This window comes from Natrix helvetica (assembly GCF_964273705.1).
Source record: "Natrix helvetica genome assembly, chromosome: 1".
Lineage (NCBI taxonomy): Eukaryota > Metazoa > Chordata > Lepidosauria > Squamata > Natricidae > Natrix > Natrix helvetica.
This window is the reverse complement of record NC_138548.1, coordinates 310,064,714-310,319,611: the sequence shown is the minus strand read 5'-3', so window position 1 is coordinate 310,319,611 and position 254,898 is coordinate 310,064,714. Positions and strand designations below refer to the sequence as shown.

The following is a 254,898-nucleotide window of genomic DNA, read 5'->3' as shown; positions in this document are numbered from 1 at the left end:
ATTTGATTAGAAAATATTCATAGAACTTAAATATAATGGTCCTACAAGCACAGTAACTACAATTTTTAGAAATCCATTGTACATAGAAACCAGAACATCATGCAAAAGGCTTATCAAAACCTTTCTTCACACAGTCCCATCTGCAATATGAAGAGGACCTCTATTTATGTATTGCTTGTATGAAATGGGAGTGTGAATCTAAATTTTCCAGTCTACGTCAGACATAATAACTAGCACCCACATTTCTTCTATAAAAATTGAGTGGATTATAAGGAGTCACAGAAAAAGAAGCTACCAGTACTTATGATGATGTACCTTTCTTTCCCATTTAATTTCAGCATCTTTCTCACAAATGCAACAGTACATTATGGGCAATGTAAAAATTACCTTTTGTGGTTTAACTTTCACCCTTCTTGTGGCAAAGTATAGACTTGCATAGGTCTACACAAAGTCTTAACTCAAATCATGGCTTGATATTATGGAATAAGGCAGAATATATTCTTGGTAATTGGAAAGTTTACAGTTTTGAAATGCAGAGTCTTTCCCCACTTCCTTTTTGTCCTACCTTATGATAGACTTATACGTAATACTGGTATAACACAAACACAAAGAGTTGTCCAGCAGTTAGGACTGGATAGGATAGTAGCGAGTTGCACTGGACCAGGCAGTACCATGAGCAGCAGGAGAAACTTGTTGGCAGCTGTTTCTCCAAGGCCCAATATCTTACATTCCTCCCTCTAAGCCAGTGATGTCAAACTCTCATTATCACAGTGTCATCAGGTAACATATCGTGACCTTTCCCCCCTCACTAAACCAGGCGTGGTCAGTGCGTGATGCATCCAGCCACAGGCTGCGAGTTTGACACCCCTGCTCTAAGCTATTAGGAGGTACTTTCTGCTACAGAAGTACCTGAATCTTCTGTGAAACCAATGAATCAGTGAAAACCTTCAAACTGCCAATATATTTATCTGGTCCCAGGAGTCAAGACTCCATCTTCTTTTCTTGCATTACTCAGCAGAGGCTTTGTCAAACCAGACATATGCAAGTGATTGACCCAAAGCTATTCAACTGTCTGTAAAGAAAGGATGCCACTGTGCTTCTCATGATGTGATCATGCACCATTTTAGAAGCTTTTTCACAAAGTTGTTTTATTTTAGGAGCCTTTTGTTGCAGTTTATATACTTCAAATAACTGTATTTTAGCAGGTTGACAAGGGAGATAGATTTTGAAGTACAATGTGGAAAGCATCTTAATTCTCCATCAATGGAGCAAGATCACATTGTGTATTTCAAAGAGCATGTTGAAATGAATCTTGTGTGAAGATAAATGTATATAACTATAATTATTTGTAAAATGTGAAATAAATTGACTTAATTGTTAATGAGTTAATTGTATAAGACATTTATAACAGAATGACAGAGTTGGAAGGGACTTTGCAGGTCTTCTAGTTCAACTCTCTGCTCAAGCAAGAGACCATTTCAGACAAATGACTGTCCAGTCTCTTTTTAAAAGCCTCCACTGATGGACAACCCACAACTTCTAAAGGCAAGCTATTCCACTGGTTTATTGTTTCTCACTGTCAGGAAATTTCTCCTTATTTCTAGATTGCTTCTCTCCTTGGATAGTTTCCATCTATTGCTTCTTCTCTTGCCTTCTGGTGCTTTGGAAAATAGGTTGACACCCTCTTTTTTATGGCAACCCCTCAAATATTGGAACATTGCTATATCCCCCCCCCCCCCAATCCTTCTTTTCACTAGACTAGACATATCCAATTCCTGCAACCATTCTTCATATATTTTAGCCTCCAGCACACTAATCACCTTTGTTGTTCTTCTCTGCATTCTTTCCAGAGTTTCAGCATTTTTTAAAATATTGTGGTGACTAAGTGTAGTTTTACCAAGGCTTTATAAAGCGGTATATCATGTGATCTTGATTCTATCCCCCTGTTAATGCAGCCTAGGATTTGACTGGCTTTTTTGGCATCTGCAGCACATTGTTGGCTCATATTTAAATGATGGTCCACTAGGACTCTTATGAAAGGTTGCTTTTTATTACAAAGCAGGCTTTTTGTTTTAATCTTTCTCTTTTTGCATATAACACTAATTTTTTGAAAAAAGTTTAGAATGAGAAAGTAAAATTATTAGTATGGTTTAATGAAAAACTGCCAAATTATGGCTTATGTGGTTATTGAATAGCACAGAAGAGATAACATAATCACAATATGTTAATCTGGTCCTAATGTAATTTTATACAACTATAAATTGATACAATTAGTGAGCACATCCTGTGCCCATCAATACTGAATGGGCAAGCCCAATTGATTCTAAAAAGGCCCACATATAGCAAGACAAAGGGGTCTTCCATCCTTCCCACTTCCAGACACCCAATACACAAATTCTCCTCAGATAGGAAGTCAACCTAAATAACATGTTGGCTGCGGAAATGACAATCAGCCCCTTTTTTCTGGCCAGTGAGAACAAACCTTTAATCCTATATCATTATTCCTGCACAAAAGGGGATTTTTTTTAATTTAAATTACGCATCCCAAAGTTATAAGGGTTGAGAGATTACAGCTTTCCTTCATTTTTATTACACTTGTAACTTGCTAGCTTCTATTGCATCACAAAAACCAATCCTGGATTGAGAACTGAAATTCCTCAGAGATTTCCTAAACAAAGTCTCTTCCGGTCCTCACAGAATTTATTCTCATCAATCTTGCTGTCAAACGTTCTACTCAAAGCGGAACTCTAAGTGAGTTCCCCTTCCCAGATCCAATACAACCCAGGGCATTTTCATTTACAAGTCGAGCCCATACCTTCACATTCTTGCTTCATAGATAAAAATTGAGAACAGTCCAATCTTTGTGTTAAATACTAACCATTCAGCTCTACAATCAGTTTTACATAGCTACAAAAATAACTTTCTACTATGGTAACTATTTTACTCACTGGGAGGGACTCCTATCATCCTGCAGTATGAGAGACCTGCTTGGGAATGCAATCTCTTTGTCCTTTCTAAAGGCAAGATAGGGTGTTCTTTGAAATCCAGAACCAGTTAAACTCCAATTTATTTGTACAATTTAGCAGCTGTAGTTGTCTCCTGGAGTAGTTTCCTATTGTTCTTCTCAGTTCTTCTTGATTCTTCTTGTATTTCTTCCATCCTACTGTTCTTAATCCCAATCTGGGTGGGCCGCTCATCAGTTCTTCCAGTCATAGTCCACTCTCTTACTGCAGCTGTCCTACACTGTGTACTTGCTTCATGGGCTCAGCCTAAATCCTCTCTACTGTTGGCATGTTGGGTTCAATCTCTTCACAAATAGAACATGACCCAGTGACCCACCCTCCCTATCCTCCTGTCTGAACTCCAAGTTGTAGACAGGCATACCAGCAGAGAACACAGCAGGAAGAAAGTATTGTATCATCTGTCCTTTCTCCTTTATTCTCAAGGAAACTTTTGATCTCACCATAAATGTCTGATTCTTTTTCAATTCCACAGGTTGCTTCACTTAGTTAACCACTTCCTTTTCTTTTTCATGTTCATTTTTGCTGGCCTGATTTCTCAATCTCTCTGTCTCTCTCCCCCCCTCCTCCCTCTCTCTAAATCTTTGGTTATAGTAAAGTCCATAACACTATGGAAGTGTGTTTCCATCTGCATCCCACATCTGCACTCTCTTATAATTCCCCTCCCCCAGATTCTGTTTTCTCACTTCTTCAGGATGATCTCCTCTTTCACTCAGAAGATCCCAATTTGAGTTCCTTATAGGCTCCACTTGGTTTATTAACAATCCTGCATCTCATCCTCTGACCCAATCATCTTATTTCTGCCTTGTTTATATTTACATTTTATTTCCGCTGATTAAAAACTTTGGCCCACCAGATCTCCAGCACCTAAGTACGTGATGTTGAACCTATGGCACATGTGACACAGGTGGCACGCAGAGCCCTCTCTGCAGGCACTCAAGCCGTTGCCTCAGCTCAGCTCCACCGTGCATGCACGCTTGCTTTCCACCAACCAGCTGATTTTCAAGTCTCTCCCGTGCATGCGCATGGGGCAGGGCACATGCAGGAGATGCACACGCATGTGTGGGGGTGGGGGGAGCACAGGGGGTGCAGCGGCTCCACCTGCAGCCCATTTTTGGTCTCAGGAGGTTGCAAGGAGCCCTACTAGGCCCAAACAGGGTGTGGGGGTTGTGCGCATATGCGCGGGTGGTTGCACACATTGCATTATGGGTTTGGGCACGTGAGCATGCATGCTGTTGCATGTGCCCACGCTTTCAGCATGCGATGACAAAAAGGTTAGCCATCACTGACCTAAGTTATTCTTGTTTTTTTATGGAAAATTGTTTCTTATAGCAAACCCCAAGTAGTTTGCCCCAATGTTTTCATTTCACTAACTTCATTGTGACACTCCTTCTTTCCTCCTCCTCCTCCTTCATGTAAGTAAGTGCTCAGAATGTGAATCACCCAACCTCTCTCACAAGTTTGGAGTTAAAGGTAAAAAATGTTTTCCTTTCCCTACAGTAGATAGTGACAATAGTGAATACAAACAAACTGCATAAAAGCAGAAAAGTTAACTAGAATGGGAAAAAAGAATAGAAGAAAACAAAGAGAGGATTGAAACCCTCCCATATCTTTAAAAACTCAGACTTTGCTGTTACCCCATATAAGGAGATCTTTATGCCATCCTTCCCTAGTAAAATCTGAATAGTTTTATCTCTTATCAATAAACAGTGTTGAACTAGAGTAGGCACAAGGGCAATCTGGATTTTCTGATGAATCTCTCATTTAATGTGTCGTGAAGATCTCTGAGTGATTTGTGGTGGATTAGAAAAGTTAGATTATCTCTTTCCTGGTTGTTTACCATCAATAGCATTAAAACTATGCCTCTGCCATGTGACTGTTGTGAAAAAGAAAGCTTGAAGTAATCTAAACTGGACTTACTGTATATGTGAAGACTGAAAGCTCCATTCACTTTGGTAGGAAAAACAAATGCTTGGCTTTAAAACTATTCGAGTGTATGTATTTTACACAAAGTTACGGTTGGGGTTTGAAGAAAATAGTACATCCTTAAATTCTAAAAACTGTCATCTTTGAAAGCCCATTCCATCAGATTGTATCATTACTGGATATCTCACATTTAAGGAGGTGAAGAACACTCACTTTCTCCCAAATCCAGAAAACCATAACTGTTTTGCCTCCTTTCTGAGGGTATTTTTTTTTTGACAAATTGAAGGAAGCTCTGCTAAGAACAGAGACCATGATCATGGTAGAAAGAAGAGCCAGCAAATAGACTGGCTTTTCATAATTCCTCTTTGGACAAGGGAAGGATTTGAGATTGCCCACAAATGTTCCAGGCAGTTGTTCCTCACGAGAGACTGCAAGACATTAATCTCTGGAAGGTTTAGCGGTCATGGGAGATGAGGGAGTAGCTATCTTGCTCAAACCATGGTCATGGCCTTTAAAAGAACACTGGGTTTGCATGGTTCCTTTTCTAATCACTTTCAGAAACTGCTTGTTAATTATTCTTCAGCTATTAGAAACCTTTGGATCCACAGGTCTGAAAACACTAGTAACTTATAAACATAGAGAGAGAGATGGGGCGGTGGGTTGGGGCGGGAGAAAGAGAGGGCATTTTGGAAAGTTACAAAATAACTAATGGTCCAAATGGAATAACCCTTAGTCCTTTTGTAACTTTCCAAAGTGCCCTCTCTTTTTCTCTCTCTCCCTCTTCCCCCATACAGTGGAACCTCCAGTCACAACCATAATCCATTCCAGGACTTTAGTCGCAACCCAATTTGGTTGTGATTGGAAGCGAGACTGTATGTACAAAAAAAATTGGTGCGGCAGGGGAAATCGCCACAGCAGGGAAAATCACCGCAGCTGTGTTTGGTCACCACCCAAGGAAGTGTTCGCGATCAGAGTCGGACATTTTGTGGATTGTTTGGTCGGCACACAATTTGGTTGTGGTCAGAAGTGTTCAGGACCCGAGATTCCACTGTATCACTCTCTGTCTCCCTCTCTCCCTCTTCCTCCCTCCCTCCCTCTCTCTTCCTCCCCCCTCTCATGCAGGAAAAAGCATTTGTTTTGAATTCTTTTTTAAAAAAATATCATTGGATGGGGTTTTGGAGATTGTACACCAGCGAGAACTAGAAGGAACTATGTATTACAATTAAAGGAGAACAACAATTAAATTTGACTTACTAATATGAATGGAGCAAAATATTTTAATACTGCAGGTATTGAAGGATATTTTGGAACAATGGATTCAGAAGTTATTTTAAAGAGTGTTTGCCTTTACAAAGAGATTGTAAAAGATATTATGGAAGATGATCAATGCTATTTTCAGGATGTGCATTTATTTATTTATTTAAGAACATTTATATGGCTGCCCAACTCCCTCTGTGACTTTGGGCATTTACAAAGATAGCATTTGATGCTAATATAATAAAAGGGAAAATTCTGTCTGGTTAAATTTTATACATATACTGGGAGCATGGATGCATGTAGGAATAAATAGTACACACATTCAGTGAAATGTGTTTATTCTCTGATTCAACTCTCAGTCCACCACTTATTAGCAAGCTCAACCGATTTCAACAATGAAATAAGTAGCTTATGATAATAGTCAGTCTAAATTCTAAAAAACATTTTCATAAAAAAAATTCCCTTGGGAATCATGAAAGTTTATCTTCTGTAAGTGAGATTAAGGCTGTAGCTAACTTCAAAATCACTTTTACAGTCCAGACCCTCCCAGGCACTAGTCCCAGCATGGTGGAATTCATGGCATTCTTTGCCAGTACCAGACACAGAAGGTTTGGATATATCGACATATGTATATAGACGTATATAAACCATATAGATAAACCAACACACACACACACACACACGCACACACACACACACAGGAGGAGGGGATAAGTAGGTAATGTATTGCTCCAGTTTTTTTAAAAAAATGGCTTTTGCTTTGCTAAATTTTATTTATTTATTTATTTATTACTTGAACTTATTAGTCGTCCCCTCTCCCCACAGGGACTCGGGGCGACGTACAAAAGTATTATATAGCGTACAGAGGAGGTAAGAATAAATAAATAAGTTACAATACCTAGAAAAGTTAAAACCCCAGTGAAATTAACCCTTAAAAACTAAAATTACCAAATGATAGAAAAACTGATGGAAAACAGCAGCTCACACTGCAAAACTATCTGTTCTACTGCTGTTATTTTCAAAACGGCACTTTTCCTTAGGGGAGTCATTGTGCCCTGCATGTCTTCTTCCATCTGGAAGCAGCTGCTGCAGGAGCAAAGGAAGTTTTTAGCTGGAAGCAAGGAGGTAATGGCAACTAAAACCATCTGCAGAGCTCATTAGACTGATAGCCATGACTTCTGAAAGGGCTCCAAGTCAAGGGTACTTATTTTTTTTTCCAGCAACAAAAGACTATTGTGAAGAAAGATAGAACGGGTCCGAAATTCCAGTTGCCACAAAACTGCAGCATTTTGCACCATGATTTATTTTGCTTTTTGATTCTCCATTGAGAAATAAAGCACAGACATATGAATGCATCAGTATTGGTGGATGTGTTTATAAGGCACAGCTATGAATACATTGCCAAAGGATGAGATATGGAACTTCAGTAAAATATTATACAATTTTCTGTACTTTAAAAAAATTTTTTTTTTTTATCATGCTTGGATAAAAAAAGCTTCTCTAGAACCAAGATTTGAATCCACCATACTTTTAAGTACTATTGTAGGAGAGCTATGTTGGTCTATGATTGGGAGGTGGGGGGGGGATAAATCAGAGGGAACTTGGTAGACTTTTTATGATTAATCAATGTTAAATAGGTTTTTAAATTAAATTTTTTAATTGAAACCAGTTTTTTTTTAAAAAGCAGCAGAAGCTTCTGTGAGCTGCAGTAAATTTCACCAGATGTTACTAAGGAAAAGGTGCTACCAGACTTTCACTAGGTTCTATTGGGATGTATACCAAAAGTTCTCACCTACTAATTGTTTTTCAATTTGTGCCTTCCTGTCCATCTGGCCAGAGCCAGCACGGCTGAAGCATTTTTAGCAAACTCTAACAGCTAAGAACATGGGGCGGGCGCGGTGGCTCAGTGGCTAAGATGCTGAGCTTGTTGATCAGAAAGGTTGGCAGTTCAGCGATTCGAATCCCTAGCGCTGCGTAACTGAGTGAGCTCCCATTACTTGTCCCAGCTTCTGCCAACCTAATAGTTCAAAAGCACATAAAAATGCAAGTAGAAAAATAGGGACCACCTTTGGTGGGAAGGTAACAGCATTCCGTGCGCCTTTGGAGTTTAGTCATGCCGGGCACATGACCATGGAGACATATTCAGACAGCACTGGCTCTTTGGCTTTGAAACGGAGATGAACACCGCCCCCTAGAGTCAGGAACGACTAGCACATATGTGTGAGGGGAACCTTTACCTTTAAGAGCTAAGAGGGTGTGTCCGAGGCAGCAATCCTATGCACAACTCCTCTGCTCAACATTGGAATGGGATGTGTGGTTGTGCAATGAAAATTAATAAGTACCATGTAACTGCAAAAAAAAAATGAAACCTGCAACATTTTAACTGAATTTACAGAAAATGTTTGATTGGCCATGCTGGTGTTTTTTTTGTTTTGTTTTAATCTAACCTAATTAACCTCGCAGAGAAATTGGGAAAACAAACCAAGCAAACTTCTTTTAATTCATGGGTAGAGGAATGAGTTATAAACAAAACAGCTAAATAAATACACCTTTCTCTCGTGCCTCTTGAATTCTAAGAATTCAGTAAGAAATATCCAAGCATACTCTTCAAATTCTTCCAAATAACTGATTTTAATAAAATCTTAACAGTCTTTGACAAGTAATATCACAACTGCTCACAGTATCCTTTACCTTTGACATCTGGACTACTGCAACTGTCTTTACATGGGCCACCCTTGAAAATCATTCAGAGGCTTTGGTTCTGCAACCCAACAAGACAGACACAGACTTCAGAGGATAATCAGAACTGCAGAAAAAAACAATTGCTGCCAACCTGCCTTCCAATGAGGACCTGTACATTGTACGAGTCAAAAAGAAACGATGCTACTGATGCTCAAAACGATGCTATAGAGCACTGCACACCAAGACAAATAGACACAAGAACATTTCCCCCCAATCCCATTATTCTGCTAAACAAATAATTCCCTCACTATTGTCAAACCATTCATTAAGGCTGCATTACTATTACTATTAGTCTTCTTATCATTCCTATCACCCATCTCCTGCCACTTATGATTGCAGGACTGTTAACTTTGTTGCTTGTATCCTTACAATTTATATTGATATTGTTTTCTGTTTGCTTATTTGTACCCTATAACTATCATTAAGTGTTGTACCTTATGATTTTTGATAAATGTATCTTTTCATGTCCTTTTATGTACACTGAGAGCATATGCACTAAAGACAAATTCCTTGTGTGCCACTTTATTGGCCAATCACACTTGGCCAATCACATTTGGCCAATAAAGAATTCGATTCGATTCGATTCTATTCGATTCTATTCTATTCTGTTAATTCAGCAGGTAGCAACCAAGGTTTGCTTACACTTCTGGCTACGTTTCCTCCACTTCTGGCAATGCTACCTTAGCTGCCAACTAACTTCTAGGTGCAATTTTAGGTTCTGGTTGGCACACTTAATGTCCTACATGGCTCAGAGTCTGGTTACCTCTGAGACCGCTGCTCCAGATTGAATCTACCAATCTGCTGAAATCAGGGTAAGGAGTCAAAGGAATCTTAACTTTGAAATATTTCCATTTCTCATTCTGAATTATGTTAAACACTAACATTAACTCAGGACCAATGGAGAAAGCTACAATGAACAAACTAGGTTTACCTCTGAATAAAAATCATATACAATTATGTACTTAAAATAATATAAAACATGTTCAAGCTTTTGTTTTTTCCTGTGACATGGCCAGACCTGAAGGTTAAAAGCAGGTAGGTTCCATTTGCAAATAAATCTTTTTTTATTTAATTGACACAAATTAATGTGCCTCTCAAGATGTCCTAATGATCTGTTTATCAAGAAAAAGTTCTATTCAGTATGTCTTTCATGGTGAGCATGCATGACACCCCTTTGCCTGCCTTTGACCATCATTTCAAATGGATTAAATGATAACATGATAACATTCAAATGATAACATTGAATTGATCCCTTCCTCCAGTGATTTGTTGGAAAATATCCCTATGATAGAGATTTATGCCTAAGTATCTTTGAGCAAATATCTACCGGTACTCAAAACAAATATGGGATAAGGATGGTCCTTGGTTATGTTTCTGGTTACAATTTTTGTATTTAAAAAGGAGGAAAAGGAGAAAAAAACTAAGAATTACTAAGAATTGTAATTCTTTTGATACATAGTCCAACTTAAAGGTAAAAGGTAACGGTAAAGGTTTCCCTCGCACTTATTTGCTAGTCGTTCCCGACTCTAGGGGGCGGTGCTCATCTCCATTTCAAAGCCGAAGACCCAGCGCTATCCGAAGGTGTCTCTGTGGTCATGTTGCTGGCATGACTTAGCTGAAGGCGCACAGAACGCTGTTACCTTCCCACCAAAGTGGTCCTTATTTTTCTACTTGCATTTTTTATGTGCTTTCGAACTGCTAGGTTGGCAGAGCTGGGACAAGTAATGGGAGATCACTCCATTATGCGGCACTAGGGATTTGAACCATGGAACTTTTCTGATCGACAAGCTCAGTGTCTTAGCCACTGAGCCACCGCATCCCTTAGTCCATCCTGTATCCTAATATCTCTGCAAGAGATGGTACACAAGAAGACTGTTGACTTTTAAAAAGTGCTTATATGAACATTACTCATTTGTCTGTGAAAAGACCAGAAAAAAGCTGGAACTGTGTAAGTTTAAATCTTCCCCCAAAACCTAACAATTTCATTAAGCTCAGGACAACTCAGCACCACAGAGAGCTACACTGCAGGCAAAGAACATGTCGTGGGATTTGATTATTTCCTTGCAAGCCATTCACATCCACAAATGCCTGGCACAAAGCATAAATTGATAGGGAAGATAGCATTATTTTTTTATTTAAAAATACCTTATTTGTGAGGATGATTTATGGTGAAATAACACCATTTTCCATTGCATGCCAGATATTTTGGGAGGAATAGGCTGGAAAGAAGTAAATGAAGTTTCTGTATGAGCATTTTGTTCAAGACTAATGTAAATGGATAATAACAACCCTGGATAATGTATCCCCTCCCCACCTTCCATCACACCCCAGATAAGGTTGATACTACCCTGGCTGTGCAATGAGTTTGGATATAAGGAATTCTAAAGCAAACTGAAGAATGGACTATTTGCAACTCTTGCATCTGGCCTCCTTTTGACTTGAATGTACAACTAGAGTTGATCATCCTACACCTCATGTTTCTCTATGGTTCCCTTTGCTGGGAAGCCAGCAATGGAAGATATCAGGAAACATGATATCTGCGAAACATGCTTTACAAAGACTTGTGCTGCGGTCGGGTTTATATGTTTATATATTAGTAACACCAGAAAACACAAAAGCTTATAGAAGCAAATCCTGTGCTGGCATGAAATCAGTTTTAGGAGGAAGCCTCCGGAATTTTTCAAATGCAGTCTCTTCCCCCAAGTCCCTCAAGGGAGGTTAACTTTTGATACTTTGTTACTTCTTGCCCCAGACCGGTATAAACGTTTGCACATTTGGACAGAGCACGCCTCCCCCCCACCTCCCTTCCTTTAACTTTTTGAGACAGATGGTGGTTGAGCATCCCTCCCCCTCCCCGCCCGAGGTCTTCCTTTGAAGACGTCCTGCGCCGATTGTACAGCATTTCAGCTGTTCTGAATTAAATCATAACGTCCTCGAAGGGGAGTACCAACCGACCTCTCCCGCACCTAGACAAATGGCAATGGTGGTCCGCCCCCCCCCCGCCCTCAAGGTACGGGTGGGTGGGCGAAAGGAAAGCAGGAGTTCCCTGAACGAAGGTCTCAGTGGAGTCTCCGTCGCGCATGCGTGCCGCTGCTTTCTCCCTCCCCCTCCTCGTTTTCCCCCAACCTGAAGTTAACTTCTGGCGCTCCGACTTGCACTTCGGAGGCTACCAGCCAGAGGCGATGGCACTTTGGCTCAAGTTCTGCTCTTTCTTCTTCTCTCTCACGGCCTGCCTCGATGGCCCGCGCCTGGCCGTCTCCGCTGGAGGGACCAGCAGCGGCGGCGGCAGGAAAGGATCCGCGGGCGAGGCTTGCGCCTGGATGGTAAGGCAGACGGACGGTTTGGGTTTGCCCCTGGGTTGGATTTGGTCACGGTGTATGTTTAGGTCCGAGTTCGGTTTATTCCGATCTAAGACAGGAAAAGGCAGGAAGTTTGCCGGGTGCCAGATACCTTTCGGTTTAAAGCGCTTCGAGACGACAGCCGGGCGATGGCAGGAGTGTGTCCGCTTTGCGTGGTGGGCACTTTGCTGCAAGCACAGCTATGCAAGCAAGGCTCACCCTCCCTCCTTCCTTCCTTTTTTCCTCCCTTCCTCCCTCCTTCCTTTTTTCCACCTTCCTTCCTTTTTTCCACCTTCCTTCCTTCCTTCTTTCATCTTCCTTCCTTCCTCCCTCCCTCCCTCCCTCCCTCCCTTCCTTCCTTCCTTCCTTCCTTCCTTCCTTCCTCTCAGCTTGTTCCTTGCTGGCTCTCCCCGTCTAGCAAACAAGAGGGCCAGCTGGCATTTGTAAGCTTTTGGGATGGTTGGTTGCGGAGTTTGACTGCAGTTTTCGCATCAAAGGAAGCTGGGGAGGAAGGAAGGACGGGGCAGTGGAGAGGGACGGAGCAACAAGTGTGAAGGAGCAACAAGTGTGAAGTCGCTCCACAGTTCTTTTATGCGCCTGTCTCCCTAATTCTTCTCCCGCCTTAACTAGACCTGTGCCGGGAGAAGAGAATAAAAGGCAAAAGGCGATCGCTTGGCCTTTGTCATTTTAATCACTGCAGGCTGGTTTTGGTTACAGGCCTGATCTTTACCGGAAAAACTGGGAGTGTTGTGAAGGTGATACAAAAAAAAAAGAGTTTTAGGGCTTCACCTTTTGTCTCTCCCAGAAGCTGCGATTTCCTTCTTGAGTTCCCCAAGTGTGATTTTTCTTGGGGGTGTATGTGTGTGTGAAACAAAAAACAAAGACTGCTTTCCTCTGAACCTGCTCCTTTCAGTTTTCAGCCTTATTAAAGATTCCAGATGATTGGCACTAGTGACTTTCATTACTTCTTCTTCTTCTTTCTTTCTTTCTTTTTTTTTTTTTTGATGTTAAACTACCACAAAGATTTCCTGGGGATCAGGTCATGAAGAGGGCTGGGGGCTGGGGAGGTGGGGTCTAGGAGACTGGTGAACGAGTGAAGTGGCTCCAGTATTATTAACATTCTTTCTGCTGTTTCTTTGTTCTTGCTTTATTTTTTATAGCCTTTTGTGGTTTCGATGTTTTTAATAATTATGATAATGGCTTTTTAGGTAATTATTGACTGTTAAGCCTTGTTATAGGCCGCCTAGAGATGGGCAGCTCTATAAATTGGAGAGATAAATTGTAAGATAAGTTGTAAAAAAAAACAAAGGAAGTGACCTACTGGCATGGAGTAGTTATGTTCATACCTGAAAATAAATATATAGCTATAAGAAAAAAACTGAAATTTTAGAGGGACAACTTGCTAGAGTTAATAATTGATTTGCAGATTTTAAAGTCTTGGTATTTGTACATGAGAATCTTAGAAGGTCTAATGCTTCCCAAAGATTTGGTGTATTTTCTAATAAAAATGATATTAATTGCTCTATTGACAAAAAGCCACAGAAATTTAAATTTTGCTGAAAAAGATAGTCAGAATTCATTCCATCATAACAACTTTAATTTGCACTTCCTAAAGTTTGCTTTTACTTACCATCACATTTTCTCAGCTCTTTGCTTTAGAAATTGGTTCATTTCATTTGTTTAAGAAAAAGCTATAATGTTTTATGTTTTTTTGGAGAGGGGGAAGAAAACCCTGATGTCAGTCTGGGCCACATTCATAAGCACTGATTGCGGAATAAAGCCAATTGCTTTGTTTGCATAGCAATTGTCTTGGTCTGTTTGTACATTTTGAATAGACTTGCCATACTGTTGAATGACTGATGGCCCCTGTAACACATTGTCTGCTCTGGGGCAAGGCTGCCTTTGAAGTGTTGTCCTGTAGGAAGTAAAACGACTATTTGCTGTATTAAAATTCCTCGGTATTTCCTCTGTTTAACCACAGGCCACTTCCCCTTTACCACTCTAAACACTGCAGGGACACTGGCTGATTGAAAAAGCACAAGGACTGAAGTAATTGTATCCCATTAAGACAGCAACTCTTAGTATATCTTATTTATAATCCTCAAATTCCTTATGTGATAAAAGAGGGGGTTACCTTTTTTTCTGTTAAAAACAAGGTGGAAACATGAAAGCATCCTATTGACTTTGGATCAAAGTATTTGGGTAACTTACTGATACATCTTAACTGGAAAGGTAGAGAGAGAGAGCAAGAAATGTGTGTTGAATTAAAGTAGGTCTGGATGACTTCATGCTCTACTAAGTGTGCATATACTATCCATAGAGGGAGGCTGTAGCCTAGACCTCTGCATACTACTTATGAATAAACTTGCTCAAGGTAATGCTATAGATTGTGTAATGCAAATTGATCAAGTAAACTTTGAGAGCCTTGTTTTAAAAGTTTCTTTAATAAAAGACATGTGTGTTCTCCATCAGTCTAAAATAATTGTCCAGATTTTTGAAGTGAGCTTGCCCATTTAATTATTTTTAAAAGATGAGATTTGCCAGTGGCCCCATCCTTTCAGTATTATATTAAGGATATAAATAAATGACAAAAGAACAAAGCTCCTCTAATGAACAGTAAGACTAAAACAGTTATTCCTCACTTGAAATGGAAAATTATTTTACTTTTTCCTTTGACATACAAGCTAACCCTAACCCCTAAACTGGCATTTTACCAAGATAATACTTTAGGTAGGGTAGTAAAATATATTATTCTGAACAAAACCTGATAAATCTGATATATCCCATTTAGAAATGTTAGGTGAGAATCAAACTTGTTCCAAAACATATCTAGTTGTTTGATTTATAAAATGGTTTTGTGTGAAATATTGAGAATTTCTTTCACATTGCTAATAGTATTATTCATTAATATTGCAATGAATACAACACTGCATGCATGGAAGCAGATTTTTTGCTGTCACATGGAAAAATTATGTTGTACTTTGAAATACATCACCTATGATATTTCTCTGTAAATTAGAAAATACCTATGATCAAGGAATACTTGTAAATTAGAAAACACCTTGTGATTAGCTGGAATAGCACCAGCTTTCTACTGGGAAGGGAGACTGACTGGATTCCCAGTTCATACTAAATCATTATTAAATAAATCATAATTTCCAAATTTGCTGAACAATAAAATATAGTTTATAATGACAAATACTATATTTTAAATCAAGACTAAACAAGAAACATATGAATTGATAAATTAAATGAAGTCCCACAACTGCCTGTCAAAATAGCAGCAAAATGATCTTTTTAATTGTTAAATTATACAGTTTTCTGCTTTGCCTCTAATTTTGTGAAATAGGAAAGCATCAATATTCCCAAGGAAATGATTTTTCCTATGCTCATAAAACCTACTTGAACGTTTTCGATCCCCCTTCCCATGAGTTATGCTTCTTTTACATTTTGAATGGTTCTATACCCTCAGTCTTGTAGTAGTGTATTGCGATTGTGGGGTTCATTGCTGTAGAGGTACAGCTGCAGCAGGAAGTTGTTTGTACTTGTGGATAATTTTTAGAGGACCCTGGAAGATTAAGGTTCAAAACTGGACCAAAAATTGTGAGTGAAAAGAGAGTGGTGGAGACAAGGATGTGGCAGAGTGGGTGGTGCAGGAAGACTCACCAGTGTAATCCTTCTGATCTATGAAGGGGCATAAATAAATGCCTGAAGAAGACTCCTGTGGTTCCTTTTTCTTGTTAACATTGCTAGAGCCATCTTTGCTCAATTGGTTAATCTTCTGGGACAAAGCTAGACATTTGTAGTCAGGCAAATAAGTTTATCGAAGACTTGTTATATCAGAGGTACAGTGTGCCAGTTTGCCATGCGATAGGAGGGAAAGAATGAAAGTGTTAGCCTAGCAATAAGTCCCATGGTTCTTAATTCTTTTGGAGGGGAGGATGGTCTCAATAATATCCTTCCCTAACCTAGCACCATTTCTTTGTATTGGTTCCTTAAGGCCAACAGCAAGCTGGCTGAGTAATGTGGAAGTTGTAATAGACCACTGGTGGAATTCAATTTTTTTTACTGCCAGTTCTGAGGGTGTGGTTTGGTGGGTGTGGCATGACTTGGTGGGTGTAGCAGGGGAAGGATACTGTAAAATCTCCATTGCCACCTCACTCCAGGGGAAGGTTACTGCAAAATTCCTATTTCTTCCCGATCAGCTAGGACTTGGGAGGCAGATGGGAGCAGGGCCAGTCAGAGGTGGGATTTATCAGTTCTCAGATCTACTCAAAATTTCTGCTACTGGTTCTCCAGAACTGGTCAGAACCTGCTGAATATTACCTCTGCAATAGATCTAGGGATGAAAAAAATTGGACTAGTCCTGTGATGTCATGTTCACATTTTAAAAGAATTTAGTAGAATCTCTGTAACTTCAGGGTTTCAAAGTTAGGATTAGAAAGACCCAAGTTAGGGGGAACCCCCCCCCCCAGCTTTTGAGTAAAATTTACTTTAATAAGGTTAATGTGGGTGCCGGGGAGATCCAGGGATGATATCTTTGTAATGGTGTTCTGATATAAATGCTGAAGATGCAACATTTGTATTATGACTATGTGCATGAATAATTGTTTGATGTTATTTCAGCCTGTTATGGACACTGTTGCTATATGTTTATGAACTCATTTTAGCTGATATTGTGAGATAAAGATTTATCCTATGAGTTGACATTGTAGTATTTATTTTTGGTCAAAGAGTGGTCCCTTTTGCTGTCCTCCAAATCTGAAAGGAAGTTGCTTCTTAGATGATTCTTTTTTCAAATCATTAAGCATTTTTACAGTGGTCTGATCAAGAACAGCATAGACGTAAGTGTTGTATGTATATAATAGTCTAAGCCTAGATCTGTTTTCCAATGCTGCTCTAGGACTTCAATATCCTGATAATTAGATGAAATGATTAACCTTCATTCAACTTTCTTGTCCCTAATTGGAAGATGTTTTGGTCTCTTTGCATCTATCTAAAACAAAAATCTTCCAAGAAACTTTTTTTAAAAAAGAAAATAAGAGGTTGCAATAATTTCAGCAATTGATCTACAGTATTTCTCCCATACAACTAACATCTTCAGCATACATACTACAACAGTAGTTTTCTTCAACTCATTGCCATCCAAATGTATCATCTTGTATCTAGAAGCCCCCAAATAGAGCAGCACATGAGTTGGGAGTCACCCATCATGATATGTTAGGGGGGAAAAGTAGTTAGGAGGAGAGTATACTGTATGTTTTTATATGTCTATGTATCTGCTTATGTGTTTATTTTACACACACACACACACACACACACACACACACACACACACACAGTAAGGACAGGCTTTTTTTCACCCTCTCGAGCAGTGTTTGAGCCCATTACAACTAAATAGGGAGAATAGCAACCACCAAAAGGAAGTACTTTATACCACAGGATGAAACTGGTATATGCATCTTTTAAAGCAGTTTTTAAAATGTTGGCAAATTAATGGACAGACTATTTAGGGTAATTATCCCTGGTGGCTATTTATTTCCTCTAGAATCACAAACAGGCTATTCAAAAAATGGTAACAGCATCTGTGGGTGACTGACTTCCTGGGCACAGCTCTGAACTTTTTTTTTTTTTAATGCTCTCGCTTAGCCAAATGTATTATTCAGTTTTTCTTCCCAGACGACTACTTTAAGATGCCTGGACTTCAACTCCCAGAACACCCTAGCCAGCATGACTTGAAGTCCACACATCTTAAAGTATTCAAGTTTGAAAAACTACTGGTGTAGACTTAACAAAAAGGATCTTTTTCTCCTAAATATTTCACCTTTTCCATTAAATTTTCCCCTTTTCCTTTAATTTTCTTTTGCTCTGATTATAAGTAGTCCCTGACTTACAAAAGTTCATTTAGTCACCTTTCAAAGTTATAATGGCACTGAAAAAAAGTGACTTGTGCCCATTTTTCACACTTATGACCATTGGAGCATCCCCATGGTCACGTGATTTTACATTTGGTTGTTCGACAGCGGGCTCACATTTATGATGGCTGCAGATTCCCAGGGCCATGTGATTCCCTTTTGTGACCTTCTGACAAAGAAAGTCAATCAGATTTGTCAGAATATTCATGACTGGCAGAGACATGGTAACAAGGTCAGCCAATGAATAGGCATAACAACAGATCAGCCAATGGGAGCTGAAACAGATTGGAGCCTGGGCGTGGTTTACCCCAGAAGCTCTGAGTGCTGTGCTGAGAATTGAAACTGAAACTAGTCTGTGCTGAGAACTAAATTGGTCTGCTGCTCTGATCTGGAACTGAAGAACTATTTGTTGGTATTGTACATTTATTCATGTGTTATTATGTATATAAAAAAAGTTAATGAAGCCTCCTGAATCAGTTATCTGTGTGTGCTTTCTGGATTTGATTTTTTGCAACAAACTCTGACAAGATTCACATAACAACCATGTTGCTAATTGAAGAACTACAGTGATTCAGTTAACAAAGGTGGCAAGAAAAGTTGTAAAATGGGGCAAAACTCACTTAACAAACCTCTCTCTTATCAACATACATTTTGGGCTCAATTGTGGTGTTGGAAGAAATGTCCTTCTGGGTTTGGCTCCAAGTGGGGAAAAAGACACTGGAGACATGGAGGCTGCTTGGAAAGATGGTTTTAATGGTGGACAGGACCGCATGGCTTGAGTCCTGAACAGAAAAGGTGATCACATGCTTCAATGTTGGTGGAGAAGAGAAGAGAAGGAAAGGGAAGAGAAGAGCTTGCAGGGCTTTTTATAAGCTGTTCGGCCCCACCTATCTGTTTCCTGTTCCTGTGTAAGAAATGTATTCTGATTGGTTGTCAGACTCACATGGGCCCATGCAGGGGCAACCCTCCAGGCTGAGTCCAGGTTTGGTTGAATTCTCAGATTTCTCAGATGCCATGTGGTCAGTTGGGCTTATATTATCATGCCTTCATTCCCAACCCCCTGGAGCTGAAGGGGAGAACTCTTTATTATGTAAAGTGGACTAGCTTGGCCTTCTTAATGGCCCATTGACAAAGTGGGGATGGGCAGGAAGTTGCAGGAATTTACTTTGTGTTTAAAAAAATTTACATCCAGGAAAATATAATATTCTGCCTTTTCAATATTTCCTAGGATATTTCATTTTTATGGGAGAGGGCTGGGTGATAACTTCCTACAGTGGTCATAAGTTGTGGACTGCCTGTATTTCTATATCAAGAAGCAATTGGTTGCTTAACCATTGAGTACTGTGTATCAGCAATGACCAGGTTCACATAGAGGACCAAACCAGAAACCATACTTGATATACATCATTGATAACAATAAATGAATAATGACAGTAGCTGGCAAAATCTCTTTTGGCTTCCTCTCTCTTGAGATAAACTGTGGAACAAATCTTTGAGAAATTTTTACCCAGGATACATTTCAAACATGGAGCAGTTTACACAGCAAGCCTCCATTCAGCACTCCATTATCATAGATCAGTGAAACATATTGTATGAAACAATGTTGGATAGCCATCTGTCTGAAACGGTATAGGGTTTCCTGCCTAGGCAGGGGGTTGGACTAGAAGACCTCCAAGGTCCCTTCTAACTCTACTATTGTATTGTATTATTATTGTATCATTTGCCTGCCTGAATTCAAGTAACCTTGTTTTATTTTATTTTTATCCCACCTTTATTATTTTATAAATAAGTCAAGGGGGCAAACATATCTAATACTCTTTCTTTCTCCTATTTTCCTCACAATAACAATCTTGTGACAGACAGTGACTGGCTCATAGTCATCCAGTTTTTATGCCTGAGATAGGATTAGAACTCACAGTCCACTGGTTTCTAGCTTGGTGCCTTAACCACTAGACTCCTAGTGACTACTAGACCAGACCAACTCTTGTTATTAGTCTTCATAGATTGAATTTTTTTTTTACTACTTAAGAGTAGAAACAATGGAAGGGAGATACAGTGGCCTGCTCAAAATCCTAAATGATTTATCTGGTTTCCCCCCCTCCCCCCCAGTGATATGTAAAATAGACATTTCCTGTAAAGTTTCCTTTTTCAACATTGTAATCTTGAGACATTCTTTGTAGTTTCATTGCTTGTTATGAGAAGACTTTTATAATAGTATACATTTATGTAACTGGTGAAAGCTATGTTTTTGAATGTTTCACATTTCCCCCCAAAATTAATTGTACTCTGCATTTCAATTCTGTCTTGTGTTTTCACACTTCGATTAATTTTTGTAAAAAATTACAACATAATTGTGAATTGCAGGTTTGGCTTATATAAAATAGATATTATGATTAAACGGTGGAACAAGCTCTGTAATGCAGCAAGGAAGTCTCAAAAATGGTATTTAGGAATCAATGCATTGTTTTTGTTATTAAAAGTGTAGTCCAGCATTGCTGGAACATTCGCTTTTGAAAGACGCATTTTAATGTCTTTTCCAGCTATTGTGAAAGTATTTTCAATCATTTGCTATGAATGGCTTCTGTGATGAATCAAAACTTGGTAGAGCATATTATCTTAGCAGGCTGCTTTGGGTTTTCATTTCTAACTAGATATTTTTGATCTTACTTCTGAACGTATTCAGATCCAGCCAAGCACTTAGTGACTTTTCTGCCCCCCCCCCCCTTTTTTTTTTTTTGGTATATAGCTGTGGGAAAATTCCTGGTTGGCTGGCTATGAATTAATGGAAATCCTTACAATGCTTCACTAATGATAGCTCCTGTGGCTTTAAAAAATTCTATTGCCTTTTCTAATTTAGAGGAGGTCATGGAGGTTTACAGAAACTTAAGAAAAGGTAACATCTGGTTGTGCTCTGCTGTTGGCTGCTTTTGTGTGAAGAAAAAAAAAGTTACGGTGTTTCCTCAGCATCAAAAGTGGTTAAGGTAACCCTGATAAAAAAGCTCTCCCCTCAAGCTGTGAGTTCTAATTAATTGTACTCTCCTTCTGGGACTGTTGGATCTTACTGTTATATCCCTGATTTTTAATACTTTAATCCTAAAGGATTTACCTAGCTACAGATAGTTGAGGAGCTGTAAAAAAACTTTTATTTCTTAGAGGGTTGAGATAACCTTAATACCGTAGCACCAACATGGATTCTGCTTATGTAAGGTCAAGATGCAATCAAGCTTTTTAAAGCAGTTCTAAAATAAGAAGAAAAGATATCTTGTGGAGGTAAACTATTGGAAATTAACTACCTTTACTTTGTTTAATTTAAATGAAATACTACCTTAAATTAGTTTTCTTGGTTTGCCTCCACCTGTTTCTTTTAGAAGTATAGCCACTGGCATGGCACTCAAGGACCAAATTTGGCTATCAAGAAAATGGTTATTTGGGGAAGAAACAAGCGATGTGTTATGAATGCCATCCAATAATGAAGGGTGTGGGCTTGGTTGCTTTCTTGAAGATATTTTAGTACCAAATTATGTACATTATCAATGCTTGTAGGGGAGGATGTTTGCTCACATACACAATGAAGGATGTGTATGAAATTGTTGATGTAAAACCACCCTTTTTAGGTGGAGCCAAACCAAGTAAATAGAGAGAGCTAAAAGTAGATGAGACTCCTACTGACCCACTCACCAGGCCCTAGCCGCAGGGAAAAACCAGAAGCCTTATTTGCTATCTTGTAGAGAAGTGCTGAGACTTACCTTTAAAGCCACTTGAAATTAAATCTAGGTCTATAAATTTCTTTCACTGAACTATACTGATGTTAGCTCCAGTTGGGATTGTGCCCTTATAGAAAGAATTCTTGTACAACCTGGGGGTGCACCTGAATTCCTAGTTGTTGTTGGAAACTGGTCAAGAAGACTTTTGCCCAGCTTCAACAGGTACACCAGTTGAACCCATGTCTAGAACACAACACATTGGCCCTACTCATCTACTATAATGCACTTTACGTAATACTGGTCCTGGGAACCACCCAGAAATGAGTACAAAGTAGACAATCTGAGTTTGAGATATACTGTAACATGAATATTGTAGGAGCTGCATTGGTAGCTGACTTATTGCCAGGAAAAATTCAAGGTGCTGGTATGGCTTGATTCCTGGCTTGCTCCAAATAGAATCTGCCTATTCAAGTGCACCTTGTTTTCTGAGAGTCCCTCTTTGTCATAAGATGTGATAGGAGGGCATTTGTGAGAAACTCCTCTTCTGTGCAATGTCTCTCATCAGACATAAGTTCTGTTAAAAGTTGTAGAAGTTCTGGTTCTTTCAAATAACATTGGGGTATGGAAGTCACTTGCTATGTGAAGAGTTATTGGTTCTTATAATACATGATGCAATATGATTATAGTATTAAAGGTAAAGGTTTCCCCTGCCAGTTGTGTCCAACTCTAGGAGGAGGTGCTTATTTTGCTTTCTTAGCCAAGTGAGCCAGCTATTGTGGCCCGCCAGTGGCCAGTGGAACTGGCAGCAGATTCGGACAGTGAGGAGGTTGGGGAGGAACATGGGCTAGTCATGGAATCTGGGGAAGGCTCTGATGAGGACTCTGTGTCGGAGGCAGAGAGAGGGCCAGAGCCGTATGCAAGTTACCAGCTGTTGTCAGAGTTGGACAGCAGTGAGGCAGACAAACAGCTGAAGCCTGTTCCCAGTGTGCGGATGCACAGAGTTGCCAGATGAAGGGAACAACTGAAGAGCAGGGGTCGACTTGGGAGTAAGGCCAGATGATGAATGGCCCCTCCCAGAGGAGATAAAGGAAGAGTGAAAGGGGAGTGGAGTTTGCAGGAGACAATTAGTTTGCTAATTAGTTAGTGACTCTCCAAGATTCCTTGCCAAGTTCTGCAGATATCGAATCTCCAAGCCAGATAAGGTGTGTGACCATAAATCCTCCTTTGAAAGACTTTGCCAGCTGTGAATGAGCAGAATTCATTGTAATTTAATAAAAGGGTTTTTTGCCGGGACAAGTAGTTTGTTTCATGCTCTTGGGAAACCTTGGTCAGAAAACCAGCATTGTCCGAAGACATTGCTGTGGTCATGTGGCCAGCATGACTATATCCCGAGGCACACAGAACATTGTTACCTTTCCTCCAAAGTGGTAGCTATTTATCTGCTTGCATTTACATACTAATTTTGTCTTGTAGAGCACCAGTGAAAGTTTAGCATCTATCTCAGGAAGAAAAAAGAAATATAAATTGGTTACACGGCTTATTTCTTTGCTATCAGGTGTTGGAAGAAGAATAGGTCAGGAAATCCTAGATATCAGAGTCATGCTGTAATCCTGGGCATTGAGTTTCAAATGAAGTCACTGAACTTGAAAACAGTCATTTTCTTGCAGACATTTCATTACCCAAACAAGATAACATCATCCATGCACTGTTTGAAACATTAAATTGACTTTTTGGAATGTCACTGAAGAGCCTTGGGAGACTTTAGATATGCATAGAAAATACTTAGATTTGCTGCTGCTATCCTTCCCGTTTCCCTGATTATTGCTGGTAGAAATAAATGTTGTCCTTGCTGCTCACTTGGGGCTCACATTGGTGTTATGGGGAGCATTCTCCTGCTTACTCCTGCCCCATCTCAAGCTTTAACATGTTTTATCTTTGGAACATGAAGAAAGAAGTACAAGGAGAAGGCTGTGGCTGCTTTGAAGCAGAAGTATCACTTGATCCCTTTCAGATCCATATGAATACAAGTGCACAATCACAAACAGCCCAATGAAAGACATCACATTATAATCTAGCATTCTGATGGTTTAGATAATGAAATTCATGACAATATTATCTCACATGAGTATTGTGTTTCACTTAGTCTTGGATTGATGTTTATATCTGTATTGCAACAGTCATATTAAATCTGAATTATTTCCGGAGTGAGGGACAGGAGGCTCCAGTAGTGATATTAACACGCCCAATTGGCCACGAGACTGGGATGAAGCTGAAGCCACGCCTCTGTGCTCCACCCTTGACTTCCAGTTTCATCTCAGTCTGGCCAGATACGAGACGCAAAAAACTTTTCTACAGCCTCCTGGAAAAGCAGCTCTTTATCTTGCCAGTAAGTGATCTGTGGTGGTTCCTTTTACTGGCCACCAGGTAGATTACTCTCTTTGCTGGAGGCTAGGGATGCCTCGGTCACCCTTGCAGCAGCCATTTTGGGCTGCGCCGACCACATGGCGACTCTGCCTGACTCCTGGGTGATTGGGAGGCTTGCAGCTTGGGATTTCCAGCCCTACGGCCTCCCGTTGGCACGATTAGCTGGCTGAAGACTTTGGTGGCTGCAATCGAGCCGCGGAGGCACCGGCAGCGCTTGCAAGAGTACAAAGAGTCTTTTTTTTTTTTTTTTTTTTTTTTCAAGAAGTTTTATTGGTTTTTTTAAAAACATTTATGCGGAAAAGGGTAAGTGGAATAGTTACAAATTTTGGCAGTTGCAAGTATGGCAGACGCCCCCTCCCTCCAGACTCCTAGGTTACATCAAAATATCAAACCTTATTACATAGTCATAAAAAAAATCAGCATATTAATTCTAGAAAAAATACTTTTCAATCAGTTTATATAATTATAATATATAGTCTAGTTGTAAATTCATTAATACTTTCGGTCTGTTTATAACATTGTGGTTTTCTTATTTATTTTTGTGATCTGAGCTTTCTTGGTGTTGCCCCTTCACCCCCCGCTGGCAGAGCTCCGGCCCCTCCCGTGTCCTGTATAACCGTTGTAGTGTCATCTGTTTTTTCTAGGTTCGCTTTGTTTTTTTCCATAAAGGCCTGTGCCTCTATGGGTGTGTTGATTCTGATTCTTGTCTCCTCCCAGAATATCAGCATACCTTCAGGCATCAACCATCTAAACCACACCCCCTTCTGGTATAATTTATTCGCCAATTGCGAATAACTTTTCCTTTTTTCCCTAATTTTTTTGGGAATCTGCTTTAGAATGGTTATCTCCCTATCGTGGTATGTCAGTGTTTGCCCCCTTTGTACACCCAGAATTTCATCTCTTGTGGTTTTCCTAAGAAATTTAATATGAACCTCCCTGGGTACATTATGTGTTCTGGCATATGCTGAATTCACTCTATAAGCTAGATCTATCTCCCATTCCATCTGCTGTTTATCTTTGTGTATGTATTCAGCTAGAATGTTAGTCATAATGTCCCTTATATTTTCCCCATCTGCTTCTATTACATTTTGAAATCTAAGATAAAAGGACATTCTTTCAAACTCTGCTTTCATTTGTTGGATATCAAGTTCTTTGTTCCCCTTCTGTAAGGCCTCTACCCCCCCCCTCGCCTCCGCCACCCCACCCTCCACAAGGTCCAGTCTCTGTGAGTTCTTAAAGATTTGGGCTTGATTCTGTTTAATTTCATCTTTCATTTCCCTTAACTGTTTCTTAATTTCCTCCTGGCCTTGTAAAATTTGTTGAAGCATTTGTTGGAAGTCTATCTCTGTAGTCTTGGGTTGCATCAATTCTGATATCTTTGACTGTGTAGCTGGACTAGACGTTGCAGACGTTGGAGCAGAAGTAGCAAAGCCAGGCTTTCCAGGAGGTGGTCTTTTTGGAGACATGGTTTATGAAGCAAGGAGATCAGTCAAAGTAGAGACTGGGCAGCTGGAGAGGTAGAGCAGGCAGGCGAATTCAGAAGGCAGAGGATCCAAACAGATGGGGATTTCTTTAGTCACTCTAGCAGTAGATGAAAGTTTTTTTTCTCCAAAGAGTTCAGAAAGTAGCAATCCACAAGAAATTCCTCTGGGTGACTCGGAGACAAAGACCGGAAGCCTGAATTTTAAAGGTGGAGTCAGGTTTCACAGTTCATGAAGACAACGGAAGTGTGCCATCTTGCCCTGCCAGCTTTGGGCTCAGAGGCATAGTAAAATTTTTAAAAGTTCAAAAAGTTCTCAGTTCATCCATTAGTTCTGGAGCTAGGTCGAATGAAAATCACTTTTATAGGGGTGAGGCATCATTAGTTGGCTCTCCCCCCTCCTCCTCTCTGGGGATGGAAGGAAAGTCTTTTCAAGCCGCTTGTCCGAGGGAGGGGGGGAAATCCCCCTCCCTCTAGCCGCACCTCCAGCAGGGATCCGAAAGTTTAACTTTTTAAAAGTGCTGAAAAGTTCATCAATTCAAAAGCGAAGGAATGCAGAAAGGAAGCCTCTCACCATACTGCCGCTGCTTCGTTCGGAAGTGTGTTCTCCGATCGGCATGGGGCGAGACGCGTGCGCACGCACGTCCTCCAAAACTGCTCCCCGATGCCTAGAACGAAGCGGAGGAGCCCCCGCCAGCCGCCGCCGACGCCAGGACCCTCCGCGAGCCGTTCCTTCGGCAAGACGCCCCTCCAAGGCGTCTTGTGCCCCCCCAGAAGCGGGGGAAGCCCACCGGGAGAGCTGGAGCAGGCAGCGATCTGCCTGTCGCCGTAGCCGCCGGAACCGGAAGTCACACAAAGAGTCTTTTTAAAGCTGTGAGTGAGCCGCGGAGCGGCGAAGGAGCACATAGGCGCTTAGCCTCGGCAAGCCTCAGCGGCAGCCTCCAAAACACACCATTCTCGGCATTGGAGTGGAGGCTGCCTAGAAGCTTAGGAAACAGAGGTTTTTTCCTCTTTTTCTCTTTTTCTCTGCTGCAGCCGAAGAGAGGAGCATGGAGGAGGCTTGCAAGGAGGGCTGTGAGGGCTGTGAGTACTACACGTGGCAAGGATGGCGGAGGAGGCAGGAAGGTCCCCTTCACCCCCATGTTTCCCTGGGGAGGGCCCATCTTCCAGATTGCGCCCTACTGCCTCTGCCAGGGCTTAAAAGGCTGCTGCTGCCTTTCATCCCTCATGTGCCACCCAGAGGGATGAGCTTAGGAGGCACAAAGCCATCTCTAAGACCTTTTCTACAGCCGAGAAGTTGAGGGCCCAGCAGGGTAGGCTCAGCACTTCTCCCCCTCGCTCTAGATCTCCATTCGGGGGTGAGTCTCTGCCTGTCCCCGCCCCCAGGCTCTCCGGATTCCCTAGTAAGGTTTTTTGGGGAGGTTTCCCCATCACCACCCCTTTTCCTAGAGGACCAGGAAATGGATCTGGAGGATTCCTGTATTCATGAGGATCCCATAAGGGATCAGGCCTTGCCTAGGCCTATTCTGGTCCCCCAGGCTGGGGCAGCTCAGGATCCTGGGAATTCCTGCTGGGATTTCCTGGATGTGGATAATCTTCCCAGGGGGTTGCAGAGTCTTATTGAAAGGGCTATCTTCTATGGCATTGCAGCTGGCCTGCAGCAGCAGGCCACCAGGTCCCGGGTATCGGACTTCAGGGCCCGGTTTTCTCTGAGCCCAAGGCTGTTAAGGAGGAGATCCCTGCTCCTCACCTCTGCCTGGAGGTGGTGAAGAAGCAATGGGAGAAGCCTGCTGCTTTCCCGAACCCTGGCAGTAATGATAGACGTTTTTATAATATTGAGCCAGATTTTTCCCAGGCCTTACAGCTACCCACTGTGGACCCACCTGTGGTCGCTTTGGCATCTCCTGCTTCTCGGTGGCCAAGGATGTGGATGACAACCTTAAAGTGGATGACAGGAAGGCAGAGATGACGCTGAGGAAGACGTTCCAGTCTGCGGCCTGGGCCATGAAGGCAGCAGCATTGGCTTTGTTCTTCAATTGCATGGCTATCTTGTGGATGGAGAAGATCCAGGAATGATTCCCCCAGACCAGTACCTAAACAAGCTAGTGGCGGTGGCGCAGTTCTTGGGTGATGCTACGTTGAATGCCATGAAGTTCGCTTCCAGGGCCATGGGTCTGTTACCTCTCATCGCCTCCTTTAGCTCTGGGGGTGGCAAGTGGACAACAAGTCAAAGTGGCAGTTGACATTGGCTGACGTCGCGGGGGGGCTCCCTCTTCAGGGCCGCTCTTGACCCGCTCCTCATGGAGGACAAGGATAAAAAAATGTCCTGCCCACCTCGGCGAAGAAGGCAGAGCAAAAGTCTACTCCGTTCTACCGCAAGCCCTCGTACTGACCTCAGGAACAGGAAGCTCAGCAGAGCAGGTACTCTTCCCCCAGGCCAGAGAGGCAGCCCAAGTGCAGTTACAATAGGGACAGGTCTCACTTCCAACAACAGAGTAAGCATCCCTTTTGAGGGAGAGGTAATCGCCCCTACCACCGTGGCAAATAGGTCAGGCCTGACCCCACCCATTGGCGGTTGCCTGGCTCCCTTCTCCAAGGCCTAGGCAGAAATTTCCTCAGATGCCTGGGTGCTCAGCATGGTCACTCATGGGCTTCATTTAGAATTCCTTTCCATTCCCCCAAATTTCTTCCGTTCATTTCCCCCAGGCTAACGCATAGAGAAACGCAGGTTGATGCATCAGACTATTAAACATCTGCTTGACATTGCTGCAGTGGAACTGGTCCCGACGGACCAGGTGGTCAGGGGTTCTATTCGAACCTGTTTCTGGTGCCCAAGTCTTTGGGGGACTGGAGAGCTATTCTCGACTTGAAACTGTTGAACCAATATTTGGTTTACCGCAAATTCAGGAGGGTCTCCCTTAAGTCCATTTTGGCAGGTGTTCGGGGGGAGATTACATGGCGTCTATAGATCTTACGGAGGCTTATCTCCATATTCCCATACTCCCTGATCATAGGTGCTTCCTCCAGTTCTCCTACTTGGGGCACCATTACCAATATAGGGCCCTACCATTTTGGTTGTCTTCTGCACCCAGGTCTTTCACCAAGGTGTGGTGGGTGTACCTAAGGGTGTTTTCCATTAGGTTACATTGCTACCTGGATGACATCCTCATCCAGGGGGCATCCCTGAGTCAGACGAGGGTGGACTTTCTGCAGGTATAGACACTCTACAAAGGTTAGGTTTTTCTGTTAACTTTGAAAAGGGTTCTCTCTCCCCGTCCACTAGGATCCTCCATTTGGGGGTGGTTATAGATTCCTGTTCAAGAAAGGTTTTCCTCTCTCCGGACCGCAGGTCCAGGTTGGTTAAAATGGTTAAGCAGGTCCGCAGCCCTTCTCTCCAGCTCATACCCTGCATCGAGGTAGTGCCGTGGGCATGGTTGCATGCCAGGACTTTGTAGTGGTGACTCCTGCCATTCCAGAGGGCCAACACCAGCAGCTCGCCAGCCAAGGTCGAGGTCATCCCTCAGGTACTGATCTCTGTCATGGTGGCTGTCCTCAGCCTTGCTCCAGGGGTGCAACTTCAGGGACCAGGAGTGCCTCGTCCTAACCACGGACGCCAGTCTGTTCGGCTGGGGGGCGACCCTGGGGTCTCAGTTGGTGCAGAGTCAGTGGTCATGGTAGGAGCTCCGACACAATATCAACTGGTTAGAGCTCTGGGCAATCCATCTGGTGCTTCGACACTTTCGGTTCGCCGTCGAGGGTCGTCACATCCTGGTTCTCACCGACAATGTGATGGCCAAGGCCCACATCAATCGGCAGGGCAGCACACATTCCAAGGCACTGCATGCTGAGGCAATGTTGCTGGGCAACTGGGCGGAGAGACACCTGCGGTCTATCCGGGCAGAACATATAACGGGGGTCGACAACCATCAGGACGACTGGTTGAGTTGAGAGATGGTGGACAACGGAGAGTGGAGCCTCTCCCTGGAGCTGTTTCAAAGCATCTGCCAGAGGTTCAGACAACCGGTAGTGGACCTCTTCGCCACTCTGGCCAACGCACAGCTTCCCTGGTTCTTTTCTCAGTTCCCGACTCGGGGAATGGAGGGGGTCAACGCACTTCACACGAGGTGGCCAGATGGGCTGTTGTACACTTTTCCTCCCCTCCCCCTCATTCCCGGGGTCATTCAGAAGCTAGTCAAGGAGCAGGCAGAGCTGATCCTGGTGGCACCACAATGGCCGCAGAGGGCCTGGTTTGCGGATCTCATGACTCTGCCGGTCCAGCCTCCATGGCAGATTCCAGAGGGGGAGATAGAGTTGCACCAGGGGAGGCTAGTACACCCAGAGCCACACTGGCTGCAACTAGCCATGTGGAGATTGAGCAGGAGTACCTGAGGGAGGCTCACTTGTCGCTACGAGTGATTAGGACCATAGAGGCCTCTCATAGATAATCCACCATGAAGATCTAGAACTCCATCTGGGCTTCCTTTGTGACCTGGTGTCAGACTGCCCAGGTGGTGCCCACTAGGGCCTCAGTTCCACAGGTCCTGGACTTTGTCCAAGACGGGTTGGATAAGGGGCTTTCCCTGGGCACCGTGCGTAGGCAGCTTGCTGCCCTGGCTACAGTTCTTCCAGATGAGGGCTCTGTTTCCCTCACCCAATTGCCCATTGTTAAGAGGTTTCTTCGGGGGGGTCTCCAACTTGCATCCTCCAGTGGTCCATAGGTTCCCCACGTGGAATCTCCCTACGGTGTTGTGGGTTCTCATCGCTGAACCCTTTGAACCATTGAGGACTGTTAGCCTGAAACTCCTAATTCTTAAGGTGGTATTTTTAGTGGCTATTACAGTGGGGCAAAAAAGTATTTAGTCAGCCACCAATTGTGCAAGTTCTCCCACTTAAAAAGATGAGAGAGGCCTGTAATTGGCATCATAGGTAGACCTCAACTATGAGAGACAAAATGTAAAAAAAACCCAAATAATCACATTGGCTGATTTGAAAATAATTTATTTGCAAATTATGGTGGAAAATAAGTATTTGGTCAATATCAAAAGTTCATCTCAATACTTTGTTATATATCCTTTGTTGGCAATGACAGAGGTCAAACATTTCCTGTAAGTCTTCACAAGGTTGGCACACACTGTTGCTGGTATGTTGGCCCATTCCTCCATGCAGATCTCCTCTAGAGCAGTGATGTTTTGGGGCTGTCGCTGGGCAACACGGACTTTCAACTCCCTCCAAAGGTTTTCTACGGGGTCGAGATCTGGAGACTGGCTACGCCACTCCAGGACCTTGAAATGCTTCTTACAAAGCCACTCCTTCATTGCCCGGGTGGTATATTTGGGATCATTGTCATGTTGAAAGACCCAGCCACGTTTCATCTTCAATGCCCTTGCTGATGGAAGGAGGTTTGCACTCAAAATCTCATGATACATGGCCCCATTCATTCTGTCCTGTACACGGATCAGTCGTCCTGGTCCCTTTGCAGAGAAACAGCCCCAAAGCATGATGTTGCCAAACCCATTCTTCACAGTAGGTATGGTGTTCTTTGGATGCAACTCAGCATTCTCTCTCCTCCAAACACAACGAGTTGTGTTTCTACTAAGCAGTTCTGTTTTGGTTTCATCTGACCATATGACAGTCTCCCAATCCTCTTCTGGATCATCCAAAATGCTCTCTAGCAAACTTCATACGGGCCTGGACATGTAGTGGCTTAAGCAGGGGGACACGTCTGGCACTGCAGGATCTGAGTCCATGGCAGCGTAGTGTGTTACTGATGGTAGCCTTTGTTACGTTGGTCCTAGCTCTCTGCAGGTCATTCATTAGGTCCCCCCGTGTGGTCCTGGGATTTTTGCTTACCGTTCTTGTGATCATTTTGACCCCACGGGGTGAGATCTTGCGTGGAGCCCCAGATTGAGGGAGATTATCAGTGGTCTTGTATGTCTTCCATTTTCTAATTATTGCTCCCACAGTTGATTTGTTCACACCAAGCTACTTGCCTATTGCAGATTCAGCCTTCCCAGCCTGGTGCAGGTCTACAATTTTGTTTCTGGTGTCCTTCGACAGCTCTTTGGTCTTCACCATAGTGGAGTTTAGAGTGTGACTGTTTGAGGTTGTGGACAGGTGTCTTTTATACTGATAACAAGTTCAAACAGGTGCCATTGATACAGGTAATGAGTGCAGGACAGAGAAGCCTCTTAAAGAAGAAGGTACAGGTCCATGAGAGCGAGAAATCTTGCTTGTTTGTAGGTGACCAAATACTTATTTTCCACCATAATTTGCAAATAAATTCTTTCCAAATAAGCCAATGTGATTGTTTCGGGTTTTTTTTTACGTTTTGTCTCTCATAGTTGAGGTCTACCTATGATGCCAATTACAGGCCTCTCTCATCTTTTTAAGAGGGAGAACTTGCACAATTGGTGGCTGACTAAATACTTTTTTGCCCCACTGTATGTCAGCTAGATGAATGTCAGAGTTAGGGGCAGTTTCCTCTAGGGAGGATTTGTGCATGTTCCACAGCAACAGGGTTGTGTTGAGGTTAGATCCGTTTTTTATGCCAAAGGTAAAGTCTATTTTCCATCACTCCCAGGAGGTTATACTTCCGGATTTTTGTCAGGTTCCGGTTAGGGAATTGGAACAGCAGTGGCACTGGTTGGATGTCCGACGGGCCCTGTGTATATATTTGAAGTGGACGGCTCCTTCCAGAGGTCGGAGGCACTATTACTATCCTTCCAACCTTCATTGCTGGGTAAGCGGGTTATGTCTTCCACCATTAGCCAGTGGATCCACCTGGCTATTGCCCTGGCATACGAGTCCCAGAAGTTGTCTGTGCCGGCTGGTATTATGGCACATTCAACGAGGAGCGCTGCCACCTCGGCAGCTTGGGCTTCCCAGGCTCCGATAGACGACATTTGCAAAGTGGCAACGTGGGCTTCACCATCGCTGTTTACTCGGCATTACAGGTTGGATGCGTTCGCATCGGCTGATGTGGCATTCGGACATAGGGTGCTACAGCAGGTCATTGCGGATCGTTAGTTTCCCGCCCATAGGACTTAGCTTTGGTAGGTCCCACTATTGGAGCCTCCTGTCCCTCACTCCGAAAAATGGCAGTTGGTCCTACCTGAACTGCTATTTTAGGAATTGGGTGACCTCCCTTGACAATGGGATTCAAATTGTGAACCAATGTTGTTGTTTTTTTACATTCAAAAGTATTGTCACTTATTACCTACAGCAGTTGCAAATATGATGCTAAAATGCATTTATTGATCTGACTTAAACACACACATACACCGCATCAAAGGAAAATTTGATTAGACAATAAATGAATTGGCAATTGACATTTCAACAGATCTACTGAAGATGCAAAAAGCACAAGTTGAACAATTGTCTAAAGTAATAAACTTTGTTTTGCATTCCAGGATCTGGAAAGCTTAGGAGTTTTTAAGATTACAGGCATTTTTTAATTTGTTTATATATCAATAGCTTCCTCCCTTGTTTCCAAAATCTAAATCTGAAAAGTCTTTAAATTCTGCTATTACCTGCTTAAACTTAATTGCTTGATTAAAATGACTGTTTTAAATAACAGAGTAGAGATGAGAATATTGGTAAGATTTGACTCTACACAGGTGAGAAGAGCTTTTTATTATGCATTGTTCCGGAATGCGATTAGAAACAAAAAGAATCCCATCTTTTATTCATAAATTTAGGACAATGACAGAGAACACGGCTTAGATATCCTCAAATAGTTGCATTTCTAAGATTAATACTCTAATCATGCAGCTTTTTCAAAAGGACTGCTAGCTATGAAATCACATGGAGAGATTTTAAATGGAACATTCAGTTTGTAAAAGAATGAGCTGCCTAGACAGAACTAATTTTCTGGTTAATCAGCAAATGAATAAATCAAACCCATAGTATGAATGAAGGTCTAAAATCCTCACATTATCCAAAAGTTTTAATAGGTGTGAATACTTCTGTTCCTTCTAGTTTAGATGAGGGAGGCTATTGTGCTTTGTCATTTGCTTCCACGAATTGCTGCATGCAACAGATCTTGTGAGTAGTTCATAACATGTCTTGTGAGAATTTCATTTAATATAAAGAAATGATTTGCTCGTTCTATGTTCTTTTTCTTACTTAATAGTATATATTTTCTGGATTTGTGCTATGAAAATCAATGTGTATCCGTATTTTGGTTTGCTCTGTAAATACTACCATCCATTTGTCCTGTTTTAGTCTACATGCACAGATGCAAAGAAGTTTTAAAGACTTCATTTACAGTCCAAGTCCTTAATGTTGATTGCCCAGATCATGATTCTCACCCAAGACAAGGCCCTATTGAGTCCAGCAATTCTGAGCAAAGGACATCGAATTCAAAAACATGGCAAGAATCCACAAAGTCCACAAGTCCAGTCTGAAGTCCAAGGTCTGAGTTCAAAATCCACAAACAAGTTCCAAGTCCAAACACATGGTCAAATGCAGAAGAGTCCAGAGTCAAGGAAGCCAAGATCACAGAGGTAAAGAATAGAATGGTTGATTGTTCCCAACAACCCCCAACTCCACTCATCCAATTAAATAGGTCCTCACTGGTGCAGCTCATCAGGAGGGGTGAAGCTGCCTCCTTGGGAGTAGCCTCACCGACCTCTGTTGTGCCTGCCTCTACATAGCCCTGCACATCTGGTAGATGTGGTGGAGGATGCATTTCCCCTTCATCCCCACTGACCAGCTGCATGCCTTCCCCACCTCGCGTGTCTAGAGGGAGCCTCTGAGTTCTCTAGCTGCAGTTGCATATTTACGCAACTTATAAAAAATACGACAGGGTCTTATATTTTTTTGACCCACGAAATATGGCCTTGGGCTTATTAAAGGGGAGGGCTTATTATTTTTGGGTTGCCGGGGGGCTGCTCCCTTGCGGCTGGGTTCCCGAAGAGCCAGGCACAGCCTCAGGGCCGAATGGCTGTGTTGCACTGTCGCAGCAGCAACGCAGCAGCCATGAGGTGACCAAGCTCGCGAGCAGCCGCCCGGCAACTCCCCTTTCCAGCCGGGTATAGCGCCGCTGACCGACCTAGCAGTACCCGGAAGGCACCAAACAACATGAGCACCTGTTCGCCGCCTCCCGCGGCTTGGTGCCTTCGGAATGCCCCTAGGTGAGTGAATGGGGCTCTGCGTGGCTGGAGAGGGAAGTTGCGCAGCGGCTTTTCTGCTCCCCGCTCGCGCGAAGGGCATCTATGCTGCTGGTGCCATCCACCGCTTGGGGTTTTTTTTCAAAGAACGGAGAAGGGATGCCGCTCTGGAAGTACGCTGTATGGTTGTACGATGTACTGCATCTTGCAGTTAAGTATATCCACAAGTATTTGACCTTATTTGTGACTTGAATCTCCAAGGTGTCTGCCAATTCTTCCTTTTGTCTTAATGGTATATTCTTTGTCAGAATCTTCGTTTTATCTTTATTGATTTTCAACCCTGCTACTTTTCCAAATTCCTCTATTCTTTCTATCAATTTATGTGCTGATTCTAATGGATCCTCAAGGATAAAAACCAGCTCTCTGCAAATGCTTGTAGTTAAGCTCCAGGAGGAAGGTACTCTGCCAGAGGAATTAATATATGTAAAGAGTCTTGCCAGAAGAGGAATCCACCATTCAGGGTTGGATTTTAGCAGGTCAGGGGGAATAGCATCAGGGCCAGGAGCTTTGTCTGACTTGAGTTCAGAGATAAACTCGGTGATCTCAGCATGGGTCACCGGTTGCCAGTCAGGGGCTACAGGAAACAGCTGTGGGTCAGGCACAGTTGAACTTGCTGACGCCTGGTAAATTGCCGAGAAATGGTTTTCCCAGTCTCTGTTAGAGATGCAGCACAGAGGGAGTTCCCGATGGCCCGGCAAAGAGCTGGCAGCAATTTGCCAAAATAATCGGGTGTCCTTCTGCTGGATAGAGAGGAGAAGTAAATCCCACTTCTCTCTCTCTTTAGCTTTCTTTTTCTTAGCAATTAATCCTTTGTACTCCCGCTTCAGGCGGTAGTAGTCCTCTGGTGGGCGTTTGTCCCCTCGGTTGTGGTAGAGCAGGTAAACCTGTTTAATCTGGTTCCTAAGCATCAAGCAATCTTTGTCAAACCAAGAATTGCTTCGTGATTGATATGGACCACTCGGCCCATGGACGGCTCCAAGCTCCCTTTGGACACTGTTAGTGATTCAAGGCCAAGACTATCTCTGAGCCACTGCTTGCTAGTACCTGATTATACAAGTTGAGACACTCCGGAGATGATAAAAAGGAGTGAAACTTTTTTTCAATATTGGGAGACCATTTGATCCTCCTTGTGTATGAGGCCACATAGGGATCTAACATCTGAGGGCCCCTAGGGAGATGTATATTTGAAAAAAGCCCAATGATTGTAACCGGGGGGTAGTGGTCGCTCTGCGTAAGGCAATCCACATAAAAAGCACGGACTGCCTCTCTTAAGGGTCGAGATACCAGTACAAAATCAATAACACTACTCCCACGTAAGGAACTAAAAGTAAATTCGCCAGCCAGATCACCTAGGGTACTCCCATTAAGGATGATCTTGTTGTGTTGGGCTGCTAGAAGGGCTAATTGGATGCCAGCAAAATTTGTTAATTCGTCCTTAGAATGTCTGGCTGAAGTCAGATGACCTATGGCCTGAAGGGTTTCTTGGGGGTAGAGTGCCTCTATCACTGGGGGGACTTGAGCTCCCAGATGGGCATTAAAATCACCCCCTATTAGGATGTACATCACTGGGAATTTAGTTTCCATACAAGTAATATAGTTCTCCAGCGTGCCCCATTGAGCCTTGATATCGGCTTGCTTCCTCGCCGGGGGAAGATAAACATTGAACACTAACAGTTTACTACATCCTTTCTTAATTAAAAGCGCCATAGCTAAAGAGCCACAGGAGGGTAGTTCCACTGTCTCCACTTTCAGAGAAGTAGAGACCAAACAAGCTAGACCACTTTTAGGCCTCCCTGCCGTAGATTGTCTAATAGCAGCCAATGAAATGGCCGTAAACCCTGAAAAGGATATCTTATCACAAGCCCAGGTCTCCTGAAGTAGGATCACATTGAATGAGTGGATACAGTTAGCAAATTCTGCAGTGCCGCATCTTCGCCCCCAGCCTGCAATGTTCCACGAAAGGCACTTGAGTGTGCAGGGCGGAGGGGTAACCAGGTTTACTAGTCATTTTGTGTTAATTTTTTCCAGAGCACCCTTTGGATCCGAAAAAATACATCCATTATTAGATGGCAAGGTCATCCTCTTGGGAGGCAAAAGCAGGGGAAAAGAGAGGGAAGGTGAGCCTTGTTCGTGGGGCTGTAAGACTCTAAGCGCACTCCAGTTCGTACTTGTGGCATTGACTGGTTGCTTAGTTGGAAGGTATTCGGCAGTTTCATCAAGCGGGGTTTGAGTTAGCCCTGCGTCTCCAGGTTTATGAATTAAACATTTTGGAGGAAATGCCAATGGAGTGTCTGCTGGTAAATCAGTATAAAATCCCTGAGGTCCAAAGGAATCCTTGGCAGAGAGTGATAGACTCCAAAGTTGGACTTAACTGCATCCAGACGCTTTATGATTTGGGCTCTTTCCGATTGAGGAAGCGCTCTAAAGGAGCCAAAGAGCTGCGTCTCCTCCTGGTTCCAAAAGCCGTCTTGACACAGATCAGTCCCATAGATAGGTGGAATCCCAGAGACATTGACCAGGGGCCCATCAACCAAGAGACCTTGGGTGCCCTGAGCTGGTGTCACTTCTTTTGGGGCCACCTCTTCCCAGCTGATCAAATTGAGGGAAGCTTCCTGGTAAGATGTTACATGCTGCGGGGGGCTGATTTGGCCAGTTGTAGGAGGAGCAGTTAGCCTACCGTCTGAGAGAACGCCAGCTGAGGGTTGTGCAGAAGTAGGTATATAACTAATATATGGTGCCTTGCCTGGGATAGCATTCGAAGTTGGCTCATTAATATATGCCACTGAGGATCTTTTGGGGGCATGCTTGTAGTTTATATTCTTCTTTTTTGATTTTCATTCCTTTTATTTCTTTTTCTTCTCTAATCTTTCTATTTAAAACTTCTAGTGTTAAAACAAAGAGTAGAGGTGATAGAGGGCAGCCTTGTCTCGTACCTTTCTTTATTCAATAGAATCTGTGTTTTGCATCGATGTGTCTTCTTTTCTGTTTTCTTTAAAAAAGAAGGTCAGTTCTTTTTCCATTTTCTATGCAAAGTCCTTTTCTTTTAATATAGTGTTATTTAATGTCCATCTAAATCTTTTTCCTTTGTCCTTTCCATTTAATTGTAATTAGATTGTGATCTGCCCAAATACTTGCAACAATCTCAATTTCCTGTACATTACAAGTCAATTCTGTTGTGGCCCATATCATGTCGATTCTGGAATATGATAAATGCTGTATATTGTGTTTTTTTTTTGTGTGTGTGGAATTTCTTTCTCTCCAGACATATTTTAGGTTTATTATATCTATCATTTAAAAAAAGATTTTGGAAGTGGTTTTCTATTTATCTTTGTTGTTTTTTGTGTTTTATAGTCCATGTTCTGGTGTACAATTCCATTAAAATCTCCCGTCATACAAATATCAGTATAATCCCAGTCAATTATTTTCCTGTGTAGTTTTCTATAGAATTCATCTTGTTTATTGTTAGGAGCATAAATTGCAATTAAGAGTATTTTCTTAGTATTATCCATATAATCCACCATCAGCATTCTTCCATCTTCATCTGCGTAAATTAATTTCGCTGGAATTGTATCTTTAATGTAAAAAATCACTCCTCTTTTTTTACAGCTTGCCACTGCAGTAAACCTTTTCCCAAGTTTTGGCTGTGCCAATACATATTCATGTTGTTTTTGAATGGGCACTTCTTGTAAACAGATTATGTCCAATTTTAATTTTTCTAGTATGGAATATTTTTCTTTTTTTAATTGCTGAGTTAAGTCTATTTATATTGATTGTAAACATTTTTTCTCTTCCATGTTCATATTTTATATCTAGGGTTTATACCTCTAGATCAGTGTTTCTCAAACTTGGCGACTTTAAGTCCTGTGGACTTCAACTCCCAGAATTCCCCAGCCAGCTATGCTGGCTGGGGGATTCTGGGAGTTGAAGTCCACAGGACTTAAAGTCGCCAAGTTTGAGAAACACTGCTCTAGATGATCTTGGTTCTTGTGGTTCTCAGATGTCAATACCACCTACAGCACTTTCTTTTGTTTCAATCCCACCTACAGCTCCTTCTATTTCCTTAGTCTCGGCTGTGGATGACTCTTGGAGTTCTATCCATATTCTTCTTTTCCCGCCTTCTCAGCCTTCCCTCTCAAATGCAATACAATACAATAGTAGTAGAGTTGGAAGGGACCTTGGAGGTCTTCTAGTCCAACCCCCTGCCTAGGCAGGAAACCCTATACCGTTTCAGACGGATGGCTATCCAACACCTTCTTAAAGACTTCCAGTGTTGTGACATTCACAACTTCTGGAGGCAAGCTGTTCCACTGATTAATTGTTCTGTCAGGAAATTTCTCCTCAGTTCTAAATTGTTTCTCTCCTTGATTAGTTTCCACCCATTGCTTCTTGTTCTACCCTCAGGTGCCTTGGAGAATAGTTTGACTCCCTCTTCTTTGTGGCAACCCCTGAGATATTGGAACACTGCTATCATGTCTCCCCTAGTCCTTCTTTCTCTTAAGCGAGACATACCCAGTTCCTGCAACCGTTCTTCATATGTTTTAGCCTCCAGTCCCCTAATCATCTTTGTTGCTCTTCTCTGCACTCTTTCTAGAGTCTCCACATCTTTTTTACATCGTGGCGACCAGAACTGAATGCAGTATTCCAAGTGTGGCCTTACCAAGGCATTATAAAGTGGTATTAACACTTCACGTGATCTTGATTCTATCCCTCTGTTGATGCAGCTTAGAACTGAAAAAAATCACGAAATACCATGACCTGGTCATAGAAACTATGCGATTATAGATGAAACATGTAGCAGTGATACCCATTGTCATAGGGGAACCTGGTACCGTGTCCAAGAATTTTATAAGGTACATCAACAAATTGCAGGTTCCTGCAATAACACCAGCGGAACTGCAAAATATTACGCTACTAGGAACATCGTATGTTTTAAAAGGTACTTGGTTGATACCTAGGACACTGGCAGCAACCCGTATCATTAGCACTAGTCAATGGTATTTGTGATGCATTTTTTGAACATTCAGTTGACTGAGTTTCATGTTTAATGAATAAAAGAAATAACAGTATCTACTTTGTTTTAAGTATTTAGGCTGTTGCTTTCTCTTAAAAATAGAATGTGTGTGGTTTTTCAGATAAGGTTGCAAAAACAGTTTTGTTCAGCTATTGTGGGAGGATAACAAGTACCATTTACTCCTGCAGTAGGAGTTCATGCCAGAGCTTTATTGCCAGAAACATACATGCTTTTAGATTAAAAGTGGGGTGTATCTTTTTACATAAAAAGGATCAATGACTCAAGGAATATTCAGTTATTTGCTCTAGCTGAGGGTGATAAAGAGTACTACTATGTTTTCTGTCCCAGATTTTTAATTTTTTTAAAGAAATGGAACACAAACTTGCTAAGGTCAGCCCCCAGTAACTTCTTTACAATATCTGTAAAGCGATGTAGGATCCACAGTATTTTTAGAAAATAAAGTTTGCTGAAGAACAGTGGTGGGTTCCAGATCGCGTCGCAACCGTGCTATGCTGTGACAGGGCTGGGTGTCTACCATGTGCATGCGGGCTGTGTGTGTGTGTGTGCATACCACCGCCCTGCGATACTCCAGCTGCTTGGTGGAGCATCGTGCAAGTGCTGTATGCTGTGTGCAGGTGCGCAAATGGCCCCTCTGGGTCAAATACAAGTAAGGAATGCGGGTGGGCGGGCGGGTGGGCCCTCCAAAGCACCATACCGGAATGGTACCTGCTGTTCCCAGTAGGCACCGGTACACCCGTACCAGGCGTACCAGCTGTAACCCTCCACTGATAAAGAAGCTTGATGTTTTGTTTGCCAATGTGCCCTTCTGCCCTAAAGAAAAGAGTGGTAGAGGGCATTTTGGAGGGCTGAAAATGATGAGAGTAAGCAGCTACATCCGTGTGCTTCTAATAAAGACACATTTCCTAGCTGACTGTGCCAAATGTAGCAGCCATTTGGTGAAAATGTAGTTGAACCTTCAAACCTTTTGTTTTTGAGGGATGATACAGCCCTCGACTTACAACCATTCTTTTAGTGACCATTTGAAGTTACAACAGCATTGAAAAAAGTGGCTTACAACTGGTCCTTCCACTTACAGTTATTACAGCATCTTCATGGTCACTTGATCACCATTTAGGACTTTTCTGGCCAGCTTCCAATAAAAAAAAGTTAATATGGGGAGCCAGATTCGTTTAACAGCTACAGCTTAACACCTGCAGTGACTTGTCTAACAATTGTGGCAAAAATGGCTGTAAAATGAGGTAAAACGTACTTTACAACTGCCTTATTTAGCAATGGAAATTGTGGTCCCAATTGTGGTTATATACATATCTATCTATCTATCTATCTATCTATCTATCTATCTATCTATCTATCTATCTATCTATCTATCTATCTAGTTATCTAGCTATCATCTATCTCTCAACTGCAGAATTGTTTAGTGATTAGAGGCTTATAGTTTCCTATAACAATTCAATTATTTATCTGCTAGAGGTGATTAGAATCCACTCCTCCTTTTAAAGCAGTGGTTCTCAACCTTCCCAATGCCGCGACCCTTTAATACAGATCCTCATGATGTGGTGACCCCCAACCATAAAATTGGTGTCTCAGTTCTTAAGACCATCGAAAATATGTGTTTTCTGATGGTCTTAGGTGACCCCTGGGAAAAGGTCATTCGACCCCCAAAGGGGTCCCGACCCACAGGTTGAGAACCACTGTTTTAAAGCATGTCAAATATTGATAAGCCAAACAGCTTTAATTTATTTAAAAAGGGAAATCATTAATAATCGTACATTTTCAGTAATTGTTGTTGAACTGAAATTCAATTTCCATCCAATGTTTTCAAAACATTGTCTAAAATGTTTGTTTCAATAACAAATAGTTCAGTTACGGAACTTTTACAATTAAGTTTTCAGTTAAACTTGTCAGCTAGTTTTTGCATTCAAAGAGCATCTTTTGCATTCCTGTCCTTCTCCTATTAATAAAAGTAGTGTAACCTGTGGCTCTGTTTTGGTTAAACACGTTGACAGTCTAAGGATAATATTACATATTTTTCAGCATGAAACTGAACACTCTAAATCCCTAAAGCAGTCTCAAATGTATGCTTAATAAAAGAATTTATTGTACTGAATGTCATATGTTATATCACTCTGGGAACAAAATTGGCAATGAGTGGACAGAAAATATTTCCATCAGATCACTGCAATATTTTATAGTCTAAAGCAAAAAATTGTCTCTTTCCAACAAAGTAACTAATTACTGTGTAATGAAGGTATTTTAGTTGATTTAATTATATCATGTTTTTTTTTAAAGTTTTATTCAATGCAGTGAAAATCAATTGGATGCCCTCTAGCTGTATTGGATTTCTATTTGCTTTGGTCCCAACCAGTAAAGCAAATGAAAAAGATGATCAGGGTTATAATTCAAAATTTCTGAAGGGATTTAGTGGCCTTCTTTTGTGTTTATGTGTGTTCTTTCCACTGGAAATTCATGGAAAACCATGGTTTTTCACTGGCTGAAGGAATTCCACTAAACCTTTGTGGCTTGGTGACTCGGATGGGGGGGGGGGGAGAAGGGAACTGGGCTGCAGGAGTGCCGGTGGGCAGTGTGCACTTGCATGCACACACAGTTTGACTGTAAATGGAAAACACACACATATGTGTGCTGGCCTGCCGCTTGTGCAAGTTGAGCTGTGCACAGGCATGCAAGTTGAGCTGCGCAAGCACATGTACACTGGCGCACCTCTCATGCTTCCCAGTTCCAAATAGGCCATGGACCAGTTGTGGGCCATAGCCTGGGGATTGGAGATACCTGAACTAAAGTCAGAGAATTCCTAAGGGATTAAAAGTATGATATTTTGTAAAACATAACCAAAGCATTTCACAGTTTTTAGTGGCATTTTAAAAAATTATTTGTATTTTGAGGGGAGGAAAGAACGTTGGTCTTACCTGAACGTTTTTTTCGGTTGAGTGGAGGGAGGGGTCACAGAAGGGACATACCCAAGCTACGTCCCCGGGCGGGTAGACTGGGTCCCAGGTGAAGGATCGGCCACCACCCTCTGGAGGACCCGCCGCCCAAAAGATGCCTCAGCCGAGGCATACGCATCCAAACGGTAGTGCCTAATGAAAGGCGTAGGAGAGGCCCAAGTGGCCGCCCTGCAAATATCCTCGAAGGGTGCTCTGGTAGCCCAGGCCGCAGTGGTAGCGGCACTGCGGGTGGAGTGGGCAGTGATTCCTGACGGGGGAGTTTTCCCGGAAGCACTGTAGGCCTCAACTATGGCCAACCTAATCCATCTCCCGATAGTGGAAGAGGACACCTTACGTCCCAACGAGCCCGGCTGAAAAGAGACGAACAACGCCTCGGTCCTCCTAACGCCCTCCGTCCGTTTCAGGTATATGCGGATGGCGCGGCGGACGTCCAGCCTGTGCCACACGAACTCCTGCTCCCTTGCAGGATTGGGACAAAAATTTGGAAGCACAACCTCTTGGGCCCTGTGAAATTGAGAATTCACCTTCGGAATAAACGAAGGATCCAAACGCAGGACAACCCTGTCCTGGTGGATTATACACAGATCACTGCGAGAAGAAAGAGCCCCCAATTCTGAAATGCGCCTGGCCGATGTAATGGCCACTAAAAACACCACCTTAAGGGTGAGAAGGCGCATGTGCACCGTCCTAAGTGGTTCGAACGGGGAGCCTGTCAGAGCCTTGAGGACCAGAGTAAGGTCCCAGGTCAGGAATCTATGAACCGGAGGTGGGCGGATGTTAGCCGCCCCTTTAAGAAAACGCTTAATCAAGGGAGAACGAGAAAGAGTGGGGGAACCCTCCCCCCCCAGAATGGTGGCCAAAGCCGCCACCTGTCGCCGGAGCGTATTATGCGACAGACCATCCTCTAACCCCTTCTGAAGGAACTCCAATACGTCCGGGACGGTAGCCCTAGAGAGATCCAACCCCAACGGAATACACCACTTTGCAAACGCCCTCCAAGTGGCATTGTAAATCCTAACCGTGGACGGTCTCCTAGACGCCTCTAAGGTGGCTATAACTCCCGACGATAGTCTCCTCCCCCTCAGGATCCCCCGTTCAATAGCCAGGCGGTCAGATGAAGCCACTGAGGCCCTGGGTGATGCAAAGCCCCCTGACTCAGAACGACCTCCCCTGGGGGAATCCTCCAGGGGTCTGCTACCGACAGCTGGACCAGGTCCGCGAACCAGGGTCTCCTCGGCCAGTACGGGGCTAACAGGAAAACGAGAGCCCTCTCTGTGACTACCTTCCTTATCGTACGGGGAATGAGGGGAAGGGGAGGAAAGGCATAAAGAAGGCCCGGGGGCCACCGGCTCCTGAGAGCATCCGCTCCTTCCGCTGACGGAGACTGGAAACGGGTGAAGAACCGCGGCAGCTGGGCGTTGTCGGGGGAGGCGAACAGGTCCACCAGGGGTGTGCCGAATCTGCTGCATATCTTCAGAAACAACTCCGGCCCCAGTTGCCACTCGCCGTCGTCTAGGGTCGTGCGACTCAGCCAATCCGCCTGAAGATTGGACACCCCCGAGATGTGCTCCGCTACTATCGAAGCTAAGTGTCTCTCTGCCCACAAGCCCAACGCCTGCGCCTCTCGCCAAAGGGAACGGGAGTGAGTGCCCCCCTGGCGATTGACATGGGCCTTCGTAGCCACATTGTCCGTGAGCAGGAGGACATGGCGCCCCCGCAGGTGATGACGAAAAGTCCTGAGGGCAAGTCTCGCGGCCTTCAGCTCCAGCCAATTGATGTTGTGGCGGAGATCCGAGGCAGACCAACGTCCCTGGGTCATGTCGGAGTCCATCACGGCCCCCCAGCCGAAGAGGCTGGCATCCGTCGTCACGGTGACTCTCTCGGGCTCCCAAAAGCAAGCCCCCTGTTGCAGCGCCGGGGACATCCACCACTGCAGAGAGAGCCTCACCTCCGCTGGTAGAGGAACTGGCCGCAAGGAGTTGCTCATCATCCTTCTCTGGACTGGAATCAAAGCCCACTGGAGAGGTCGCAGATGGAGCCGGGCCCAGGGCACTATCCCTATACAAGAGACCATCTTCCCCAGAAGTTGAGACAAGGTCAGGATGGAAACAGACCTTCTTTTTCTTACGGAGGAGACCAGTTGACGTAGGCTGGTCAAGCGGTCTGGGGATAGGCGAACCCTCCCTGACTCGGAGTTTATCACTGTCCCTAAGTGGAGGATCTGTTTGGACGGGGACAGGTGGCTCTTGGGAAAGTTCACTGAAAACCCTAACTCCTGAAGCCAACGGATCGTCAGCCAAAGATCCGACGTGGCTCTGGGGAGGGACTCCGCCTGGACCAGGACGTCGTCCAAGTAGCACTGAAGTCTCACCGGGATGGAACGTAGGTAAGCCGCCAGTGCTGCCAGGACCTTGGTGAACGTCAGCGGCGCTGAGGCCAGACCAAACGGGAGGGCCCGGTACTGGTAATGCCTGCCCTGGTGGGAAAACCTGAGATAGCACCGGTGAGACTGGAGAATGGGGATGTGGAGATAGGCCTCTGTCAAGTCTACCGAGGCCATGTAATCCCCCTTCCGAATGCCCTGCAGGATTGATTTCAGGGACGCCATCTTGAACCGCCTGTAGACTAGGTAGCGGTTGAGACGTTTCAGGTTGAGGATTGCCCTCCAACCCCCCGAGGATTTTGGGACTACGAACAGATGTGAGTAGTAGCCCTGACCCCTCTCCGGCCCTGGAACCACCTCCACCGCCCTGATGTCTAGGAGATGGGCGACAGCGAGGTCCATAATAATAATAATAATAATAAGTTTGAATTTATTAGCCGCTCCCTTTCCAAGTAGGACTCGGGGCGGCGTACAATGGGGCATATAAAACACAGAAAATATATAAAACACATAGGCGTACATACAAAACATACATACAGATACACAAACACGGACTCGGAGGAGGTAAACAATTTACATCATATAGACAGTTAAAAGACCCGCATTAAAATACCCCAGTTGTAAAAACCCGATATAAAAATAAGATTTAACGTTTAAAATACAATAAAATACAATGAGACGACGGCGTCCCGGGTCTCGAGCCGGGGGGAAGGCCTTGAAAAAACTCGGGGGTTTGGAGAGGAACTCTAACCTTAGGCCGTGGCGAACGGTCGCCCTGACCCAACCATCTGATGTGATCTGATCCCACTTGTCCGCATACAGTGCCAGGCGGCCTCCGATGGGATGACTCGGGTTCGAGTCATTTCCCCCTGCGGAAGGGACGGCCGCCCCCCCCCTCGAAAGGGCCGCTTGGACTGCGGCTGATACCTAGAACGATCTTGAAAGTTCTGCCTATTGAACTGCCTGTCCTGCCTGTATGGTTGGTAACGCTGATCCTGATCCCTGTCATAGGATTTGAACTGGGTCCTGCGATAGGGGTGACTACGGGACTCCGCCTTCTTGGTGGATGTAGGCATAACCTTCTTTTTATCTTTGTTTTCCACCAAAATCGGGTCTAAGGAGGCCCCGAACAAATTTGGACCTGCAAAGGGGGCAGCCACCAGGTCCCACTTGGCTTTATAGTCCATCTGCCAGTTCCTGAGCCACAGGAGCCGACGGGAGGCCACAGAGGTGGCCAAGGCACTAGAACCAAATCTAACAGCGTCTAGTGTCGCATCAGCCGAATACTGACATGCTGCCATAATTTTAGCTAAATCCTGGTGTACCCGCTCATCTTGGATCGGAATGCGATCCTGAAGCTGGCGGAGCCACATGACCGTTGTGCGGTTGAAGTACGAGGCGGCAGCCGCCGCCCGCACTGCCCATGCTGAGGCCTTATAATTCTTACGTAAAGTGAACTCCGCCCTCTTGTCCTCTGGCTTAAGTTTGTCTGCCGCGTCCCCCGAGACCACTGGGGAAGAGGAGACTAGAGCTGCTATGGGCTGATCTATAACTGGAAGCTGAATAGTCTGCACAAAGGACTTTTCTATGTTGTAGGCGCGACGGTCGTTGCTGCCTGGGGGGGAAAAGTTAGAAGGACGGGCCCATTGGCTAGTAGCCACCTCTAAGAAAGGAGGAGGAGCAGGAATCTCCTCCTTATTGGTGGCCGTCGCTGAGAACATGACCATGTCTGGATCCGTGGGCGGTGGGACCGTGGGGTCCCCCGTGCCCACCTTGGTGGTCCTCCTAGCCTTCTTAAGTAATGGTTTGAACATGGCCTGGAGGAAAAGGTTGGAAGAACGAGGCGGCTCAGGAGCCGCATCCTCCTCCTCAGAGAACCCCCAATCATCCCTCCGTGCCTCCCCCCTAGAGGAGACCTCACTCATGAGGGAAGGAGAAGAAGCCCTAGATCAGGACCTACTAAAGGGAGTAACTCGACTGTGGTGGTAGGGCCTGTCCCTTTGAGAAATGCCCCTAGAAATGGCTGCAGAAATAAGCCTTTTGAGATTCTCAGGGAGGTGTTCTAGATCCTCCTCATCACCTTCTGAATCATAGTCTGGTGCCACATAGGCCCTGCTGGATCTCCTACCCCTAACGGGACCTGCAGAGGTACCTTCCAACGGGTCCCCCCTATCTGCCTCTCTAGTCCCCAGGGAAACAGAAGGAGAGCAAGGCCCCCCCCCGCTGCTGACTCCTATCAGATCTGCATGAGGAAGCAGAGGAAGAAGAAGAAGGGCTGAACCCCCTGGCCACAGGTGGGGAAGGGCAGGAAACCACAGGGCGTGGAGATCTGGATCTAGGCCCAGGATCCCGGGCCTGTCTTTTCTCAGCTCTTTCGATGACCTTCTCTATAGCCCTGGATCGCCTGAGCTCATCCCTTTACAGAGCTCTGGAAGGTCTGTCCTCTGCCGAAGGCCTAGAAGCCCGAGGCCTAACAGGGGGAGTGGGTTCAGCCTTATCATCGCCTGCCTGAGACGGCGCGGCCTGCTGGGCCTCTGTTCTATCAGCCATCGCCCCACTCACATGCACCAAATGAATTTCGAAGTAGAAACAGCCCTTCAGCTGGTGGGAATCGCCTGCTCTGGGCCTCCGGTAAAACTACAAACTGCACGGCCACGTTGTATCCAGCCTCTCTGTGCTGCAATGCCCAGACACGTGATCCAAAATGGCTGCCAGCTTCTTTGGGCGGTCCCTGGCAAAAGCGCACCTAAAAATGGCCGCCGACCTCGCCCTTAGCTTCCTCTGCCTGCGGGCGGCCGCTTGCACGCTCGCCGCCCCCAACGGCACCCAAGAACGTCGCTGGAGCTCCTAAATCACCAGGAGATTTCCAAATTCAAGAAAAAACGGCCCCGCGCCACCGCCGCGGGCTGTAACCGGCCCCGGACTGCAAGCAATTCAAATCTGAAGCCGATCTGTCGCTTTCGCGCTGAAAAGCCCCGGCGCGCTGCGACTTTCGCTTAAAACATGTGCAGAGAACGCAGGGTCGCCCGGCACGCCCGAGACACCAGGCATCAGTCCGGAGCAACCCTCGAGACGGGGGAAGGAAGCCAGCGCCCCCCTACTGAGTCTCCCAGCCTTCTGAGGGCAGCGAACAACAGCCCTGCAAGGCAGACCCACTACAATTTTTTTTTAAAGTAATCAAATTAAAAAATTCTAAATTTACAAAGATCAATTATCATACTACTGACTAACTAGAAAACCATAAAACACTCCTACTAGGAACCAAACCTGAGTCTTGGACCGACTGAGAGGAAACTGGGAACCAACGGGAGAAGCCGAAGGTTAAGAAGTTTTCTCTCAGTCAAATGGACCAATCAGGCTGTAATAACCCTTCTGTGACCCCTCCCTCCACTCTACTGGAAAACTAGAAAGATATTGAAATGTAGGGTATAAATCCTCAGGATAATTTAATTTGCTATTTTAAGCAAGTGTTCCTTGCAATAAATTGATTAATGGTGTTTAATGCATTTCTTGCCCAATCAGATACTACTAAGCGCCATAGTATTACTTAAACCATATCGATCTTCCCCAGCCTAGAAGATGTTTAGTTTGTGATTGCAATGTCTAATCTGCCACAGTTAACATGCTTGTCTGGGATAATAAAGCTGGTAGGTCAGCATATCTGAAAGTACATCAGGAAGACTAAATAATTGTTGCAGCTTAAAAAAACGTCCTTTCTATTTTGAGGGGGAGTCTAAATCAGGGGTCCCCAATCCCTGGGCCGCAGCCCTCTATACCAGGCTGTGGCCTATTGGGAACTGGACCACATGAGAAACGGGCCAATGTGCACGCACGCAGCTCAACTGGCATGTGAGCAGACCCCCCTTGCTCATGTGAGTTGAGCTGCACGCACGCCAGCCCACCACTCACATGGCCCGGTTCCCTTCCCGCCCCCCAGCCATGCCACCAGTGGTTGGGGACCACTGATCTAAATTGTCCACCATACCAGAGAAATTTGAAATCTAATTTCTGCTGTAATTTTAACTGATGGGAGCTAGCTACAGTGAGAGGCTACCTTTGCACCTGTAGACCTCTCAACACTTTATGGGTTTTTATTTTAAAAGTTCAAAAAGAAGACTTAACATATAGCAATAAAACTATTTTTCTGTCAGTGGTCTAGAATTAAAGATGATTCATTACATTCTTGAAGATGGATTTTAAATTACAAGCCCAGTGGCATATGCCATTCTTTGTGGCCCTTCATTACCTTGAAATCTGTCTGCACTTTGTGTGGTGTAAGTATTGTTTCCTTAAGTATTAAGGAAACAAACCAAGCCATGACATTTATATTTCTTTTCCTCTATCCTTTTAAACAGTTTTATTTAAATTTTAAATAAAATTTAAAATAGACTTTTCTCCCTTTCGTTGCAGAATATTTCTAAGTGCTTGCTGACATTCTAAGTGATAGAGGCTGTACTTTACTATATATGGTATAGCACTGATTTAAAACAACAACTTTTTATTAGCTTTCTCCATTTCCCTACCCTAATGCATATATATATGCTTGTTAGAATGTAAATGCTGAGTGTTCCCTACCCAGCTGTGTTCTTTTATATATCTGTTTACTTTAAAATGACATGCCAGCTTGGATGTCTCCACTAAACTAATTTATATGGCACTTAAATGTGGCAAGTTGGGGCCTGCATTTGCAAAAGCCTTGGGAAAAATGAGGTTGGGAAACTTTTCTTTGGAATGTATAACTGTCCTAAATTCCAGACCTTGACAGAAGGCTGTGGAGCATGTGTTATTTATGACAAGTAAGCCTTCTATTATGGGCAATACTATCCAAGGTTAATGTATATGAACCAATCCACTATGACTTATTCAAGAAGCCACAGCTAATGCAATTCTGGTCTGATGGGTGACTTTTCCCATTTTAATTGGGAGTATTACTGTTAAACACAAGGGAATTTCTTAAAACTTACACAAACAAATGCATGTTTTCCATTTTCCCTAGGAACATGTGGAGTTAATGGATGTAGATATTGGTGTATAAAATTGGTGAGACTTTCACATCAATGTGTCATTTCAACACCAGTTAGATTGAGTTCCATATATATTTTTCAATCTTCCATGAGGTCCTTTCCAAATATTTCTGACAATATTAAATGTAGGTGCACATTTCAACTTTCAAAAAATATGGAAACTCATGTAGAGTATAAGCATTAGCTCAATGGTTTAATGAAAGATGAAAGAGTACCTACTGGGAAACTGTACTATGTGCTAGATTTTATACATAATTTCATAAAATTATCACACTTCAGCCATATTATAGCTAAATATATGATACCTGCTCATAGCTTCTAGAAGATACAATTATATTCTTGCGAAGGCACAGTTGCAATAATTTTTGTGTTCCTTTCCCTAAGATTGCTGTTGTTATTTTCACAAATCATTCTTGAATATTGATTCTTATTGCAGAAAGGAATCTGAATTATCTATTTTGTGTTTTGCTCTTGAATTTGATCTGCCATAAGCTGCATAAGTTTGGAATGCTGGGTTAGCTAGAGCATGTGCTTTAAGGTTAAAATATCAGTATTAATAGGAAGACTCTCCATCACATGCAAGAAATCATCACACACTTCCATCAATGGTTTTCAACTATTGTGCCATGAAATGTCTGCAGGTGTCCTGCATCAGCCAAAATCCCACTTCCATAACATTGCTAGGACTGGATTGCCTCCACTTCTCCTCCTAAGGCAGGGGTGTCAAACTTGGGTCGTTGTCATGTGACATATTGTGACTTCCCCCTTTTGCTAAACCAGGCATGGGTGTGGCCAGCACATGATGCATCTGGCCTGCAGGCTGCGAGTTTGACAGTCCTTGTGGGCTGTCCATAACCTGTGAAGTCATAGATTTTGGGGCTTGTGATACAGAAATCCGGCCTATGACATGTACACTGTAGGATGAAAAAGCTTGAAACCGCTGCTAGAATGTTGCTAGATGTTCCAATCGAGTATTGTTATGGATACTAAGATTAATAACTTGCCTTTTCCAGAGGATCTGAAAGTGACATATATAGTACTTTTTTTCGCCCACATAATCATGTCTGATTCTTGAAGATTGCCTGGACAAGTCCCTGCAGTTTTCTGGCAAGGTTTTTCAGAAGTGGTTTGCCATTGCCTCCTTTCTAGGCTAAGAGAAAGTGACTGTCCAAGGTCAAGCAGCTGACTTGTTGCCTAAGGTGGGACTAAAACTCATACCTGGTGGTTTCTTGCCTGATACCACGAGACCAAACTGTCTTGTCTTTATGGTAGCATACGTAGCACCTTTTCCCAATTATTCTCCAGAACATCCACCTTTCAGATGGGCCACAATCAGGGAGTAAATTTCTCTGCCTGAAATGGGAATAATTCTCAGTTCTAGTCCAATAACTTAAGCGCTATGCTTAACTGACCCAGAAAATTAAATGAAAATCCTGTGAGCCAGATTAATAGATAAAGTCTGTAGTATATGTAGGGAAAGGATTAATTAGCTTTTAGTTATAAACTAATTTTGTCATTCCCAATTTTACAAAAGAGACAATGTTTTATGTTAAAATGTTTGAAAGTATTCATATTGCCTAACTTATAGTAGTTTGTGAATACCTGTAATGCTATACATTGGGTTTTATTGATATGTACCAGCATTTCTTTTTATCTCCAACTCCAATGCATTTCCCAGACTATTGAAAATAACCACTTGTTTTTCACTACTGCTGGTAGTTGTGGGATTTAATATTTAAAAACAGAAAATTGGTTAATACCGTGTTTCCCCGAAAATACGACATGTCCTGAAACTAAGGCCATGCCAGATTTTCATGGTGGGCAAAAATATAAACCCTCCCCCTAAAATAAGCCCTAGTGAAGGGGTGGGTTTAGCCAGAACAGGGGGTAGCCTTCCCTTCCCCGGTCACCTCAGGGCTTCTTGGCCCCTTAATCGGATCAGTTGGGCCACTCCGTTCACAAAACAGCTGATTTGCGGGTGCCGCTCAGACCTCTACCTACAGCAAATGCCGGTCGCTTTTGCAGTCAATCACTGCTGCAAAAGAAGCCGGAGCCCAAGCAACACAACCCAAATGCCTCATGCCCTCCTTGCCTAACGGTGACAGTCACAGCTCGCAATTCCGTCCACGGAACAGGAAAAGAAGGCATTAAAATCCATACTCTTGGGACATCGGAAGAAGCCCTGCGAGATGCCGCTGCTGCCGAAGTGCAGGAAATCCCCTCCCCCAACCTGTAAATTGTCCTTTCAAAGAAGAGTTTCACCAGGATGGGTTGAATCTGAAGCCACGCCTCTGGGCTCCTCTCCTCTGAATCGAGTTTCAATCCAGGCTGGCCAGCATAGAGACTGAAAAAAGCTTGACTCCTGAAAGAAAATCCATTACTGGACCCTCCTCAAACCAGTGCGGCTTCCTGCCTACCAGGGACCCTACCTCCACCTTTTCGTAAGTTCCTCATTGGTGGCTGTGGTTTTCCAGCTGCCTGGGGCTTGATTTTTTCAAATTTGGGAGGCTCCGGTGGCTGGGTCGCTGCTCTGGTGGCCATTTTAGCCGGCAACCAAGTGGAGCCTGGAGGCCTCTTGATCAGCACCGGAAGAGATTAATGGGCTCTGGTTTCCAGTCCGACAGCCTCTAAAGCCTGAGCAAAGCACTAGCGAGCAGAGGGAGCGTGGAGAAGAACGCAAAGCCCTTGGCACCAGGGAAAGCCGCGGAAGCGGCTGGGAAGCCACGCAGCAGCCGCACAACCCCCCCAGAAGCCGCAGCAGCCTCGGAGGGTGCAAATGCGGCAAATTCAAAAGGGGAGAGAGACCGGCTGCTGCAACTGAAAAGGAGGTGTGTGACGGCTAGGGCAGAAGCGCAAGGAGTGGCCGTAAGTAGAGTGCGATGGCAGACAGGGCCCCTTCACCCCCTATGTCCCTGGGGGAGGGTACTTCTTCCAGGCAGCGGCCCACTGCCTCCTTCAGGATGCTTAAGGCCTCAGCCAACTCTCGCCCCTCCCGTGCCTGCCAGAAGGATGAGGATAGGAGGCACAAGGCTCTATTAAAGACTTTTTCCAGGGCAGAGAGGTTGTGGGCCCTGCAGGGTAGGATCAGCCCTTCCCCTTCCAGATCCAGGTCACCCCTGGGTGGCCCTTCTAGGCAGGATTCTCCCCCCAGGTCCCCTGATTCCCTGAGGGGGTGCAGTGGGGGGCTGCCCATTCCCTCCCCTCTCCATCGAGGATCTTGACCAAGTAGATAACCAGCCTGGGTTTCTATCCCTAGAGACACAGCTGGGAGGTAGAGATCCAGGCCAACCCTGGCACCTATCCCCAGCCATAGTCAGGTGCCAGTGGGATCCAGCTGGGATTCCTTAGATATGGAGGACCTGCCTGTGGGTCTTCAGAACCTCATTGAAAGAGCCATTGCCTCTGGTGTGGCTGCAGGCATGCAGCATCATGTGCCTTGCTCTGTTCCTCAGGGCGAGATCACGATCCTCAGCTCCCTCATCCCAGCCACGGGGTCCTTCCCAGCCACTCTGTCCCCTTGGGTCCCCTTCCTTGACAAGTGAGGGGTCCATCCTGGGGGACAAGGCGCAGCGTGACCCAGATCTCTCTGAGGATAAGGAGGACCTGGAGCCTTCACGGGATTGCTCCCTCCCACTTTGTTCCGGTCCCTCCTACACAAAGCGTGTGCCACTGCTCAGCTGGGGGGGAGCGAGGCGGCAAAGGAAGGGGAGCCAACAAGGAAGCTCCAGGGCATGGTCTATTTCGGGCCAAAATGATTAAGGAGAAGATCCCTGATCCCGATCTTTTCCTGGAAGTAGTTAAGAGGCAGTGGGAGACTCCTGGGGCCTTCCCCACCCCAGGCAGCAATGACAGACGGTTCTATAACATCAAACCAGATTTCTCCCAAGCATTGCAGATGCCCTCTGTGGATCCGCTGGTGGTGGCCTTGGCCGCCCCAGCCTCGCTGGTACCCAAGGATGTGGCAGACAACCTGAAGGCAGAGGACAGGAAGGCGGAGATGATCCTCAGGAAGACCTTCCAGTCGTTGGCTTGAGCCATTAAGGCAGTGGCCTCCGCCTTGTTTTTCAACTATACGGCCATCCTTTGGATGGAGCAGATTCAGGCGCGCATTCCACCGGAGGATGTCCGTCTACACCAAGATATCAACAAGTTAGTGGCGGTCGCTCAGTTCTCAGCTGATGCAACCTTAAACGCCATGAAGTTTGGTCCCAAAGCTATGGCATCGTCCGTTGCATTGCGCCGCCTCCTGTGGCTCCGTGGCTGGCAGGCGGACAACAAGGCGAAGTGGCAACTAGCGACAGAGGCCTAGATGGGGGGTTCCCGGTTTGGGACTTCCCTTGACCCCTTCCTGGTAGAGGATAAGAACAAGAAGAAGGCGCTTCCGATATTGACCAAGAAGGCGGAGCAGAGGACGACGCCCTATTATCGCAGGTCAGCACAGCGACCACAGGAACAGGAAACCTACCAGAGCAGGTACCTGGCGGGCAGGGAGGATAGGCCATCCGACAGGGGATTCAATTGGGACAGATCCCACTTCCAGCCTCAGGGCAAACGGCCCTTCCGCTGGGCAAGTAGGTCACCCACGACCCCACCCATTGGCGGCTGCCTAGCTCTGTGCGCAGACGCCTGGGTGGAGATATCCACGGATGCCTGGGTCCTCAGTACAGTGACCCATGGTCTCCAATTCCTTTCCCTTTCCCCCAATTGTTTCCAAGTGTTCCCCCCGGCCAAGAACGTTGACAAGTGCCAGCAGATGCGGCAGGCCATTCAGCACCTGCTCGACATTGCGGCCATAGAGAGAGTCCCTGCGGACCAGGCGGGCAAGGGGTTGTATTCAAACCTGTTCCTAGTGCCAAAATTATCAGGGGGATGGAGAGCAATTTTAGACCTAAAGCTCCTAAACCAATTCTTAGTATATAGATGTTTTAAAATGGCATCTCTCAAGTCCTGGCAGGGATTCGGGAGGGGGACTACATGGCATCCATTGATCTCATGGAGGCTTACCTGCACATCCCCATCCTCCCTGAGCATAGGCGTTTTCTACGCTTCTCCTACTTAGGGCTTCACTACCAGTACAGGGCTCTACCGTTTGGGTTGGCTTCGGCCCCCATGACCTTTACCAAGGTGTTAGCGGTAGCGGCTGCCCATCTGAGGGAGATTCCCATCAGGCTCTTTTGCTACCTGGATGACATCCTCATCCAGGGGGTGTCTCCTGCTCAGACTAGGTCAGATCTTCAGCAGGTCATTGACACCCTCCAAGGCTTAGGGTTCTCGATTAACTTCAAGAAGAGTACTCTCTCCCCATCCACCCGAATCCTACACCTGGGGGCGGTGATTGATTCCCGGGTGGGTCGAGTGTTTCTTTTCCTGGATCGCAGGTCCAGCTTGTTGAAGTTAATTAACCAGATCCGGATGGATCGTTGTGTTCCCATAGCCCTTCTTTCCAGCTTGCTGGGAAAGTTCATCTCATGCATCGAAGTGGTCCCGTGGATGCGACTACATGCCGGGACACTCCAATGGAGGCTGCTGCCATATCAGAGGGCCGATTCCAGCAACTCGGCGCTGAAGGTACCAGCGACGCCGCAGGTGTTGATGTCTCTCAAGTGGTGGATGTCCCGGGCATTGCTCAAGGGCTGCGAATTCAGGGAACAAGAGCGTTTCATATTGACAACGGATGCCAGCCCGTTCAGTTGTGAGGCAACCCTAGGCTCCCAGCTGGCACAGGGCCGGTGGTCAAAGAACAGCCTTCAACACAACATAAATTGGCAGGAGCTCTGGGCAGTCCACCTCACCCTACGATGGTTCCAAACCTCAGTAGAAGGTCATCACGTCCTCGTCTTAGCAAAGTTTCAGCAAAAGCACACATCAATCGACAGGGGGGCACATGATCCAGGGGGGCACACGATCCAGAGCGTTGCACACTGAGGCGATGTCGCTGGGATATTGGGCGGAGAAACACCTGCACTCCATCCGAATGGAACACATCACCGGCGTCGACAACCATCAGGCGGACTGGCTGAGCCGGGAGATGGTAGACAATGGAGTGTGGAGTTTGTCCAAGGAGCTCAGCTGCCATGGTTCTTCTCCCGGTTCCCAGCTGCTGTACGCTTCCCCCCCTACCTCTCCTTCCCGGGGTCATCCAGAAGGTAGTCAGAGAGCAGGCCGAAGTAATCCTACTGGCCCAGGAGGGCCTAGTTCACAGACCTGCTGAGTCTGTCGGCAGGAGACCATGGAGGATTCCCTGGGGGGAGGTGAGATTGCTACAGGGGAAGTTGGTCCATCCAGATCCACAGTGGCTCCAACTGGCCGTGTGGAGATTGAGCGGCAGTGCCTGAGAGGCACCCTCCTGTCCCAAAAAGTGATCAGAACCATCGAGGCCTCCCGCAGATAGTCAACCAACAGGATTTACGATTCCACCTGGGTGACATTTGTTTCCTGGTGCCAGGCCGCCCACATGACCCCCTCCAGGGCCACGGTCCCTCATGTCTTGGAATTCCTCCAGGAGGGTTTGGACAAGGGCCTGTCCCTAGCCACGGTTAGGAGATAGTTGGCGGCATTGGCCACGGTGCTCCTTGGGGAGGGCCCCACTCCCCTACCCCATTTGCCCCACCTCAAGGGGGTGGCCCACCTTTGTCCACCGCCAGTCCACAGGTTTCCTACGTGGCACCTTCCCACGGTGCTACAGGTCCTTATGGCCGAGACTTTTGAACCGCTCCGGACGGTCAGCCGGAAGCTACTCATTTGTAAGGTTGTGTTCCTGGTGGCTATCACCTTGGCTAGGTGAGTCTCGGAGCTGGGTGCTCTCTCCTCCAGGAAGGATCTATGCACATTTCACAACAACAGGGTAGTGCTATGCCTGGACCCGGCATTCCTGCCCAAGGTAAATACGGTGTTCCACCGGGCCCAGGAGGTAGTTCTCCCGGACTTCTGCCCAGACCCGGCCAGGGAGCATGAGCACAGGTGGCACTGCCTAGATGTAAGAAGGGCCTTACGGATCTACCTAAGGTGGACAGCGGAGTTCCGTAGGTCTGAGGCTCTGTTTGTATCGTTCCAACCCTCGTCGCTAAGAAAGAGGGTTTTCCTGTCCACCATTAGCCGGTGGATCCGTCTGGCCATCGCCCTCGTCTACGAGGTGCAAAACTTGCTGGTTCCGGCTGGCATCATGGCCCATTTCACTAGGAGCGCGGCAACCTTGGCAGCCTGGGCCTCTTAGGCCCCTATAGAAGACATCTGCAGAGCAGCGACATGGACCTCCCAGTTCGGCCACAGGGTCCTGCAGCAGGTCTTGTCGGATCAGTGAGGGCCCACCTTATGGGACGGAACTTGGGTATGTCCCATCACTGGACTACTGCAAACCCTCTTTGGAAACTGACAGTTGGTCTTACCTGAACTGTTATTTTAAGAGGTGTTTGCAAGATGGGCCAGTTCCCACCCTAGGTTAGATAGACAGTATTGTGGGTGGAGGTGTCTCCTTTGTGACTTGTTTTCAGGATCTCAGGAGCGCATAGTGTATTGAAACTGGAGTCAGAGGAGAGTAGCCCAGAGGCGTGGCTTCAGATTCAACCCAGTCTCTAGGCCAATTGGCTGTGACAATACCATCACTGGCCCATCCTGCAAACACCTCTTAAAATAACAGTTCAGGTTAAGACCAACTGTCAATTTGAATTTGTTTCATTTGAGTAAATGATGTGTAACATTAACTGCTGTTCATCCATATTTGGGCAAAAATATATATATCCAGTTTAATCCCAGAAAAGGATACTACAAAAATACATATTTTTTTTACATTGGGTTTAGAACAATAACAGCATAATCCTATATATTTGCTTGAGATTAAATGTTGTTGAGTTTAATTCGCTTAAATGTTAGTAAATGTGCTTGATAAAGGGAATCAGAGGGCAGTTTGGATTTTCTGCTATAACTGTCAGCATTCTTCCCCATTGACTACTATTATACTCTTATTCTGTATTGGTCGGACCAAACCTAGATTATTGTAGCTAGTTCTGGGTACCACATATTAGGAAAGGCAAACCAAAGCTTGTGCAGAGGTGAGCAACTATAGGGAAGGAAAAAGGGTTGCTTTTCTTCTTGTTTTGACTGGGGAAGAGAAGATTGTAGGAAGAAACAGTATTTATTATCAAGTATCTCAAGGACTCTCCTGTAGGATGCAGGGAAAACTATTCAGTATTATTCCATTATCACCAAGGTTGCTTTCAACTTTACATTCTGTGCTGGTTGGAGCTATTCGGAACTGGTGCTCAGCAACATCCAAAAAGTTACAATTTCCTTCCCTGACATAACTATTTGATAGGGAAGTCAATACTTCTTTTCAAGACGAAAAAAAATGGCTACCTTTTTACTGGTTTCTGTGTTATTCTCTAAAATCACAGTCTTATGTTTAGAAGGTTATAGCAGGAGGTGGTGGTTATAGCAGGAGAAATAAGTTAGAGGTTTAAAAAAAAGCTCTCCCTTATTCAAATAAGTGTTACATTAAAATCTCATTTCCTCATGTAACTAGGTTAAATAAAGTATCTTGAATTCTAATGACTCAGATTTTGAAATCGCAGAAAGAATTTGACATGACACAAATGGATAGCAAATGCAAAAAGGAAGTATTCTTTTGGAAGTATACAGGTGTCTGGTACAAAGTGAAATATGACCAATTATTAAATGTGTCAAAATGCAAATCCTAGGCATTCATATTTGTGTCAAAGCATCAAACACAAATACAACTTCACAGGGCATGTTTCATCATTTGAGACTCTTCTTGCCAAAATCTGTGTCCAATGATCAACAGGAACATTATTTAATGAAAGGTTTTATTACACTGTCAGAAAGACAAAACATTAACTAAAGCAGCGGTTCTCAAATAGTGGGGCGCGCCCCCCCTGGGGGGCGCGAGGCTCCGTAAAGGGGGGCGCGAAGGCTCCCTTTCCAACGGCGGCGGCGAAGACGGCAGCGGCGAAGGCGGCGGACTGGAGTTTCCCGCCAAGATTGCCTGTCCGACCAGCCCCCGCTGGCTCCTGGCTGAGGGAGGAGCTGCCGCTCCGCCTTCTCCGAGCGGGAGCAATTCTCAGCTGTCATTTAGCAAAGCCCGGCTGCTTTCAGGAAATGTCCCAGGAGCAACAGAATTCACAGGCAAAAGTAAAACACAGGGCACTACAGTTCAGACAACACAACGAGAGCATCGACCAGGTTAATTTTTTAAAAAAAGAGCGCATGTTTCCACAATGGCAAAAGTAAACTGCAGACAGCTTGGATTATTATTAAAGTTCATAACACTTTCTGAAAGCCATGATAATCCTTGCTAAGTTTATTTATTGAAGCCTTCTAGTGGGATACCGTGTCTGTGAGAATGTCTCCCTGTTGAGTTTCCTTTCAAATTTAAGTGCAATATTTTTATTACCCTATTGCTATTATTTGTCTCCTGACTCTTGGAGTGTGTGGCAGAATGAATGTAAGTCAGTCACTCTTGTTCCTTATTCTTTGGCCACAGTGGTGTGTACCTTATAGAGACTGAAAAACATCTGTATGTTTCTGTGCTGTGTCATAAAAGGAGGTGTGGAGACACAGCAGCATGTCTGGATTTGCATTCATATTCATTGTAGCCATTAATCCAGACATCACCTCTGATTAAAAAATCAGCTCAAATTACTTTATATATTTTTGTTTTGCAGGTTAAAGTTTTTTTTTAATATTGTGTTAAAGTTTAAATCCTGTGCTCCTTTAAATCTTTTCTGCTACAGTTAATAAAGCTATTCTTTGTTGTAAATTGATCCACATTTCTTTCTTTTTTTATTCTCTTATACGTTAATAAGGATACAGTGTTATGCAGAGGTGTACTTATAACAATTTTATAGACAAATGATACTATTTACAGTCACGCGGGGGGGCGCGAAATGTTTTCTTCTTTCTAGGGGGGGCATGACAGAAAATAATTGAGAAGCACTGAACTAAAGGAAGATGTTGTAAAATTCTACTACATCCCAGCCATTCATGCCTTAGTCACATCCAGACTGGATGTACATCGCCCTTGAAAAGTATCTGGAAGCTCCAACTGGTTCATAATGCAGGTGTGTGCTCCAAAAAAATGCTGTACTTTTATTTTGGCTATTTTTTTCTTTCTTTCTTCTTTCCTTCTTTTTCTTTTGATTTTAAATATTGCTTTTGTTTGCTTTTATTCTATTTTCAGAATTCTAGCAAAGATTATTTTAAAAAGAAGAATACACATTACATCATCTGCTCCATGAACTAGCTACATTGGCTGTCAGGTGTGACAGCTAGAATTTGAAGTTAAATCTATCATAAAAGATTTGAAGCATAATAAAACCCCTGGTGAGAACCACTTGATTGATCAACCCCTCTCTTATATGTAGGAATAACACCAGCTACATCCCAGTTGAATGGAAGATGGCAATTGTAAAATTGTAAAAAAAAATGTTTCTAGCAGTTGTAGAGCTTTTATACTACAGCATGCCCAAAATGTGTGTGTGTGTGTGTGTGTGTGTGTGTGTGTGTATGTATATATGTATGTATGTATGTATGTATGTATGTATGTATGTATGTATGTATCCATCCATCCATCCATCCATCCATCCATCCATCCATCCATCTATGTGCAGAATTGAGAGCAGGGCAACTGAAAAGCACATTGCAGTACAAAAGCAATCCTGCTTCAGGCTGGATCATTCTGACACTGACAATTGTTTTGTTTTAAATGTCAGCCTCACTAAATAGACATAGCCTGGAAAGAAACTCTACTGAAAGGCTAAACCTGCTTTTATTGAGATTGGCTCTAATCTTGCAAGTCTGATTGTGCTGTACCCCTTCCACCGTTTTATACCCCGGTGAATCAGGCATGCTCCTCCCTGAATTGCTTCCTGAAATTATCTCATTGTTCTGACTTCAAAAAATATCTCCGCTCCTTTTGCATTAGATAATGGTTGCTGCATATTTCTGTAAAGGCCCTCTTCCTTACTCTCCACATGAGCTATCTAATGAAATAAAATTTATTTCGCACAGTTAGCACAGTGTTTGATACAATCGGTAGAGAAATTTTATGAAGGAAACTGATGAGCCACAATATGGATCCCAAATTAATTGCACTTATCAAAACCCGACAGAGAATCACCGGCCTGAAAGTACGGTTTGGGGTCAATGGTGCCATGAAAAGAAGAATTAAGACAAAGGTCCCAAAAAGTGCTTGATGGAACAAATTAAGATTTATATTTATTCTTTCTTGTACAGCTTACAAATTACATTTGGAGATGCGCAAATCCAGCCTTCCAGGTTAGTTTGGGGTTGAATAAGATGGAGGTAGGAGTCAGCCTTATTGTGTTGTGTGAACATAGCCAGAAAGTGAAAGGAGTAGCCTGTAAAGAACATGATTAAAGATATGCAGTATTTGGTTCCAAAGCGAGCACAGATGTTTTGGATTCAATGCATGCATGCAGCTGGGTGACTTCTTGAGCTCCATGGCTGCTCTGGGAATCCAGGAATAGACATGCCTCCTTTAATTTGCATCTGACAGATAGAGGATGCTCCTATTGGAGCTGAAGGACACTTATCCACTTCAGATCTGTATACATGCACCCCTAAATACTACAATGAATTTCACATGCTCCAGTCTGCAAAACAGCTGTGAATCTCGGAGGAGGATTCAGTGTGAGACTTTTTTCAGATGGATGTCTTTTACAATTGTAACATTAAAATGGCAAAGAGAAACACATTCATAAGCTAACATTTCTACACACGGTTGAATTCTCACAGCAATGTTTGCTGAGGCTGTGAGGAGACGAAGAAAATTTTAGATCCAACCCAGCCTTAGGAATTCTCAGAAGGTAGCGATGAAACCCGATGTTATAAAACAGGTTGCCTTATGATTCCAGGCTTCAATTTCTAACACTACCTAAATTGGGGAAACACTTTGGTCTTTGTTTTTTAAAAATGGGTAAAAAAAACAAGCAACTTTAATCTTGAGTTGTCTTTTAGAGTGATGGGTTTATTTGACTGTCGCAACTCTTTAGCCATTATATGGTAGAAACTAAGGTACAGGCTAATTTTTGTTAGGCTTAGCTGATGTGGATTGAGTTCAGGAGATTTAGCAGCTTTGACGGCAGCAAAGCATTGGAGTTTTCCGAATTTTCTGCAGTTCTTAAGCAACTATGTAGAGTGTAGCCCAGATCTGATGGCGCTATTTTCAGTAAACTATATGCATGGGTTTGACATTTCATAGGAACTGGTAGCATCTATCAATCATGCATTATCCAGGTTTACAGTTGCATCATGAACTGCTTAGGGTTTCATGTGATGAGATATGATTAGGATTAGGAAAGTACAGCTTTTACACCTTAGTACTATGGATGATTATACTATTGTACAATTTAGTTAGCACTATTGGGGACGCGGTGGCTCAGTGGCTAAGACACTGAGCTTGTCGATCAGAAAGGTCTGCAGTTCTAATCCCTAGCGCCACATAACAGAGTGAGCTCCCGTTACTTGTCCCAGCTTCTGCCAACCTAGCAGTTCAAAAGCATGTAAAATGCAAGTTGAAAAATAGGAACCACTTTGGTGGGAAGGTAACAATGTTCCATGCGCCTTCAGCATTTAATCATGCCGGCCACATGACCACAGAGACGTCTTCTAACGGCGCTGGTTCTTCAGCTTTGAAACGGAGATGAGCACCGCCCCCTAGAGTCGGGAACGACTAGCACATATGTGCGAGGGAAACCTGAGCCAGGCCAACAAACAATGCTTATAAGAAGCTATGGTTTCTGAATGTGTGACTATCAGAATAGTAAGAATATTCCATCCTTCTTGCATTGAAAATGAACCAAATCTTGCCATGCCTCTGTAAATGCAGCTTTCTGGAAAAGCCCACAATACGCCAACCCATTTTTCCCTAGAAGCTTCCCTGAAGTCTGGGTAGGCTGACTTCAGACCAGATGGTTTTTGTCTTTCTCCCTTCCCAGCAGTATGCCTGCCTAATAAGTTTGGATTTATCATCAAAGCAACTGATGCTGATTGCATCAATTATATGGTACTTATACTTTGAACAAACTGCCTATTTTTTAATTTACGTAGGCCATAGAATGAGCATCTGCAACATGACATGTATGGATTTGTAAACCTCAAAAAAGTTTTTTTTTAAAAAAAGACCACAATTATAGGACAACCAAGTTTCCATTTTTTGGGGTGGGGGGCTTTTTTGTTTTCTAGTAAATGACTGAAAGGCTTTTCATCTGCTTCTAACAAGGCATGAATGAGTAACAACAGATGAGACTAATGGGAGGTAATTTTGTCTCCTTCCTGTTTCAGGAAACCTTTTTAAACTTGATATGCTTAAAGCTAAAGATAAGATAAGCAAATGAAAAGGAAGCTAGTCAGGCTCCCGATTACAAGGTGCATTCCGAAATCACTAAATAGTATCTGTTTTGATCCCTTAAGCAGCAGTTTACATCTTTTGAAAAGAGGTTTAACTCAGATACTAATTACCTTCAGATGCCTTGTTTTTCCTTCCTTACACCTGCCTTTGACTTCTAAGGTTAGCAGTTTATATAGTTGCAAGTTTTTACATGTTCTTGGTTATACAAAATCCTTTTGTTTTTTTGTTACTAATTTTGACATCCTGTAAATATGCCCAAACTTGAATTTGGTCAGGTAAGATTTTATTCAGGTCCTGAAATTCAAAGATGAGAAAGGCCAGAACTGGAACTGGGTGATGGATTACCTACTTTTCATCTTGCATTCAATTCGCAAGTTTCCTATTTTAAAAGTTTTTAGATTAGCAGGAGATTCAGTTGGCACTTTGAAATTCTGGCAAATCAGAAGCCATCAAACATTTTAACTTAAGGATCTCGCTGCTGGTTAGCTCAGCAGCTATATGAGAAAGATATTTCTTAGTGTCCAGATAGGCATTCATCTGAAACATCCAAAAGATACCGAGAAAACATAGAAAATAGCAAAGCTATTACTAGAAGCCAACATGGGTTTGTCAAAAATAGATCACTCCAGACAAATCATATTGCATTCTTTGACAAAGCGACTAAATTAGTGAACTAGAAAAATGCTGTGGACATAGTATACTTGAACTTCAGTAAAGCATTTGACAGCGTAGACCACAGCCTACATCTTGGTAAGATAGAAAAATGTGGAATAGACAACATCACCACCAGGTGATGGTCTCCAGTATTCAAGCCTATCAAGATTCTTCTGGAACTTGAGCCTATCTTCAAAAGTGCTGGCTATTCGTCCCAGCTTGGTATCATCTGCAAATTTAATGAATCCCCCCTCTATCCCATTAGCTAAGCAGTTAATGAAGTTGAAGCTGCTGAAAAGTACTGGGCCTAAGACAGAACCTTGGGGTACCCCACCAGCTTTAATAGACCCTATGTTATCAGTTGGCTCTATGATCCCCAATCTCTTGCTTATTCTGGATACGTGATTGGCTCTCTCCAAACAAGACACTACTGTTTTCTTTGACTCTGAACATGCATACTTGACACAATGGCCCACTAGACAGAGGATAGGAATGGAAGATATAGAGGAGACTGCCACTAAAAGAGGATGGAAGAAAAGAAGATCTAAGAGTAAATAAAAAACACCTGTGAGTTTGCTTGCTTGCTCACTTCTTATACCAACAAGACAATAGTTTGTTATAAGTGTACAGTTGCTTTAAATGTCCTGTGTATATCCACAAACAATACCTTTTTTCTAACTTCTGATTTTAAGCTGGCCTTATAAATGTTCAGATTCTTAAAAAACGTTGACTTCCATGTTTTTGCATGTGTTTTGAAGACTGACAGACATACAGTATGCCTGTTTACTATTTATAGAATGATTCCACTAGCCGTCCCTTCTTTTAAATCTGTTTGTTGTACTGTGATGAATTATGGGGAAATACACAATATAAATAGAAAGCCTCCCCATTCATATTTACCCTATAATATAAGCTCACATGAGGAGGTTTGTGATTGTCTGGTTTCCAAGTAACAGCAACGTATTTGAGTGAAACCATTGATTCTTCTGCATGTTTTGTAAATCAATTAGAATTTAGTAGTAGTTTTTAACTGCCAGCATCTTGAATCAAATTCCTGACTGAAATGCTTTTACTTTAGAATCTCAATAAAAGAGGAATACAGTTGCATTTGGTATATTAAAACAGTTTCATAAATAGCGAGGATCTCTCTTTCCATTAAATTCTGTTGACTAATTCAGAATATACATGCTACTTCATCATTAGTAAAAGTGTGATTAGGAATTAGAAAAATTCCTGGTTGAACTGTCCGAAGCTGAAATATAATATCATTCCTTTTTCTAGCAAAACAGTTCACCAGTATATTCCCACAGGATTTTTTTTTAAATTGAATGTAAGTGAAAAACAATTTTTTGCCCTAACCTAAATTTGTCTGTGTTGCAACTCTGTAGGAGGCAAGGAAATGATTTAATCCATTGATTGTTCTGAGGGAAAAAGAAAACAATGGTTGTTGGTTTTTTCTGTCAATATAATGGAAGCCAACAAAATGCTAAGGGGTGATTTAAAGAAGCTGCCCAGACAGGTCTAACTAAATCTTTGTGGGAGAAAATAAAATCAATTATTGTTGGATAATATAATTACTCTTTCTTCATTCTTGAATATCAATTTTTGAGATCTTAAAAGAGGGGAAAGATAACATTTGAATATTTTGTGTAGACTATATCGTGTTTCCCCAAAAATAAGACAGAGTCTTATTTTCTTTTGACCCATGAAATAAGTGCTCGGCCTTATTTTTGGGAGGTCTTATTATTTTTGAGGTAAAGGAGGCGGTGAACGTGGTTACCTCATGGCTGCTGCTGTGTTGCAATATTTTTGGGGAGGGCTTATTTTAGCACATGCACTCAAAGCCCGATTGGGCTTATTATCTGGGGAGGTCTTTTTTCAGTGAAACAAAGTATACATCAACAGTTTGAAGCATTTTTTTTTCTTGTTTCAACTGGATTTTCAAGCACTTGTTAATATATTGAACTTTTCATTGTCTCTCTAATTAAATCTATGCACTTTGTGAATGCTCCAGCGCTGCAGGTTTTCAAGATGAAATTGGACAGCCATTGTCTGAAATGGTATAGGGGTTTCCTGCTTGAGCAGGGGATTAGACTAGAAGACCTCCAGGGTCCCTTCCAATTCTACTCTGTTATACTTGAGTCACCAAGTGCTTGAATTTTGTTCCCATGCTTGTGTGGGGTGTTGCAATGGTTGTATTTTCAAGCACTGGTCATAAGCCCCTGTGTTCAGCACTATCATGATTTTGAACAGCTACAGCTAGTCCTTGACTTAGTCCATTTAGAGACCATTCAAAGTTAAACGGCAATGAAAAAAGTGACTGAGGACTGTTTTTCACACTTCACAACTGTTGCAGCATGTCCGTCATCACATGATGAAACTTCGGATGCTTGGAAACTGACTCAAAAGGAGGTCCTCGACTTACAAGTGTTCGGTTAATGATCATTCAAAGTTCCAACAGCCCTGAAAAAGTGAGCCAGGACCATTGTACCATTCCCATAATCACACAATCAAAATTTGGCTCCTTGGCAACTGACTCATATTTATGACAGTTGCAGTGACCCAGGGTCATGTGATCACTTTTGGTAACTTTCTGACAAGTAAGGTCAATGGGGAAGCCAGATTCATTTAACAGCCATGTGACTCTCTTTACGATTGAAGTGATTCACTTAACAGTGGTGACAAAGGTTGTAAAATGGGGCAAAACTCATTTAATGAACGTCTCACTTAATTTTGAGCTCAATTATGGTCATAGGTCGAGGACTACCTGTATTGAACAAATGGTCAATACTGCCCTTACTTTCTTGCCACGTGTTTGATTAGTGCACATGTTATGGCACTCACTATTAAATGCTTGGTTTTGCTTGACAGCAAGGTTGATAATCTTACCCGTACAAACATCTACTGTACTGATAACCCTATTAATCATTGTCCTGGGGAATTTTTCATGAGACTGCAGTTATATGTCCTTTGTCATATTTGGATAACAGCTTTCCTGAAAGGTTTTCATTGATAATGTATCCTTTCAATGACATTCGATGAATATATATATATATATACAACATTTTCCTGTTTTGTATCTCTTCTCCAGATACCAAATCAGTCCAAAAGTATTTAGGGCACAACACAGCAATGATTCAATATTTTTCCCAAAGAGGTTGACACTTCTTACATTTTACCCAAGTTTTGACTTCTAGTAAGGTCATGGCTAGTGAAAATTAGTAATTCTTCACAGATAAAATTTATTAGGTTGGGAATGTGAATTAGAGATGATTTGTATCTTAGTTGAGTTGTGTAATGGGAGTTTAAAAAAGGTGGGGCTATTGTAAAGTATTGTAGATTTTCTTTGTATTTTTTCAATAATATCTTAGAGAGTCTATTAACAGAACTGTATTCATCACTAAGTAACAGGAAGCATGAAACAATTAAGACAACAATACAATGTTCATGTAAAGTTAAGAATAGAGTATAGAGTTTAGTATACTTCACTGGATGGAATTCTTAATATTCAGCTGTATTGCATTGGAATGATATAGTAGAATAAATTCATTCATCAACTAGGTCCGACTTACTATCTCTGCCACTGGCTTATGCTCTGTTCTCTCTTGTATTTCTATAGGGCCTCTCTCCAAATGGAAAGAATATTGGACTGCCTAATATTACCTTTAAATATGACAGTAAGTTATTTTTCTGTATCATGACTTCTCTTGGAGATAACATTGAATTTATTCTTATATATTTAATCACTTAGACTTTTAATTAAGATGACAGTTTAAAACAGAGCAACATGTCATTAAAAACTTAAGGGGTAAATTAAAACTATTTTGTTCAGCCATGGCATCTTCATTCAAATTCTATCTAAATAGGATCAATTGTATAAGATCAGTTGCAATGTATAGCTGTGAAAGTTGGACCATAAGAAAGGCTGAGCGCCAAAGAATTGAGGCTTTTGAACTATGGTGCTGGAGAAGACTCCTGCGAGTCCCTTGGACTGCAAGGTGATCAAACCGGTCAGTCCTAGAGAAGATCAACCCTGACTGTTCTTTAGAAGGCCAGAGCCTGAAGATGAAACTCAAGTATTTTGGCCACCTAATGAGAAGGAAGGACTCACTGGAGAAGAGCCTAATGCTGGGAAAGATTGACGACAAAAGAAGAAGGGGACAATAGAGAATGAGGTGGCTGGATGGAGTCACTGAAGCAGTCAATGTGAGCTTAAATGGACCCTTTGTTAAACAGAATGTTATCACAATAAACAAGGATATGCTTACTATTTAATTTTAAAGTTTTAGTGTAATGTAAAATGACTGAAATGCATTTTTTACTTACAGTATATGCCTTTTCTGGAAATTCCAAATTCCACAGCCTAACAATGTATAAAAATAAAATGGAGAAATGGAAAGTAAAGATTTTTGGGGGGGTTATGAGACTTTATAGTATTTTCCTCGATTTTTGGCAAATTGTCATTTTGGAATACAAACTTTTTGCCAACAAAATGTAACGCTAGCCTCTAAGTAGATCCAGATGTTGGAGGAAGCTCTTGTTTCAAATTTCCTACACAGATGGCTGTTTTTCTGTATGAAACTTTTGCTGTTATTCACTTGAATCCCACTATTTCTAAGGATTCTACTTTTAGCTATTTCTTCTTAGGAAAAAATATAATGCAGCTAAATAAGAAGTGATCAATTCCAGGAACAACATTGTTATACTGAAACAAAGAACTAAGAGAGGATAACCACTCTTCCGGCAATAAATGGATAATGAGAATGTTCACTAATTTATAACGGTTGACAGTTGATTTCCCCAGGTTTATAATCCTGGGGGATTTCAATCTGCCTTCCATTGGCGAGACATCCAAGTCAGCTCGGGAGTTCATGGCTTCCATGACAGCTATGGACCTAACTCAGTTAATTCAAGACCCCACCCATAACAGGGGACACACGCTCGACCTGATTTTTGTCTCTGGGCAGTGGATGAATGATCTAGATTTAGGGGATATTTCTATTCAACCCTTGTCATGGTCTGATCATTTCCTCATCAGGCTTGACTTCCATACTGCTACCTCTCGCCGCAGGGAGGTGGAACTAACTAGATGGTTCCGCCCCAGGTGCCTGATGGACCCTGAAAGGTTCCTGATGGAGCTTGGGACTTTTCCTGAATCCCTTGCTCACAACTCTAGCAACCCCCAGGGGAAGAGCCTTCTCTGTGGGAGCGCCTTCCTCTGAAATGAGCTGCCCCCAGAGCTTCACATAATCCCTGACCTCCAGTTCTTCCGACGCGCCCTAAAAAGTTGACTTTTCCAGCAAGCCGGCCTGGCCTGTTAATTTTATCTAATTTTTTAAATGTTAGTGTTATATTAATTGGGTTTGTTTTTTGGATTGTTTCTAATTTCCTTTTAACTTGTGTAATATGTGTTTTTTAATGCTGTACACCGCCCTGAGTCCTTTAGGATAATGGCGGCATATAAATCCAATTTTTTAAAAATAACAATGCCATGTTAATGGATACAAAATCCATTAGTCTAACAATTTTCAAATCAGTGTACCACAAAGTGGCTAACTTAAAGAATGTGTCCAAAATCTGGAACCCATTAGTCATGTGGGACTGAAATTTGGCAAGTTGTAGATACTTCCACACTGCCACAGTCAGCTGCACTGCCGCCTTGCCATAGTCATCCATGGTCACATGATCATCATTTGCAGCACTCCCTGCCAGCTTCCCATAAAACAATGGGGGATCTGGCAGCAAGTCGGAACTCTTCTGAGTCAATGAAAGCACCATACAGCATTGCATTGAAAAATAAGTACAAAAATAATGATAGTTGCAAAAGGCAGCTTTGTTTGGGACAGCGTACATCCCGTGACAACAACTTTAACACCATCAAACAAACACCTGCCTATCCCAGGTTCTTGGGAAGGACTCAATAGGTGGATAAAAATGCAAAATTCGATCTAAACATCTGGCTGATTGTCTGACCAACCATAATAAAAAATATTGTCAATATAATTATGCCGTGTGGAAAGAGAGGAAGTTGTCCTAGTCATCAGATGATACCATATCTCTTCAGAAAGCAGCAAAGAGGAGCAGAGAACAAGAATTGAATGAGACTAGGATCAAGCAGTCGGGACAATTAACATGAGAGAAGTAGAGAGAGAGAGGTACGTATGACAACAAGAGGCACAGAAAGAGAACAAAGGAGAAGAGTCATGCATATCTCCAGGATCAGAGACAAAGATCAAATAAAGAAAGAGTTGGAAGACTTCAGGTCTCCAGGAATGACAATGAAAACCAGAGAATGATGACCCAACACAGGATGCCTAGTTACCGATTAAAATAGAATGATATCATTGTACTCCCAAAGGTGCTTTTTAAAAGGCAACTGGGCTTTCTTGGATTTTTCTTTGAAACACATTTCTCTTGTCATCCAAGAAGCTTCCCCAAGAAAGGCTGGTTGTCTGTTAAAAAACAACTTTGGGTGGATGATTGAGAATCTCCATAGACATATTATTGGACTGATGTTAGGAATATTAGCTGAACGTTCTCTAATAAGACAGAAGGCATTTTCTGTTTTAAATATATTTAATTAAGTTGTTTCCTCCCCAGATTGTACTCCTTATTTGAATTCAGTAGGAAAACATGTCATTGGAGATGTACAGAACATCACTATTAGTCAATACGCATGCTCTGATCAAGTTGCAGTGACTGTATTGTGGACAGCCAACCCCATTGGTAAGTAGAGAAAAAATTGAATTTCAAACAAATGCTAAACCATTGGAAATTTTTGCTCCCCCACCCCCATTCCAGCTAAACATTGTCAGCTTCATTGAATCCATATTTCAGATCTCTTGCAATTCAACATTGCCCAGCATTATTAAAGTTTGTTCTGAAAGAATTCAAGACAGTCCATTTAAGCCAGGCTAAGTTGCCAAATATAAAGGAGAATTCCCCCCTTCTGTTTAAAGACGCTTCTACTTCCAAATTGTATTGTCTATGTCATTCTGAAATCATCTTCATCTTTGAATAGATAGGAGAGTCCTTAAGTGTTTGCCATTCAGACTGATGCAACTTAACTTGACTGACTTGACTTAACTTATTCCCTCCATGTTATTTAACCTTTTCCAGCAAGTTCCTTCCAGACTTGCTTGGATATAAATATTAGAGAAATTTAAACATAAGGTAATGTAGAGATGTACTGAAACAATATGTTCCACATACTTTTTTTTATTGTGTTCAAATTTGTTCAGGCTGCATTGAATCCTCATCAGCTTTTTGAAAGTGGCTATAATAGTGAACTGATGATAGGAACACATTTGCAAAAGCATTTTAACTTATATTTTGGGGAAACAGTAAAAGGGATGCTTAAATGTTGGCAAATCACAATGTATTTCATTATATTTAGTGTGCTGATGATCTGAGTAGAAAACAATGGGTAGCTATTAAAAAGAACGGGGAAGTGATATCCAATGCTTCTAAGAGCACAGTGTTACTGAATTGCTAATTTACAGCTGCAGACTTTGTTCCTTAAATCTCCAAGGCCTACAAAGCTTGGCATTTTCTCTTGTAATGATCAGAACTTAATCCCTTTCAAAATATCAAGAGAGAACTGAAGGTGAAGCATCTCAGGTAACAGGGATCTGGTTAACTTTTCTTATTCATAGAATAAGAAATAGAATAATAGTATTCTTCCTTTAAATATTAGGGACACAGAATGTAGTTGATTTGCCTCCCTTGTTGCAAAATCTTTACCAAATTCAACTACATGGAAAATAAATTAAAATTTTTAGTCCTAAGTATTGTAGGAGCATGGGAAGATACATTTGCAGCTAAACTGGCTGTCTTAGAATATTTTATTTAGCATCTGCTTGTTTAAGAATGCCATACAGTGCAAATGTAATTGCCAAGTTTTCTTAAATTATGTCCTTACCTCATGTGTATAGTGCCAAGTTTAGCACTATCATATCTGTGTCCTCCATACTGTATTGAATTCCCTGAATTCTCAACAATAGTCATATTGAGACTTGATCTATACATGTAATGCTTCATAAATGATGGGAGACTGGAGCTTGAACGAAGAATGAAACGTTCATGATACACATCCTGTTGTTTTTGTTTTATTCTCTGCTCTCTTTTCTGTCTGGGATGTATTTTATTTTCTAGTTTTTGATGTTATTAACACATTGTAAGTGTGTCAGAGTCACTTTTTGCAAACTGAATAGCTGTATAAATCTAAGGAAAACATATTCATCAGTAAATGTATGTTTATTGGTCTGTTTAAATATATGCAGGTATTGAATTTCTGAAAGGATTTCGAGTTATACTTGAAGAATTAAAATCGGAAAGAAGACAATGTCAGCAGTTGCTTTTAAAAGACCCAAAACAGCTCAATTCAAGTTATAAGTGGACTGTAAGTCTTAGTGTTCAAAATCATAGAAATCTCAGAGCAGAAGCCTTATTGAAATCGATGGGACACTTTACTAAAGGATATTTTATCTCCAATGTTTGGAATCGCCATAATGTTAATCTGTAGATTCTTTAAAGCAGGGGTGTCCAAACTTGGGGAACTTTAAGACTTGTGGACTTTAACTCCCAGAATTCCCCAGCCGGCTGGCTGGGGAATTCTGGGAGTTGAAGTCCACAAGTCTTAAAGTTCCCAAGTTTGGACACCCCTGCTTTAAAGGCATGGCATTTTTTTCAGATTCATGCCTAAGAAGACAGGAGGAAGTTGCACTTTAGCACCATCTGAATATATTTAACGTCACATTTTACATTTATATGAAAAATAAATATGGAATTATGAGATTGCGTTTTGCACCTTCTACCTTTATTCTACCAACTTCCTTATCTTTTATGACAATCCTGTTTGTTAAGGTTTAAAGAAGAATTTAGAGAGTCCAGTAGGAATGATTAATAAAAAATTAATTGCGCCCACTAGACTCTAAATTCTTCTTAAAATCTTAACTAATTGGGTTTCAAAAAAGATAAATTGGTCTTCTGGTGCCATCATTGATTCCTATAAATGGGAAATATGGAATTGTGTTATGAAAATAACATAATTGAGTGATTATCCAGGACATGTTAAAATGTGCTACTATACAATACAATACAATACAATAGTAGAGTTGGAAGGGACCTTGGAGGTCTTCTAGTCCAACCCCCTGCCTAGGCAGGAAACCCTATACTGTTTCAGACAAATAGCTATCCAACATCTTCTTAAAGACTTCCAGTGTTGGGGCATTCACAACTTCTGGAGGCAAGTTGTTCCACTGATTAATTGTTCTCACTGTCAGGAAATTTCTCCTCAGTTCTAAGTTGCTTCTCTCCTTGATTAGTTTCCACCCATTGCTTCTTGTTCTACCCTCAGGTGCTTTGGAGAATAGTTTGACTCCCTCTTCTTTGTGGCAACCTCTGAGATATTGGAATAATGCTATCATGTCTCCCCTAGTCCTTCTTTCTCTTAAGCTAAACATACCCAGTTCCTGCAACCGTTCTTCATATGTTTTAGTCTCCAGTCCCCTAATCATCTTTGTTGCTCTTCTCTGCACTCTTTCTAGAGTCTCCACATCTTTTTTACATCGTGGCGACCAGAACTGAATGCAGTATTCCAAGTGTGGCCTTACCAAGGCATTATAAAGTGGTATTAACACTTCACGTGATCTTGATTCTATCCCTCTGTTGATGCAGCCTAGAACTGTGTTGGCTTTTTTGGCAGCTGCTGCACACTGCTGGCTCATATTTAAATGGTTGTCCACTAGGACTCCAAGATCCCTTTCACAGTTACTACTACTGAGTAAGGTATCACCTATACTGTACCTGTGCATTCCGTTTTTGTTGCCTAAGTGTAGAACCTTACTCTTTTCACCATTGAATTTCATTTTATTAGACAGTGCCCAATGTTCAAGTTTGTCAAGATCCTTCTGTATCTTAAGCCTATCTTCTGGAGTGTTGGCTATTCCTGCCAGCTTGGTATCATCTGCAAATTTGATGAGTTCCCCATTTATTCCCTCATCCAAATCATTGATGAAGATGTTGAAGAGTACTGGGCCTAAAACAGAGCCTTGGGGTACTCCACTGCATACTTCCCTCCATGTAGATGCAGTTCCATTGAGAACTACACGTTGAGTGCGGTTGGTCAGCCAGTTACCAATCCATCTGGTGGTGATGCTGTCTAACCCACATTCTTCTACTTTATCTAGTAGTAGGTTATGGTCTACCTTATCAAAAGCCTTACTGAAGTCCAAGTAAACTATATCAACGGCATTCCTCTGGTCCACTAATTTTGTCACATTATCAAAGAATGCAATAAGATTAGTCTGGCATGATCTGTTTTTGACAAATCCATGTTGGCTTTTGGCTATTACTTTGTTTGCTTCTAGGTGTTCGCAAATTCGTTGCTTGATTATTTTTTCCAGAATCTTTCCTGGTATTGAGGTTAGGCTGATAGGTCTGTAGTTTCCTGGATCTAATTTTTTCCCTTTTTTGAAGATGGGAACCACATCAGCTCTTTTCCAGTCCTCTGGTAGTTCCCCGGTGTTCCAGGATCTCTGAAAGATATAATTCAGTGGTTCTGAGATCTCGTCTGCTAGTTCCTTCAGAACTCTGGGGTGTAATCCATCCGGTCCTGGTGATTTGAACTCATCTAGGGTAGACAGGTGCTCACTTACCATTTTCTTCCCTATTTCAATTTGTGTTCCTAATTTTGTGGTGCTGCTTTTGATAGGTTGGAGTGTTTTATCCCTTTGTGTAAAGACAGATGCAAAACATGAGTTAAATAGTTCTGCTTTCTCCCTGTTGCTTGTCACCTTCTTGCCACTTTCTCCTAGCAATGGACCAATTGTTTCCTTAACTTTTTTCTTGTTTTTAACATGTTGGAAGAAGCTTTTTTTGTTAATTTTTACTTTTGTGGCAAGCCTTTCTTCATTGTGAGCCTTAGCTTTCCTCACTTCATCTTTACAGGCTCGGGCTATTTGCTGATATTCTGCCTTAGTTATGTCCCCCTCCTTCCACTTTTTATACTTACTTTTTTTGTCTTTCAGTTTGTCAGATAGTTGTTTATGCAGCCATGCTGGTTTCTTTTGGGAGCTGTTGTTTTTCTTCTTCATTGGTATTGTGTTAGACTGGGCTTTTCTAATCTCATTTTTCAAAATTTCCCAAGCTTCTTGAGTTGTTTTCCCCTCGAGGATTCTCATCCATGGAATTTTTCCCAAGCTCTCTCTAAGTTTATTGAAATTAGCTTTCTTAAAGTCCAAGACTCTAGTTTGACTTTGTTCTACTACTTGTGTTTGGATAATGTTGAATTCCAATATTGCATGGTCACTTGCCCCCAGGGTTCCTATGGCTTCAACACCTTCTATCATTTCCTCTCTGTTAGTGAGAATTAAGTCTAGTATGGCTGATCCCCTTGTTTCCTTCTCTACTTTTTGGAAAACAAAGTTGTCTGCTAGGTTTGTTAGGAACCTGTTGGATCTTCCACTTGGTGCAGAGTTTGTTTCCCAGTTGATGTCAGGGTAGTTAAAATCTCCCATTACTATTGTGGTGTGCTTCCTACATACCTTAGTTAGCTGACTAGCAAAAAGTTCATCTTCTTCCTCTGCTTGGTTGGGTGGCCTGTAGTATAGACCTATGGCAATGTCATTTCCCCCACAACCTTTAATATTGACCCAAATGCATTCAAGATAGTTCTCATTATTGTTGTGCTCTATTTCTGTAGAGACATAGTTATTTCTTATATATAGTGCAACTCCACCTCCTCTTTTATTTGGTCTATTTCTTTTAAATAATTTAAATCCTTCTAGCTGTATGTTCCATTTGTCAGTTTCATCCCACCAAGTTTCTGTAATGGCAATAATATCATATCTGCCCTCTTTTACTTGAATTTCTAATTCTCCCTGTTTATTCCTCATACTCTGTGCATTGGTATATAGACATTTGAGTCCATTTTGATTGACCTTGTGTTTACTGTCTACATAACCTGTATTATGCCTGACTGCCCCTATTTTCTTGCCACTTGTGTGATTCATGCACATGGTATGACAATCACTATTACATGCTTGGTTTTGCTTGACAGCAGGAGTGATAATCTTACCCACACACACATCTATGTTACATGCATTTATAACCCTATGAATTTTAGTTTGCTGGGGACAGAGATGTTCTGTATCTATTAATTCTCTGTCCCCGCTCTTCAGTTTAAATGTTTATCAAGAAAATCTGTGAATTTAATGCCAAGTAACTCAGTTCCTTTCTTGGATGGGTGCAACCCATCTCTTTTGTACAGTTTTTCATTGGACCAGCTACAGGCTTCATGACTAATAAAACCAAAGCCTTCCCTTTTACACCACTCCTTTAGCCAAACATTAAACTCTGCTACACGCTGGCCCTTCCCTTTTTGTTCCTTATATACAGGTAAAACCTCTGAAAAGATAAGCCTACAACCTATACTATTAAGTTCATACCCCAAGTTCTGGAAATCATTCTGCACAGAAAGTACATCTTTCTGGGATAGATCATTAGTGCCAAGATGTATAATAGCATCAACGTCACAGTCCTTACTTGCATTCTTGACTATCTTAAGAATACGCCTCTTGTCTCTGCTGGCAGTAGCACCTGGCAGACACCTGACCTCTTTTAAAACCTCCGTATCCTCTCCTAAATTAACATCTCTTATGATTGAATCACCAACCAGAAGGTGACTTCTCTTTTTACATACCTTGATCTTCTTCTGCGACTGATGTGTGATACCTGGTTCCCCTTTTCGCCTTTCCGAAGAAAGTTCTTCGTTTTGGACCACGATCCCCTGCTTATTTGAGTCATCATTATCACAACTGCCTTGACCTATCTCTTTAGTGTCCCCATTAAGGTCAGCAAGGGCACTATATCTGTTTTGCTGGGTCACAGCAAAAGCTTTGGGTTTATGGTTCACAGCTCTCAACCTGCCAGATCCCACAGTTGTCCAGACAGCTCTTCTCCTGCAAGATCTTTGTGGTAGAGGGGGCTGATAGTGTGGCTTCACCATAGAGTGGAATGGCTGACGTAGACACCTAGTTTCTGCTTGGAGAGCACAGATTACAGATTCTAGATAGATAATCTGCCTATGTAGACTCGTAATTTGTTTACAAAGGGGACAGTATCCAAATTTGAAAAGAGTACTGCGAAAGACAGGTGCAAAACAGCTATTACATTGAACTAAGCCAGTCATTTCGAAATAAATAAAATCACAATCTCAAACACACTAATCCAGAATGTATTATTGCTATTTTGGTTTATAGATATATGATTCGCGCGCCGTTAGGCGCGCGGACCCCCACCTCAGTGTCTTTGTCTTGTGACTCACCCCCTCCTTCTCTCCAGCAGCTCCAATCCTAGCTTCAGGAAGGTTCAAATGATATGGAGTTTAAGGGCCCCCACCTCAGTGTCTTTGTCTTGTGACTCACCCCCTCCTTCTCTCCAGCAGCTCCAATCCTAGCTTCAGGAAGGTTCAAATGATATGGAGTTTAAGGGCCCCCACCTCAGTGTCTTTGTCTTGTGACTCACCCCCTCCTTCTCTCCAGCAGCTCCAATCCTAGCTTCAGGAAGGTTCAAATGATATGGAGTTTAAGGGCCCCCACCTCAGTGTCTTTGTCTTGTGACTCACCCCCTCCTTCTCTCCAGCAGCTCCAATCCTAGCTTCAGGAAGGTTCAAATGATGAATTGGCTTACATTTCTTCCCTTTCAGAGAGTGGAATCTCAGCCCTTCCTAAATCTGAAATTTGAAACTGACTACTTTGTAAAGATTATTCCTTTTCCATCCATTAAGAATGAAAGTAACTACCATCCTTTTTTCTTCAGAACTCGGCGTAAGTACAACAGCAATTATTCCTTTCTGCCTTACAGATCTTTGTGTCCTGAATGTTAATGAAAGCTGATAGCAGCTGAAATCACGTGCTTTCTAGTTAGAATTCACATTAAAGCCTACTTTAAGTGAAATGGCTTTGGAGGGAAAATATGCATGAGCATCAGAATTATGGGAACATATTTAGGAAGGCTTTGATAGACTGAGTCAATTTTACTAAAACATTCCTGTAAAAAACCTGGATGCATGCCTTTCTCTTAGCAATTGTTATTTTCAAATCCATCAGCCTATACATGTATCAGGCATATGAGATTAAGATTTAGGATCCTTTATTGTTTCATGTCGTTTGGATACCTATGCATAAATACCTTTTCAAGCAGAACTTTGTGCAAACAGCTTAAAAATGCTGCTGCTCCTCCTAACAGTTTGAAAAGAGATGCTTTGTACACATTCACATGCATTTTGAAGTGTAGATTTTGAGGTATTTGTGCAGTTCTAATCCAAAGTGACCATTAGCTACTTTTTACATGTTAGTAGAAGGAAACAGATGAACTCTTCATCCCTAGATTTCTGATCAATGTAAGAATGTGTAATGTGCACCATAAAATCATGGGATTATCCTATATATCTGCTAGAGGACATAACTTCTTTTTTACTAGCAAATATGGTCAGGTACAAATTAGTTTAAACAAGTTCATGTAAAATAAGCACCAGGGCAAGGTAAGGGTTTCCAGATCCATAACTAAATTCCAAGCTGTTACATGAGCCCCACCTTTTCTGTCTGATACACAGACTCTGAAAGTTTTTACACAAAGGAAGGCAAAAATCTTTTCCTGTCTAAACCTTTTGTGAAGTTAGCTTTTCGTGAGACCTGTAATCTGAACAATTTTGCTTTTGTCTTTTTTTTTTTGTCTTTTAAATAGCTTGTGAATTGCTGCTGCAACCAGACAACCTGGTCTGCAAACCTTGTAAGTGGAACTGCAGTTTTAACATTGCTTCTACTAAGATTATATCAAGTTACAAAAAGCTATGTTCCAATCATTGTCTAAATCTTTCTTCCTTGATAGTTTGGAAACCAAGAAGCTTGAATATTACGCAGCAAGGTTTTACTATGTATGTATCTTTTGATCATGCACCACATAACTTTGGATTCAGATATTACTACCTGCACTACAAGCTCAAAACTGATGGACATTTCAAACAGAAGATTTGTAAACAGGTTTGCTCATGTTTTACAATGTTGGATCTAACCTAATTTCTAAGACATGTAGAAACCACTCTTATATCAGGTTAGGTCAGCTGACACTAACAGGGTTTGGTGAAAGATTCAGCTATGGTAGTGGGTTTTCAGATACATTAACATCATAAAGAAGTTGGAAAGAGCTCTGACAAAGCAGTGTTTCTCCGACCTTGACAGGTAGGCTACAACTCTCAAAATTTCCCAATCAACCATGCTGGCTGAGGAATTCTGGGAGATGAAGTCCATATGTCTTCAAGTTTCCAAAGTTGAGAAACACTGGATGGGGTAACCATATGGGCTTCAGAATGGCATAGGGGAGATGTAACCCCTGTTGAATGTTGATCCTCAACATACTTTAGATGCTTCTTCAGTTTTTCAGAACCTTACATTAGCTCCAGATTTAGCATGACCCAAAAATACCCTAGTCCTACCATATTATATTTAGTGGGGCTGGTTGTGTTCCCTAGAACTCTTATGATCTTTTTTTTTCTCTCCACTCTTTTCTGTTCTTTCTATTTTTGAATTGCATTTTTATTTACAATGATGGATATTATACATATGAAGTAATGCTTTAGAGATGATAATTCTACTTTGACCAATTGTAGGGTGGAACATAATACAACATTTAAGCATTAGATTAGAGCACTTGAAAGCACGTACAGCATTGTTAATGAATATTTATGACGTGTAGATAAAAATTGTAATTAAGTTTTGTAAATGCTATTACTTTATTAAATTTTTTATTTATTTCAAGCTGGGAAAAACAAACAATGTACTTTGGGTAAGGGTAGTTTGGAGTTAATGTGATATTCAGTGAAATATAATTCAAGGGGTACTGCAGTTTTCTTTCTCTTCTTTGCTTAAATGCTGATTGCATTTGGTGATATGCATTCATTTGGGGAAACTTCCTTTTGTTATTTGATACATTTGGCTATAATCCAGGAAAGGCTATGAGAAAGAAAAACCTTGTCCTCTGTGTTGAGTATAGGTTCTGAATTCTTTATAACTAGGGAAAGATTTTTTGTTAGCTATTTATGACTAGGGAGAGATTTTCAATAAAATGAGGACTCCAAAGATTTTTGGCTTAATGATTTCTGCACTTCATTTATAAATCTGTATCGTTAATTGCTTGGGAAGTGGTATAACTTTCAGCAGTGATAATCTTGTAATGAAAGTGTAGTTTCTTCAAATATTGAAAAGATTTTACAAATGCAGGAATAATTGTTCTGGCTTTCTCATAGGAAAAGAATACAGATGCAACAATTTGTATTCTTCAGAATGTCTCACCTGGAGATTATATCATTGAGGTAATGAATTATTTGTAGTAGAAGAATATAAGAGTAAAATATATTGTAGTCAACTTTCAGTTGTGTCCTTTGAAACTAGGAGCGTAGTTAGTATTTTATTTTTGTTTTGCATTACATCATAGAATAATGTTGTCTATACAATTTTTTCAAGTCTTTGGGATTAACAGTCTGATGTTCGCCCAAGCATCATTAAAAAATCACCAATAATCATGCAGGAGTGCTAAATTTCATGATCTTACAATGCTCCTCTATCAGGGGATCTCGTAGACTTCAGCTTTCTTGTTCAAGACTGACAATCTCACCAAATCATGGCCATTTATACACATTTAGGATTAATAGTTTTATTTTAATTCATCTTTGGTGAATTTTAGAGACTTCTTTCTGGAGGCAAAAGGCAGCCTTGCCAAATTCTTGAAACATAGAATAACTTTTAATTTTTAAAAAAGCACCAATATCATTAAAATGAAATGGCAAAATCAGCTATTCTTGATCCTTCTTCAGAACTGAAGTAAATTTTTAATTGAACTCTTGTTTGCACTGCTGTTTTGTACATACATGACATTGCTGGAAAATTGGAAACTGGATGGTTGGTTGTTCAAATGGATAGACGGTAATATAAAATTTGGATCCACGAGAAACTAGACTCCAACTGGGCAAGTCTAGTTGCCTTGTGCCTGAAGTTCAGTCTTGTGGGTTATTGGGCCGAGTGACGTCCATGACTTCCAGTGAAGTTGACAGCTTTTTCCAAACTGGGTATTAGGCTGCCTATGTAGGCAAATGCTTCTTGGAAGATGACTTGCATTTGGATTCATGCAATGGTATGGCTTCTTGGAGCGAGATGGTGATCCCCTTAGCCTTGAAAGATGTAGTGGCCTGTTCATTTCTTAAGAGCCACCCTAAATCCAATACCCTTAAGAGCCACCCTTCCAACTCTACTATTGTATTATTGTAATAATTTTGGACAATTATTGTTTTGTCTCCAAACTATATTTTTCTTCTTACTTTATTGAAAATGCCAACTACAATACATGGATATTTTGAAACTATTCTTTCTGAATCAAATTTGGACAAGTTCCCATACATACAGTTTTGATTGTCTTCTGTGTAATCAGTACCACAGTGTTAAATCAAGCAGAGGCTAGTTATTACAGGACAATTCATTTGGTAAATTAGCCTATCTTTTAGTGAAAAATTCACTTTGTTCTTGAAATTTAAGAATTAAACAGTGATTTGTCATGTTTCTAAAATAAATACTATCATATGATTTACTTTTGTTTTGCTTCGTCCTAAAGCTTGTTGATGATACCAACACAACAAGAAAATCAATGCACTATGTGTTAAAGCCAGGTATAAAAATCTTTAATAATGTTTTTTAATGAAAAATTTCTTAATATTTCATAAGACAGCTATAAGTACCCTGTTTCCCTAAAAATAAGACCTCCCCAGATAATAAGCCCAATTGGGCTTTTAAGCGTATGTTGTAAAATAGACCCTCCCCCGAAAATATTGCAACACAGCAGCAGCCATGAGGTGACCACGCTCGCCGCCTCCTGCACCTCAAAAATAATAAGACCTCCCCAAAAATAAGGTCAAGTGCTTATTTCGGGAGTCAAAAGAAAATAAGACCCTGCCTTATTTTCGGGGAAACAAGGTAGAATATATGCATGTTAAAAAAGTGTTTAGAGGACACTGTTACCTTAAGCCTACAGTTTAAAATTGACTGATTCCATAGCAGTAGAGATGAGAGCTTGTTCAGATTTCATCTGGTCATTCTTTCAGCTCTTATTACTGATTCTTTCCCGTATAATGAATGTTCTGCATTGGCAAAACAGTGCTAATCAATTCTGAAGGTGGATGAGTGATGCATGTGAACTTTCTTAGACTGAATTTGATAATTTTATTTTATTTCATTTAAAAAATATGAAGGAAAGTTGGACAGAATTAGCACTCCGGGATGGCGAGCCTTTGCCACAGCCTCTCTGACATTCAAATTATACAGAAATGGAGAATCTCTGTTGTTTTGTGTAACTCTATACTTATTTGACTTTCTTGTACTATCATACATGTCACAGGCTCTCACCGCTTTGTTTTTAAATTAAAGTATAACATCATAAAAATGAAGGCAATAAAAAATGAAAAGCCTTTCCCCAAAGTAATGGATAGTGGCCTTTTCACAGCCAACGTAATTGTTTGCCTCCTCAAGAGGGAGCAACTTCCACAGATCTGTGCTGAACTATATAGTTAAGGCTTCAGCCAAAGCCTGTGGCTATTGGAAATTCATCTCAGAAGGCCTTAGTTCATACTATTTAGTGGAGTAGTATCACAAAGTGTAATTTAATTAAAATTAATTTGCCTTGCATGTTTCAACAGTGGGAAGATGCAATGGATCTAGTACCTCAGCTTAAGAAAAACTAACTTAGGTATTTCTCTTCCACCTTTCTTCAAGTGCATTCCCCATGGGCAGGTCCAATAAGAGCAGTAGCCATTACGGTACCCTTGGTTGTCATCTCTGCATTTGCAACACTTTTTACAGTGATGTGTCGCAAAAAGCAACAAGGTAGGCATTTTGCTTCTAAATGACCTGAGGGGTGGAAGTCCCTTAAAAAACTAGTCATGGGAAAATTAATTTGGTAAAAAGCTGGATGCCCTTACCAGAAATCATCTTCTCCAACCGTGTTTGTTCTGGAATTTCCATGTTGGTAACGGGGGTAACTTGCTTCTCTTTAGCAAAATGCAGCCACAACTTGAGATCAGAATATTGTCATTCAGCAAGCAAGCAAGCAAGCAGTGGCATTGCTGTGATCAGCTAGGGGCCTGCAGTTTACCTTGTCTTTTGACTGATAGAATTAATCTGAAATATCCTAGAGAATCAGGTGTTTGCAGTGCAGCATCTGGGTGATCAGCTTTTTTTTGGGGGGGGGGTCTGTTTGCAGGCTCACGTTCTATTGAGTCCTGAAAGAAGCTGAAATTCCTTTGGCATTACAGATTTGTGCTTGCAGATAAATGCATTTTAGAGCCTTATGCCTCAATGTTTATTTTAATGTTTTGAAGGAGCCCTATACTTGCACTGAGTAGGGATTGTATTTCTGAAAAGATGAAGCTATAGAGGACATCATAGTCCATATTTGACACACAAGATCTACCATGTAGCCTCACCTAGATGAAAAAAACAAACAAACCCTCAGGTCAATGTACGTAGAATGAGGAAACCAGACTGTTTTTGGAATTAGGAGAGGGAAAAAACCAAGATTGAACCTTCCAAGCTGAAAGGGGAAAGTAATGCAGTTCTTCTCTATGTGTAGATAGTAAAATGCTTCACTGTTAATTTTTTTGTTTCAATTTAGAAAATATCTATTCCCATTTAGATGAGGAGAGTTCTGAATCTTCTACCTACTCTGCATCTCTCCATGTGGAAAGGCAGCAGCCTCGGCCCAAAGTCTTCCTCTGCTATTCCAATAAAGACTGCCAGAAGCACATTAATGTCATCCAGTGTTTTGCCTTTTTCCTTCAGGACTTTTGTGGTTGCGAGGTAAATTGGCCCGCTTGCATTTTATTGAAGTCTTCTTTATGCTATATTAAACACATTTCTTTAAGGCATTAATTGAATTGAAATGAATAGAAATCTTAACATTCAAATTTACTTTTTCCTTTTTGTCTGAGGATGTTTATTGCATGTCTGACCTCTACTGGTCAGCTTTGAGTATTGCTTATTTTGTTTGGATTAGTTACTTTTCAGATAGATGTTTGCAACAAGGATGTGCCTAAATATTCTAGAAAAAAATGAGCATATTCTAGTATGGCCTTTAGAATAAAAGCATAAAAGCTCAGCTGGGTTTTTCAAACATCTTGATTCTGGCACTGTAGGTTAGCACATCCCTCTTTCCATCAGTTTATTTGGAGCTTCTTTTAAAAGTTCACTTCAGTATGGGGGACAGCTCCAGCCAGCCATCCTTAATACAGAAGAAAATGCAAAACCTTCCACCTCATGCAGATCCATTTATGTATGAGAAGCCTTGTACAAATGTGAAACATATTTTTGCTGATAAAGCACTTCATAAATTAGTAACATACTAGAAATGGATATAAATTTGAAAGACTGCCTCATTGTTAGAGCTCTTTGCATTTAGAAAATATGGAAATTTAGCTTAGAACTACTGAACATATCATTGAAATTTCTTGCATGATTATATTTATCTTTTGCTCATGTCATTAATAATAAAACTATTACAAATAATCCTAATCCAATCTTTCTTTATGGGCTTTTAACTCCACAAATTAGTTTGCTGTGCTAGCTGGAAATAATAATGACGATGATGATGATGATGATGATGATAAGAACTAAGTACTGCTAGAATGTTCAAGAGTGGAGAAAACTGTTCTAGTGTCAGAATAAATTATAGACATAACTTTGGATGTATGTATATTATATATAATATACACATTTATATATACACACACAAAATCCAAAAGCAATTCTGAAGACTCAAAAATTAGTGGGAAATTTTGTTTAGTTGATTAAAAAAACAATTACAAACCTTGTAATTATATTATTTTGGGGTGATTAACAGGCAGTTATCTTGCCAAGTATTTCATTTAAATTGTGCTTTAAGAACTAGTTTTGTCTTCTTTACAATCTATTTTAATTTGATACACTCTTAACTTATCACTCTCTTTATGTATAGGTAGCCTAACTATAAATAGGTAACATTATTATTCATATGTAATCTTATGATTCTGTGATTTTAACAAAAGAGTTTCTTTATCTATTACGAGTTTCTTCATACTATAAGAACCCATATGGATCCCCTGACAAGACAAGCCACCAGAATATCAATTGAGAGCAAACCCCACTCCCTACTAGCATTTATGGTGTTACATAGTTTGAGTAAGGGAACATTTGCAAGAAAACAGCCAAGCTCAAAGAGCGCCAAGGACCCCTCAGATCCTGTAACATATATAGTAGCTTCAAAAGATATTTGGCATACATCATATGGGTTTTATGTGGGAGCATGGGATATATGAAGGTGACCCCTTACTTTAACCTCAGACCAACAGCACTGTAAGTTTTGAGTGAGGTAGCATGATTGGCTTAAAGCTCCTGATGAAGTCCACAGTTGAATGAAAATGTGATCCAGAGTCACTCCAGTTCTTGACTGCTATATTACTCTGGCTGTCCCAGAGCACAATTCATATTATCAAGCACCAAGAGAATTCCCCATCAGCTATTATGTGGATGTCACCTTTAATTTGTAATTCCAACTCATCTCTCTCTCTCTCTTCCTCCCTCCTCCCTCCCTCTGCATATATGTAATGTGCATTGTCTCTATAGTGTGTATGTGTGTGTGTGTGTGTGTGTATGTGTGTATTATTATGCATCCAAACACACATACATTCTGCTTTTTTAAAAATAGTCTCCCAAGTAAGTGCTCACTTAAACATTCCTGTAATAAATGCCAGTCCATAAATGCACATTCATGAAATAGGCTGGGTGTTGAAAGTCAAAGCATTATACAAAGGCTATAATCTTCTTTCCTAGGTTTCTTTAGATTTATGGGAAGATCTGAAAAATTCTAAAGAAGGTCAGAAAGAGTGGCTTCACCGGAAAATCAATGAATCCCAATATATTATCGTTGTATGTTCAAAAGGAATGAAATATTTTGTGGAGAAAAGGAGCTGGAAGCACAAGAGATCCAGGGACAAAGATACTGGGAAAGGAGAACTCTTTCTGGTTGCCATAGCTACCATAGCAGAACAGCTACGTCATGCAAGGCAAAATTCACGTGACCTCTGCAAGTTCATTGCTGTTTACTTTGATTATTCCTGTGAAGGTGACATTCCTGGAGTACTAGATTTAACCACAAAGTACAAGCTTATGGATAACCTGCCTCAGCTTTATGCTCATTTAAAATCCAAAGATCTTAGCTTTCATGATTCAGAATTGTATCCTGTACATATTAGCAAAAGAAATTATTTCAGGAGTAAGTCTGGACGATCGCTCTACGTTGCCATTTGTAACATGCATCAGTATATTGACCAGGAGCCTGACTGGTTTGAGAAGCAGTTTGCGTCTTTCTTCCCAACACCTTTACGTTGTCCGGATCCAGTGATAGAAACTTTTGACTCTGGCTTGGTATTAAATGACTTAGTTAATAAACAAGTGACTGATGGAGATTTTTATCTAAAAGTAGATGCAAATGTTGTTCCTCCTTTGCATTCAGACTCCCTTTGTGTGACCCAGCATTTGAATCTTGGGCTGGATAGAGAATCTCAGGACATTCAGAATACTAGCTCTATTCTTCAGCCATTGCTGCATGTTGTAAAAGCGGCCAATCTGCCAGACATGCCCCGAGATTCGGGAATTTATGATTCCTCTGTTCCTTCATCTGAACTGTCACTACCTTTAATGGATGGACTCTTAACAGATCAAACTGAAACATCTTCCATTACAGAGAGTGTTTCTTCCTCATCGGGACTGGGTAAGATGTAGTAAAGAGTTGCACTCTAGAGATGCATGTTAAGATTTTAAATTTTACAAGATGATAAAGTGGATGGGTTTTACAGTCTGTATGTTAAGACTTGAATAATACCAAAGTCAGTAGATTTTGACAAACCACCATTGCTTTTGATTCTGATGATGGTGACCACTTCCAGTGTAGCTTTAACTTAATCACAGGGAATTGGAAGCCAACTTCTCATAAAACACTGCAGTGGGTCAGCTTCAATTAGATTTATGCTTAGATTTAATTGTTGTAAGGGAGAAGTCAGAATGGCATACAGTATGTAAAATCCTGTAACTTCTGAGATTTCCCTTATATCTGTACATTTTTCAAAATAATTGTTATACGGGAGGACTGAAAATACTCTCTTAAAACAATAAAAACGAATAGTTATGACGTATACCCTAGATCTGAAAAGTATTTTCCTCTGCTTAGATAGATATACCTTGTTTCAATAACTTCAGGACATTCCTCCAGCATCATCCAACATGGTTCCGTGACCTGCGGGCAAAGCTTTTCAATAAGAGGAAATTTGTGTTTCTCAAAATTTATGCCATCAAGAATACTTTCTCTAAGCTGTTTCGTTCCAATAGTTCCTGTGATCTGATCAGGTTTTAGCCTCCCATCCAGAGTTCATCAGATGTTCCCCAAATCTAGGCTGCAGGGTTGGGAAATACCACATAGTACAACATAGTATTTACAATATCAGCATATTGCTCCCAACAATCTGGGTCTTCATTTTATTGACCTCAGAAGGATGGAAGGCTGAATCAACCTTGAGCTTGTCAAGATCGAACTCCTGGCTATGGGCAGAATTAGCCTGCAATTCTGCATTCTAACCACTGCGCCACCATGGCTAATAGAAGCTGATATTTTTATTATATTGTTTTAAGGTTTGTTTTATATGTAACAAAATAAATGGTAGTATATGTTGAATATACTATATATGGTGTAACTCATCCGTTGAGAGTATAGGCATAGAAGTGTTAGAATGTGAATAAATAAATCTTTGATTTGGCGATAAACCAATTAACTAACAAGACATCTTTCCAACATCTTTCTTCCTAGGAGAAGATGAACCTCCTTTGCTTGCTGCCACCAAATCCCTCGTGCCTGGAATATGTAAAGCAGAACTTCATTGCTGTATCCATACAGAAGAACTGCAGGCAATTGCACCTTTATAATGAATTGAAAGATTGTTATGCATTGCCACTTTATCAACAGCATCCGTTTATACATTAATCTCTCTATCATTGCAGTCATTTCACTTGTTTGGAAGAAAAAAAACACTTCCCTGATTTGCTTCCTAGGGTAGTTCATGGCCAGTATATTTTGTTTTATACTTTGTTTTTATATAAATAGTTTTCTGTTTTGATAATAAAACTTGTAAGATTGGAGCGATAGATATCACTATCGATTTGGATTTAAGGGAGATGTTGTATTAAGAAGAGTTAAAATCTATCTGCTTTCTAATATGAAATACAGTTTTTGGAAATTACCAAAGCTTTGACTTCTGTGATGAATTATGATTTCATCCTATAAGAGTGAGCCGTGACTCTTTACAAGTCTATGCCTTTTCTATGCTTAATTCTATTATACCCAAGAGGAAAGACACTGTGAGTGCTTGGTTATAATTAGCTATGCTTCCTTTCCATCTAAAATTGATATTCTGATTAACAGTTAAATTGTTATAAAATTATGATTTGAAAGTAGTTTATAATGAAACTGACTACAATTTACTGTAACAGCCTATTTAACTGCGGGAAACGAGTAATGTTTGATCCTCCGATGCTCTGTGCATTTTATCAGGTTACTGGTTGTAAACGCTGAAGCAACTGGACATCATAATGTAATGTTCAGTAATATTTGGAGATTGGAAAGCAGGATTCACAGTGATAAAATACCAAAGATGAGGCCTATAAAAATAGGCTTTACTAAAACAGAAATCGTTCTTGAATTTTGCTTATCCAGCCTAGCATATTTAAGTAGAAAGTTAAAAAAATATGTTTTGTGTCTTATGTTACTTGTGAGCAAACCTATATTAATGGCAAGTTTGCCATTCCAATTTGAAAATAGTTTAAATTTAAACTCAGTTGGGTTTCCTAGTGTTCTGCTAACATTCACGCTAGTATTAATATTTCATTGTTTAAGCATTTTTAAAAATGTTTTTAACTTTAGAAGCTAAAATATTAAAGTTCAGTTGAACAATTAAATCAAGGTCAATAATATAAATAATTGATATATAACTGAGTATTTGTTTATATGAAAAGTTAATGAAAAATACCAACCCATCTCTAGCCCCAGAGTTATATTTACTTTAAATTGTTGTCCAGGCATTGTTGAGAATACTGTTCTTAATTCATTTATCTTACACTAACATTTTTCCAGGTTGTTTAATAATTTTAAAAGATACGTAGATACATTTGCTTTTTTTTAAAAGCCTCAATGTTAGTAAGTAGTCATTTTCATGTATATAATGCATTTTTGAGCCGTTATATAACATTATTAAGGGGCAAGTCTGGTAGATTAGCATTACAATATTTCCCCAATTTGTTCTCACTTTTTAAGCTTAATTGAGTGATTTTTGATAGCAAAAAATTTACTACATGTTTTAAACTTTGTTTTTTTTTAAATCAAATTATTTCAGAAAGAAATTTTAACTTTCTTAAATAGTTTAATGTGGGGAAATAATTTTGTGGAAAAATTATTTCCATAAACAATGATACATATACGATAATCATGAGAGCTATTTTTAAACCTTGCACTGTCCCTTCTGTATATTTGCTGACCGCTTGAAAATGTTGCTTGTGTATCCTGATTACTTGAAAGCCCATACAACACGTTCTGGAGGATTTCCTTAAAATAATATAATTTTTTTTAAAGTAAGGAACATATGTGGTAAATTCCTCAAAGAGCAAAAAACATACTGAAAAGTTTAAAGAGAGGATGGATGGTCAGAATAATAACTATTAGAAATAGGGACACAGATACAGTTAAAACCATAGTTTCATCCCCAAATGCTATATTTTTCTATTTGTACTAGAAAATAATTCCTATCAGGGTTTTCTAAAAGAAAATTTAATCATTGAAAGACTTCCTGTATCTTTTATACAGTGGGGCAAAAAAGTATTTAGTCAACCACCAATTGTGCAAGTTCTCCCACTTAAAAAGATGAGAGAGGCCTGTAATTGGCATCATAGGTAGACCTCAGCTGTGAGAGACAAAATGTAAAAAAAAAAGACCAAACAATCACATTGGCTGATTTGGAAATAATTTATTTGCAAATTATGCTGGAAAATAAGTATTTGGTCAGTATCAAAAGTTCATCTCAATATTTCGTTATATATCCTTTGTTGGCAATGACAGAGGTCAAACGTTTTCTGTAAGTCTTCACAAGGTTGGCACACACTGTTGCTGGTATGTTGGCCCATTCCTCCATGCAGATCTCCTCTAAAGCAGTGATGTTTTGGGGCTGTCGCTGGGCAACACGGACTTTCAACTCCCTCCAAAGGTTTTCTATGGGGTTGAGATCTGGAGACTGGCTAGGCCACTCCAGGACCTTCTTACGAAGCCACTCCTTCATTGCCCGGGCAGTATGTTTGGAATCATTGTCATGTTAAAAGACCCAGCCACGTTTCATCTTCAATGCCCTTGCTGATGGAAGGAGGTTTGCACTCAAAATCTCACAATACATGGCCCCATTCATTCTGTCCTGTACACGGATCAGTCGTCCTAGTCCCTTTGCAGAAAAACAGCCCCAAAGCATGATGTTGCCACCCCCGTGCTTCACAGTAGGTATGGTGTTCTTTGGATGCAACTCAGCATTCTCTCTCCTCCAAACACGACGAGTTGTGTTTCTACCAAACAGTTCTATTTTGGTTTCATCTGACCATATGACATTCTCCCAATCCTCTTCTGGATCATTCAAATGCTCTCTAGCAAACTTCAGATGGGCCCGGACATGGACTAACTTAAGCAGGGGGACACGTCTGGCACTGCAGGATCTGAGTCCCTGGCGGCGTAGTGTGTTACTGATGGTAGCCTTTGTTACGTTGGTCCCAGCTCTCTGCAGGTCATTCACTAGGTCCCCCCGTGTGATCCTGGGATTTTTGCTCACCGTTCTTGGGATCATTTTGAGCCCACGGGGTGAGATCTTGCGTGGAGCCCCAGATCGAGGGAGATTATCAGTGGTCTTGTATGTCTTCCATTTTCTAATTATTGCTCCCACAATTGATTTGTTCACACCAAGCTGCTTGCCTATTGCAGGTTCAGTCTTCCCAGCCTGGTGCAGGTCTACAATTTTGTTTCTGGTGTCCTTTGACAGCTCTTTGGTCTTCACCATAGTGGAGTTTGGAGTGTTGTGGACAGGTGTCTTTTATACTGATGACAAGTTCGAACGGGTGCCATTGATACAGGTAATGAGTGCAGGACAGAGGAGCCTCCTAAAGAAGAAGGTACAGGTCTGTGAGAGCCAGAAATCTTGCTTGTTTGTAGGTGACCAAATACTTATTTTCCAGCATAATTTGCAAATAAATTATTTCCAAATCAGCCAATGTGATTGTTTGGTCTTTTTTTTTTACATTTTGTCTCTCACAGTTGAGGTCTACCTATGATGCCAATTACAGGCCTCTCTCATCTTTTTAAGTGGGAGAACTTGCACAATTGGTGGCTGACTAAATACTTTTTTGCCCCACTGTATTCCTTGGGGATCTCAAGTGGCCTTGCTTTACTCATGCTGCCTAAGCGTTATGAAAGTTGAAATCCAGTATTTCCTCAGGGCACCATATAGATAACCACTATAGTGGCCCATCTATATATTCTGGGTGTCCAGTGGTTTTTGAGTTTGTACTCAATCATATCTTCACAATTTGAATTTTATTTAATTAACACACTGTCATCAAATACCTTGATTTTTGTTATATCAAGTTATATTCATAATACATTTTGATAAAATACTGTCAATTTTAGGAATTAGCAATCCTAAAATAATATCAGTGATTTTTCAACTAACCTAATGTGGTAATTAGATTACCACTAAAATTACCACTTTTCTAAATCAGCACTTCCCTCCACTTACTCTCAGCTGTCTCTTTCTCAGAATAGGTAAGTTTCCTTTATTAATGTCATATTTGCAGTACTTCTCAGGGATATTTTTGGCTATTTTTTATGTTTCACTTGCATGTTTTAAGTAGTTTTGTAAGTTAAGAAGTGCCTCAATATTGCATACAATATTGCAATTAGTTTTTGTTTCTGTCATCTTCAGAGCTCTCTTCTCTTTTTCAAAATCATTTCCAACTCAAGAGAATGAAAAAACCTGGTTACAGCCAGTTTGTGATTCCTTATTTGTTCTAATACTATTCATTGAAACTTATTTACCAATTACTTCTTATTGGGTTAAAAAAATAAGAATTAAGTAAACAAAAAGAAAAGAAATATATAAAAAAATGACTTTTCCCTTCATGACAAGTATAAACAATTTTAACAACTTATCATCTTTTCTAACAGTGCAACAAAGTATCTATACTTCCCATATCTCCTCTGTCATCTATAAACAAATCCTTAAAGACACCATTGTCCTAGTTAATGAAGTTTATTAATGATTACCAGAGATAACGCCTCTATTTTAATCTTTATAAAATAAATCATATCCTTTCTTTTTACCTTTAGCAATCTTCAGTTAATTATATTAATGCACCATTTATCACTTTCTTGTTGGAGAGAACTAATGGGCATAGAAATTAATAAACTTCTATATGTTATTTATTATAAAAAATAAAGGAACTCTTCATCTCCCTTCATGGCTTTAAAATTAAGGGATAAAAAGTGGCATTCTTTTTTGCTGCAGAGGAATAGAGGCCTGTTCCCTGACCAACTGCTTTTATATTGTTATTTCTCCTCTTTCCCTCTTAACCCAACGCCAAAAAATAAAATAAATAAATCCAAGTTTTCCCCAAAAGCATGCATACAGAATCTCTTGTGGGGAACACATAGGAGTTAGTCTTTCTCCATTCTATAAATCCAACCAACAGATTACAAAATAGAGTAAAAATTTAGTGAAGTCTCTTAAGCTTGCTGATTAAAAAAGATAAGGTGATGTGTGTGTGAATAAGAATCTTAGAAAAATAGGTCAGAAAGTAGGTGCACATAGTTGATAGTTTAAATGACTATTTCTCAAACTCAGTAACTTTAAGATAGGTGAACTTCAACTGCCAGAATTCCCCAACTAATATTATTAGTTGAAATTCACCCATCTTAAAGTTGCTGAGATTGACAAAAACATTGGTTTAGGCAGAGTCCTGAGATAAAAATTCCAGACTGTACCATATTTCCATGAAAATACAATCTGTCCTGAAACTAACGCCTTGCTGTATTTTTCACGTGGGCAAAAATATAAGCCCACCCCCGAAAATAAGAACCCTGGACAACCCCCCCTCCGCTCACTGACCTAGCGGTATCCCGAAGGTGCCAAGCCCTGGGAGCCGGGCGGGGCGAAAGGTGTTCACGTTGCTTGGTGCCTTTGGGGTACCGCTAGGTTGGGGAGTGGTGTTTTGCCTGGCTGGAGGGGGGAGTTGCCAGGTGGCTGCTCCTTTGCGAGTGGGCTCCCGAAGAGCTGGGCACAGCCTCAGGGGCGAAGCAGCCATGAGGTGACCATGCTCATGAGCAGCTGGTTGGCAAACCCCCTCTCTAGCCAGGCAAAGCGTGATTCACTGACCTAGGGGATATCCCTAAGGTGCCAAGCCACGTGGTGCTCTGCCCGCTCCCCAGCTCCCGCAGCTTGGCACATTCGGGATACCCCCTAGGTCAGTGCTTGGAGCTTTGCCCGGCTGGAGAGGGGGGTTGCGTGAGTGCCTGTTCTGCCCCCAGCAAGCATGCCTCCCAGCCTCACCATGCCCTGGCCCAGGTGCTGCTGCCACCGCGCTCCAAGCATAACTTCTTCTCCGGCTTCCGAACTCCAAAGCTTGGCTGTGGAGTTTTCCAGCAACCGTCACTCTAGGAGTGCGCTCTATGGTTGTGGGCCAGCTGCCAGACAGAGAGTCTTCCAGCAACCAGCCCACAACCATAGAGTACACTCCTAGAGTGGCTGCTGCTGGAAGACTCGGCAGCCGAGTTTTGGAGTTTGGAAGCCAGAGAAGAAGTATGTTTGGTGTGCGGCGGTGCTGGGCCAGGGCATGGTGAGGCTGGGAGGCATGCTTGCTGGGGGCAGCACAGGTGCTCGCGCAACCCCCTTCTCCAGCCGGGCAGAGCTACATGCACTGACCTAGGGGGTATCCCAAATGTGCCAAGCTGCGGGAGCTGGGGAGTGGGCAGAGAACCACGTGTCTTGGCTGTGCCTGGCTCTTCAGGAGCCCGCTCGCAAGGGAGCAGCTGCCCGGCAACCCCAAAACAATAAGCCCTCCCCCTATAATATCCCAAGGCCATATTTCGTGGGGCAAAAGAAAATAAGACCCTGTCTTATTTTGGGGAAAACATGGTATTAATTGCAAGAAAGAGTACTGTGGATATTGAACTTATTGTGCTTCATATATTTGAGTAAAACTCAAAAACTCAAGATAAATAGGTAAATCAAATGTTTATGAGAATGCTAGTGAGTTCTTGTCATGTAGTTAGTTCAAAATGTCCAATTCCTTAAATTTTTAAAGAATAATAGGCTGAAATGTTTTCAGTTAACTAGAGCATTGGAAAAGCATACAATTCCTTTATGAAGACTTAAAAAACCCTGGTTTGAAGTAGGGATTTAATTCCTTTTTCCAAGATGTAATTAGTTATGTTGTGTTCACGTCTGGTGTAGAAGTCCAGAACGAATTTAATCTAAAGGAAAAATCTTAGGCTGCTAAACTGCCTGAAGGCTTAGTGGGACTTTCTGTTCCCTTCCCTTCATTGTTACTTATAAACTGACCCTAACCGTATGCAGAATTAAACATGATTTGTTCAGTAAGGAATAGTGGTAACTAGAGCAATGGTCTACAGGGGGCATAAAGTAGATCTAGACTAAAAGAAGAGGCAATCTAGTAAAGATACAGTTGCCGATCAGTTGTGTTTGTGCAGTAGGTATACACTTGACCCATTTCTTCATATATATTAGCATGCCCATGAAAAAAGTAACTTTTTAGGTAGTACCATTATAAGATGGTACTACTTAGAAATAATTTACTTGGGTTTGTACCACAGAAACTGGCTATTGCTATTTTTCTCCTTAAAAGACCTGGAAATTCCCAGCTTACTTTTAACTTAAAAGTACTTAACTACTTTAACTTAATGAAATTGCCATACAAAATATTTCTATATGCTTTAGAATGCGATTACTATTTTTCCTTTCCAAAGTTGAAGGTATACTAAAGGCTCAATCATCAAGGTGAATTTTTGAGAAAGGATAGAATTTGTCATGAACAAGTTCTATACGAACTTGAATGGAATATGTGCTCCTTTGATTATCTGATAAATTCCATTGAGAAATCTATTGAAATATGAATTATATTTCTATGCAGCCCAGAAAACATTGGATAACATTGATTCATAGATTCAGCATACTTACACTGAAACTAAGCTTGAGTGTGTCTAAAATCTGTCTGGTATGTGTCTCTTGGATATTGGGGTCTTGAGAAGATTGGAGTAATCCAATATCCTTTTGCAAATAGAAGGGCCCCTTCCATTCATGAAGGAATTTAAATCTAGCCCCACTGAAAGAAGAGGTTGAAGTAAATTTTTGTTGACTTCCTTTTGTTCTGCATCCTCTCACACTATTTGCTTAGTAGACCAGGCAGTGCCATAGTTGTCCTGTGTTGCAGGAAAAAACTGACCGTCCTTTGAACAAGATTCTAATGAAGCTCTGGATTCAAACCATTATAGTTCAGTATTTCTGTCCCTTAGGACAACAGGAAAGCCTCTTGAAAGCCAAAAATGTTAATATACATTTTAGAGGTTAGATTATGATTTTTTTTAGTATTGTTTTAGATGCCAAACAAATTTTAATATTGTAACATAATTCACTGTGTATTTTTAATACTTTACAGATATGGAGATATTTTCTAAATGCTTATAATTCCTGTATGAATTAAATTGAAATATGTAAGAAACATCAACATGGGTCAATACTTAAGTAAATGTAGTTATTTTAATGTTTATATACAAAACTTTAAGCCTTTGGTAATAGCTGATATTAGGGTGAATTTATTTTTATGTTGGCATAATTTAGAAATTAACATCAGAATAAAAGTCATAAAATAATTTTGAATTGCTTATGTTTTTATGCTAAATTGTTTTTGTAAGCCTGTATTTCTTCAAACATTAGCTTCACAACAAGAGCAACAATAAAAATTGTGTACTTTATCCATTGTTATTACGTCCTTGGGATAAAATCTCTTTACAGCTGTTACTACAAAACATAATTGCTAATAAATTGAAATTGTTTGAAATAAAACAACATACAATGAAAATTTAATATCTAGAAGCTTCTTCTGTTTCTAATTAAATGCAAGGGACTTTAGTTTATAATAATTTTAGTGAATACTGTATATGGAATAAATTAACTCTGAGAAAAAACTTTCATATGGGTGAATTTAAATGCAGTCATAACTTCCTGGGTTTCCACTGCTATATCAGTCTAAGCTTCCAAATAGTCTTCAAGGGCAGCCCCATGTAGAATGAATTGCAATAGACTAATCACAAAATGACATCAGTGGTGAAATTCAGCTGCCTCTATCAGCCTTGCCTGAGCTGGTAACGCCGGTGGTGGGAGGCTCAGCGAGGTGATAGCGCCAGTGGTGGGAGACTCCGCCCACCCATCCAGACGTCGTCATTTCCCAGTTTGGCGTGCGCACATTTGCGAGCCAGTAGGGAAGGTAAGTGAATTTCACCCCTGAATGACATGATTGTGTGCAATGCCTCTTGCTCCAAAAAAGGATACAAGATGTAGTTGTGCAATGGCATTGCTGACCATAGCTTCCAAATTGAGAACACCCACTTTGTGAACCAGTTCCATTTGGAGGAGCAAAACCTCATCCAGAGCTCTAGAAGAAACGTACTTGGTTTCAAAATCTGTAAATCAACTATTATGAAGATGAGGCTGGAGTCCAGTGACAGTAATTTTTTATCTTTTGTGGAGTGGTCTAATATTTTTATGATCTGGGGAGTTCATTTAGGACATCAGGAGTTGGGGAAGTTGGGATAATATATATATTTTTAATTGCTCTCCTCACTATTGCTGTGAGCCATTCAGAGTTATGGATAATTATATGGACAGCTATATAGATGTCTTGAGTGGTCATTATCCCAATCCTAAAGGCTCAAGGCTTGGGTCAGGAGCTTCTTCTTTTCACCGGTTTGGTCTAGAGCAGATATGTCAACTAGGTGACAATTCAATATTGTACGCTAACTCTGCTCACATTGCTAGGAGTTTGAGTCCTCCTATCCTGACCGGCTCAAGCCTTCTATCCTTCTGAAGTCAGTAAAATGAGGAACCAATTGTTGGGGGCAATATGCTGACTCTGTAAACTAAACTAGACTAGAGAGTGTTGTAAAGCCGTATGTATATAAGTCTAAGTGCTATTTCTATTGCTATATTGGACACCTTTCTCATGTCAACAAATGACCTCACTTGTAGTTTTATGTGGTTGTTGAATAGCTAGGAGCTATTCCAAACCTCACAGCATCCCACATTGGCACTAGCCATTCAAAAAGGAAGGAAATCACAATATAACACGGGAGAGAGGGAGGGGGAGCACTGATCTTTCTATTCCACTTCTATTGTAATATTCAGGTTGCAATTTTGCAGTACAGAATGGAAATATGTTGAAGTTAGCATTAAGCTCCATTTCCTTTATACTTGCACTACATTTGTGTCTTTCAATCAATCTTAACTCCTGGCAATTACATTAATAAGTTCATAAGAGTTTTTTTGGCAAGATTTTCAGAAATGGTTTGTCACTGCCTTGTAAGGGCCAAGATTCAAAAGCACAGCTAGTTTCATGCCTAAAGCAGGATTATATCCAGGTCTCCTGGTTTCTAGTACAGCGCCTTTATCTACTATACCAACATAAATCAGAACTCATTAGATACCATTTTATTGCAATTCCACAATCATATTTTAATGATCTCTTAAAATATTAATGGACTATGAAGTTTGGGCTGAAAGTTTTTCAGTAATATTCCTTAAATCTTACAAGTAGTTTTTTTTTAACTACTTTTTTTTAAAAAAACTACTTTTAAAAAAAAAATACTTTTAAAGAACTACTGCAAAACATAAAATAACATTTTAAAGAAACATAAAGCTATCCCAAAGGTACTTTTTCACGAGGCAACTGGACTTTCCTGTTTTCTCTGAAGACGTTTCGCTTCTCATCCAAAAAGCTTTTTCAGCTCTGGAACATAGTTAAATGCCTGGAGATTCTCAGTCATCCAGGTTATTGTTGTCCCAAAGGTGCTTTTTCAAGAGGCAACTGCACTTCTTATTTCTTTTTGAAGACGTTTAGCTTCTCATCCAAGAAACTTCTTCAGCTCCACATATAATGTAAAAATAAGGACTACTAAAAGAAGTTATACTGTACTTCCCAAAAAGTGAAGCTTAGCATATAATAATTTATTGAGTGTTTGTGAATGTTTCAATAAACATTCATCATGAATCATAAAAGAAGGAAGATAGTTACCCTTCATTAAAATATTTGCAAACATGCCAAAATGCTGAGTGAGAATTAAGAAAAAACCACGGTGAATTTCAGAATAACACATTTACTGCACATAGCAATTATGCATGTATTGATATTATTTATTAATTATTTAATATTAATATATTAATATATATTGACATGGTATTTTTATGTGGATACATTTATGTTAAAATAAATTTTATTTAAGAGGCTATATGTGGGTTTCTCTTGCTGTTTTTAACCAAAACAATATTTAAATTGTTTTACGACTATAAGCAATACAATATTTGAATAGCTGGCTCTCTAGAATATGAGAAGTCTGTTCATTCACTCAGCTGGAGAGACTGTTCAGTTTCTTGATTCACTTAGCAACTGCAGTCATTAATTTAACCATCATGGCAGAAAGATCTTAAAATAAGGCACAATTCACCTAACAACTGCCTCGCTTAGCAATGGAAATTCTGGTCCAGATTGTGGTTATAAGTCGAGGACCACATGTATTCTCTGCTGTTGTTGTGTGGTGTTGGTAAAGTCAGAGGAACAGCTCAGTGCTCTCCAACTACAAACTCGCTTCTTTATGGAGCTTCTCGGTTATAGTTTCCTTATTGTCTGCAAAATAAGGGTTTTATAACTACCTGCATACCCCTCAACAATCATTTTAGCCTTTTTGTTGCAGGACTTACCATTTCAGACTTGGTTTCTGGCTGCCAAAAGTTGAAGAAATTATTTTCATTTTTAAAAAAGAGCCATCAATGGAAAGAGGAAGGCCAATCTCTCTGGCTGAGTGAATGAACAGACTATCATATTCTAAAGAGCCGGATACTCAAATATTGTATTGCTTATAGTCATAAAACAATTTAAATATCATAAATGGCAATCATGCCACCCTGAGATGCTGCAACCATCGTAAATACATGCTGGTTGCCAAGCATACAAATTTTGTTTGTGTAACTATGGATATATTGCGAGTTAAGTGACGACGGTTAGAAATCACTCATTTTTTCAGTGCCATTGTAAATTTAAACAATTGCTAAACAAATAAGGTGAGGACTATCTGTATCAGTTCGTGCTCTTGGTCTTTCTAATTCTTTCCTTTTACCTGTTTGCCATCCTTGCCATTCTACTGTATTTACTTTATTCTGCCTTATCTCAGGTCACTTCAGGGCTCAGTGCCAGTCCTAATCTCCCCACCTGGTCACTCTGCTTTCCCTTTTACAGTTACTCACCAAAATCCCGATATCCTCAAGCTGCAGTACTGCCTCTCCCACCCTTTCTTCCTTTTTTAAAAAGTCAACAACCTCAAAAGATCCAAAACAAGGGATGATTATCCAGATGTCTCTTACAGGCTGGCTGTGCCTACCTGATCTGAATAGAGAATGTGAATATGTCATCATCTGACTGCTTGGAACCAAGTCAGTTTCGGATATGTACTTTGCCAACAGTAAGCACTTTTTTTTTTTGGCAGAAATTGAAAACTGTGACCCAAAGTCCTAAATTACAGCATGACAAGAATGGCAGCTGCTCTAGATGTGACCTGCAAAAGGCGCCAAAACGGGTAAAAGAGAGTTGCGCAGACTACTGTAATCAGATTTTTTTTGTCTTTGGGTATCTGAAAGGATTCTTGTGGCAATTATAAACTAAGTATATCAATGGCTGGAGGCCAGCATTTGCTTTGAAGCACACCTGCCTGCCAGAGGGGAAAAAAAGTAAATCCATAACATGCTTCAATATAAGGAGAAATGTTGCTAGATCCAATGTTACTTATTCCATTTCTAAGCACAGGGACTAAGTGAATGAGCCAGCACCAGCATATTCGTTTCTGCTATACAAGGACTGTATTATAAGAGAGGATAACACTAACTATACAGCAAACTAGTTGGGTTCATAAATAATAGGGCTTAATGTGCTTTGCTTAGTTTTGGCTCGACTGGCAAAGTAATCTTTGTGGCTTATTCAACAAAACATGTTTAAACAATGCATCGTGCAATCTGTAGACTCAGTGGGGTAAACTACTGGAGGCGGAACCTTTAAAAAAAAATTCGAGATCTGTCACATTACATAAAAATTACTCCATTAGCAAGAATAATGTAACATTAATTTTCTTTGCCGGTGAATCACAGGCTTTTACATTCCGGGATAGGAAGACAGTCTCTTGAGACTCGACGGCGGGATTTCCGCCATTGGTTTTAGAAACACCCCTCCTCAGAAACTAAAACCTCGACGCGTAATAAACCACATATACTTCTTCCAAGAGGGAACTCCTTCTGAATAATCCCTCTAAACAAAATAAAATAAAAAGGGCGGATGACACGAAACGAAATCACAACGAGGAAGCGAACGATACGAAGAACCGGGCCAAAGAGAGGGGGGGAGGAACTGGCGCGGGCGAAGCGCTTTTGCAAACGATTCCAGGCCACCCACAGATGTAAATAAACGAGTTGGGGTTGTTGTTGTTTTTGCCCGGGAAGCCCGATTCTCGGGAGTTAAAAGCCTCCCCGCTATCAAAAAGGCTCACGTGGCTGCGATCATAATACGCCTCCCCCCCCCCCCCACCGCCGCGCGCGCTCTAACGGGGCGCGCTTCAACGACTCCTCGGGCCGTTCTCGCTCTTTCAAAAGTGTGAGGCGGGTGTCAGTTGCAGGGAAGCCGAGCCAAGGGGGCGGGGAGACAAGTCCCAACCGCAAGGCTAGTGGCGGGCGTGGGGGGGAGAAAAACTATTATTCCTGTTATTCTGGCGCTGTGGGGATGGTGGTGAGTGTGCGTGTGTGGGTGTTGTGTGGGCGTGCGCGCGCTGATGCCGGGCTGCGAGAGAGCTGCTTTTGAGAGGAGCCTCTCGCCGAACCATAAGCGAAAAAGTTCTCCGTGGGGAAGGGGGAGTGTGGAACCCACGTCACGCCCCGAGTCCCCCCACCCGCGTCTAGCTGCCAGGTGCCTGCGCGATCGTCCAGGAGGGAGCCCTGCTGCCCTTAGCCAGCAGCTCTGGGGATCCCATGCAGGGGGGCGAGGAAGAGCCCCAAAACACCAGGTGAGGCTTCCGCGCCAAGGAGGGTCGCTGGGGAAGACCTGGAGGGTGAGTGGGGGGTGGGAGAGGGAGGGAAGTGTTTCGTTGGGGCCGGGGCGGGGACTCAACTGCCGCCTGTCAAAGGAGATTCTCGCCCCAGGCTCCTGGAGACCGAGAAGCAACCATTAGAAAACCCGAGTCGGTTTGTGTCCCTACAAGAGGCGGAGTTGCGCTCTCAGAATCCCCCCCCCCCCCCGCAACCATACGCCGAACTTGGAAAGTTTGAGAAATTCCCCTGAGCTCAGACCAGGATGCCTTTTTTGCGGGGGGAGGGGGGAGAAGGGTGAGTTGGGGGGAAAGGGAAGGGTGAGGGTTGATGGTGCCCCCCCTCTCTTGAATTTGTTGTGCCGTTGTGCTTCTTCCTACTCAGCACAGTCTGAGTCTCGGGGAGACGCTCACATGCTCCTGAGCTCAATCCTTAACCGGCCTCGAAATGGATAATCCCGGCCGTTTTCTAGTTGCAGAAGCGGAGCCGCTTACACACTGCAGTAAAAAAAAGAAATCCCTTGGACGGAGAAGCAGCAAGTGCTTGGAGACTTATCTTTGTAGAACGATTAAACCCAAAAAGTATTTACATGCAACCGATAAAAGTTACCGCTGCCTCGGGAGGCCCTCTGAGAAAATTTAAAAGGCGCACAGATACTCCTACCGGTTTATCTTGTTTATTCTTGCAGCCTTTCTTTGAAAAGAACAAAACACGTACAGGAAAAAAAAATACCGGCTTGCTTAAGAAATCTTTACACGTTATACTTTTGTACAGGTTGTAGCCGTCTGTTCCTATTACATGTTCTACCAATACTCAAAAGTCCTTAGTTTTCCAGGGGTTGATGAACTACAACTTCCAGCATCCTTCACCACTGACTGTGTTGGGAGTTAAGCAGGTTCCAGAGAACCGCAAATCCCTCCTTTAACAAGATACTTCATAACCACAATTGCTTTATATATCTTTTAAATCAGAATGATACTAGCTATCTTGATAACTATAACATGCTGAAAATGGCAGTAGCATAGAATTTATATGAACACAGTCTTGTGAATTGGGTGGCTAGCCTCAAAAACTCTTGGAATTGTACTCTCTCTAGCATCTACCTAGATACCTATCCATAACAAGAATAGACATGCAGTCCCACAACTGAAGACCCGGGAGTCCTCTTAAATTGTACCATCGCAAGCTGTCAGCTTGGTGCAATGCTAAAATGATCTCCCATCCTTTTAAGATGAAATAAGACTTAATAAGAATAGAACCTACACCACTCCCAACCAGCAATCAAGCCAGTACTTTCCAAGAAGTCTGCAGTTATTAACCCCAAAGAATTCAAATTCCACAGATACTATAAATATTGCAAAACAGCCTTCACTTCTGTGCTGCTGAGTTGAGGAAGCCTTGCTGGAGTGCAAACTGAAACCTCTGCCAAAAAATGTGATCTTTATTTCAGTATTGATCTCTGTAAGCCAGGAGAACTCCCAACTAAAAGTATGTAGGCTTAATTCAGCCTTAAAAAAAGTAAATTCCAACTCAAAAAAATCCTGTTCGTACCAATGTGTGTAATGTAGTTCCATTCATCTTTTATAACAATTGCACTCTCTGTAACTATTGGCCTCCTTCAGACATTAAATGTGGACTCCAACCAACAAATCTTGTCCACATCTGATCTATAATAATATTTCCAAGGAACTGAAAGTGGCATTCAGAACTTTATAATGCGAAGATACTTGCATTACAAAATTAATAAAAATGCCCAGAGTTTGTGCCCCATTCTGTAGGAAACAAACGTTTTGATTGTTCTGTAGAGCACTTAGTATAATAGAATGAAATAGCCATTGGTTAGTTTAACAACCTGTGCACCACAATCCAACAATCAATTGTAACAAATCTCAATTGTACTTTGGTTTTTACCAAAACATACAACAGAACATATTTTTATATTAGTAGACAAACTACATCATTGTAACGATGCAAGCATGCAGTAGACTTGGAAACAATATAAAATAAAATCTACCAAGCAAATATATAGGATTATTTTATCAGAGTACTTATTTTTAAACAGCTTTACAAATTGAAAATCAAAAACCTTTCAGTGCATAAAACCAAATAACTTACGAATTTATGAAATAGAAGGACAGCAATCAACTTTTGGAGATGCTTCCTTTTTCAAGATAGTGCGTCAGCATAAGGTTTCACTTTGGAAATGATTGAAGATGGACCTCAGTATTTCAAGTGATATAGTTTATCATCATAATGACTGTTAACAGATGTGGCAAACATATACTTTCAATGATATTATGTTGATGATTGCCCTCTAATCTGATAAATAGATCTGTGATGTGTCATAGTTTAAGGTTTTCAAAATGAAATAAAAAGGGAATGCCTTAGTCCAGTGATGGCGAACCTTTTTTGGCTCACGTGCCACAAGTAGAGGGAGCGCAGGGGGGTCGAATGCGGGCGTGCCGCACCCATAATGCAACGCGCGACCCCCCCAGTGCGCATGCGCGCACAACGCGCGACCCCCCCATTTTTACATTTTTTGCCCTCCCCAGGCTCCAGGGGCTTTATAGGAGCCTGGGGGGGGGGCGAAAAGAGCCTCCCCCGACCCCCCGGAGGCCCTCCGGAGGCTTCAGGGACTGTCCAGAGGCTTCCCTGAAGCCTTTGGAGCGCTTAAAACCACCCTCCGAGCAAACCGGAAGTGACTTCCGGGTTGCTCGGAGGGTGGTTTTAAGCGCTCCGAAGGCATCAGGGACGGTCCCTGAAGCCTCCCAGGAGGGCGGGGGAGGCTATTTTCGCCCTCCCCAGGCTCCTATAAAGCCTCTGGAGCCTGGGGAAGGTGAAAAATAGCTTTTAAAAAGGTGAACTCAGCTGGCCAGCGTGCGCATGCCCTGATAAATGGCTCCACGTGCCACTTGTGGCACATGTGCTATAGGTTCACCATCACGGCCTTAGTCTGTGCAAAAAGTTGCTTTTGTTAATACATTAACATAGCCAAAGTTGGGTCTAAATCAGGCATTTGCGCTCCACACAAATCTCCTAAAACTTCTGAAATTTGGTGATAAAACATTGGAATAAGGTGGTACAATTTTCTATTTTTAATGAATGAGTAGATATATTAAACCTCCAATAATGTGTCTATTCTGCTAAATTATCAACAACCAAAACTGGAACAAAAGGACTGAAATTCAAATTCTCTGAACTCTGTGTTCAGAGAAGTCATTGCTATCCCACTGTAATTTTTCATGACCATGTGTGTATGTTTTGTTTTGTTCTTTAAGTAGCCTTTAGCCACAAAAGGCTTTGTACCCCTTCTTGATTATCTAGCTTTTTCATGGGATTTAGATGGCTGGTTTTTTAGGTGGTGGCACCTGAGTAAGTTTATCTGAGGTCAAGAAATATGTAGGGTCAAACTTGGTTAATACTGGGATAGAACCTTCCTGAAAATTTCAGAGCAAGAAGACTAGAAAGTTGAAAATCATGGAAAAAGATCCTCATTTCACATTGGTGTAAAGGAAACCACATGACTGTGTCCACATGCTCACAAGGAGAGTTTGATGATTGGGCATTACTAGAGCCAAGATATTTCCTATTTTTTACATCAGAGTTTGCTAATAGCAGCATAGAAATAATAATAGTATTTATCTCTTGCTCTGGTGGAGCAGTGGTTAGAGTGCAGTATTGCATACCCAAAGTCTGGAGTTTGATCCTGACAGGTTGAAGATTGATTTAGGCTTCCATCCATCTGAGGTTATAAAATGAGGGACTGGCACTGTAAAATCACTCACAGAGTGCTGTAAAGCACTATGGGCCTGTATATAAAGTCTAAGTGCTATTGCTATTCTTTTATTTAAACCATATTTCTTCTTCCTAGCAAAAAAAATATGCAAGTATAACATATCAGTGCTCACTATCTGCAAATTATAATTTAATGCTGACAAAATCGAAGTGAAATAGATACATTAGTGAATTCCAAGACATTGAGAAATATGGCATATGTTGGTTTATTTTTAAGTACCTCCCTCCGATTGTGATCATAGAAATGTTATCTTTGAGTGCAGTTTCCATGTACTGCTGAATAATGCATATTCTAATTAAGTGGTACTGTAATTCATATCAGTGGAAGTATCTTTAGAGTACAGTAGCAGAACTGGTTTTGTAACATTTTCTTCCCATGTTCACCTTATGTCTGAGGACGACATTTGCAGACAGACGTTTGTGTTGAGGGTCAGCCGTCATTTTTCTTTAAGCTTAATTTTCAGCACACAAGTAATTAAAAACTGTAATCTTTTTTAAAAGGCCATATGCCTTCATATATATGCTTTTGCCATGTTTTTTAAAAAAGAAACCTAAAGTAGCCTTCACTTTTTCCCAGATTGCAGTACCCTGTAGTACAGCGGTTCTCAACCTGTGGGTCGTGACCCCTTTGGGGGTCGAACGACCTTTTCACAGGGGTCGTCGAGGAGCCTCCCGCAGAGAGGCTGGCGAGAAGCTGGAAGGGAAGGAGCGGCTTGGGTTCCCCACACGGCAGTAGGAGAGGTGCTAGAAAACTGACAGGCTTCCCAGCAGGCCAGTCTGACCGGCCTCCCATGCGGGCGTTTTTCAGTGACTATTCCTGCCCGAGAGCTCCTACAGGGTGCACACCTTCGCCGGGGTTGAGCTGCATCAAAGGGGGAGGCTTGGGCAGCGAGAAAGGCAACGGCTGAGGAGAGGCAGCGGCAGCGGCCAAGTCTCCACCTGACATCGCTTTCCCCCCTCCCCCCGACACAGGCTTGGCTCCACTGAGCTGGCTCTGCTTAGTTCTGCCGGGATCTGAGGGGGAGATTGTTAGCTGCTCATCTCTTGCACGCGCGTGCGTGCAAGCAAAATACCCTCCTTGGCCAGGATCAAGGCGGAGGGAACAACGATTCTCCTCCCACTGTCGCCACTGCACAATGAGGTGAGTAACTGGGTACACAGCGCAGGGGAGCCATGTTGCGCAGGAGGCTCCTCAACGGCAGACTCGGGTCAGCACAAGCCGTTGTCCCCTTCGTGTTGGCTCAGGAAGGAGTGGAATGGAGAGCAGCAGCAGCTGGTTGAGTGTAGGAATGGAAGAGCTCCAGTTCTCCTGCACTGCACAGGGCTCTCCTTGTGCAGGGCTCTGGAACTCTTCCCTCTCTGCATCCAGAGACAGCTGCTCTGGCTCTTTCCTGAGCCAATACGAAGGCGACCGCGGCTGGCGCTGACCTGAGTCTGGCGCTGAGGAGTCTCCTGTGCAGCGTGGCTCTCCTGTGCAGCTCAGCCAACTACTCACTTCTCAGTGACGGCAGCGGAAGGAGTCGCTGTCCCCGCCGCCATGATCCCGGCCCAGAGGGTATTTTGCTTGCAACCGCAAGAAAGAGATGAAAGAGAAAGGAGGAGAAAGAGAGAGAGAAAAATGAAAGAGCTGGAAGAAGAGAATTGGACAGAGGGAAACAAATCAGGGGGAAAGAAAGGAAGAGAAAAGAAAGAAGAAAGAAAGAAATTAACTTTCTCAGACCTATGACGAAAGCAATGGCAAGCTAGATCTCTTGCCAAGAAAACTGCAGTTTGCCAAAAGGCACAAATTGGAAGCAAGTCTGATATTTTAAAAAGAAAATAACAGAGATGGCAAAAAAAATGCATCTGAAAATAAGATTATTTATAATTTTGGATAACGTATTATATTGTCAAACTCAAAAGAAATCAAAATATATATCCTATTGCTATTGGTACAATCTTGCCAGCTTCTATCAACTTAGAGTTCACTATGAAAAGATTATGGAGAAGTAATTTCCTACAATTAATAACTTTATTTTGGATTTGCTATCATGTTCAGTGAGAAAGAAAGAAAAAGAAAGAGGGAAAGGGAAGGAAAGAAAGGAAGGAAGGAAGAAGAGAAAGAGAGGAAAAATAGAGAAAAACAGAAATGAGAGGGAGCGGGAGAGAAGAGAGAGAGAGACCCTATCCCCACAGAAAACACTGAGCCATGAAACCTGGGTAGGCATGTCGGGGGGGGGGGAATGTCATGTGACTGGATGGGAGTGATGTTGAGTTGGCCACACCCACCCAGGTTTTGTGGCTCCCGGTGTTTTCTTTTCTGTGGGAAACGGATCCAAATGGCTCTTTGAGTGTTTAAGATTGCCGACCCCTGTGCTACACCGTGCTTCAAGACAAAATTTCATTTATTTGTAATTAGAAATAAATATTTCACAATATATAATTACACATTGTTTTTGTGATTAATCACTATGCTGTAATTGTGTTCAATTTATAGCAATAAAAATACATCCTGCATATCAGATATTTACATTATGGTTCACAACAGTAGCAAAATTACAGTTACAGAGTAGCAACGAAAATAATTTTATGGTTAGGGGTCACCACAACATGAGGAACTGTATTAAAGGGTCGCAGCATTGGGAAGGTTGAGAACCACTGCTGTAGCATATAGTGTTCCTGCAAGTTTAGATAATAAAACACAATATCTTCAACATTATTCAGTTTCCTCTGTAGTGATAACACTTTGCATTGGTGTACGACATGATACATTATAAAAACAGTTTCAATGAAGTAACAACTGCATTTGAAAAATGGTGATCCAGAGTTGAAGGAGATCCAATATAGATTGTACTCTAAATCACTTTTTAAGATGATACCGTAGTCTAGAAATCATATATGAAATTAGTCCTGCCTGTCTGCCTGCTTGCCTTGTCTCTATATATGTACAGTTTATAGACACACATGAATCTCTGGCTTTAAAGTTTTTCTGATCGATGGATACTTGGGCATTTTTTTTCTCCTAATTGAATGACGTTAATGGAAGTTCACTGGATGACTTTGGTCAGTCAGTGTTCCTTAGTCAACTTATCTCACAGGGCTGTTGTAGAGAAAAATAGAGGAAAGAATACTGTGCACAGTACCTTAAAGGTGGAATATTCTGTTCTGTAAATCTAACAGAAATATAAATGTATAGACACCAGTATGCATGTTGCATCTGACTAACACAATTCACATATTTGCTTCCTTTGATTTGAGGTTTCTCTGTGTTTCCAGTAATAAAGACTGGATTTTTCAATCCATAATTCTTTTCTCTAAAATAAGAAATAGTAAATTTCTGTCACGTGGCAGGGTTAATATAGAAGTTACTAGTAAATGAAAAAGGTATATAAGAAGATATATAAGATATATATGCTATATATAAGAAATCTGTATTGATGAGATGTTATTGTGGCAAAACCTAAAGGCTTGGATGCTGGTCAATTCTTTGCTGATTTTTCCATCTTCTGCACAAGTAACAAAGATGCCAATGGTAGACTGAAGTATGCCACTGGAATGTGCAGGACCCAACCTGATGCTGTAGAGTGCCTTTTCTGCAAAATGCCTTTTGAATGGCAACATTAGGCCAGGAGTTGATCATCTAGAAGCAATCAATAATTGGATTTATGGCCAGCAAGGCTTCATGATTGTATAGTGAAACTTCATAATTCAGGTCCCCAATGAGTGTGTTTCTTAATACAATATTACATTGGCAATAAAGAAGTAAACGTCCTTTGAGCTAAGTTGAGCTTCACTCCTGGCGACTACACAGTCCATTTTGTTTTTGTTTTTTTTAATTGTAAAATTTTTATTGGTTTTTTACAAATGTTTTAGGTGAAAAGGTAAATAGGTGTAGTTTGACAGCTACATCATTTGGGAGGTAGAAATCCCCCCGAATCTCACAACTTTAACCAAAAAGAAAAGAAAAAACATCAAAATTTGAATAAACATTGGCAGCTTTTTGTTTTTACATTCAATCATCAATATATTCAATCATCTTTTGTATCACTTCCGAGAGTTACATTATAACAACAATTGCAAAAATGTTTCAACTCATTTTTGTGATCTGAGTCTTCTAAGTGTTGCATCCTCCCCCCTATCTGCTGGCAGAGCCGCGGCCCCTCCCTCCTTCACATCTTGTGTACTGCCCCTGTTTGATCTAGGAGGGCACTATTTTTTTTAATAAAGGCCTCCGCCTCCGCAACTGTGTTAATTCTAATTCTACTGCCCTCCCAGAAAATTAACATTCCTTCTGGCAACAACCATTTAAACCAGATTCCATTGTTATATAATTTCTTTGCTAAAGAGGAGTATTTCTTCCTCTTATCTCTTACTTTTTTTGGAATCTGTTTAAGGATGGTTATTTCTTTGTCTTTATATTTTAGTGGTCCCACCCTTTGAGCTCCTAAGACCTCATCTCTTGTGGTCTTTCTAAGAAATTTAACATGTACTTCCCTTGGCACGTTGTGTGTTCTAGCGTATGCTGAATTAATCCTATAGATCAAATCAATATCCCACCATAGCTGTTGTTTGTCTCTTTTAATACATTCTGCTAAAATTGTGATCATAATCTCCTTGAGATCTTCATTCTCTGTTTCTGGCAAGTTTTGGAATCTAAGGAAAAAAGACATTCTCTCAAATTCCACCTTTATCATATGGTTTTCAAATTCTACATTCCCCTTCTGGATTACCTTAACCTCTTCCCTCAGCCCAGTCGTGCCCTCCTCCAGCACCCCTATTCTCTGTTTATTTTGTGTTGTTTGTTGTTGCGTTTCTCTGAGCTGATCATTTAAGTCTGCCAGTTTTTTTTTCAATTCGTCCTGTCCCTTTAAGAGAGTTTGAAACATTTGCTCAACTGATAGTTCCTTTGAGCTTTCTTCAGTCGCTTTAGGTTGTAAAAATGAAGCCAATGGTGTCTTTTGGGTAATCGGGCTGGACGTAGATGATGTTGGGGCCGAAGACAGCTTACCAGGCAGTAATTTTTAGGACCCATATTAGGTTCAGAGATAGCTATAAGTCTGGACAAAGAAATGTCATCTGTGGAAAGACCAGTGGATGAGTGATCTAGGAGTAGGGGATCTAGCCATCACGCCCCTGTCATGGTCAGATCACTCACTTCTCCGGCTCGATTTCCCTGGCGCTACCCCCCGCCACAGGGAGGCGGAACCAGATTGTCCTATATGGTTCCGCCCCAGGCGCCTGATGGAACCGGATAGGTTCCAGATGGAGCTTGGGCCACTTCCTGTGGACCTGACCCGCTCCCGGATGGAGGACTTGGTGGCTGCATGGAATAGTGCGGCCACCGGGGCCTTAGACCGGGTTGCGCCTTTGCGGCCTCTCCGGTGGCAACGAACCGCCCTGGCTCCCTGGTTCAACGAGGAGCTAAGGGCGATGAAACGCCACAAGAGATGCCTAGAGAGCAGATGGAGATCCTCTCGCTCCAAATTTGACCGAACACAGGTAAGAACCTACTTAAGGACTTACCTTGTGGCATTAAGAGTGGCCAAACGTCGATATTGTGCCACTCTTATTGCATCCGCAGAGAACCGCCCTGCCGCCCTGTTTCGGGTGACCCGCTCCCTCTTGTCACAGAGGCAGCGGGAGCCCCCTTTACAGGGCAGGGCAGAGGAATTTGGGGAATATCTGCAGGATAAAATCGCTCAAATCCGGAGGGAATGGGCCCCCTTCAGTGTTCCAGGGGGACGTCCGAAGCGAGTCTTGAGAGACCATGCTGGGAGGAGTTTGACTCTGTTGCCACCGAGGATTTGGACAGGTTGCGTGGGCAACTGTGAGCCACCACATGTTTATTGGACCCGTGTCCCTCCTGGCTTGTGCTGGCATCCTGGGAGGTCACACGAGGCTGGCTATTGGGACTTGTGAACGCTTCATTGAGTGAGGGGTTCCTGCCAGCCGCCTTGAAAGAGGCGGTTGTGAGGCCCTTGCTCAAGAAGCCTTCCCTGGACCCGATGGAGCTAGCAAATTATCGTCCTGTCTCCAACCTTCCTTTTTTAACGAAGGTTGTAGAGAGTGTGGTGGCTCAGCAGTTCCCACGTCACCTGGAGGAAATGAGTATCTAGACCCGCGCCAGTCCGGCTTCCAGCCCGGGTATAGCACGGAGACGGCCTTGGTTGCGTTGGTGGATGATCTCTGGAGGGCCAGAGATAGGGGTTGCTCCTCTATCCTGGTCCTATTAGATCTCTCAGCGGCTTTTGATACCATCGACCATGGTATCCTACTGCCCTGCCTGGGGGGGGTTGGGGGTAGGGGACACCGTGTTGCGGTAGTTCCGCTCCTACCTCTCTGACCGGACGCAATGTGTGTTGGCAGGGGAGCAGAGGTCGACCCTGAGGCCGCTCACTTGTGGGGTGCCGCAGGGGTCGGTCCTCTCACCTCTCCTGTTCAACACATATATGAAGCCGCTGGGCGAGATCATCCGTGGTTTTGGGGTGGGATACCATCTGTACGCTGATGATACACAGCTGTACATTTCCACCCCAAACCACCCCAACGAGGCTGTCGAAGTGATGTCCCGGTGTTTGGAAGCCGTACGGGTCTGGATGGGAGACAACAGACTCAGACTCAACCCCTCCAAGACGGAGTGGCTGTGGCTACCGGCCCCCCGGTTCAACCAGTGCATTCCATCGCTGGCCATTGGGGGCGAGCAACTGGCCCCCGTGGAGCGGGCGCGCAATTTGGGCATCCTCCTCGATGCCCGGCTGTCTATAGATGACCATGTGGCAGCCGTGGCGAGGGGGGCGTTCCACCAGGTTCGCCTGGTGCGCCAATTGCGCCCCCTATTGGACCGGGATGCCCTCCGCACAGTCACTCACGCGCTGGTGACGTCTCATCTGGACTACTGTAACGCTCTCTACATGGGGCTCCCCTTGAGATGCACCCGGAGACTGCAACTGGTCCAGAATGCGGCCGCGCGGGCAATCATGGGGAGAACGAGGTTCTCCCATATAACACTTCTCCTGCGCGAGCTGCACTGGCTCCCTGTGGTCTACCAGGTGCGCTTCAAGGTGTTAGTTACCATCTTCAAAGCGCTCCATGGCACAGGACCTAGCTATCTGCGGGATCACATTCTGCCCCATACATCCCTGCGACCAATTCGCTCTCACAGAGAGGGACTCCTCCGGGTGCCGTCCACCAGGCAGTGTCAGAGGGCGGCGCCCAGGAATAGGGCCTTCTCTGTGATGGGCCCAGCCCTTTGGAATGACCTCCCCCCAGATATCAGGACAACGACCGATCTCCGCTCCTTCCGCACGAAACTCAAGACCCACCTGTTCCAACTAGCCGGCCTGGCTTAACTAGAACTTTCTAACCTCCCTGGCAATTTTAATATTTTAATATTTTATACGTAAATTTTGGGGGTTTTAACTGTTTTAATTGTTTTAATTTATTGTTATTTATTTGAACCTAGTGGCTTCCATTTGTATTTGAAACCTGTTAAATATTGGTGTTACCTCCTCCATGCCACATTTGTATTTTGATTTAATTGTACGTCGCCCCGAGTCCCTTTGCGGAGAGGGGGCGATTGATAAATCGAAATAAATAAATAAAATAAATAAATAAATACAACCGGGAGAAGTCACAAGACAAGCAAGTCCAGAGGAGAGCGTAGGTCTCTATACAGCTCCAAGCCAGGTGATATAAATCAGTGTTCCAAATCCAATGGAGATACGTGCGAGAAGAGGCTCCTGGAGGTCTCTAGGGTGTGATATAGTACAAAGCCAGAAATTCTTTCAAAAGGGAAATTTCATTCATAGGTGCAAGAAGAAGGAGGAAGTTGGCCATCTTGGCTCCGCCTTCACAGGAGATCAGAAAGCAACGTCCAAAGTTTCCATAAAGTAGTTTAAAAGTATCAACTCAGCAATCCTCCTTTGCAATTGTAGCAAGAAGTCATCCTCCCATTGCTTAAAGGAAGAGAAAGTAACTTTTAACTCTCTCTCTCTCTCTTCCGAGAGAGAGGGATTTTCCACCACCCCCTCGGAAAAGCAGCAATTGGAAAATCTTCCGAGAGAGAGGGATTTTCCAATTGCTGCTTTTCCGAGGGGGTGGTGGAAAATCCCCCCCCCCTCCAATCTTAACATTTCAAAGGATTGAATCCACAATTTAGAAAGGCTGCTGCTCATCAATTAGATAGATTTAAAAGGAGATTGAGGGAAGCTTCCCACCTCACCGCATTTCTGCTGTAACATCCGATTAGTTGTTTCCTTCCAGGCTCTGCTCGGCGAAGGCACGCTGTTGCGCACCCACACGCTCCCCGGCTCCTGGGGCGAAGCTGGCGACCCCCCTGTGGCTGCCGCCGATTCAGGGGGTCCCAACAAGCCGCCCTATGGCAGGGGGCCCTTCCAAGGCTCCCTGTGCTCCCCCTAAACTTAAGGGGAGCCCACCGAGAAGACGAACAGCGGACGCAAATGTCCGTCGCCTTCGGGGACCGGAAGTCCCATTTTGTTTTCTTGGGCAGGATATGGAAGTGGTTTGCCATTGCCTTATTCTGACATGTTTTTTTCAGCTTCCCAGCCTTGGGATTTCCAAGGGATCTCCAATCCAAACTCTGAGATCTGACCTGGTTGGTTTTGCAAGATAAGTGAAACTTCGATGAGTTTCACCAGCTGGTATGAATTTGGCAAGTTAAGGTTAGAATTCTGGATTAGAAATGAATGGATTGCTTCACAGTTTTTGTATCTAAATCAAAATAATATTTTTATAGTCATTTTAAAAAATCCTCTGCTTTGATTCCTTTTGAAATTGCTTACATATTAATTCTTCTGAAAACAGTAATTGATTGGTTTTTCTACAATTACTTCTTTTAATACCAGAAAAAGGAAATCTTTTCTTTGTGTTGATTATGCTAGATACTTTGTTAAAGACAGATGTAACAAATAATAAAATAAAAATAACCAGAAATTTCACATATGGAAAAAGTAAGTAAATTCCTATGGCTATGTGAACTGTATTGATTGCTAGTTGGTTTCTGAGTGCAATTCAAATGCTGGTTGTTACTTACAAACCCCTGAATAAAATAGGGCTAGGGATCTGAGAGATTGCTTGTCTTTGACTACTTATACTTGTCCAATATGAGCCAGAAGAATCGGTGTGTTCCAGGTCCCCTTCATTAAACATTGCCATCTTGTGGGACTGAGGAAATGTACCTTCTTCGTTGTAGCCACCACTTCTGCAATAAGATGGCACCCTCTTTCCTGAGGTTCCAGAAAGCCTTGAAAACCTGGCTTTGGTCCCAGGTTTGGGGCTATTATTTATTATTTGTTCAGTGGCCCCTGTTTTGTGTTGCTGTTTTTTCTGGCTATTAGATTTCTTTAGTCAGCACTACCTCTAGGATTCATGTTTTTAAGCTGTTTTTTAAAAAGCTTTCCCTGGTTTTATACACTGCCCAGAATCCATTGGAGTTGAGTGAACAATAAATTTAAACAAACAAAAACAAATAAATACAGTATTATCAGACACTTTATACACAGAGGGATTATGAACACAGTGGTTCTTAGTGGAGCATTGGGCACCATGTTACATATTCCATGTTTTGTTTTAATTACCCACAACAAAAATGTTGAAAGTGCTTTATACAATATGATTAAGGAATAAAATGAATTAAAATAAATGGCAAAGCCTTGTCTTCTGATTGAGAATCCACTGTGAATGCAGAAAATCCTCCTGAATCGCTAGGCAAACACTGAAGAGAAACATCCCTGGCAGGTTGCCTTTTGAAATAACTCAAAAATGTAGAAACCCAAAGCAGGTTGAGGTCAGCCTCTTTCCACTAATAATGTTTTTTGGATCATCTCTTTCCTGCTTTTTCTATGTGCAAAAGGATTTTTTAAATTTTGTTTTGCTGAACTGAAAAAAGCTTATCAGAACTGCCTTGTCCTCTTATAATTGTCATCAAGTCCAGCTGCAGTGGGTTTATTTCAGTTTGTGCAACATAGATCTTGGGGCTATGATTTTCAAGAGGGCAGGTGCTACAATAGAAAGGTGCTTCCTTGGGTATCTCATTATTATTCTTTCCACAGTAACTAATAATTTGCATTGTTAATCATATAGTTTGAGAAATGGGAGATTGATCAATCCTGCACTAGTTGTAAATATCAAATACTTTGTAGATCTGTGCTTCCACCTATAGCAATAGTAAGATGTGTGGCTATCAAGTCCCAGAATTCCCCATCCAGTGTGCTAAAAAAATATAGTCTAGATTTACGTAATCCTTTTAGAAAGATGGATATCTTACAAAAATTCTTACAATATTGTTTAAAAGAGCTAGAAACAAAGCTGGGCATTGCTGACTTAACGTTCACAATTTTAAAGGCGAATAGCGTATATTATAAAGTTAAATGTTAGTAGTGTATAATATTATGAAGTTAAAGGTTAATAGTGTATAAATTATGATGTTAAGTTTTCAATGCTGCTTTTGAGTCTAGTTCTTTCTACTTTGTACAGCTTTGAGGCATAATATGGTAACACCAACTGTCCTGGCACGCATTCAGAAATACAAACAAAGGCAATTTGTGCTGGCTTTGGGGAAGATTAATTGATAGAAAGAGTGCTATTTTTTTCAGTGCCTTCATTTATTATATCAGCAAGATTCGTTTTTCTCTCTTCACCTTTAACATTGATTAGAAATATACTACACTTCAACTTTTTAAGCTTTTATATTTTGTTTTTTCACTTCCTCTTGAACGTCATAGGCCCAATTGTCTGCACAGTGCTGATGAAACACACATTTCTCAAAGTTCCTTCTCTTTGCCACCCTGGAAAAGCCACTTGCTTTTCTCTCCTTTGCTTCAAAGAAAAAGAAGGATGAAATACACATTTCAGCAAGTTCATCTTACATCAGTGGGTAGTTTTATTTCCCATTGGAGATTCTGCCTGCCAACTCCCATTTTTCATAGTTCCTTTGTAGCATTTATGCTACCCAACTAAGGGGAAAAAACCAGCAGATACAGTTCTGCTGGCATGGTACTCTCACAGGATTTGCTGCTGCGTAACACCCTTGGAGGGATTGCTAAAATGCTTTTTGTAACACTAATCTGGCAGAAAACCAGAAGGCTTTTGAAGCTTCTCAGTTAATAGTTAACAATTTCTCCTGCAGGAGAAAGTCAATTTCTCCTACAATTGCTGCATAGAAGCCTATTGAGAGAAATATTTTGCAAAGCATCAGTCTGATATTTACAATCACATGTGAACAGAAATATGGATTCTATATGGGGATGCTAGAAATTTACTAGCTTCTCTTTTTGAGAAGAGGGAAGGGCTCTTAATTCATGATACGTGATAACCTCCGGAAGCAGTATATTCAGTACATAGTTGACCATTTGAAGCCATAAAAGTGAGCATTCATTGGTTCACCAATTTATTTATTTATTATTATTATTAGCTGTTGGGTAGTTTGAACATGAGACTATTAGCTAAAGAAAATTGACCATATTTTATCCTTTTTGTACACTAGTTTTTGTTGTTGTTAGGGTGGAAGGTATGTTTCTGTTTTGTTTTGTTTTGTTTGTTTTACTGTTTTGTATTTTATTTTCTATGATAAAACAATGCATTTTATAATTGTCATCAAATTATGACAATGCTAAAAAAATCTCTATATGCTGCAGCCCACAAGCATATGCTCATTGGCCTGAAAGCAGAATAGATTTGCAGTGGTGAAGATGATATGCAGATGCATGTTGGATTTTATAATACATTGGATGTTACACATGGAAAGACCAGTGATATGGCAGAGCTCAGAGGCTTCATGACAGTTTTCTGGAACAAATACCCCTGTTTCCCTTTGCCCTATTGGAATTGTTAGGTATAATCCCACAACATATGAGAATTAATATATTGTTTTGGGGGGTAGTATGATTGTAAAAGATACATCTTCAAATTTGCCTTTTGGATTTGAAATTTTCCAAAGTTAATACTCATAATCTAGATGCTTATTTCAGTCTCTCCTTTTTCTTTTGTAATTACAATTGCATGAAAGGCTGCTGGCAAATGAAGTAAATCAGAATATTCAAACATGAGTTGTTTTTGTGGCAGCTAATTGAATTTATATTGTTTTATTATCAAGTTCCATTTACACTTAGAAATAAATCCTATTGAAGTCCACCCATATATGCAACTGTATTCCAAAAGTGATCAGATATGCTGGTCCTCTTTTGACATTTTGCCTGCATCTTGCACTTTTTCTTTGATGTTTATCCTAACATTTTGGCTCAAGTAGCCATAATAACAAAGCCAGATGCTTGTGAATCTGCTAGGAACCAGAATTGCTTTTATTATCAGTGCCGGGAACATAAGCCTATTTGTTTATGTACCTCTTTTACAGATTAAGCAGTACACTGTAGCCGCTTCCTTCACTGATTAGATTAGTTACATCCAGAAAAGTACCTGCATGTGCAAATTGCTTGCAAAGTTACTTTCTGGTCAGCTAATTCAGTCAGAAAAGTAGGAAAACTGCCTTCTGATATTTTTACCTCAGAGACAGATTGCAGTCTGAATTACTTAAGTCAAGTACTTGCTAAAACAGTACTTGCCCTCTAGACCTGCATTTCCCCTGAGATTCATGTGGTCCCATTCTGACCTTATGTAAACAAGCCCTCAAGACCTGATTTTTCCCCTGCCTTTGGTTTAGAATGTGTGATGTACTTTCATGTGTGTGTGTGTGTCTGTATGTATGTACACACACACATAATATACACACATACATGTGTTTTAAAAATTGGCATTGTTTCTCCAGAATCTCTCCCCCCTCGCCAGGTTATCTTCATGCTTTGTGCTTTATTTTGTAAGGTAGGAATCGTGATTGACTGGGGCAGCCTATACATTTCATGAATAAGTAAAAAATTAATACAGAGATGGATACTGAAGTTGAGGAAATATTGTATTGTTGAATAACTAACCCACCATAATATTCGTAAGTTGCCTAGGTTTATGTCACATAAAGCTGGGTGGCTATAAATTTTTTAATATATAAATAAATAGAGTTGTTGCAAATATTCTCAATATTGAGAATCATATATTGAGAACAATGATTTATATTGGTTATAAAGCTGAGGATTTGTTGTATTTGTAAAACATAATCCCACATTAAGTTAAACCATTTAGCCATGTTTCAAACTTGTGTCTCAGGAAATTAATAGCAATACAGCATTAAACTCTGAAAATACTTGCATCTATACCTTCTCTACATTTATTTACAGGCAGGGACTGGAAATTCATTGCTGAATGAGGTAATGTTAAGTGAATCCTGTCCAGTTTTATGGCTTTTTTGCTGTAGTCATTAAGAGAATCACTATGGTCATTAAGAGTGATGAAATAAATGTCCTTCTGGGTTCGGCTCAAAGTGGGGAAAAAGACACTGGGGACATGGAGGCTGCTTGGAAAGATGGTTTTAATGGTGGACAGGACCACATGGCCTGAGTCCTGAACAGAAAAGATGATCACATGCTTCAATGTTGGGGGGGAAGAAGAGAAGGGGCGATGGAGGGCCAGAAATGGGGGTTGCTCCTCCATCTTGGTCCTATTAGACCTCTCGGCTGCTTTTGATACCATCGACCATGGTATCCTATTGCGTCGTCTGGAGGGGTTGGGGGTGAGGGGCACCGTCTTGCGGTGGTTCTCCTCCTACCTCTCCGGCCGAACGCAATGTGTGCTGACAGGGGAGCAGAGGTTGACCCTGAGGCCACTCACTTGTGGGGTGCTACAGGGGTCGGTCCTCTCGCCTCTCCTGTTCAACACATATATGAAGCCGCTGGGTGAGATCATTCGTGGTTTTGGGGTCGAGTACCATCTGTACACTGACGATACTCAGCTGTACATCTCCACCCCGAACCACCCCAACGATGCCATCGAAGTGATGTCCCGGTGCCTGGAGGCCGTACGGGTCTGGGTGGGAAGTAACAGACTCAAGCTCAACCCCTCCAAGACGGAGTGGCTGTGGTTACCGGCGCCCCGGTTCAACCGGTGGGTTCCATCACTGGCCATCGGGTGCGAACAACTGGCCCCCGTGGAGCGGGCACGCAATTTGGGCATCCTCCTGGATGCCCGGCTGCCAATGGATGACCAAGTGACAGCCGTGGCAAGGGGGGCGTTCCACCAGGTTCACCTGGTGCGCCAATTGCGTCCCCTATTGGACCGGGACGCCCTTCACACAGTCACCCATGCGCTAGTGACGTCCCGACTGGACTATTGCAATGCTCTCTACATGGGGCTTCCCTTGAGATGCGCCCGAAGGCTACAGCTGGTCCAGAATGCGGCCGCGTGGGCAATCATGGGAGGTACTAGGTACTCCCATGTAACACCTCTCCTGCACGGGCTGTACTGGCTACCTGTGGCTTTTCGGGTGCGTTTCAAGGTGTTGACTATCATCTTTAAAGCGCTCCATGGCACAGGACCTAGGTATCTGCGGGATCGCATCCTACCCCATACATCCCTGTGGCCGATTCGCTCTCACAGAGAGGGACTCCTCCGGGTGCCGTCCACTAGGCAGTGCCAGCGGGCGACGCCCAGAAGTAGGGCCTTCTCTGTGATGGACCCGACCCTCTGGAATGACCTCCCCCCCGACATCAGAATAACCACCGATCTCCGCTCCTTCCGCAAGAAACTTAAGACCCACCTGTTCCACTTAGCTGGCCTGGCCTAACCATAGCTTTAATCTTTAATCTTTCTAGCCTGTATTTAAAATTTTTAGGGGTAGGCTTTTTAGGTAGCTTTTTAATTTTTATTATTGTACAGCCTAACATTTAATCTGTTTTTAGGGGTATTTAAGATTATTTATTTTGTACATGGTTTTTAGCTGCTGTCTGTACACCGCCCCGAGTCCCTTCGGGGAGAGGGGGCGGTCTATACATTGAATCAATTCAATTCAATTCAATTCAATGGAGGGGCTTGCTAGGCTTTTTATAACCTGTTCAGTCCCACCTCTCTGCTGTTCCTGTGTAAGAAATGTATTCTGATTGGTTGTCAGACTCACATGGGCCCATGCAGGGGCAACTCTCTAGGCTGAGTCCAGATTTGGTTGAATTCTCAGAGTTCTCAGATGCCATGTGGTCAGTTGAGTAAAGGCTTATATTATCATGCCTTCATTCCCAACCAAAGGGACTGGCTTGGCCTTCTTAATGGCCCATTGACAAAGTGGGTGGAGGTAGGAAGCTACAGAGAGCTATTCTCAGTTTAAAACATGTTTCTTCCTTTTCACATCCAGGGAAATATAATATTCTGCCTTATCAATATTTCCTAGGATATTTCATTTTTCTGGGAGAGGGCTGGGTGATAACTTCCTACAAGAGAATCACACTGTTGATAAGAGAATCTAGCTTCCCCTGTTGAGTTTGCTTGTTGGAGGCTGGCTGAGAAAGTTGCCAATGGCAATTACATGATCCTGGGACTTCAGCTGTCCTAAATACATGGCAGTTACCAATGCCATGACCATGGGATGCCGTGCCAGTTGTAAGTGCGAGAACCAGTCATAAGTCACTTTTTTCAGTGCCATTATAACTTTGAACAGTCACTAGATGAATGGTTGTAAGTTGAAGATTACCTGTACGTGATCTTGTAGGCTAATCCAATAGGATGCCAAGATTCATTTGTTGGGATGTGCGGCTATAGAAATGAAGTAAATAAAATAAATAACATACATCATTTTAACTCATCAGTATTTTTCCAGGCCACATAGCAATCTATAATATTTTACTTATAAAGAAACACCTAAAAAGTATTTGACAGGTTTTATAAACAATATATCAAACCAACTGCTAAGTATGCATATACTTACCAAATAGTTTTCTAGCTTTATTGTGGTTATAATAATACTTTTTATCAGTAAACTTCAGTAAAAAAATGTGCTCATTTCATTTCTGGTTGCATTTTTGTAGCATGTCAGGTTTTTTTCCTTTGTAAATGTTCAACAGAGGCTTCTATTTTTTTAGAGGAATGAATGCAAGCAGATCCACAAACTGTATAAACAGTCCTAAAGTAATAACCCACTGTGCCAAAAGAGGAATGGAGGAAGACACAACATGGTAAGTCAATATTTTAGATTTTAATTTTTAATTAGCATTAAAATAGAGAAGAATGAGAAAAATTAAGTGCAACTGTAAGAAATTTAGAAACAGGCAGTTTTTATTTTGGTGTTTAAATTATGTAAAGATTTTGACTGATCAAAAGCAATGGAATTCAGTTTCTGTGGTTCCACATGAAGACAACCATAGGAGGTGCAAGATTACAAGTTAAAATGTAAGAGAACTAAATAGTACAGAACATAAATTACTGAATGAAAGTACAAAAATACATATAGTACGTATGGAATGAAGAGAAAGAGGAAGTCAAGAAAGAAGACAGATACCTGTAATTTAAAATGTTAAGTCGCTTTCTTTTAAACCCATATTCCTGTATAAGAGGGAAAAAAACACTTAGTCAAGTGTACATAAGCAGAAATTCATACACGCAATTCTCAATGTACAGCCATTCAGTTAGCGACTGTTTAAAGTTATAATGGCACTGAAAACAGTCACTTGTATAGGTGGTTATCAACTTACAACCACAATTGAGCCCAAAATTTATGTTGCTAAGTGGGAAATTTGTTAAATGAGTTTTGCCCCATTTAATGACTTATCTTCCTACATTTGTTAAGTGAACCGCTGCAGTTGTTAAGTTAGTGACACGTTTGTTAAGTGAATCTGGATTCCCCATTGACTTTGCTTGTCAGAGGGTCACAAAAGATTATCACATGACCCCGGGACACTGCAAGTGATTTAAACATGAACCAGTTGTCGAGCAGCCAAATGTAAATCATGTGACCAAAGGGATACTGCAAAGGTCATAAGTGTGAAAAATGGTCATAAGTTACTTTTTTCAGTGCCTTTTTAACTTCAAACAGTCACTAAATGAACTGTTGTAATTCGAGGACTTCCTGTAACCTATCTTCGCACTTACAACCGTTGCAGCATCCCCATGGGCATAAAATCAAAATTTAGACACTCCAGCATGTATGTACAACTGCAATATCCTGAGGTCATGTGACACCACCTGGGACCTTTCCTACCAGCTTCCAAACAAAATTCAGTGGAGGAAGTCAGATTCACTTAACATCCACATGATTAATTAACTGCAGTGATTTGCTTAACAACAGTGGCAAAAGGGTCATAAAATCAGGTGCAATTCACTTAATCACCTTGCTTACCAACATAAATTTTGGCTCCAATTGGGGTGATTAAGTCAAGGTCTACCTGTAATAAAGCAGATATACAATAATTCTGATTAAATAAATTATAAAAAAGTTTTTTTTTTAAGGCTGATGACATTAACAGTGCTATTATTAATACTTTTTCCAGATATTTTGCATAGATATAATGAGCTACTTTTAATTTTGCTTGTGGATCAGATAATTATGGTTAGAAACTTTATAAAGTTTTACATCTTTTATTAAACCAAAATATGACTTACCTGAATTTTGATTCTTATCCACTGGAAGTATTGCACATTTATGTGTTAGGGTTTAATTTGATGGATATATGATGACAGTTAAATTGCAGAATCATAGAACTGTAGAATTAGAAGGTAAATTATCTAATTTAACACTTTCTATATTCAGAATCTGGATCCCATTGAGGCCTTGCTATAACTTTTGCTTATTGCCTATGTAGTACTTTCTGCTGTAAAACTCACATTTTCGGAGGGAGGAAAAGTTTTGCCTTTGTTCTTCCTTTAGCATTGATTTGCATATGAGAGGAAGCTCTTATACCCAAGCAGTTTTCTTGCAAATAAACTAGGCATGATAGTGTAGATGGTGCTGATAATGATAAATAAGGGCAGCTAAACTCACTTCCAATCCTAGGAACTTTGTGTGGTCAGAGATCAATTGACAGGTTAAAACAAGCACCATTATTAAAGAATTAACTTTATTAAAAGTTGTTAAAGTAAATCTTTTGGTTTGAGGTAGTCCTAACAAATGAGTGGAGAAATAATGAAGCACCAATACGATTACAAACGGCACATCACACATCAGCTGTCAGCCCTGAAGCCATTGTGGGAGCTCTCACATCAGCCTCTCATAGAATGCTATAAGGCAGTGATGGCGAACCTGTCAGCTGGCCAGTGTGCATGCGTGCACTAGCCAGCTGAGTTCACCTTTTTAAAAGCCATTTTTCGCCCTCCCCAGGCTCCAGAGGCTTTATAGGAGCCTGGGGAGGGCGAAAAGAGCCTCCCTCGCCCCCCCAGAGGCCCTCCGGAGGCTTCAGGGACTGTCCGGAGGCTTCCCTGACGCCTTCGGAGTGCTTAAAACCACCCTCCAAGCAAACTGGAAGTCACTTCCGGTTTGCTCGGAGGGTGGTTTTAAGCACTCCGAAGGCATCAGGGAAGCCTCCGGACGGTCCCTGAAGCCTTCGGAACGCTTAAAACGACCCTCTGAGCAAACCGGACTTCCGAGGGTCGTTTTAAGCACTCCGAAGGCTTCAGTGAAGCCTCCGGGGGGTCCCTGAAGCCTCCGGAGGGCCTCTGGAGCCTGGGGAGGGCGAAAAAAGCATGTAAAAATGGGGAGGCGCGCGTTGTGCGTGCATTCGCACTGGGGGGGTCGCACATTGTATTATGGGAGCGGCACGCCTGCACACGACCCCCCCCTGCGCTCCCCCCACTTGTGGCACGCGAGCCAAAAAAGGTTCGCCATCGCTGGTCTATATTAGACCTATAGTCTATATGAAATGGTTGCTATCAACATTTAATACCAACATTGAAAAAGAAAATTAGATGATAGCTTACCTCATCAAAATCTTTGCTGGCCTTCAAATCACAGTGGCTCAGTGTGGGTCAAATACCCATAAAAATCAAAAGAATGAATGACTGAGTGGTTGGAAAGAAAGAAAGAAAGGAAGAAAGAAAGAAAGAAAGAAAGAAAGAAAGAAAGAAAGAAAGAAGAAGCGAAAAAAGAAAGAAAAAGGAAGGAAGAGAAAGAAAGAAGGAAGGAAGGGAGGGAGGGATGACCTCAGAACAATAAATTCCTCAGTGGTCTTTAAATTAACAAACAAACCTTATCCACCCAGGGATAAATAAAATGATAGAAAGAAAACCCTTCACTTATATGGTTGCCAAACAAACGATAGAATTCCCTGAACCTCTGCACTAGCTTCTGAACAGCTAGTGAAGATAAGGCAAATCTGAAAAAATATATATTCTTTGTATTCCATTATAAAAATCCATGCCACTGAGATAAATTCAAGAAAAATCCTATCCTCTAGCTTGTAAAAAATTCTCAACAATTGGATTGCAATTTTGTATTGAGTAGAAATGAAAATCCATACAATTTGATTCAATTTCAAGTTGTATTCCAGCTACAATATAACCACCCCCCATTAATGTTTCTAGAACATTATTGCTACCAACTAAAAATCATAAATTATTTCTATATAATATATCCTTCATAGTGAACATCTTTATTTGATTTCAACATTGCTTCAACATCCATGGCATGTTGTTTATTTTAAAGTGGAGTAATTCATGTTTTTACAAATCAATGATTCAGATTTTAACATTGCCTTTTTCTAATTTAAAACATAAAATATCTGCTTCAGCTCCAACATGCCCCGATTTACACAATTCATGAAAGTTTTTATTCACATTAATTGATTCATTCCAAAATTCTGTAAATCATGAAGAAGAGCTTTTAAAGTGATAAACACTATCCAACTTCCGGGCAGTGGTGGGTTCCTCCCGGATCGCACCGGATCGCGCGCGCTCCCTTTCAGCGCTCCACCTGGCTTGCGCGCTCCCTTTCAGCGCTCCACCTGGCTTGCGCGCTCCCTTTCAGCGCTCCACCTGGCTTGCGCGCTCCCTTTCAGCGCTCCACCTGGCTCTCGCGCTCCCTTCCGGCGCTGAAACCGGAAGTACAGTTTTGCCCGGCCCTGGCGAAGCAACGACGCCTGTCTGCGCTCCACCAGCTCGGCTGGGAATGGAGATGTTTCCTCAGCGGAGCGGAGCGCCTGAAAAGTCTTTTCAGGCGCTCCGCTCCGCTGAGGAAACATCTCCGTTCCCAGCCGAGCTGGTGGAGCGCAGGCAGGCGTCGTTGCTTCGCCAGGGGCGGGGCAAGACTGTACTTCCGGTTTCAGCGCCGGAAGGGAGCGCGAGAGCCAGGTGGAGCGCTGAAAGGGAGCGCGCAAGCCAGGTGGAGCGCTGAAAGGGAGCGCGCGCGATCCGGTGCGATCCAGCAGGAACCCACCACTGCTTCCGGGTTACTTTTGCTTGTGATTTAGCTCAGCTGTCTTAGCTCCCTTGAGAAGCTCCCTGTAGAAGAAGACAGGAGTGCCTCATTCTCTTTGCAGTCTCAACTTTTGCCCAATAATTTATCACTATAAAACACTATGAATTAAAGATAAAATCAGTTTTCTGCTTGCTGATAGAGCTATGACAAAAAGAGGATATACCTCTTTAACCAGCAAGAAAACTGTCATTGCAAATTCAACTAATTCCATTGCCAACTGGAAGTTCTTTTTTAAGTAAACAGTATGACTAACATGAATATTATTTATTAGTTATATAAAAAGTCTGGAATATATCATATTAACAAGTGGCTAAGGATAATAATTTTTTATTTATTTTAATAATAATAAATAATAATAAAATTTTATTTGTTAGCCGCACCCTCTCCCGAAGGACTCGGGGTGGCGTACAATAAAAACACATAAATACAAGTATAGACAGTACATACACATAAATATAGACGTATACGTGGAGGAGGTAGACAGATAAATGGAAACAAAATTACGATCGTAATTTAAAATCCCCTAAGTAAAATTACAAGATTAAAAACCCGTCAGGAGTGATATGATCAAACTATAGTTGAGCCAGGCCAGCTACTTGGAAAAGGTGGGTCTTGAGCTTTGCACGGAAGGAGCGGAGGTCAGAGGTAGTCCTAATATCCGGGGGGAGGTCATTCCACAGGGCTGGGCCTGCCACAGAGAAGGCTCTACTCCTAGGCGCCACCCCCCGACACTGTCTGGTGGACGGCACCTGGAGAAGTCCCTTTCTGTGCGAGCGAATTGGTCGCAGGGATGTATGGGGCAGGATACGATCCCGCAAGTAGCTAGGTCCTGTGCCATGGAGCGCTTTAAAGATCGTTATCAAAACCTTGAAACGCACCCGATAGACCACAGGAAGCCAGTGCAGCTCGCACAGGAGAGGTGTCACATGGGAGTACCTTGTACTCCCCATAATCACCCGCGTGGCCGCATTCTGGACCATCTGTAGTCTCCGAGTGCATTTCAAGGGAAGCCCCATGTAGAGAGCGTTGCAGTAGTCCAGGCGAGACGTCACCAGCGCATGAGTGACTGTGCGTAAGGCGTCCCGATCCAATAGGGGGCGCAATTGGTGCACCAGGCGAACCTGGTGGAATGCCCCCCTTGCCACGGCTGTCACATGGTCATCCATGGACAGCCGGGCATCCAGGAGGACGCCCAAATTGCGCGCCCGCTCCACGGGGGCAAGTTGTACGCCCCCGATGGCCAGAGATGGAATTAACTGGTTGAACCGGGGGGCCGGAACCCACAGCCACTCCGTCTTGGAGGGGTTGAGCTTGAGTCGGTTGTCATCCATCCAGACCCGTACGGCTTCCACACACTGGGACATCACTTCGACGGCCTCGTTGGGGTGGTTCGGGGTGGAAATGTACAGCTGAGTATCATCAGCGTACAGATGATATCCCACCCCGAAACCACGAATGATCTCACCCAGCGGCTTCATATATGTGTTGAACAGGAGTGGCGAGTGGACCGATCCCTGTGGCACCCCACAAGTAAGGGGGCTTAGGGTCGACCTCTGCTCCCCTGCCAACACACGTTGCGTCCGGCTGGAAAGGTAGGAGCCGAACCACTGCAAAACGGTGCCCCGAACCCCTAACCCCGCCAGTCGGTGCAACAGGATACCATGGTCGATGGTATCAAAAGCCGCCGAGAGGTCTAATAGGACCAGGATAGAGGAACAACCCCTATCTCTGGCCCTCCAGAGATCATCCACCAACGCGACCAAGGCCGTCTCCGTGCTGTGCCCGGGGCGAAAGCCGGACTGGCGCGGGTCTAGATAATCATTTTCCTCCAGATGTCGTGGAAACTGATAAGCCACCACACTCTCTACAACCTTCGCCAAAAAGGGAAGGTTGGAGACAGGACGATAATTGGCCAGCTCCGTAGGGTCCAGGGAAGGCTTCTTGAGCAAGGGTCTCACCACCGCCTCTTTCAAGGCGGTCGGAAGAGACCCCTCACCCAACGAAGCGTTCACTAGGCCCAGGAGCCAGTCACGTGTAACCTCCCAGGATGCCAGGACAAGCCAGGAGGGGCACGGGTCCAGTAAACATGTGGTAGGTCGCAGTCGTCCACGCATTCTGTCCAAATCCTCGATGGCAACCAAGTCAAACTCCTCCCAGACTGGTCTCTCAAGACTCGCCGCGGACGTCTCCACTAGACCACTGAAAGGGACCCAATCCTTCCGGATTTGAGCGATTTTATCCTGCAGATATTTCCCAAATTCCTCTGCCCTACCCTGTAAAGGGGCCTCCCGCAGCCTCTGAAACAGGAGGGAGCGGGACACCCGAAACAGGGCGGCAGGGCGGTTCTCTGCGGATGCAATGAGAGCGGCACAATATTGACGTTTGGCCGCTCTCAATGCCACAAGGTACGTCCTTAAATGGGTTCGTACCTGTGTTCGGTCAAATTCGGAACGAGAGGATCTCCAACGACTCTCTAGGCATCTCTTGCGGCGCTTCATCACCCTTAGCTCCTCGGTAAACCAAGGGGCCAGGGTGGATCGTTGCCGCCGGAGAGGCCGCAAAGGCGCCACCCGGTTCAAGGCCCCGGTAGTCGCATTATTCCACGCAACCACCAGGTCCTCTACCCGGGGGCGGGTCAGGGCTACAGGAGGTGGCCCAAGCTCCATCTGGAACCTATCTGGTTCCATCAGGCGCCTGGGGCGGAACCATCTAGTGTTTTCCGGTTCCGCCTCCCCGCAGCGGGGGTAGCACCAGGGAAGTCAAGTCGGAGGAGTGAGTGATCTGACCATGACAGGGGAGTGATGGTTAAATTCCCTCCTCCCAGATCACTCAACCACTGGCCAGAGACAAAAACAAGGTCCAAGGTGTGGCCTCCCTCGTGTGTCGGGCCCTGAATCAATTGAGTCAAGTCCATGGCTGTCATGGAAGCCATGAACTCCCGAACTCCCTCGGATGCTTCTCCCACCGATGGCAGGTTAAAATCCCCCATCACTAAAAGTTTGGGGGTCTCAACCGCCACCGATGCGATCAGCTCGAGGAGTTCAGGCAGGGCCGCTGATGTATAGCGAGGAGCCAGGTATACTATCAGCAGGCCCAGCTGTCTCCCAGGGCCCCATTTCTCGACAAGGGACTCACACCCGGACGTCTGTGGCACAGTGGACTCCCTCGGCTCTAAATCCTCCCGAATAATCGCTGCTACCCCACCGCCCCTTTTCTGGGCCCGGGGCTGATGAAATGCTCGGTAGCCTGGTGGGCACATTTCCACGAGGGGTAAACCTCCCTCGTGGCCCAACCAGGTCTCCGTTATTCCCGCGAGGTCCGGCTCCCCCTCCAAAATTAGATCGTAAATGAGGGGGGCCTTATTAACAACGGACCTCGCATTGCATAAAAACAGCCTCAGGCCCTGGGTCTGCAGCTCCTGACCACCTAGAACGCGGGGGTTGGTACAAGTGACCGGGTGTGACCAACACCCACGGTCTCCCAACTGACTGCGAGTTCTTGATCTGTCCTCGTATCTGCCCCTCCCTACGACCGTTGGAATCAAAGAGCCCTGTATTGGAACGATATCCTCCCCCTCCTCCTCCCTTCCGCTCCTAAATAAATATTTATTTATTGTAAATGAATACAAATATCAATATGGTTTAAGATGTGACTGTGTGTTGAGGAGCTTTTACTATCAGACTTATTAACAGAAATAATAACAGAGTTGGAAAGAACCTTGGAGGTCTTCTAGTCCACCCCCCCTGCTCAAACAGGAAACCCTATACCATTTCAGACAAATTATTGTCCAATCTCTTCTTAAAAACCTCCAGTGTTAGAGCATCCACAATTGTTGTAACTGTCAGGAAATTTCTCCTCAATTCTAGATTGGTCCTCTCCTTGATTAGTTTCCACCCATTGCTTCTTGTCCTGCCCCCAGGTGCTTTGGAGAATAGGTTGACCCCCCTCTCCTTAGATATTGAAACACTGCTATCATATTACCCCTAGTCCTTCTTTTCATTAAACTAGAGATACCCAATTCCTGAAACCATTCTTTATATGTTTTAGCCTCCAGTCCTCTTTGTTGCTCTTCTCTGCACTCTTTCTAAAATCTCAACTTATTTTTTATATTGTGGTAACCAAAACTGGATGCAATATACCAAGTGTGATCTTACCAAGGCATTATAAAATTTATAGATTTATTGAATAACAGATACACATAAAAAGGATTATTTTTCAAAGTGTTTAAAAATTATGCTGAATTACTTATCACAGATAGTATGTTTTTATTTGATTTTTCCCCTGGTTAGTTTTGTGCCTTTAATTTTTATTGTTTCCCTTTCTTTCTTTTTGGGATGGGTATTAAAACAATGACATGGAAAGGAAATATAAATGAGTGATAAATAAATGTGGTTCAAAAACAAAAGTGATTAATAAGAATCAAGACTGTATATTGAACTTGTTTGGTCACATAAAATGAATAAGGACTATATCCCAAACAAATGAAGAAGGAAGAATAAATAGGCTGAGATGAAGAACAAAAACTAAGAAAGTTGTGTTTTGATAGAGTTCGGGCTAATTGTGAGATGTTTTACAGAACAAAAATGATATATTAAATGGTGTATGAAGATAATAGAAGCAAGGATTGTTTGCAAGTATACACAGACATGGAGCGTTGTTGCAAATACGCATCATTTTTATTTGATTATTTTACACTCACTTCCTCTGAGATAGCCACATAAATTTAATTTTCCTCTTGCTTACTATTCTTATTTCTGTTGATTGAACTAGAATAGTAACTTGGTTATCCCATTGCGAGGGTCATGTATGCAAGGCAAAGTTTTGTTAACCCTTAGGGCAACTATGGAATAAAAATATATCTAGTACTTTTATCAGTGAGTCCTTTGTACAAGTTAGTATCCGATTTAGGAGTGAATGTAAGACTATACAAACTTGATCTAACTATAGATCACTGTCTCTCAAGCTGGGCAACTGTGTCAAGTTGTTTGGACTTCAACTCCCAGAATTCTCTCTACGTTCTTATAGATAGTTTTTGCTCTCTTTAGCAACTCCAGTGTTGTAGAAAGTTCTATAGCGCTTTGAATTTTGTACAGATTTTCAATACAGATGAGAAAAAGCTGAAAGATTCATGTATCATCTATTATTTCAAAACTTGTTAATCATATTTTGTCTGCTAATATCGTCTTTGTATCCTTCTGATCATGGATTGAAGATTAGGAATAATAATTATGTTTAGTTCATGTCATAAAATCTAATTTGGAACAGAAAAAACTGGAATTGAAAATTAATTTGAATCAGCAAAAAACACAGCAAAATATGGTTATTTCTGTACTTTGTCAATCTATTTTTGTTTGTTCTGTTAGTAACCTACTCAAAAGATTATGAGATTCTGAAGCACATATTGTATATTTTAACTACAAGCAGTGATATGCCTTGTCAGTATCAGTCTGCTTAATATATCATCCTTTTTAAAATGTTGTTTTCTTCAGTGTTTTTCAACACCTTCAGCACCTTTAAGATGTGTGGACTTCAACTTCCAGAATTCTTCAGCCACCATTCAATACCCTGCATTCCAAGAATTGAAGTCTACACATCTTAAAATTGATGGGGAATTCTGATGGGAGATGGGGAAACACTGGTTTAGATAATCCACAGAAGTGAATTTTTGTCATAATTCTATCAAAGGCAAATTTGTCTCTTTCCAAGCATGCATCTTCCTGTGAACATCTTAATATAAAAATACATAAATGTATATTCATCTCATATATTTATTATTTTTTTGCCATACAGAAGTAATGCAGCATAATAACAGTTACCCTTACATAACCCTGCTTAAGCATCAGTTATACAATTGCAGTTAATTTGGTCATGATTTCCTATGTACAAATAATAAATGAGAATAGTATAGTGCCATTTTGTGGAGTAGATGTAACTTTTTTGAATGTCTTCCTATCTCTACCAATTAGTTAGATGACCTCACATAGAAGAACATTTAAAAGAGCTTTAGTTTTTTCACAAAATTCAAAAATTGTACCAGCTGCTCTTTATTTCAATATGATATTTACAACTCTGAATTAAACCCAGAGAAACCCAAGCTAACCATCCTAACAAAGAGCAACAAGATGGATCAGATGCCATCTTGACACATTGTTTCAGTCACAGACAAATACAATTTTCCATCTTGTGAGCATCACAATTGTGAAAGAGAAAACTGTGCCAGCTGCCTGAATGCTATCTCAGTAACCTTGGAGAGCAGATAATTAAGAGGGCATTACTAGGATGTTCTATAAGAGAGAAGCTTATATTGAAGAAGCAGGTGTGAAGGAAGATTAATTCAAAAGAATTCCTGAGGTGGTTTCTCTGCAATTATTTGAATTATTAGAGGCAAATTCTATTATTTGTCATGGGTATTAAGCAAGATTGTGTATTGGTTCAGTCAGCCCCAGACATATGAAATGTAATGCACTGAAGCATCTGTTATGCATCTGGGCTTTTAGAGAAGAAGAATTGCAGAGATAATTAAGCCTTGTGCTAGTTTGCTGGGCTGTTTGAATTGTTTGGAATATTTTTGAACATAAACCCTAAACAGACTGGTGAGAAGAATAACTTCTAACTCCAGGAAGTACTAATGATTTAATGAAAGAACAATTTTCTTTTTGCATAATCTTATAAGTAACTATTTGGACCAGCCAATGTTCCTAGTATGCCTTTATTATTTTCTTCTGATTGAAATTATTTTGAGAATATGTGGGAATGGAATCAGATTTGTGGGTAGACGCCGGTTCCGGTTGTGGGGAGCGTCGGGCGTATTCCGCTCACCCTGCGCGTTCTCGGTGGGCTCCCCCCTGATCGGGGGGGCACAGGGAGCCTTTTAGGGGCCCCTGCCGAGGGGGCGGCTAGCTGGGGGTCCCCTGCGGCGGCGGCGGCCGTGGGGGGGGGGCTCCCTGCATTGCCATAGGCACCAGGAGGCAAAAGGGGAGGAGCTCCTGCGCCCTTTCGCTTCGAGACAGCTGGGAGAATTCGACAATTGGAAGGCTGCAGCTGAAATGTGGTGAGATGGAAACTCTCCCCGTTCCCCTTTTTGACTGTTAAAAAAAAAGACTGCCAGCTTTTTAAAGCGTTCAATCTGTTCTTGGGAAGTGTGATTGGAGGGAGGGGGATTTCCCCCCTCTTGGAAAAGCGGCTTTGAACTGCTCTCTACCCACGGAGGAGGAGGAGGAGGGGGGAGAGCTCTGGAATGAAATCACTCTCATAGCAAGCAACAGATGAATACTTTGTTGCAATTGTGAAAATGAGGTGATGATCTGACTTTTTTGAAAACTTTGAAAACTTTTGGTTTGTTGCCTTCTGATCCCTGTGCTGGCAAGGCAAGATGGCACACTTCCGCTGTCTTTATGCACTCTGAAATTTGACTCCACCCATAAACCTGCTGGCATTTTGTCTTTGTCTCCGTGACACCCAGAGATATCTCTTGATATACTATATCCTGGACTTGGATCAATGGATTTTATTGTTTGGATTTGATCTATAGAAAAGGTCTTTATTTGCCTGGACTGCCTGCCTCGTGATCTCTCTTGGCTATCCACTTTTTCAGCTGCCTTCTTACTGTATGGACACAGACATCTCTGAGCTTTTGCTATCAAAATGGCACCGAAAAGACCACCACCTGGGAAACCAGGCTTTGCTGGTTCTGCTCCTACATCCTCAACGTCCAGCCCCAGTGGGCAACAGACATTAACATCTCTGTTACAGCCCAAGGCCCCGGAGGAGGACCTAACCCAACAGATGCTCCAAAAGATCTTAAAGGGGCAGGAGGAATTGAAGAACCAACTGAAAGAAATGAACGAACAGCTCAGAGAAAATCAGAACCGAACGGCTCAAAATACGCAAAGACTGGAAGTTTTGGAGGAGGGGACGGCCGAGATGAGGGGGGAGGTAAGGGAGGTCCAGAGAGGAAACCAAGAACTTGAGAACTATCAGATAAAAATGGAGTTTGAAAGGATGTCTTTTTTTCTTAGATTTCAAAATGTAATTGAGGCTGATGATGAAGATTTGAGGGAAATTATGACAAAGCTATTGGCTGAATATATTAAAAAAGACAGACAACAGTTGGGATGGGATATTGACCTGGTCTATAGAGTCAACTCAGCTTACGCTAGAACACACAATGTTCCAAGGGAGGTTCACATTAAATTTCTTAGAAAGATTACAAGAGATGAGATTCTGAGTGCACAAAGGGTGCAAGTGTTAAAATACAAGGATAGAGAGATAGTCATCCTGAAACAAATCCCAAAGAAAGTTAGAGATAAAAGAAAAAAAATATTCGCTTTTAGCGAAGAAATTATATCAGAAAGGGGTTTGGTTTTGGTGGCTTCTGCCAGAAGGTATGTTGATATTCTGGGAGGACACCAGAGTTAGAATTAATACAACTATGGAGGCCGAGGCCTTCATGGAAAAAAAACAAAATCCTCCTAGATAAAACCGATGACACCACACGGGATACACAAGACACGGGAGGTGCCGGAGCCTTGCTGGTGGGGGGAGAAGAGGCAACACTGAGAAAACTTAGATCACAAAAGTGAATTAGAAAAATAATGCAATTGCTAATACAGGGAATTTTTTCTGTTTGATATAAAATAGATTGAAATTACTTGAAGATATAAGGTAAAAATATGCTAAAATATTGTTAAGTAGTAATTATATAATGTATTAATAAGTGAAAGTTATGAGAACTGGGGGGAGTGCCATTTCCTGCATAATGTAGCTGTCAAAATTTGTAACTCCACCCATTATCCGCTTTCCTGGAATTTTTTTGTAAAAACAATAAAACATTTTGTTTAAAAAAAAAAGGTTTTGTAGGTAGACGATGTATGTAAGCAGTAGAGTTGACTAAAGTCATATTACTGTTGCATTTTAAACTCTTGAAAAATAGTAATCCCCTATGATTCTCTAGATTTATTGGATTACAGTGCCCATAATCTATCACCACTAGTTTGCTGTCTAGTCAAAGACTGAGTTGTCTCAAGGGCCATATCTTGCCCTTTCCTACTGCTGATGGGTCAAGTTGATACAGTTTAGGTTCTCATAAATAGCACCTCTGTATGGCTGTGGTCTACTTGTGAGCCTATTAGTGATTTCCTAAGAAGATGCTATGAGTCACAGGGAGTTGACGAGGAGTGACAGTTCATATACATACTAAGTACATTCAGAACCTAAGTAGTGCTTTTTTGTGTAAACTTTGTTATTATTTATAGCTTTTAAGACTGGGAGGGCTTTTAAGACTATACAGAAGTGGAAAAATGTAGGTGTTTTATATATTAGAATTATATTTTAATAATAGTTTTTTTTTCTTTTTGGCAGTCCAGCGAGATTCAATCCACGTTTGTGGAGAATGCTTGAATTGTGTCTTATCAAACAAACTAAAAATGGTCAAAATACCATTGCATCTTTTTTTGTAACATACATGCAGGATTTTTTTGCGTTATCTTTGTGGTACAGACCTGTACTTTTTGTACAAGGTATTTTATTACCTTGCCACAAAATATATGTAGGCAGAGCCTTATATTGTCCTGCTTGAAAACAACGCAGTGTTATACCTCCTAAATACATTTTTATTCTAATTATGTCAGGTCTGGAGCTTTTAATGTTCCAGGTTAAACTCCCAATATTTAGATTTGACAGAATGACAGAATAACAGAGTTGGAAGGCACCCTAGAGGTCTTTACTTATGGATGTAATTCCTAAAGTTCACAATGAAAACTTAATAAAAGGGCATTTCTTCATGCTTTCTGGATCTCACAGAATGTTCAGTAGAGCAATAATTGTCACATTATATTGACATTAGCTTCTAAAGGATAACTATTTAATGTAATTTCATTCCTTGTGTTATATCCCTCGAAGGAATAGATTTGATCTATTTGATCTGTGGCCTTATACTGAAACTTTAAGTTGCTTAATTAAAATGGGCAAAGATTCTGTGGATTTGAGGTTTCACATGGAGAGGATGAGTCACACAGCATAGCAGATTTTGTAGTGCACGCCCAGAAAGGAATACAAAACATTGTGTTCTGTTGGTAACAAAGTGATGACAGCCCAAAGGTGATCTCAGACACTCTCTCTATATATGTATGCTCTTCTATGAAAATACAAGGTCTCAGAGGCAAATAGAAACTGAAATAATTCTAAGACTTATGTGAGAATAATGCTCATCTTTGACAGGGAAAAATAGCTGTTGTAGGCTTTCTTCAGAAAAGCTGCATCTTTTCATGGTGTTGCATGCTTGTCATGCCTCCGTGTATGGAATTTTATAAGGCTTCCATTATCACCATCACCATCCATCTTGGGGGTGAGAGAACTTCACTTTTACCCAATGCAAATCCTGTCTGTTGCTTTTCATTACACTAACCACCAGGAGACGAGCATTACACGATCTGTTTCATTCTACAGGTACTCTTGGATGTACAGTATGACCACAATTGAACCCAAAATTTCTGTTGCTAATAAGACAGTTAAGTGAGTTTTGTACCATTTTATGACTTTTCTTGCCACAGTTGTTAACTGAATCATTGCAGTTGTTAAGATAGTAACAGGGTTGCTAAGTGAATCTGACTTTCCCTAAAACCATCTCTATCTATTGGCCCTGATGGATTATGTGCCTACTTCTTAAAGAAAGCTTTCCACTGCCAAAGCAGAACCTCTAAGCATAATCTATGAGGTATCTTTCAGAACCAGCTCCATGCCCAATCTATGGTCTTTAGCCATGTTCATCCCTATCTTCAAAAAAGGAGACCCCAGCCTTGTTGAAAATTACAGACCAATCTCACCATGTTGTGTCACCTGCAAAGTCATGGAATCAATCATTAACCAATCCATTACCCACCACTTAGAGACAAACAACCTACTCTCTAACAAGCAGTCTTGTTTCAGAAAAAAATTGTCCTGTAATCTGCAACACCTACACTGCAAAAACATATGGACTATACATCTCGACCAGGGAAAAGCAGTAGATGCAGTTTACATAGACTTCTGCAAAGCCTTTGATTCAGTGGTATACAACAAACTACTGTTAAAACTAAAATATTACGGCATTTACTGATCCCTACCTAAGTGGATAGTTGCGTTCCTGTCAAACAGGCAACAAATAGTCAAAATAGGGAGAGCCCTATCAAACCCTGCAGAAGTTAACAGCGGTGTCTCCCAAGGCAGCGTCTTAGGACCCATGGTCTTTATGCTTTACATAAATGATCTTTGCGATCATCTCAAAAGCAGCTGCGTCCTCTTTGCTGATGACGTGAAGCTGTTCAACACCACCGACAATGCTGTTGCTCTTCAAAACAATCTTGACTATGTGTCTGAATGGTCAAACAATTGGCAACTCCAAATCTCAAGCAACAAATGCTCTGTCTTACACATTGGCAAAAAAAATCAGTACACCAAGCTAGGTCTATACGACCTCATAGATGACCCCCACTCTGTCAAGAACCTTGGAGTACTCATATCAAATGATCTAAGTGCCAGAGCTCACTGTAACAGTATTGCCAAAAAGGCATTAAGAATTGTTAACCTAACCTTGTGAAACTTCTTCTCCGGCAATATTGTACTGCAAACTAGGGCATACAAAACTTTTGCTAGTCCAATTCTTGAACACAGCTTGTCTGTCTGGAATCTGCACTGTATATTGGACATTAACACAATTGAGCAAGTCCAGAGGTATTTTATGAGAAGAGTACTCCACTCCTCTGCTCACAATAGAATACCTTATGCCACCAGGCTTGAAATGTTGGGCTTGGACAACCTAGAACTACGCCACCTACCTAAGCATAGTACACAAAATTATCTGCTACAATGTCCTACCTGTCAATGACTACTTCAGCTTCAACTGCAATAATAGACTAGCATACAATAGATACAAACTCAAGGTAAACTGCTCCAAACTCGATTGCAAAAAATATGATTTCAGCAAGAGTGGTCAATGCCTGGAATTCACTACCTGTCTCCATTGTTACATTCTAAAACACCATTACTTTAACCTTAAACTGTCTACTGTTACCTCACCCCATTCCTAAGATGTTAGTAGGGGTATGCATAAGCGCACCAGTGTGCCTAATGTCTCTGTCCTACTGTCCTCATTTATTTGTACCCATTTCCTGTGTTCTTATTCATGTTTATTTTTATTCCTGTTATCTTGTACATGAGTGACAAACTAACTAACTAATTAAATTAAATAAAAATAAAATAAATAAATTGTCTTTGCTTGTCAGAAAGTCGCAAAAGGTATCATATGACTCCAGGACATTATAATCGTCATATATACATTCCAGTTGCCATACCTCTGAATTTTGATTATGTGACCATGAGGATAATACAACAGTCATAAGTCACAATTTTCTGTGCTGTTGTAATTTTAAATGGTGATTAAAGTAATAGTTGTAAGTAGACGACTATCTCTACCTGGGACTAGTACCTCTAACAGGGGCATGACATATCATCTGAGGACTTAAGGAAAGGTGAGCTGTATATACCAATAGATACTATATAACTCACTGAGTGTCCCCCATTATTAGGATTTGGATAACTCATAAAGTGGAGGCACTATTTATAAACATCTGAAGCACAAAGGTCCCGAAGTTCAATTCCCAGGAATAACATCTGGCTGCCTATGCTTAACAAGTTTTACATAGGACAAAATGGGTATCTCCTGGTGGTCAATACATCTAATAGGCTGAGATAGCAAGGAGAGGAAAATTGCCAAAGAATATGTCTTGTAATTGGGATGATTGTCATGCCAATTCAGACTTGTACTTAGTTTTTCTCTACCTCTGTTCTGACTGTTTTCACACTTGCCTTATTCCCCCTTAGGACATGAGCATACCAAGGAACTAGCCAATTTTGCTGAGCATCAAACTCAATCAGAGAAATCCACAATTTGTATTATGCATGACCAAGGTGTATATGGAGTAACTTATGCACTTATGCAGAAATTGCATATAATGCCTGTTGGGAATACAACATTTTGGCCTTTGATGTAATGTGGGAATTTATTTTAGAAACTATATATTGTCTAATCTCAATTTATATGCCCATGTATAAATGTGTAATTTGCTTATTATAGGGAAATGGGCCTATTTCTTTAAAAGATTAATAATAGCAGTTGAGAAAAATAGCAAACCATTTCCCAAATAATCAGCATTCTGGGCTGTGTTTCTTAGAGCTGTGTAAATCCTTCAAAAACAGCACTTCACAAAGTGTGGCAGCAGTGAGGAGCAACTTCTGAAGCAGCCATACAAATTGAGAGATAAAAGATAAAAAATGTCTGCTTGAGCTATTTGAAAAGAAAGGTTATGCATACTGTAGCACTTCTCTCAAAGGATTTGCACAGGCATAACAAGTTGTTGGGTTAAATGTGTGCTTGGCAAAGCTCTAATTTGTGCTAAATACACTGTAAAAGAAGAAATTATCATAAAATATTGATCATGTTGTGATTTTGTATGTGTTTTTAAAACACACTAAGGAATGGGAGCGAGAATAAGTAGCTTGAAGCAATAACCTTGAATATTATTTGGTTTAATATGTGCTTACTTGCTCTGTCATTGAACAAAGTCTGTAAAGTGCTCTAATCAATTTCAAGGTTTCTGGCCAGACTGAGATATATCCAAAAGTAGTAATTCACCCCCCAAAGATCTAAATGTTGAATATTTACAGATTAGTTGCTGTTCTATTTTGTGAGGCTTAACTCAATATTGCATAAAGTACTAAAATAAAAGAGAGTCAACAGCCCTATCAGTAATTGCCACAGATCTGGGGAGGTGCTAGAGAAACTATTTTTCAGCTTTCAGAGTGTTATTTGGCAGAAGTTACAGTCAAGAAGTTCTATGCCATTTTTCCACAGATCCAGTATATACCAGTGCAGCAAATCATTTCTTCCATCCTCATCTGATCCTTCATGAAGGGTGTGCATATTTTAAATAATTAACTATAGGTAGTCCTTGTTCAGCAACTGTCTCATTTAGCAGCTGTTTGCAGTTATAGCAGCTATAGCAGCTATAGCATAAATAACTTGTGACTAATCCTTGCATTTATGATCTTCTTAAGATCAGAAGAATACTTTGCAACCACTTTGCTCAACAATCAAGTTTCTGGTCCCAATTCTAGTTGTTAAACGGGGGCTACGATTATAGTAGATGCTGTAGTGGCATATAGTATGGAGTGGACATATGAATCATGAGTTCTGAAATAATTATTAAGTTGCAAAAATCATCTATTCTTAACCTCTAGCTTAAGATAGGGTTCTAGAGTAAGCATCATTAGGGTCTCATTAGAGAAGTGGACAATATTAAAGTTACTATTTTCCTGCTAAATATCTATTTAAGATATAGATATATTGCTTCCTTGTGTTAATTTTACTCATATTCATGCTCCTTTTGCAATTTAATTCCAATTAATGTGAAAATACAGTGTGTGCTTCTCAACATATCAGCATATTTCAACTCTTAACAGATATTTGCATACAATTTAATGTTTAATAAATGTAGCACAGTCATATCACGGCACTCAACTGTTTCACAACTCAGTATTTGATACATTTTGAAGCAAAAATATTGTCCTGACACTTGTTTTTCTCCCAGTAGTCAACATGCAAGGAAGAACTTTCTCAAAAGAAGGACTGGGGGGGATGGAATAGCAGTGTTCCAATATTTGAGGGGCTACTGCTAAGAGTAGGGGGTTAACTTATTTTCCAAAACACCAGAGATCAGGACAAGAAACAATGGATGGAAACTAATCAAAGACAGAAGCAACCTGTAATTAAGGAAAACTTCCTAACCGTGAGAACAATTAACTAGTGGAACATCTTGACTTCAGAAGTTGTAGGTGCTTCATCACTGGAGGTTTTTAAGAAAAGACTGGACACTTGTCTGAAATGGTATAGGGTCTCCTGCTTGAGCAGGAGATTGAACTAGAAGACCTCGAAGGTCCCTTCCAGCTCCAGCCTGATTGATTGATTGATGACTGCTATCTCGTGATTCACTAATAATTCCAGCTGAAATAGTGGGTCACGTGGTAAATCACATGGTTTTTCCCTGTACCCATTGGTTTTAATATTTGGCTTGTCTTCTGGAACAAATTACTGACAAGGACTAAGGTTCCACAGTATCTTAAATATATAACAAATTAGAACAAAAGGACAGAAAAAGTCATTTTTTGAAATACAGATGATACAAAGAAGCCTTATTAAGCTATCTTGCTAACAAAAATGCTACAAAGTATGATATAATCCAAATATCTCAACCCCTCAAACTGAATATATAGTATTCAGAAAAAGAATATTGTTCCCACATGCTTCAAATCTTTATAGGATGACTTTTTTTGTTCAGGAGGAAATTCCTTGTGTATTCTGCATGGGTCACCAGGCATAAAAGTGCAGACAGCACATACAGACTTGTGTGTGTCAAAAATAATAAATCTTGGCCAACATTACAAATAAAGAATTTGAAACAGATGCAGCAAAGCACATATTTCACCATAACACAACAAAGACGCATTTTTAAAAAGGCATTGTGAAAAGGCATTCTTTTTCTCTCAGGAGACTATCCTTTGTGAAAATAAAGACCTAGCCAATTTGAACACCAGAGGGTGGTATTTACCAAGAATAGTTTTTTAAAATAATTCTATGTATTTAATTTTCTGTATACAGTACTGTTTTTGCTTAGAAGGAAGACCAAGATTTTGTCCTATTCATTAATTTTAAAATGGATGTCTTACCTAAGATTTGCTGATTGAAAAAAAAATTCCCTGCATAATTTTCTTTGAAAGAATCATTTTAGATTTGTGAAGTGCAGGAAATCAGGAGCCAAGGCTGTTTAAACAATGCAGGTTTATTGCATGCTAGCATTCTGTACAAGAATCTGAACTACTAACAATCAAAGCAAATTGGCAGTAGATAAAAATCAGTGGAATTCAAGGTGGGCTTGACTTAGATCTCTTATGGGCATGAAGGGACTCGAGTCTAATGACGTGCTTTACCTCTCCCTTAGGCTCAGCCTGGCAATCTATATATATAAATGGCTATGTATGTGTGTATGTTCAACCTAAACTCTGGAATGCCTTGAGCAATCTCAACCAAACTTGGTACACAGATGACTTACTCTCTGTAAATAAATACTGTGGGGGTAAGATACTCCTAACACCCCCGGGGTGTGTGTTCTGTTAAGATACAGTCTGTTGTGCCTTAAAATGGCTTCTACTGTACTGCCATAAAATGACTTCTACGGTACAGCACAGTGGAGTTGCCATGGTAATGGCTTCTCAGTACTCCACAAGGAGGCTGCCTCTGGTAAGGGGGAAAATCCAAGATTAAAAATTATGTTTGGTCCAGACACTTTTAACAAAATCAGGGCTTTTCCTGTCTAATACAGGATTAGGATAAATAAATATTTGGGCAACATTGGATTATCAGATAGTCTCCTATAAAAATTGTTTAAAGTAATCTTTTGGGGGGGTAAATAAGCTCATAATTTCCATAAAGATGTGATGTTTCCTCAGTTACTAATCTTAAATACTTGCTTTTAAAAGAGGGAGGTTTGAAGTACTTCTGTTAATTTGTGCAGGATACTTCTCTTGTCCAGCAGTATATCAGTCCTTTTTTAGCCACTCTTGAGAGGTAATGAAGCTGCAAGACTTTGAAAGCCTGTCATGAGTTCTCATCTGGAAATCTATTTTAGTTAGTATAAGTCATTTTATCCATCATGCATTTGGTGAGGCAGCTAACACATTACACATTTTCCTGAGATGCCTAAAAGCTGTGGATTTGAGTTAAGGAAATATTTGAATCATTTCCCTTTTATTATGTAGTTTGCTAGTCCATATATATCTATTCTGAACAACCTAAAGCAACTTAGTAACTTGAATCCCTTAAGGTACTTTTTATATAAACATTTGATTTTAACAGTAAAGATATACTTGATTCTAATGTGTTATGGTAAGCTTGCCCTGTTTTCTTTAAACTTGTATCATTTTTATTTTGCTGTTAGTACTGTTGTGTAGCATAAATGGAAACTTTCTTTTAACATGTACAATTTATGTTAACCTTTGATCGGTATATAGGCTATAAGAGATTTAATTCACATAACATACTCAAAACAAGCAAATTGCATGATCATTAATTCATTGTGTGAATCATGGCTATTTGTGATCTTTGTACATAAGAATGGTAAAAGAATTCCTTTATAAATTAGTGTGCATATTCTATATTTAAAGTATTGAAAACTTTATTTTGCATACCCAACAGATGAAAATAGAGTTTGAGAGAATGTCCTTTTACCTTAGATTCCAAAATGTGATGGAAGCAGATGATGAAAACATAAGGGACATCATGACAAGTATTTTGGCTGAATACATTCATAAAGAAAAACAACAGATGGGGTGGGAGATAGATCTGGTTTATAGAGTGAACTCAGCCTATGCTAGAACAACAACGTACCCAGGGAGGTACACATTAAATTTCTTAGAAAAAGCACAAGAGATGAAATTCTGAGTGCACAAAGGGGGCAAGCCTTGACATACCAAAATAGGGAAATAACCATTCTGAAGCAGATCCCCAAGAAAGTGAGGGGAAAAAGAAAAAATTATTCGCAACTAGCGAATAAATTATACCAGAAGGGGGTGTGGTTCAGATGGCTGATGCCTGAAGGTATGTTAATATTCTGGGAGGAGACAAGAATTAGAATCAATACACCCATAGAGGCACAGGCCTTTATAGAAAAAAACAAAACACACCTAGAAAAAACAGAAGATCCTATAACAGACATACAGGACACGGGAGGGGCCGGAGCTCTGTCGGCGGGGGGAGATGGGGCAATACCAAGAAAGCTCAGATCACAAAAATGAATAAGAAAATCTTTTTGACATAAACTGATCGAAAATACCAATGGAATTAATATGCTGACTATATACTACTATGTATCAATGATTTTTACTTAGATGTATACAATGAGTATGGAGGGAGGGGGTGCCTACCACACTTTGCAACTGCCAAAATTTGTATACCTTTTCCACTACCTTTTCCCTTGTAAATTTTAAAAAAAACCCAATAAAACTTGTTTATAAAAAACAACAACTTTATTTTGCCATCAACATACATTTTTGGATCATTCTGCTTAAATAGGTAATTTTTGTCATTTTAAGTAGTGTATCTTTAGCAAAACAAATTGTGTGTGTGTATTTCCATACAGAAGAACTTCATGCAGGTATATGCTTACCTGTGGAAATGAAATGTTATGGCTTGTATACTTCAGTAAAATCCATATATTACTAAACGTTTGTATAGTTTTGTGTCTGTTTGAAACATTCATTAGGGCAAAATGCTGCACAACAGGGCAAAACTTTGTTGTCAAAGGTACCTCGATGGGCTAATCTACAGAATTCTGGGACTCCCTCAAACAAAAGTTGGGGATTTTTAATTTTTTTTTTTTTTGCTGCTTCAGTGTTGCCATTGCACTACCATAGTTGACCAGTCACGTGATCCTCATTTTCTGCATTTTCTGATAGGTTCCCACCCACAAGTCAATGGCAAACCTCAAAGGAACTGATATGATTGCCAACACTGCTATGTTCCTTGCTACTTTCCCACTAGCAAAGATTTTGCTTATGGGAAGTTTGCAGGGAGAAAGTCAATGGACAAACAGTCCAGTACCTCTGAGCTTGCACCGAATTGGCCACTCATGCATTCCCTCCTTCCTCACGTGACAGCAGCTACTTACCTGCCTGCTGAGAAGGGAAGCCATTATGGCTTGAGTGAATCAACCAACAGTGGTTTATATCGAACAATCAATGGCTTAGCATAATATGTGGAGCCTGTTCTTTATAAGATGCTGTTTTCTTTTTTGCATAGGCCAAGGATAACAGGAAGATGTCACACTTTATTGCAGAATGGAAGTTTTGGGGTAAAATCCTCCTCAGCATAGGGCAGGATAATCCCCATGATAATGGTTTTTTTTGGGGGTTATCATAAGTCAGCTTGATTGCTTGTATTGGACTTTTTGATTTTGCCATGTATGAAAAGCACCCCTTAAATTATTAAATCTTAAATTGTCCACAAGTAAACACTAAGTGACTAAGGCATCAGCATGGGCTCAGAGTAGCTAGTATCTTAAGGACAAGATATTCTTTATTTTATTTGCTTTACATTATTTGTAAGCAACTCCAGGCATGAGACTCTGGATGACCTTTTGTTCATATATACAAGATATGATTTTGAAAATAGTCATCTGTATCTGATGTTTGTGTGGTTCAAATGATATATTTCCCTAAACGAAGTATTCTTTCCTCTTTCAAATTATTTTCTATCTTTTCCTTATGATCTAGAGATTACTGTAGTGTTCAGTTCTCTACTTGTATAATAGAGTGTTGCATTAAAATTATGGCAAACATCTCTGATGATTTTTGTACAAATAGTCCTCAACTTACAACAGTTCATTTAGTGACCCTTCAAAGTTACACTTTCACTGAAAAAGTGACTTATGATGGTTTATCACACTTGTTACATACTTTTTTTAACATACTCATTTAGGTATAAAACTTGTGAATTTCAACCAAATATTACAATCCCAGTGCAGTATCTTGTAATTGTTTATTTAAAAGATTTTTGAGTGTAGATAAAATGTAGCAAACCTATGACACTTGATGGTGTAATCTAATTAATAACAAAGCTAAGATAGTGAAATTATGTCAAATAAAACCTCTTGTGAGAAATTCTATAAATTCACTGTGTTTGAGTGTTTATAATAAGTTACTAAGTTTTTTATGCCAATCAGCACAAACCTAAATAAATGAAAAAGCCAATACCTAGCTAAATTGATACTTTAATTGCTAAATCTATGCTAAATTCAAGCCCATGCCAGCACCTACATGGGCTTTTGTTTTGTTTTTGACCTCTAACTGGGGTCACTTTTTAAGGAAACCACTTAGATCTACCATCTGCCATCTCTGAGCCAGTGTTTACAAAAACGTATATTTGGATGTGCAAACTGTAAAGGCTGTAAGTATTCTCCAAAGCACCAGCAAAAAAAGAAGTAATGGATGGAAATTTATCAAGGAGAGATCCAACCAAGATTTAAAGAGAAATTTCCTGACAGCAAGAACAATTAACCAATGGAACGGCTTGCCTTTGGAAGTTGTGGGTGCTCTGTCATTGAAGGTTTTTAAGAAGAGATTGGATAATCATTTTCTGGAATTGTATTGGATCTCTTGCTTGAGCAGGAGGTTGGATTAGAACACTTTTGAATTCCTTCCATCTCTTTTTATTCTGTAGTCTATTCTATATTATTTAAGACAAATTGGTGATTGTAAGGTAGGCTTTCATTCTTCTCTTATTTTGAGGCCAACTTAGACATGAAAGATAAAACTGGCTGGTCATCTTTGACTAAAACAACTATGAAAGGTGGGTGAAGGTAATGAATTATATTGGAATTATAGTTTTACATGGGACTGAACTTCTTACTTGCTTAGATTTTCAATGAAAAAATGTTTTCTTGTTGTTTTTATAATTGTTGAGAGGAAGCAACACAAGTATAATGTGAGAACTGCTGGGGTTTCTGGCTACTCCTTTGATTAAATCTTCATCTACATATACAAACTGACATAATAGCTGAGGCTTAATTTCACTTCTCCTAGGCGCTGCTTGGAGTGTCCAAGCACGGGTTAACTTCAGCTTGCTGCCCAAGGACTGAGTTCGAATTTCTTGTAGCTCCGCCCCTTGCTCTCCTCAGAGGCTCAGTTTTAAAAAACTCAGTCGCCCTACAGGACGCTTTTTGGGGTGCTCCAGTCCTTGTGCAGCAAACTGGACCCTCTAGATAGCATAGTGTAGCTCCCTTTTTTGTTTTTTTGAGTATAGTTAGACAATTCCTTAGCGTTTGTTATTTTCTTCCTCCTGTCGCTTTAAATTGAAGACTGAGACGCGCGAGGCAGGCTGCCTGCAGCGTGGCTGGCCTTCGTTTTCCACGATCGCAGCCGCTCCTCGGGGGGGTCGTTTGGAATCTTCCAACGACCAGAGTGGGGTCAGGTAGGCAGTTAGGGCCCCCAGGGAGGCATTAGGCTTCCAATTTCTCCCCCCGGGGTCGCTCCAGGTGCAAAAAACGCACGCGGCCGCCATTTTGGATTGCGAAATTGGCGCGATTTTCTCCCGGGCTTTTGCCTTTGCCGCGCAGCCTGCTCTCACAGCAGATCGCCGCTGAGAGGATTCCTTAACTCCGGGCCTTGTTCTGGGTCTCCTGACGGGCTCCCCTTCCTCTCTAAACCTCCTAAGCGGCTGCAAGGGTTCTTTTGAGTCTACCAGACCATTCACTCTTGCCTATCAGCGCAGATCTGCAGGCACCCGGCCTTCTAGCCGGAGCCATAGACCAGCCCCACTTGCCTCAGCTTCTACAGGCCTCGAGCTCAGCAAACCAGCTAGGCCTCATCTCACCTGACCTTCACCCAAGATCTGATGGAGAAGCAAGTGGATCCTCAGGCTGGTCCTACCACCAGCAAACGCAGCAGGCCCAACCCTGCTGCCAAAGGTGATGGGGTGGGGTGCCCAGCCAAGGGGAAGCGCCCCAAGGTTCAGAAGACCTCCAAGGCCGCAGAGAAAATGGCTGAAAGGCGCCAAAAGGCTCTTGAGAAACAGTTCCAAAGGGCCCAGTCAGCTCAGCAGCAGCAGCCTTCTGCACCCTCATCCAGGGAGGAAGGGGCAATAATTCCTGCCCCCTCTCTCCAACAAGCTGAATCCATTCCCTTGCCAGCTGAGGAAGATTTTGGGTTTTCTCCCAATCCCTCTAGGGCCTCCCTTGGTTCCCCCAGCCATTCCCTGGTTGAGGATTCCCTGGATGAGGCAGATTCCCTGGATGGGGAGGGTTCCCTGGCCCCCTCCCAGGCTGACCCAACCCTCCTCCAGATGCAGGAACCACACCTGTCCAAGGCCATGCAGGGGGTGGTGGAGTGCGCCATCGCTCAGGGTATTTCTGATGGCATGCAGCAGTTGGTCTCCAAGTTGCCCCTTCTGTCTGCTATTCCCAGCAAGGGCAGATCTGTGAGAACCCAGGCCCCTCTGGCTAGAGAGGTCTCTCCCACACCTACTGACATCAGTGAGGTCTCTGACTGTGAGGAGGTTGAGCAGGAGGCCCCGGTCCTTTCAGAGGACGAAAACCCCACCCCAGAGGCCCCTTCCACCTCTGGTCTCTTCAACCCCTCCATGTTTAGAGCCATTCTGACCAAGGCCCGTGCCGGGGGCCCCCAAATGGGGCTTCCCCCGGCAGATAAACCCACCTCTGACCAAGGTGGCAAGGACACCATAGGGCCTCAGGATCCGGGCGCGGGGCTCTTTAAAGAAGTTTCCCCTCCCATTGATTTGGTTCCTGCCCCCCAACTGTTCCTGGACATCATCCAGCGACAATGGGCTCAACCAGGTTCCATGGCCAATCCCAGTGGAACTGATAAAAAGCTCTTTACCATGGAGGCCCCCCTCGAAGAGCTATTAAAACTTCCTCAGGTGGATGACCCGATTGTATCCCTCACCTCTACCTCGGCTCTCCCGGCTGCCCTACTGGAAGGCCTTAAAGCGGAGGATAAAAGGGCGGAGTCAGCTGCCCACAAGACCCACCTGGCCACTGCGTGGGCCATGAGGGCCTCCTCCTCCTCCTCTTATTTCGGCAGGGCGGCCCTATTCTGGCTCCGCAAATTGCTGGCCAGCCTCCCAGCGGGGGACACCAGGACGAGGCAGGATGTTAATAAGATAATAGCGGCCGTGGAATATTCGGCCGATGCCTCGCTTGCGGCTACCAAATTCTCTTCCAGAGCCTTAGCTTCTAACGTAACCTCACACCGTCTGCTGTGGCTCCGCCACTGGCAGGCGGACGTAAAGGCGAAGTGGAAGCTCGCTTCCGTGCCCTTTAAGGGAGGCAAGCTATTTGGAGAGGCCTTGGATTCATTTTTAATCGAGTCCAAGGACAAGCGCAAGATCTTGCCCGCCATGACTAAGAAACCGGACCGCAAGGGCCAGCCATTTCGCAGAAATTCCTTTCGTGGCTCAGAGCCCTCTACCTCTTCAGGGGGTACCAGCCGTCCTTACGCCCAATCCCAAGATCGTCCCCAGGATAAATCATCCTACAGGGACAAAAATAAACAGCAGGGCTACCGTAGACCATTCCATGGGGGGTACTCCAATTGGTCCTTTCGGAAACAGAAATGACCGTTACAGGGATCCTCCCATAGGCGGCCGTCTCCAACTCTATGCCGCCCAGTGGGAGGAGAGCACGACGGACACCTGGATCCTGAACACGGTCCGTTACGGGTTGACCCTAGACTTCCTATCCTTCCCTCCGCGGACCTTTGTCCACTGCCCCATTCCCAAATCTCCCCTCAAACTCCAACTCATGAGGGCGGAGATAGACCACCTGTTAGAGATAGCGGCCATAGAGAAGGTGCCCGAAGGTCAGGAAGGCACAGGCTTTTATTCCATCCTGTTCCTAGTCCCCAAGTCATCGGGGGGAGTGAGGGCAATACTGGATCTCAAGAGTCTCAATACGCATCTGGAGTACAAACGCTTCAAGATGCAGTCCCTTCAGACCATCCTGGGCTGCGTCAGGCAGAACGAGCTCATGACCTCCATAGATCTGAAGGAGGCGTAACTGCACGTCCCAATCCACCCGGCACATCGCAGGTTCCTGAGATTCCAGTTTGCCAACCAGCACTTCCAGTACAGAGCCCTCCCCTTCGGTCTCTCGTCGGCCCCGCGCACCTTCACCAAACTTCTGGCCGCCATCGCAGCACATCTCCGCTCCATCCCGGTGAGACTGGAATGCTACCTGGACGACATTCTCATCCACTCGTCGTCCAGGGGGCAGGCCCAGAGGGATCTGGACACAACCATCCGTGTTCTACGACAACACGGCTTCTCCGTCAACCTCGCCAAAAGCCATCTGACCCCGACCTGCAGCATCCAGCACCTCGGCACAGTCATCAACTCCGAGTCCTGCAAGGTCTTCCTCACACAGGAGAGAGTGGACAACATCAGGTCTCTCGTGAGGAAGATCCACTCCACAGGGTCGGCGTCGGTCGTCTCCCTATCCCAACTTCTGGGGAGACTGGTGTCCTGCATCTCGGTGGTCCCGTGGGCATGTCTCCACACATGGGACCTCCAATGGTTCTTGCTTCCGCTCCAGAGACGCAAGGCCAGCAACTCCAGGCGGGTGGTGCGCCTACCCCCCAAGGTGCTTCGCTCCCTCCGATGGTGGCAGTTGGACGCTCTCCTGAAGGGGTGCTACTTCAAGGAGCCGGAGCGCTTGGTCATCACTACAGATGCCAGTCTCTTCGGGTGGGGCGCCCACCTTCAACAGCAGGTAATTCAGGGCAGGTGGTCGCCAGCGGAGCTCGCCCACAACATAAATTGGCTAGAGCTCCGGGCCGCCAGGCTGGCTCTGCTCCACTTCCTCTGGCTGGTCAAGAACAGAGACGTGCTGATCCTGACCGACAACATCGCCACGAAGGCGTACATCAATCATCAGGGCGGCACAAGATCCTTTGCCCTGATGACGGAGGCGGAGGCCCTGGGAAGGTGGGCGGAGAGACACCTGACATCCCTGCGAGCAGACCACATCTCAGGAGAAGACAACGTGACGGCAGACTGGCTCAGCAGAACCACCATCCAGAACGCAGAGTGGCGCCTTCACCCGGCGCTGTTTTGTCAGCTGTCACAGAGGTTCAGCCTCCCAGTAGTTGACCTCTTCGCGTCTCCAACCAATGCCCAGCTTCCCAGGTACTTCACGAGATTCCAGTGCCCCGGGGCGGAAGGCTCAGATGCTCTTCGGTCTCGCTGGCCTCCGGGTCTGTTATACGCCTTCCCGCCTCTCCCTCTGATTCCTCATGTCATCAGGAAAATTCTGTCAGAGGGGGCAGAAGTGCTGCTGGTAGCTCCTCACTGGCCGAGGAGATCCTGGTTTGCCGACCTGATCAGCCTCTCTGTGTCACACCATTGGCGCATTCCTCAGGATCAGATATCCCTCAGCCAGGGGGCAGTACAACATCCAGAGCCCCAGTGGCTGCAACTTGCCGTATGGCACTTGAAGGGGACATCCTGAGGCTCAGCGCATATTCAGAAAAGGTGATCCGTACCATCCAGGCATCCAGGCGCCCTTTGACGGTCAGGATCTACGAAGCCACCTGGTCATCCTTCTCTCGCTGGTGCCTCCAACATCAGGTCGTTGCTACATCTCCCACCGTCTCTCAGGTCCTGGACTTTTTGCAGGAGGGCCTTGACAAGGGCCTGGCGCCCAATACCCTCAAACGCCAGACGGCCGCCTTGGCCACCATCTTATCCACAGGCTCGCACCTGCCTCTCAGCAAACACCCGCAGGTGCGTAGTTTCCTCAAAGGCGCCACCAATCTGTCACCTCCCACCATCCACAGGTATCCAACCTGGGATTTGTCTGTGGTGTTGCGCTCTCTGTCCGAACCTCCCTTTGAACCTCTCCGGACTGTTGGACTGCACCACCTGACTCTAAAGACCGCCTTCCTTATTGCCATCACCTCGGCACGTAGGATCTCTGAACTGGCCACGCTCTCAGTCAGAGACGACCTCTGTGTCATCCATTCCGACAGAGTGGTCCTTCGGCTGGACCCAGCATTTGTGCCTAAAGTCAACAGTGTTTTCCACCGTTCACAGGAGGTTCTCCTCCCAGACTTTTGTCCGCGTCCCAGTCATCCCAGGGAACGCGGGTGGCATAAGCTGGACGTCCGTCGCGCTCTGCGAATCTACATGAAAAGGACAGCTCCCTTTCGCAAGACGGAGGCACTCTTTGTGTCCTTTCAACCTGCTACTATGGGCAGGAAGGTTACCTCTTCCACCATAGGGTACTGGATAAGGGCGTGTATCCAGCTGGCCTACGAACATCAAGGCAGACCAGCTCCTCCTTGTGTCACTGCCCATTCAACGAGGAGTGCTGCAACCTCGGCTGCATGGGCCACCCAAGCATCCATCGAAGACATCTGTCGGGCCGCCACGTGGTCGAGCCCGTCACCCTTCATCAAGAATTACAGACTGGACGTTTTCGCCTCGGCTGAGGCAGCCTTTGGGAGGAGAGTTCTGCAGAGAGTTGTCGCGAGCCCCGTGGCTGTGGACAATTCTTCCCTCCCTGGGACAGCATAGCTTTGGCATGTCCCGTGCTTGGACACTCCAAGCAGCGCCTAGGAGAATGACCGTTGGCTTACCTGAATGGTCTTTCTCTAGGCGCTGCGGGAGTGTCCAACCCCACCCTGTGTAAGGGCCGCGGGGTACCTTCCATTGGACATCCGGACTATCGCCATTGACAGGTCCTTTGGACTGTTCCTTCGTTTTTTAAAACTGAGCCTCTGAGGAGAGCAAGGGGCGGAGCTACAAGAATAATAATAATAAATAAATATTTATTTATATTTATAAGAAATTCGAACTCAGTCCTTGGGCAGCAAGCTGAAGTTAACCCGTGCTTGGACACTCCCGCAGCGCCTAGAGAAAGACCATTCAGGTAAGCCAACGGTCATTCTAGAGCTTTTAAGGAATTATGCTGCAGGCTAATACTATATACTTTGAAGTGTCTTACATTCATATTTCCTGGTAAAATAGGGACTTTGAATATTTATTCAATAATAACTGCAAGATCACTTTATTGACTCAGTATAAAATTCAGCCACATAAAATGTTGCAAATGTTTGGTTGACACTGTTGCATCTTCCAGGAATATGTCTTACATCATTGTTGTCATACTAACTTCTAAAAGATGTATTTAGTATTCACTTACCTTCCCTACCAGTTTGCAAATGTTTGCTCACACGTGCCCCTTTCGCATAGTTGGGCTCATTTATATCATGTCTGGTTTCTGGCTACAGATAGTTGCTGTTTAGTGATTATAATTGTTTCTGGTGAGTGAGTCTTTAGTGAATTGTCACTTAGTGAAAAGTCAATAAATGAAAATTACATGACTATGTCTGCCAGTACAATTTTACTTCAGCTTTCCTTTGCTTTACAGCATCAAAATGATTTGACCTCCAAACAGCTAGGTTAGCCTAATCAGCAAGGAGAGTTTCCAGAACTTGACTCACAGGAAGCTGGGTAAAACAGCAAATCTTAACCCTTTTTTACCTACTCTCCTATCCTTTGGAATATTCATGCAGGTGCTGACATAATTAGCCAGAAGAGAATTGATGTTTGTATTTACATTCATTGGAGAGGAGGGGATTACAAAAGAGTAAGCAGGCACACAATAGGAACAAATTTAGCAAGGAATGTGATGCTGGCTATTTGCCTAGCCTCTTGCAGCTGCATGCTGTGAGCTGCTTAGGAGGGGAATAAAAGCTTTTAGTGTGAAACTGATTAGGTTCTTGTCAGTGTCAGGCAGAAATACAAGCTGGCAGGAGACGCTAATCAACTAATTAAGTTTACAGAGATTTCCTTATTAATTAATAGTTAGCATATTTTAGGAATGTATTATGCTATGGAGAAAAGCAGCTCAGGAAGAGAGATAGTTTAGGCAGTCATTCCACTTTCCAAGAGGGGAAAAAGAAAAAAAAATGGTCAAGCAGAGAACAATGCATACTAATTGACTAGAATGGCAAACACATGATTGAGAGTGAGAGGCTGCAGAAGTAGTAAAAGCAGGCATTGGTTGCAAAGTTACTCTTTCATCACTGTAATAACTGCATATGGTCACTATCCAAGGCAGTTGCGAAACAGACTACCTTTATATGTCACCTATTAATTTATATTACACTATCTGTAGTTTGCTAATCATTGCCTTTCCTGGCAGTAAATACACTATCTGTTTCTAATCCTACCAATTTAATAGTATCTTAATTCTGTTCAGTAGATTTGGAAAATGAACAAATGCTTGAAGAATTGTTCATGACAGTGTTGAGACTCCTCTTTGGGGATTTATTATATTTATTCTTATCTGGGCTGCAAAAGTCTGGATAACACCTAGATGGAAATAAAGAAATGCAGAATATGCATGGTAAACAAGCAAATATGCAAAGCAAAAAAAAAAATTATAGGTGGAAAGTGTAATTTTTTTTCTTATAGTCTTTCTTACAATGATAAAAAGAAAATGGACCAACCTGGGAAAATATCAAGAAGGTATTTCTCACGCATACTTATATCTCAAGAAGAAAGTAATTGTCCCCAGTTTTTCCTTTACTTCATTACTTGCTAAGAGTGAGGCATGGAATGTGTATTTGGTAGTTAGATTTTTTTTCTATTTCCTGTGAGAATGTTTTTACCAAACTACAGCACAAAACAGTTGATTCTCTGATGTTCAATTAAGTGGGTCATTGTGACTTAAAATAATAATAATTTATAAATCATTGAAGAACATTATGGGATTATTTCTGTTGAAAGAAATACCCTCTTAGATCCATACTGTGATCAATTGAAATAGGATGTTATTATTCTAATCCAAGCTCTTGGAATTTTCAGCTTGTAGTACAGTTAAGATGACTTTGGTTCCTTGGAGGTGCTAACAAATAAAAAGGTTGCTATGATGACATTTTCCTTTGAAAATTCAACTGTTGCCAACAGTTAATGTTATCTTGCATTCAACTAGCATATCCTTAGTCAATAATCAATAATGGTTGGGGTTGAGATAATTAAATTCCAACACTGCATCAAATAGATATTAAACTAGGAAAAAAGAGGGGTGTGTGTGTGCAAAACACAGAACATACCACCAAAGACAAGGCCAAATAGACTAGAGATAGTTAACATCATGCTTCTTTTTCTTGGCTTAATTTACCAATTATTATTTCTTTTTATTAGGAAATATTTTTTCATGTTCCTATTACTTTTTATGTTCAAAATGAAAGTAAAGCAACTGCTATATCCTTCCCTAGAACTGTAGAATTAGTTGCCTATTCACAGTTCTTTTAGTTGTGAAACCATCTGACCAATGGCATCAAAACTTGTCATAATCCTCAAGGCAAAGATCAAAGGAACAGGATTTGGATCATGAAGCTGCACCCCCTCTCCCCTTCCTGCAAGTTTTCCCTGCTTCCACCTGAGTATGAACATTTATTATATAACTAATTTTATTCCCCTTGGTATGTTTAAAAGCTGTAAAATAAATAAAGCTCCATACAGTTTAACAATAATTTACCTAGTATATTAGTATTGTATATATAAATCCACAGGGGCCATCAATGGTGATAGAAACAAAAGGATTAAAAAACATGTTCTTTTTTGCATTTTACAGGCCTAAAGAACAACAGCACAACTTTTCCTTGTTTCCTTCCACAAAAACCTGGAATTTCAGAGGGGTAAGTGTTTGTATTTTAATGATTAGTGTATAATATGTATGTAGGTTTCTTTCTGGTGATCTTACTTCCATCCACTAGAGTATAATTACAATGTCACCTAAGGTAAGATGAGGCAGTTCTATAAAATTTAAGTTCAAAACAGTCACTTAGTTTGTATTTCTTTATGGGAGCCAAATTGATATAGATATTCAGCTTGTGTCATAAGGGATTTTTTTATCCAGGTAGTTTACTTTTTATATAGTCAAACATTATATAAATATTAATAACTGTAGACGCATCCAGATTTTATTTTTAAACATTATAGATCTGAGGACTTCCAAGCATATGTAGTAAAGCAATAGCACTTAAACTTACATACCGCCCCACAGTACTTTACAACTCTCTGAATGGTTTATAGTGTCATCATATTTTCCACAACAATCTGGGTTCTCATTTTACCAATCTTGGAAGAATGGAACTCTGACTCAACCGTGAAACTTCTGGCTGTGGGCAAAGTTAGCCTGCAATGCTGCATTCTAACCACTCCACCACCAGGCCTCAATATATATAGTATAGGAGTGTATAACTTTGTCCATGTTGGGAGTTGCATATGGCCTTTGAGTGGCATGCAAAAGGCATAGTCCACAAAGTGATTTAGCCCAGGATAAAAAATAAATATGGTTTGATTTCATATAATTAGTTTAATAAGATTATACTTCAATGCTACATTTAATAATTTTCTTCGCTTATATTAAAAATTACAGTTCATTTGAAATTTTGTAAGAATTCTGAGTGTTAAACCTTATGGATCCAGCATCTCTAGAGCACGGGTTCCCAATCTTGGCAACTTTAAGACATGTGCACTTCAATTCCCAGCATGGCTAGTTGGGAAATTCTGAGAGTTAAACATCTGAGATCTTAAAGTTGCCAAAATAGGGAAGCTGTTATCTAGAGTGTTAAATATGCTAATCTGTCCTTCATGATAGATAGAATTGTTCGCAGTTAGGAAAAGACCTGTCTAGGGCAGAGTATCTGCCTGGCTTTTTTCTAGATTGAATTGTTCATATTTACTGCAACTTAGATGATATTGTGATCTTCTGAATCTTCAGAGTCAGATAATTAAGACCATACGTAGACTATCAACTTTCAGATTTAGCAAGCAATCTTTCTGGAGCAATTTTAATGGGTGGTTCTTTTTTATTATTAGAGTTACTATTAAGAGGTGCACCAGCAGAGACCTGAAGGGAGGTGTTCTCTCCTTATATAGAACAATTGATGCCTTAAAGCAAAAATGGCTTCCCACTCTGATGACCTTCTGGAGAACATTTAAGACCTGGCAATTCCCAGAAGGCCTTTGGAGGTCAATAGGTACAATAAGAATTATGCCACTGCTGTTATATTTTTATTGTTTCAGATTTAGAATAATTGCATTTTATTTCATAATTTTTGTATCACATTATCTATCTTACAGTATATACCTGAAAGAGCATTTAGAATGGTACAGATTATAAATCTTAAACACAAAGTATGTAAAGAAAAATATCACATCTTACATATACACATCCTGATAACACATCTGGAATATAGAATTGCAAACAGTTATTTTCAGGGAACATTTGCACTTTATGGGTGATTCCTGAGAGCACTCACTGCCTTTTTATTACTCTTCTTGGTGCTTGTTACATTTATTCTATGGGTATTATTTATTATTGATTTTGTTTATATGAACAGGCCATTAGGCCTATTGTTAAGTACAATCAAAAGATTTGTTTCTGCTGGAACAAGAGAGTTTATTTTGGCAAGAAGGTAGAGATCTTATCAGCAGTTCATTGTGCAATATTTGTTTAAGAGATGCCTGTAGCCTACATGTTTCAAATAAAATGTAAAAGTACCAATTAAAATATTAATATAATAAGATCATATCATATATATATATGATATAATAATATTTTTTAGGAAGATGGGGAACATGTTCTAAAATGGTACTAACCATTTTTTAATTAAATTAAAATATTTAAGTAGCTTTAGATAGTTTGATGTTTAATTTTAATGTCATCTTAGTTAAGAGAAGTTAATTCATCTAATTAGTAGCAAACAGGCTGTATGGCAAAACAAACAAGTCATTTAATCATTGTCGTATGCCATCTTGAGTCACCTGTGTGAGTTGGGTAGCCATATAAATTCATTTAATAAAGAAAAAAATATGTGATAAAGTTATCTAATTAAACAGTCTGAATATGAAGGTCAAATGGATCTCACACACTGTGTACAAATGATTAGACTAACTTCATTGTAAGTAATATAAACTGTAGTTTTGATGACTTTCATTTCTCAAGTTATTTTTTTCATCTAAGATAATATTTGAAGATGACTGTAATACTTATCCTCAAATATACACTTCCAGATTGATGTGTACTTGCCAGCTGGTTTCTTTATTTTTTTAGCCTGAGCAGCCCTCTGAATAAATCACTCACTCTGTGCTGGTTCTTTATTGGATTGCATTGTAGGCAGCTTACTGGATAGAATTTATACCGGAAAATGCTGATGTTTCTTTTGGGGTTTCCTGTGTCACATTGTTAAGTTACAATTGCTTCTTTTTCTTTTGTATAAATGTGAAGGCAAAATAGAAAACATTAACAAGTGCAAACTTGCTGTTTATACCAGCCTGAAGCATAAATACATATAAATGGATGATTCATTACACAGGCTCTGAAATTGAGATTTCTGATTAAATAATTTGATGAGGGTGTCACATAATTGTCTGTAAACATAGTCTCAACATTTCCTACTATTCCATTTTAAAATTCATGGACATAGTTTCTAGCAGCCTTAATTGGCAGAGATTCCATAATTAATGGATTTTGAATTTACAGTAGTTTATAGGATTTTTTTTAACATAACGGGGAATCTGGCTAGGTGTTGCCTTCTGATTCTCTTTTCAAAGTTCAATACATTGATTTAGTTGTGTGGTAGGAGCAGTGTAAATTGTGAGTTAAGTACCTTCATTTAAATTTCACAGCCGTATGCTTACTAAGGTAGCCATTCCATTTCAGATTTAGCATCCCATCTTCAAAATGAGAGTAGTGTCTTCTCTGGTTGGGAAAGTAACCACTGAGGAGCAACTGAATTCTGTATCAGTACTAATCAGTATTTTTACGCAACTTAATTTTAATGACTGCATTTAGGGTAAAGAGAAGCTCTATTTTGCATTTGTGGGAACTTTAGCATTTGGAGTTCTACTGGTTGTTAATGTATTATAAATGTTGTTATAACATATTGCTTCTAAACCGAATTATCCATTGAACCTTGAAAAATAAGAGTAAATGACTGAAAATGAATAATATTTTTCACTAACCTCTCTCCACTGCTTACTAGATCCTTTTAAGATACATCGACTAGACTTCAGTCTCATTGTAAGTGTAGCTTATTGTTAAAAGTAAAAAAATAGTCAATTTTACTAGAAATCTGTCCCTTTTCTGATTTTCAGTATATAAAAGCTATCACAAGTTAAATATAATATTTAAAAGTGCATCTGATATAAGAGAAAATTTCAATTGTTTTTAATTTACCCTAGAAACTAAATAATATGCTGTTATATTTTAGATTTCCCATTGTTAATAATAGCTTGGAACAGGGTGTTGCTGCGTCATCCTGTTGCCAGTTCTTTGTGAACAACATATGAATTTGACCTTTTTAAATTTCCAGTCCCTGTGAGAACTGGGTGTTTGCTTTCTATTTTTCCTCCTTCTCCTCCTTGTTTATAGTTTTGGGGGATGTCAAATTCTTTGATTTAATGGTAGATGCTGTGGAACCTATCTACTATAGTTAGATATTTGTGTTCAGGAAGCAATTAGGGTCAGGATTTTTTTAAAAACGGTTGCAGACAATTTATCACTATATTGCTATATTGGAGCTTTAGACCTTTGAGGTAAATTTCGTCCATTATATTTTCACAGTACTTATTGATGATTTTACCAGTTTCCACATTTCACGATAGTGTGTGTGGTTCTTTTTACAAAACTGTTATACCAGCCTTGCCAGGTAAGATAGGCTAAAAGGACTAGTTTGTGATAATTTAAAAGATCAATTGTCATTATGCATTGATTGGAGCACAAAATTTGCGAGAAGGCGTTAAATATGAAATTTATAAAATATTTACTCCTATACTATTTGGCCTAACAACATTGCAGCCTGGGAGCAAACAATATTTGTTCTGTATCTTTGCATTTAACGCTTTTTTTTGTTATGTTTTAATGGAAACTGCATCAGCTTGGAAATAGATAAATAATTGACAAAGAAATTGTGAAGGGTGAATTTATTCTTTTTCTTGAGAGTCTGTCTGCTTGAGCTAATGCCAATAATGTTCCCGTTAAAAGCAAATAGCAGTTTAAAAGAAAAAAATGATGGAAAGAGAAGAAAAGTGAAGCTGTTGCTTTTGTTTGCATTCTAATCTAAATTGTTAAAAGCTTACTTGTTAGATGTCAAACTGCATTTAACTTATAGTTTGATATGTAGATAGGAAAGCAAACCTATTTAAGACAAACGTTTAGAAAATTATCTTGGAACTGCACATTCTTCTACAGTTGCCTTTCCATCACAAATAACTGTTCATATGGGTAATTTGACCTAGCAAAATTGCAATGTTGATTATTTTTTTCTTCCACCAATAACTATCACTTACATGGCTAATTTTTTTAATGCTGATAAATGTAGGAGGGAGACTACCAGAACCAGGGGGTGGGGTCAAGTGGGGCATCAGTTTAGAGTATTTATGTAGTCAGAAGATGACAAAGTCCAAATGAATGAGTTTACCTTTATTTAGTTTTACTCAGGTGTAAACTATTCGTTTGAGAAGATTTGTTTGTATAGGCTGAAGCAATGAATCAGTAGTTTTTAATCTTCAGACATGGACCTGTTATTTTCATCTGACAACAAATGAGCTACAATAATGTTGCAACGTAAAAGCTATAGTAAAATTTTGAAATAAACATTGCTTTAATTTGAATAAAATAAGAGTTCTCTTTCCTGAATTTGAATTTAATTAACTAACATTGCACTTCAAGAAAATCATAGTATAAGTGTGTGTGTGTGTTGTGTATCCAGATGTTTGGTACAAAAGGTAAATAGACTAATATATGCAATTGGAAGGTTGTCTTCTAGAAAAGCTTAAAGGTAACTTGTTAGCTTAGTTTAGACAACATCATTGCTTGGCTGGATTTGTATGTTCTCATTATTTTATTAGATGTTGCTTGTTTATAGTTTCTATACTTTCACTGCAAATGCTTGATTTTTTGTTTGTTTACTTTATCGCTATAGGAATCTGAAACTGTAAATAAGAAGTAAATATACTGGCCACATCTAATGTTATGTCTTTCACACAGCAGTTTCCTCTTTGTAGCCTCTTCACCCTTGCAGTCTTTCTCCAGTCAAGATTCTCCCCAGTATTTTGAAGCAAATTTTGAGGTGGAAAAATGAATGGAGAAGAATCTATTTACTAGTGATTTATTTATTTTTGCTGACAAACAAAATTAAGAATATCTAATAGGATAGGCATTTTTATAGTGTTTACATATCTGTGGTTTTTCTATGTAAGTAATTATTCAATTATGATTTATTGCTGGCCTTCTGCACTTCAAATTTTGTAATCAGTTTGTAGTTTTAAAATATTAATGGAATTTTCTTTGAAATGGAGAATGTTGCAAGATGGTTATAAGTATTCATCCAATTTATACAGCAACCCACCTTATTAAAATTATGTATGCTACTTAATCACAAGATCCTCTTACATGTTCTTTTTCCAAACCCTTTCAGGAATGCGTGTATGTGTGTAGATATTTCCTGATTTACTAAGTAAGAAATTTGAGACCATGCACAGTGTATGAGTAGTTGTAAATAAGAAACATATTCTTTAATTGAAAAATATTTATAGTACCATACAGTATAGTGCAATATTATGCTTCTCTGTCTTCTGCTACTGAATTATTTTGTATTGTTCTAATTTTATAGAAGAAACGCAAGCAGAGTACCCAGGATGAAGATGCAATCAGTGTGTGTAGCTTTGATTCAAGTGTAAGTATTTGGAACATGGAATTGTTTAATGAAGTTGTCCAATTTGTTTTGTTAATATAATGTATTGCTCGCCATCTCAGTTCAAACAAGTGGAATTGTGTTTTGTTTGTTGAGTGTCCTAGTTGTATGGTCCAGCTTGAAACCAACATAGGAGCTCTATATTGATTATATTTAAATTGCAAAGCTAATGTCACGATATGTTAATGTAAGCTTGAAGGGTGCAAGCTTGTAAGGCTAAGATGATATGATTGGGAAATAGATTGTTTCTTTGTTTATCAATGCTTGTGGTTGCTTGACAGTGTTATAATTTCCCCAGCCTCCAGAGATATGGATGCTCAAAATTTTAACCACAGCTGATAATTGTAACAGTTGGGGTCCACATATTTGGATAGCACTCAGGACAGGATGGGCTGATTTGTAGCATCAAATGATCTGAAGGAGATAATCTTTCTTAAAGTTTAAAGCAGGAAACCTAAAAAGAAGAAAGACAAGAATCCCTGAAAAGGAAGTTGTTGTTGACTATATATAAGAAAGAGTTTTCTAATTTAAGCATCACACTGAGTAATAATGCTTTGCTAAAGTGATCTTAATTTCTGGCAACTTCTGAGTAGAATGGTTAATCACCAACCATCATCACTATGTATAATTTATTCAAGCTAAGCATCTTTAAGAGTGCAGAACAAAGGCTATATTAAAATCAGAACTAGCTAGAGAATGTAAACAAGTCCTATTTTAGATCTCTTTATCACAATGTTTTCCAATTTGGAATGGCCAGAAATAGCCTGCATTCAAAGGAATTCAGAATAGAATTCAAAATCAGTTAAAGATGGCTGGTTTACTAACTATATCACTTGAGGTGATATGGAACAGCAGTAAGTGAGCATATTCATGTAAAGCAAGGTTCATGACTTAATGAAATTGTTTTTATTATAACTTAATTGTTAATCATCAGCAGTTGAATAACATCATCATCATCATATAATAATAATCAAACAATTTAATTTAAAAATTGATTTACGTATAAATAAAGTACCCAAACACATACATAGATAAGTTCCATTCAAGTATTCATTGAAAATACTGTATCAATAAGAAACAGCTTGTTTCCAGACAGGAGATAAATTAGCTAGCATTTTTTTCCTACCAGTTTGCTTTTGGAAGCCATTATCTAATCTGAGAAACAGATTAAATTTAATAAACTTCCTAAGAATTTTGATAAGTATATTTTCTTGTGCCTAAGTAATCCCAGCATCCCCCCCCCCGTCCCCCACTGTTCTTCTTTCTTTTCAATCAGTAATTTCTGCCTCTCACTTCTGATTTACCAGAGACTCTAGTAAGTTTGCCTTAGCAATTTAATCAAAGAAACTAAGTTTTATATGTAATTCTAGACTATTATGTTCTGCTAAATTATAAAGAAGGAAGAAGTGGTATGAGCATGAAGCTTTTTTATAATGTATTAAATTGTGGCATTGTGTACAGGGAGGCAAATTGAATCATGAAATCCCCCTATTCTAGAAAATAGGAGTTTTGAGATGGCAAACTATGATTTAGTCAGGTGAAACTATGTGCTTTTCATGGCACTACTTTGACTTAAATCCAAATATTCTAATCTATCTAAATTGATAGTTCAATAACCAATACCAGTAATTTGTAAGGTGCTCAGAAGATTGTGTGGGAATCTTTAACCAATAAAACACTTAATTTATAGGAGGATACTGCCATACACAATTCCTATTTTGTGTATTCTTTATCAAATTTCTATTTTTTTTTAGAAATCTTATATAAATTCTACAATTTTATTTTATCTACCCCTTAAAAGATATAAGAGTTATACCTGATACTGTGGAGTAAATATAAGCTAAAATATAATCTACTGAAAGTAAGAGAAGTGAAAAGAAAGTAAAAATTAAATATGCACATGGAATTAGATTGTAAAAGAAGGTGCTGGCTTACAATTGATATTGCTGATAAATTAGAACCCATTTTAATTAAGAAAGAGTTTGTCACTGAGATTTGCTGCATAATATTGCAAATTGATTAAACAAATAGTGCATGGATACAATTTACTAGTTTGAATCTACCAACTAGTAGCAAATAAATATTGAGAAATATTTGTGTGACTTACTTACATTTAGTTTGTGCTATATTCTCCATATGCAAACTTGAATTGAATTTTTGTTGGGTTGATTAAGTAATGCACTACTATATCATAATCAAAAATAGTTTTTAGTTAAATCTGTTAAGTAATCAGAGCAATGCTGTATTGAATGCTTTCTTCATTGTGGGGATTCTTTTCTGCTTTGTGTGTTTATAAAGTTGAAAGAGAGATAAATAAAACATTGATGATCAGCATAAAAGATTGTGTTAATATTGGAGAATTTTGATATGAGTGGAAATGCTTAAGCAGACTAATATAAAGGAAAATATTAAAATGTTTAGAATATTTGTGTTTTTATTAGATATATTAAGGTTTGTCTCAGTTTATGGATGCAAAAATGTGCAGTCTTTTTTGCAGTCATTTGACTGAGTGGAGGCAAAGTGTCCAGGCTTTAGGGTGGCATTTATTGGAATTTTGATAGGTTCAGTGCGAAAAGGATTTGTTATTCTTTGCAGCAATGAAGACAATCATGTCACCCCTTAAACTGTTCTCTACAATCTCCAGGCCTCACTTATTTTGGAAGTCCGACCTTTAAGCTTAAAGTCTGGAGTGGCCTTATGTCAACAGAAGTTGCACACTCTTGTCTTAATTTGAAGACTGATTTCTCAACATATCTAAATTTTTCTTCAGTTACTCATTTAAAAAAAAAGATTGCATTGTTAATACTGCTTTGGACAACAGCATTTAAAATATTCTTGTTCTGGATTCCTGTTTGGAAAATGTTTATTTTCAAAAATAATCTTATCGTATTCCTTCATGTGATTGACATGCATATATAACTTATTTGTTTTTCTAGTCGGTTACTAAATATAATTTGATAAGAAATTGTGGTATTTGCATTTTGAAAGAAAGTGAAATGTATGAAAAATTTAAATCCAGTTTTGGAAGCAGTGATTCTCATATACTTCTTCTGCAATTGCTTTGAATTTGGAGGTTGGTGGGTGGTTTGATTAGTGGTCAATATTTGTAGCCATATTGCTTTTCTGGTTTTAAAACTGTAACTTTCTAGAATCTGAGTTGATGTAAGTTAGCCCACTAACTTACTGAAGTTTCTGAAGTGTTGGTAAACTCTGATGGGCTGTTTCATTTACTCACTAATTTCTTCTGTGATTATTTTGTCCAGAGAATAAATTTTGCTCACTCCCTTTGTATTTAAATGTGTCAATATTAGTTTTCTACATAGCAACAGTTCATTAAAGAATAATATATATGCAATGCCTATATTTTCCTCCACCTTTCTTGAATCTCTTTTTTGAACTGTGTCTCATAGTTGCCTTTTTCTAACGTATCAGTGCAGAACACCGATTGCATGGTTTCATTACCCCTGGGTTATGAGCGTTCCCTTAGCGAATGTTCAAAGCTATGCGATAAGTGCCTCCTAGGGTTTACAAACAAGTCCCAGAATTACGAATGTTGCAGCACTACGGTAGTCGTTTGCTCTTACGAACGACTGCAGAAGCTCTGCAATATTCACCCCATCTATCCCCCCATCAAGTGTTTTGGTGACGAAATATGTGGTCCTCCAGGCCTCATTTCTCTTTTTCAGAGCCCTTTTCAAGCCATTCACGTGCACTTTCAGTCCACATTTTTCGCCGCCAAATGGATTGAAAAGGGCTCTGGAAGCTAGAAAGTAGTCCTGGAGGGTCACGTGTTGGCCTTCCATGCCTCATTTTTCATCACTGAATCCTTCTTCAAGCCCTTTGCTGAAGAGAAAGGAGGAAGCAAGCAAAGAAACAGGCTGGAGAGGAGACAGATCTTCATAAGGTAAGTCACTAGGTGTGGCAGGATGGGGGAGGAAGCAATTGTGCAGACCCCAAGGGAGGGAAAATGAGGTATCTGTGAGTCGGGGGGAGGCCTTGGGTGGTCTGAAGTAGGTGGCCTTTTCTATTACTAGGCCCCCTATGGCCTTACACACCCTAAGATACTTCATGTTCACTTAATGAGCTGTACATTCGATAAGGAGGGAGTGATCACATTTATTGTACGAGATTCACTCCCATGAATCCTCGGGTTATGAATAGAGTGGGCAGGGTCCATCACATTAGTAACTTGAGAACTACCTGTATTTTATATTCTAAATAGGACTATTTCTACTCCTGTGTGGACTACCACTTTAATGGGGGTGCTCTGCCCCTGAAGTGGTTAGTTGCTGTTCTTGGAGAATAGTTCTCCAGTTTTATAATGTTCCAAATAAATATATTGAATCATGCCACATTGTCTAGGTAATAGAAATATCACACTGGTAAATATTCTAAATTCGCTTTGTTTCAGATACTATTTTTGTTGATTCTCAAAATAGTCAATATTAGTGTATTAATAATACATTGCATCATTATTAAAGCAATATATTAATGTCATGATGAACATTAAGATGAAAAACATCCAATTTTAAAAGTTTCTTTGTTCCCTTAAATGGAAGTTTAAATAATTTAAGATCTTGAGGACTCAACCTAATGCCCTTACAAGTCTCTTGATGAGGAGTTGCAGAAATGGTAGCTCAGTACTTGTGGAGGTTGCTTGGTTTAATTAAAGGGTTCATACAATGCCTTAATATTATGCTTGTTTACTTGGCATGTATTAAAAGTAGATTAGCTATATTGACTTGATTATAAACTTTGAATCCAGTTGAATACTCTCCTGCTGTGTTACAAATTAAAGGCAGATATGTATAATTCATGAGTTTACATCCTTCTTTTTTATTTTTTGCATTCTGTTTACCACAGTTTAGCAACACATTCAGTTTACATCGATAAGAACAGTAATAATCTGTTCTGTGGTGATTAGAAATTCTTACCATTTAGCAAGAAAGAATGCTCATAAGTATACACGTAAGGCTAAAACAATGACCAAAAAAATGAGAGATAATATTGATACTTTTAATAAGTAGGTTACAGGTATGGTGACAAGGGTTACTATTGATATTACTAGACTTGAATAAACTAAAGTAAGAGGGGGAAAAGGTGTTCATGTAAGATGGCAGTGGAAAAAGTCTGAGAGATCAGGGGTTTTAATCCAATGTCCCATTTTTTAAAAGGACTACCTAGTTACAGGAAAAAGAAGGCAGTTTGTTATTTTCTCCATTTATGTATGGGAGAGGCATTTTAATGGCGGGGATGGAATGGGAAGCCTCTGGGACAAGCCAATAGCATTACCATGAATCTCTTGATGAGAGATGAGAGAAAAGGTATAACTGCCCTTTTAAAAAGCAATTTGAAGAATTAGATACTCACTTGGTCTGAAGTTTAACTGAGCATCACTATGAGGTTGCCTTTTTAAAAATTAGCTGCCTTTATGTTTTTTATTGTGTACTTGTACATCAATAATCTAGCCATGTAAGAAGTATTTTAATAATGCTTGTTGCTTTTCCCTGGAAAGACTAGAAATTGGACATATGGCTAGTTCTCACTTAATGACCCTAATTGGGACTGGCAACTCGATCATTAAGTAATGTGATCATTAAATGAAACTTCTACTTAGCAATGGCAATTCCAACACTCCTGGTTATCATTATGAAGCAAGATATTACATGACCATGACTTGCAACCTCCTGCTAACTTCCCCATTGATTTTGCTTATCAGAAGCTGGAAAGACACAAATGGTGATCATGGGATTATGGGAGGCAGTGATCATTGCAAATGCGTAAACGTTGCTAAGCTAACCATTGTGATCATATGGCTGCAGAGATGCTGCAGTGGTTATAAGTGAGGACCTGTCAGCCTCTGCTTCGCTTACTTACTATCGGCTGCCATAGAAACGGGGAGGGTGGGGACATGGTATTTGGGATGGGAATAAATGGTACAGCAGTGATATGAAAAAGGGAGTTTTCTTCTCACCATCTTCTGTGCATGCTGGTGGCTGGTGTTTGGAGTTGGTCAAGGCCAACCATCCTGCATACCAACATGATGATGCCTTTTGGAGATGCACCCCACATGACACCTAAGGGAGTTGCAGATTGGACACTGAAGTGGGGTCATTGGAGGGAGGGGGCTGGGTTATCATTTGATATGTATCTGTTCACGCTTTTCTGACTTAGATCTTACTTTACTTTCGCTGCCATCTTTTCATAACCAGTAAAAGTATTTTAATTCTATGAACAATGGAGTTAGAAGTTTTCTTTCTTGGTTATTGAGGGAAGTACTCCTGACATTACCTGTCATAAATCACTTTTTACAACTCTGTCGCAACTTCAGTTGTTAAACAAATGGTCTAAATGAGGACTAGCTGCTTAATCTTCAAAACTATCTTCCTACCGGTAGTTAGTGTTCTCATATCCCTTTAGCTCTTTAGATTGTTATTGTGTTCTTTTATGTTGCTCCCATTTATACAGTATGTCAGTGGAGACTGAGTTAGAAACCTGTACAAATTGTCTGTTCAATTAAACATGCTAAAAATTGAATAGAATACAATTAATTTATGTTGTATTTGTTTTGAAAATGAACATGCAATATTTAGTCTATTTTTATACATCAATCATGGGCGTAGGAAACAAGCTGGCAAATTTTAACCTTTGTTCTGTTAGCCAGAGTGGTTTTATTAACAAATGTGATAGTTAAAACACTTAAATATATTTTTCTCCAGTGAGTATGTAATATGGTTGTCTGTGACATAAAATAAGAAATGTCATTTTGAATGTGTATTTTTTGGCACCACAAATCTTGAGAATATATCATAAATGCCTGTTGTAGCAGACATTGAACAATGAATACTCGTAATGTTTTATTCTGACCTGGTGTAATAATATTATGTGATTAGAAATGTTATTAGTTGGGGGTTATGAATTCTGTGTATGGAATTATTCTGGATCACATACACATGCACGTACTGTTTGAAAGGACAGATTCTGCATGGATTTTGATAGCTTTAAAGACTAACCCTGAATTTGGAGAGGCTATGAGAAAATCAATTTTGCTGACTATTCTTTATATCTAATTAAAGCTAATAAAACTTAATTGCCAAATTCTAGGAAGCTTATATTCAGAAGATAAGAAGGGATTAACTACAGCTCTGATTACTGGACTTGAGATAATGAAAAATATATTGTTGCTGCTTTTATTATTTGATTTTAATTTAATGTTGATACCCAGTATGGGTAGAAAGGATGCAGATCTCAAGCTATAGCTCTGTGTGTTCATGAATTATGCATGCCAGTCTACTTCCAATAGATGTTAATCTGGATTCAGAATGGATAATAAAGTCAGTGTGTCTAATCTATTTGTAATCCTATCTGAGGACAATCTACAAGGATAATATTACCCTCTGTCACTTATATATCAGAAGAATATGGCCTTGCTTTAGTAATTCAGATGAAATAATGAAACTAAAAATAGGATTGTATATATTTATTCTTACTCTCTTCAAATCTTTACAACAATCTGGAAGTATAACTTGTTTTAAACTAGAAATTAGAGTGTAGTAATAAATGAATAGTCATATTTTAAGATTGGAAGAAATCACATCTCCCAGGATTCATAAGTGATCAAAAGTTAGGGATGAGGATCTATCCAAAGTTAATTACATGCAGTCTTCACTTAACAATCTTAATTGGCATAGGCAATTCCATTGCTAAGCAAAGTGGTTGTCAGGCAAAATATCACATAACTCTCTTGTTTAGTGACAGCAGTTCCAGAGTTCCTGTTGCTGCTGTTAAGCAAATTCCAAGCAGAACTTAGATAAGGATTGCCATGATCTACGTCATCCCCCCATCTCAGTTCTTCCAAGGCAAGCGGCTGCCTTCCTTTCAACTTCCCAGATCCACCTATCTATCTCCTATCTTTTCGCCTCATTGTATAACATAGCTGAGATGAAGGGCCATTATATGCCTCCCTCACTTCCTCACTCGCCTCCTTCCACCCTCCTTTATGACAATATTGATAACTGTCAATAGCTAAGAAAAGCAGCCACAGTTTGTGTCTGGCAGTAAGGATTGGGGGGAGAGGTGTGGATTCAACCCCACGCATGACAGACGGAATAGGTGGGAGAGGGGACAAACCACCATTGTGAAAAAGATGAATCACACTTCTACTTCCCCAACATGGTCCCTCTCTGAGTCTTTCCTTGCCAGCTGTTCTGGTGGAATAGAAAGGGTGAACTTTCTTTACATGTGAGTTGGGTTTAATATGAAGTCTGGTTTTGAAAAAATACAGTTAACATTCAAGATATAAAAGGTATATTCAAAATGTATAAAAAGAATAAAAGACCAAGAAAAAGAATTCCAAATAACCAATGATGTATTACTTTTTTGAAGCAGATTTTGGATTTCAAATATGAATTTAAGTGAGAATGATCTGATGCAGAGCATCTAGGATTTGTCTTTGAATATTAGGCAAACTGTTATACAGGTAGTCCTCAACCTACGGCCACAATTGAGCCCCAAATTTCTGTTGCTAATGTTTCGCAAACATTTGTTAAGTGAATTCTGCCTCATTTTACAACCTCTCTTGCCACAGTTGTTAAGTGAATCACTGCACTTTTAAATTAGTAACACAGTTGTGTATCTGGCTTCCCCATTGATTTTGCTTGTGAGAAGGTTGCAAAATGATCACATTTTCAATTTCAATTCAATTTATTTGTGCTTCTAGACCGCCCCCTCTCCCAGAAGGGACTCGGGGCGGTGTACAGTCCATAGAGAATATCACAAAAATACAATAAAAAATTAAATATGTACAGTTTGGAGGAGGTTAAAATGCAATTAAAAGAACTGTACAAAGCTGAATAAATATAATTTTTTAAAATCCCTAAAACAGACACAACAGATTAAAAAACCCTAAAATAACCAGATAATAATACATTTGCCAGGAGGGACAGTTGTAATTATGCCAGGCCTGCTAATCGGAACAGGTGAGTCTTCAATTTTTGCCGGAAGGAGCGGAGGTCAGAAGTGGTTCTAATGTCGGGGGGGAGGTCATTCCAGAGGGTTGGGCCCATCACAGAGAAGGCCCTACTCCTTGGTGTCGCCCGTTGGCATTGCCTAGTGGACGGCACCAGGAGAAGTCCCTCCCTGTGTGAGCGAATTGGCCGCAGGGATGTATGTGGGAGGATGCGATCCCGCAAGTAACTAGGTCCCGTGCCATGGAGCGCTTTAAAGATGGTAATCAGCACCTTGAAACGCACCCGAAAAACCACAGGTAGCCAGTGCAGCTCGCGCAGGAGAGGTGTTACGTGGGAGTATCTCGTACTCCCCATCACAGCCCGCGCGGCTGCGTTCTGAACCAACTGCAGTCTCCGGGCGCATCCCAAGGGCAGCCCCATGTAGAGAGCGTTGCAGTAATCCAGGCGGGACGTCACCAGCGCATGAGTGACCGTGCGTAGGGCATCCCGGTCCCATGACCCTGGGACACTGCAACTGTCATAAATATGTATCAGTTGTCTAGCATCCAATTTTGATCACATGACCATGGGGATCCAGTAACAATTATAAGTGTGAAAAATGGTCATAAGTCACTTTTTTCAATGTCGTTGCAACTTTGAACTGTCACTAAAGGAACTGTTGTAAGTTGAGGACTACCTGTACTTTTACTGAAGAACTTTATCCCCAAAGAGAAAGGCAAGGCAGCAGATGGAACCATGAAGATGTTCTAATTTATAGAGGACAGACTGATGTTGATCAACTGGCTAAGCCTCCTTCTTTTAGGGATTCTAAAGCTAGGCCAACTGTTACAGGGCTGGAAGCATAGAATTTTTACATAACTTTTGGTCTAGTCATATAGGGCTGTCATAATACTACTGCCTTTTTAAAATCTAGTATATCTTAATGCTTTATCATGTCTAATTGCTAAGTGAAAAAATAAATATAAAGGTTGCCTTCAGATGTCTGCAGTAATTCTACAAGGAATTCGGTGCAATCACAGGTTTCAACTTGAACATATCACATTCCTTTATTATAGACACAGAAACCTAAATGAAACAAAGATAAACTTCTGCCAAAATAAAGAGTCCAGGCATATACGGACAGGCATAATGCAAGTTTAAATCCTGCTTTCCCCTCCTCCCATTCTTAAGTTGCATAGGAATGATAGCTACATTCCCCTTCCCCAACTAGCACAAAGTGGCTCCTGAAAATACCATTGACCAGTAGCATCGGCTGAGTTACTCTCCTTGTCTTCAGACATGGAAAAACAGCAGGTCTTCAAGCTTTCTGATAAGTGAGTAGTCAGGGCTAGCCAAACCTCAAGCTGTATTCCAGGGGACTAGTGCAGCTACAGAACAGGCATACTTCCTGAATCTCATGACAATATTTGATTGATGAAAACTCCCTTCTGCTTTATTTAATGGTAGAAGCAATAGAAGTAAGGTGATCCTTCACATTTATTGTGCCCAACACTACGCATCTCATGTAGGCATTTATAGGTAATAATTCCCATCCTGAATTACACTTGCTGCCTTACTAACTTCAGCCTGTGACAATTAAGCAGTTTTATACTTGCTGACCACTTCTATTTAGAACATGTATTAAAGATGAATTAGTCATTACTATATTAATGATGATGTATAAGCCTCAGAGTTCATACCACGTGATCGAGTAATAAAGACCAAGCTAACAAGTTGTCTTAGTGGTGATCAAATTGTTCACTATGTGATCTAAAATAACATGTTAACATTTATGCCTGTCTGTAAAATTGATGCATTTTAGAACTATGTAGGCTTTGAAAGATGTTGAGAATTTCTTTGAAGATGTGGGAGCACAATACCTCTTTAAAAGAGCTATATAGTATCTTTTTCAGTTTCCGCATTAACAAAAAAAAACAGCTGCTTTAATGATGCACTTTTAAAGAGATCCTGCATTCATGTTCCTGCATATTTCAAAAAAACTTCTTCAAAATTATATTTGAAGGACCAATTGGTTTATTAACTATTTCCTATCTTGTTCTATCACTGAAGTAATGCATATAGATTTATGAGTTAAGGTATAGAATAATAGAATATTAAGCATAAGACAGATCTGATTAACTAGAATCATTATTTCCATTCTCTAAGAACATAGTTTATGGCAGAATTTGAAATGTAAATAATTTTTTTGCTGAGATTTATAAATTATATCATGTATTAATTTATTAGATTTATACAGTAAACCATCTTATGTGCCTCACAACAGTAAAAACACCCCCCAACCATTAAGTATTGCAATAATTAAATAATCGCTACAAAAACTAATTAAATAGCAGCAGATATATTAATAATGGAATGTTCCCAGAGTGCCTGGTATGAATGCCTAGATTCTAAATAGCATTGTAAAGATTACTTCTTTTGTAAAAAGATTAGTAATTACTTCAACAGTTAAGCCATATAACTCGTTGTTAGATTTTTAATCTTGTTGATTATACATGACTTTCCTAGTATTATGACATTTTCATTAATTGATAATAAGAGATCTGCTTTTTCCTGTGGCTTCGGTGGGAGGGGCTACAGCAGGGTTTGTCACAGCCTGATTGGTCCAGAGACTGAGGGATTTTTCTTAAGTATCCTCCTTTCCCTCTTGGCTCCCAGTTCCCTCAGTCTTTGGTCCAAGCACTAGTTGTGGCTCCTGTGAGGTAGTTTTTGAATAATTCTAAATAAATTGGATAAATTCGGATAAATTGGAAACTCTAAAATTATTAAAACAAATCGACAGTCTCCCTAAAGAGAGCAGGGGGCTTTTGCCTCCAGGGCTGGACAGAACAGAACCAGGTTTTAACAGCAATCCAGCTTTGTATGGGCATGCCCCCAAATGTGTGATGCTTCTCAGATTTGCACATAATTCCCCAAAAGCTTGGACCCACAATTTGAAAATCCCTGTTTTGCTGTCATAGGGTCTGGATTCCTTTGGATGGAGTTCTCAATAAGCCTTTTTGTATCTGGTATAATCTAAAAATAATTGGTATCAAGACTTAGCTGGCCCTCTTCATTCCACCAGGTATTTACAATTCCCTACCTATGTTTTCATTTAAAATTAAGCACTTTTAGCTCATCTATCTTGGTGTGTCCTGTTTCTAAGCTATTTGGGATATACATTTCCTTCTATGGCTGTATGGTCCCATATTCTGCTGTATGTATCTGGGTTATTTCATCCTCGGCAGGGTGATTAAAACAGTTTCATCTCCTTCCATTAATTATGATTCATCTGAAAACAGAAGCTCCCTGCTCTCTTAAGGATTAATTACATCAGTATATACACATTATAACACGTCATTTGCTTTTATAAAAGTCTTGGTTGCTAATGAGGTGAGAAGAGGACATGGAAAGGAGCCAACACTTTGTAAACTATAATTTAATAAGTTCTGATAAACTATCCCCTAAGTTTAAGGTGGGTGGTAATTGTATAGGAATAAACATATTATTAAAATATATTTTGGCTTAATGGTAAGTTACTCACATCTGTTTTCTTCCCCAATTCTTTTTTTTTAAAAAAAGGATGAACTAATTTATTTAAATCAATAATTTTTCACTCTGTTGCAATGTATGCCATCGTTTTCAAAATTGGCTCTTTTAAAAATATAAATATGAAATTTCTCATTGCACATACAATACTGTTTTGCAAACAATTTATCGTGTATAGATTATAATTATGATCAAATATATGTCATTCCTTTCTTGCTATATAATCTACTTCTGAAATGGAATAAGAAATCATGTCACTAGTGCTTTTTCATAAGAGAACTTGTTCACAAGTCTTTATGTGATATAAGTGTGAAAATCTATCTGCATAAGAAAAAGAGATTTAATATAGAAATGAAAATGTTATGTATAACAAAGGAAAATGTATAATAAAAATAATTTTAAAAAGAAATCAGATACATACTTCACTGAAGTTTGATTGAAAAAAATATAAAGGGAACTGATCTTTTAAATGTACTTTCCAATTTAAATGTAGCTTAATATTTAATTATAGCTTAATCTCTTATAGCTAGAATTTCATTAATCTGCTTACACTGTAATTTGAAGAAATTGGAACAATATATGTTAAGTCTACTATAGTCCATCTAGACAGCTGAGGCAAACAGGTGTAACTAGAGAAAGTTTTCTAGAACACATTGAAAAATTCAAAATAAAAATATTCCAAAATCTAGATAGCATCATTCCATAAGACCGTAAGGAACTAAAAAAATGACATTGATAATGTACAGCATGGCAAAAATATGTTCTTAAAATCTTGCATTGTGTCTCAGGATTGGAAAGTAGCCAGTGTAACTCTAATGTATAAAAATAAATCCAAGTGGATTCTAGAAACTACAACTAAATTAGCTTAAATATTTCTAAACACACTGGCAAAAAACAGAAATAAAAATGTAAAACATACAGAGGTCTTTGACTTGCTGAGGGAGAAGCAATGAACGCAGCTAGGGCATGTTGAGGGTGCTGTCTCATTAACTTGCTTGAGTTCTTTAAATGTGTTAAAAAGAATATGGGTGAAGGTGATGTGCTTTATTACTTTATCAAAAACTGTTGAATAATCTGAGCAGTCATGGGATAGCAGGGGAGATGGTCTGATGACTAGTTGTTTTCTAGAATAGAAAACAAAGCATAGGATTAGATTGACAATTTTCACAATTTAAGAAGATAAGTGAATTCTCCTAAGAATCTGTTTTGGGCTAGTTAACATCCAAGGTCCTTTCTGACTCTGTTATTCTATTAATTCTGTTCTGTTAAATGATTTAATTATTTTAAGTAGAAAAAAGCACAAATGAACCATGAAGAGCTCCAAAGGAATCTCTTCTTACTTGGTGACAAGGTTACTAAATTGCAAGTGCAATTCAGTGTCAAGAAGTGTCATATCTATTGAAGCTAGGAATCCATGCTTCACTTATAAAATGATGGGGACTGGACTGTCAATGGCTAACCAAGATTAAGATCTTGTGGTAGTTGTAGATGGTTAAGTGAAATCAATCTGTGCAGTATGCAACAGTGATTTAGAAAGCAAATTTTCTGCTAGGTCATCAGAAAAGGGATGAGACACAGTAGTTCAGCTGATAGTACAATGGCCCAATCCAAACTTATTGTGCAGCCACATCTGAGAAAGAAATCGTGCAGCTAGAGAAATGGCAGAAAAGGGCAACCAAGATGATCTGGGGACTTGAATTTATGTTCCGTATGAGAATAAGAATAAGTGATTGGAGCTGATTTTTAGAGAAAAGACACAAGAACATATGATAGAGGTTAACATGTGCAATGTGCTTGCACAAGATGCATTGGTTGATAGGTTAAATGGCTTCAGAAGAGGGCTAGACAAATTCGTAAAGGACAGTTTTATCAATAACAACCTCCAGGCATAGGAACAACCTATCAAAACATGGTAGGAGTACAAGACCAATAATGGAAGAGGAGAGCTGTCATTCTTCTATCTGCAAGTTTTCTAGGTGCATCTTTTGGGGCACTGTAGGAGATGGAATGCTGACATGGTATGTCTATGATGTAGTGTATTCTCATAATTGAGAAAGATCAGCTAGTCTTTTTCCTGTTATGCAGCAAAATATGTTTTTGTACTAAATAATATCAACTCTATATTGTAATAAGTGATATTAATAAAGCCCTAGATTTTATATATTTGTTTACATATACTCACTCTGTGAGTGAGATGAGTGGTCTCCAAATTTGATATATAAATAAATATAAACACACACAGACACAGACACACACCATCTAGGCTTTTATTAATGTCAATTCAATACTGTGCATGAATTTTTAAAAGCAAAATCAACTTAGAGTGCCCTTAGTTTTCTGCCTCCGCATCCGTTGGTACATACACTAGGAAGACATCAGAAAGCCAGGGGAATTGCTGAGTGTTGGTGATCTCTTGATGTTATAGGCAGAAGGCTGTAGCTGATTGCATCATCTTGCACAAGTCAGTAGCTGATGCAGAATTCCAAAGGGACATGGGTGGTAGCAAGGGAACTTAGACAGAAATCCACTTTGCCTTAGCCTGCTTAAATTGGAGCTGATGCAATGCTTGGCTGACACAACAACAGCCTCTATTGAGGAGGCGGAGTGTGGATTATATGGGCATCACTGATGGCACTGATAGGTTTTACTCTCTGCTCCATAGCACAGCATTTGGAAACAAGACTTCATTTTTAAGTATGCTGTTTAAGCTGCCTTTGCTGGGTGGCATGACTCTGATTGTTCCGAGGCCAGGAATATTTCTAATCTCTCTCCCCAGGAGATCAACCAAAGAACCTATTTAATTATAGAGTTTCTTGGTTGTTCAGTTTGAAGGACCTGTCCTATTGCTTTTTGGGCTGGACAATTTGCAATTTTTCCTTGGCAACTGTGTCTCTCTATTGCTATCTATGGCTACGTTGTCTGCCTCTTTGGCATTTCCTCCTTTGGTAGTTGCATGCATTATTTTATTGTTTATTCATACTGTGCGTGCACATATATAAATTTTTAGTCTGTAGTCGGGAAACAAAGACATTTCTCTGAAGTCATTTGGAAGGAGAGATAAAATTAAATCATAGAAATTTCCAGAACACAAACAACTTACTGGCTGGCTGGCTTTCCCAAAAACATTCAGCATATCCTTTTTCAACAAAACATTTGTTGAACTGACAGAATTGTGATATGGTGGATAAGAAGGGGATGTCTGGTATAATGGAAGCAATCCGTCTTAAAAATATGACAGGTACATCAGGACTCCTATAACAGAAGGCAACTGGTGCTGACGGGTCAAAGCAGATCAAGGAGAAAAGCAACAGAAGTTGAAGTTTTAGTGATGAGTCACTGAATACATAGGCCTGACAGGATTCATGAACCTGACATTCTGGTTGAATTAGTAACTGAAAGGTTGCCTTTGTATGGTATATGATTCCATTTGAGACATTTTGAATACACATATGAATCAAATGGCTTTATACAGGTTATTGAAAGGAAACGTAAGGATAAAGGGATGGGACTGGCAAGATGTCACCAATCCAAATAAGTGATAGTACATGCATGGATGCAAGCAAACTAATTGAGGCTGATCCATAGAACATGGATAGTGTACTTGACAAGGCATGTGGACACAGGGTAGGTGTGGGATCTTTTTATTAGATAGCTTTGGGTTCTTGGTCATTGAGTCTCACGCCCAAGGTGAACTTCTTTATTATTGTACACAATGGAATAGTTCTTAGAGAAATCTGATTGTCTCGGAGTGCTGACTTGTTTGGGTTCATCAGTTGAAACCTTGACATTGAGATTTAAATACTAGGTTAGAGTAGCTTAGAATATTGTTCTCCTGCACCTGTAACCCATTTTATCAGAGTAAGTTTTAGGATCATTCCATTACATGGAATTCTGTATCTTTCATATTCTGAATTTTTAATACTATATTTCTAAGTTAGCTGCAGTAAGGATAGAAGGAAGGTGGGGAAAGGGTGTTTAATCCTATAGTTTTTCATATCAGCCATTTCCTTTTAACATTTTTTAAAAAATATTTTCCAAAAGAATGAGTGGTAAGGTCCAAGGCACAGCTATATTGTCTAGGCAAAAATGTTCAAATAGCAAAACCTTCTAGCTCTTCCCACTACAGGATTTTTTTTCTACATTGAAAATTTGCTAGATTTTTTGAATCGATTATGAGTTTAGGCTCCTTTTGGAGAGACAGGGTTTGGATATATAGTATTCTCTTTTTCTGTCTTACTAGGTTATAATTGTTTTTCTGGTTTGCTGGCTGCCCTTTGCCTTTTCAGATTTGGCAAGCTGTGACAGAATATTGCATCACACAGCTGAATCAGACTTCATAGCTCTTCATTGTCAAGAAAGGTAGGCAATTGCATCTAAACATTTGTTTACATATTTAATAAGGACTTCCATACTACTTCATTTTAAAAAGAACTAGCTAAGCAGCTTATACTCCCCGTAGGTTAAATACAGAATCAATAAACAAAATCAGAGTAGTCTACTTTTATTATTATGGCCATAAGGCCACAAATCAAATACAAATAAAACATGCATCTACAAACATCTATCATTCAATAGATGAATGCATAATTAAACTAGACAAGTCTGTAACCTGTTGGGATATCCTTTGGGAGAAAGTAGCGCAATTGGAAGTGGCCAGAATGAATATTACATTTTACTGACAATATTTTTTTATCCCAATGCTGGATGGTTCTAAGTTAATATTTTCTTACCTAAACAGATAAAGAAAATGACCACAGGCAGATAAAAAGGCAGTGATTCTGATTCCCTGCTGGCTTCTCCATTGACTTTGTGAGAAGCTGGCAGGAAGTGTTGGAAATCACAATTATATGACAACAGGGACATTGAAATGGCCACAACTTTATGACTAAAAGTAGTGTGAACATCTTGGAAATTCCAACTTCACATGAGTAATAAGTCCCAAATTGTTGACATATTCTTTAAATTAGCAGATTTTAGATAACTAGATTTAAAAATTGTTATGATATAATGCACTGTTTGCCAGTCTTGGCAACAGTTCATACTTCTTCATATTCATATATCCAGAGATATAGAAGAAGGAGGGTGGCACTATGGTATCCATGATGATGACATTCCTTGGAAGTCAGGACATAAAGCAAGCCTCTCCTGCTTGATCTCACTAAATGAGCTTATTGAATTTAGAAAAGGCAATCCAAGTTGTAAATTGTTTTAAAGATTAACAACGAACACTTTGAATTTTGAAATTTGAAGCCTATTTTGAACTGTACCCAGAAATAATCAGTTCAATTCTCAAATTATAGTCCAAAACAGACATATTGAATCAAAGCCACAAGTACTTGGTTGCTCCATTCTGGACCAACTCTAATTTCCCAGTGGTCTTCAGGGAGCGACCCATCTAGGCAAGTATTAGAACTACTGTTGATCTCCGCTCCTTCCATAAGAAACTCAAGACCCACTTGTTCAAATTAGCTGGCCTGGCTCAATTGTAATTGAAAGCAAAATATAGTACAATTGAATCCTGACCTTCCTGGATGGCATTTTTAAATTTTTAAATTTTGGGGTTTTAAATTGGTTTTAATGGTACTATTTTAATGTTTGTAAAATAGTTTGGTTTTGTACGGACTGTGTGTTTAAGTTGGTTTGTCTGGTTTTGTGTGTTGCTTTGTTATTCTTTTTGTATATTGTCTGTACACCGCCCCGAGTCCCTTCGGGGAGAGGGGGCGGTTTATAAATTAAATAAACTAAACTAAACTAAGTATGAGGTGACAAAGGCTTGAATAAAGATCAGAATGTCCTGATTCAGGAATGGTGGCATCTGTTGCACAAGGTATAGCTATGGAGAAGTCTTCTTTACAGTGTTTTGAGACCAAGAGATTATGGACCTGCTTTGTATAGAGGCACACAGCCCAGTTGAGGGTCACAGATGGAATTCTGTTAGAATCATGGTGGTGTATTTCTTTATTTAACTTCCTAAATATTCTTCCAGTTCATAAACAAAAATAAAGGTAATTTTGCTAAAAAATGATAGAAAAATCAGATTATCCTCAGAATATCAGATTTCCTGCAGCTAAACTAACAGGAACATTTTTGAAAGAGGTAATTGTACTCAATTAACATAAGAGTAGAGAAGGGAAAAAGTCTTAAGCCTACTTTCTGTTAACAAAGTGTTACTTGAATAAATGGCAATTCTATTGACTGAAAGAATAAAATGATAATGGAAAACTAATCAATATGACTGAGAATACATTTCTCAGATGGATTGAGTTACAGAAAGATTAGTAATACATTTAAAAAATTAAGGGAAATATTTCTTAGAGTTTTTTTAAAAACGCATTTTTCCAGTGAACTTCCAATTCCTGCAAGTTATAAACCTCTGATATTTAATAAACTGATTAGAAGTCATTTCTGTGATCTGAGCTATGAAATTAGATAGAGCAAATAAAAAACTGAATAAAGAATGTTTGGTCCAGCATTTTAAAAATATATTAGAGGAAATCAAGATTAATTAAAATGTGCAGATTTACTTATTCTAATCATTTAAATTAGTACAGTCATCAGCTGAATCGAAGTTGAAAAGGTGTCCTTATACCCAGTCCAGGGGTGCCAAACTGGATTTCTTTAAGGACCCGATCAGCATTGTAGTTCTCTTCCTGGGGAGGAGTTCTCCGTGGGCCGGGCCGGGGGTGAGGGGGAAATGGGACGGATGCCTCCTGCAGCACCCATTTTGCCTACCAGAGACACCGCAGGCCGGTCCTTTGCTACTTCCAAGTTGGCCTCGCGGGCCAGATCCAGCCCATGGGCCTTGAGTTTGACACCCTTGCTTTAGAGAGAGTCAGCAGCACATGGGTATCTTTTCAGTCAGATTTTTTTAATGACTTCTCATTATAATGAGCATTTTGTGAAAATGCCAGTGTATGCTTCCCAAAATTCAGATGTATGCACTGGCCCCTAATTTATGCTGTGGATATGTTTTCTTTACATGTGTTTTCACTTAAATAAATATGAACAGGAATTAAGATCACAGTACATTTTTTACAGTGATAACATTTGACTTTTCTACTATCCATTAAAGATAATATCTTCGTGATAAAATTTCTGCTTCAACTAAAAAAATGCATAGTTACATTCAAAGGGAAGAAGTGGGCTTTTTGAATTAACCTGAAGGTCATATTTTCCTTTTTCTTGATCTGTCATGAACTTCTAATTATTTCCTCCTTTCTGTTTGAAGCCATCTTAAGCTTAAGAAAGGACCTAGCTTCTGTGTGGGTGTTTGTCTATTCTTCCCAAGAGGTTTAATTAACAAAAAAAGTAATACCAGCATAGTAAGATGTAATTCTTGTCTTTCAAGAAGTTGAATGCTTACTTCAAGAAACAGTGTTTATTGTAATATATAATCTTGAAATAGATGTAATATTTCATGAACCTGAAGTTCAGTAAAACTAAACAGTATTAATAATGCAGAGAACAAATAGTAAGTTTACAAATTCTATATTAACAGAACTGGCATTCAGTACATGCAGTGATCACAACAACTACATAATATTATGAAAAAACATCAAAAAGATAAAAAAAATCCTATTGTTCCAACTGTTTTCTGGGCAAATATAAATTGAAGTACCTTTCAAATAAAATTATATCATTTACATATTAATTATATATACCAAGGTAAAATTAATATACTGGCGCAGGTTAACTATTACTTCATGCCAGATTATGTTAAACCAGGCCAGAAGTGAATTAACTAATATAAAAATTATCTAATCATTAATCCCTTTGGAGCAAGGTTTTTGCTCAAAATTAGCATTTAGGCTAATTTTGAAGCTAGATAAAGGAAGAAATGCCTTTTCAGACAGTTGTTTAGCTTTGCCTAGTATACTGTAGATAGATGTTTTTCTTCCCAGGATCAATAATGAGGATCGCTGTAGTAGAAGGATTAAAACTAAAGCTTTTTTGTTTAATAGAATGAGTTGTAATTGAGGTATGAGTTATTTAATACCGAGAATAAATGAGCAAAAACCTTTGAGAGCAAACTGAGCAATTTAATATTGAAAATACAGACCTTAAGATTGTTATGATGTAGACGAATAGTCAGACACAGGAAGCTGAATGGAATAATAAGGTTCTGGAATGAAACAAAATTTCATGAGAATATATATTATAGTTTCCCAAACTATGGTGCAGGTGGGCCAATGTTCACATCTCCCAAACCCAAACTCTACATTGTGGAAAGGTGTACGTCTTGCATGCATTGCTGTTTGAGTACTTTAACATTTGCAGAAATATAAATGCAACACCTATGCAACCATCCCAAAATGACAGATGCATATATTTTCTGACAGGCAGAAAAGTCTAATCCAGGCTAAATTGTAAGAATTGTTGATTAGCATTTCAAATCTTCTGAAGGGCATTAGATGGAGGAAGAGTAGTATAGATGAGACATTATAAAGGTACAACATAGCTTTAACAAGTTAGGTTATAAATAATCATTTCCACCCACATATGGAAATCCTATTATTGTTTGTTAGTCATCAGAATTATTTGATTAAGATGGGTGGCCACACTCATTTGCATAAATAAATGCCATAAAATGACTAGTGTATCAGAATTGTTACAATGAATTCATAAAGGTCTCCAGGTCATCAGTAAAGGTAATGCTAGTTATAAATGGATCAGCTTGGGTGGTATCTGAATTCAAATATGCTCAGACATGTATGACATATTATTCATCATTAAGTGTTTTATTGATGGATTGTATCCTGGTTTTATCAGACCTACTGCAAGTGGTCATGTGCTACAGATTGTCTTAAGTTTTAGAAATAAATAAGAAAAGTATTGTGTTATTTAATACGTAGAAAGGGGAATGAATATAACTTTTAACATATTAATATAAGTCCTGGATTCTAGGAGATTATTGTGCCTTGTTACTAAAAAGGCCAAAAAGAAAGCCGAGGGGAAAAAAGAAACAAATGCCTCAAGGAGTTAAAAAGAGATAAAGTTTTTCCCCACTTTATTTTCAATGAGCTATATTTTTATTACCTCTCTTTTATTTATATAATAGGGATATTGTGAGTGGTGCAGCAAAGGGATATTAATCTTCCTCTTTTTAGAAGAATATTTTGAACTAAGGAAACATGCTTTCAAAATTCTTTCTGCTTCTTTGATCTTGCCTTCTCTTGCATTTTCTTTGTAAAAGGGGCTTTCCCTTTCATGACATAGTAGACTGGACTAGATCTGGCCTCAGGCAATACTTTTGAAAGAGGCCACTCCATCTGCTGTTAGAATAATTAAAAAGGCTTCCATTCCTTTTAGTTAAAAGATGGATTAGATGTGACAGATGAGTTTTTGTTCAAACTTTGTTGCCCTGTTTCATTTGATCACAGAGTATTCAGGATATACTTTTTGAAAAGCTGAAATGTTTTGGGAACCTAACCAAAAATTAATAGTTCCTTTTGTAAGACTAGATTTAAAAGCATATAAGAATAAATATTAATAGCTAGTTAACACTTGATCCATTTTTCAGAGAATGGATAAAAATATCAGCTTATTAAAAATCGTTAAATGTAGAGCCTTTATGAATGTGAATGCGATTAGAGTCATTAATTTCATGTTCTTCTTGTTGCAATAACAATACAAAACAGATTTATGATTTCCACAGTTAGATTGATATCATGATATCCAAAGCACTTGCACAATTAAAAACTAGCATATTTCCATAATACATTCAAGAAGGCTTTTTAAAAACCATTTCTGAGAAAATAAGCAATGTGTTAAAGTCTGATGCAATTATAGTTCATTATGGCGTTTTAATGATAAAACTTTTAAGGTTAAAATAGCAATGTCATAGGTTCTTCTCCTGTACCAGAAGACTAACATAGCTCAGACCTGCATAACTTTTGTAGAAAAAAAAGGGCTACACTGGTAAATTAAAAATAATTGTGGGCTGCAAAGTAATAGCCAGCAGACTGAACAGCAATTGGGTAGTGGATGGTGGCAGCATTGGAGCTGGTAATATCAGGAAGACCTAGAGATGCTTGGCAGTGTGCCTTTTTGGGTAATGACAGATCCTTCCTGGTGGCAGCAATAAAGTTATTGAGTTGGTAGTCCAGAAAAAGCTGCTTGCTGGGATGCATGTTGTTTAGAACTGTTCTTATTTCTTATGTTCCAATCATGCTGGAATTGAGTCATCAGCCAATTATTTTATTGCAGTGTTACTTCACTAATTTCTCAGTGGTCATTAAGCACACAGTCCTTGATACTAGACTAGCAGTACAGATTGATAAGGACATCACCACAAGGTATTTTTGTTGGCTGCTTTGACTTTCATTCCTAAAAAATGAGAAACTTCTGGTTGTGTTAATTGTGAAAAGAACACACACTGAAGACGTATTTATTGTGATCAAGATTCTTTTGATCTGAATCCATCTTCTTGTTATGGTGCTATTTACTGGGTCAGTAGCAGCCAAGGCCTATCTATATCAGAAAATTTCACCTTATCCTTGGTTTTTCCTCAGGCTTCGGTATTAAAAAACAACAACCCTGAAACAAACAATATTTTGAAACAGTTGTTATAGGAAAGGAATCCAAGGGACTAAGGGTAGGTACTTCACACTGTCTTCTATACATTATACAGAAAGTCAGTTTCTGCCATTCAAAACAATATTACTAATATCTTTTAAGTTCCAAATGATTAATGGACAATGACTTGCTTGGTGAGATTTTTGACATTGGAATGAAGCCACTGAAAGAAAAGAAATATGACAGGTGACAAAAACAGGACACGTGGTTTTCGGGAAACCTTTCCCTGTCTCTACCCTCTGTCTTTAATTAAATATAAGGAAAAATGTGAAATCCAGACATAGAATTGACTTCAAGATTATCTTGTTAGTCAAATAAGTAGAAATCATAATCTATTCATTAATTGTTTGAGCTAATCTCAGGATTTGGAAGAAAACATAATAAACTGTGGAGTTTGTTGGGCTATTTTACAGACAATAATTTTTTAATGAAGAATATTTTTTCAAGAAATAGTGCTTTTGAAGTTACAGTTCCATGCCCTTGCCAATTCTCTAGAGAAGGACCATTAATGGTTAGTAGTTTGTACCGATGTTGTGTAAAGTGGTTAGGGAACCATGAAGCTGTCAGTAATTTTTCCAATGGATGTGCACTATGGCACTGAGATGAAATAATCCAACCCTGAAATATCTGTAGTCATGTATTGTGAGTGTATTGCTGTAAATTTGTGTTTTGGTGGAAACATTATCTGAAACTACAGTAGCTTTCTGATTTACTTGTACTGAATGCAGAAGTATGTAATGGAAAAGTATATTATTCTCAATATTCCTTTAAAGGACACAGTTTCACACCTGATGTTAAAATTAAATTGTCTACAGATGCAGTTACAACTCCAATAAGTAATAGAAGCTAAACATATATATTGTTTATGGAGTATCACAAATGGATAGAAGAGATTTCCTGTATCTTTTTCCTCTTCACTATCATTACCTGCATTCCTCTTTTATATTCTCTATTGTAAATTTGAACAATTTGAACAGATTTTAAAAACCAAAAAGAATTACACTCATTTTTTTCTGATCTTGATTGAAGGTTCACCTCAGCACAATACTCAGAAAACAAGCTGCTTTCTCCATTACTCTAAATGTTGGTTTTCTATTTACATTCTAAATAGCTCTTATGTTATAACATAGACTCAAGTTAAAATTATGTTTGACCATTGCTGTATAGTTTCTGCTTTAGTTATTATGCAATACCATTAAGCTTGCTTGTTCAGAACCCATGATTTTACTGTTTTTTTCAGTTTCAGGGAATAAACTTTCAGATAAGATAGTCAATATGCTTAGACCTGTGATTAAAAGCAATATAAATAAATACATAATTGCATTTGAATGTTGTTTAGTGTAAACATTTCTCAATATGACATTTGGTTACTTAGATGTATTATAAGTGCTTGTTATCTAATTAAGATGGGTTTTTATCCAAAGCAGAATGAGTCCAATATGAGTAATTAAAATGGTAAGTCAGGAAATTGTTCTCATATAGAATCAAAATCACATGAAGTATTAGTACCATTTTATAAAGCCTTAGTAAGGCCATACAGGAATACTACATCCAGGTTTGGTCACCACTTTACAAAAGAAATGTTAAGACTTTGGAAAAAGTGCAGAGAAGACAACTAAGATGATTAAAGGCCTGGAGACTAAAACATGATGAACGGTTGCAGGATTTGGATTTGGCTAATCTAGACAAAAAAGGGACTAAGGTGCACATGATAGCGGTATTCCAATATTTGAGAGGCTACCACAAAGAGGAGGGGGTCAACTTATTTTCCAAAGCACCAGCAGGCAGGACAAGAAACAATGGAGGGAAACTAATCAAGGAGAGAAACAACCTGGAATTAAGGAGAAACTTCCTAATAATGAAGACAATTAATCAATGGAACAGCTGTTTTCAGAAGTTGTGGGTGCTTCATCATTGGGTTTTTTTAAAGATGAAACTGGATAGTTCATTTGTCTGAAATGGTATAGGTCTCCTGCTTGAGCAGGGGTTGGACTAGAAGACCTCCAAGGTCCCTTCCAGCTGTATTCTGATTGATTGATTGAGAATAAAAATGTTGGCAATTTTATACTCAGAAGCACTTCAATGCTGTTTTCCTTTTGCCTAATGCCAATAAAATCAGTTAGCCCAGGCTTTTCTAGCTGGATGTACTCTCAGTGGTGCCAGCAACTGTGATAGCTGGAGATGGCAGTTGCAGTTTGAAGGGCATCATAATAGGAAATTTGATGAAGTTTGTGTTTATTGTAACTTTCTAGATCTTACTCGCCACCCATCTATTTTCATATTTTTTTATAGATGCTCAAAATTGTTATAATAAAATTGTTTGGACATCCGTGTAGTTTTTTATACCATAGAGGTAAAAGGTCTTAGGTGGAGGTATAGATCTTCTGGATGGAAGTGTGCATCTTCTTCTGCAGACTTACTGTATATGCTTGGAGGCAATACAACATTCTCTCTCTTCTGCATCATTTAGAAAACGAAATGCTGGAAAACAGCCAGGAGAAACTTTTGCCTGTTCTGGCAAGTATCTTAGAGATGTCTGTCCTATGTTGTATACTTTGTGCATGATACAAAATTTAAACATTCAGGTTTAGAAAAAATAAGTAACTAGGAAAGGTTTCCAGGACTGAAGAAACAATAAAAAAGCTTCCAGGTGAATAATGGATTCCATCCCCACCCATGTGCTTGGTCTAATATCTAGCGTAAAGTTTTCTGCTTACTTTGTAGTTTACTTTTTGATAATCATAGGTAATTGGCCAAATGTGTAGCTGATTTACAGTAACAATTCTAAAAATAGGTCTTCAAATGTAGGGCTGGTTTGAAATAACCAGGGACGTGCGGTCAGGGGAGGCAGGGGAGGCAGAGCCTCACCTCTCTTCATGAAATAATAGTATGTAATATTATATTATAATATTATATACATCCGTCAGCCGTGCCCGGGAGCTGCTGAGGCAGAAATGTTGTTGGCGCTCCCGGATGACGAAGCCACGAAAGCGACTGGAGAATGACCTCGCTGCCCCTTTCGTTGCTTTCCCATTGAGGCGGCTGCGCTTTCACCCCGCTGAAGCCTTGCTGCCTCAATGGGAAAGCAACGAAAGGGGCTGCGTTTTCACCACGCTGAAGCCTTGCTGCCTCAATGGGAAAGCAACGAAAGGGGCTGCGTTTTCACCACGCTGAAGCCTTGCTGCCTGCATGGGAAGCCGTCCTCACTGCCCCTTTTGCTGCTTTCCCATTCAGCAGCAAGGCTTCAGCTGGGTGAAAACGCAGCCCCTTTCGCTGCTTTCCCATTGAGGCAGCAAGGCTTCAGCGGGGTGAAAACGCAGCCCCTTTCGCTGCTTTCCCATTCAGCAGCAAGGCTTCAGCTGGGTGAAAACGCAGCCCCTTTCGCTGCTTTCCCATTGAGGCAGCAAGGCTTCAGCGGGGTGAAAACGCAGCCCCTTTCGCTGCTTTCCCATTGAGGCAGCAAGGCTACAGTGGGGTGAAAGCGCAGCCCCTTGCTGCCTCAATGGGAAAGCAGCGAAAGGGGCTGCGTTTTCACCCAGCTGAAGCCTTGCTGCTGAATGGGAAAGCAGCGAAAGGGGCTGCGTTTTCACCCCGCTGAAGCCTTGCTGCCTCAATGGGAAAGCAGCGAAAGGGGCTGCGTTTTCACCCCGCTGAAGCCTTGCTGCTGAATGGGAAAGCAGCGAAAGGGGCTGCGTTTTCACCCCGCTGAAGCCTTGCTGCCTCAATGGGAAAGCAGCGAAAGGGGCTGCGTTTTCACCCAGCTGAAGCCTTGCTGCTGAATGGGAAAGCAGCAAAAGGGGCTGCGCTTTCACCCCGCTGAAGCCTTGCTGCCTCAATGGGAAAGCAGCGAAAGGGGCTGCGTTTTCAGCCCGCTGAAGCCTTGCTGCTGAATTGGAAAGCAGCGAAAGGGGCTGCGTTTTCACCCCGCTGAAGCCTTGCTGCTGAATGGGAAAGCAGCGAAAGGGGCTGCGTTTTCACCCCGCTGAAGCCTTGCTGCAGCAAGGCTTCAGCGGGGTGAAAGCGCAGCTGCCTGAATGGGAAAGCAACGAAAGGGCCAGCGAGGACGGCTTCCCATGCAGGCGGCAAGGCTTGAGCGGGGTGAAAGCGCAGCCCCTTTCGTTGCTTTCCCATTGAGGCGGCTGCTCTGTCACCCCGCTCAAGCCTTGCCGCCGGGCCCCACGGAGCTGCTTTTCCTGGGCAGCGATTGGTGAAGCTGCTTGACAACCACACAGCCTGCGCGCTGCCTCTCGGGTTGTTAGGAAGCAAACGCAAAGGAACCCACCGCCACGGGCCCGCGTTTGTGGGCGCCGGCGGCTGCAAGCCTTAGACAGGCTCTTCTTCTTCTTCCTCCTCTCCCACACCCCTGGGAAGCTCCTGCCCCCATTTTGTGCGTCTCCCTCACCCCGATTTTTTTCTCGGAGTCGGCGGCTCGGGAAAGGCCCGCCCTGTAGGTGAGTCTCTCGTTGATGTGGGGCCATTCCCGGGAGCCAACGGGTTTTTTGCTGGCTGCCAAGGCAGGGCTTCGTTGAGGTGACAACGCTGAAGAAGCCGTGCAGGAGGAGTTAGGGGGATGCAGAAGGCCCGAGGGAGGCCTCTGGGGATTGGGCTTTGGGTTGGTGGAAGACCTTGAAGGAGTGGGGGGGGGAAGGGACTGGCGCCGGTGGAGGAAGCAAGGCTACGCGGATCAGTGCACTCCGCGGTCCCCTTAATGTTCACTCAGGAAGGTGGGGGCTGCCTCAGCCTCCTGCACACGTGGTCCCATTCCCCGCCTTCCTGATGACGTCACCAGCCTCACCAGCCATAACTCTCACCGCACGTCACTGGAAATAACAAATAGTACACATTTTATATTATTAATTATCACTATTTTAATAAGTACCTGGCAATTGGATATCTTGTTAAGCATGTATTAAAAATGCATGTGCTGGTTTTACATCATCTTTTCTCCCACTGTCAATTCTGTGACTTTTAATCTTGAAAATAGTTGTGAATCAAATAATTTTTAGTCTTCTAATGACCTTCACTATTGTTAGTATTCTTTCCATTTTCATTAGCAAGCTAAGTAAATGTGGCTGGCATAACAATAGAATGGAGAAATTGCTGGCTCTAACATTGTAATCAGAGACTGCTCATCAACAGTCATCAAATTGGAGGGAAATATCAAATGGAATGCCACAGTACTCAGTTCTAGGCCTTCACTTTTCAGAGTTTTTATTAATATTTTATTAACTGGAGAAAGAACAGAAGAAAAAGCTCATCCAATTTGGAAATAACCATGCTTTGGACAAAATAACTAATAACCTAGAAGACACAAAATTAAATTTTGTTCTATCCTTACAAACAAAAACAATATTCACTTGTACAGACTGAGGGATAACTGGTTTGACATTTCATATGTGATTAAAAACTGAATATGAAGTAACTGTAATGTGATCTGCAAAAAGAATTTGACTGCATCTTCTCTACATGCATATATATCATTTTCAAATTATGGGAAGTAATCATTCTGCGATTGATTGATCAGGTATCACTTGAACTCTTTGCCCAGTTTTTCTACCAGTCTTCAAGAAGGATTTAGTCTTCATTCAGGAACGAGTTCAGAAAAGGGCTATCAGGAAGATCTGAACCTAAGTCTTCAGAGTAAGAAGGAAAATGTTAACATTTTTTAAGTACCTAAAAGGTAAAAAAAAAAAAAGGTGCCTCACACAAAAAAGTTAAGGAACATCTGTTCTCCCAGATTGTTAGATGCAGAATAATGGATTTGTTACAGAAAGGCAAATTATTAAATATTAGCAAAAAAATTCAGATCAGTAACATCAGAATCAATTATTTACAGGGGGGGGGGTGTTGTCCCCCTTCACTAGAGGCCTTATAGACAGCTGATAGATACCTATCAGAGAGATTTTGAATTGGATTCCTGAACTGATGGGGGTGGTCAACCCTAAACCAAAACTTTTACTTCTTACTCCCTGATTTTGTGGATGTTCTGAGATTGCTGGAGCAGGGGAGGGGAAGTTCGAAGAATATGTTTTACTGTTCCTGAGGATGTACTACCTTAAAACTTGAAAACATGGCAATGTTTGTTGGAGCAAGTTTGGATAATATCCTTTAAAATGCTTTTGTTTAATATTTGGCACTAAAAAGGATGAAAGCTGAGGAAAACTTTCAGTAGTCAAAAGTTGAGTCTCCCCCATGTGAGTCAGAATTCTTCATTCTTTTCCTTATAATTGTTTCCCTCCCTGTTCTTATCTTTAACATGTAGAAGTTTATAATCTTCCAAGCTTGTTTACAACTTCTTCAGTTTGGTCTTGGGAACATGAATGAAATAGCATGAGCAGGAATCTGATTTGCCAACTGAGGGTATCCTACTAATAACAATATTAGAAGAATATCAAAGACAGATTAGGGGCCAGTTTGTGTATGAATTTCTCTGCAATGAAATTATCCAGAGTTAAATAAAAACTGCTTCTTACCCTGCCTTGTTCTTACATGACACAGCTGCATTAATCCCCTATGCTATAGAACAGATCCGTGGAAAGCAGCCATGCACAAATAGAGACACTTGGTTCCAGGTACAATAAGAACCAGGTGAAGCATAACTATAATTAAAAATCAGTGAAGAATGGAAAACACTCATCTGGGTAATTGTAAGCAATGCTGGATTATTTCAGGAAAGCAAGAGGGTCCACTCCTTTGTTTTGCAAGCAGGAAGAACATTTGACCGTATGCTCTGATTTACTGTTATTTCTGCAACTACGTTAATATTACAAGGGAAATCATAAAATCTGGACTCCTGAACCATTATACCGGAAAGTGAAATAAGGGAATGATAATGAAAAATGAGAAGGGGGAAACAGAGACATGTGCCACAGACTAGATAGAGAAGAAATAGAATTTTTATTCCAGCTAGGAAAACCCAGATGAGAGCAGTGGTGTTTGAAAAGGATTGAACTTTGGAAATGAATAGAAAAACATGAAACACTGAAGGGCTTGTGTGTACCTCAAAGTGATTCAGAAGATATGAGTTTATTAGAAAAGGCACTGCTGCATTAAGAAATACAATAATTTAAAACTAATTAAGATACTTAAAGGAGCAGAATCCTTTTCTGAGGCTCACACAGAAACTTGAAGAAAGTAGGATATTGAATAGCAGAGAACAGTTGTATGAAGCTGAATATCTGACTCATTTTTGAAGCATGTATGGCACATCTGGCTGTGTCTAGTTTAAAGGAAAAAAGATTAGAAAGGGAGATGGCTGGGTGTTTTTTTTGTTTTTACAAAGACGTTTGTGGAAAAAGATAAAATCATATCTGTTCCATGAAGAGAAATATTAGTGTCAAATATTAGTTTGATTTGATAATATTTTAGACTTGACCTTTTGTTTATAAAAGCTTCAGCAATCACATTGCCACGCTAGTAGGTACAGGTTTGTGTTCCATTTGGTGTATAAAAATGGAGAAGGAACCATCTATATATCTACACACACACACACACACACACATACACACACATACACATGCTTGGCTAGCAACTAGAATGTCATCTACAAGTCTTTGAAAACTGATGACTCAAGTCAAATAGTAGTTTGATTTCCAAATCAATAGGAACAATTTAACTTATTCATTATCAGGCTATAAAAGTTGTTCTTGAGAGGCAGTAATCATTTTTCTAAACTGAATTCATGTGGAACATGAATTCAGATTAAAGGTCCTTGTTCTGTTATGACAGAAGCATGACCCTTTGCTTGTAGTTTAACAGGATGTAGCTGTCCTACCAGAGCTTTAAACAAGTATCAGCTTGCAAAGGGGAGAAGGACAGGTTCATTAGGTCAGCCTTGAGAGATCCACTGCAGGCATGAAGTTACATGTGACTCAAACTTGATCCTGTCACTTGCACTTTACAATTATTTCTATAAGTACTTTTCAAGAGTTTGCATGGCATTGTCAGGGAAGATGAGAGTGCATTTGTTGGATTGTTTGTCTGACTGCCACCTTCACTTTGATTTTCAGTAGTAACAGGGCTTATTTGTTTCCCTTTGATAGGGGGACAGAAAGAAGTTGAACAAACAAAAAACCTCATGAAAAACTCAATTTCCCAGGAGGACTGTTTTAGAAAAAGGAAACATTCATTTATTATTTATTAAAGCAATCTCCATTCTGTACATAGAGAAAAGCAGCAGAGTGTGGAATTACTTCAGAATGGTCCAAGTTAGCATTCATTGTGTCATAGGCAGAGAAGGAGCATCGAGCAGAAGTTTGGGCCTTTTGGTAGCTTCATATGAGAGAAGAAATATTAAGGCTGTGTAGGTCAGCACCAATATTTCAAAGAAATACTTTTTTTCAAACCTTTTCTGTTGAATGTTTTTCAAGGTCTTGCTTTATTTTAGCACATCAATGTAGTGGCTACATTCTGTATCAGCTGCAGCTTCTTCACAGACTTTTAAAATGGCCTGTTTAGAGTGTACTATGTTATAGTGTTTCATTCTTTGCGAGAATTTCAGCATTTTTTAAAATGCTGGATGTTTATGTATGCATAGATTTAAAATGATACCAATGTATGTATGCATGTGTGTGTGATTACTATAATTCTTTTAAAGTTTCATTTAAATTGGAATACTTAAAATAGACCTAAGGCACTATGGAAGCTTGACATTGTTTCCCAGCCATTTTAGTTATTTTGATGTTTTGGTTAAGTCTTTAAAACTTACCATAAATGATAAATAAAATAATACTCATAAATGTGTAAATCTTTGTCTTTACTAAAATTGGTTCTTTTATTTTGAGCTTTCCAAAGTCAGTCTAGAGTATGCTGACACTTAAATAATAAGCAAACAAATATTTCTATCATGGTAAGATCCAAATTCCTTAAAGGTATAGTTAGTTTGAAAATCCATCTTCTAATATTCAGAACCTAATTTAGCCCAATTTTTGTTTCATGTCCTTCAACAGTCTGTGGTTATGATGTCATTTATGTATATGACTTGTATATAGTAACCTTGAACAAAGTATCATTTAAATAAAACTTAATTATTAATCAGTTGTTACCTACACTTACATTTATTGTACAGGTAGTCCTCACTTGCTAATCACTTGTTCAGCAATTGTCGAAGTTGCAATGGTGCTGAGCAAGTAGCATTTATGACCAGTTCTCAAAGATATGGCTGTCACAGTATTCCCATGGTCATGTGATTGTGATTCAGGCATTTTCCTGTACACCGCTTGGAGAGTCCAAGCAATGGGTTAATTCAGTCTGCTTGCCCTTAGGACTGAGGAACTATTTTTCCTTAAGCCACACCTCCTCCTGGTGTGCTCAATCCCCCAGAATTCTTCCTCAGTCAGCCCGTTTGGACGTAATTAGTTAGAGCTCTGAGCTAAATTAATCCTTTTTTTGGCTTGGACTCTCTATTTGCGTTTAAATTCTATTTCCTAATATTCCCCAACCTTGTGAGACGTTTCTCTCTTCAATTCTGCGACTTTCTCCAGTAGAAATTGCTTTTGAAGGCCAGGAGGTAAGCTGGAAGGTGGTGGGGGGTGCCCCTCAGCCGATCCTCATGGGACGGCTTCGGAGGCCTGCCGCTTGTCGTTTAAAACGGCGCGGCTGCAGCGGCGAGGTCCCTACGTTCCCAGGCCCCCCGTTTGTTGTTTTAGACGAAGTATTTTTCGTTCCCGGCCTGCTAGAAGACCTCGACCGCAGGGAGGAGTGGGCGATCGTCGCCATTCGAGGCGCGTTCGCTCCTCGCTCTCCCTTAGCCCCACGCTGTTGCGGCGGCCATTTTAGGTGCGAAAATAGCGCGCCCAGCCATGGCCGCCATTTTGCATCAGCCTCGTTATCAGGAGGCCGCTGGAGGTGGCAGGGCCTAGCAAGGGTTTCTCGGGCTAGGATCGCCACCTTCGTTTTTTTGTCTATTTTTGCGAGCGGCGCTGGTTCCTGTGCCATTCCAACGGTCATCATACCGGCTCAGGGAGGAGGCCTTAAGTAAGCGCAGGCCAAAGCTTTTTGATAGTCATTCTCCTCCCTGCTTCTCCTGCAGAGCCTTGCACCTCGGTGCAGGCTCCAATCCTACCCCTGGGCCTCCGACTGGTATTAAGCATGGGATGATTTCTTACGTATTGATTCAATTACAGTGCATATGGCAATTTTAACGAATCTTTTCGTTTTGTTTCCCATTGCAGCAACCAGTCTATCTCTATCCTTCTGCCTTATCATAGCCTTGCTCCATCTTGTGTGGTCATTGACTATGGATCTGCCCAGTCCCCCCGATTCCCAAGATACTAGGCCGAGCCTCTCGCAGGCCCCTAGCAAGGGTTCCTCCTCATCGGGGAGTGGGGGTGCGGGCAAGAGTGGTGGGGGTAGCTCTGGGAAACAGCGTTCCAGGACCCCTTCTGTGGCTGAGGCCAAGGATGCTGAAAGGCGCCAGTGGGCCCTTGACAAGCAATTTGAGAAGGCCAGACGCCAGGCAGACAGGGAGCAGTCCCTCTCAGGAATCCCTCCCTCCCGGGAAGAGCTCCAGATGGTCCTCGCCGAGGAGGTGGAGTCCCAGGACCTATCCCCAAATAGGTCATTTGCAGAGCCGGCTTCCCCGGCGCCCTCTTGGGCCTGTGAGCAGGCCCCTCCCCCTGGGGATGCTAGCATAGACGATATGCAGGGTGAGGCTTCACCCCCCCTAGAGGAGGGTTTGGATCCTGATTCTGACTCTGAGGAGTTATCGCCCCGCATGCAGGAACTAATGGCCCGTGCCATTGCCAAGGGCATCACGGAGGCCATGAAATTTAAGAGTCCCACTGCAGTGGCCCCTAAGGGCCCCAAACCCGATCAGGCAGCTCCCCCTCCAAGCAAGCGTGCTCGCCATCCTTCCCTGGAATCCTCGGTGGTCAGCGAGGCCTCTGCCATTGAGGACCCTGACCCGGAGGTGCTAGGTCTCTCGGACGACGAGGACCTCCCCCCTGAAGCGCCCGCCTTTGCGGGTCTGTTCAAGCCCAGCCTTTTCAAATCTGTCCTTCACAAGGTCAAGGCTGCCACCAGGGTGGGGATCAAGCCCAAACCGACCGCGCCGGCGGTGGATGCCACTCCGGCTAATCCCAATGCGGTCATGTTTGATGTCCCAGCGCCCCAGCAAGAGCTGGTTCCGGTCCCGGGGCTGTTTCTTGACCTAATCCAGCGCCAGTGGGCTCAGCCAGCCACGCAGTCCTCTCCCAGTGGGGTAGATAGGAAGCTTTATACTATGGAGCCAGTGCTGGAGGACCTTCTGGCCCTGCCCACTGTCGACCCGCCCATCGCTGCGCTCACCTCCAACTCCTCCCTACCGGCCGACCTCCTGGAAGGCCTTAAGGCGGAGGACAAGAAGGCGGAAAAGGCGTGCCACAAAACCCACCTGGCGGCTGCCTGGGCCATCAGGGCCTCTTCATCCGCCTCCTTTTTTAATAGGGCTTCTGTGATCTGGCTGCGCGAGCTCCTAACCAAGCTCCCGGCGGGAGACGTCCGTCTCCACCAGGACGTGTCAAAAATAATCGCGGCCTCCCAGTATGCCGCTGATGCATCCCTTAATGCCACAAAATTTGCCTCCAGGGCGCTCGGCTCTAATATAACTTCTCGTCGGCTGATCTGGCTCCGACATTGGCAAGCGGACCAGAAAAACAAGTGGAAACTGGCTTCCGCCCCCTTTAAGGGGTCCAAATTATTTGGCGAGTCCCTGGATCCTCTCCTCATCGAGTCCAAGGACAAGAGGAAGATCCTACCTTCTCTAAACAAAAAGCAGGAACGTAAGGCCGCTCCCTATTCTAGGAGGCAGTCCTTTCGTGCCTCCGAGCCTTCTACCTCTGCCTCTTCCTTCTCTCCCTCCAATAGGTCCTTCGGCCAGCAGGGAGACAGATCCCAGGACAGGGCGCCCTTTCGGGACAGAGGCAGGCAGCAGTTCGGCTTCCGCAAGTATAACCGCGGTGGGGCCTCCAACAGGCCGTTCCGTAAGTCAAAGTGACTGCCCGGGCTTGGCGCCCATCGGGAGTCGCCTCCAGCTGTTTGCCTCCCATTGGGCCCAGAACACCGAGGATGCTTGGGTTCTGCAGACAGTCAGGGAAGGCCTCTCTCTGGAGTTCCTGTCCCTCCCCCCCCGGACCTTCATCCGGTGCCCTGTCCCATCCTGCCCCCAAAAGAGGGAGCGTATGGACCAGGAGGTCAGTCATCTCCTAGACATCAGGGCAGTGGAACCAGTTCCCCAGGGCGAAGAGGGGAGGGGGTTTTACTCCATCCTCTTCCTGGTGCCAAAGAACTCGGGGGGGTGGAGAGCCATCTTGGACCTCAAAAACCTCAACAGGCACATCGCCTACCGGAGGTTCAAGATGCAGTCCCTGCAGACTATTCTGGCGGGGATCCGACAGGGGGATCTACTCACATCTATAGATCTCAAAGAGGCATACCTCCACATCCCCATCCGTCCTCAGCACAGGAAGTTCCTGCACTTCTATTACGCGGGTCGCCACTTCCAGTACAAAGCTCTTCCATTCGGCCTCTCGTCCGCTCCTCGGACGTTTACCAAAGGCTGGCGGTAGTGGCGGCCCAGCTAAGACGCAGGCCCATAAGGCTCCAGTGCTACCTGGACGACATACTTATCCAGTCGTCGTCCAGGCAGCAGGCCCTACGGGATCTCCAAACCACTATGAGATCCCTCAGAAATCATGGCTTCACTCTAAACATAGAGAAGAGCCATCTCACTCCAACGAACAGACTTGTACACCTGGGGGCGGTGATAGATACCAACTTGTGCAGGGTTTTCCTCTCCCGAGACAGGTTGGCCGGTCTAAGGTCCATGACCCACAAGGTGTTGAGCTTGAGGCAGGCTCCAGTGGTCCTTCTGTCGCAGCTGCTGGGAAAAATGATCTCCTGCATTTCCATCGTGCCGTGGGCCCACCTGCATTCCAGGGCTCTTCAGTGGCTGCTGCTGCCGCACCAGAGGGCATCCAGGAGCAACTCTACCAGGCCGATTCGAGTTACGCCGGACGTAAAGAGGTCTCTCCGCTGGTGGGTGTCTCCGGCCATCCTCAAGGGCCACCTATTCAAGGAACCCGAGAGGTTAATCATCACCACAGACGCCAGCCTCTCCGGCTGGGGAGCCCACATGGGGTCCCTGGTTGTTCAGGGCAAGTGGTCCCAAGTGGAAACCAGCTACAGCATCAACCTGCTGGAACTGAGAGCTGCTCGCCTGGCCCTGCGCCATTTCAGCCGGTCCATCCATCGTCAACATGTGCTTCTGATGACGGACAATGTGGCCACCAAGGCCCACATCAACCGCCAGGGCGGCACCAGATCCAGAGCACTGATGAGAGAGGCGGAGTCCCTGGGCCGCTGGGCGGAGCGCCATCTGGAATCCCTTCGCTCCGACCATATCTCCGGAGTGGACAACACACAGGCAGACTGGCTGAGCAGGACGACCATAGATCCTGCGGAGTGGAAACTGGACCCTCGCCTGTTCCACCAGATGTCCGACAGATTCGGGACTCCGGCTGTAGACCTGTTTGCGTCCAGGGACAACAAGCAGCTCGACCGCTTCTACTCCCGGTTCTTCACCCCAGGGGCGGAGGGGACAGACGCACTGCGTTGCAAGTGGCCCCGCGAGCTACTGTATGCCTTCCCTCCCCTGCCTCTCCTTCCTCAATTCATTTCCAAAGTCATCGCAGAGGGAGCAGAGGTCCTTCTCGTGGCCCCGCATTGGCCCCGCAGGTCGTGGTTCGCCGACCTTGTCCACCTGTCGGTGTCTCCTCCGTGGCGCATTCCTCCGGACCAGATCTCCCTCAGCCAGGGGGCCGTGATTCATCCAGAGCCCCAGTGGCTCCAGTTGGCCGTCTGGCACTTGAGGGGGACCAACTAAAAGGCCAAGGCCTGTCGGAGGAGGTAGTGAACACCATTCAGGCGGCGAGACGCCCTTCAACCACCAGGATTTATGATGCGTCCTGGGCCGCCTTCGCCAAGTGGTGTGAGGAGCTGCTCATCGAGCCGACGACCGCGCCTGTTTCCAGAGTGCTTGACTTCCTTCAAGCGGGACTCAACAAGGGCCTGGCCCCGAACACCCTTCGACGCCAAGTGGCGGCTTTGTCTACTGTCTGGTCAGGCGACCACCTTTTGCCTCTCAGCAAAATCCCGAAGGTGCGTCTTTTTCTCAAGGGCGCCTCTAACCTTCGCCCTCCCACCGTTCATCGCTACCCTACTTGGCAGCTGTCCGTGGTCCTGCGGGCCCTCTCTGGCCCTCCATTCGAGCCTCTACGCACTACTTCTCTTCGATTCCTGACGCTGAAGACGGCCTTCTTGATTGCCATCACGTCAGCTCGCCGGATTTCGGAGCTGGCGGCTCTTTCTGTTCGCCAGGATCTGTGCGTCATCCACCCTGACAGGGTCATTTTGAGGCTGGACCCGACCTTTACCCCCAAAGTAAACTCATGGTTCCATAGAGCGCAAGACATTGTGTTGCCAAATTTTTGTCCTCATCCGTCGCATCCCAGAGAGCGATCCTGGCACAATCTTGATGTCAGGAGGGCCCTGAAGGTCTACATCGCTCGTACTGCGGAATTCAGGAAGTCAGAGGCTCTTTTCCTCTCCTTCCAGCCCGGTTCCCTAGGGAAGAAGGTCACTTCCTCCACAATTGGCAGGTGGCTTCGTGCTTGCATTGCGACTGCCTATGAAAGTCAATCCAAGGCCGTTCCGCGCGGCATCACTGCACACTCCACACGAAGTGCTGCTACCTCAGCGGCCTGGGCCACCCAGGCCTCGATCCTGGACATCTGCAGGGCCGCTACGTGGTCCTCTCCTTCTCCATTTGTGCGACACTATAAATTGGACATTTTCGCCTCGGCTGAGGCGTCCTTCGGCAGGCGTGTGCTCCAGGCGGTTGTGTCAGAGACCGAATCCCGGGAGCCTTCTTCTGCCCCCCCAGATGGGCAATAACTTTGGTATGTCCCATTGCTTGGACTCTCCAAGCGGTGTACAGGAAAATGACCATTGGCTTACCTGAAGGGTCCTTTTCTGTACACCGCGGGAGAGTCCAACCCACCCTGGCTCTCAAGGCCGGGATTCGGGTTCCTCGTGTCAACAGTACATCATCTTGGACGCTTCGCTCCGTCCGCACGAACTGACTCTTTCTAAGAATTCTGGGGGATTGAGCACACCAGGAGGAGGTGTGGCTTAAGGAAAAATAGTTCCTCAGTCCTAAGGGCAAGCAGACTGAATTAACCCATTGCTTGGACTCTCCCGCGGTGTACAGAAAAGGACCCTTCAGGTAAGCCAATGGTCATTTGCTAACAGCTCATGCTTAAGATAGTTGCAGCATCCTGTGGTCATGTGATCACATTTGAGACCTTCTCTGTGAGCTTCCCAAAAGCAAAGTCAATGGGGAAGCCATCATAGAAGATTGCAAATCAGTCTGGTATGTACCTTCCTGTGCACCACGCTGCGCTGTCCTTCCCTCAGCCTCTGTGCACTTGCACCGACCCATGCCTTCCTTTGCTCACCTCCCCTGTATTCATGCCAATCTGCACTCTTCTTCTCTTGGTCTCCTTGTAGTTGCACCAATTTGCATCTGCCTTCTCTGCCTCCTTGTGTTCCCACTGCACCACAGCACCCTTTCACCCAACTTGCATAGGGTGTTCACTGGACCTCCCAGGACCTCCCACAACCCCCTGGGACACTCCCCCTCCCTTCCTTACCTGGAATTCCTGCCAGTTCCTGCTTAACAACCCACATGCCTTGCTTATGATGTTCGTAACTGCCTGGATTGCTAAAACATTGATAAGAATTATCTAAGCCTAAAGTCATGTGATATGCTGTATGATTGCATCATTTAGTGCCAGCCCCAATTGCTGTTGTAACTGAAATATTACCTATAATATAAACTATGATTTGCATGTAACAATGTCAGATGATAGCAGTGAATTCATATAAATGAGATAGGAATTAAAAATCCAAGATTCATTCAAAAAATCGTATTGATTTTGCATCAATGCATTCTCCTTCTCTTCTTTAACAATTGTATTGACTTTCCGACCTGTCTGGTTTGTTTTTAATGTCAGTTGTTTTGTGCTGAATGTATTTATGTATGATATCTTAGATAGACAGGACACACCTAGACAGACACACCAGAATCAGGGAAGAAACAGATTCCTTGAGTAATGGGAGAGAGCATTCCCAGAAGAAGAACTCAACGAACAGAGAAATACATGTAAGAAGTTAAAAATGGACATGGGACAACCACGGGAAGACTCAAGAGCCTTCCCTTAAAACAGAGGGGAGGAAGATGACTTAAAGAGCAAATGTCAGCCTCCACTGAAACTATAAGAATAAGGGAGGTTTGATTTTTATGAAGATACAGTTCCTGTATCTTCACTGTGGGAAACAGTGATGGAAAGCAGAAAAGTACCTCTGGTTTGCCTATTGTTGTTTTGTTAAAGAGTAATTAGTGAAGTGGGTGGTGTATAAAGTTGATTAATGTATTAAAAATCAATCTGTGCTTACTTGTCATGTAAATTCTGTTAAATCTTGCTATGATGTTCTGATTGAAGGGAAGGTAGGATCCAGTGGTGGGTTCTGGATCCCGTTGCAACCGATACAGTGCAATGGGGCGTGGTGTCCACCACATGAATGCATGTAGCAAGCACACGCAGCGCGTGCATGCGTACTTACCATCTGCGATGCTCCACCTGCTTGGTGGAGTGTCACGTAGGCACCGTACACCTGTACCGGGCGTACTGGTTGTAACCCACCACTGGTAGGATCTGATACAACACAAAACGATATTACAGTTTCTTGCTTCTACCTTGACTTCTATCCTGCCAATCTCCTATTCTTGCTTGCCCCATTGATCAGATGGATCCATGGTCCAACCTGTCAGATGCAATGGTGTCTGGATTTCTCCTTCAGAGAGACGATTCTTCCTCTTCCAGGCTGGTTTCCATTTCCACCCACACACAAACTCTCCCTCCTTACTTTTGATAATTTTGTTTAGAACTTTCCTTCTCCCTCCCTTCCATTCTCTCTGAAAGCGATTTCGTAGCATTTGCTCCTGACACTGCCTCCCTTTAAAAGTTTATTTTCATGGCCCAGTATTAACTAGCATTAAGGTTTATCCACTCCCTTATTAATTTGAGTAATCTAATAGTCAGCCATCTCACAGCAATTGCTTTGGGCAGTCACAAAGGATTAAAACCAAAAGCAGTAAAAATAAAAACAACTTGAATAATCAACATAGCTTATCTCTGAGATCTAAAAATAATTCCAGTTTACAAGCAGTAAAACAACAGCCAACCAGATCAACCAGCAGAGCCTGCTTAACTTTCCAGCCCAAATGCCTATAACAACAACCAGGTCTTTAATGCCTTGCAAAAGGCCAACAAGGTCAAGGCCATTCAAATCTGGTGGGATTCCATAGAGCAGATGATGCAACAAAGAGATTACCCCTCTGGGGTCAAGCAAAATGACACACCAGGATAGAAGAGCCATGCAGGATGCCCTCCCTGTTAGTTCTAGTGGAGTGAGAAAAAATAATTGGTAAAGGTGCTCTCCCCACAAATACCCTGGCTCTTTACCACATTCGACTTTGTAGGTGATAACCAGGACTTTGAATCACGTGCATACAGCTAATGGAGAATATGGGTGCCATAAAACTCTAAAGATTACTTGTGCTGCAACAGTATGTATGTTGCAGCCTCTGAATTCTCTTCAGGGAAAGCTCAATGTAATATGCATTACACTAATCCAAATGGGAGATTATGTGAGTTATCATGAGTAGGGTTTCCTTAATCCCAACTGAAAGAGATCCAGATAATCTGTTTCCTCCAAGGCCTTCTGGAGTATTCCAATATCCTGCAAACAGATGAAAATTGTGCAGTTCTGTTGGTCCATTGATGGTTTCTTGAAGAGAGGCTGGACCTCTTTCAACACTAGGAAATGACGCCTCTCTCAAATAAGCATTCTCTACCTCTTGAGAGTCCTTAATTCTTAGTCATTAAAAGAAGGGAATCTTAATCTGAAAAAACAGAGAGCTGAACTCATAATTCCAAAGATCCTAATGTGCTTCATTTGGATCATCAAATTTTTTGGTGAGACTATACCTCATGCAAGTCCTAATGATCTGTATATTCAGATTCCAACTCCAACTGAATCTGAGTAACTTTAATTGATAGAGGTGTACAATAGTCTTCCCAGCCATCCTGTAAGTGTCCTGAACCCTTCTTACTCAAGATGATCAGGGCTACCTGCCAGCTTCCTGCAGATATAATAATTTTACTGGCTTTATTGCTACTAGGTGATCCTTAAGAAATGCTCTTTCCTATACTTAGGTTCTGTTTTCCTCCAGGACTGCTCTGGGTGTCTCTTATATTTCCTAATTTGGAGTTTATCCAAGACCCACATTCAAATTCTGAAATAAATATTGTATAATTCTCAAATTCTCATAAATGACGTATCAGATTTTATCAGGTTTATTTTCCACTGTAGGAAGAATGCACTGTACTATTGGGCATGCTTAGGATTTGCAAAGAAAAAAGTATTTAGCCTCCAGATCCTAGAATGAAAAAAAGTACTCAGTGCTGAATGATTTAGGACTTTGGAAAAGATAGATTGTTATAACAATATGTAGCCTTGTCTGATAATAGAATTCAAATATTTACATTTTTTCTCAATTTTCTTGGAAATTCTAGATTGATTAATAACAAGTTAAAACATAATTCTGAAGAATTGATTTTGCACCTTTAAAACTAGCTACCTTTAAGAAAAAACGCATTGGCCAAATCACTAGATAAAAAGACAGAATATATCCAATGAAAAAATAATTGAAAACGCAAAGTTTAATTTAGGTTTGAAGCTTCCTTAAAATATTTGTTTACAAAAATTGTAAGAATTAAGTGCTGTAATTTGGTTACACTTTTTAAAAAATACACAACTGTCCATATCTTTAATAAATCATACCTTATTGTTGATAACTTTTGCAACTTTTGCAATTTCCTCTGTAATGTTTTTTAAAAAGTTTTCCCCCTTTTCTGATTGTTTCAATCACAGTTATTTTTATTGCACCCTGAATATGTTGTTTTGCAATTGCACTTTAACCAGCTAATGGGAAAAGTTCAATAGAAATAAAATACAAAGTATATGTATAGAATATTTTGCCATCTCTCTCTTGAATGAAGGTGTCTCCAAAAGTCTTATGTCCCCTTTTATACTTTGGTAGACAGCATGGATTCAAACATTCTAGCATCCATGTGGCCATATTTTTTTTTTGTTTGATGTTATTTGCATTGGCGAAGTAGAACCTGTCTGTTTAAACTGAAGTGAATTTTAACTGCCTAAACAGACATTTCTGCTGCCCAAGGAGAAAAGGCAACAGTGGTAGATAAACAAGTGTTTGACTTGTTTTTTTTCCTAGTAGAGCACTACTTTAATAAGTACAGTTCAGAAAGTAATATTGAAGTATGTGCACTATGAAAATATTTAATTTTTTTAAGTGGATATGTATTCATAATTAACACTGCTCAGATAAGTATAGTTTGTGCCTATGTACGAGTATGTGCATGTGTGTATGTATGTAAGCATTTTATATGCCATCTTCAAAATCTGTTTACATAAGATGACATGATTGAGGAGAGTGTACCATTTTAGAATATGTGGGGAGGGATGGAGGAGGAATTGTATATGTCAACAATCTTTATAAAAATGTAGAACTAAGCATACAGAATTCCACCTTTGTGTGTGTGTGTGCATAATATGCTAATATTCTTTAGATGTAAATGTTCATTATTCACATACTATTTTTAAACAGATGAGGTCTATGAGCAGTGTGTTCCCCCCCCCCCACTTTCTGAATAATATGGTTTTAGTGCAGTTTTTTCACTGACTTCTGAATATGTTTGAGTAAATTACTGTATATTGCTGATGTACACTGATGTATGTCAGCCATTCTCCTCCCATCCAGTGTCAGTGGGTGGATCTCAGGAATAAGCCGTATTCTGTTACACTCTCTTGACACACTCATGAGCTGTTCTGCTTCCTGTTTCTGTGGGATACAAGAGTTGTCTTCGATAATGCAGCAGGAGGAGGAGGTTCAAACGCCAAGCTAAACACCTCAGAGGCTGTAAAGAGAAGACTTGGCTTTCCTTTCAGTATTCAGTAGACTACAGAATCAGCAGTGATCTCCGAAACTGCTCCCACTTCAGCCACCATGGTGGCAAAGGATTATCCCTTTTATTTCACAGCCAAGAGAGCAAATTGTGGCTTGGAAGTACAGACAGCCAGCATCTCAGCACGAGAAATAGAGGTATGGTTTTTAAATATTTGAAATGCTTCACAGTAGTTTTCTAATCCAAAGAATCTACATTAGAGAAGGGGAGAACAATAACTCAGAACCTCAGACATGGATACTGATCTCATATTTTGCACTGAGAGGATTTATGCAAATGGAACAGTGCGCTGATGCACACCCATACACACAGCTAGAATATACTTTCTTAAAACAGGATTAATTGCTGCAGTACAGATAGTTGAGAATTATTGTGTGTTTACAGGTTTGTCTAATAGTAGTTTTGATTTAGTAAAATGCACAGTGGTATTTTTCATAGGTAGGAAAGGCAAACTTTTTTATAAATCATTACTATATACTTAAAATTCTAAAGGATCTTAATATTGACTTTTTAAGTAAGTTATTATAATCTGGCAGCCCTACTAGCAAACAAGTATGCTGAAAGAATGAATGATAAAGTTGAAGACATATTATTGTATGTATGTAATTCTGAGATAATTTACTATGCAAGTAGTTTAATGCAACTTTTAAACATTATCTATGTTAACTTGATACATCTCATAGCTTTTTGACAATTGGTCATTTCTTTTAAATATCATTTTATATTTTACCATTATGTCTTATGAAATATATTACTTTGCAAAGTGCTTTTCATTTTGCTATATTTTAATAAGCACAATATTACATTTTATACTGTTTTAATGCATAATTGCATGAAATATAAGCTTCCAGAACTGACTTTTAGTTAAAAATAGTTTGTACCATGAATGCTTTAAAGAAGCTGTAATTGTTCCATATGTACCTGTCAAAAAGAAATCTAATTTTTGTAAGAATAATAATTTTGACCCTTGAGGTTCAAAGATACATTTTGTACTTTTAGATGGAGATGAGTCCTGCAGATCTGATTATTGTATTTTACTATTTAGATCAACAATGTAAAGGAAAAGTGCTGTGCTGCTCTAAATGTAGTAATATTTTCTCTTAAAGATTTTGAAAATAATAAATGCATAGATAGAACCCCTTTTTGAAATTATAAAGTACGATATCCACATAACTTGACAAATCTCCATTTTGTAGTCTAAAATAAGAATACGCTTCCTGTATTTCACAGGCAGTTGTTTCAATTCATTCTTTGTGCAGGTGAGCAAGAAAAGCCAGGAAATGGTTAATTATAGCTTTCCATTATGCTCTAAGTGGGAAACAATTTTTTATGGTTTCCAACAAACAAGAAAATGGAACCATGGTTTGAAGTTGGAGGCTATTAATACATTCCCTGTTGGAACATAAAACAAGTGTTGGTCTACAAAAACCTCACAGCTTATTCACTTGCAAAAAGGAAAGAGCAAAGTGATTGCATGCAAGAATATGAATAATGCAGATTTGGATTTGTGATTATTCAAATCTGATCAAAATCATGTATAATATCAGAAGTGAACCTAGTACCAGTTTATTTATTGATTTGATTTTGATTTTTAACCCACCTTTATTACTTGTTAAGTAACTCAAGTCAGAAGACATACCTACTCCTTTTTTCCCTACTACAGCAACCCTGGTCCAAAGTCACCCAGTTGGCTTTCATGGCTAGAAAGGGGGGACTAGAACTCATGGCCTCTGGTTTCTCCTGGTTAAAGAATGTTATATTATTAAAGAAAGCAGCTAAATATCTAGAAAATATCACTCTCTCATTTGCCATGAGTATTGAAACTGGTTGAAATTATGTCTATAGCTTTAAAAACGTTAGTGAAGTAAACAATGTGATATTACAGTGCTGTGTTTAAAAGTGTGATTCATGTACTTATTCCTAAACTATATTCTTGATTTTATTATAAGAGTACTACAATATTACACTGTCTATAAAAGTTGATATCTTGGACAACTTTGTATCAATATCAATATATGAAAATTATTGTTACAATATCGAAAAGTATTGTAAAGTACAGTATAACAAGTCATCATTAGACACATGTTGAAATTTGTTGGAACAAATCTTGCTCGTTCCTAGGAGGGCATCTTTGTGGCATGATATAAAACCAGAAGAATTTGAAAGGAGGCTTACCACCAAAAGTAGATGGATATGGGCTTGTACAAGAAATTTGGACTGTGAATGGTTTGAGTTGCAGATACACATGCAATGGAAAGGAGGGAAAGTGTAAATGTGACCCGATAAGAAAGCAATATCTTATTACAATTTTATTGTATTTTTCCGTTCCAGAAAGAGCTACTTTATTTTGTAAAATTTAAAAAAAACCAGTAACAAACAGCGGTATTAAAATCTGTACAAGCCAAGCATTGCTTAAGAATTCGGTCTGTGACAACTCATCTTATAAGTAAATTACCTTTTTCGGTTGAGCCTGCTAAGTCATCTGATTTTGTTGGGTTGAGAGATGCATAGTTGAAGATGTAGTTCTCCTAGTCTGCTTCACTGCTATATAGTTTAGATTAATGGTTCCATCCAAGTTCTACACTTTATTTTCGAGAATGTAGAAAAGAATACTGAGGTCCAGTTCAAGACACTTTTCTAAACTTTTAGGGCTGTTTGGTAAGGAAGAGTTATTTTGAGTGTCCATTTAATTGCACAGCTTTTCTCTTTATTTTCATATCTAAGATTTTTGTTGTCAGTTAATGTTGGAAACTCAGGTTACAATGATACTTTCACAAATATCAGTTAGAGAAATTACATCTCAAAATGAAGTGGACAGATATAAACTGCTTCCATTGTCTTTATTTATTAGTATATGTACTAATTTAGCCAGTAGATTTCATTAAAATGGGCACAAGGCTTTTTCATAACGTACAAGATACTGCATGTTATTACTAAACCAAATACACAGAAAGATAATAATATATATAATTTCACAATTTTTCAGTTTTGTGACGCCATCTAAAATCAGGTTCCCTATAGAGACAGCAAACTGATCCGTTTGCTGCAGGACTCTCTGGGAGGCAGTGCCCACAGCTTGATTATTGTAAATATTGCTCCAGAGAAGAAGTATTATTTTGACACTCTCACAAGCCTCAACTTTGCTGCAAAGTCCAAGCAAATTGTGAATAAACCCTTCACCCAAAAAGTCCTACCACAAACTGATGCCAAGAGGCCTTGTCCAGGCTTCAGTGATGGAAGCCCTGAGGCCAAGAGACCTTGCCTACAAGAGGAACAGCCAGGACCATCCGAAGAGAAGCCACTCAGTTGCTTGCTGCCTCTTAAGAATTTTGACCCCATTTTGGCTGAACGACTGCTACGATTAGAGGCCGTAGAGAAAGAAAAGGCTTGGGGCTATACATTACCTCTCCTTGACACACTATGCAGGGAACGCCTGAATGTTCTGAAACTCCTAGATGAGGCACACCGTGAGCTGAAGAGAGTTCAAGAAAAGCAGATAGAAATAGAAGCCCAGACTCTGGAGAACAAGGGTGCGCCTTTCCCCCGAGCTTCAAAACCCCGAAAACAGGCCACAGTACTGCCTCTCCAACAAGTGCAGACACCTGTCAAGAGTCAGGAAGAAGAGGACAGTGTTATTAAGAAACAGAAGACCAGAAGCCAAAAGAAAAAGATTCTAGACCTCACCTCTGAAAACAAGGCTCCCTCCAAATGGGAGGTGGAGATCCATCCAGATCAACTGACTCATAGCAAGGCTAAAATCCTGTCCCTCCTGAACTCAGGTTCCGTGAAGGATCTTATGGGCCTACACCTCATTAGCAAGAAGAAAGCAAAGCTCATTGTGAACTGGAGAGAAAATTATGGATCTTTTCAGAAGGTACAGGATCTTGAAAAAATACGGTATTTCAGCTAAGCAAGCAGATGCTTTTATTAAGGCAAATGTCTGCAAATTTCAGAAATCTCTAACTGGAATGGCACTGTGAAACAGTATCCCAGTCCCAGCCTTTATTATTATTATTAATATTGCTCATATGTTTGTTTTTAATTTAACTAATAAAGGTATTTAGCTATTTAAAAAAAATCAGGAATTTTGAATTGCGATGTAATGGGGTAAAGACTGAAAACGAAGAACCATTTTATACACTGTAACCTAGATTCATAATGATAGTAAGCTTCAACTCCATGGGTTCATAGGGAGTGTCAATTGTGGACATCAAAGGAGACTGAATGCTACTTAAAGCAATACATTTGCATGTTTTTCATCTTGTCCCCATCCTGTTTTTAAATAAGAACAGGGATGCAAATACAGATAAATAAAGGTTGTAAATGACCTATATATTAATACTTTCTGCATTTAACAAGTATAGTAAACCTGCTTAACTTTTGATGGGAACTCTCTAAGGAATTCCAGAACTGTAGCTAGACACGAAAGTTGAAAAACATCCTGCAATAAAAACACTTTCATATTGCTGCTAAAAGAATAACATGGACATATCCTTGAAATCACAAGGAATTGAATTTAACCTGAAACAGACTTTATTTCTTTTTACTGCAATAGCATCAAAACCGCTAACTGGATCACTGTTAAGAGATTTGTTAATCAATCATTAAGGGCTTTTTTAAAACAAAAAGAATAATTGTGGACTTTATATAAAATTTGTAGATGCTGATGACGCAAAACTATCCACAAGATCTTCAGAGGATCACAGTTTGTAATTGCATAATTGTAAGGTTGTAATTTGACCAATGCCACCACCAAGCTATAAGAAACAGGCTTGGTTGAATAAAGACCAAAACATTGTGAAAATTTAGCAGCGCATTCTAGTGATAGATTGGTATCTTGGACAAATGACTTTTTGTGGAGATCTATATAATAAGAGTACATGCATGTATGTGCAGATCTGAAAAATGTTGGCTTGAGATCAGCTCACAGAAGTGGCAATAATCTCTTCCTTGAATAAGTTGCTTCAATAAGAAAAAAAAAACCTTTACTCAAAATAATTGCCACTGATGCATTCAGAATTCATGTCTCTATTATTGATTGATTGATTATGTCAATCAATCAAAGTTAAAGAACTAAAAATAGACACCAAAAAGAAAGGGGGGAAAATAAGAAGAGGTTAATTCACCCAAAATCCTAACCCTAAAAGAAATTTATATTCAAATAAGCACCTTGCTTTCCCAAGTTCACCCTGGGTTTTAGCTGCCTTTTAAAAGCCTACCTGAGAGGTTTTAGTTCCTGTTTCAAAACGGCCTCTCAATCTTGATTTTTGTGAGCTTTTGCATTTCTCTATCCATTTGTTTCCATTACCAGGCCAAATTGTCCTATAACCCTTTCGATGTCTCAATCTTGTAGAATGGGATTTCCCTGCATTTTCTGGCTGCCTGTTATTAACTAATTCATCTGTCTCATAAATTAATGCTGTGTATGGCTGTTTTCTAAAGGTCTATCTTACATGGTAGTACTGCTTTCATTTTCCTGTCCCTCTTAAATCTGATTGTAGATGGTATTCTGCTGACTTTGAAATGTCAAATCGGGAAAGTATGAGCCCATCAGTGTTCTCTTTCCAGCTGGCTAATGTGAGAATGTGTATATATATATATATATATATCAGTAATTTACCTTGGCTAAAAGAAGACTTGGAGCAAAAAATGATGCCACTCTATGCACACACATACATTCACTAAAGCAGGGGGGAAGCTAAACAGAATGCACACACACATCTCCATGTTTATCTACTTTAAAAAAACCTTTTTACAAACCATTTGAATAATTGTTACAAAGGAATAGCTGCAGAAATGCCTGGTCTCCATTCCATTGTTGCACTGAAAAGTTTCTAGGAGGTGGAAGGTTCTTGCTGAGTAAAACAATAGCATGGTATCAGTTTTTGCAATTAGGTAATGTTCTCGACAGCTAAAACCATACTTTACAAGGCGCCGCTGCATTTAAGTTCAACTACTGCATACCTCTTTCCCTTCGCCAACCAAAAATAAAGAAGGAAAAGAAATGGCCAGACTCTTTCTTCCCTGACTATCCACCTGAAAGTAGTTAAATAAGAAAAGAGCAGTCTGGTCTGTAGCAGGCTAGCTGGCTTTGTGCCAGAAACAATGGGAAGCAGACAAGGCAGTTGTCAACATCACCCCCTGCTTCCTTTGCTGGGTTTCCATGCTGTCTGGAACAATTCCAAGAATCTGAAAGCAGCCAAAGCAGAACTGACAGTCTTGGCTGTGGTCTAAAGTAGATTCTGAAGGATGATGTGCTTCTGAAAGGTTGCCATGAGGGGAATCTGTCAGGCTGCCTTTTTCTTTTAAGGACTTGTGGAGGGAGAGGAATATCAGCTGAAGCCCAGGAGCCGAGAGGTGGGCTGAAGCAAGAGTTACAGGAAAACACATCACCTAGAAGCTCTGCAGTACTTCAGTGATGCAAATGGAAAAACTGTCTCTTTCCCACCCACCCCTCCACCCGCCCAGGGTTTGGGTTAGACCACACCTGAGTCAAAAATAAATCAGCTCATCTGCCCAACATATGTACTGTGCTGTGGTGAGATTGCAAACCCTCAGATCTGATTGTGGAGGAGTATAACGCCTTCCTGTGGCAGCTATGTGAGTTCTAATCATAAGGCAGACTGGAATATATTGTTCCAATTAGGCCACTTGGAAGACATAGATAGAAGAGGCTCATACACAAATCGGCGGGGCAGGAGCTGGATAGAAAGAAGTACATTCTGTGGAAGATACTGAAAGGGAGGGAGTTGAGATGTTGGTTGGTTAAGGATTAGAATGAGAAACTAAAGTAGAATAAAATATGGATTAAAATATAAGAATGAAGACGTGGCATAAAAGGGACAGTTAGAAGCTTGCTTAAAGGGACAGGGAAATGTCATCAGCCTTCAACCACAACATGTTCCAGCAAACATCCCTATGTCAAAAGTCCAAAACCACAAGGTTCAATTAAAGTTCCCATAAAGACACATAGCCAGTACCTATGACCCAAGACAAAAGGAGAAGTAGGACCCCATCTTCTTATAAGGCTTTTTCCTCAAGGTAACCAATAAGAAATGAGTTAAGTGTTTCTGTGTTACGCTGCCTTTGAGAATGTATAAGAATGCGTGCTTCGATAATGAAGGTTGTTCAGAACTTGCAATGCTAGCCATGGGCTAGCTTGCTGAACCTGGCTGCCAAATAAACTCTTCCTGTATCCTGAGAAGTCTAAGTCTGTCATTTTCTGCAACAAACATTTTGAAGTTAATGAAATCAGTGTGAAATATCAGATTTGTCTAGAAGCAGCCTGCATCTCTGAGATGTAGAGGTAATATTTGTAGCAGATTCAGATTGGGGTTTCAATTAGGAGTCTGTGGCACTTTTTTTTTTTTACTGAAATAAGTCTTGTTTAAATTACACTATAATTTGATCTTAAATATCATGGAAAATGATACAAGTTATAGCAAACAGATCACTGATGTTTTCTGAGAAACAAGGGACAGAGGTCCTAACAAAGAATTCTCCAAAGGCCATTTTATGTGTGGCCTAACAGACTTGAAACATTTTATTTTCAGACTGTAAGTAGTAAACAAATCTATTGTCATACGGTTGGTTGGTTAGTTAGTTAACCAGCTTTGCTTGTTTAACATTTGTCATTTTAAACATCCATTTTTAAAAGGGAAAGAAGGGAAAAACAGGAAAGTGTAACATCCTCTAAAATGAATGTTCAAAGCTGTTTCTCCTGTAAAGGACTTTGTTAATTCAACTATATTATGTCTCAAATGGCAACCTGAGCAGGACACAATAACAGATGAAAGATTTGGGATGCAGAGAGGTCAACACTGTTTCTGCCACCTGTTCTTGGAGGGTTAATTTGTAGCTTTTCAAAACCTGAAATTAAAGTCATTATCTACAAGGAAGGCATGGCTTTTCACAAAATTGATTTTCCTGCAATACATGATTGTGTGCTTTGGTGTGACCTCTATTATCCCCGATAACAGATGATGCGCTATGTCTGCCTCTTCAGATCGGTTTCAGAATAGTTATTTTAAAACATCCAGTCTATTTTAAAAAAAATCTTTGGGTTTTCTGCAATGTAGCCTTTAATTGCTAATCTCCTGTGTATAAACAAGCTGGAAATGGCCAGTTTAATACCCTGCTCCACATTTCAACCCTATCCTCTGTTTTGATTACAGTGACAGATTGGTATTTCATCAAATCAAAGTTAACACAGCTCTGGTTGGTGGATTTCCCTGTTCTTTTTTCATCTGGTTAGACCAGGAAAAAAGCTTTCTCATCTTTTTCATCTCTTTTGAGGACTAGTGGTGGAAAAAAGTATGTTCTAATTCTCCCTGAAACCACAAGGGAAACTTGTTAGAATATTTGTCAATTTCACCCAGAAAGAAATAAAGGGACAGCATTTCCACCACTGCCACCTGTTTGGCATCATCTTTCCTCCACTACAGTTTTAGTGTTCATTGAGTTATATATCCCAATGCTACAGTTTTATATCTGGTTTTTTGGCCTACAAGGGGAAACGTGGCGGGACTTCTTTTTTTTAAAAAAAATCACCAGTTAAAACAAACAAAATGGACACCCATTCATACCAACCTGTTAAAAATAAAATAAGCAACACCACCTCCCCCATAAGATCTAGTGTTTTGAGGCTTGGAAATATTGCTTTTTTAAAATATTTGACGTATATCTCATACTTCAAGGCTGCAGAATTTGTTTGTTGAAAGAGTAGTGGGAAGAGTAGAGTTTGTTTACAAAGGTGCTCTTCTGGAGTATTATCAGTAGCTGGACTGCAGTAAAGAGAAAGCTTTGACTTGAAAGATTATAGTGAATTTATTTGAAACCTAGTAAAAGGCCTTGGATGTCCTAGTGGCAGTGTTTACAATCTGGAAAAATGGCGCAATATGAAGAAGAAGAAACAACTTTGCAAAGAATTATGCTAGAAATTCAAAAAGTTCTAATAAGCAGAGATGTCAGCGTTCCAAATATGCAGAATTAAATCAGAGTCCAAGGCAGAGCTATCCTTAACGTTCCAATTTAATAAGACAGACATGTTGGCACAACTGTGGAATCCCAAATCTAAAAGCTTCCTGGGATTCCACCCAGTTGAAAGCTCATGATCTTATCCCCACACCCATAAATCCATCACATGGTCCAATCTTCTTCAGCCACGCTGGCATCTCCACCCAGCTGGCTCCGGTCAGGTGCAGAGGTGCGGAAACAAAAGATGACCTTGGGCTTCTAGAAAGGAATGACCACAACACATTCCACAATTCTACTCCTTTCTATTCCCCCTCCCAATTACTACACTAATGAAACAGCATAATGAAATAATAGAGACTGTGGCACGCCAAAAATCCTAAAAGAAATATAACTGCAACAGAAAGAATTGAAAAGAATCTGGGGATTATAGAACAAAGAACAGAAAGAATAGAGGGAAGAGTTGAGGATATTGATGAAACAATGATAAAACTTGAAGATAAAGCTCAAAAAATTGCAGAAAAATATGAACAAAGTGACAAAATTGTTGATACTGACAGCAAACTGAGAGTGGAGGGAAATGATACATATGGAATACTGAAAGGAGAGGTAGACGAACTGGATCTCTATGTCATGCTTCAAAACATAGATGAAGAAAGGGGAGAAAACCTGGCAGAAACAATAAGAATATCTTTGGCAGAAGCACCAGTGATAACCAAAGGCAAGCTGATGAAAGGAACAGATGGAGGGTTTTGAGTCTTTACAAAATATGCAATGAACAACAAGTTGCCAAGAGAAGTTCACGTAAGACTTATCAAGAAAACACCTAGAATACAGATTTTACAAATGGCAAGAGATATTGGACTGCACTACTACTGGAAGGATACAGGATGATAAAATGAAATGTTAACAATAAAATTAAGTTAAACTTAGTTAAACTTTGAGTATTATGTATAAAACAAAGTAATAATAGTTATAGTCAAATAAATGATTAATAATGATAATAATGCATTTATATATACTAGATTGATATATAGAATTTTATATAAGCTGTAAATGAGGACCATGGAGATGATGTGGAAAAGCCTTTTTTTGTAAAAGATAAACAATTCTATATAGAATAGAATACAAAGATGTAACACCATTGGATGAGTCCAGGATGATGTAATGAAATGTACTAATATAAATTTACTTTAAATTTAGTATGCTTCACATAAAAAGGATGTAATAATAGCTATATTCAATGAATGTTTAATAATCATAATTGTATGCATATATATTAGATTGATGATATGAGCAATGGAATGTGCGAAAATGAGTAAGTTGACATATTAAATTAGAGAATAAGAAGATAAACAATTTTATAGGACATGGGATCTATTTAATTAGTGGTTAGATTAAAAAAATATGGAATTGAAAATTTATTAGAGAATGTTACCAACACCAAAATGATAGAATGATTTAAAATAGGATATTAAAAAAATACTTATGATTGGACATGTTGAAGATGTAACAGATTATTATAATATAAATGAACCCATATTTAGAATACCTTGTTTAAAATGAAGAAATAATAGTGACAGTCAAACAAATGAAGTACTATAATAATAATGTATACAAATATACTTGATTGACAATATGTGACTTTATATAAAATTTAAGGGATGACTACGGAAAGGATGCACAAAAATCTTGTAACCAATCGACACCCTGTACAGAATGGAAGATGTTTTTATGTGTTTTTTTTTTGTGTGTGTGTATACACATACATACATATACACACACACACATACACATACATACGTATACATATACACACACACACACACACACACACACACACACACACACATATATATGCTGGTCTTGTTGTATTCAGGTCTTTTCCCTTGTAAGATTGAGATTGTTTTGGCAATCCCAAAACAGCCTGAAGATGGCGAGTGAGAGTTTGCCGAAACGTTGCCAAGACAATCTCAATCTTATATGGGAAAAGACCCAAATACAAATAAAAGATCTAGTGTTTTGTGTCAGACAGCTGAGCAGTTTTTAAAGAAATGGCATAGGAGGCAGAGACAGAACCAGTAGGCAAGGCATGCCCACCAGGGCCCATGTCAGACAGCTGGAAAGATAGTAAAAAGTAAAACTACCGGTAAGTATTGGTTATGTATGTGAACTATGAAATGACATCAGAATATCCATTTTTGGGAAATTACTAGAACCAGGTGTTTTTTCAAAATTTGAAATATACTTCTTATAATACAAAATGAAATTCAACAAAATATTAGTATATGTTTATCTGCCCTTTAAAGACTTTTAAAAAGGGAATGAGTATAACTTTTATGATGACACTTAAGAAATTTGAACATTCTTTAGCTCACATATATATTAGATCTTCTGTTATAGTCTTATGTGGAATTATAAATAGCTCATATAGTAATATAATCTTGAGAAGAAACAGAGCTACAGATCCTAATGTTAAACTACATCCCTAAAAAAAGATTTTGTCCTCTCATAAAGAGCAGCATTGACATAATGTATCATTTTATCTCAAACTAAACTACTTTAAGGCATGTGGACTTCAACTAGCAGAATTCTCCAACCAGCATGCTGAATTCTGGGAGATGAAGTCCACATGGTTAAGTTTGAAAAATACTATAACAGAATACAGAATAGAATAGAATAGAATAACAGAATTGGAAGAGGCCTTAGAGGTCTTGTAGTCCAACTTTCTGCTCAAGCAGGAAATCCTGCACTATTTCAGATAAATAGTTGTTCAATGTCTTCTAAAAACCTCCAGTGTTGGAGTTGGAGCACCCACAACTTCTGGAGGAAAGTCGTTCCACTAGTTAATTGTTCTAATTGTCAGAAAATTCTCCTTAGTTCTAGGTTGCTTCTCTCCTTGATTAGTTTCCACCCATTACTTCTTGTTCTACCCTCTGGTGCCTTGGAGAATAGTTTTGACTCCCTCTTCTTTGTGGCAACCCCTGAGATATTAGAATACTGCTATCATGTCACCCTTGGTCCTTCATTTTGTCAAACTAGACATAGCCAATTCAAGCAACCATTCTTTGTATATTTTAGCCTCGTCCACTAATCATCTGTTGCTTTTCTCTGTATTTTTTCCATAATCTCAGCATTTTGAAATATATCATAGTGATCAAAACTGGATGCAATATTTTAAGTTTGGATGCAATATTATAAAGTGGTATTAACATTTTATGTGATCTTGATTCCAGGTAGATTTGATTTAAATCAAGTTGATTTAAATCACTAGTAAAAAGCCTTGATTTAAATCAACTTGATTTAAATCATAATTTTTAAAGAGCAACTGTCTTCTCTGTCCTGCAGCGGCTCCTCCTCTGACCTGCTGTTTACTCACTGACAGTCTCAATACTGCAGAATATATAGTCTCATGCTACATAACTAAGCTCCATTTCATGCTGAATAAACTAAATTATTAATGTATCTTAAATAGAAAACTATCTTTAGATAGATTTTTACTCCAAAAGCATTTAGTTAAAATAAATCTGATTTAAATAAAAAAAATCCAATTTAAATAAAAATATCCATATTTTTTTTTATCATCAATTTTTATCCACCCTACTTGATTCTGCCTCTCTGTTAATGTAGCCTAGGACTGTCACTATTAAATTTGGAGCATGAGCAAGGGTGTCTTATGCTATTTTCTGTCATCACTCAACAAGGTTCTGATAATGGGATAAAAAAAAAAGTTTGACTTGCCCTATCTAACAATTGGGTCCTTTATGTACTTAGGTTTGATCTTGAAGAATAATTCTATCTGTAATAGTTAAATAATTTGGATTGGATATTTCAAACATTTAAATGGTAGGCTTGCCAGAATTCATCTGTTAGTTTTCCCATCTATTCAATGATGTTTTTCTATTGACCTTTATTAGAGATTGGTTACTTCTGACCCAAGGCACTTTGAGCAGGATAAGAGAGGCTCAGTGCTGGAAGAACCAGGAAACGAAGGAAGAGAGATAGATGATAGCTTGCTCTAAACTCACTTTCCTTTGTAAAAATCAATGTGAAGAACAGAATGTGAAACTTCTATTGACTTAGCCAGTCAAATAACTGGCAGTTCCTTTTATTCACAGACAACCCATTGAGCAAGTGGATGGGGGCAGTGTCAAAATGATAGCTTTAATTTTAATTTTCTTGTCTTTTTTTCTTCTTGCAGCCCCAAAATCCATTAAGGAAGAAAAGACAGAATTGCAATGCAATGCAATATAATATTGGAATTAGCTTTTTGTAGGCACCTTACTTTACCAAGAATATCGTAACATTGTGTCTGGTTTTCATGAAACTCTTTGATTTATTTCCCAACTTTTTTTTAGGAGACTAGGTGGGATATTGGGATTTTCCTTCATTTTATCACACAAAGCCACTCTGGATGGTAGGCTCAGCTAAAAAGTGGGACAGGAGAGCTAAAATACAGTAAATTGTTTTTTGTATTTTATGGTTGATGAGGGATGTTACAAGTAGTCCTTAATTTAGAATCATTTTAGTAACCTTTCGAAGTTACAACAGCAGTGAAAAAAGTGAGCTATGACCACCTTTCACACTTACGACCATAGCATCATCTCCATGGTCATGTGATCAAAATTGGAAAGCTTTGCAACTGACATGCAGTTGCAGTGTTTCAAGGTCATGTGATCACCTTTTGTGACCTTCTGACAAGCAAAGTCAATGGGGAAGCCAGATTCACTTAACAACCGCGTTACTAACTTAACAACTGCAATATTTCACGTAACAACTATGGCAAGAAAGGTGGTAAAGCGGGTCGAAACTCACTTAAATGTCTCATTTAAAAGAAATTTTGGGCTCAATTGTGGTCGTAGAGCAAGGACTACCTGTAGTTAAATGAGAGTTCATCAGATAACCCCATGTTTATAGGGTGAATTGGAAAATTAAAACAAAAACATGAAAGAATTGAATGGTAATCTTCCTCAGTCCTACCAAGAAAAATGTGAGAATCAGTTCTCTGAAGGTTACAAGCAAAACAACCTGAAAATAGACTACTCTTCCAACAAAACAGAGATACAGAGGCAGAAATTATCCCTTGTGCCCAAAAGAGTGGGTTCAGACTGTTACATCTTGTGGTTGGAAAAAAAGGTGCAAGAATTTGAATGTGATTGGAATTCTTTCATAATGGCAGTTCCTACCTTGACTAATAAATCTCCTTAGCATACCTTGTCTTAGAGAAATTCTATTTATGCCCGCTCCTTGCTGAGGCAGTTAACAAAAACAATTTTGACATTACATGTCTGTTTAGGAAACCAAGCTTAATTAAAAGGAGAGTTTACCTACTTTGCAAAGAATGAATAAGATTATAGTTCTTTGCTCATATACTGGGGAGTGAATTCATACTTTTGACAATTTGAAAAATATGTACAATATCAATTGAAAAACATATGGGATGCCTAATTCAAATGTTAAACAGAAAGCTGACCAGTAACCTTAAACAAACAAGGGGACATTACACTTACTCCTTGTTCAACATTACACCATTAGTTAAGCATTCAGTCTATTCTCGCACATAATTTAGTTCCATTACATACTAACCATATTCTATTCAGCATCCAAGTTTCAACTCCATGCACAAAAAAAATCATAATTCACACCTATTCGTTTTATCACAGTCTTTTGTCACAATGAATACAATAATTTTATGACAGTAATTATTCATTTTTCTCAATTATTTCATGAACAGCAAAAAAAAAAAAAAAGATCTGTGATGACCTCTCCCAGACATAAAGCTACATTGCACTTTCCAAATGTTGTGCATTGCCACTTCTTGTACTCTTTCAATCGACGTTCTGCAAAACAAAATTTTCTAGGAACACTTAACGAATTCTAGTTTGTTTATCTCACATTCACTCTTATAAAGTTTCCTTTTGTGCAAGTGAACAATAACAGCATTCTTCCAATCTTCAGTCACAGATGCATGTTTATAAACAAATAAATCACAGAGCCACTTCAAAAGCAAACCACATCCATATTTTAACATTTCTGTGCCAATGCTCTCTACCTCTTCATCCTTACATTTTTCAGCATTCTCTTGGTGTTTTCTTGAGCACTTAGCAACAATTATTTCAATTCCAATCTTCAACTTATTGTTATCATTCCTAAATCAATCTTTACTCTTTCTAGTGTTCTCTTACAATTTCAGTCCAAATCATTTTATATTTTAGTTTTGATAACATTCACTCTGCTGGAGGATCTGCCTTAACTCAGGTTTCTTCATAAAAATTGCAGTTTTTCTGCATATTCTGTCCTGTTCTTAACAGTTTCTTGCTGTCTCGTTCTATACCATGTCCTTTCACTCTGTTCTAAGAAACTTCCATATCCTCTTTTCTAACATCCAATCCACTTTTCATTAAGAGTGGATATATTATCTCATTATATTGATAATTGCCTACTAATATATTTTTAATTGTGTGTCCTCAGAATCAACTGTTAGTGACGACATTGATGTTTTTTTCCCCCCATGATAGCAGTAGCAATAGCACTTAGACTTATATACTACTCGATAGTGCTTTACAGCACTCTCTGGGAGGTTTACAATGTGAGCCTATTGCCCCCAACAATCTGGGTCTTCATTTTATTGATGGAACACTGAGTCAACTTGGGCCCATCAGGACTGAACTCCAGACTGTGGGCAGAGATAGTCTGCAGTATTGCATTCTAACTACTGCGCCACCAGAGCTCATGATGAACTTTTCCTAACCTGTTGGCCTCTTAACTCCTCCTGGAACAATGGGTAACAACTGCGTCTAGGAAGGCATTTACAAATCTCTCTTATATACCAATTGTGCTTATTCCAAGATCAGGAAGCCTGTTCACAGTGACTCATGCCTAGTCACCTTTCATTTATACTATTCCAATATACTCTTCATGTACTGTACTGAAAATCACCTGGAATCTGCAACTCATCCCAAATGTACCACCACAACTTTGGACAGTGCACCCAAATTGCACTGGTTCCCAATAAGCTGCTAGTTATTATATATAACACCCTTCATGTTACTGGGCTGTGTTGCTTGTAGGACTTCCTGTGTCCCAATTTTTCTACTCAGGCTATGAGACTGGCAGGTTCTTCCATGAAACAGTGCCACTTAGTGGGGCCAAGGGGAATGCCTCCTCTGTCTGCCTTATGGAACATCAGTCTCCTCCTTGACCTTTTTGTCCTTCCACACAGGCCTCTAAACATGTCTCTTCCACCAAGCATTAGGCCAAACTAGGGATGAACATGTAGAAAATGTGAACCTTTTGAAGGAGAAATATGTTTGTTGGCCTAAGATGTTTCTGTTATTATTGTTACTACTGTTACTATTATCTCTGTTCTTTTGTTACTCTGTTTTTTTTTAATGTTCTGAAGACTTACCAATATTACCTTATGGTTTTTATGTTTCTTGAAATTGTAAATTGCCCAGAGTTGCTCTTGTGAATTGGGCAACCATTGAAATATAATATAAAATATGTATATGTATATATGTATACATACATTAAAAAAATTCAAGTATTAGATTGGGAATAGAACATGCTTTTTAAAATGAAATCTTGTCTCCTCGTTTCGTACGTAATGCATTAAACTCACGTTATGCAAATAGATTCCTAGGTGTCCCCAATTCTTCTCCAAATAAAATGGGGGGGGGGGGGAGAAAACAGAAAATTAAGTTTAAATGTAGTGTTTTTACTGTTGGTAAAGAGGCATTTTTGTATACTTAAGTAACTATATAGTTTGAAAAGCAGTCATAGATTACACATTGCAATCAGTTGCAAATTATCTTTTACCCACACTTGTGCGATAGTTTAAAGCATTTTTGCATAAGAATTCTGTGCAAAACTGAAAGTAGCTCCATCCTTCTGTGATCTTATAGTGCCAGCTATGTTTGAAAATTGAAATGATTTATTCTGGGCCTAGCTGTAGCAAACCTGAAGCAAAATTTAATGTAGACTTTTCTTTGCAACTCTGGTGGGTGGTCTGTTTCTCCAATGCACCTCAGAAATTCTGGGTTTTACTGAAAAAAAATGGTTTGATTTCAGGGATTTTTTTTTTCATCCTTTCATTTTTAAATGTAGAGGAGTATCACAGAAGAGTGATCCAATGTGGTTTTCTGTTAATTTATTTTTTTCACTAAAGGGTTTTGGTGTATCATTTTTAATTTCATCAAGTTCTAATTTAAACTAATGTAGACTTCTGTCTTCACCCATCCCCCATTGTCCACCACTAGCATCTGTATTCATATTCTCTTAACCATGTTGAACAATTAGAAACTGTGAAAGTAAAATAAGGAAACTGTGCCAGAAATAGAGTGTCTACAGCAAAGCCTTTCTATTTCATTTTAGTTACAGCCCCGGTAATTTATATCTGAAACAGAGGCTACATGTTCTAATTTTAGTATCTTTTATGACATTATTACAAATTCTAGGTTGCATATTTTTAGCCTTCATCATTCCCTCAGTGCTATGGAAATAATCCCAACATATATGTATTCCTGAAACACTTGACTTTTATTTAAAACTAGCTGATGACCCAACGTATTTTCTAATGTTGGATTTTCCCCTTTACTAGAAAGAGCGCCCTTGTGGAGTATTGCGAAGCTGTTAGCATGGCAACTCCACTGTGCTGCACAGTAGAAGAAATTTTAAGGCACAACAGGCTGTATCTTAACAGAACACACATCCCCGAGGAAATTTAGGGGTGTCTCACCCCCACAGTATTTGTTTCCAGAGAGTAAGTCATCTGTGTACCAAGTTTGGTTGAAATTGCTTGAGGCATTCCAGAGTTATGCTGGAACACAGCTGTTTTTATATAGATTAGCATACCACGCTGTTTAAAATATATCTAGCATAATAGTTTTCACAGGAACATAATATTCAGTGCAGGAAGTCTATGGATTTCACCAGATAACAGGTTTAGTTTGTATTATTAGTGAAATAGAATTGTGATGAAAGTGGTGATCCAGGCTAATAATGATCATTGGCATTATTAAAATTGGTGACACTTACCAACAATCTACAACAATCTTGGTCATGAAGAGTACCGCATAGACATGGTAGGCTACTGCAGTCTTGTGTATGAGACCCACTCTGAAAGTTAACAAGGATTCTAGCTGAGAAATATGTTTGAATAATTATTTTTATTTTTATCTAGTTTTGCCATAAATTATTTGCCATCTCAATTTTTTAAATACCATAAAGATACTATTTAGCATCTATGTATTATATAGGTACTGCTTTCAGAATTTTTTTAAAAAAAATTCTACCTCATAATGTATTTGGAATAAGGTATAACATAATTTTGGACTACCTATTTTAGAAATATATAGGATACAATAACTTAAAACTTGGTAGTTACAGTATCTTCAAATGCAGTATTTGTGATTATAATTATTTTCTAAGAGTTACTTTTTTCAGAACTGAGTGGAAATCATGTTATAACCCAGCTGTTACTAATGTACAACAAATATAAATTCTATAACCTTTACAATGTTATTTTGGAGTATGAATGACCAAAATAATAATCTGACACTTTCCTGAGTAAAATGGAATGGTACATGAATAAATTTTAGAGTTAAAGTAGATCCTCAGGATTTATCATTCTGAAGATCTTTTTTCCATTTCTGCAGTTGTTCCATCTTACTGTATTAACAGAAGATTTTTGTTAAACAAACCATATTAGTCCCAAGCATGCTTATGTATACAGCCTTTATTAGGTGAAAAATAGCTTCCTAAGAAACAGCAAACATGATAAAGTTATTTTTGCAATATTTGTGCTGATCGTATTGTAATCTTTTAATACTGATTATTCAGGTCAGTGCCTTTCTAGTACTGAATTATCAGAAACAACTGGCTTATTTTCTGCAAGAAAAATGGAGATAGCACTCCTTTAATTGTTCAGAAAGAAATTTGAAGGCAGGATAGTCTCGCTGAAAGAACTACCATATTTTCCGGTGTATAAGACAACTTTTTAACCCCAAAAAATTATTTCAAAAATCGGGGGTCATCTTATACGCTGGGTATAAGAAAGGCCATACCAAAAAATCAAAACAAAACCATCAACCGGTGTATAAAAAATAAAAGAACGACATTGATGTTGATTAAAAACGCATTAATTTGAATGAGGTTGTTTGGAGGAAAAAAACTGGCCGCCCTTCTCAGCTTACCATTCGCTTCTCCTCCACTCCGTCGCCCCTGCCGACCCGGCCCGCACCTTGGGGACTCAAGCACCGCCTCCCTGCCTGGCTGGACTGTTGTGCTGCTGCTAGCAGGCAGAGGAGCCGACGGGCTGGCTGCTGGTGTCAGCTTGGAGCGCTCCGCTGCTGGTGGTCCCCCTCGCGCTTTGCCACCCCTGACATCTTTGCGGGGCCCAGCAGGGAAAATGTGCTTGTGGAGAGTGGCGCAGTAGAAGGGGGGCCACCCTTGGAAAGCATAAGACTTGGGTGTCTCTCTCCTCCCCCTGGCTTGGCATTTTCTCACTCGCTATTGAGGCTTGGAAGGGAACTGGCCAAGGCGACGCCAGAGCCTTGGTTGCTTCATGCGGGATTGTGCTGCAGCTCCGTCCGTAGAGCGTGTGTGTGTGTAGCTCCTGCGCTGAAATTCCAACGGAGGCAAACACGTGCGCGTGCCCCTGCACAGCCCGCTGCCTTAATCACGTTAATTTAGTAGTCGGTCTCATGTGTTGAGCGACGCTGGTGTCTGTGGTGGGCCTGTCTTTGCATTAAAAGTTTGGTGACTGAAATAATAGGCAAGGCGAGCTGCGCCAGGGATTAAAAAGGAACAAGCTGAACTTTCTTCAATAGTGGAATTCCATAGGTAATCAAAACAGCCTTTCCTGATCTGCTTTTGGGACCTGCGTGACACAATACAGTTGAAAGCTACGGGTAGGCTTCCACTTACAACAGTTCCTTTAGTAACCATTCAAACTTACATCCTCACTGGAAAAAAAACTGGACTTCTGACCATTTTTTCAGAGTTACCACCTTTGTAGCATCCCCCATGGTCAGGGGATCAAAATTCAGATGCTTGGCAAGTGGTTCAAATTTATGATGATTGCTGTGTCCCAAGGTGGTGTGATCAATGTTTGCAACCTTTTGACAACCTTTTGACTCTGGAAAGAGGTGGAGGATTAGGGCAGCTTTCAAAAAAAAAAAAAAAAAAAAGCCGGCATAGGGTCTCATATTTTGTTTTTCGGGCATATAGGAGACAGAATCCGGTCTAGTAGTCTGGGAAGCCCTATAATATAGGCAATGCCCTTAGCCTTAGCGGTTTGTGGGCCATTTACTTCTCCTTGAGCGAGGAAACCCTCTGTTTAGTGGGAGCCGGGGTGGTGGTGGTGGTAATCCACGTCCCGGCGTTTCCTTTGGCTCCCCACCTTTTTCCTTCATCAGATGAGGCAGTGGGGAGAGTTGCTGGGTAGGGAGAATGCTTGCGGTGGCTTCTCACTCTGAAGCGCTGGGAAAAGCCCTCTGGTATGAAAGGTGGCCCGGAGCTGCCTTTACTTTCAAAGCAGCGATGTGGGTCTCGGATTTTCGGCCTGAATTGGACTGAAGCCTTTACCCCCCACCTCACCGCCGTCGCCATAAGAAGTCAAACCGACTCAACTGGGGTCCAGTTTGGGGAAGGGGAGTGTTGGAAGGAAAAACCACCTGGTTCAGTTCCAAGCTGGGAGAAAGGCGCTGGAAATAAAATGGAGGCTGATTGGCTATTTGGTGTGCCTCGGAAGAGGGGTAGTCTTATATGGCAAGTATAGCCCAAACCCTACATTTTAACAGAAAAAGTAGAGGGTTGTCTTATACACCCAGTTGCCTTATACGCCGGAAAATACGTTATGTAGAAAACTAATAAATAAATGTAACTTCAAAACCTGACGAAGAATAAGGACTGAGAAGGATGGGAAATCTTATGAAACAATTAATGGTACAGTCACAAGCAATTGCTAGTGGAAGAAAAAAAAAAGGTACAATCACAAGCTGGTAGTAGACTATTACAAATATCAGTGTGGATATGCACAGCTTCCTGAAATGCTAAAAAGAAAAAAGATATCTATAGGCAATGGAAGGAAGATTGTATAACCAAAAAAGGATATAAAGCAGTTGCCAGAAACTCTAGGGATTGTGGCAGAAAGCCTAAAGTTGAGAAGGAGCTGTGGCTTGTGAAAAATACCTCAAACAACATAAAAGGCTATTTCTGATATTCCAGGAATAAAAATGAAAGGCATAGAAACTGTAGGACTGTTGCGGAAAAAAAAAGATATGAATTAGTAATAGGAAATGGCAAAAAGATGGAATACTTGTGTTTTATATTTATCTTCTTTCAGTAATGAAAAAGAACTCTAGATGTCTTTAGAGAACAAAATTAGGATGAAAGAAATAGTGATACAAGGAATCCAGCATGTGAGCTCTTTAATTTAGAATCAATGATTTTAATGAATGTACATCAGGGGTGTCAAACGCACAGCCCATGGGCTGTATGGGTCACATGCTGACCCCACTCCCACCTGGTTTGGTGAAGGGGAGAAAGTCCCGATACGTCACATGACACTGCCTGACGATACAAGTTTGACACCCCTGATGTACATTGATAGAATTTTTCTGAGACTCTCCCTCAAAGCACTATGATGCATTTGCTAGGACGCTGCTTTCTTCATTGATAAGGGGGAAATCTGCAGCTGTGAGAGTCTGTGTTTGTGTGTGGGTGTGTAAGGTTTGCTCAAGTCGTTCAGTCTTAGACTTACTCTTACACCTTTTTGTGCCAATAGTAGGAAGGGAAGAGAAAATTGCCACTTAAGATAGGAAGAGAGTAATATAGCATTTCATTAATTTTAAATGAATCCAACTCTCCAGGGCCGGATGAATTACATCTGATTCTACTGAAGGTAAAACCAGAGGTGATCTCAAAGTCACTAAGTGAACTTTTTGAGTCCCAGTGAAAACCGACAAGGCCTAGAAAAACAAGGAAAGCAAGCATCAACATCTTCAAAAGTAGAAGATGAAGAACCTAGAAAATTACAGTTTGACAGCTGCACTGGATCCTGAAGCAGGCTATTAACAGCATACTTGTGAGCATTAAGACAGAAATGCCTAATCCACAAGAATCAGCATGGGTTTGTCACAAACAAGTCATGTTTCACTAATCTTACCCACTTTTTTGATAGATGTATCAGTTTAATAGATTGGGGTGGATGTATTTATACCTTGATCTCAGCAAAAGATTTGTCAAAGTCTCTCATGATATCCCCATTAATAAAAAGATAAAAACACAGGCTAGGATACAGCTGTTAAATGAATTCATTATTGGGTGCATGACACACAAGTAGCTCCAGATCAGCCTGCTAAATAGTATCAAATGACATGTTACAAGGCTGTACAAGGCCTTCTGTTGTTCAACATTTTTGTTAATGATCTGAATCGAGAGGGAGAATAACAACATTTGCAGGTGGCCAAAAACTAGGAGGAGTGGCTAACTCTTTAGAAGAGAAAGAGATCATTTAAAAGATCTATGCAAGCTTACAGAATGGCCCAGAATAATGGGATAAAATTTAAGAAGTTGCTCTTCAGAGATTGCTCCAGCGGTGTGAGATACCGATTTATGAATAATTATTGAATAGCTGGAAAGATAACTAGCAAACAAAAAGTGCCAGTCCTGCATCACTTCGAAAGACGCGGCATGATGCTATTTTTTCAACAACTGCCTTAGCACAGTAAGCTCTGGTAACCATCTAACTACACTAGTAGATTAGCCTAGCAGCATTCTCCATAGTCAGGTATTTACTAAGCTTAGGAAAGTATATCATGTATGTAAATATATACCACCACTGAAGTTTGTCCTTTTATTTGAGTGTCCTTTAGAGATTTTTTTCAGCTAGATGCAAAATGCTGGTACATGAATGCTAATGGGGAGGATTGTCAAAGAGCAAGAGGAAATTAAATGGCTTCTGAAAATTAATTTGTAATAGGACAGGGAGTATTAGTTCTGCAGAAAAGACCAAACAAACGTCCTTGCCCATGTGATTGGGTAGTATAAATGATACATAGCAAGTAATCAGTGATCTGTCTCTGTATTGGCAGCCAGTTAAGCACAGAGAGAAAGAGAATGTCTGACAAAGAGGGTAGGCAGAAGTGTGGCCTCATCCACTGTTAACCTGCAACCCCTAACAGTATACTTTGAAAGGACTTTGTATCTAGACTGAAAATTGATTTCTTGCTTCTTAACTGCAAAGGCTGTTCATGAGCATGGTTTCAAAGGTTTGGCAAAATGTCTAAAAGACACTTCGTTCCAACATCAAAGGTTGGAACAAATCAGTATCTTCAGCCTCAGATGAGTTTTCCTCTTATTATCTGGCGTTAGAATGTTTTATTTTTGTGAAGGTCATTGTTCATAGAGAAAAATCAGATAATTAACAAGAAGGAATTTCTAAACATCTCAGAAGTTCTGTGTTTTACTTCCTGGAATTACAGTGTAGAGATAACAAGTTTTTGATAATAGCAGAAACGCAATTTTGGCACCAGTCTAGTTTGGATATTGGTTATTATATTCTGAAGAATATCACCCTTTCAGAAAAGGAGATTGCGGCATAGCTCTTCCCCATGCATTTGGGACTTAGGTGCCTGGGACTGCAGTGGGTATTGACGAGAAACCTTTCTCCGCCCCCAGGAGAACAGTGGCACACAGAGCAGCAACGGCATGCATGAGCAAGAAGCAGCTGGGGGCTTGAAGGGCCATTTAGAGGAGAACGAGAGTGAACGAGTGAACGAATGCTCAACGACTCTTCTCCTGTGTTCAGTATTCTGGTGATGCTGCAGTGGCGTAAAAATAAATGTACCATCCAAAAGACTGAGCTAAGTCACCGCTGCCGAAGACAAAGGAAATTGAATCCACCTTGGCTAAAGATGAGGGCAAGCTGGCTTTTGTTGTTTGCAGAGCATCCACAACGGAATAGGGTTTTGATATACGGGAGGCTTTTTCACATTTTAGTGCCTGGTTTTAGGGGCTAGTGATGAACTTCAGCTTCATCTGTAGAGAAATAAATACATAGCTTTGCATTTGATTCTCCTATCCATATCTGCACTGATGGAAATAGTGTTTCTGACCAAAATTAAAGAAGCTGCCACTGTCCTGGTTTTTGTTTGTTTGTTGTTGTTTACAAGAAGAATTGCCACCATGAATTTACTAACATATGGAAGATTACAGTAAGATCTGGCTTATTTTCCCTGGGAATCCCCCCCCCAAAAAAAACCTGGAATTACAAGGTGCTTAAGTAAACTTCATAATTATGGCTGAAAAAGAGAGGTGATTGTGCTTAAAATGTTATTTAAAGTATGGTTTTTGATGAGTTAGTAAATTCATATCTTCTAGAAGTCCTATGGTTTTTCTGTTTTTATTTTTTTATATTTTTGGGGAAAAAATTCACATCACCCGGAACATTCTGCGTTTCTCTCTCTCAGATTTTGCTTTTTATATGTGCTGCCCAAGATCCCTTCAGTACAGGATGGATATTAGGAAGGCAAGGGTAATCATCAACTTTAAAAATTATTTATTAGTTTTGTCAATTTCTTTTATATTTTTTGGGCATGCAGAAGTAACTTAATATTTATTCAGAAAATATTGATAAATATTGATTTAAATAGTGTATGATATATTATTTATGTCTCTTACTGAATACTAGATGCTTATTAAATGTTTAAAAATAATAAATGTACTTATATTTTTCAGTGCATTTAGATAAAGATAGGATGTTGAACAGTTTACAACAAAATGTTAAATGTGCAAATGTTATTTACAGATATTATCATTTTAATGCTGTAACTTTTGTCTGTTTCAAAAGATAATTATTGAATACAGAAATGTATAATGATTTGAGGGAGAAATATTTGAGGTTAAATACACTGTTTTTTGTGTTTTTACACTGTATCTGTGCCCTTCAAAGAATGAGCTCGTCAAAACATCCATAGCAACTGAATCTTTTACGTTATTAAAAGAGATAAGAAATTGTTTTGGGAACTGAATTTTTGGAATGAGGTTGTTTAATAGAATGTAATTCTGTATACACTTTTGAAATAGTAAGCCCCATTTTGAAGAATATATCTCACTCATTTTAGGCTATGTGTACCCTACACACAGACACACACAGTAACCAACCAACCAACACATGGTTTCTTGCAACTGCAGGCATTTCATGTTTGCTAGAGCTGGGTAACAAAGAATATCTTTATGGAGGAAATATATTGCTATAGCTTAGCCAATGTTGCCTTCATGTGTTGGACCACAGTTCCCATCATCCCAGGTATTATGACCAGCGATCCAAGCAGCCAACTTAAAAAAGGGAACTATCAGATATACTGCACTGAAACAAACAAACAAAAAATATTTTAAAAAATGATCCCTAACACAAAAGGATATTACTTTATAAATTAAAAGAGAAAAAGAAAGAAATCTCAGAATGATGTGATGAAGATAACTTAACCCTCAGGAACACAGTAAAAAGAGCAACTTAAATCATGAAATGCCGAGGGTTGTTAGTGTGTGTGTTGGAGGCAAGAGAATGCCATAAGGTGATAGTAAATATGCTTGCATGAGAATGTAACACACAAAATTTTAATAGCACTCAGGAAGTACCCATAAAGATTGAATACATACACACAAAACATGAGAATAACATTCTTTCTTTGCAATGTTTTAGGAGACTTCAGGGGCCCCAGAAGAAAAATGGCCATTACAAATCAGTGTCATACGGATGTGTTATATTCTCAATGTCACATGAGATCATGTAGCTAGTAGGGTCTCAATGGAGTGATCTTATGAGTCCCTAAACTTACTTGATCTCAACACAATATAAGAATAAACATGTTTAATGATCTGATGTAAATCTGACTTAAGTCAGTGTTGCCTAAAAAACAAAAAATCCCTATTACTAGTTAGACGCCTGGGGGATGAGCAGTGACTGGCTAGGTAACATTTTTTGTGGCTTTCCTATTGTATTATCTATTCCTCTTATATTATCTTGTATTATGTTTGCAATCACCTTTATAACAATGCTTATATGTAATTAATTTGTTTAAAATTTACAGGAGCCCAGTAACAAACGGGTCAAGCCTCTTTCCAGAGTGACATCACTAGCAAGCTTAATTCCTCCTGTCCGAACAACTCCCTTGAAGCGATTTGGACAGACACTCCAGGTATTTTATTCATTTATTTATTAAATTTATAATGTTGCCCATCTCCCTGATAAGGTAAAGAGTGTCTTTAAAATTATTAAGTGGGTTTAGATGTAATGAATATAACCAGCTTATGGATTTTTTCTGCTCTTAAGCTAGAGCAATTTTCCATACTGAACATGTACACCAGTGAAAAATGCTCCCAAAATTTAAAAAATATTAATGATATTTTCTCACTTGGGGAAGCCAAATGAGAGAGTTCTGTTGTATCACAATAATATTTCACAGGATTACTTGCTTTTTTAAAACCCTTTTTTCTGAGAAAAATGAGCATAAAACTTATTGTTAAAATATCATTGTACTTTAATTTCTCATCGTTATGTAAAATATTCAATTGGAGATTTTTTTGACCCAAAATGTAACTTTTATAGGAAAGCATAATAATTGAAATATTTAAATGTATACAGGTAGAATAGTTTTGATGATTCTGCTTTAATTTTAAATAGACAACATTTGTGTTGATGCCCCAAGAACAGATTTTTCAATTGCTGCGCACTACTCAGTTTTCAAATATGTATTTAAAAATGCAAATTCAGAGCAAAATAATTAGAATTTTAATGAACCAAAATCCAGTCATCTGTTTATACTTGTACAGACTGCATGAAAATGAATAATGATGAATCAACTGCTTTGATAATTTGAAGGTTACATTATTCATGAAAGCAGATCAATATTGATTATATAACTAAGTAGCTGCTTTCGTGTAGCATCTTTTTGAGTAGAGAGAAAATGGACCGTTAGATTATCAAATAGTCAGACAATATAAATATGAAGCAATTCATATTCATTTCATTCCACTGTAAATTTCTCAGTTTGAGAAAGTAGTAGTGTTTTCAGAAGCCGTCCAGTCTGTAATATGATTTGGAAATTGTATCACCCAAATAATGGCTATGGAGTAAGTCAATACATATTGTTACTAACTTTTAAAGATACAAACTACTCTAGGCTCAGCCTTTTAAATTTTGTAACATGCTGCAGAGTATCAAATCTAGAAGCTGGATCCTTACTGTGATACTGTGCCTGGAGATATCTCCTCTGGAACCTACAAGATCCATGCCTCACTATTTCATTTGATTTAGATTCTTTAAATAAAGAAATAAAATTATATGGAAAGCAGCAGTCTTAAACATATTTTTTTATTTAAAAAATACTTCTGGGACCAACTTATAATCCAGATATTCTTAGGACATATTTGATTAGAGGTGAATCAACTTGTGAATGAACACACCCATCATGATAGTTATTTTCTAAGAGTACCTTTAATAAATTCTAGATGTCCTGCTATACAAAAATAATTAGGATTTCTGATTCATGTCATTCATGCATCTACACCAAATATCTATAGGAGTGTAGCAGGCAACCAAAGAAGTCTAGCACCATTTCTGGTTTAAAAATGAGAGTGGAGATGGGACAAAGGGCCAAAATGTAGCTTTTGACTCTGAAACACATGCACAAATGGGTATCGTTGCTTCAATAAAAATTTTCTGAAATAGAGTTTCTTTATTTGTACTGATTGATGTGGACAAAACATAATTGGATATATACCAAAAAAGGTGAGACCGAAGTCAAAAATAAATTGCAGTTCCTCTTGTGGTTTTCAGTCAAAGAGAAATGTATGAGAAACATCAGAAGTCTTCTGGCTTGAAGGAACCTTACTCTTTTACTTTTAATAAAAATATTACCCAGAGAGAAAGATGACTCATTAGTTCTTGTTGCTCAGAGTGAAAAGTGAATTAAAGGTTGCTAAGTTTTATTATTGTACTCCATGCATCTCTTTTCATAATACTGCTGGATCATGAATGAATGAAATCCTTCCATTCCCCACCATCCAGTCAGAGCTGAAGAAGCTTCTTGGAGGAGAAGCGAAACGTCTTCAAAGAAAAAACAAGAAAGTCCAGTTGCCTCCTGAAAAAGCACCTTTGGGATAACCATAACCTGGATTATTGAGAATTTCTAGACTTTTAGCTATGCAATTTGGGATGAACACTCTTTGAATGGTGTGAGAGTAGGAATGGATTTCCAGAGAAAAAAGTGCTGACTACAGGAACCATAGCACTATTGAGGTGACCCTGAGGACATAGATAAACCACCAAGTGTTTAAGCGACCCTCAGAAAGAATGCAAATGACCCGTTGTCTGCAAGGAATATAAATATTTCCATTCCCCACCATCCAGTTAGAGCTGAAGAAGCTTCTTGGATGAGAAGCGAAACGTCTTCAAAGAAAAAACAAGAAAGTCCAGTTTCCTCCTGAAAAATCTCCTTTGGGACCTGAATAGTTATAAAACCATTGCGAAGCATTTGGTCATGATCAAGGATGCATTCCTGAACTGGTTGGCACTGGTTTCCTACATGCATGCTTTGCGTGTGCTGCTTTCTTTGCTTGTGTGCATGCCGACCATGCATTGCTCACACATGCACAGTTGACTAAAAATTGTTCTGCACATGCGCAGAAGCATGCCATCAGTGGAAGAAGAGACTGTGGAACTGGTTCGGGGGCATGACTGGTCTCGGTCGCTGCCGGTTCTGCCAAATCGCCACTGCCGAACCAGGAGCAACCCATCTCTAGTCACAATGTTCTGTAACTTTCATAGCAGCTTTCTTACCAGAGTCAACCTTGGTAGTAAAAGAGCCAACTAATAGATAGCTTATATAATCTCTCCAGAGTCAGGAAAAGAATCTTTTAACATCAATGTCTCATAGCTCTTTCTCTTCCAGCTTTGGTAGACTCTTTTGTATCAATGAGACAATAAAAAGCTTTGGGTGTGACTTAGCTAAACACTCGCCATCCTGATGGGCTGATCCATATCTTCCTTGATTCTTAACAGACATCATGATACATTCTTACCTCTCACCATTATTAGTCATGGTTTTTCCACTGAGTTCCCTGGCTAGTAATTTATCAGATCTTTTTCCTCATTATTAGCATCTTTATTTTATACAATTCATGGAATATTCTGTTTCAAGTGCATAATTAGGTTTTTGTTTAGCATTCATAAAACATATACTACTTTACATGCATGTTTCATATGTGCTCAAACGGTTCTTAATTCTACCTCACACCAATCTTTTTTCATTTAACTTCTTGATTTTCCCCCCTTTCCCATTAAGCAACATAGAGTAAGACATGTAGATGCCTTAAAGGTGTCCTAAGCAACTAGTAAACACAGAATGTCTGTTTAGAATTAAAAGGAATTGTTCAAACTCTTGTTGTATTTTGTTGTATAAAATATGAATCCTTTAATAAAGAGTATTTCAGTATCAACTATAAAAACCTGGATAATTCTTTCTTGTGGTAATTGATAATGTTGTTGGGGAACATTGGTATGGCTATAATACATCTATTACATTTATTAACTCCTTCCTCTTAAAGTTTGAGATAATAGTGATAATCAAGAATAACTGTGAGACTAAACATATTTTTTGTTACATTTTATTTCATTGTTGTCATTTACTTAAGTATTTTCTGATATGTATGAGAATTAGAGTTAGGTAAGGTAAGCATATTGATTACTCTGCTCTGTCAGCTTGTTTTACTTATTTTGGAATTTTCAATATTTTGTTGATAAATTATGTACATTTTGGTAGCTTTAAAATGGTTGCATTTGTTTTGGTATGTTTTACCTTGTAACTAGGGGCAATGATAAAAAATTCCTATGGCATATTTTTTGATACACAGGAAGGATGAATATTAAGAATTCAGTGCTGTAGGTTCACATTTACCTATTTTTTCTTTAATTTAGAGAAATCTATTGAATTGTTTCAGAGTGGATTCCCCCCCTCAAAAATGGTTGGAACTTTGGAGGTGCCCTGAATTTGGACTTGGACTGCAAAATCCAGATTCCCTTTGTAACATTGAGTTTACCTTGTTTTACTAAAAGAGTACTGCAGTATTAAGGCCTCTGAAAATATCTAGAAGCTTCAATTTAAGAAGACTGGAACAATCAGATGTTTGGCTGCCCATACTTCCTTCAATTATATTTCAGCAAACTTTATCAAGTGTAGATTTGGTTCCAAGCCAAATTCAAAGTGCCATTGTTTAATTTAAAAACCTTAAATGGTTTGAAACTGAATTAAGTGAAGCCAGTGCCCCTTGCTTTGAAACCTCCCTCCATACAGACACCATCTAAATAATAGCTGTTATTAGTGAACTAAAAGAAATTATATTAGCAATATTGCCGCAATGGGTTGCCTTCTCCAAGGAGGTTATGCCTGACACCATTACAGTACCATGCACCCATCCTTTAGGTGCTAGTTTTAGCATAATCTATTTTGCCTCGCAGGGCTTCCAGAAATTCTACTCAGGATACAATCTAGAACTCTTCAAGTGATATTGGAACTGCACTTCTTAACACATCTTGATTACATCTACAGTATATTCTTGCCTGGAATTCAATTATTTATTCTGAGTAGATGTCAGTTGGATCCCTCTTGCTGCAGGTCACTTTAGTGCCATTGGATGAATAAACAGGGATAAAAGAGTGTAGTTTAATGAAAGTAGGCCCGTTCTATAATTATTATTTTTTTGCAAAATGCTTTTTAAGATTCTGCCTAAGTACATAAATTAATATGGTTTATGTTAGGAATGTAAGCTAACAGTTGGGTTAGCAATATATAAACCAGGATGGTAGTACTGTTTCTTTAAGTACTGCTGTAATGTGATTGGTTGCTGTTACCTCAAGCAGCCATAAGATGGAGCCAGAATGACTGTTAGCTCTCTGTTTGTTAGATGCTGATGGGGGGGATGTATCATGAGTTACTGTGTTTTTGCTACTGTTAGCTGCTTTGTGTGCTAAACTGATTATTTGATTCTGGACTGTGTTCGAAGGATCATTCCTTAACTGAGAACATTGATAACTGATTGACTGAACTGTGTATGACTTGGACTTTAAATTGAACTCTGAATATCTCTATATTTCCACATAGTAAACTACTATTATTTATACTATTCGGTGTTCCTGTATGCTGGTTTGTGCATGTTCTTCCATACCACTCTCATTACGCTTCTCTGCACACTCGCTTTCCTAACGGGGAGCTTACTTACTTAACAGTTTATGTATAATTCTTTTTTGAAATATGTACATGAGTGACCAATGAATATAAAATGACATTTACGGTAATTATGAAAACTCCCATTTGAACATTGACACTTTCATTTTGTTGCTGAATAAAAATTATGCATGCATTATGTTTACAGTGGTAAATTCCCATTTAGAACTTTATCTACAGTAAATTGTAGGGCTTCCTCAAGATTTTTATTCAAATTTATTAATTTTCTTTTTTGACAAAGTTTAGTTATGGCTAAGTTTTCAAAAAGAAATTGTTACTTATTATAATTTCCCTCCAAAAATACCAAAGTACTATATGGATTCCTAACCAGTGTTATTGCCACGACACCTGTGAGCTGGGCTGGTCCAAAATCAGCAACCAGGTTTCATCTTGCTTCTGCACCGGTACTTTAAATCAAATGTTATCTAAGTAGTAATTATAGTTTCCTTTTTCCTAGCGTTCTATCAGTTTTCGTAATGACAGTCGAACTGATCTACTTGCATCACGTTCTTGGATGAAAAATGTACCCTCTGCTAGCACCAAGCGACGAGACAGTAAACTCTGGAGTGAGACTTTTGATGTTTGTGTCAATCAGATGCTCACATCCAAAGAAATTAAGCGCCAAGAGGTTTGCTTATTTATATTGTCTTTTAGTTTCTTTTTTTCTGTAAAAGTGAATGTGTACCTGACTCTGTATAGTACATTTGCTCTCCACAAATACATTCCCTCTTTTTGCACTCAGGGCAGTAACAGAACTGCCACACATCTATAGAAGAGAATATATACAGTCAGGGTTGAATTGTAGAAACTTGGTGCTTTTTGAGCATGGTTATTTGCTTATAGAGTAGATATTTCATTACTCCATTAAGCAGTGACTGAAGATGTTACCTAGCTGGGTAATGAAATGTCTACAAGCAAACAATTAAGCTCACGTATCTTTTGAGTGTACCCCGATGCTGTTAAGAATTGTTAATACATTGCTACTCTAGTATGTAAAAGTGACTCTCGCAGCACCTGCTTAGATTGGCGCCTGCTACAGAGCTCTGTCTATTTTGCTTATACTACAATGGAATAAATCATTTCCCTCCTCTGTTTTGTATTCAAAAGCCAACTGGCCATTGATGTTGGAAGAGAATCCTCTGCAAGTAGCAATATAATGGCAGAACAAAATCTGGATCAAGGAAGAAATTCTGAATATAAGGACAGGGCCATTTTTAAAAATACATCATCACCTCATTCTATGGCTTTTTAATTTTCTTCCTATTGCTGCTACCCAGATATTTTCCTCATGTAGTTATAATTTGAGGGTTGGGTGACGTTTACAAATAGGAAGAAAAGATTCCTCTATATTTCTGATTTGCTTTTAAATGGAGCAATATTCAAATGAACAAGGAAAGTGATGTAGAACCTATTGTATGCTGGGCTGTAAAATGTACTTTAAAAACCACAATGGCTGGGTACCTATAACATATTAAGCTAAAAGCAAACGAACATTATAGCCTTTCTTGATATGTGAACTCAACCAGTGTGAATTGTTGCTATAAATGCTTTTCCATTGATTAAGAATATTGAAAGCCAGGAAGAAATGGCAAAGTTATAATTGCATATTTTGCTTCCTGTCTTAGTTCTAGAATGGCTACTTAGACAATAATTATGAGGTAAGAAGGTCTCCTTCCTGAACTTGTGTAGCTCTCTAGATGTTACCACAACACACATTTACCAGCCTTTAAATTTGCTCTCATAGCACATGGCTTCATTAGCCTTCCAATTGTCACTGTTACTTCCCTTTCCATGTCTGCTTTCCCACCCACTTCCCACTCCAGAGTTGGGGGGAAAATGGTTTCAGGACTGAGACAGCACCTCCAGAGTCAGGTACAAATGAATAAAATACATCACTATCATGGTTTTTGCCTCTTTTCCAGCCTTCTGATGAAGGGTCAGATGAAAACCAAAACAACTACAGAATTATTACCTAGAGAAGCCTCATTTTCACAAAGCCTCTTTAGACATTTGAAGGAGTATTTAACCTTCTGATAAATAATTGCAATAAGGATAAGGATTTAGCTTAACAAAAAAACATGGATCTGTTTAAGGCTGAATTTAACCTGTTAATTTTTGTTATTCTGTTACTTGTGTTTATTCAATTTTGGAATACATGTGTGACATACTTACTCCTTCCATGACCTTGATATTTGTGTCATGAGAATAAGATCAAAGTGTTAAACATTTTTTTACAACTGAAGGGCTATACTTAGGGTTATATTGGCAAGAATTGTTGGAGACAGTACAACGAAGATTCACAATTTATTAAAACATTATCAAATAATCAATCCAGAAGGTTTATTAACAATCAGATGGAGACTAATATATTTTTGAAATGAATGTCACATCATAAGGTTCACGAATATGTGAATATTCTATAAAGAAAAGTCATGCCCGATGTGGGCTGAAAAATCCAGGTGACCCAGTAAACGGGAACCAAAAGATAAAACGCTCTTAACACTTTGCTGTCATCTAATGCTTCTCCAGATTTTTACAGCCCACATATTGTATGCTAAAAGAGAACTGCAGCTTAATGAAGCAAGAAATAATATTTGATCATTGTTTACACAGAGCTGGCTCAAAGAAATATTATTGGAACCCTTTATTTTCTTGCCTTAAAGTATTCATTGCCTATCAGGCATGTGGTACTATTTTTTTTTCATTGAGTCTCTTGGTGTTGTAAATTGATTAGCCCTTGAGCTGTTCATTCAGAATGATCTAGTGCATGTTCAATCAGATGCAAGGCATTTTATTTGATATTCCAAGCATTCATGCTTAAAAGTAGCAGCTTTTCTGGTTTTTTATACAAATAGACTAGGTCTCAACTGGAAATAAAATGAGTTAATTTGCTTTGTCACAAAACCCCCACGCAAGGCCATTGTGCACCCCAAAAACCTTAAGCATAACAATCTCTTGAAACAAGTTGTGAAACAGAAGTTGTGAATGCCCCAACACTGGAAGTCTTTAAGAAGATGTTGGATAGCTATTTGTCTGAAACGGTATAGGGTTTCCTGCCTAGGCAGGGGGTTGGACTAGAAGACCTCCAAGGTCCCTTCCAACTCTACTATTGTATTGTATTGTATTGTAAGTTATGAGTAGCATAAAAATCTTGAAACAAGTCATGAGTAAAGTAAGGGCAGAAAACAGAATAGCATTTGAACAATTCCTCCTCCTCCTTTTAAATTATTTTGAAGCTATAAAAATATACTTTTTAAAGGACAAGAAGATACAATGTGCACCAATTTATTTTAAGGAAACAATATAATTTGCACCCATCAATTTGTCCTGAAACCGATAGTAGGACCAATGATGCACTTAAAATTTAAGGAAGTGGAAACATACAAGATACAGCTAGTCCTTGTCTTACAACCATTTATTTAGTGACTGTTCCAAGTTATAGCAGCATTGAAAAGTGACGTATGACTGTTTTTCACACTTATGTCCATTGCAGCTTCCCCATGGTCACATGGACAACATTCCAGCAATTGGTAACTGGCATATATTTATGACAGTTGCACTGTCCTAGGGTCATGTGATCACCATTTATAACTTTCCCAGCTGGCTTCCAACAAGCAAAGTGAATGGGGGAAGCTAGATTCATTTAATGATTGCGTGATTCATTTAACAACTGCAGCCATTCAGTTAACAACTGTGGCAAAAATGGTCATAAATAGATCACTTAACTATTGCCTCACTTAACAATGGAAATTTTGGGCTCAGTTATGGTTGTAAGTTGAGGACTACCTGTAAAAGACAAAAGGAAGCAAGGTCTTCTCATTTGTCCTCTGCTCCTTTGAGCAGAATGAAAAGAGGGGGACAAAATCTCTATTTTTTAGCTTTACCTGTAGTTCTCTGTGGACATTCCCTTGAAGTGTGTCTCTATGCGTAAATATATGAAACTCATTCTGAAATACTTATATAAAAATAGTATTCTCTAATAAGAAACTCTTATACTAGCATACATTGCTTTATCACTTTTTCTGATGTAGCAAAATGGACTATATAATTAGTCATACAACTAATCATTGTTAACACGGAAGCTGTAGATTGGAATATAACATACATAAAAAAACAGAGTAACATAATCTGTTGGTTTTATCATATTTTTTCCTTGCAAAAGAAAACAAAAAATTGTGTCTTTAGCCTTATTTCAATTTTTCTATTTATTTTGGAATAGCAGATTTCTTTCTTTATTTTATAAAAATCTCACCTTTTCGTTTTCAAAATTGCAGGCAATATTTGAACTTGCACAAGGAGAAGAAGACTTGATTGAAGACTTAAAGTTAGCAAAGAAGGTATTTTCATGCTTAGATATTCTATCTGAAACTTGTTAATGCTGTTTCTGTAACCAATGCAAATGAAGACAAAGTTTGAATATGGAAGCCAGAACTTAAATATGATCACTAATACGAGAGTTTAAATATTTATTGTACGGCTTTTCTGTCTTTACACAGGCATACCATGATCCAATGCTTAAGCTATCCATAATGTCTGAACAAGAATTAAACCAAATTTTTGGAACACTAGATTCTTTAATTCCTCTTCACGAAGGTATAATTCCTTGCATTCAGTATATTGGAGAAATGGTTGTATACAATTTTAGAGTGGTGTGCAAAATCTATAAGATGAAATATGCAGCAATGTCCCATACGTAAAATTTTCTATAATATTTGTGTAGGTTTATGTTTATGGAGAGGACTTTACCTTGGAATTGGTTGGAATCTGTTAAGGTTTCATTATGGAATTTATATACATATACATGCATGTATACATGCATACATGCGTACATACATATATGTATAAATAATTTAATAAAAGAACTGGAAAAACCACAAAACATTGTGACCTGGCCATCGAAACTACACGGTTATGGATAAAACATGTAACCCATTGTCATCGGGGTACTTGGTACCATGACCAAGAATTTTACAAAACGCATCAAGAAATTTCAGCTTCCTGCAATAACACCCGCGGAACTGCAAAAAACTGCGGAGCATCATATATTTTAAGAAGATATTTGGTTGATACCTAGGATGCTGGCAGCAACCGGTGTCAATTATTAGCACCAGTCAGTGGTATTTGTGACACATTTTTAAATATTCAGTTGACTGCGTTTCATGTTTAATAAATAAAGTATATAATAATAATAATTCTGGAGTACATACCGAAAGTTTCCGAATATATTTTACATAGCTCATCATTTCAGCTTATTCGGATTTGTACAATTATGGTATGTGTGTCTTTGTTTTTTTCTCACTATTCTAAAAGCTTCTTTTAGGACTTCCTGAAATTGCTGTTCTTTTTTTTTTTTTTTAAGGGTGCTATGAAGGGAGGGACTCTGATTCCAAATTAAGCAGCAGTATTAACATTGTTGCAAAAGGGTCATTTCTGAAGTGGGGGTCATGCTATTGGTTGTTTTGCTTTTCCTCTGACCATCATTTAATCTTTAGAAGGTGGTTTGGATGCTTAAATGTGGAAATGTTTTGTAATAAGAGATACAAATCATTCTGCTCTGATCAAAACTGAAACTGTCAATGCAGCAGTTAAAACGGATGTATGAAGAAACCATTAGGCATGTTGCATGAGGTTTGTTACTGAAACATGAATAGCCACTTGACTCACTTTCTTATAAAAATAATAATAATATAAAAATAATGACATTTGGCAACGTTTTTATTAGTAGAAACTAATACTAAATTGACAAGCTTCCCTTTTCTGTTGTTTAGACAAAATATAGGAAAACACAGTACGTTTGAGTCACACAAAAGTTCAAAAGCCGAGTCCATTGCAGAGGAAAAACCAGCGTTACATTCTCTGCTAAGCCTGGCTTTTCATATTATGAACATTATCTGTGAATGATTCATTAACCAAGTCTTCCATTCCTTCCCATAATACTCAGTATTCTATTTTCATCAGATCTTCTTAGGAGACTGAAGGAAATGAGAAAGTCTGATGGATCTACAGAATCAGTTGGTCACATTCTTGTGAGCTGGGTAGGTAAAATACTTATATAGGTTTTCTTGTTCCTATTTTTTAAATACCGATCTTATTTAGTATTAGAAACATATTTATAGAAACATGAATAGCAGGATTTGTGAATATTTGAGTTAAAATTAATATAGTTGGAAAAGATAAATTTTAAAGAAAAGGATCTTTGATTTTAATACTTAAAGCAGCTTTCCAACACTGTCGAAGATTAAGGGTAAAGAACAACTTCAAAAACTGCTTTCATAGTTTCATAGTTTAACACAGTTTAACAAATGTTTATTTTATAAGCTTTGCATATGCCAATGAGCAATGGTTGTGATACATAATCTTTAGATTAATTATAACATGCTAAGGTTACACATATCAATCTGCTTCAGAAGATTGCATTGTTATATTAGCTCAAATATATTGGACTTATTCAGAAAATGTGCTTTTTAAACTCATTGTTGGATACAAGGCTGCAATAACTATTTTTAAAGCCATTAAACTGTAGGAAGGAAAATAAAGAAAATAGAACTTACAATACTGCATAATTAGAACCTTAGAATAGCAGATTTAAAGATCTGAAAACAATCCTGTTTGAAAGCAACAAATATGTTTGAATATGAACATGTAAAAACTCCTGCCACATATTATCATTTCTTTTCTATCTTAGCTGCCGTTCTTGAATTCTTACAATAGTTACTGTAGCAATCAAGTGACTGCTAAAGCTTTGTTGGACCATAAAAAACAGGACCACAGAGTGCAGGACTTCCTACAGCGTTGCCTGGAATCGCCTTTCAGTCGTAAATTAGATTTATGGAATTTCCTTGATATCCCACGCAGCCGTCTGGTGAAATATCCACTGCTGCTCAGAGAGATTTTGAGGCACACACCAAATGACCATCCAGATCATCAGCACCTTGAAGAAGCTGTATGTAACAAGTGGAGATATTTTTTTTAAAATGTTGAATTATCCATCTCAAGACAGTTGCTTGGATTAGAATTACAATAGTGTGTATGTGAGTCTGTAGGTGCTTGATATGCAAAATTACTTACAGTTAATGTAAGAATATTAATAGTGTAGAAGTAGAAAAGCAGTACTGTTTTTAGAGGCTGTGGAAAAGTTAAGGTGCCTTCTGCTGCTTTGTTGGCTAAGTGTTCTTCTAGACTAGGCAGCCCCAGTAGATGTATCCACCTTCAAGCCCCCTTTTTAATGAAATGAATCAAATAGTCTCTTTGACAAAGTAGATCATGTGACCTCCACAACCCAAATTGGTTGGTCATACTAATGGTTTCCATGTATTGTGTTGAGCTGTTGAAGCAGAAATAACAATCTGATAACACATGAACCATGTCTTACTGTGACTGTGCGTATGTGTATGTATTTAAGGCTAAATATCACACCTTCAAATATTCCTCTCCATAGTGTTGCTTCTTAGGTATAATTCTAAGAAACAGAAGCATGCCAAAGTTACTTATGCCAAAACTTTTCTTTAATCCTCTGGGAATAGCTGCTTCTGCTTAAGTATTCAAAGGCTGATCAGGGTTTCAAGAATATTGTAGATTAGCCATGTTGCAATAGCAAAGGCACCAAGTGCTTAGGGCTCCCACAAATTCCTTCCCCTTAATGAAGACGTGGAAGTTCAGTACAACTGCTTTTACTAGAAGTATGCAGGACTGATTTTAATCACTTAGGTTTATTTAGAAAAGCATCCCTATTTACTATGGCATAGCAAGTTACAATGCAGGCATGGGGTCAAGCACACATAATACTAGCAATTTTAGTTTAAAAAATCAAATGACAAAGTCCTGTTGTTTATGTGCAAAATGATTATGATGATATTTCATTTAGTCTACTTGAATGAAGAAATGTGCTAAACTGTCATCAATTTAGCAACTACTACATTTAGAGATCACTTGTAAATGCAATGGTAATCAAGGGCATTTATTAACCATTTTTTAACCAGTACACATATTTATGACCTAATTCATATGCCTGAAAACAATACACACCAGAGTGAGATTAATGCTGTACAAGAGAACTTTATCTAAATGAGACAGTAGCACCCGGTGATCTTCACTGCATCTCTCTCTCTCTCTCTCTCTCTCTCTCTCTCTCTCTCAAGCGTATGCCTAGCAATTATTTCACTTAACAATCTAGTCACTAGAACAGAACTTGGTCACTGAACAAGGACTGGGTGTATTCATATTGATTATCATAAGGTATATTCCTGCTCTCAAAAACATAACCAAGAAGTGAAGGGTCCTTGATGCTTTCTTAGCTTGGTTGTTGCAGACATTTCATTCACTTGTCCAGCACTGATAATGTCACCTAATTTGGGTAATGAAACATCTGCAAGAAAACAATCAAGCTGAGACCAACAAGGACCCCTCATTTTAACCCTGAGCTATAAATATTTTCTTTTAATAATAACCAAGAAGTTCCTGCAGATGTCATTCCTGCACATTCAGTTGAACCACTGTCAATAATATCTAGAACAGTGTTTCCTATAAAGAATTCTAGGAATTAAAGTCTACACACCGTACACTCTGCCAGAAAAATATTGAAAACTTAATTTTCAATAGATCTCCTTTTAGCAGCTTTTTGTCAACCTGCCTTGGAAATTGACCTGCTTGTAAATAATCTCTTTATTTCTTTTCCAGATGAATATTGTTCAAGGCATAGTAGCAGAAATCAATAAAAAGACAGGAGAATCTGAATGTCAGTATTACAAAGAGAGGCTGATATATCTTGATGATACCCAAAGGGACTCCCTGATAGATGAATCACGTGTTGTTTGCTGTCACGGTGAACTAAAAAACAACAGGGGAGCGGTAAGGGATTTATTTTTCAAAATAAAAATAAAATACTGATCTTTTATTCCCTTTCCTTTGAATTTTGTTTTTTGCATCAACAGATTGTTGCTCAAATTAACCAAACTATTGGCTGCAGTTAGTTAGCATGCCTTAGCAGACTTTAGAACAACAAACAAGCTAATGTGTATTTGAAAATATTATCCTTCTTTTAATAGTATTGTGATATTTGTCTATCTATCCATCTTTCCATTCATCCGTCCATCCATATATCCATCCATCATATTCCTTAGGGCTTCCCCACCCCAGTACGTTCTTAAATAAGCATTCAGATCCATAGAGGACAGATCATGTAATAGCCCTACAAGGGAACAGACCATAAAAGATCTTGCCTTCCACAACATGGAAAGTTCCATTAGGGATCATGGCTGCCAAGCTACAGGACCATGAGGCTATATATAAGCACATCTCAGAAGGGAACAAATCTAGAAGTTCAAAACATTAGTTGTTCATAGATAGAGCAATTGCCCAAAATTCAAGGTCAAAACAGACCAATCTGAGCACAGCCTGGATTCACTACAGGAAAGCCTATGGTTTAGTGTCACACACATTGATCTGTGAATCCCTGGTGCTATACAAAGTCAACAGGACACTAAGGACCTTCCTCAAGAACTCAATAGGACTCTGGAATTAACACTGGAAATCAACTCAAGATAACTTGCATAAGTGTCCATCAAGTGCACATATTCCAAGGTGATGTTTTGATCCTGCGGCTGTTTCGCATAGTTTTGACCCTCCTCCACCAGATAATCCCAAGGAGTGATATGGATACAAATTCAAGAGAGGAACTACCATCAGCCACTACCTCTACATAGATGACATAAAACTGCATGCAAGAGTGAACAATCCATCTGACACACATCTGCAATGAGGATATGGGATGGCATTAGGACTGGAGAAGTGTTGCATCCCAAGTACCGCCATCAAAGTCAGATCGTGAAGATCCAACTTAATTGGAAGAACAAGAACCATGCCATCAACATACATTCCATGTGTGTCATCAGATATCTTGCTGGTAGAATGAGCTGGTCAAAACAACATGAAGATCCAGAACCTTCTCACAATATATGGAATTTTTGACCTGAAGTCCAACAGAGATTATATACCAAGCAGAAAGAGGGTGAGTGTCAAAGTCTGAAACTCATAGCATTCAGGAATACATCAGTGAGATGGCAGCCAAAAATGAGCTTCAGAGAAAATGTCTAAAGCAGCAGCAGACATGAGAAGAAAATCAAGGAGAATACTCAAGTGCCATGGGAAGACAAGACTGCATGGGATGTACCATCAACAGATAGCTAAAGTGGCAGACATTGGGAAATCCTACAAATGGCTGGGAAGGGCTGACTAAAAGGCAGTACTGAGACACAGATCAGAGCAACACAAGAACAGACACTAAGCATTAGATCCATGGAAACAGAGTTCTATTGCACTTGAGAGGAACCCAGATGCAAATTATGCAGCGGTGCAAGACACAGTGGCATGGTGTAAGATGCAGACAGGAACAGCATACATTTAACAGCACAACCAAGTGGTTGGCATTGTGTATAAGAACATTTGCACAGTGTATGAGCTACCCTCCCAAATCCAAATGGGAGGTCCCCCAGATGGTTGTGGATAACAATAGCACCAAAGTACTGTAGGACTTCTGGATCCAGACATACAGGTACTGGCCAATCAACTAAACATCATGGTAGACAATGATTAACCGTGGCAATAGCAGTGTCAAGTGATAGCAACATCAGGAAGAAGTAAAAAAAGCTGAGAAAATAACAGGGTCTGGAAAAACTAAAGAGGATTTGGAAAATGAAGAGCAGAGGTGTGTGTGTGAGTGAGTGAGAGAGAGAGAGAGAGAGAGAGAGAGAGAGAGAGAGAGAGAGATTTTGAATGCTTCTGTTTTCTCTAGGGTAATTGGTTGTTTTTTAAATAAGAAATTTATAAAATTCTAGAAAAGAGACTCAAGCTTTTTTTCTTTTCTCCTCAGAAATTTCATGTCTTTCTTTTCCAAGAAGTGCTAGTAATTACTCGGGCAATTCTTCATAATGAACAACTCTGCTACCAAATGTATCGTCAGCCCATCCCTGTGAAGGATCTTATGCTGGAAGACTTGCAAGATGGAGAGGTGCGATTAGGTGGATCCATACGTGGTGCATTCAGCAACAATGAGAGAAGTATGAATCACAGTTAGATTATTTTGATGTTTGTCAAATAATGACATTTCAGAATTTTATTTATTTAAAATTATATTCATTTGCTGTTTTGTTAAGAAGTTATTTTGACATATCCTTCATGTAGAATCCTAGAGAATCCCAGTTCTTAAATTATAAATAACATGACATTGTTTTAAATCCTTAGCATTTTGTGGAAAATTACAAACCAAAGCTCAAACGTTCTGAAAATTCACACAGCATTTAAATCATCCTACATAAAGCATTCTATATACTGATTTGGTTCCTTTCTTCCAGTTAAAAACTTCTTTAGAATCAGCTTCAAAAATGGATCACAAAGCCAGTCCCACTCATTACAAGCAAATGATACTTTCAATAAACAGCTCTGGCTCAACTCTATCCGTCAAGCCCAAGAACTGGTTTTGCGTGCCTCAGGTGAGAATGGAGTCCTTGATTTGGAAGGACCTGTAATAGCATCAAGTAGGAACAGCATATTCCAGCAAGAATCCAAGTCTGAACAAATGGACCAATCAGACAGTGGATCTAACTGTAGCATGGACACTAGTGAAATCAGCCTTGAGTGTGACCACATGGAAGAGAGAGATTCATGGGAGAATGACAGAGAATTAGAAAGCAATGTCTGACAAAAGCTTCAAGAGGCTTTCAGTGTCTCATATGTACGTATTTGCATTCCATATGTGGAGCAAGAAGCACTTTTTAATATTTTTGTGACAATGTCAATTCAATTCCTATTATATTTGTACCTATTGACCATAATACTGTAACTACTGGTATGTGTGTCAACTGTAATCTTGTGATAGTCTGTAAATGCCTCAGTCACTGAGACAGGTACTTGACTAAATATTTCACACGTCCTGTTGGTAGACATGATTTCTAAACTACCAGTTTTAGACTCATACCAGGTGTCCCTGTTTATAAAATGCCCACATTTGATGTTTCAAATGGCAACTTAACACAAGTTGTCTACATGGCATTTTTAAAGTGTCAAGGTCAGGAAGTTACATAAAGCAGAGTTTCAAAAAGCCTGAAGTTAAAACTGAGTTACTTATCACCTGGTGATTTGACATAAGTACATTACTTGACATTAAGTACATCACTTGCATGGGTGCAGAAGCTATCACAAGTAGCATATTGGACAATGGATGGTGTTCAAAAAATAATGAAGACTCAAATGATGTCCAAATAAAGCAGTGCTATATTTTAGGATAAACTAAAATACTAATTCGGCAGGAATCTTAAATACAGATTGATTTACATTTTAGGGCAAAACGTTAAGATACACATGTCAACAATTAACATGGCTAATGCAATAAAATAGGGTTTCCGATGCAAGATAATTATTTGAAAATTGACACTTCATTAATAGTGAAAATCTAAAACTCTATGACTGTGCTGAGCATGGAAACACCAAAAATGACAACAGAAATATAAATGAACTCACATTTATACAGAATTGTTTTGCTTTGTGTAGCCCTTTCTGAGGTAACATATCAGTTTGTATATAAAATGGTGCTCTCACTTTACATGTTTCGGTTTGTCTTACATTTTATAAATAAAAATTATTATCAAGACCTATCCTTGGGAAATCAGTTGGGTGAGCAGCGAATAAATCTTCTCTTTCTCAGTTTCCATGATTGCTCATATTCCTAGCCTCCATTGCAGGTACAGATAGAGATACCTGATGGGGAAAGAGTGGCAAATGATAAAAGAAGCCACAAGGTGACATCACAAGGACATAAAATAGGGACAAATTAGAGGATGACTCTGCTTTTTTCTCATTTTGACAAAAGCACATCCTGTTGTCACAACTAAGATTCTTTCTGTCATGAATTCTGTGTAAGAAACTTGTTTAATATGCTTCTCATATTAAAATTCAGAATACATGTAATGTGATTCAGATGTAAACAAAACATTAGCAACCTTGCAAAAATTTGGAATAGGGATCCCCATTAGAAAAAATTAGAAAGACCAGGTTTTTAAATTAATTCACTTTTATGTTTATAATGTGTTTTATCAGGAGTTTAAATTGATTAGCTAATTGTGATTAAAATAAGCCACGATTGCCATGATTAAAACCATGATTCAGATATTTTCTTATAACAGATCTCCCAATAAAGCATTGACTTCCTTAGTACCAGTCTGTACCATTCTATAATTCTCTGTTGTGAGAACCTTCTGTAGCACCTACTATTATTCTAGAAACACAACTGCAAAGTGTTCTGATTAACATCTCAGAAAAATGTCCAGCTATTCTTTGATTAGCTTTCCCAGTTAAAGTTGTTAAAATGCCAATAAACCGGGAAATTGAGTAAGAAAATTACAATTAGGTTTGAACAACAATAAATTCAGTATTTTACTGATTTTTTAAATAAATGGTTCTATAATATGCAACAGTGCACTGAAATATAACTATTACTTTCCATACAGTATAGGCTCCAACCTCAGTACAACAGTAATGTTGGCAAAATGCATACATCAAGCATTTTATGTTTACAAAAAAATTAGTAGAGTAAATAAGGTGTCAGGTTTTTTTTAATGTTTCACAATCTGTTACACAAGTAATTATGTTAAAATAATCAGTATATAGTAGGTTATTTTACTTCTTTTTTTTTAAAAAAAAGTATTAATTACCAATATCACTATTTAGGACATTTCTGTATGTATAGGATTAAAATATTATGATCATGTTTCAATCTTGTAATTTATTTAACTTGCTTTATTCTGAAAAATGTTCACCAGTCAAGGGAAACAGATCCAGTGACTTATGGTTTAATGCAATGTTCCAGACTGGGCTTGGAGTAATAGTTACAAAGGAGACACAATAAAAAAATACATTAAATTGCAATCTTAAAATTTTTACAACCTTACAACACATGGAAATAAGTCCAAATGACATAGTGGGACTATTTCTCAGTAAATATACCAAGGATTATGTACTTAAATTGTGAACTACTGAACTGACAAATACTTGCCAAAATGTTAGAGAAATTGTATGGTTTTCATTTATTAAAAATACTGTATTAGTAATTAAATATTTTTGCATAATAGACTTATACTGTTCTCAAAACATTTCAAATAAATTACACTGAATTATGTTCCATAGCTCCATGCTTGATTGGGAAAGGCAGAATATAATTTACTTCAAAGTATTATTAATTTTATATTTTAGCTAAACTTACTGTACATTACTAATGCTCAAAATGGGTTTATGAAGGATTTGAAATGTGACAGCTATAGAATCAACTTTATCAAATTCTTTTTCATCGGTTTTAAGATGTTTGCTATCTCTGAACAGGAACAAGCACCGGCAATTGTTGCAGTCCAGAGTCAAAATGCATATCTCCTTAGAAATCTTACAATAGGAGTTGATTTGATTTTTTTTAAAGGGGAGCAAATATCCATTATGTACTAGCAAATACAATAAGGCTGTGTAAATCATTCAAGACGTGCTTCATGTGTGATAGCTACTTTAGTAATTTAAAGATGGAGCTTCTTATTCTATAGATTCCTTCAATCTCTTCTATGATTAATAGGTTAAACTTGTATGCATATTTAAGACATGAGGCAGGACATTATGGGGATCTTTCTGCTGAAATTTCAGAATGGTTCTCCTAAACCAATCAATGCCAAGTGTTTTAATTTACGTGAAAATCATATCTTTGGAGCAACTGTAGACCTCGGTTTCTTCTCCAGCCAAATAGATTTTTGAGATTTGGAAAACATGTTTTCCTTTACAACTTTAATTTTAAAATTCTGAAGGCATCAGAGCATGAAGGCAGTCATGGAGTATAGATGTATGAGGAAAATAAATGCCAAAGTGATAGTAGGAGCCCTTGGGGCTGTGACTCCAAAACTGGAAGAATGGCTCCAACAGATCCAAGGAACATCAGAGCTCCGGCACTACCAGTTCACTCATGCTTGCGCAGAGCAGTTTTTTATGTATATAGAAAAATCAGGAGTAATGTAAGTTTCTTGTAAAAATACCTGTTCCATGCTGCAATTATTTCTTTTTTTAATAAATATCTCATGCCTTTTATATTGCATGAAAATATTATGACACTGTTTAAAACATTAGGTATCATAAATACAATGGAAAGACCCAATATGACAATCCAAGGCAAAAATAGAAAAGCTGAATCTGAAACAAGCTGTTGCATATTTAAAAAATTGAAAGCTGCTCAAGTAAAAATAGGAATAAACTCAACTGACTATGGAAAAAAACATACCTATAAAAAATAAAAAGCTGAAATAAAATCCCTGTTGAAGGGAAAAACTATACATGAGGAAAAGAAACATCTACTTGATATTTTAAAAATTATTGGGAAGACTATTATTGTATTTTGCTATCAGAATGCATTTCAGACCTTTAAATATTTCCACCATCAAAAGAAGCAAAATAAAAATCATAGGGTAGAAAAAAAGGCTACATCTCTCATTTCATAAAAGTGGTCTTGACTTAATTTATTATGAAAAAGTAACCTTCACAACAAGAAGAATATAGTGAAATTGTTTAAACTATTTCTGCCATCTGCTGGTACTATTTTAATGAAAGTAAAATTGTTTAGAAGAGCATCTTAATTTTTATTAAGTTTTAATATCCAGTAATTATTGCAGTCTAAAGGTCAGATTCCTATAATTAACTTTTGTCTACTCAAATTCTTTAGAATTCAATCCAGAATAGGACATTTCTTTTCCAGAAAAGCAAAAAAAAACATCTGGGTTGTTCAAACCAGGATCATCTTTTTATAGAAGCAGCCTAATTAACCAAAATGAAGATTGTCACATGCTTAAACCAGGCTATCTGTAATCAAATCTCATTAGAACATAATATATAAATTGTACAAACTCTGATTATCCTGCATGATTGCTTCCCTGTAGATTTTTAATGACTATTACCTGCTTAAAATCCTGAAAGATCTCATGAAACCAGATTGTTCCTCTGCTCCCCACCTCCCTACTTCCGGGAAAAGCAGATTTCCAACCATTTACTGTAATAAGTAAGTACACCAGATGATTAATTTTGAGTCCCATGAAAGGCACACTTAATTACATGTGTGATTGTTTGTGGGACTCTTCTGTTTTATGGGCCTAATTAGGCTAGGCTAGGGAAATATGCCCATTTGCTCATGCTGCACCTTGGGCAGCCAAGTATCTTGGGATAGCCCTTACTGACAGTTTTAACCAGAAGAGGAAAGATTAAATTATAACAAGAAATGTCCCCCAAAATATAATAATTACACATTTAATGTTATCACTGTTATAACTAAGGTGCAAAAACTAACCTACTATCTATAGATAGTAGCAAAGAGATACAGACACCTCTTCCTTGCCATCTAGTGGTTGACAGGCAGACCAGATATGGCTCTAATTAGAACTGTTCTAAGTGAATATGTGAACATGTTAGTTTATTGGGATTCATGAGATAGTTTTATACATACATACGTACATATGTACATGCATGCATAGTGTAAAAAATATCTCCTGTCTACAGGCTGCTATTAATTTCGATACATATTACCAACCTTAAGCCACAGCACTTTGCTGACTTGTGAACTTTTGGAAGCTAAGCAGGTCCAATACTGGGATCTGTTGCGTGATGGGACCTTGTCCAAATTAAACTCACCAATGTGGAGATTGTAAAATAAACTGTATTCTGTAGAAGTACGCAAAGGGATCTCTCTCAAACTAGAGTTCCTACCCAGTGCTTTTTATACGGTATTTAGATTTAGAAGTTTAGATTTAGAATAACAGTTAGAAGGGACTCTGGAGGTCTTCTAGTCCAACTGTTGTGGCGGATTGGGACCTTTACCCCAATGTGCCAAAGACGGGCCGTGAGACCACGAAGGTGCTAGAGAAAACAGGTTTATTGATGCATCGAGTCCAGCGTGTTCACACACCAAAATCTGAACTGTCTTGGCTGTGTCCAAGGCATTATCTTTATACTTTTCTTGCTCCTGATCCCGGGCAAGGCGTTCCCTAGTATTGTGGGCTGGGTGCCCACATCCCTGAGATAACCAGCTGGTGAGGGGGCGTAGGTTTGACTTGGTCACCAAAAGCAATGTATACATTTCATATTTATGTCTTACAAATACATTATGGAAAGTTACAGAAATTACAGAAAGAGAAGTGAAAAAGTTAACATCAGCAACCCTTTAATGCCATGTTCTATTAATACGCTAAACGGCGGTTTCTATCTTACACAAACAACATCTGCTTCCTGTGCCCATCTCTTGAAGCGTTTTGCAACTTATGTTCCAGTAAGATTTGTAACAGATATTAAGAAAGAAGAATCAAAGGTCAAAAAGGGGAGGAGCTTCCGGGGGAAATGGCGGACCTTCCCAGAGCTCCGTAAACGATGGGGCGCTCTGGCGGGGATAGCAGGCATTATTGGCCCCCGTTGGTCATCCTGGGGGCCTAGAATTATGTAGTGGCAACCCTGGTTTGTTTGATGTACAGCTGGGATCCGGATGGACCCGCTAACCAGGAGAACGGGAGACGGAGGACAGCTTAGGGACAGGAACACAGAGGCCGAGCTGCGGCAGCTACGGCAGCTGCGGCAGCAAAATGAATAAAAGAACTGACAGAGCAGAAAGGAGACGTTTTGGACGTTTTGGGCGGCTGCCAGGCGGCAGAACAGCGCGACAGCTAAGGAGCGAGCCAGAAAGAGAGAACAACGTACAGGGAGACCTCATCTTACCGGCGATGGCGACGGAGCGGCTGAGACGGCGCTGGAATATCGGGCGCCATATTTCTTTCCAACTGCCAGGTGGAGAGGCCATTGGGGGCTGGAGGTCGGGAAAGAAGCTGCAGGGATCGAAGAGGGAAGCCGGGGGGGTCGCCGGAGGCTCGGGGCGACCCCTGAAGAGCAATAGGTCGAGCAGCTGGCCTTGGCACCTCGTCTACCCCCCCCCCCCCGCTGAGGTGCGATTCCTTCATACTCCAAGAACTGCTTTCGGGCCTCTGGGCCTAAAGAACTGCCTAAAGAACTGCCCTAGGCCTCTGGGCCTAAAGAACTGCCTAAAGAACTGCCCTAGGCCTCTGGGCCTAAAGAACTGCCTAAAGAACTGCCCTGGGCCTCTGGGCCTAAAGAACTGCCTAAAGAACTGCCCTAGGCCTCTGGGCCTAAAGAACTGCCTAAAGAACTGCCCTAGGCCTCTGGGCCTAAGAACTGCCTAAAGAACTGCCCTAGGCCTCTGGGCCTAAAGAACTGCCTAAAGAACTGCCCTAGGCCTCTGGGCCTAAAGAACTGCCTAAAGAACTGCCCTAGGCCTCTGGGCCTAAAGAACTGCCTAAAGAACTGCCCTAGGCCTCTGGGCCTAAAGAACTGCCTAAAGAACTGCCCTAGGCCTCTGGGCCTAAAGAACTGCCTAAAGAACTGCCCTGGGCCTCACTGGTGGAACGTAGATTATTGTGGACTGTGAGGTCTGTCCCCTCCCATCTTATTATTTGCCTTTTAAATATCTCTCTACTTCATTCTTTGTTAATCTTACATCCTAGACCTGCTACAAAGAGAGACCCTGCCATAGCCATAATCATAGATTGGTCATCATCCCAACTTATTCAAGGTCTGACATCCTTCGACTGCGAGGTTCCCCCCTCTCGCAGGCGTGCCCCCCTGCCCTGACGAAGGCCCACCTCAATGAGGGGTTTATTAACCCAGAGAGGTGGAGGAAGCGGGGGATTAGGGGTTTTTTAGTAAAATGTTTTGTAAAGCTTTTAAGGGGTTCCAGGGAGTGGGGAGGGTTGGTTTGGCCCTGGGGTATGGATACAACCAGGCCAACATGTAGGGTCAAGACGGAAGGGAGGGTCAAGACGGAAGGTAGCGAAGCGGAGCGGGTGGGAGGAAATAACATCCCTATAAGGGGAATTCCAATCATGACGGTCGTAGGGAGGGGCAGGCGCGAGGACACCAGAAGAACGTATAGTCGGTT

At 40.3% G+C, this 254,898-nt stretch overlaps 3 protein-coding genes across 7 annotated transcripts; all 3 read left to right on the top strand.

Moving 5' to 3' along the window:
• The first annotated feature begins 12,082 nt into the window (after positions 1-12,082).
• On the top strand, positions 12,083-90,429 carry IL17RD (interleukin 17 receptor D). Of its 2 annotated transcripts, none has more exons than XM_081938340.1 (13): positions 12,083-12,268; positions 68,036-68,093; positions 71,017-71,142; positions 72,699-72,817; positions 78,125-78,245; positions 79,165-79,209; positions 79,309-79,460; positions 80,723-80,788; positions 82,081-82,135; positions 83,235-83,345; positions 84,154-84,317; positions 86,325-87,264; positions 88,354-90,429. In XM_081938340.1, the coding sequence occupies exons 1-13, from the start codon at positions 12,128-12,130 to the stop codon at positions 88,467-88,469; spliced, it is 2,214 nt and encodes a 737-aa protein (XP_081794466.1). In that variant the 5' UTR covers positions 12,083-12,127; the 3' UTR covers positions 88,470-90,429. The 2 variants fall into 2 exon arrangements, with proteins under 2 accessions (XP_081794466.1, XP_081794465.1); XM_081938339.1 differs by having other exon boundaries at positions 84,133-84,317.
• Positions 90,430-101,639: 11,210 nt separating this feature from the next.
• ARHGEF3 (Rho guanine nucleotide exchange factor 3) lies at positions 101,640-250,537 on the top strand. Of its 4 annotated transcripts, XM_081939871.1 has the most exons (13): positions 101,640-101,952; positions 121,720-121,812; positions 155,285-155,348; positions 161,334-161,396; positions 230,703-230,810; positions 236,353-236,523; positions 240,170-240,232; positions 240,392-240,488; positions 241,854-241,930; positions 242,581-242,838; positions 244,572-244,742; positions 246,763-246,949; positions 247,244-250,537. In XM_081939871.1, the coding sequence occupies exons 1-13, from the start codon at positions 101,918-101,920 to the stop codon at positions 247,588-247,590; spliced, it is 1,734 nt and encodes a 577-aa protein (XP_081795997.1). In that variant the 5' UTR covers positions 101,640-101,917; the 3' UTR covers positions 247,591-250,537. The 4 variants fall into 4 exon arrangements, with proteins under 4 accessions (XP_081795997.1, XP_081795998.1, XP_081795999.1 ...); XM_081939872.1 differs by lacking the exon at positions 121,720-121,812; XM_081939873.1 differs by lacking the exons at positions 101,640-101,952; positions 121,720-121,812; positions 155,285-155,348; positions 161,334-161,396 and adding an exon at positions 204,487-204,770.
• Positions 207,638-217,882, top strand: LOC309384142 (kinesin-like protein KIF22; the record flags this gene model as incomplete). Its single annotated transcript, XM_081937339.1, has 2 exons — positions 207,638-208,507; positions 217,808-217,882. Coding segments are annotated over 2 exons (945 nt in total), but the record flags the coding sequence as incomplete, so codon positions are not given.
• Positions 250,538-254,898: the final 4,361 nt, after the last annotated feature.

What these genes read in the sequence shown, in the direction of transcription:
- IL17RD (XM_081938339.1), top strand. Translation starts at nt 12,128, where the DNA reads ATGGCACTTTGGCTCAAGTTCTGCTCTTTCTTCTTCTCTCTCACGGCC. An exon ending in GCGAGGCTTGCGCCTGGATG is followed by an intron (nt 12,269 to 68,035) that starts GTAAGGCAGACG and finishes GTATTTCTATAG; the next exon opens with GGCCTCTCTCCAAATGGAAA. An exon ending in AGGACTTTTGTGGTTGCGAG is followed by an intron (nt 84,318 to 86,324) that starts GTAAATTGGCCC and finishes CTTCTTTCCTAG; the next exon opens with GTTTCTTTAGATTTATGGGA.
- ARHGEF3 (XM_081939871.1), top strand. Translation starts at nt 101,918, where the DNA reads ATGCAGGGGGGCGAGGAAGAGCCCCAAAACACCAG. An exon ending in GATTTGGACAGACACTCCAG is followed by an intron (nt 230,811 to 236,352) that starts GTATTTTATTCA and finishes CCTTTTTCCTAG; the next exon opens with CGTTCTATCAGTTTTCGTAA. An exon ending in TTTAATTCCTCTTCACGAAG is followed by an intron (nt 240,489 to 241,853) that starts GTATAATTCCTT and finishes TATTTTCATCAG; the next exon opens with ATCTTCTTAGGAGACTGAAG.